Source organism: Salvelinus alpinus, chromosome 5 (genome assembly GCF_045679555.1).
Source record: "Salvelinus alpinus chromosome 5, SLU_Salpinus.1, whole genome shotgun sequence".
In the NCBI taxonomy this organism is placed as follows: domain Eukaryota; kingdom Metazoa; phylum Chordata; class Actinopteri; order Salmoniformes; family Salmonidae; genus Salvelinus; species Salvelinus alpinus.
This window is the reverse complement of record NC_092090.1, coordinates 74929878-75147200: the sequence shown is the minus strand read 5'-3', so window position 1 is coordinate 75147200 and position 217323 is coordinate 74929878. Positions and strand designations below refer to the sequence as shown.

At 44.0% G+C, this 217323-nt stretch overlaps 4 protein-coding genes across 13 annotated transcripts; all 4 read right to left on the bottom strand.

Moving 5' to 3' along the window:
• Positions 1 to 261: 261 nt before the first annotated feature.
• On the bottom strand, positions 262 to 15524 carry rab11fip1a (RAB11 family interacting protein 1 (class I) a). 2 transcript variants are annotated; one of them, XM_071403303.1, is made up of 6 exons: positions 14424 to 15524; positions 8721 to 9160; positions 7671 to 8619; positions 3163 to 5931; positions 2560 to 2665; positions 262 to 2472 (listed from the first exon to the last, which is right to left on the bottom strand). In XM_071403303.1, the coding sequence occupies exons 1-6, from the start codon at positions 14771 to 14773 to the stop codon at positions 2266 to 2268; spliced, it is 4821 nt and encodes a 1606-aa protein (XP_071259404.1). In that variant the 5' UTR covers positions 14774 to 15524; the 3' UTR covers positions 262 to 2265. The 2 variants fall into 2 exon arrangements, with proteins under 2 accessions (XP_071259404.1, XP_071259405.1); XM_071403304.1 differs by lacking the exon at positions 3163 to 5931 and having other exon boundaries at positions 14424 to 15429.
• Positions 15525 to 15830: 306 nt separating this feature from the next.
• LOC139576809 (adhesion G protein-coupled receptor A2-like) lies at positions 15831 to 80472 on the bottom strand. The gene is made up of 20 exons (XM_071403305.1): positions 79910 to 80472; positions 79491 to 79796; positions 45994 to 46065; positions 30024 to 30095; positions 28945 to 29016; positions 28765 to 28836; positions 28286 to 28449; positions 25593 to 25806; positions 25218 to 25382; positions 24914 to 25112; positions 24567 to 24716; positions 24237 to 24398; positions 23949 to 24149; positions 23427 to 23616; positions 23076 to 23287; positions 22796 to 22923; positions 22579 to 22702; positions 22350 to 22498; positions 21367 to 21456; positions 15831 to 21202 (listed from the first exon to the last, which is right to left on the bottom strand). Exons 2-20 carry the CDS (start codon positions 79733 to 79735, stop codon positions 19783 to 19785), a joined length of 4101 nt encoding a protein of 1366 aa, XP_071259406.1. The 5' UTR covers positions 79736 to 79796; positions 79910 to 80472; the 3' UTR covers positions 15831 to 19782.
• A 6288-nt stretch (positions 80473 to 86760) lies between these two features.
• LOC139576787 (PDZ and LIM domain protein 2-like) lies at positions 86761 to 141325 on the bottom strand. 6 transcript variants are annotated; one of them, XM_071403248.1, is made up of 12 exons: positions 140943 to 141312; positions 124791 to 124859; positions 124563 to 124694; positions 118956 to 119107; positions 111124 to 111190; positions 109359 to 109510; positions 106889 to 106958; positions 93042 to 93160; positions 92349 to 92402; positions 89622 to 89770; positions 88953 to 89067; positions 86761 to 88551 (listed from the first exon to the last, which is right to left on the bottom strand). In XM_071403248.1, exons 3-12 carry the CDS (start codon positions 124653 to 124655, stop codon positions 88353 to 88355), a joined length of 1170 nt encoding a protein of 389 aa, XP_071259349.1. In that variant the 5' UTR covers positions 124656 to 124694; positions 124791 to 124859; positions 140943 to 141312; the 3' UTR covers positions 86761 to 88352. The 6 variants fall into 6 exon arrangements, with proteins under 6 accessions (XP_071259349.1, XP_071259348.1, XP_071259350.1 ...); XM_071403247.1 differs by lacking the exon at positions 124791 to 124859 and having other exon boundaries at positions 140943 to 141325; XM_071403249.1 differs by lacking the exon at positions 124791 to 124859 and having other exon boundaries at positions 89622 to 89767; positions 140943 to 141325.
• Positions 141326 to 152503: 11178 nt separating this feature from the next.
• LOC139576786 (vinexin-like) lies at positions 152504 to 203926 on the bottom strand. Of its 4 annotated transcripts, none has more exons than XM_071403244.1 (21): positions 199544 to 199633; positions 197759 to 197866; positions 182595 to 182672; positions 181419 to 181613; positions 180986 to 181064; positions 180325 to 180461; positions 180017 to 180080; positions 177602 to 177637; positions 177418 to 177499; positions 176930 to 177044; positions 174631 to 174759; positions 171379 to 171489; positions 170451 to 170509; positions 169514 to 169602; positions 161144 to 161205; positions 159283 to 159329; positions 158881 to 158995; positions 158661 to 158786; positions 154673 to 155259; positions 154428 to 154534; positions 152504 to 153584 (listed from the first exon to the last, which is right to left on the bottom strand). In XM_071403244.1, exons 2-21 carry the CDS (start codon positions 197765 to 197767, stop codon positions 153577 to 153579), a joined length of 2235 nt encoding a protein of 744 aa, XP_071259345.1. In that variant the 5' UTR covers positions 197768 to 197866; positions 199544 to 199633; the 3' UTR covers positions 152504 to 153576. The 4 variants fall into 4 exon arrangements, with proteins under 4 accessions (XP_071259345.1, XP_071259344.1, XP_071259346.1 ...); XM_071403243.1 differs by having other exon boundaries at positions 152504 to 154246; positions 199544 to 199632; XM_071403245.1 differs by lacking the exons at positions 197759 to 197866; positions 199544 to 199633 and adding an exon at positions 203778 to 203926 and having other exon boundaries at positions 152504 to 154246.
• Positions 203927 to 217323: the final 13397 nt, after the last annotated feature.

Sequence of the window (217323 nt, the reverse complement as noted above, 5' to 3'; positions counted from 1 at the left end):
AGGTCAGGCAAGACAATGTGATCACAGATGAAGTTACCTAATACTTCAGAATGTGTAGACAAAATTACTTTATATTTTTACTAATAACCTGTGAGAAATATAAAGGTAGTGATGCATTTATTGAACAGAACCCAAACACATATTCCTTGCACATACACAAGTCATTTCTCAGTTAATTAAAAAATGTCTAGGTCAGTGGATCATAAGACCTACAGCTATTATAAGTCTTCAAGCTGTCTTAATAGTATACATGACAAAACATTAAGATTTATTATACTTTATTTCAATTGGAAAGCTCAAAGTGTATACAATACTCTGAATTTAAAAGGAGTATAAACAAAAAGCTCTTAAGGAATCCAGACTTACAGTAATCACAAAAAGTAAATTCTTAGGTGTAAAACCCTTGAAGGCACAATCATAGACATGTGAATATTTCACAAGATTTCTTATTGCTATGACATTACACAAAGGCATAGTTGCAGAAGATGCATCGAGTAGATTACATTGAGATTTACACAAGTTGTAAGGCCATTGTCAGTGTCAAAGCCTACCGCTTAATAAGCACTTCAAAGTGCCAAAGGCATTACATCTAACATGGACAAGGTTCATTTTGAAACATTCATAATGCTTAAAAAGGGAAATTTCACAATTTTTCAACTTCATATTCCTCATCTCCAGCAGATCCCCAACATCAACATATGTGAAAATAGCACGTTTCCATGTTTTGTAGTAAAGATAGAGGAAGATGGGTTTTCAATGACATCATCATTGTGCACCAATTATTTGGCATTGCCTACTAATTGTTTGATGTAATTGGAAACACTTAGTTCTCTCATTTTTACTACAAAACATAGAAACACATACTGTTTGTTGATGTTTGGGTTGTGCTAGAAATGAATATGAAGTTGTACATTTTTTAAATTTCCTTTAAAATTTAATTATATTGGAAGCTCTTTCTCAAAGTTAAACTCTTAGTTACTTGCATAAATATTTGACATGATTTGTGCACTTATATTTGCATAAATATTTTACAATAGAAAGAAAAGACTGCACAGTGGGTACATCAGTGATTCAACAGCAGTAGATAAAAATAAATATATTTTTAAAAAGGTGAATATCAGGTCTCTCCTTACTCATGAACATGATCAGTTCTTTCCACCTTGCCGGCTGAGGGATTCGAACCAGCGAACTTTCGGTTACTGGCCAAATGCTCTTAACCACTAGGCCACACTTATCCATGACTTCAAAATGTAACAAAGGGATGGTAGGATAAACAACTAAAGTAATAAGGTAACTAATGCAAGAAACTGAAGTAAGGAATGTTGACTGATGAGTGTTTCCAATCAAACCAGGAAAATCCGATCAAAGGTTGACTAATGCTTCAACTAACTACACTAAGACCATTGTTTATCCGACATGTTCCTACCACACCACATGGACTGTCTGATTAACGTTGACGTACTTGTACCTAGCCCCACAATAATTATTATCCATTTTATTTGGTATTAGATTAACTCCTGTGATTACACCAAGAAGTATAGCAGCAGCACCAAGGCAAGTCATGATAATGTAAAGAAAAGGATGACAAACATAGCCCTAGAAAACAATGAAAGAAGATCAAGGTTTAAGAATGCAACAAAAAAACACTAGCATCTTATTATTGAAGCGCTGTGTTAAGGCTTTGGGATGAGCAGATATCAAAGTATAACTAGCTAATTAAAGTCCACTGAATTGTAGGCACCATGGAGTCACTGTGCAAAGGCCTGGACAGATACATTTCATCAGTGACATGGACATCAATATACCTAGGGCATCCAGTTCTATTCTTCCTAAAGAGGAGAATGATTTAAAAAGTTTATTAAAAAAAAGTACCAACCCAAAGACAAGAAATGTGCGCATACGGTAAATTAGTATAAAAAGGAATTCCAGTAGCGTAGTGTTACAACAAGAGCAAAAGCTGGTCAAATAATAGTAGCCTGGAATGATTAATGAATTAGTTCTAGAAAAAAAGCATTCCAGCATGCATCCCATGCTGGATCCCAGCATGCATCCTGGTTTCTGAAAGAAACCTGGAAATTGAATCACAGCCTGACTCCTCATGGAGACAAAAGTGCATATGCGCAAAGGAAACAAGACCTTCATAGAGATTGCTTGATCCAACACAGTGACAGCAATATAAAACCACACACAAACTAAACGGAATGTTGGAGTAGAAGTCTAAATCTTTCCCTCCATCCTACAGTTCCCTGGTCCACTCCTCACACTTTACAGGTCCTGCTTGGGAGAGGTGAGGCCTTGCAGGATGCTGGGCTTCTCCTCGATGACGCGCACCAGCAGGTTGTCTATGTACTCCTCCAACTCAACGATCTTGGAGTCCTTCTTGGAGAGCTCCGTTTGCTGCTTCACCACTAGGGTAATCAGCTCTTCCTGGGTCAGCTGGGTGTAGGGCCCACTCTCCACCTTACAAGGTGCCTGAGGATGATGGAGCAAACGGAGTCACAGATATTAGCGTTCTATCACTCCTTTCAAAAGGTAAATAGACATATGAACATGTAGTACCTTCATATTTCCCAGTGAGCTGTCATAGGTCTTCATCTCTCTCACCACTGGGGTGTTGATGAGAGCATGGCTCTCCATGGAGCTCATGGGCTTCACTGGGTGAGGCCTGGAAAGACAAGATTACAAAGAAAACACTAAGAGGGTGGAGCATAACAATTGTTCACGGAAGTAAAGAGATTAGTTGGAAATGGAATGAACAGAGGTCTATTTCAGTTAGACTCCAGTTACAGAAACCAGGGAAAATGACAAACCAAAATTGTCCCAATGTGCCATCATGAATCAGAATAGGTGCACTGACAACCAAGACTTTTCCCAAGTTGAAAAAAAAACAGAACTCAACAGCATATCCCATGCTCACACCAAAACCAAAAATACGAACACAATTCCCTTTGATCCAACATACCCAGTAATTTGTTGGACATTTGACACTTAAAATCTCTCCAAATACACAATTGTTAGACTAGACTTGAGGCTTATTGCCCATTACACAGACATACGTTGATTGATTGAACAGAACAGAAGAAAAATCCCCCATGCCGTGGAATGCATACAATCATTGAAGGGCTAAGGGCTGGTTATGACCTCAGAGGGGTTCAGGCTCACCTGATTGGTGTTAAGGCTGGCCGATCTCCATTGCTACTCAGAACAGTGAGTGGCTGCACCTCAGAGGTTGAGACCCAGGCCCGTAGCAGGGTCTTACCCTCAGCCCCTGCCTGGGGGTTGGGCTCACCTACTGACTGGGGAGGCTCAGGAGAAGTCAAGTCAGAAGACATGCGGGAGAAGGTAAAAGGGTCTGCTGTCCACTTCTCTTTCCTGGCTTGGGTTTCTACCTTTTCTTTACCATAGAGATTTCTCTGTCTAGTATTTTTGGCTTGAGGCTCAAGTTTGACAGATCCTGTAGTGGCTAACCTGGTGGTCTCATTTTCTCTGGGTGAAGGGTCTCGTTTAACCAGCTCACCCTTTCCCATGGCTCCTTTATTGCTCGAATTAGCTGGAGGCTGAGGTGCTGCTCGTTTATTTTTCCTTTGAGAAAATACCCTTTGAAAAGCAGGACTGGGCTCTTCTGTTTTTTCTTCCTCTGGATGTTTTTCTGAGTCACTGTCGTTACAACTGGAGAACAGATCGGTTGGATTGTTTGGCACAAAAAGCTTAACCAAGTCATCAGTTGTCAGTCTCTGTTCAAGCTTGTCGTCTTTCTGTGGTCCTCCAGAGAACAAGTCATCGCCATTGTGGCTCTGCTCTGGTTCGGCCCATGGGTCTTTAGGCAGGATCTCAGCAATGGGGAAAGGGTCATCAAATGTCTCTTTCATAATGAGTTCCAGTTGTTTTTTGTTAATGACTCCTTCTACAGAGTCAGTAGCTTTAGCCATCGTTGGACTACTTTCCATGATGTCCGGGGTTGAGACTGCCCTCATCTCGGATCTGTTCTCCTGCTGTACAGTTGTATGCTCTGCTGATGTTAGCTCAGGATCTGCTTGCTCTTTGCTGTCTAAACTTTGTCTGAGTTTGGCTGAGGGGATCTCTTTGGGAGTGTCTGGCAGTCCTTTAGGTTCATCTGTAGAACTTGACACCAAAACTTGTGGTGCATGTCTATTAGGCTTTTCTATTGGGAGAACAGATTTGCCATCATTGGCTGACGAAACAGATGTGTTAAGCACCTTCCTTGCATCTTCCCGAGGTTTCACTGAGGGTACGTCTCTGCTCTGAGCCATAGGATTTGTAGAGACTAAGACTTTGGAGACGAAGGTGCTGTGTCTTTCAACAGATGGATTATTCTGTGCAGTGCTCTGGCTTTGCTTTTTGTTTGAGTCTGCCTCTAGTCTATGGGGTTTGGGAGGGGGGATAAGCTCTGGTGAACTGTTGGGCCCCACTCTCCTCCAAGATTGAACTTCCTGAACTTGTGTCTGTTGCTGGTTTAGCTGTTCTGCTGCCCTCTCCTGCAAGTAGGAATATTTGTCATTAAGTGGAGGTGCTGGGGGGTTGAACAGGTCATCTCCACTGTGGCTCTGCTCTGGTTGAGCCCATGGATATTTAGGCAGGACCTCCGCAATGGGAAAAGGGTCAGGCTCAGAAAATGTCTCTTTCATAATGCGTTCCAGTTGTTTTTTGTTAATGTCGCTTTCTACAGAGTCAGATGAGGGTTGCTTTTCACTGTTAGCAGTTACCTCAGTGTTCTTTGCCATGACAGGAATACTCACTCTCATGTCTATGAAGTCCAGTGTGGAGGCTGCCCTCATTTCTGACCTGTTCTCCTGCTGTACATTGGTAGTAGACTCTGCTGCTTTTGGCTCAGGATCCACTCGTCTCACTGGCTCTTTGCTGGTAAATCTTTGTCTGGGTTTGGTTGCGGGGATCTCTTTGAGAGTGTTTGGCAGTCCTTTAGGTACATCTGTACAACTTGACACCAAAACTTCTCTTAATGTAAGTCTAGTAGGCTTTTCTATTGGGAGAACAGAATGGCCTTCGCTGGCTAAAGCAACTGATGTTTTAGGCACCTTCCTTGCATCCTCCCAAGGTTTCACTGAGGGTACGTTGCTGCTTTGAGCCATAGGATCTGTAGAGCCCAAGACTTTGGAGACGAAGGCGTTGTGTCTTTCAACAGATGGATTAGCCTGTGCAGTGCTCTGGCTTTGCTTTTTGTTTGAGTCTATCACTAGTCTAGGGGGGGCTGCAGCTCCAGGTTTGGGAGGGGGGATGAGCACTGGCGAACTGTTGGGCCCCACTCTCCTCCAAGACGAAGATTGAACTTCCTGAACTTGTGTCTGTTGCTGGTTAAGGCGTTCTGCTGCCCTCTCCTTCAAGTATGAATATTTGTCATTGTGTGGAGGTGCTGGGGAGTCGAGGCCTGGGCCATCCACACTCATCTCTTCTCCAATGAGCTGAGATGTGTATTCCTGCTGTCTCTGATTCACTTCTGCAATGATATTGTCCCATTGAGTCTGTCCTTGTACTCCATGCCTCTTCTGTGGGAACAGGCGATCATAGTCAGGAAGAGGTAGAGGAGGTATTTTGGCCTCAACCTCCTTAATTGTCACAAGAGAGCCACATTTAGCAGACACACTTCTGGAGCCTGCATTGGGATTTCCATGGCTATGCAGTTCCATTGGGCTGGGGGGCAGAGGAGCTGGCCGCTTCCTCTCAGATCCGATAGGGGAAGATCCTATGGCAGCCAGGTTCTCAGTGCTGCTGCAGGGGGATTCAGAGGTGCTCCTCCGTGTCTTAGGTGGAGCCAGGGAGGAGTGAAGGTTGGAGAACATATCAGGAGACTCAGAAGGGACGCTAGAGAGAGGGGATTCGGCGCAGGACAGGGAGGGAGATTGTTGCCTATGGGAGTCTGAGTTGGGGGTTTCAGGCTGCTTCAGAGACTCCAATCTGCCAAGGAGTGAAAACAATGCTTGGAGGTCAGTGTCTGACCGTCACAATATACCAGAATTATGAGCATGCCCAGCACAGCTGAAATAGCCAACACACCTCTCATGAGTTAGCCTAATCTTTGTGTGGTGTTTCATTCCATCAAGATCTTATCTTCACACATGATGATGCACCCCAAATGCTTCCAAGAACAGAAAGTCAGAGAAATGTGTGCTCTTTCCAGGCTGTCTCTGCTCTTTTCTATTCTTTGTTCATCATTTGGAGCCCTAATGATGATAATTGTGTATACCCAGAGCCTTTTCTGTCTGATATTTCAAATGTTCGTATTCGTTTGTTTCAACATTAAAGAACAATCCAGTTGTGACAAAAATATGCTGTCCTATCCTGTCTGAAACTGAGAAAATTAACAGGGTCCCACTCAAACATTTTCTGACATTCTTTTCTTGTAAGGAGAAGGTTACGTCATCACACCTGGTAAGATCTTGATGGAATTAAACATAATTTGGAAATATTGGAATGCCCACTATTGCCTTTCTTTTAAAAACACTTAAAAAGGTAGTTATAAAAAACATATTACATTTACTTTAGGATGGACCATTTCATAATTATTGTAAAAAGCTCAAAAATGTAGGCTAGTAAAACAAATCGAGATTTAGAATGTCTGAATTTCAGCACTAAAATAAGAGTAGGCTATAATGAAACTAAGTATTTTCTCCTTTAAAAGGAATTGGGCTATAATGAGTGGACAACTCACCATTAAGAAAGAATTGTTCAAATAAATCCAGAAAACAGAAATAGATGAGTGTAAAAACAAAGCCTTGTTTTCCCCAGCAGACATTTTCAATGTAGTTAGTCACCCTGTGCGAGCGCATGTCATCACTTCCAACCTGTTCTGCACCATACCACCCAGTTTCAGACACACAAACACACAGGTTCCACACTGCAGACCAATCAGCACACCGGCCAAACAGGTCCATCACGCGCCAGATGGAATTCCTGATTCTGATGATCCACGCTCATGTTTGTCAAGGCTTTTAAGAGCCTTAAGACAATCAAGAGGAACAAAGAGATTAAACTAATTGCAGCCAGTATAGATTGGAGACATGATCTGGTTTACAGATTAGTTCATCCTAATCCAAACCACCTGATTACATTGATTACTAAAATCTCCAGACAACTAATTGCAACTGAGAATACTAAACTACTAACTTCAGTTGTATATCATATCAAGCGAGGAAAACACCACAGCTATTCAATCTGGACAATATAAAGTCATTTCTGTGAAAACATTTTTTTTAAGAGAGTTATAAGAATGGAGTAGTTCAGTAGTGACAGTTTGGAAAATGGATGATAAAGGCTACCAAGGCAGTCAATGTGATCGTTTGCATGTGCTGGCTCTGAGGTCAAAAATTCCACCACTACATATTTCAAAATAACATGAAAACTACAGAGACAGAAAAAGGTTATTGGTTAGTGTTACCAGATCAGTAGTGAAATACATTGTGTATCTAGTAGCTCCACGTACCATTGTAAACGTAACTTCTGTCAGAACATCAGGTAGCCCTACATTACATTAGTAGGCTGACATCAAAACTCACAGCAGATAGAAGGCCAAATCCTAACTTGAGATCTGCACTATTAAAATCATGCATTGGTGGGAGATTTGAGCAATGTTTGGACTTACCTATGCAGATCTCAAGTTAGAAAAGAGCTGTAAGTGCAACAAGACTGACACCTACCTGGGCTTGACTGCAGACACCTTGGCAGTGCGGTTGGAGTTGAAGACTGCAGCGCTCGGGGTGTTGGTGCCGCAAACACCATTCTGGTGGTCCACCGGGCTCTCCTCAACTGGGATTGGAGGGTCTGGACTGAGGAGAATATCCTTGAATGGGTTGGCAGCATGGCGAGGGGCAGGAACAGGGACCTCCAAATCTCTGGTGCCGCGACTAGGAGATGGGTTGGGCCTCACCTCATTGGCGACACTCTGCTGCAGCTCTTCCTTCTTCTCTTCCTTCTTCCTGATCATACCAAACAGAGAGGACAGCCTCTCAGTCACAGAGGCCTCCTCCTGTTGTTTCTGCTCCTCTGCCTTCTTGGCCTCCTCCTGCTGCCTCTGCTTCTCCCCCAGCCTCTGAAGCTCATCTGCCTTCAGCCGCCTTCTTTCTTCCGCTAGCCGCTTCCGGTCCTCCCCCTCTTCCTGCTGCTTCTTCCTTGCCTCACCCTCCTGGAACATTCTCCTCTCCTGCTCCTCCTGTTGCTTGCGTGCCTCCTCCTGCAATACCTTGAGCTGCACTTTTTGTTTCTCCTCATTATGTCTCTTCTCCTCTGCCTGCCTCTTCTCTCCCTCTTCCTGAAGGCGCCTTTGCTCCAGCAGAGCCCTATCCCTATCTGCAGACTCCTTTCTGTAGGTGTTGACAGAGGCACCCTTGAGGGAGTCTATGGCGGCATCAGATGGTTGCCTGTGGCTTCGTACATCCTCCACTGAGCCCTGACCAGAGCTGTTAAGGCTGAGGGTGGACCCAGACATGGGTTCTACCTCCTCTGCATACACATGATTGCCGTTGATGCACGTACTGTTCGGGTCTTCTTTCTGCTTGGATCTGCCCAGAAGAGAAAAAGGTCCTGTAGACACTTTGCTGTCATTGCTGTCTGTGCGCTTGTGGCCCAGGAACTTGAATTTCTTTTTAACTGTAGATAGAAAGAGGTTACTACATATGCCAATTATCATTACTCAAATATGAAAAGGTCAGCAGATAGTCAAAATGTTTAACTGAATAGAAGGAGCTCACCATCAGGAGAATCCACATTGAGGCCAGAAGAGCGACTGCCACTGAGGGATGCGTTCTTCTCAGGAAGAGTGCCCAGTGTGGACATGGACTGGGAGACATTGCGCTGCAGGTTGGATTTAGGGGCAAAGAGGGACTTGAGCTTGGATTTCTTCTTGGCCCCAGGAGACTCTGGGCACACTGAGTGGGAGTCAGCCTCTCCCTCGCTGTCAGTGACTACCTGGCTGAAAGAGGGCACTATTGCAGAGGCCGAGTCAGAGAAGCTGTCCTTTTTCTTCCCACGCACTTTGTCCTTGAGCTTTCCGATGCGGGAGCGTGGTTTGTCTTTCATGGAAAGGTCAAACATGCTGGCTGTCAAGTTGTTTCTCATGAACTGGATGTCCAACATCACTTCCCCTCTGACCTTGTCCTCCTTCCCATTCTTATCCAGCAGTTTGTACCAACTGAAAATGAAAGACAGTCAGAGAAAGAACAAGATTAGATCCTCCTGTTCAATTAATTAAAACTACTGAAGGTCAAATATGACTGGAATTGTTTATTACGCAACCAATTACATTTGAATTAGCCTAGCCCCTAGGTAAAACCTTTTCAACAACGTCATGATTTTCCAGGAAATCAGATGTACAGAAATTGTGGTCAAACATGACTTGATAAAAACTATTATTGCGGAACTATAAAGGGCAGAACTATGACACTTCTAACAGTTTGAGGTCAGGACCTAGAATAGATCCAGCTCCTCTAGTGTTGACTTAACTAGGCTGTAAACTAATTGCAGTTCAACTAAGTGTCCTTTGCTTTGTGTATACATGTCTCTTAAGTGAAGACCAGACACATACATACATGTCATTGAGTGGCATGCACCCTGTTCCAGCAACCACTGGGCCAAACAGATAAAGCAGACAATTATTCCTTTGTTCTGCCTCTGCCCTCATCTCCTCCCTGTTGAGCACAGTGTTTATGCCTACTCAGAACAAGGGAAAGGCAGAAGTGTTGGAGACCCTTTTCCATAACAAAACAAGCAATTAGTATGCCCTGTCACACTGAGTCTCTCTGTGATTGCAGAGACTGCACTGAACAAAAGCACTGCTAGATTTGTTGGTAAATTAGTAGACAGGTAACGCAAAGTACAGCTTCACAGACTGTCCCCCAGGTGAGTTCTTACCTTTCCAAGACCAGAGAAACACATCCAATCCATCCTGGAGCAAGTTTATTGCAAGTCTCTTGCAATAGGCTTTTTTCTTTTTTGCATATTCAGTGACTTGCAGTATGCTCTTAGTGTTTTTGCATATTTGAGTTATCATATAAATGGAAGTAAACATTTTTTTGACTGGCTTATAAAAAGGAAGCAAATAGAGGCTAAAACTCCCTGGTTAAATTCAGTGTCGTCACTGAACCTACAGGTTAAGGTCAGCTGAGACAAGGAAAGCATTCACAGGGTCAGAGTTGTGATAGACAAGTTGGGGCTCTAGTGAGCAGTACACACATTCTTCCCTGATGACATCATCCATCCAGCCATAAACAGGAAAAGGTTCAAGGAAAACAAAAAGACAGCAGCTGGTCAGGTTTTACTCTTGGTAGATCATTAGCCTATGTGCCTACATTTAGGATGCATTCAGCTGAAGTGCTCTGTACTCTGCTGGGCAGTGATCAAATCAATTTTATTTGTCACAAGCGCCAAATACAACAGTTTTAGACCTTAGCGTGAAATGCTTACTTACAAGCCCTTAACTCTATTTCTTGAACTGCATTGTTGGTTAAGAAAATATTTACTAAATAAACTAAAGTAAAAAATAAATAAAATGTTGAATCAAAAAGAAACAAGAAAACATACATTTATATACATTTAACCAAGGAAATCCCATTGAGACCCAGAGTCTCTTTTTCAAGGGAGACCTGGCCAAGGCAGCAGCAACAATCAATGCAATAGATAATTAAAACATACAACATGATCCAGCCTAAAAAAAAAAGCCGCATTTACACTCCTCTGTAACAGAGACTCCCATCAATATTTTAAATTAATTCCGTGGCACTAACATATCTAGATGAAGCATGGATTGTAGATTATTCCATGCGTCTGGTGCACAAGAAGAGAAGGCAGTCTTGCCTAATACTGTGTATGTATAACTAGGCTATATACAGAGGGTACCGGTACCTAGTCAATGTGCGGGGGTACAGGTTAGGTGGTAATTTGTAGTGACCATGCACAGCTAAACAACGAGTAGCTGTTATTTAAATCAGAATAATGTCTATGTGGTTCATGTAAAAGATCAGTGCAACATTACCCTGTTACTGGTGTACTAAAACAAAACATGACCAGACATGATCCTGCAGGAAAAGTCAGGAAACATGCATGGTAGAAAACCTAGCCCACTTCCATAAAGCCCAGCAGAGCAATACAGGACTCCTAAATTGTAGGCTAATGAAAGCTGTGCTAAAACTTCTCCAAGCATTACTAATCTTCTTCCCAAAATGTGCCATGCCAAGTAAAACAGCAACTACCAACTTCTGTTTCTGTAGTACTAGTCAGACTGAACACATCAGTGAATGGATGTTGGGAGTTTAAAAGGAACAACAAGTTGACAAGGTACATGTGATAGCATTTACAGAGAAATAGAAAACTCTGGCCCTAATAGAGGAGTGGTGGTCTGTCCTGTTGGACCGGTTCTCTCTCTGAGAAAGTGGTAGAGGCACAGACTTCCCTCTGAAGTATAATGATTAACATGTCACATACAGCTAATGATTAGGGTTGGGTAGTATCCAGATTGATACCGTCATACCGTCCTTCTCTCATCCCGTGATCTACGGTATTACCGTGTTAGTACACAAGGGGGTGCCAAAGACCTAAACAATGCCCATTGGGCATCTATTACCAGAATAGTAATAAAATTAGCACAAGTAATTGCGCATTTCCAATAAGGCTGGTAGCTAAATATGCTAACAAATGCAAACAAAAATAAACAAAAACATGCAATCCAGCTCATCAAGTTATACACATTCAGTACCAGTCAAAAGTTTGGACACAGGGTTTGTCTTTATTTTCCATGTGTTATTTCATAGTTCAGATGTCTTCACTATTATTCTACAATGTAGAAAACAGTAAAAATAAAGAAAAACCCTTGAGTAGGTATGTCCAAACTTTTGACTGGTACTGTACATACACACGAGCTACCGAATATCATTGTTGGAGAGTTACAAGCGAATGTGAACGAGAGACATTGTGCAAATAAACAAAGTTGATAGATGATTGTCTGAAGAAAGAACAGTATTGGCTCTGGAGCAGCATGTTTATACCCTGTGTGGAGTCTGGAGTCACTAGGGCAATGGGCCTGCCTGCTCTGAGTAGAGGGGGGAGGAGCAAACAGTCCAATGGAGTCATTTTAACTAATCCACTTAGATTAATAACAAGTTAAACTGAAGGGTTGCATTAAATGCTGAATTCTGCCTCCCCCCCCAAAAAACGCATAAGAAACATATATCTTGCTGCGTTTTGCAAACGCAGACCTAAAAATACTTCTCATTGTCATGTCTGCTCATCAGACTAATATTCTCAGGTGAGAATTCACGAACAGGCATTCTATCAGCAGACAGCGCTCTGACTGATTTGTAACTACTTTTCTCGGTGTAGTCGCATACTTCTCTGGTAAAATGTGAGAAAAACTAAGCAAGACATTAGGAAATGTAGCTGGCTACATTCTTTCTATGATAAACATTAGAAATATGATGGCCATGCATAGTTTTTGCAAAAAGACCTTGCTGTTTCTTTGTAAGCTCCTTTACTTGTGTGGCTGCCAGCCAAATGGCATTGCTCTTTGTTGTCATCTGATTAAAATGAAGCCATTTTCTGCCTAATGTGTTGCACCAATGTATTTTCTTTGAAGGAAAACTTGACTTTCAATATAAAAAGCGACCCCTGTCTACACAGCTGGATTCACCTGGTCCCGCTGTCTCCTGTTGTGCCATTTACAAACATGTGACTGGCTCAAATGTTCTAGAAAACTGTGGTAAGCTTCAAAATGTAAAATAATGTGACAGGTCAAATTAAGACGTATTCCTAAGGTATTGCACAAGTTAACTGCAGGTATTTACTTAAAAAGTAACAACAAATATGAAAATGTATTGAAAAACTGCAAAGAAAGTTTCAATAGTATTGACAGTTTTGAAAAACATTCCGTGGCCATTTCCAAATACCTCGGTATACTTCCCAAGACTACTAATGACTAACATGACAGACTAAACAGTATGGATTTGTTTATTGACAGAAGATTGATTTTGTGCCCTTGAGAGAAATATAGCAAACATAAAAAAGAAAGAGTAAACCTCTTGATTCATGCACATATAATTACATAGGCCCATTTCATGATGAATTGTGTTGATAAATAGCCTAATTATATTTTAGACATCTCATGAACATGAAACAGGCCTACAGCTAAGCCAATTTCCAATGTGGATAAGGACATACCAAACATAGGCCAATACCGTGGTCAGTAGTGCCTTCACATTTTTGTATATCCAAGTTGGAACTTGCTCTTTCAACGAATAGGCCTAAGAACAGTGATGACGCATGTTCAGAGCCATACCCGGAACATGATCAGTGACATGGTGTGTTATTTGGTGTCATATCATTTAACTTTGTCTCATGCTGAGAAAATATTCTGCTACATTGTGAGAGAGGACAAAGTGCTCCCATGCAGGAGATCCTAGTGCCTTACTTCAATGTCAAACCCTGACCCATCAGCATTACACTAAAGTAGGTCAGTAATATAACACCATACACTGCTAGAGGAAACAAACAGCAATATCCAACACCCTTTTTGTGTGAGAGAGAAGGAGCAAGAAAAGGCAAGTGAGAAGGAAAGGGGGAGAGGGTAAAGACTAGTAGAGAAAACTTTATCATCAAAAGCTATACAAACCGATTTAGTCAAATCTAAATAAGGCTCCAGATATGAGTGTATAATAAGCAAGTGAATTGGGTAATTTAAGTACTGTACAAATGCTGCCCTTGTGGCAGCCTATACTGAAAGAACATTTTACACAGAAGGATACAACCATATGACTAGTAGTCACTCACTGCCCTCAACAACAGCAATTGACAAATAGCCTACAATTCAAAGGTCAGCCAGCAGTCTTAAATATTCAAATCAAAGTGTCCTTCAGCCTAGAAAACAGTGGCTGTTAAATAAACACTATTACATAAGGCAAGGGTGTGTACATTTTTATTGAATTATTCATGGTTTACCATGTTTTGTTATGAAGCTCGTTACACCCATTATGATGGGCCTATCCCGTCATTGTTGTGAATGTCATCCATGGATCACAGCTCAACAACTTGTCAGTGTGATGGTGTGATTAACCCTCTGCTTTAAATAACCTTGTAGGAACATGGGGAATGTCAGGAATGTAGACACTGGTCAATATTATTCTTAATGAGATATGGCCCAACCATCAGCATTACCTGATCCAGCTGTGAATGCCAGAGATACAGTAGGCTTCATAGTTAACACTAACGAGCTGGAATTTCCCAACTACTTCCACTCTTTTCAGAGGGAGTTCTTCAAACAGCTAGGTTAATAGTTAGGCTGGGTTCGGATATCAACTCAAGTAGGCTATTCACAGTCTTGACCCAACATAATCAGATTACTTTCCCACAAGCTCCATGACTCCACACACTCAGATCCTTTATCTTCAATCAACATGAGAGTAACTTACTCGGTCTTTTTGCGGGCGCTGTTATCGTGTAGATCCAGTAGGTTGATCACAGCTCGTCCCAGGAGTTTGTCCAGTCCCACCAGAGCTCTGTGCATTACTATGATATACAGTGTGCAGCGTTCAGCGTTGCCATGGTGGAACAGTGACAGGTCAAACGATGCCTCTTCCTTCCATACCGGTGCGACGCATTTTTCGGCAACCGAGGTAGAAAACTTGTCTTTGGCCACCTGCATGATGGCATAGGCATCGTTGGTTCCATTCTTTCCTTTGATCCTCAAATTCCTGGCTTGGAACACGGTCACCTGTACGCTTGTGGGATACCACTGCTGACTTTGGTCAGCCAAAGACATTTTCAAAGCTTTAAGCTTTTACAAAAATACTAGTTTGGCAGGTTTTGGATATCACAACGACTTTGTTCTCACTTCAAGAGACTGACTCACCAAACGGTAGCTCGTCGTCCTCTATAATGTCAACTCTAGCTGATTATGTCGTAACACTTGACACGCCTCCCCAGTTCACTGTACAACACCGTCCACGTACCTAGGCCACACGGTGACTATGCCAAGGATAGTCTGAGTAATGTAGCCAACCTTATATAGCTATCAGGCTCAATTAATGCAACGCGTGTGTTTGTCCTTACTAACCTACTGGGTATCTAGCTACTATAACTAGTTAAAGATTAAATGTCGCCAAGAACTTGCTAACGTAACGTTACCCCCCAAAATAAACTCAGATGTTTCGCAAGGACCATCGTATAATATTTTATTCTACAAGAAAATTATACTCTGCTATCTCATAGAAAGGTAAAATACTAACACAACGGCTATCCACTGACTGTAATACTTGCTTTTCACAGCATCTCTCTTCTTGTTTTGACTTGTTTCATTGTTGAACAATAAACTTCCTCATCAACCATTCTTACCGCCCATACTCTCCCACAACCTATCTGATTGGTAAGGATTTGCGTCAATAAGGGTAAGACCTACCGCGATTGGACAGTGGTGCTGGTGCCATTGTAACGTGAATTACGCAGTCTTTTAATCGACACTAGGCACAGGTCCAGGATCAGTTTACAATCCCTGAATCCCCAGGACTATGATGACCTTCCTACACCCTCAGGCTTCCTGAATTTCTGTCGTGTGCTCTGTTTCTTGGTAAACTAAACTGAACAAATTGTCAAAAAAATTTTTTTAGTGAAGAAGGTTTCAGCTTTGTTGAACAGACAGGGTAAAGAAGTCACAAATGATACCAGAACGGTATTAACGGAGGCCTCAGAGACAGCTGATGCTCAGACAGTCTGCAGACAGCAATAACTGAGTTTATCTCAGACTTCTTCATTCGCATTCATCTCATGCTCATATCAGAGAAGCATAATTGCACCATCAGTATGAGAACAATGACAATATATGAAGTTGTATTTTTTTTAATTTTGCATCAGTTTTTTCTATAAGGCACAGTCTGAATTTCTTGAACAATATATTATTGAATTAAAAACAGTTATTTGTCACAATCATTTCATTCTGATGTCACTGTGACAAATTAAAATATAAATATACATACAACATTTGAAATCTCCCTTTTTCATTTTGAGATGAGAGTGGACACAAAACTTGGAAATCATTTAGGGACCTATCACCAATGTGATGAATGTTAGTAAATGGATGAAATGTAAATCTGGGTAACCATGAGTGAAAAGATGACACATTCTATCATTGTGTTCTTGCACATTTTGACATTTAATACCTAATGTAAATAAGTGGAATAAGAAGTTTTTTTTCCAGTGACAAAGGGTTGTAGAAGGTAAACTCACGAATATCAGACACAGGTTATATAAACATGTTGTGACCAGCCACTACCGCAGGTTTAGCAGTTTGACATCCCCTCAACAATTAAATACAACACATGTATTCACATATATGATACCACTGCTTTGTACTTATCACAAATCTGAGCTTTGTGAGTTTGAGTTATTAACATTAACCCAAAGGGAGATTTCAGGACCTAGAATAAGGATACAATCTATGAAATGCATCAAATTTGCTAAACACTGATGTTGAGGTAAGCTCTGCTATTCTACACAATTCTTTGGCATAATAATTTCCCTGAACACATTGGAGTTGTTTAGAGGAGCTTATCTAAGATGCACTGAGTTGTTGCATTCTTACACACTCTGAAAGAATACTCAAGATCAAAATAGCATAATATGGTTTTACACAATATTGGATGATAAAGTGTGTGAAGAAACATGAGGCAATTATGTAGATAACATGAACCACTTCTGTCATAATTTATTTTGCCTTTACTCTGAGCTTTGTACATTAACAGAAAATGGTGTAGAAGTAGTTGATTTTTACTGTAACAAGCTTCTAAGCCATTAGTTTATGAGGTAAATGTGTGTGTGTGTGTGTGTGTGTGGGGGGGCGAGGGGTCAGTAAGCACTTACTGTATCTTGATTAATGTGTTATAAACCAGAGCCATTTACCACATAATTTAACAACCGTTAACATAGTCTCCTGATGCAGATGACAAACTGAACATGGTTTGAACTGATGCATCCCTTTGATTTGTCAGCGCATGAACAATGATGTTTGAAATCCTGGAGGGGGCAGTGTTTACATGAGTGTAAATCCAGAGATTTGAAACTCCAAGAGGGTGTGAGAGCACAGGGGTGCGTTCAGTTCGATTGAACATGTGGTACACTGTGTAACCATTTGTACTGAATGACACATTTCCCCAAATTGTTCTTCAACGTTCTTGAACAGACTTTGAGGTACGTTTTCTCCGTTTGGTGGGTGTGGTGGGGTGTGGCTTGAATCAGTGAGTGACATATTTAAAGGGTAGCGGCCATGCTGACAGCGTTCCACAGCCCACAACCCAATCCCTCCCAGTTTTTGAACTGGTCATTCAGAACAGCACTGTTTCCGTTTAATTGAATGTTACAGTACGTTTTTCCCCCGAACTGAACACAGGCCAGTAAGGGAAAAAGGAAAAAGGAAGAAGGATGGGGCAGTTCATATGAAAAATAACCAGGAACATTTCCGAGTACATGCCAGGGTCAAAGAAAGGTCACTCTTAGTTAATTTTATCCAAACACTGATACTTGTCCAACCTGTTCATGAAGGGGAGAAGTTCCCTCAGTGCTGATGCGTATTTGAATCCGAGTCAATACGTTTTAGTAAAAACATTTTTTTTTAGATACTGCATTCTCTCATGCTAGATTAAGGATCTCACACACAAACACATATTCACGGAAGCACACACACACACACGCACACACACACACACACACACACACACACACACACACACACACACACACACACACACACACACACACACACACACACACACACACACACACACACACACACACACACACACACACACACACACACACACACACACACACACACACACACACACACAATAATACAAGTCAACATAATAAGAGCAAAAGGATTCTTCACAGAGGAAATGCACAGCCGTACTGTAGAAATGGACAATCTCAAATTCCATTTCATGCTATAGTTGATATGCACAGAATAAGAATACAACTGCAAATTGCCCCTTTAAGGTGTCCAAAATCAACATCTTATGTCAATTTTAGACTTAGCTTGTAAAACTTCCTGTGAATAAATGAGTATTTCAGGTACACAAAAGACAGGCCTTGAATTCCTGGCAAACCCAACAAACAGTTCATAAGTGACAGAGATGAAAGTACACATCCCATACCATCACTGTGATGGAAGCAAAAGTAAGAAGCAACACAACCCCATGATCTATCTCCAACCCCATGATCTATCTCCAACCCCATGATCTATCTCCAACCCCATGATCTATCTCCAACCCCATCATCTATCTCCAACCCCATGATCTATCTCCAACCCCATGATCTATCTCCAACCCCATGATCTATCTCCTTTACACATTTAAAATAAAAACCTCATCATGAGTTGAATCCCAATTTGAGATCCACACGTGCAACTTGAAGTTCTTTGCAATTATTTAAATTAAATGTACATGAAAGTCTGACCCAGCGCTCTGAGAACGGAAATTATAGGTGATCTGAAGGTTTTTGAATTACGTTAACTGAATGTTTCAATAAGACTTTTAGCAACACAACTAGCTTATTTTGAGTCAACTTTATTGAACTCCAAGCACAGATAGGACACATGGAAATTCATTTCCTTAGGCATTAATCATGCAGCCACATTTATTTTTTATTGTGACGGCATCAGTGAGATTCAAACCTATAATCTTATGTTCTCTATTCATGGAATTAGTCCACTGCGCCACCCGGATGGAGCTAGCATGCCATGTTTTTTTACAAATACAAAGCTTTTAATTTTAGTCTACTCAAACGGACCCCATTTTACAGGGAAAGAAGCACTCGGGTGTGGCCAATTAGTGGGCAAGGCCAACACACCTGAACACACTTAACAAGATAAAGGATAGAAAGAGTTTCATTGATGCGGATGAATGGACATATATCTTTTTAAATAACATTCTTAGAACTTCCTCTGAACGTTACTAAAGTTTTCTTGTGTTTTTTTATGGAAAGTTAACTTAATGTTCTCGGAACAATTTGAGAACATTACTTTAAATAGAACCTTGAAGAAGCCTGTAGAAAATGTTATTCTATGGTAATGACATTCCCAGAGAAGAACGTTGTTTCTTAACGTTCTTGGAACAATTTGAGAACATGACTTTAAATAAAACCATGACACTATTTAGATTTTTTATCTTTATCTTTAACTCTGTATTGTTGGAAAAGGACCTGTAAGTAAGCAATTCACTGTTAGTCTACACCTGTTGTTTACAAAGCATGTGACAAATACATTTAGATTTGATTATGTTTTATTCGAAACCTGTAGGAAACGTTATGCTGAAGGACTGAAATTCCCACAGAAGAACGTTGTGTCTTAAAGTTCTCTGAACTATTTGAGAACATTCCAAATGTCAAACCAGATGGAGAATGTTTCTAGAACATTACCAACATTTTTATTAAATGTAACCATGTTTGAATGTTCTCTTAAAGTAATGAAATACCAAGAAAATAACTTTTTTTTGGTCAAGCTCCTTAAATGTACTGAGGATGTTTCAAAGACAAGCAACTATCCTGCACCATTTGCAGAAAGTTGTGGGAAGGTTTTATACAAAATAACCATAGGACAACCACGCTCTCACCAAGCTCTATAAGAAACATATGGTTCTCAGAACGTTATATGCTAGCTGGGAAGTTACACAAATGGATCTCAGATGAGGATTTGTCTCCACAGGTGTAGGACACTACAACAACAGCAGTCATATCAAATATTGCCAGGGTCCACTGTGGACATTTGCTGGGAGAGAGTGAGGGTCACACTGTAGTTTCACTCTTCCACATACTTTTCATGCCCACAGAGCTCTGGGAATGGTCTGTACAACTTGTGTCCAATTCCAGCTCTATCACAGAGCTCTTGATGGTGCCGTTAGGGGCAGCCCCTGGCACAGTGGTAGTGATACTGTTGAGAGGGTAGGAGCAGCGCTTAGCTTCCCGCTCTGCAGCCGCTGCCAGTTTCAGATTGTCTCGGCTGGCGCTGCACCTACTACCTTGCATGGCCACCCTGCTGGCCACAGAGGGGAGCAGAGGGAAGGGCTTACGGCTGCCGCTGCTGCCCCCGTCGCTACCCTCTGAGGGGCTGGTGGTCACTGTCCCCCCCACTCTCCTACCGTTACCGTTGGTTAGCGGGCTGGCCGGGCTTTCAGAGTGGCTGTGATGGAGACTGCCATTCTCACTAGCGGCCTGTTTGTGGGCTGGATGGGCGGTGTTGTGCTGCTCTATACCTGTAGGTCCCAGTGCTCCCATACTGCCCCCTCCCCCACCAGTCCTCATAGCTTTGAGACGGTAGTGACCTCTGCCTTCACCTCGGTGGTGATACTGGCTGCTCCCTTGTTTAGTTCTGCCACTGACCTTCCTCCTCTGAGGCTGGACAGGGGCTACAGAGCCTAGTGTGGGCAGCAGGTTGTTAGCTTGCTTGTTGTTATTGTCTGTACTGGTGCTGGTGATGATGCCTGCTGGGGCACGAGTGGCATTGTTGCTATTTTCTTGTGCCACCTGCAGCAGGTTGGTAAGTTTGCAGGGCCCAGGGCCCACACTGCTGATCCCACTGGGGGTGGAGGAGGACCTGGCTGATGAGGTGTTGTGGGGATCCCCTGGAGGATGGCAGCCAATGAAGATCTGGGATCCCTGTTCAGAGGTGGTCTGCACCCCACTCACAGTGGTGCAGGTGTGCATGTAGACTGGTATGGGCTGGGAGCGCCGATTTCCTGGACAGCAGCTTAGCCAGGAGGCCTGCACATCCAGGCGTCGGAAGCAGTGGTGGACCACCAGGAACACCCCCAACACGGTGGCAGCTACTCCATAGAGACAGCTGAAAAATAGGCTGCTGCGCCCTGTCAGCCACATGGCCATGGCTCCACAGCTCCACAGGGCCAGGAACAGGAAGTGGGTGGCTACCAGCACCAGGAACTGCACCTTCAGGGTGTACTGGTCCTCTGGGGTCAACGCAGTATGTATGGTCCCCACCACAGAGTCTGTGGACAGGAGGCTGGTGCTGCCACCCAGGGCTGGCTGGCTCTCAGGCACAGGGGAGGACAGGGAGAATCTTGGGCACTCTTTGGACACCCGGTGCCTCAGGCGAAACACAGTGCACAGGAAATAGATCCAGGTCACCAATACCGCCAAGCCTGTGGGGACAAAGAAGGCCCCCAAACTGGGCCGCCACACCAACCAGCAGCTGGAATATGCAATAAAAAAGTCAGTAAGGTCATAGCAAAACAAGGACACCTCTATGTATTCAAAATCTCATAAAAATGTCAACTTTTGCTCTTGAATAAGCACTAAACCAAAAGATACTGTGTGAAGGGCCAATGGGTCAATAGTCAAATGTGAAGCACTCACTAAGGGTTGTTGTCCCCATAGTTGTTGACATTGACAGCTGCAGTGATGCCACATACGATGAGAGGAACACCACCAGCTATTAGATAGAACCTGTATTCAGGAAAAACACAAATTAGATGGATCAAAGAAGTTTGTATGAAAAGGAAGTAACAGTGAATAACAGTGAACTTATTTAGAAGTGAAGTATCATGTGAGAGATACAAGTCTATAATATTGGAAACAACAACCAAACCCCAAGAACTGTATGACAAATAGTTTCTGTGTATTCTATATGATATTTAGGGTCTTTGCTCCTTTGTTTTTTCTTTCAGCAAGCATACACTTCACACAGCTGTAGTGATCCCTAGGCTAGTTGTCTGTGATCTCCTGAGCTGAACTGAACTGTTAGTTGGGCAGCTAGCTGATACAGTGTAACAACGGGCAGTAGGCTGCAGCGGGGTTGTGATTTATCAAAGGGCCAGGTGTCATTGGAAGGCTGACCACATGCGGCGGTGGTCGACAAAGGGGTTTGGGAAAACCAGAGAGGTCAGCAGTACAGTGCATGATCCCAGCCAGGGAGCACTAGGGCAGAACGGAACATGGGGAGGAGGGGAGTGGCGCAGTAATGAGGGGACAGTACGCCCCCTCCATCACCCAGCCCAGATTTACAATATTCTCCTCAACCTCTCTTATCCCTCGCTCGTATACTCCTCCCCTCCCCCGCTCTGGGCTCAGCTCTCTGCATCTGTCACTACCGCTCTTTTGTGCCTTATTTGTAGTCTACTGTTTTTCCCTCCAAGGTTTTCTAAAACAGAAGAGCCTTGCTTCTAAACACAATGGTGGTCTTTGATATGACACAGTTTGGGTGTCTGTTCACATGAATACAGTCATTTAAAATAGCACCCCACGATGAGCTCCCAATTCAACCATTGACCTGTTTGGCAATGACTCACAACCTTCTCATATAAAAGTCGACTCTGTCTCACCCTGATGACATCACTGACCTGAGCATAGGCCGCTGAGTAGGGGGAACATTAGACTCTCCCTCTGGCTGCCGTGGCATCCTCCAGACAGCCTCTTTGTAGAGGACTCTGGCGCTGACACCAATCCACAGCAGAGTAGACAAGGAGGAGTAGTGTAGAGCGATGCCCACCTGACACAAATCACACCGGGTCAGCCGTCACACACCACACGTAGAGAGCATAAGCTGGGTCTGAGAGGAGAGGTACTTACTGCCTGGCACACCATTGGGTAGCTGGTCAGGGTGATGCCTCCTGCGTACACAGCTGTGGTCATAGCGATGTGGAAGCAGGTATTGAGTAAGGTGTGCCAGCTCTTTCTGGATATATTTATAGAACTACAGGAGGAAAACAAAGATGAACATTAGCAGTGAAAAAAAGACAGTGGGTTATGTCAGATAATAAAGCATGCACGCGCAAACACACTGTACCTGTGGTGTAGTATGTGTATGATGATGATGGTGAAGAGGCCGAGGAGAAGGATTGCAGTACAGGTGTAAACCACAGGGTGGAGCACCCTCACTGACATGGGTGGGGAGTGGGGGAAGTCAGGAACCTCCTAGGAAAAGAAAAATATGAATGCAACGACCACACTGTGGGGCTTGGTATAAGATCCTGAGATCGTGAGAAGAGAACATTCTTCCAGTGCAGTCATCATTACATTACATCCACCATGTATATCTGAGAGTGAGTGATCCCAGGATGCCCTACCTGCAACACAGCGTAGTTGCTGAGCACAGAACAGCGCAGGGTGGAGGTGGCAGAGTCAGTGTGGGCTAGTTGGCAGCCCTCCTGGCTCCACCCACCCTGCTTCTGCAGCAGTGCCTGTAAGCTCCAGTGGGCCGCGACCGGCTCGCTGCCTGGGGTCAAGTGACGCAGGGACACCAGGATAGCCTCCGAGTGGTTCCACAGACTGCACCCGTCTGCCAAACAAAGGAGGAGATAACCATCACCAGCAATTTTTTTATTATAAAAAATTGACATGTTTTGACCCGTCTCTGTGAATGAGATGAATTGTGTAATAATAGTATAATAACTGCTCCAAACAGCCAGTTCCCTCACCCAGGCCTACGTAGACCACTGGGCTGTTGATACTGTGTCTGCGGACGTGCTCTCCAGGACCGTTAGAGTTCCCAGAGAAAGGGAAGAACCTCCCAGTACGGAACGCCACAAACTGGAGCTTACAGTCTGACGGGGCGTCCGGGGGGAACAGAGAGGCAGGAAGAACCACAGAGGCCAGGGCTACAGCATTCTAGAAGAAGGGAGGGAGGGAGATCCTTTACTTTCCTACTTTCAAATATATTTGGCCATATTATCTCAATGGAATAGGAAACAGAAAGTTCAAACACTAAATTACAAAATCTAAAACCTTAGGATTTTCTCCCTCTTTCATGTCAGCTGTTGTAAATGACTGTGCTAAATGCGGTTCCATGCCATCTCCAGTAGGTCACAAACTGAGGTGTGTTCCCTCTAATGACAACCGTATGCACTGTCTGCCATTGTACCACAGACACACAACCACAGTCCTGTTAGTGGGTGAGGTTAGGTTCAGGTCTGGGTGAGGGAGACGGAGACATTGCTCACCTTCATGGGGAAGTTGTTTAGGGAGGTGTTGTGGGTGCCAGTGGTGCAGCGGAAGCGGAGCTGCTGTTCGTGGGTGGGCTCTGCCCCCTCCATGCCCAGGTTGCCTAACAAGGTCTCCCGGCGTTGGTAGGCTGTGCAGCTCATTCCAGTGAAGTGGGCCGGACGGATAAGGTGGGCCTCCATCACAATGTTCCTGGAGATCTTTGTAGGGAAAAAACAACTTTTATTATAATTCAACCTTTAAATCAAAATTCTAGTACATAAAAACAGGCTCAACTTTGACAGTACCATGGAGAGGTCCTGGGCATGGCTGTGTAGCTGGGGCCAGGCCAGGGTCTCCAGAGAGTGGACTATGGAGCTGCAGGCTCTCTTCTCTGTCTGGGCATGGGCCAGGATCTGATCATCCACCTGCATCAGGTTACTGCCCATGTCCACCAGCATCTCTGACAGCTGACACATACATACACATGTAAAAACATGAGGATAGAGTCAGACACATACAAAAACAGGCATTCACATAAACACAGGGGGCAGAAAGAAACAAGGGAATCAAGTCAAAAGACACAACATAAAACCACAAAGACATGCATTGAGGGTATAAAGATCTCATCGCCCTACCTCTCTCAGTGGTCGGATATATTCCATGAATTTCTCCATCATCTGGGCCACGTACATCACGTCCATGGTGTCAGTGAAACCGGATGCCTCCACAGTGTAGGTACGCACCTGACGTGCCAGAGTGGCCGCATTAGAGGCATTGATGGGCATCTGGAAAGAGAGGGAGCGATAGTATAATTATTTGTTTAGTAACAAAACATAACTTATATGTTTTGTTACTTTTACACATTTACCTTTCAGGCTATTTCCATATTACTACCATAAGACATCATACTATCATACTTTGATTTTATATGTACTGGACAAAATTAATTTGGGACAGCCCAAGCACAGCCTCTGGCACTGACCAGGATGAAGGTGTGTAGGACCCGTGTGATGTCATTAGTGTAGAGACAGTTGTCATAGTCTCCCTCCTCCCAGCTCCCTGAGCGGTCACAGTAGCGTGATGCCTGCTTCTGCACCACACCACCCCCCATGGACAGGGAGGGGTAGCGCAGCTGGAGACAGAACTGGTAGGAGGTGATACCTGCCAGGGTCTTCTGCCACCTAGGAACCACACCCAGAAATAATGAGGAAGCATGTTTAATCAGACAGTCTGTTTTTATTGTGGATTTTGTTTCTGGAGGGGGGAATTATTGTTTTCTTCCTTACTTGAACTCCCCCCGGTTGTTAGTGACTCTCTCCTCCGGACAGAAGGAGGCACTGTTCTCCAGTACCACTATCTCCACACTGCGGGAAGTGTTGCCCCGCCCAGTGGCCACCACACACTCCCACTCTCCACTGGCCTCCACATGCACGTTGGACAGGATGAGCTCACTGTACCGAGGAGACAGCACATCATTCACTGCCATCACCACATACAGCACAGCACACTAAACCGCATGTCCTGTCAGCAGAAACTAAACAAACAGTGTCATATTTCACTTAAACCTTTATAATAAATAAGTGAAAATAAAACAACTGAGGATCGCAATAAAATGAAAAATGTGAGTGCTGGGAGCGGACCCCTCAGTACTGTAACGTTACCTGGTGATGAAGGTGCAGTCATGCACCACACTGGCCTCCAGACTGATGCCCTGTTCAGGGTCAGAGGTCACCAGCTGGCCGTTGTGGCGCCAGTGCATCGCAGTGATTTTGTCCACCAGGGCGGCAGTGCAGTGGAAGGGCATTCGGTCCCCCTTGAAGACCACCTGGCGCTGGGAGGGCAGGAGAGACAGGGTGTGCAGCTCCAGAGGCCCATCTGAGTGAGGAGAGTAACACAGCACAGCCAGGGGAAGGGAAGGCAGATGAGACCATAACAAATCACTCTGGTTATTTCTGCTGCTCTCTCATTACTCAACCTCAGCTTAATGCTTATGAGGAAGGCATTATGAGTCAGTTTTTTTAGGAATATTGGATGCAGACAGCCCCAGTTCATAAAGGCAGACCGCAGAGGAGTTGTCAACACAGGCACATGCACTTGGAAATACAACCCACTGAGTGGAAGAGGAAATAAACCCACTGAGTAGAAGCGGAAATAAACCCACTGAGTAGAAGTGGTAATAAACCCACTGAGTGGAAGAGGAAATAAAACCACTGAGTAGAAGAGGAAATAAACCCACTGAGTAGAAGAGGAAATACAACCCACTGAGTAGAAGAGGAAATAAACCCACTGAGTAGAAGAGCAAATACAACCCACTGAGTAGAAGAGGAAATAAACCCACTGAGTAGAAGAGGAAATAAACCCACTGAGTAGAAGAGGAAATAAACCCACTGAGTAAAAGAGGAAATAAACCCACTGAGTAAAAGAGGAAATAAACCCACTGAGTAGAAGAGGAAATAAACCCACTGAGTAGAAGAGGAAATAAACCCACTGAGTAGAAGAGGAAATAAACCCACTGAGTAGAAGAGGAAATAAACCCACTGAGTAGAAGAGTAAATAAACCCACTGAGTAGAAGAGTAAATAAAACCACGGAGTAGAAGAGGAAATAAACCCACTGAGTAGAAGAGGAAATACAACCCACTGAGTAGAAGAGGAAATACAACCCACTGAGTAGAAGAGGAAATAAACCCACTGAGTAGAAGAGGAAATAAACCCACTGAGTAGAAGAGGAAATACAACCCACTGAGTAGAAGAGGAAATAAACCCACTGAGTAGAAGAGGAAATAAACCCACTGAGTAGAAGAGAAAATAAACCCACTGAGTAGAAGAGGAAATAAACCCACTGAGTAGAAGAGGAAATAAACCCACTGAGAAGAAGAGGAAATACAACCCACTGAGTAGAAGAGGAAATAAACCCACTGAGTAGAAGAGGAAATAAACCCACTGAGTAGAAGAGGAAATAAACCCACTGAGTAGAAGAGGAAATAAACCCACTGAGTAGAAGAGGAAATACAACCCACTGAGTAGAAGAGGAAATAAACCCACTGAGTAGAAGAGGAAATACACCCACTGAGTAGAAGAGGAAATAAACCCACTGAGTAGAAGAGGAAATAAACCCATTGAGTAGAAGAGGAAATAAACCCACTGAGTAGAAGAGGAAATACAACCCACTGAGTAGAAGAGGAAATAAACCCACTGAGTAGAAGAGGAAATACACCCACTGAGTAGAAGAGGAAATAAACCCACTGAGCAGAAGAGGACATAAACCCACTGAGTAGAAGAGGAAATAAACGCACTGAGAAGAAGAGGAAATACAACCCACTGAGTAGAAGAGGAAATACAACCCACTGAGTAGAAGAGGAAATAAACCCACTGAGTAGAAGAGGAAATAAACCCACTGAGTAGAAGAGGAAATAAACCCACTGAGTAGAAGAGGAAATAAACCCACTGAGTAGAAGAGGAAATAAACCCACTGAGTAGAAGAGGAAATAAACCCACTGAGAAGAAGAGGAAATAAACCCACTGAGTAGAAGAGGAAATAAACCCACTGAGGGGAAGAGGAAATAAACCCACTGAGGGGAAGAGGAAATAAACCCACTGAGTAGAAGAGGAAATACAACCCACTGAGTAGAAGAGAAAATAAACCCACTGAGTAGAAGAGGAAATAAACCCACTGAGTAGAAGAGGAAATAAACCCACTGAGAAGAAGAGGAAATAAACCCACTGAGTAGAAGAGGAAATAAACCCACTGAGGGGAAGAGGAAATAAACCCACTGAGGGGAAGAGGAAATAAACCCACTGAGTAGAAGAGGAAATAAACCCACTGAGGGGAAGAGGAAATAAACCCACTGAGTAGAAGAGGAAATAAACCCACTGAGTGGAAGAGGAAATAAATGCACTGAGTAGAAGAGGAAATAAACCCACTGAGTGGAAGAGGAAATAAACCCACTGAGTAGAAGAGGAAATAAACCCACTGAGTAGAAGAGGAAATAAACCCACTGAGTAGAAGAGGAAATAAACCCACTGAGTAGAAGAGGAAATAAACCCACTGAGTGGAAGAGGAAAGGGAACTCGATTTCCCTGCAGGAATACTATAGACAGCAGACCATTAGAGATATCAAAACAATGGTATTTTGCTTTTCAATTGAACCGCTTTTTTAATTTAATGGTCACTCACAGCTTCTTAATTTTCACATACTGTACAACTACCTAATAGATTTGGGACATCTACAAACAATATCATGATGAGAAAATAATGACTCTGTCATTCACATACTCAAGTTTTCATACTATTTGAGGGGGGATAGTGGTGAACCACCTCATTCATATGCATTACATTTCCTGTCAGACACTCACCACAGCTCAGCTGACTTTCCCTCAGTCCACGCAGAGGCTTTCCATGGAGGCTTTTGGGATAGGCACAGACGGTCTCGTCCCCCAGCCGCGCTGTACTGGTGCGAAAGTAACCTGGCATCCAGCGCAGCCCACAGTCACATGACAGGAAGTCAGAGTTGAAGTTCCTGGTGAGAAAAAGCAGGGGTTTTTACAATACCATTCATCATGGGAGATTACACTGAGGAGCGGGTGCACTTTCCCTCTAATGGCACATGTTGCCCATCAGTTAATATCTACAGTATTCTCTGGTGGTACATTATAGGATCAACATGTCAGATGTGACAAATGGCTATCCATTGCTTGAACTAAGCCTATAGGGAGAATCATGTGATCAGATTGCCTAGATTTCTTTCATACAGCTTACTAAGTTTATACAAACATCTGTCTGGAGCAAACAGGGACAAAGGTGATGACTGTTACAAGCAGAGAACTGTACTCACACTAGCTTAAGAGAGGGGAGCTCCTGAAAGACCCCAGAGTCCAAGGTAGATAAGATGTTTCCAGAGAGGTTCCTAACAGCAGAAAACAGACAGATGCTCAATCACAATCACTGTACTAGGTACAGTACCCACAATACTACACTAGGATGTGTTCAATGAATAGTAATTTAGCCTGTTTACAGTTTGGCGAGGTTGGTGAGTCCCTGGAACATGTCTGGAGTCAAGCAGCCAATGCGGTTGTTGGACAGGTCACTAGGAGAGATAACACAGAGAGTGAGGGCACAGCGGTGAATCATGGTAATTTCTTAAGCTTATAGGTTTATCAAGATAGTTTAGAAAGTACAGATTGGGCTATCTTGATACTGCATGTTGTTTTTGTGATTTCATTGGGAAAGACTGCCTTCTCCAGCACATTGGCCAATAGACTTTCGCTTCTTATTTTTATTTGTTTACAATAACAAAGTATTATCCAAAGAGGCTTTCTTGGTCTGTAGGCCTATCTTTCACAATTTCCATTCATACAGCTAGCCAGAGTGTAACACAGCAGGATTTGCAACACTAATGACTTGTGAATGTTCCTTATCGATAGACCATGAAGCTTCCTGTAAAGCCTTATCACCAAAGACGGAGCAAAAGCACTCTGTAGCCCCTGCATGCTGTGTCTGCATGGTATAAGGACAGTGTCAGAGAGGGCCTTGTTCCACTGTCTCCCTGACACAACCCAGCCGAGAGCGTGTGTTTATCTCTCCCTGTTTGTTTTGAAAAGCCCCAGACCTTGCAGGGAAAACACAAGCAGTACAGGGAGGGGAAAAGAGTCATGCGGAGCAGGGCAGAGTACCGGAGCCGACCGCGACGTAACCAGACCTCACGGTCCAAACACACAATGAGTGAGCAACAAGCGGTCGCAAACTGCTGCCCTGTCACATCCAATGATGTGTGAGGAGCCTCTGCGCGGTCCTGAGGTTTCCATGGCGGCAGAGCAGGGCACCAGACATGTCATCCCAGGCCCCACAGAGATTAGCACAGACCAGCATATACACTGAACACAGTTATCCACAACATATAGCTGAGCCAGCCAGGCTTTTATGATGACACTAAAACTGAAAAGATATGGTATGGTATGACCTGTATCATAAAAGGTTATGACTATGTGTGCTGCTTACAATTTTTTTTTGAAAACTGTGGCAACTAAAACCGTTTTTTATGCAATATCACTGTTTACAACGCACATAATGAAAACAGAGCCGATAAACACTTACAGCTTCCGAAGATCAGATAAACTTTGGAAGGCTCCAGGCATGATGGTGCTGATGAGGTTGCTCCTAAGGTCTCTGAGGGGAGAGAGAAATATATATTTTACACAAGACATTAGACTGCATGGCTACATGGCAATGAAACAGACATTTGACATTAGACAAAATGGCAATGAGGAGACCTAGGGCCTTGCACAGAATTAGTTGAAACATTGGCCCATAACATCCCCAAACTAAGGCTACAGGTAGGGCAATCACCAGGGGTTCATTAGAAATTGTTAGTAAATATGAACGGTGAATAGCTGGACACAATATTCAGCCTGGATCCCCAATACAGTGGTTTCTTTAAAATGACTGGGAGTGGATACCTATGTCCCAAACATGACCCCGCCAGTCAGACACAGAAGGATATATCTGCATTCAGATGGTTTGGAAATCTTACCCCAACAGCCACCTGGGCTTGGGTCAAGCAAGGATGCAAAAACTTCACCAAAGAAAACATAGCAGGAATCGAATAGTTTGAAAGCAACTCTTCCCCCGATAAAGTTACTCTGGCTATTGCCAAACCATAAATATTGATTTCTTTGACTGGCTTTGAAGATCTAATTTCATACTACCCACCACATTTCACCCCACACTCTTCCCGTGCCTTGCCCAGCCATGCCCATGTGTTAAACCACTCAGCCACATGCCCTTCTCCGTCCGTAGTCAGAACTGCCGGAGAATTAACCTCTGAAACTCAGGGAGGCTCTTTATTGGTCAGGTGGGAATAGCAATGTTGGAGAAGGTCATCAGACAAAGGGTTGCAGGCAGGACAAGGCTGATGTGTGGAGGCAATGTGATCTGTGTTCCTACAGCATGAAAAACGGTTGCTCCCAAAGGAACAGTCACAGAGGAGGATTTCCTTACAGAAGCTCCCAGACATCAACCCCCCCCTCCCCCCATTCCAATCCTTCCCAGCATGCCATTGTGGTAGCCAGAACCTTCAGGGTCTTTCTGTTCCACTATCTCACAATGCATTATCTCAGATCTATTTTCCTAACCACACCGCCTCACACCATTTAATAAAATGAGAGCCACCTCAAACCTCAGACATCTCCTCTCCCACTCTTGTCCTCCGTCCAAGAGATGAGCTATTTTGACCAAATCAGGGGAGATTAATTCTGAGAATGGGTTCCAGTAAATATGAGAGAGAGTGAGAGAGAGAGAGCGATAGAGAGAGAGCGATAGAGAGAAAGAAAGAGAGAGAGAGAGAGAGAGAGAGAGAGAGAGAGAGAGAGAGAGAGAGAGAGAGAGAGAGAGAGAGAGAGAGAGAGAGAGAGAGAGATAGAGAGAGAGAGAGAGAGAGAGAGAGAGAGAGAGAGAGAGAGAGAGAGAGAGAGAGAGAGAGAGAGAGAGAGAGAGAGAGAGAGCGATAGAGAGAGAGAGAGAGAGAGAGAGAGAGAGAGAGAGAGAGAGAGAGAGAGAGAGAGAGAGAGAGAGAGAGAGAGAGAGAGAGAGAGAGAGAGAGAGAGAGAGAGAGAGAGAGAGAGAGAGAGAGAGAGAGAGAGAGAGAGAGAGAGAGAGAGAGAGAGAGAGAGAGAGAGAGAGAGAGAGAGAGAGAGAGATGATGTATGGCTAGAACAAAGTGAGATACAGGCAGGGGTTTCATTGGTCAGGATCTGTTTTGGTCATTACTCATATCAGAATGATCTAAGCCAGCACATAATGATGGACCTGGTCTCGTGTAGTGTTGTTCTGGCTGTGACTGAGTGGACCAGAGACAGATGTGTCTATCTGAAAGGAGTAAGACAGACAGCCTTAGACAGAGCAGACCAGATCTTTCAGCACAGTATGCCAGCCCACTGATGCAACAACTTCACTGCTTTTTACAGATGTGGAATTTTCCCCTGACAAAAGCGCTCACAGAACTATGTTAACTTCCCATATCTGTTTGGCATGTGCTTCAACGCTGACCTACAAACAGTAGTCAGCATGTGTGGAGAGAGAGAGAGGGCAAGACATCCCTTGCATTGAGAAAACATCTGAGTGTATGAGAGTGCAAATTACAACGTGTTGGTCTGTGTTGTGTGTGTGTGTGTGTGTGTGTGTGTGTGTGTGTGTGTGTGTGTGTGTGTGTGTGTGTGTGTGTGTGTGTGTGTGTGTGTGTGTGTGTGTGTGTGTGTGTGTGTGTGTGTGTGTGTGTGTGTGTGTGTGTGTGTGTGTGTGTGTGTGTGCGTGTGTGCGTGCGTGTGTGTGAGAGAGAAAGAGAGAGAGAGTCAGAAGCCTAGCTGGAGCTCTTAACCAGGGCGGGGAGAACAATGATAATGTTTCCGGCCTGGCGTGTCCCGGGTCTCATTAACACCGTGATGAAAGACGGGGCACTGCCCACAACTTCCTCCCTTATGGTGACTACTGTGTCTCAGACACACACTTACTGTACCACACACACACACATTGTGCCATAGAGACATATTAGCTCTGTGCTACATACTGCACAACAGACACACTACCGTGCTAAAGACACACACTCTTTACCACACAGACACACACTCTGTACCACACAGACACACACTCTGTACCACACAGACACACACTCTGTACCACACAGACACACACTCTGTACCACACAGACACACACTCTGTACCACACAGACACACACTCTGTACCACATAGACACACACTCTGTACCACACAGACACACACTCTGTACCACACAGACACACACTCTGTACCACACAGACACACACTCTGTACCACACGGACACACACTCTGTACCACACAGACACACACTCTGTACCACATAGACACACACTCTGTACCACACAGACACACACTCTGTACCACACAGACACACACTCTGTACCACATAGACACACACTCTGTACCACACAGACACACACTCTGTACCACACAGACACACACTCTGTACCACACAGACACACACTCTGTACCACATAGACACACACTCTGTACCACACAGACACACACTCTGTACCACACAGACACACACTCTGTACCACACAGACACACACTCTGTACCACACAGACACACACTCTGTACCACATAGACACACAGGCAGTCAAGTACTTGGGTCCTCTTAAAGAAAAACGCCAGTAATCAAGTTTTCAAGATATATAATTTTCGGCCTCCCGGGTGGCGCAGTGGTCTAGGGCACTGCATCGCAGTGCTATGCTGCGCCACCAGAGTCTGGGTTCGCGCCCAGGCTCTGTCGCAGCCGGCCGCGACCGGGAGGTCCGTGGGGCGACGCACAATTGGCTTAGCGTCGTCCGGGTTAGGGAGGGTTTGGCCGGTAGGGATATCCTTGTCTCATCGCGCTCCAGCGACTCCTGTGGCGGGCCGGGCGCAGTGCGCGCTAACTGAGGGGGGCGGGTGCACGGTGTTTCCTCCGACACATTGGTGCGGCTGGCTTCCGGGTTGGAGGCGCGCTGTGTTAAGAAGCAGTGCGGCTGGTTGGGTTGTGCTTCGGAGGACGCATGACTTTCGACCTTCGTCTCTCCCGAGCCCGTACGGGAGTTGTAGCGATGAGACAAGATAGTAATTACTAGCGATTGGATACCACGAAAAATTGGGGAGAAAAGGGGATAAAATTAAAAAAAAAAAAAAAAAAAAAAAAAAAAAGATATATCATTTTCAAAATACGATATGATGCATTTATATGATGCATTTAAAACGCAGCATCATATGATGCAAAATGCATCATCGCGTATTTATGTATTTTGAAAGTTATATGTCTTGAAAACTTGATTACTGACATGCAAAACATTTTGGGACTATATTAACAATGGACTAATGAAACAAATACCAACAGATAGTTTTGGGGTGGAGTTTTCCTTTAAGCCTCAGCACTCAGCATTCTCAGCACTCTCAGAAGATGAATCTGATGCCCAATATGTCAACAAATGTCTTGAGATAAAATCAAGTTCCATATGCACCCACATATCTGTACTCTCCACAATCTGCCCTTTCATTCACATCTCCAGAAGGGGCAGAGCAATGTGTGCTTTAGGCCTATGAATATCAACAGTTGGGCACTCCGATACACTCTCTTATCACTGAGCTGGGGAATGTGGAGGAGAGCACCAGAGTCAACAGAGCCAGCAGCCCCAGCCCCATGCAGCCCCATGCAGGCCACACACCCAGGCAATGACTCCCCTCTGCCCTCTGAGGCAGCACTCTCCCAGGCTACGACTTCACAACTCACTGGCCCTCACACTGATGACAGCAGCTGTCAACAGAGAAGAGGAGCAGCATACACAATGTCTGAAGGAATTTCAAATGCATATCCTCAAGGTACTGTATTTCACCTTGAAACATAATGGCATGGAATTGCAGCCTTAGGTCCTCTATTAATCTGACATTTGATGGTGGGTATGTTCTTATCATTGGCATCTCAACAACAAAACCAATAAATTCTGTAGTAAATTCCCTCCCTTATATTGACTCTTCTCCACTCTCTCCCACTCCCACTTATCATCCCTTATAGTTGCAGCACAAACATATTAGAAATTAATGGAAAATCTAACTTCTGATGTGATATTCACAAGCCTCACTTCTAAATGACGTATGGCAGTAGTACCTTGGCCAGACAGAATCAACATGTTTTTTTACTGTTCAAAATAAATAACTGGTCCTCAAATTGATTTGTAACCAACATCCCTCTGAGCCCAGTGCTTTATCCCCTGCACCACGTGGCCCATATGATTGGGCCCTGATAGCATCCAACCCACTGCCAGTCTAAAAAGAGCCATTGTGTTCTTCAGCTGGGCCTGACACCAGGATCTGCCATTAAAGACTATATTTTTTTCTCCAAGTCTTCTCCCGATCAATGGGGCACATCTATTGCTGCTCTGAAGAGTCATTCCTGTCTGGGACGGGACGGGGCACAAGCACCTGGGGCCCAGGCAGGAAAGGAGAGGAGGGGAGATGAGAGGAGGAGAGAGGAGCGACGTGCTCGCAGGGCAGAAAGAGGGTTATAATTAAGACGACTGCTGTATAGCGCTCCAGACTGTTGAGTGCTCCATTATCAGGCCCACAGTGGCAGGGGATGGAGTGCTCCATTATCAGGCACACAGTGGCAGGGGAGGGAGTTCTCCATTATCAGGCACACAGTGGCAGGGGAGGGAGTTCTCCATTATCAGGCACACAGTGGCAGGGGAGGGAGTTCTCCATTATCAGGCCCACAGTGGCAGGGGATGGAGTGCTCCATTATCAGGCCCACAGTGGCAGGGGAGGGAGTGCTCCATTGACATTGTTCAGACCATAGCCCTGGGGAATGCTGTGAGAAGGACTGAAGCCAGGGAACGGCCACTTATTATCGCCAGACTGGAATCAAGAATTTCCTGTTTCACTCGATTAGGGACAGGTTTTTTATAAGTAGAGAGAAAGGACATTCCATTTCCCATGTTCTATACTGTACCTAGCTGCGATGCACAACACAGTTCACACAATCAAAAACCACGGTATGAAACAAGCGTTTGTTTGGGTGTGCGGAGTGAGACAGAGAGAAAAAAGAGAAATGGACTGAATGGTTAACTGGCACCAGAGGTCAGTGGAGACCATTTTTGTGCCGCGTGTCATTTCCTGTCTCATGGTGTCTCCAGAACAGAGGCCCTTGCTCGTTTATTTTTACAGTTTCTCTTTTTTTTTACGAGCTGCTTTTCCCCTGTAGGGAGGGGCAGGTGGGGATGTGGGGTTGAGGGGTTGAGGGGTTCGGCATTGAGTAGAATCGGCCCCCTATACCCCCCCACTCCTCAACACACTTGCTCACAATGGGGGCTCTGTAACACAGCCCCCAAAACCTACTGCTGCCTTCCCCCCAAAACAGGAAACCAGGATCTGCCGAGGTCTTGTTTTTCTACTAATTTCCTGCTTTCCTGCCCCTTCCACAGATTATTTTCTTTAAAAAAAATTCTGGTTCCCCTCAGATTGGATCTCTAATCTACGTCAGCTCGTGTGCATCTGGAAACCACTTGCTTTAGCCCTGTCGGTTGATTCTCCATTCCAGAGCTACAGTTATTAACCACTGCATGCAGCCTATTCTTTCATAGCAATAATGAGCAATAATGACCTAATAATAATGATAAATTAGAAACTAGCCAATCATTACTCTGGAAAATTCAATCAAAAGAGGCCACACTGTCACGTTCTGACCTTAGTTTTGTTGTTATGTCTTTGTTTTAGTATGTCAGGGCGTGAGTTGGGTGGGTAGTCTATGTTCCTTTTTCTATGTTATTCTGTTTCTATGTGTTTGGCCTAATATGGTTCTCAATCAGAGGCAGGTGTCAGTCGTTGTCTCTGATTGGGAGCCATATTTAGGTAGTTGTGTCATTGTGTGTTGTGGGTGATTGTTCCTGTGTCTGTGTTTTTCCACACGGGACTGTTTCGTTTTCGTTCGTTCACTTTGTTGTTTTTGTTTCAGTGTTCTATTTCTTTATTAAAATATGGACACTTACCACGCTGCGCATTGGTCCTCCGATCCTTCCTACTACTCCTCCTCAGAAGAGGAGGAAGACGAGCGTTACACACACACACAACCCTCAGTTAGAAATACCATTAAAAAACATCCAGGTGATTTAAAATCCTCATGGTAAATAGTGCTTCACCTGAAGGTACATATGGGCACATTTGATGTTGGGTGCAACTAAGAAGGAGCCTCTTCCAACACTGGGTAATTTCAACCATGTCATGCCACAGAGCTCTAGAGTGAACTGTCCTGAAGGAAAATGGCCACAGCTCTGGCCAAGACTGGCACTAATTTAAACTGTGGTACCAACTGCACGCTAGTTGGGGAAAGGATGAAAGGACTGAAATAGTCATGTTATACTTTTATTTGAAGTGTAACATTTCCTAGGTTGATTATATGTTTCCACAGTCTGCTGCTAGGGGTACTGGAGATGATTCTGCCAAGGAAAACTCTGGAACCATGGACTTACTGTCTCCAACTCTGAGTTCTGGAAGGAACAGGGCTAGATGACAAAAAGGAGGTGATGCCCACTTTGGCTGTTTTCTTGATTGCAATTAGTATGCATGAGGTCCTGGTAGCAACACTGTTATACACAACTTCAACCAGGAAAGACTCAGGAATTGACCACAATTCACTTTACGTCACCAATGTAGAGCCCATTCATGTTTAATGCAAGGGTGATTTAATTTGCTGTTTGTTCATGAACAACTGTCCCTCTGTGTAGAACTATCATAACAGTATGGAGATATTCGTCCTAAAAACCAGCCAGCTCATATTCTATAGTTTTCAACAGTAAATGATCAGAAGCCCCCCCCCCCCCCTAAAAAAAAGATAATGAAAGTGTAGTAAATCCATAAATGTATTTAAAAAGCAGACAAAAACAAAGCCAGCAATAGGCCACCTCCTCTATCTCTCTTCCAATGAGCTTGCATACAGTAGTTTGGAAATACTCCATTCAGGGTTGGGAGTGGGCCAACTCTACCAGCGAACTGGCAAACAATGCTGTTCATACAAAATATCAATGAAAAGGAGGGCAATCATGGGCGATGTGTGAATATGCATCCAGTGGGCGGACTACAGCGAATAGAGGAGTAGTGAGAGAAAGGGGGGGTGGGACCGTCCGGTAGATGCAAAGAGGAAAGCAGAAAAGGAGTGAGAATGGAAGTGGGGGGAAGGGAACAGGGAGAAACCTCAAGAACTTGTGAAGGAAAAAGCCATTGAAATCATGTCAGGTTTGCTGCATGTGCATTCAAGAACCACTGGTATATAAGGAATTCTGTTTAGTAATGAGCTTATGAGAGGGCTTGCTCGCCATTTCAATAAACGCCTAGAGCCACGATTAGGTTAAGCTTGCAATACAAACACTCCCCGTTCCTTCAGTTTATCTCCCAGACACATCTGGAGTCTATCAACTCCAACAGCCCCCCCCCTTCTGTTTCCACTCTCTAGCACGCTTAACCCCTTCCTTACTCAACCCCTCATGTCACACACACTCATTAAGTGACCGTTGCCTCACAGGGGCCATTCAAAACCGTATGGAGGAGAAAGTACAACACAAACGCTCATTTGTTTGGATAGTGCGAAATGAGAGTCCCATGTCCAGCCGTCTCTAGCTGCTCCAGCCAGGAGTTCAGGTTGTTTTGGGGAGGACAGATTAAATTAGAGCGTTCCTGCAGCCTGGATATGGACTCTGCTCTGTTGTGTCCAGAGGGGTTTAGAGGGCAGGGCTCCTGGCCACGGCCACAGCCACCACTGGATTTACATAGCAAAGCAGAGCCCACCTCTGCACTGCTCCCACTCATCAAGGTCATTTGCTTAGCCTCTGTGGAAATAATGCTCACCTCCCCCACTAAAGAAAACAACTTTATATACTGAACAAAAATATAAATACAACATGAAACAATTTCTAAGATTTTACTGAGTTACAGTTCATATAAGGAAATCAGTCAATTGAAATAAATTCTTTAGGCCCTAATCTATGGATATCACATTACTGGGAATAGATACACGCATCTGTTGGTCACAGATTCCTTAAAAAAAGGTAGGGGCGTGGATCAGAAAAGCAGTCAGTATCTGGTGTGACCACCATTTGCCTCATGCAGCGTGACACATCTCCTTCGCATAGAGTTGATCAGGCTGTTGATTGTGACCTGTGGAATGTTATCCCACTACTCTTCAATGGCTGTGCGAAGTTTATGGATATAACCGGGAATTGGAACACGCTGTCGTACACGTTGATCCAGAGCATCCCAAACATAGTCAATGTCTGGTGAGTATGCAGGCCATGGAAGAACTGGGACATTTTCAGCTTCCATGAATTGTGTACAGATCCTTGCGACATGGGGTTGTGCATTACCATGCTGAAGCATGACCTGATGGAGGCGGATGAATGGCACAATAATGGGCCTCAGGACCTCGTCACGGTATACAGTGGGGCAAAAAAGTATTTAGTCAGCCACCAATTGTGCAAGTTCTCCCACTTAAAAAGATGAGAGAGGCCTGTAATTTTCATCATAGGTCCACACTTCAACTATGACAGACAAAATGAGAAAAAGAAATCCAGAAAATCACATTGTAGGATTTTTAATGAATTTATTTGCAAATTATGGTGGAAAATAAGTATTTGGTCAATAACAAAAGTTTATCTCAATACTTTGTTATATACCCTTTGTTGGCAATGACAGAGGTCAAACGTTTTCTGTAAGTCTTCACAAGGTTTTCACACACTGTTGCTGGTATTTTGGCCCATTCCTCCATGCAGATCTCCTCTAGAGCAGTGATGTTTTGGGGCTGTTGCTGGGCAACACGGACTTTCAACTCCCTCCAAAGATTTTCTATGGGGTTGAGATCTGGAGACTGGCTAGGCCACTCCAGGACCTTGAAATGCTTCTTACGAAGCCACTCCTTCGTTGCCCGGGTGGTGTGTTTGGGATCAATGTCATGCTGAAAGACCCAGCCACGTTTCATCTTCAATGCCCTTGCTGATGGAAGGAGGTTTCACTCAAAATCTCACGATACATGGCCCCATTCATTCTTTCCTTTACACGGATCAGTCGTCCTGGTCCCTTTGCAGAAAAACAGCCCCAAAGCATGATGTTTCCACCCCCATGCTTCACAGTAGGTATGGTGTTCTTTGGATGCAACTCAGCATTCTTTGTCCTCCAAACTTTGAGTTTTTACCAAAAAGTTATATTTTGGTTTCATCTGACCATATGACATTCTCCCAATCTTCTTCTGGATCATCCAAATGCTCTCTAGCAAACTTCAGACGGGCCTGGACATGTACTGGCTTAAGCAGGGGGACACGTCTGGCAATGCAGGATTTGAGTCCCTGGCGGCGCAGTGTGTTACTGATGTTAGGCTTTATTACTTTGGTCCCAGCTCTCTACAGGTCATTCACTAGGTCCCCCCGTGTGGTTCTGGGATTTTTGCTCACCGTTCTTGTGATCATTTTGACCCCACGGGGTGAGATCTTGCGTGGAGCCCCAGATCGAGGGAGATTATCAGTGGTCTTGTATGTCTTCCATATCCTAATAATTGCTCCCACAGTTGATTTCTTCAAACCAAGCTGCTTACCTATTGCAGATTCAGTCTTCCCAGCCTGGTGCAGGTCTACAATTTTGTTTCTGGTGTCCTTTGACAGCTCTTTGGTCTTGGCCATAGTGGAGTTTGGAGTGTGACTGTTTGAGGTTGTGGACAGGTGTCTTTTATACTGATAACAAGTTCAAACAGGTGCCATTAATACAGGTAACGAGTGGAGGACAGAGGAGCCTCTTAAAGAAGAAGTTACAGGTCTGTGAGAGCCAGAAATCTTGCTTGTTTGTAGGTGACCAAAGACTTATTTTCCACCATAATTTGCAAATGAATTCATAAAAATCCTACAATGTGATTTTCTGGATTTTTTTTTCTCATTTTGTCTGTCATAGTTGAAGTGTACCTATGATGAAAATTACAGGCCTCTCTCATCTTTTTAAGTGGGAGAACTTGCACAATTGGTGGCTGACTAAATACTTTTTTGCCCCACTGTATCTGTGTATTCAAATTGCCATCGATAAAATGCAGTTGTGTTTGTTGTCCATAGCTTATGCCTGCCCATACCATAACCCCACTGCCACCATGGGGCACTCTGTTCACAACGTTGACATTAGCAAATCACTCACCCACACAACGCCATACACATGGTCTGTGGTTGTGAGGCCGGTTGGGATTACTGCCAAAACTCTCTAAAACAATATTGGAGGTGGCTTATGGTAGAGAAATGAACATTCAATATCTGGCAACAGCTCTGGTGGACATTCTTGCCAATTACATGCTCCATCAAAACTTGAGACATCTGTGGCATTGTGTTGTGTAACATAACTGCACATTTTAGAGTGGCCTTTTATTGTCCCCAGGACAAGGTGCACCTGAGTAATGATCACGCTGTTTATTCAGCTTCTTGATATACCACACCTGTCAGGTGGATGGATTGTCTTGGCAAAGGAGAAATGCTTACTAACAAGGATGTAAACACATTTGTGCACAACATTTGAGGGAAATAACCTTTTTGTGCATCAGGAACATTTCTGGGATCTTTTATTTCAGCTTATGAAACATGGGACAAACACTTAACATGTTGGGTTTATATTGTTGTTCAGTATATAAGGGAAACCGCTGGTGCACTCACTCTCTTTCACCAACAGCCTTCATACTATCTTTAGCCATCTCGTCTCCTCCCCTGCATCGTATGGTAAAATTGTTTAAGTTGGCCTAGTTCCTAACCCTAACTTCTCAGAATGGCAGAGACGATTTCAAGGTCTGTTTCAGCAGGGCTCAAGCACTGCTTGAGAAGTTCCTGCCTCTACTTTACATAACTGATGTTATCGGGGTAAATATGAATGAATAGGACACAGTATTTCAGAGACACAGTAGACTTATTTCAATGTTATCAAGGACTTTAACCCTCTGACCAAACTCTCCCTCTCCACATCTGCAAATTCCCATGCCTTTCTTGACTTATGATGACCAGGAGTTTCAATGCAAAAGTCCCCTCATTCTTAGCCTTCTATATACATCACAAACAGTGTGTATTTCCTGTTCTTAGCTGAAGTTGCTTTAACTATGCAGGAAGTGAAGGGAAAAGGAGGCAAAACAGGCCTACTGCAAACCAAACATGTCTTACACACAAACCATCCATATATTTATATGTACATATTCTTATTCATTCCTTTACACTTGTTGTGTATAAGGTAGTTGTTGTGAAATTGTTAGATTACTTGATTGTTAGATGACCATTACTTGGTCATTAGATATTACTGCACGGTCGGAACTAGAAGCACAAGCATTTCGCTACACTCGCATTTACATCTGCTAACCATGTGTATGTGACCAATAACATTAGATTTGATTTGATTTGAACCATGGTTAGAATAGCTATAAATGGCTATGAAGGAAATGTATAGGTTCCGGAAGAATCACGTCCAAAAGTGAGTTTTTTTGGACATCTTTCAAGTGTGTGAACTGGCCCCATCCTGCTTGGCAGACCCAATCCCATGCAGCTAACTTAGCTCTTCCTTACCTATCCACCACAGTGCTCCTGCTCCTTCACCTATCCACTCTATCTCCCTCTGTTCTCCCTCTCCACTTCTGTGCTCCATCTCTCCCTGTAGGGTGAGCAGCCTGGTAATGAGGGACCCTTATGCCCTGGCTGTCCTGTGTCCCATGGTGCAGTGGGGCCCGGTTGGACAGGAGCCAGACCCCCTCTCTGCTCATTATTCTCATTACCTCGCCTCAAATCAGTGCAGGACAGGCCACTGGGATCTGTCCACAACTCATAAAGGTCCCTGCTCGTTAGTGGACCAGCCTTGTTAGGGCCTGCGTCAGCTCCCATTAGAGAGGGTGTGCTGCGAGGAGGTGGAGGTACCAGGAAAGGTGTGTGAGAATGTGTGTGTGAGGGTGTATGTATGTGTGTATGTGTGTACACTAGAACGCTAAGTGTCGTACACTGCAACGCTGAAGATGTCCTGTAAAGAGGGCAAAACAAACATAGCTAAATTGCTCTCTGCTCTTGGGTGGCATGACAGTTTACGAAGGCAACAGCGGCTTTGAGGAGGTTTAGCCCAATGAAAGGGCTAACTGTGTGGAGGAATCCACAGTGTGGCCTGCTCTGCTCTGGTTGGAGGAGGGGGTTCCTGTCCTGTAGCTGTGCTTTTATACTTATAACAGCAAAGCTCTGATTATACTCAGCTCTGCCTCTGCTTGGACTACTGTTTCAAACATGGCTGAGTAGGCTGAGAGGGACAGCATTTCTGTTTAGACATCTACTTCTTACAATTATGCATGGAGGAGTTTGGGATGCCCATAATAGGACACACACACAGACAGACATTGAAGTTGAGACTGAGATCCACTGAAAGTGTGGGTGCAGTTGACTGTCTGGTTGCCCTCCTGACTTTGGGGAGGGGTTGCTGTGGTGTTATTCCCTGGTGTGTGTTCAGCCGGCCCTTGTGGGCTCCTAGCTACCACATACAATTCTGAGAACCATATGTTTCTTAGAGATTGGTGACAGCGTGGTTATCCTATGGTTATTTTTCATACAACCTTCCCAAAACGTTCTGGGAATGGTGTAGGATACCCAGCTAGCACATACAAATCTTAGCTGTTATGTTTCTGAGGTGGGAATTTCAGTACTTCAGCATAACATTTCCTACAGGTTTCTTCATGGTTCTATATAAAGTAATGTTCTCAAATCGTTCAGAGAATGTTAAGAAACAACGTTCTTCTGTTGGAATTTCAGTACTTCAACATAATGTTTTCTGCAGGTTTAATCATGGTTCTGTTTAAAGTCATTTTCTCAGAACATTAAGAGAACTTTCAATAGTAAACACAAGAAAACATCAGTACCGTTCAAAGAACATTTTAAGAACGTTATTTTTTTAACATATCCATTCCATTCTCAGGATCAACAAAACTATCCTCTATCTGTTAAGTATGTTAAGGTGTGTTAACCACACCCACTAATTGGCTACACCTGATTTGAATGAGTGCTTGTTTCAATTTAGATGGGGTCTGGTTGAATGGACTAAAATGAACAGCTTTGTATGAGTTCCAAAAAAAATGCATGCTAGCTCCATCCTGGTGGCGCAGTGGACTCATTCCATGGCTAGAGAACATAAGATCATAGGTTTGAATCTCAGTGACACAATAAATAAGAAATGTGTTTGCATGGTTAATGCCTAAGCAAAGGAATTTCCATGTGTCCTATCTGTGCTTAGAGTTCAAAACAGTTGAGCTAACAGCTTTATTCAAAGTCTTATTGAAACATGTTCTCAGAACGTTAATTAAACCTCCCAGGAAAACTTTCAGGGAACCATAGTAAAATGTTCTCAGAACCTGCCTCCAACCTAAAACGCAGAACAGAGAAAATGTTAACTTCTGTGCTCAGAACATTTTACCGTTCAGGAAACGTATGGCTTTGTTCCCAGGACCAATGGGAAAACATAAACGTACGTTCCTACAACTTCCAAGGAACCAAATGTGCTAGCTGGGCTGGCTTCTACAGCACTGACCACATATATGAGTAACTGCTCGCCACTGGACCAAATGACAAGCACATGTCGACAACAGGCTGGAAATAATGAGAAAGACCTGAACGGTGACCAAGCTAGAGGCAAAACAAAACAACATAGCAACTCGCAGGGGGAGCAGCACAGTAGGTGGACAAAAAGCAAAATGAATCTTGCAGTTGTGGTTTTTTACTTCACATCTATCCATCTTTGCCCAGTTTGATTTTTATTATATCAAGTTGGTATATTTTAATATGAAAATAGTTGTTTTCCCATGAGCTCATTTTTTATTGTAAGTCGTGAAATGCTCAATTACAAAGTGTGGAGCACAAGATGAGTGAGCAGACCTCCAGTGCAGTGTGTCAGAGGGCTGGTGGAGGTCTGAGGTCTGAGCAGAGGAGTGAAATGAGTCCTGTGTGATTTACAACATGTGTGTGTGTGTGTGTGTGTGTGTGTGTGTGTGTGTGTGTGTGTGTGTGTGTGTGTGTGTGTGTGTGTGTGTGTGTGTGTGTGTGTGTGTGTGTGTGTGTGTGTGTGTGTGTGTGTGTGTGTGTGTGTGTGTGTGTGTGTGTGTGTGTGTGCGTGCGTGCGTGTGTGCGTGCGTGCGTGCGTGCGTGTGTGTGTGTGCGGGGGGTTCTTGTTCTGTGTCTCTCTCACTAGGTCAGAGTTTTAGCACTGCAAGCCTGCTCCACCCCTACTTCCTACTAGTTTTACCACTGTCCCAGGTACACTAGCCTGCTAGTGGGCAAGCTCAGGTTACCCACCCCACAAACCCCATGGCATTCTGGGGGGCCTTGTCTGCACTTGCAAAAACAAGTAATACCATCTCATTTTACATCAAACAAACAATTCTGCCCAAGCCTCTAGTTTGCCAAAGCCCCATACCACTAATCAAATCTCAGCTACACCCGATCTAACAATACAGGTCATAAAGATGATCAAACTAAGACTGAATAGATGAGGCTCTAACTTTGATTAGTAGAGAGAGTAAGAAGAAGGTAAGAACACTGTCACACAGGAGTGTTCTAGTCCGGTTTAGCTCACATAAGAGGGTCAAGCAGTTTCAGCAGATTTTGCTCTTTTTTCAGACCTGTCATGTCTGTGTTGAGCTCCAATAGGTAGGTACTAACAAGCTAACAACTGCAGCAAATTACCATATTTGTCTTTCTTCCAACATTTTGGAAAAGCTTGTTCACTTCATTGGTGGCAGCTCAGAGACGCATGTGGAACTAATATCGCTTAAGCACCATCTCCCCCCCACCCCTCCCCCAAAACTGCTGCCTCCTAGACATACACAGGCAAGAGTTGGCCCCATTCCATATTGTACAGTACAACACTGGAAGACCACTGTCGACTATCCTTTTGTTGATGCAACGTAAAACTCCCTTCCTCAGTATCACTCAGCATTTATATTTGTGTTCTTATGTTTACAACAGCAGGGACAGTTTGTGCCACTGATGAAAAACAAATCGTCAGAGGACTCAAATGTCAACCAATAGGAAACAGCCAGTGGACCAGCTAGGCAGTGGGACCCTACATCCACAGGTTAGAGCCAGCCAGCCAGCCAGCCAGCTGCCTGCCTCAATCTAAGCTACAGGCAGTGCAGGCAGCGCCAACAGCCTCCTCCTCCCATGGAATCCTCTTATCTTGTCCTGTAGAGCAGGGCTTCTCTGATAATGACGAATGGTGGGGTAATTATGTGATCTCTTCCACATAACTCTGTGATAACCACACTGAGTGTTTCATCCTCCCTGCTGGAAGCCAGCCCACTGGATAGCAGAGCTGCGAGAAGCACAGATCTCCCTGATACCCTGTCTCTGTGGGACTGTGGGCTCCGCAACACAGGGCCATCTGGGCTACAAGCACCCAACCTGTTGGTGTTAAACCTGCCAATGTTTAACCTATGAGTGAGAACCCAGGACAGACTCATTCAGATTTAGTGAAAATCACAAGCGTTACTCACAGTTTCTCCAGGGCATAGAGTCCAACAAAGGATCCATTTCTCAGAACCCTGATGCGATTGTTGCTCAAAATTCTGTTAAAAAAAGGAGCAAACCAAGATATCATTAGTATTGTGCTTCAACAAAACATTAAAAATCACAAAGACACACGTTCATCTCATACTTAGCCTACCTGAGTTTTATTAGTCAGACCCATATAGAATATGAAAGGAGAAAGGGCAATATCAGAGAAAGAGACGACCAACAACTCAATTGCCCAGAAAATGGGTTTCAGATAAAAGTTTGACTCCTCTAAGAGGGTCAGAATCTTCATGAGAGGATAAATAAACTGCACGAGCAGAAGTCACACGTGACCACCTTGGCCAGAGACATTACACAAAGCTGTTTCCAATTCATTCTAAAGACCAAATAGGAGACAGAGATTGGGATTGGGGGTGGGGGGAAGAAAGCTTGTGATAATCATCCTGGATACATTTTTTACATCATAAGCCAACGGCGTTCACATCAAAGGAAAGTCCGCACTCGTCATGACAATTACCCTTTTCCCTATCGGCAAATAATTTGGCTTATAGGGCCCTTATCAGACAAGAGTGCGAGGGGCTTTCTAGGACCAGCCTGCACTGAGCAGAGCAGAAGATCTGCTTTGTCTCAAGGGGCATCATAGGAAACTGTATTTACAGTGATCAGCCAGCCTATACGGACCAGCTCAGATGGACAGAGAGGCTACACCACAACAGAGCCCGCCAGCCTAGCCCCAGACACAGCCAGGCCTTCACAGGGTCCACTGTGACATTCCCTATTGGTGTAACCTGCTCAGGAGACACAGTCCCTGGTCCTGAAGCCTGTACCCCTACTACCCTACAACCCCCTGTGTCGTGGGTCCTGTCAGGTTGGTTGTGTGTCATGGGTCCTGTCAGGTCAGCTGTGTGTCTGCAACACCATGTCTTTGTGATTCTGGCCCCTCGGTGGGGTAGCAGGGTACAGCAGGGGCCCGGCTCAGGCGACAGCCCCCATCATTAACACGCCCCCCAGCCTCACGCCGCCTTCTCCCCATTCCCCGGGGCACTTAATGGGCTGTTTGTGAGATGAAGTGTGTTTTTAATCGAAGCTGAGGAACAGAACCGAGCGGAGCACGGGTGTGTGTGTGTGTCTTTAAAAGAGGGAGCTGACTGCCTTTCTTGCCACATTAATAAAAATACAACCGTCAGCCCTCACCTCCTCATCTTTTAGTTCACTTAATGAGCAGATGTAATTAGCAGCACCAACCGGTCACTTTTCCAACTAAGGGGTTGATAATGAATACATTGGTCATTAGTCACTAAATCAGCACTGTAAGAAATTAACTATATATTTGGTAGTAATATACCTGCAAAGTGTCTAAAGCTATCTATCCATCTACTTGAACTATATAATGTTTTCCTTCCTTTTTTGCTGAACCAAATTATATTCAAATCCATATGCAAATAACAATGAGCAGAAAATGCAGACTCTTGTGTATTGTGGTCGTCCTAGGGCGTAAACTGAATTTGAACCTGTGACTCCCAGTCCTAACGTCTCATGCGTCAGTTAGACACAGTATCTGTCATATAACTTGATGCAGGCCTGAGATGAAAGCTACAGAAGATCCGGAACTGCCTGAATAATTCAATACAGATAGCAGAGGAGAAAGTAACGTCTGGCAAAACAACAAGCCATTTAATTCAACACAGACAGTGTGTGTGTTCATGTTCATCTTTTTGCGCAGGTTCGCTTTTTTCATCATGAATCTTGTTCTGAAAGCAGCTCTGCACTAGTGGGCACAGCCACAAAGTCATAAAATCAGATTTTACACCTAACCCTAACCTTAACCACTGTGCTAACCATAATGCCTCACCCTAACCTTAAATTACATTTTTGTAATCAATATTTCTACTACCGCATGGCAAGTGGTACCGGAGCACCAAGACTAGGACCAAAAGGCTTCTCAACAGCTTTTACCCCCAAGCCATCCTGAACAGGTAATCAAATGGCTACCCGGACTATTTGCATTGTGTGCCCCCCCCCAACCCCTCTTTTACACTGCTGCTACTCTCTGTTTATCATATATGCATAGTCACTTTAACTATACATTCATGTACATACTACCTCAATTAGCCCAACTAACTGGTTCCCCCGCACTTTGGCTACCCGGACTATCTGCATTGTGTCCCGCCACTCACCGCCCGCCAACTCCTCTTTTACGCTACTGCTACTCTCTGTTTATCATATATGGATAGTTACTTTAACCATACCTACATGTACATACTGTATATAGCCTCGCTACTGTATATAGCTTCGCTACTGTTATTATTCAGTCTTTTCGCTGTTGTTTTTATTTCTTTACATATCTATTGTTCACCTAATAACTATTTTTTACTTAACAATTGCACTGTTGCTTAGGGCCTGTAAGTAAACATTTCACTGTAAGGTCTACACCTGTTGTATTCGGCGCACGTGACAAATACACTTTGATTTGATTTGTACAATATAGCCAATTTTGACTTTGCAGCTGGCCTATCTAAGGGGAAATCACTCAGTTCTCCCTCCAGGGCAAGACTCATGATAAACATCAACCTGCTCTTTTTGCGTGATTGTGTACAGTAAGTGTGTTGTGTGAGAGAGAAAAGTGAGACAATCAGCTCAGAATCTAAAACTATTAGTCTCAAGCGCATCCATTTGAACAGAAAATAATGAAACCTATTTTCTACGTTGCACAGAAGAACTGGAAAGCTCACTTCAGGAAATACACAAACATGATAAAGTAAAGCACATTGAACCCACTGTTTGGAAACATAAGATGTTCATTTCCAAGAAAACAAAAGGGTTGGCGATTCAGGACATTAGCATGTCATTTTCCTATTCTAGTACACCCATGTATCTCTGATGTCTGTAGCAGAGTGCACATTGCTCTTTCACATGATCAACACAAACAATACAGAGTAGGACTCTGAGAAAGAGCGAAGGTGAGACAGAGCTCTGTAAACAGCCTGAAATAGGCTAGATGCTCCCTCCCATCAGGCTAAACAGGAAACCAGACAATTAGCTGTTTATTCAGGACACGGCTGACAGAGGTCAGGGGTCAGGAGGAGAGCACAGAGCAGAGCACTGTCCATGAGCAGGTGGAAGACAGGAGCGACCGGAAGAGAGAACAAGCAAGGGATATGAGAAACCTAAACTCCTACATCAGAGTACACAAAGGCTGTATAGAGAATTTGTGTATTTTCAGAAGCACTGGAGATGAGCGAAGTCTGAGCTTAATTGAAAAAGCATGGATCACATACAGCATTCATCACTGAAGTGAAGAGAAGGAGGGGAACACTACTGCTTACCCTCAAATTGATAGAGTGGCCTGTTGTTTGAATGGCCTGCTGCGTCTCCACACTGACTGCCCCCTTGACAGATGGCACATTGAGTTAGTCTGCCTCCAAATACAATTGCAGCTCTATGGTGCACAATATGAAAAGTGCACTAACTCAATCCAGGCGACCTCTAAGGTACAGCAGAGCTGCATTAGCCTCCTCATTAATTTAGCCCTTTCAGACCAGTGGCTTATCAGAGATCAGAGCCAGTAATATAATCTATATCAGCTGTGTGTAAAACCAGGGTTGCAGGTCAGCATGGGGGGACACACAAAGACACTTCATCTAAGGCCATTCAGTGAAAATCAAACACTAGCAGGGCCAATGATAAGAGCCAGGTCATCCAAGATGATTCAGCTGTTGGAGCAGTAGGCATGTTGTTAATAGAGGCTGAGTGTCTACAGGTTAATGGCCTTAACCCCGATCACAGCTCTGGTCAGGTGCACATACTCTCATCTCCTCTCGTTTCTCTCCTAATAGGGATACAGTATCATGCTGTGATTACTCAACCGGATACATTCACCTCTGAGAGATGGAGAGTATACTGTAAAACCAGAAAGACAATAGAAACTGCTGGTAGCCTATACCTTAGTCATCCCTCTTGGTGCACGGCTGGGACAGTAAGTCAGGGAGATGCACACTGACTGCCAGACAAAGGGCCATGTCCCAGCAATACAAACCACAGCAACCCCTCCCTGGGCTGTGCCACTCACTTTGTTGGTTTGCTCAATTTGCTTCCTCAACCCACAAAGCCTTCGAGAGAGAGATGAGGGCATGTCAGCATGTCTCAAATTGTATTCATTCACTGATTTATTTCTGCTCCTTCCTCTCTGGGGAGAGGAGAGGATGAATGGTGACTCCAGGCCACTGTCTGTTTCAGACTGAACCTCTTCAGCTGGGTGGATCATGGATCCGATCAACTCCAACATTAGCACACACTCACACAGGTGTGAAAGAGTGGGCAGATGGAGTGTGTGTGGGAGTCTGTGTCTATTTCTGTCTCTATGTCTGTGAGTGTCTCTGTGTGTTTGTACGTGTTTGCCTCTGTGTGTCTCTGTGTCTCTGTGTGTCTCTCTGTGTATTTGTGCATGCTTGCCTACAGCTGCACTGGGTTTCAGGTCTTCCTCTGCCAGTAATCTTTTTTTAGTGAACAATCGTTCCTCTGGTGGTAATCTGAAGGCATGCTAAAGAATGTACAGTACGTACACTGTATACAGCGGAAGAGAAACCTTTCAGCTATTCAAATGACAGCTGAGGGCAGAAAAACTGGTTTAGGATGAGTCTCCAGGCTCCACTTTATAAAATCCTTCTCAAACAAGACAGGATATCCTCTCTTTCAAATCGCACATATCTGTTCCCAATAAACATTGGTGTAAAAATACGTTTTGATTCTGCTCCACTGTCTCGCTCTCTTTCTAATCATGTCCTCATTTGGAGACCTTCTCTCTCTTCAATAACTGTGCTACCAATCTTACATTTTATCATTAGGACTTGCAATCAAATCAAACATAAAGAAAAGAAGGGTCATTACAAAGAAACAAACAAAAGCAAACAAAAGACTAACTAGATGATAGTTTGTCTTCCATGGCTTACTGCAGACGTTTGAGATGTGTAATGTATGAATGAAGAGTCCCATGTTCCCATTTCCCTGATATCCACTGCTTTCCCAAATACCCTGCCGTCTTGGAGCCTCTCTCTCCCTGTCTCCACTCCAGAGGGAACTTCTGATTTTAGTTGCTTTATCCTACGGCCGACCAAAAGTAGGATAACAGTCTTAAGGAGAGGGTTCTATTTAATAAGAATCCCTCTGCAGGCTAAACTGTACACTCTCATTAACCGTCTCTAACCTGCCAACCCAGCATCTCATTACAACAATAACATCAACAATCTCCCTCTCTATCATAACACTGATCATCTCCAGAGTCGTTCTGAAACAAGGGTGCAGGAGACAGGGGAGAGGGGAGGGGGGTTCAAAGATCAGCCATGGCTGTGGGCTGTCCTACTACACACTGTGGAGACACAGTCCAATGGAACAACATGAGGATATGAGTACAGATTAGACACTACACGCCCAACCCCACCCTGACCAAGGCAAACAAAGAGAGGTGCAGGTTCAATGTAATAAAGAGAGTCAAAACAACTGAACACGCCACTGTTTAAACATAATTTAACTTTGGATGGACCTCTTCGCTAAAGGACCACACGAGGTGAAGGACAAGAACCCCTGAAAGAGTTTGGTAAAGCGCCACAAACTCGGCACACGACACAAGGCTCTATAGCTCAGAGATTAAAAGACCAATAGCAGCCGCAATAAGAAAATTATTCACTGAGAGTTTCTGAGTATCCAATTCAAACCAGTTTAATCTGCATGGTGATTTTATACTGAAAGCATCAGATTGTGTCACAGCAAAATGTAGCCATTTCATTCCAATAACCCATCGAAAGTCATTTCTAAAGGAAACCGAATGAGGCTTTTAAAGAAGGAAGAAGTGACTTCATGTCTCTCAACGCTAAAGCAGACACAATACACCTTTGGATACATTCTCAGTCTGGACACTTTATCTAGAATACTGTAGCTTCATGTAATTAAAAGAATATTTGAGTAATCTTTATTTAAGCATGAGTAATTCCATACTCAAGCATTATTTAGATCTCAGCGTCCTGGCAATGCATACGAGAACAGTTACTGTAAAGACATGGCAGTCTATTCTTCAATAAAGACATCACAAGGTTGGAACTTGGACTGATGGAGACAGACAGATCGGGTCTGTGAATATTGCGGGTGAACCCATAATTTTATTAAAAACTCCATTACTTAACTTGGCTGTTAACAAGTTTCTCAAGATGTCTTAGTTCCAAGTGCCACGTTTAATACATCAAAAGCAATTACCAAACTCCAGCACATTACGTAGCACCTTCCAACCTCACCTCATACACATGGAATGGACTCTAACAGACAAGCCCCAGCCAAAGAGTTAGCCAAAGGCTGCCTGCCCCTCTCTCTACTGGGATAAGTGGCAATTGTCTTCAACACAAACTACTGTAAGGTGTGTGTGAGTATGTATACACACTGTACAACATGATGTTTGATCATTGGGTGGTAGAGGAACGAATCAGTGAAGCCTTTGGATGAGAGTGTGACTTTCTGAATGGTTGGGGACCATTTGAACAGCTTAGCGTCTGGTTTGCAATGACAATCCACTTTTTCTGCATTAGCCAACAAGTTATGGACCAGGAGCAGGTCTGTTTCAGAGACACACGGAGCTGGTTATAGGGTTAAGGGGTGTGTTCACTTGTTAGCGGGCTAATGAGAGAGGGAGTCTGGTCACCTGCACACACACACTTTCATTGTGACATGTCACAGTCCTCAGTCCTGCTACTAATGAAGGCCCAGACCAATTACTGCTGTAAGCTTTTAGCCACAGGAGCCCCATCTCAGCAGGAGCATGTGTGTGTGTGTGTGTGTGTGTGTGTGTGTGTGTGTGTGTGTGTGTGTGTGTGTGTGTGTGTGTGTGTGTGTGTGTGTGTGTGTGTGTGTGTGTGTGTGTGTGTGTGTGTGTGTGTGTGTGTGTGTGTGTGTGTGTGTGTGTGTGTGTGTGAGCTTCTAGCCACAGGAGCCACATCTCAGCAGGAGCATGTGTGTGTGTATGTGTGTGTGTGTAGAAGGGATCTACTTCCGGCGCCGACAGAGATGGCCGCCTCGCTTCGCGTTCCTAGTAAACTATGCAGTATTTTGTTTTTTTACGTGTTATTTCTTACATTGGTACCCCAGGTAATCTTAGGTTTCATTACATACAGTCGGGAGGAACTACTGAATATAAGAGCAACGTGAACTCACTATCATTACGACCAGGAATATGACTCTCCCGAAGCGGATTCTGTGTTTTGCCTTCCACCCAGTACAATGGATCTGATCCCAGCCGGCGACCCTAAACAACGACGCCGTAAAAGGGGCAAACGAAGCGGTCTTCTGGTCAGGCTTCGGAGACGGGCACATCGCGCTCCACTCCCTAGCATACTACTCGCCAATGTCCAGTCTCTTGACAACAAGGTTGATGAAATCCGAGCATGGGTTGCCTTCCAGAGAGACATCAGAGACTGTAATGTTCTTTGCTTCACGGAAACATGGCTCACTCGAGAGATGCTAACGGAGTCAGTGCAGCCAGCTGGTTTCTTCACGCATCGCGCCGACAGAAACAAACATCTTTCTGGTAAGAAGAGGGGCGGGGGGGTATGCCTTATGATTAACGAGACGTGGTGTGATCATAACAACATACAGGAACTCAAGTCATTCTGTTCACCCGACTTAGAATTCCTCACAATCAAATGTCGACCGCATTATCTACCAAGGGAATACTCTTCGATTATAATCACAGCCGTATATATTCCCCCCCAAGCAGACACATCGATGGCCCTGAACAAACTTTATCTGACTCTATGTAAACTGGAAACCACACACCCTGAGGCTGCATTCATCGTAGCTGGGGATTTTAACAAGGCTAATCTGAAAACAAAACTCCCTAAATTCTATCAGCATATCGATTGTGCTACCAGGGCTGGTAAAACCCTGGATCATTGTTATTCTAACTTCCGCGACGCATATAAGGCCCTCCACCGCCCTCCTTTCGGAAAAGCTGACCACGACTCCATTTTGTTGCTTCCAGCCTACAAACAGAAACTAAAACAAGAAGCTCCAGCGCTCAGGTCTGTTCAACGCTGGTCCGACCAATCTGATTCCACGCTTCAAGACTGCTTCGATCACGTGGATTGGGATATGTTCCGCATTGCGTCCAACAACAACATTGACGAATACGCTGATTCGGTGAGCGAGTTCATTAGAAAGTGCATCGGCGACGTAATACCCACAGCAACGATTAAAACATTCCCAAACCAGAAACCGTGGATTGAAGGCAGCATTCGCGTGAAACTGAAAGCGCAAACCACAGCTTTCAACCAGGGCAAGGTGACCGGAAACATGACCGAATACAAACAGTGTAGCTATTCCCTCCGCAAGGCAATCAAACAAGCTAAGTGCCAGTATAGAGACAAAGTAGAGTCGCAATTCAACAGCTCAGTCACAAGAGGTATGTGGCAGGGTCTACAGTCAATCACGGATTACAAAAAGAAAACCAGCCCCGTCGCGGACCAGGATGTCTTGCTCCCAGACAGACTAAATAACTTTTTTGCTCGCTTTGAGGACAATACAGTGCCACTGACACGGCCTGCTACCAAAACCTGCGGGTTCTCCTTCACTGCAGCCGAGGTGAGTAAAACATTTAAACGTGTTAACCCTCGCAAGGCTGCAGGCCCAGACGGCATTCCCAGCCGCGTCCTCAGAGCATGCGCAGACCAGCTGGCTGGTGTGTTTACGGACATATTCAATCAATCCTTATCCCAGTCTGCTGTTCCCACATGCTTCAAGAGGGCCACCATTGTTCCTGTTCCAAGAAAGTTAAGGTAACTGAGCTAAACGACTACCGCCACGTAGCACTCACTTCCGTCATCATGAAGTGCTTTGAGAGACTAGTCAAGGACCATATCACCTCCACCCTACCTGACACCCTAGACCCACTCCAATTTGCTTACCGACCCAATAGGTCCACAGACGACGCAATCGCAACCACACTGCACACTGCCCTAACCCATCTGGACAAGAGGAATACCTATGTGAGAATGCTGTTCATCAACTACAGCTCAGCATTTAACACCATAGTACCCTCCAAACTCGTCATCAAGCTCGAGACCCTGGGTCTCGACCCCGCCCTGTGCAACTGGGTACTGGACTTCCTGACGGGCCGCCCCCAGGTGGTGAGGGTAGGTAACAACATCTCCACCCCGCTGATCCTCAACACTGGGGCCCCACAAGGGTACGTTCTGAGCCCTCTCCTGTACTCCCTGTTCACCCACGACTGCGTGGCCATGCACGCCTCCAACTCAATCATCAAGTTTGCGGACGACACTACAGTGGTAGGCTTGATTACCAACAACGACGAGACGGCCTACAACGACGAGACGGCACACTCCGAGGTGAGGGACCTCGGAGTGTGGTGTCAGAAAAATAACCTCACACTCAACATCAACAAAACAAAGGAGATCATTGTGGACTTTAGGAAACAGCAGAGGGAGCACCCCCCTATCCACATCGACGGGACAGTAGTGGAGAGGGTAGTAAGTTTTAAGTTCCTCGGTGTACACATCACGGACAAACTGAATTGGTCCACCCACACAGACAGCGTTGTGAAGAAGGCGCAGCAGCGCCTCTTCAACCTCAGGTGGCTGAAGAAATTCGGCTTGTCACCAAAAGCACTCAAAAACTTCTACAGATGCACAATCGAGAGCATCCTGTCGGGCTGTATCACCGCCTGGTACGGCAACTGCTCCGCCCACAACCGTAAGGCTCTCCAGAGGGTAGTGAGGTCTGCACAACGCATCACCGGGGGCAAACTACCTGCCCTCCAGGACACCTACACCACCCGATGTCACAGGAAGGCCATAAAGATCATCAAGGACAACAACCACCCGAGCCACTGCCTGTTCACCCCGCTATCATCCAGAAGGCGAGGTCAGTACAGGTGCATCAAAGCAGGGACCGAGAGACTGAAAAACAGCTTCTATCTCTCGCCATCAGACTGTTAAACAGCCACCACTAACATTTAGTGGCCGCTGCCAACATACTGACTCAACTCCAGCCACTTTAATAATGGGAATTGATGGAAATATATGTAAAAATGTATCACTAGCCACTTTAAACAATGCCACTTAATATAATGTTTACATACCCTACATTACTCATCTCATATGTATATGTATATACTGTACTCTATATCATCTACTGCATCTTGCCATCTTTATGTAATACATGTATCACTAGCCACTTTAAACTATGCCACTTTATGTTTATATACCCTACATTACTCATCTCATATGTATATACTGTACTCTATACCATCTTCTGCATCTTGCCTATGCCGTTCTGTACATCAGTCATTCATATATCTTTATGTACATATTCTTTATCCGTTTACACTTGTGTGTATAAGGTAGTAGTTGTGGAATTGTTAGGTTAGATTACTCGTTGGTTATTACTGCATTGTCGGAACTAGAAGCACAAGCATTTCGCTACACTCGTATTAACATCTGCTAACCATGTGTATGTGACAAATAAAATTTGATTTGATTTGATGTGTGTGTGTGTGTGTGTGTGTGTGTGTGTGTGTGTGTGTGTGTGTGTGTGTGTGTGTGTGTGTGTGTGTGTGTGTGTGTGTGTGTGTGTGTGTGTGTGTGTGTGTGTGTGTGTGTGAGAGAGAGATGGTAAGAGAGAGAGACAGAAAAAGAGGGAGAAAGAGAGAGAACATGTGTGTACGATAGACCTTCCCAATATTAAAGGGCCTCTTTTCATTCGCAGGTCTTCCAGTGCCTCTGCACTGGACTGGTAGCTCTGTCCTGATGGCTAGTTGAGTGCCCTTGAATCACCATTCAGTGCCCTGGTCTGCCAATGTTCCAGACCCATCACAGGGAGAATCAGGTGGACAAGGGAGACTCCACAGCCACTCAGTGGTAGAAAACTAAGCTACCTCTGACAGGAAGCAGTTATGTGTGGCCCAGGGGCACTGGCTCTGCCCTCAGAGGCCTGGGTCACCACACTGAATGCAGCAGGCCACTGAAGGCCCTTGAGCACAACAAGCACTTTAGCAGTAAATGCATCTTGAGCCGTGAATGTGTCCATTGTCCCTAAGCCACCAGTGTGCTTCCAGCAGGGAACAGGGAGCTTTGCCAGACTACAAGTCCTATTTATCTCCTGTCATGTACATGAGCATCCATGTAATTGCATGTAAAATGTTTTTGTAAAATCATGTCACAGGCACTGATTGAGTTATTCAAGCATTATGGAAAAGTGAACAGAATCTTCCTGACGAGTTTGCTTGTTCTCAGAGTTGTGCAGGGTCATTCTTGGTGTGCAGTCAAAGGCTGTGAAAACCAGAAAGAGTTATACAGTGTACATCCAAATAGTGTATATCTAAGATGCTATGTACAATATTTGTTTTCCAAGACTCAGGAAAACAAAGAAATTAAAGATTCATACAAAATTGAAACTATATTGTGACAGTAGATTGCAATGTGTCTCATCCTGAAGCTGGATAGTGGAGTGAGTTTTTTCATATTATTTGTATTGTAGAAGCGCTTATTATAGAGTATACTGCATTGTGCTTGGGTAACCAGGCGGGGCAAGGGAGTCTATATGGTTTGTGGTTACATGTGTGTGTGGTTGCATGTGTGTGTGTGTGTATGTGTGTGTGTGTGTGTGTGTGTGTGTGTGTGTGTGTGTGTGTGTGTGTGTGTGTGTGTGTGTGTGTGTGTGTGTGTGTGTGTGTGTGTGTGTGTGTGTGTGTGTGTGTGTGTGTGTGTGTGTGTAAGACAGTCAGATGTATCCATATGCAACAGCATATACATATGTTTGAGTGTATGTGTGTGTGTAAAATGGCAAGCAGTCCTTCAGCAATTCCTCAGTCTAAAATTATAATTGGGGCTTTATAAACAGTCTCTAATTAGAGAGGGGAGGATGGAATACTATTTTGGATGCTGTGGCCGTGCACGCCCTTCCCGCATGTACACACACACACACACACACACACACACACACACACACACACACACACACACACACACACACACACACACACACACACACACACACACACACACACACACACACACACACACACACACACACACACACACACACACACACACACACACACACACACACACACACACACACACACCGCTCCTGTGTTCAGAGATGGTCTCCCACAAGGAAACAGTCTCAGGACAATTCAAGCAGCAACACTATCAATTAATGAGAAAGCAACTTCCATGACATGTGGGTTTTTAATTCTACATAGTTTTTATTCAGTATTTCCTTTTAGTTGCGCAACACATTTTAAACCTGGGCAACCAACAAAGACTGAAAGATGAAAGATGTAAGCCAGTGGCTGCCTAGAATCCTAACAATCCAGGGTAAAACACAGCAAGTAAATGATGAAAGTATAACTAAGATTTACACAAGAGAATGTTAAAAACTGCAAAGTCCAACCAAGTCAGCAACTCCATCACTGTGTAAAGTTTGTTCTTTTAATGAGGCAATTTAGTGAATCTAGGCTTTTCAAACAAGTGGAATGTGGTCCATGCCTGACTAACATTGTCTCATTGTTCTGTCTCATAACCAAGCTCTGTTTTCTGCTCCAATGCAAAGACTGCTGGGAAATGGGTTTGCTTTTACAAAGGATAGGGCCAAAATCATTCTGACCCAAATAACTTAACAATGCTGTTTGGCTAGATGGTGAGTTAGACACTGTTTGTTTCATGCAATAAATATCTATTGTAGAAATGGTTGTTGTCTTATTGAGTGGCTCTGTAACGCTAAGTAAAGTGGAATACAATCAACAGGTTTCATAACTCCACTCCAATTACTGGGTAACGGGCGTCTGTAAAGCCATTGTTCCCTTAGAATTTGTTCAATCGGACCAATTTTCACACCATGCAAATGGTCCTCATATAATTCACCAGAAAGATGTTCTTAGTGTAAGCTTTTACAACGATGATATCTCAGTTTGTATAATTATAGTCGAGGAACCATTTATTTTTATGACACATTTAACCCATTTATCAAACATAATCATGTTTTAGTTCAAAAGAGAGCAAATGCATTGTTTTCTTTTTCACTAATTCAATGATTAATTTCAACCAGTAAATCAGAACTGATGAGGGTACATTTTGAGGTATTATAAACATTAGACAAATTAAGTAGAACTATCTGAAATACTGTATGTCCAACATTAAACATACGGGTGGATATTGTTACTATCTTCAGATATCAATTCTCAGTATCACACAAACACTTACACAGAAGTGGTCACACACACAAACTTGTGACCGCATGCATTCTCAGCACGGACACCCACCGCCTTATTCTGTGGGTCTGCAGTCTACTGCTCCCAAAGCAGAAACTCTGGAGGCCATTTCTGTGGTTCAGCACGGGGAAGAGAGGGGAAGGGGAAGACAGACAGACGGGTGGGGGCTATATCTGGAGAAGAATAACCAGAGAGTCATTTACTTTTTGGAGTAAGATAAGAAGGAGCTGTATAAAAGGAAACATTATAATAACAAAAGTCAATCAAGGGTGTAATGTTGCCATGACAACATATTTCTCTGTTTTTGTCAAGTCTGAAGATCGTGGCATTTTGAGCAACAATCTCAAGTGATGAATGAACTATGTACACCCTTGTAACTTATCCAGAACGTCAGCAGCCCGTCTGGTGTTCAACCTTCCCAAGTCCTCCTACTGGCTTCCAGTCAAAGCTCGCATCCACTACAAAACCATGGTGCTTGCCTATGGAGCAGCAAGGGGAACTTTCCCTCCTGACCTTCAGACTATTACTTAAACCCTACACCCCAACCAGAGCACTCCGCTCTGCCACCTCTGGTCTCTTGGCTGTCCCACCCTTACGGGGAGGTTAGATCCCGCTCAGCCCAGTCAAAGACCTTCTCACTCCTGGCACCCCAATGGTGGAACTAGCTTCCCCCTAGCCACAGTATCTTAAGATGAATGCACTATCAGTAAGTCTCTCTGGATAAGAGAGCCTGCTAAATGACTAAAATGTAAATGTATGAATTCATCAGAGATGGACAAACGGAACATACAGTAGATATCAAAGAAGTGTTATTTCTAGAGCTGTGACTTTTCCCTTGAGCCCCCAGTCAGGCAGGTCCTGGGTATGTGTGGCATTGACAGGTGCTGAGGCTGTTCATAGTGCCCTGGGTATCCAGTGTCAGGCCTTTGTTTTTATTTTTTGTATTTATTTATTGCTATCCAGTGCCCCACCTAGGGCTGTGGTGGTCACACAATTTCGTCAGCCGGGTTTTAATACATTGTGAGGCTGCCTGATGTGACTCTAATGATGATTTTAAAAAAGTTGCTTAGAAGACATGAGCTCTGCATTGTTTTTTGCACAGGCTGTACACACAGCATCAGTCACTCATTCCCAATTTGACAAGCACTTGATAATGCCTAGAATTTCCCGGGGCATCCCCTTTGTGTGGCCGTAATGCATTCTAAAATAATCCATGCCTTTTGTGGCCAGTGGCCAGTGTGCACTTCTCCCTGAGTTCTGCACACTCCATCACATGATCGGGTCTTTCTCACAGGCTACAAGTGAAGACAGACACATTGGGGACGTAACTGCGCGAGTCCTTATCCAATTCCGAGGTGCATATTGAAGATATAAGAAGAACTGTCCATATTTGCTTTTCGTCAGCCAACAAGATGAGTAGGCCTAACGAACAGCAAAATTACTAGCCTATGTCAATCTACTATCCCTCATAGTACAAAGGTTCATCTATTCTATTCTGTGGGAGAAATAAATGTTCCAAACATAGTCTGGGACAGTTGTGGGATGCAATAGATCCAAAATTAATACAACCACTAGCATCAATGTCAGGACCCGGTGCGAGAAACAGTCACTAAATCGGCAGAACCCAGAAGATGAGGCAGACACAGCAGTACTAGAGATGGTGGTTTAATAAAAAATAGATATCTTCCAAAATACAAAGAAAATCCACAAAGTGGTAAAAACAGCAAGGGAAAAACAAACCTCAAAAGACTAATACAAAATACAAAAGAACAAAACCAGAGAACCTCTGGAAAATCCAACAAGAGACAAATATATGTTCACAACAAGGCTTGGGCTGGGGCTGGGTGCTAACATACAAACACTGAGCAAGGAACTGAGGAACACACAGGGATTAAATACTAACAAGGGAACGACATACAGGTGCAAACAATAATTAGAGCAAGGGAAAAACAAAAGGTACAAAAAAGGTGCAATGGGGACATCTAGTGACAAAAAACCAGAACAGTCCTGGCCAAAACCTGACAATCAACAAAAACGTTTTTTACGCAATGTGGCTGACGCAACAGATCAGAACATTTAGCTTAAAATGTTGATAAACTATTAGGCTATTTCTTCACATTACAAGCACAGAAATGCGCACATGGTAGTAGGCTATAAGCACGAATGTTCCTTTAGTGGAAAACACCATTATCAAGTTTTTCCCCATACATTTTTATGGTAAAAAATTTCTTCCCAGACTTGAAACTCACGTGCTGCTTATGTATGCCAGTTAGGCTCTACACCCCTTGTAAAGCAGATGAATGTGCTTCATTTTAAGAAGTTATTTGGCCACTTTAGTTGTGATACAAACCTTTATAAAACATATAGGCCTATGAGCTAGGCTACATGAGGTGTAGGTCTACTACGAGGTGTAGGTCTACTATGAGCTAGGCTACATGAGGTGTAGGTCTACTACGAGGTGTAGGTCTACTATGAGCTAGGCTACATGAGGTGTAGGTCTACTATGAGCTAGGCTACATGAGGTGTATTTTCACCGATCAGACTATTATTGATTTAATCTTGTCTTTACATATATTAAGTAATAAATGTTTGAAATTTGTTTTGATTTAGAATGGACCATTATCAAGCGCCTGTATCGAAACAGGGTCAGTGGGAATAAAACAAAAGGAATATATGCACTTAAATAACAAATGGAGGACGCTTTTCCCAGTGGTATATTTTCATGCCAGCCAGGTAGGCTATACTCCTGTTGTAAATATAAGAAATGTGCTTAATATTAGAAAAGTTGAGAAATAAATATAGTAGGCCTAGCCTATAGAAAGCTGATCCTCCAATTTTTAGTAGAGGCCATCTAAGAAATGTGCTTAATATTAGGAAAGTTGAGAAATAAATATAGTAGGCCTAGCCTATAGAAAGCTGATCCTCCAATTTTTTGTAGAGGCCATGCCCTGATCTGTTTCACCTGTCCTTCTTCTTGTCTCCACCCCCCTCCAGGTGTCGCCCATCTTTCCCATTATCCCCTGGGTACTTATACCTGTGTTTTCTGTTTGTCTTTTGCCAGTTTGTCTTGTTTGTTCAAGTCAACCAGTGTTTTGTCTTAACTCTTGCTTTTTCCCAGTCTCTCTTCTTCTCGCCCTCCTGGTTTTGACCCTTGCCTGTCCTGACTCTGAGCCCGCCTGCCTGACCACTCTGCCTGCCCCTGACCCTGAGCCTGCCTGCCGTCCGGTACCTTTGCCCCTACTCTGGATTACCGCCCTCTGCCTGACCTGACAGTGAGCCTGCCAGCCGTCCTGTACCTTTGAAAAATGTTTGATTCTCTGGTGTTCGGGAGAGAAACTGCCCGGAAGTTACTCCAGCTTTGGCAGGACTCCCTCAGTGAGGCAGACTATGCGATGGATTTCCGCACGCTAGCAGCGGAGAGTGCCTGGAACCCAGAAGCGCTGTTCGACACGTTCCTGCGCGGATTATCAGAGGAAGGACGAGCTTGCAACCCGGGAACTACCGAAGGATCTCGACTCACTCATCACTTTAACCATCTGGATCGATGGTTAGCTACGGGAACGTAGGAGGGAGAAGAGGTCTGATTGCGGTCCCAATCGCTCACTCAAGGATCCCACCTTGCATCTGATGAACTCCGAAAGTCGTCCCCGAGAGGATCCGAGCTTACCCGAGTTCCTCCAAGAGCCTCCGAAGACTGCCGATTTGCCTCATCCCAAACCGATGCAGCTCGGGAGGGCTAGGGTTGTATCCAGCCGAATGCATACGCTGACTTAACACCCAGAGGTGTCTGTATTGCGGTACTGCCGGTCATTATGTGTCTACCTGTCCCTTCAAGAGACCTAGCTCATTGGTAGGAATGAGTACTCTGGTGGGTCTTAAGGATAACTTTGCTTCTTGACCCCCTCCCCATGCCACCATGCTGTGGGGCGACCAGTCCAAGTCTCTCCAGATTCTAATTAACTCGGGTGCCGATATGAGACTTATGGACGTTACCCTGGCGTCCGAGCTGGGCATCTCCACTCAACCCCTCTCCATTCCCATGGATGTTAGAACGCTGGATGGGTGCACTATAGGCTGGGTCACCCACCATGCCACCCCCATCAGGGAACCACAGCGAGACAATCCAATTCCTGATAATTACGTCTCCACAGGTTCCTGTGGTATTGGGATTCTCTGGGCTCCAGCGACACAATCCCTCGATCGACTGGTCTACTGGTGCCATTGTGGGCTGGAGCCCGTTCTGCCACGCTCATTGCCTGAAATCAGCTCTGCTTGCCCCAGGACATATTCCTGGGGACTTGGAAATTGCCCCGAACATCTCCGCTATTCCCGCAGAGTACCAGGACCTCCGGGAGGGGTTCAGTAAGGTCCGGGCCACTTTTCTTCCGCAGCACCGACCGCTACCCAAGTATGTTAGGCCGGATGCGCTGGCACGCCACTAAAGCCCTGCGGCTAAACACCCGGAAGCCAAGACCTTTCCCCCTTGCTCCAAACCATTATCCCCTCTGCTGTTCGTCCTCTGTTGCCCCGTACCCACCATATACTTCATACTTTTCATGTATCTAGATGTAAACCCATGTCTCACAGCCCTTTGTCTCCTGTTTCCAGGCCCACCCCTCCCCCATCTCATCAACGGACAACCGGCATACACGGTGAGACGTCTCCTGAAGGTTCGACCTCGCGGCAGGGGATTCCAGTACCTGGTTGACTGGGAGGGTTATGGCCCGGAGGAGAGGTGCTGGGTTTCCACTAGGGGCATCCTGGACCCAGGCCTTATCTCTGATTTACAACACCGACACCCCACTCAACCAGGTAGGATGCCAGGTGGCATCCCTAGAGGGGGGGATACAGTCATGCCCTGATCTGTTTCACCTGTCCTACTGCTTGTCTCCACCCCCCTCCAAGCATCGCCCATCTTCCCCATTATCCCCTGGGTACTTATACCTGTGTTTTCTGTTTGCCTTTTGCCAGTTTGTCTTGTTTGTTCAACTCTTTTTCTCACCCTCCTGGTTTTGACCCTTGCCTGTCCTGACTCTGAGCCCGCCTGCCTGACCACTCTGCCTGCCCCTGAGCCTGCCTGCCGTCCGGTACCTTTGCCCTTACTCTGGATTAACGACCTCTGCCTGACCTGACCCTGAGCATGCCTGCCATCCTGTACCTTTGACCCACTACTCTGGATTATCGACCCCTGCCTGCCTTGACCTGTCGTTTGCCTGCCCCTGTTGCTGTAAAAAACATTGTTACTTCAACACAGTCTGCATTTGGGTCTTGCCTGAAACGTGATACCATCACTCTGTTTTCTCGCGCAATTGCATAGCCTATTGAAATGTTGCGCAACATGAGCTCATGGGCTCTCATGAAGTGTTTGATTATATTTTCGATTACATTTGCATTGATGTCAGAGTGATTAGAGGAACAACAGAGTGCTGAGTACCAGGCAGTTAGCAAGTTTGGTAGACTACTAATGACCATCAGGAGCATCAGAGCTTGGAGAAGCATAATTACCATGACTTAAATGTCATGTGGAATTTGACTACCTTCATGACTCGTGACCAACGATGTGGTGGTAATAGGGTCACCGCAACAACCCTAGCCCCACCTAACATGTGTGGACGTAGGAGAGCCCACTCCCCCTCCTCTAAACACCTTTCCCCACATAAATAAACCCTCTCCCAGCAGGAATGCCTGTGTGTTCCGAGTGCTCCACAACTCCAAGCTTTTGGAATTCTCTCTGCTGATAAGATGGCTGTTGGGACATTTCATCGACATACTCCTGTCTCAACACATACTGACTCACAGACCCAACACAAACCAATGGCACATCTGCTAGCCCTTTTGATAACACAACACGGCCCACCCCACTCCCAAGATGCATTTCGTTGGATGGTGTATACCATGTGTATCCCGTACATACGACTAATAAAACTTGAAACTTGAAGATCACAATGTTGGATGGATGGGAGACACTATAACACTCCCATTAGAATCCATATAGACAGTGGTGTACAGTAGGGACAGAACCCAGGCCCTACTGCGCCCACGCAGGCAGAGAGCAGCCTCACTGCAGCTGTCTGAGGGGGTGTCCTGCTGCTACACATTCCTCTCAGTGCCTGCTGACGGCCAAGGACAGGCATTGGTGCCTCCCAGCCTGCCACCCCTCACATCTGCGGCCACTCCTTTGGGTTGGCACTCGCTGGACCAAGGTCATCAGTAACAGACAACAGTGAAAACAAATGGCAAAGGAGGGGAGAGGTTTTGACTTTTATAAAAGCATAAATTATAACCACCCAGACTTATAGACAGCACACTCCCTCCCACTGAAGATGTGTTTTCACCACCTCAGTGCTACAGTGTTATTAACCATTAGAGACAGAGGATCCATGGTTCTCCAGACCTTGCTAAAAGAAATGTAATCTATCTGTATCCTTCACAAAGTGCTAAACTACATAACACACACGCAAGTATGCATGCACGCACACAGACACACACTGACACAGGCACAGACACACATACACACAACCAAACACACACACATTCCCAAAACTATATAGCTACACACAATGGAAAATGTATTCAACATTTAGTCCTAATATTTGGCTAAATAAATAAATACTTATTACCAGGTGGTTAACATCAAATTACTTTTCATGAAATGATGCTACTGTATCGAAACTATACTATAGGTTCAGTCTCTTCCCTGGCTCTTCCCCCAGTGCCTGAGGTCCGGTAAGCAAAGAGAGAGGCAGAGACTGGGGAGCAGTCAGCCTCCTGGGCCACATCCCTATGAACAAGTGGAGGTTTCTCAGAGGAGGAAGGGGAGGACCATTCTACTCAGTGAATTTAAGAAAAATACAAAAAGTTATCCTTTTTAGATAAAACTAAACTAAATATATCCACATCACCAAGTAACTATTAAAACACACTGTTTTGCAATTAAGGTCTATAGTAACTTCAACAGCACTTTGTAGAGTAGCACCATGGTGTAGCTGGAGGACATCTATTTTCCATCCTCCTCTGGGTACATTGACTTCAAAACCAAACCTAAGCGCATCATGGTTCACAGGCCCTTCCATAGACTTACATAGGAATTATGACAACTTCCACAAAGGTCTTTATGTTAGCTAGCTGTCTAAGGCTATCCAACACAGCAAGTCAAGGTAATCTTTTGGTTTTATTAATTTATTGCCACCGGGGCCCACCGATGAACTGCTAAACTGCTTGCTGTACACTGTACTGCGTGATTGTACACATGGATTGGATTGTGTTGACTATGACGTTAGCTAATATGGTGACAACGATGTAGGACGTGTAGCGGTTAACAGTTATCGTAGGAAAGTTTGGCTTGGAGAGATTTTTTTGTGTTGTGCACTGAAGTCCACAAGAGAAGGGAAAAGGTGAGACTAGGACAGTGCGTAGATGCCAGAAGGAATTATACTACTAGCAAAGTGATGATGCTGTATGTGGCTGCTTTGAAAGTGAACTATGTGTGCGGGTGATCAGGGTTGTATTAATTCCGTCGATTCTGTTGCAAAACGTTTCTTAAACGCACGCAAACGGAACAAAACGGGGATGGACCTACCTGAATTTGAACTTTTTGCAACTGTTTGGACCTATGTTTGCACCCCAGATCAGCTAGATGCAGGCAAGAGCGTGCAAGGCAGTATTGAATGTGTCACTGTCTATCACCTTGATTACTCAAATTTTTCTCTCAATCTGTGCACCTACGTTGTAAACTTCATGATGGGTATAGAGCAAATTTGAGTGTCACGTAGTAGCCTAAGCCTAGCCATGTTACATTGAGCTGGGTGAATGGAATATGAATGACAGTCATCCAGTATGCTGTAATAGAAATAAGGCCAAGCTCATTAAAAACAAATCGTCCTCACTAATCTTAAACGGCACCGACCGACAATGCTGCCAAGCCTGTAGACTCAGCCTCTCCCTCTCTCTTTTCTCCCTCTCCCTCTGTTCTACCATTTTTCTCTCTCCTCTGCTGTACCTCTTCTCTCTCTTCTCCTTCATTCTCACCCTTCTCTACCTCTTCTCCCTCTTCCCTCTGCTATACCTCTTCTCTCCCTCTCCCTGCTATCCCTCGCCTTCACAGCCGTGTGCAATTAGCCCTAAACACAGCCCTGCCCTGAGCAGGCTCACATCTGGAAGGAGTTTAGACATGGCAGTATCCTACCAAGACGGCTAAATATTTATGTTGAGAGTTACTGTGTGTGGATGAACTCATGATAGAGGGGTGGGGAGGTAGGGAGAGAAAGAGGGAGAGATAGAGAGAATGAGGGAAAAGATGACTAACTCATGGAGAATTGGCTGGGAATAGGCTGGGAATAGAATTGTAACCCTAAACCACTGATAAGTTGTAAGTCAATGAACAATTTACCAAAGGGCAGCCATTTAAAATATTTTAACATACACTAATGGAGGATATCCAATGCTATCTGATATACTTCAACCTAACTGATTTAAATTTCCCACACATTGTTCAACCAATCCAAAGCCCACAAGGTGTGGTGAGTCGCAGGAGGAGGTGACAGTGTTAGGCTCACTGTTTGTTCCTTTATGGTCCACTGGAACAACAAACATCCAACTAATACTTTTAATAAACAAACCCCCGTTGGGATTTCCCATGGGCTGAGCAGCCTCAGCTGGAATGTTCATGGGGGCCAGCTGTTTTGCATTAAACGTAGCAGTCAGCCCCAGAAGACCTGGGTCAGGCCTGGTGTCCCCTAGCACCATAGCCCTTTCCACCGCTGGCTGCATGGAAACATGGAGCAGGATATTCCTCTAACCTGCCCCAGGAGAGGGCCTGGGCGACAGGTAACCAAATCGGGGGAGGGAATGATGCAGAGCAGGCAAAGGCTGAGCCCCCCTACTGCACCTAGGATACAGTCTGCACAGAGTAAGGAATGTCAGGAATAACAGGAATATCAACACAACTTTTCACATTCCACATCTGGAGCTAATGTCATGAGTGAGGATGAGAGCATCAGTGTTTGGTGCAATTCATTGAAAGCTTTCTGCAAATTACCTTTCCAGTCACCTTGTATTTCAGTAAAGAAATGGTAAGGATGGCCTTGGACAGTTTTTCACATGAATGTGGGAAGGAATTGTTTGCTCCTAATACACAGCCACATAAAAGTGTCACGGTATGCTAAACATGTGTAGGAAAACAAATAAAGTGAAATTAGTAGGTGCAGGGATGCAATATTATCTTCAATCACCTCCACTGCTGCCACCTAGGCAATTTTTAAAATTCTTTCCTATCCTCTAGTTCTGAGAAATGTGTTCCGCAGATGTTTATGCTGCCTTTATTAAGCAAAAACACAAGGCCCTATAAATGGACCGCTAGCCGCCTTGGGCTCCCTCTGGCATAAATCCTCTGGATGTACCTCCTTTGCATGCACCAATGGCCCAGTCTGAGGTTTTACTGCGCCATATGCAGGCGAGTGATGCTCCCACTGGGTCAGAGAAAAGGAGTATTGTGGGATTGTGGAGGAGCGGAGTACCTTGGGAAACACTTCAATTAGTAAAAACATTGTGTTCTTTGGAGTATTTGGTAGCAGCTTCATATGTGTGCATATAGCTCAGGAGGCTACTGTAATATAAATACGGTATCAAAACAAAAAACAAACTGTGTATTGACAGTATTATACGGTTAAAAAAAGTAAATGCTACCATAATCGGAATGAATGAATGGATGGATGAATTAATAAAATGAATTGAGGGGAGGGGTTTGTATTACATCTACATTTTACATTTTAGCAGACACTCTTATCCAGAGCAACTTACAGAAGCAAATAGCGTGCCTTGCTCAATTTATTTTATTTTTATTTCACCTTTATTTAACCAGGTAGGCCAGTTGAGAATAATAATAATAATAATAATAACATTTACAACTGCGACCTGGCCAAGATAAAGCAAAGCAGTGCGACAAAAACAACAACCCAGAGTTACACATACACAAACGTACAGTCAATAACACAATAGAAAAAAATCTATGTAGAGTGTGTGCAAATGTAGAAGAGTAGGGAGGTAGGCAATAAATAGGCCATATGGGCTAAATAATTACAATTTAGCATTAAGACTGGAGTGATAGATGTGCAGATGATGATGTGCAAGTAGAGATACTGGGGTGCAAAAGAGCAAGAGGGTAAGTAATAATATGGGGATGAGGTAGTTGGGTGTGCTATTTACAGATTGGCTGTGTAAAGGTACAGTGATCGATAAGCTGCTCTGACAGCTGATGCTTAAAGTTAGAGAGGGAGATATAAGACTCCAGCTTCAGCGATTTTTGCAATTCGTTCCAGTCATTGGCAGCAGAGAACTGGAAGGAAAGGCGGCCAAAGGAAGTGTTGGCTTTGGGGATGACCAGTGAAATATACCTGCTGGAGCGCGTACTATGGGTGGGTGTTGCTATGGTGACCAGTGAGCTGAGATAAGGTGGGGCTTTACCTAGCAAAGACTTATAGATGACCTGGAGCCAGTGGGTTTGGCGACGAATATGTAGTGAGGGCCAGCCAACGAGAGCATACAGGTCGCAGTGGTGGGTGGTATATGGGGCTTTGTGACAAAACGGATGGCACTGTGATAGACTACATCCAGTTTGCTGAGTAGAGTGTTGGAGGCTATTTTGTAGATCGGTAGGATCGGTAAGTTGGTCAGTTTTACGAGCCTATGTTTGGCAGCATGAGTGAAGGAGGCTTTGTTGCGAAATAGGATGCCGATTCTAGATTTAATTTTGGATTGGAGAGGCTTAATGTGAGTCTGGAAGGAAAGTTTACAGTCTAATCAGACACCTAGGTATTTGTAGTTGTCCACATATTCTAGGTCAGAACCGTCCAGAGTAGTGATGCTAGTCTGGCGGGAGGGTGCAGGCAGCAATCGGTTGAAGAGCATGCACTTAGTTTTACTAGCATTTAAAAGCAGTTGGAGGCCAGAGTGTTGTATGGCGTTGAAGCTCATTTGGAGGTTTGGAGGTTAGCACAGTGTCCAAAGAAGAACCAGATGTATACAGAATGGTGTCGTCTGCGTAGAGGTGGATCAGAGAATCACCAGCAGCAAGAGCAACGTCATTGATATATACAGAGAACAGAGCCTGTTGAAACTCCCTCAGACGGTTACGTCGGCAGACCAGTCGTGATGGATCGGCGGGGCTCGGGGTCGGCAGCAAACGGTCCAGGCCAATTGGCAAAAGAGGTATTGAAGCCCAGGAATTGTCTGATGGATCTCTTTGGCTAGCCTGGAGGTGGGCCTAGCTCGAGGTTAACTGGTGCTTGCTTTGGGACAGAGACGTTAGGCAGGAGTAGCCACTCGGATAGCAACTAGCTAGCTGTGATGATCCGGTGTAAAGGTTCAGAGCTTGCAGTAGGAATCCGGAGATGTGGTAGAGAAAGAGCAGTCCGATATGCTCTGGGTTGATATCGCGCTGTGCAGACTGGCAGGAATTGACCCGACTGAGGCTGGCTGATGCCCGAGTTAACAGTGATGAACGCTAGCAGTGGCTAACTGACTACTAGCTAGTAGCTAGTTAGCTGGCTAGCTTCTGATGGGGGTTCTGGTTCTAAAGTATAAAAAATAGCAGATCCATACCATATTGGGTGAGGCGGGATGCAGGAGAGTATGTTCAGTCTGTAGATGGAAATTGAGATTAAAAAATATAAAAAATATATACGAAATATATACGAAGAAAACGATATATACACGGGACAGGACAAGACAAGACAAAACAAATGTCTGACTGCTACGCCATCTTGGAATCAGGGGCACATTGACAGATTTTTCACCTAGTTGGCTAGGGGATTCTAACCATGACCTTTCAATTACTCTCCCAACGCTCTTAACCACTAGGCTACCTACCGCTAGGCTACCTACCGCCAGGCTACCTACCGCTAGGCTACCTATCGCGTTTCACAGTATTTTACTGTAATTACAAGGGTTTGGTGCCAGCAGGTTGGCTACTTGGTAAAGTGTTTACACATTACAGTATATTAATGAATATTTTGTGTTTTATATCACTTCTTCCTCCTGTAAGCATTACATGACAACATTTTGATAGCGCACAGGGCTGCGGGCCACCATGTGGGTTCGTAGACCACCATGGACAAGAGTAATGATGGAAAAATCTCCTTTATAGTCAAAGCACTGAATCTATCAACATATTTTCCTTTTATAAACATTTCATGCAATTCTACGTAATTTTATATGTCTGGAGACCTTAGCAGAATACCACAGAAATTACTGAAATTATAGGCAAAGAATTAACAGAGAGACAGGCATATGCGTTCATCTTATCATATCTCTCCAGTACCAAAACACTGTGTCTTGTTTGCAATGAAACTCTCCCTGTTAGCAAATAATTAATTTCCATCCCAGACAGAGTAGGCCTACCAACACAGAAAAATGTAAGCTTTAACTGCTAGCTACTCTTGTTCCGTGGCTTAACCCAACGAGAGAAGGTCACAAGTGTTTCCCTAAAAGCTTTCTGGGTTTGATCATCTTCTATTGTACAGAAAGCGAACAGCTTAATCAATTGACAGTGACAGAATGAGATTCCCAAGCAAAGTACATTTTTGGCTCCTCGGCTATAGAAGCTGTAGCTCAGCTTCTGAATGTCAAAGAAACTAAACAACGATATCCCCATATGCATCGGAGTCACATCTTTCCCGGGTATTTTACAGCTTGTTTCTAGCATAAAGCATCGCAGACCCAAAGCGCTTCTATAGATGACTTTATATAATTTGATCTGTTTTATTTTCTTCAAAATCTTTAGCTAACAATGGGTAGGCCAATGCTTCTACCAATGTTCTTTAATAAAAGGTAGGCCTATGGCATACCCTCTCATACCCCCTCAATTTGAGTCGTGGTTTTAACAGCCCTTCACTGACACAGAGGTACAGTAGGCTATTAAAGAGTGCATGGTGGGTAAAGGAATTGGCCGACAAATCTATGGATACCAACCTATAGCCTAATTTAATCTGTCAAACACGTAGGCCTACCTCTTATTTCTTAAATATGAAGAAGTACCCTCCAACACAAAGCCCTCTTGGTGTTTGTAAAGTCAAATGAAAATGAAGACGGTTGAAATTAATTATGCCTACTCAAATTTGCCTACTTTCAGCACCATGAGCTGTCCAATTCCTAATGATTGCTGCCGCTTCCATTTTCAGCACCACAATAGCTGCGTTTAGACAGGCATCCCAATTTCTGATATTTTGCCTAATTATTGGTAAATAATCCTATCTATTTGGTCAAAAGACCAATTAGTGGAGAGAGATCAGAATTGGGCTGCCTGTGTAAACACAGCCTAGATAAATTACTCGAATCTGGCATATTGTGAGGTCAATAACTCTGATAAATACATCATGGGCAAGAAACATATTGTTTTTATTCAAATCAATTATAGCAAGACATCAAAGTTGATCTTCTTGGAATACCCATGACAGTGTGTAATGCAGCCCAATTTTATTTACACCATCCCAGCAGCGCAAAAGACTCGGGATGGAAGTACATGTTCTTATAAACATAACTCCAAACTTAGTTTCCCCTAGTAAATTTAAATAAAATAATTAAAAATACTTCTCCAGAGAGCATGACTTAGCCACAGAGGATCACTAGGTCCTTTAAAAAAATTGCTGTGGATTGTTTCAAATCACAAGCATGTAGCACTATGCCTAGTTGGGGAGCCCACAATTTGGGCAGCGTGCATGGCAAACAGCCTAGGTGATTATTGAGTTGCGGCTGTCAGAGAAAATCATCTAAAATATATGTGAAGATAATGTGTCTTGGGTATAATTTAAAAAGTTGAGACAAGAAGATGTGTGTAGGTAAGATATAGACATGTTTCAATCCAGAATGATCTCAGCTCTCCAGAATGTGCTTAGCTGTCTTTCGACAGTTCTTGCGCATTCATTGTTTCATTGTGTGAACTGTTTGCCCTTTGTTTGTTTATATTTGATCAATTCCCCATTATATATGCCACCAGTAGTACATGTACCGTTACTCCCTGTCATTTGGTACATTCATTTCAGTTAAAGCATGTATTAACTAGGCCTACAGTATTTTACAGTTCTCATTCTCAGAGTGGAAAAGTTGTTTGCAGAGTTCACAACCTGCTACACCTGTGAGAAACACGTTTTTGTTTATTTCATACCATCATTTAGGCCTACGATTTAAAAAATTATCATTATTATTATTTTGTTTGGAGCGCTCTATGTGAGCAATGAGCATGTATCTGGTTTCTCTGTCCTGTTAATGTTGACGGAGTGAGCACTTGAGCATGCATTGATGTACCTGGCCTGCTGCATGCAAATGTAGGCACGTGCCCCTTTGAGGAGGTCTGATTTCTGATTGTCTCAACTCACCACATCCACCACTAATAAGCTGAGCTTCTCAGTCATTTTTTCTTCACCTCACACAGTAAATCATTAAAGTCATACAGTTGATGTCGGAACTTTACATACACTTAGGTTGGAATCATGAAAACTCGTTTTTCAACCACTCCACAAATTTCTTGTTAACAAACTATAGTTTTGGCAAGTCGGTTAGGACATCTACTGTGTGCATGACACAAGTAATTTTCCCAACAATTGTTTACAGACAGATTATTTCACTTATAATTCACTGTATCACAATTCCAGTGGGTCAGAAGTTAACATGCACTAAGTTGACTGTGGCTTTAACCAGCTTGGAAAATTCCAGAAAATGATGTCATGGCTTTAGAAACTTCTTATAGGCTAATTTACATAATTTGAGTCAATTGGAGGTGTATCTGTGGATGTATTTCAAGGCCTACCTTCAAACTCAGTGCCTCTTTGCTTGACATCATGGGAAAATCAAAAGATACCAGCCAAGAAAAAATTGTAGACCTCTACAAGTCTGGTTCATCCAGCAATTTCCAAACGCCTACCACGTTCATCTGTACAAACAATAGTACGCAAGTATAGACACCATGGGACCACGCAGCCGTCATACCGCTCAGGAAGGAGACGCGTTCTGTCTCCTAGAGATGAACGTACTTTGGTGCGAAAAGTGCAAATCAATCCCAGAACAACAGCAAAGGACCTTGTGAAGATGTTGGAGGAAACCAGTACAAAAGTATCTATATCCACAGTAAAATGAGTCCTATATCAACATAACCTGAAAGGCTGCTCAGCAAGGAAGAAACCCCTGCTCCAAAACAGCCATAAAAAAAAGTCAGACTACGGTTTGCAACTGCACATGAGGACAAATATTGTACTTTTTGGAGAAATGTTCTCTGGTCTGATGAAACAAAAATAGAACTGTTTGGCCATAATGATCATCGTTATGTTTGGAGGAAAAAGGGGGATGCTTGCAAGCCGAAGAACACCATCCCAACCGTGAAGCACGGGGGTGGCAGCATCACGTTGTGGGGGTGCTTTGCTGCAGGAGGGACTGGTGCACTTCACAAAATAGATGGCATCATGAGGATGGAAAATTATGTGGATATATTGAAGCAACATCTCAAGACATCAGTCAGGAAGTTAAAGCTTGGTCGCAAATGGGTCTTCCAAATGGACAATGACCCCAAGCATACTTCGAAAGTTGTGGCAAAATGGCTTAAGGACAACAAAGTCAAGGTATTGGAGTGACCATCACAAAGCTCTGACCTCAGTCCTATAGAAAATTTGTGGGCAGAACTGAAAAAGCATGTGCGAGCAAGGAGGCCTACAAATCTGACTCAGTTACACCAGCTCTGTCAGGAGGAAGGTGCCAAAATTCACCCAACGTATTGTGGGAAGCTTGTGGAAGGCTACCCAAAATGTTTGACCCAAGTTAAACAATTTAAAGGAAACGCTACCATATACTTATTGAGTGTATGTAAACTTCTAACCCACTGGGAATGTGATGAAAGAAATAAAATATTAAATAAATCATTCTCTCTACTATTATTCTGATATTTCACATTCTTAAAATAAAGTGGTGATCCTAACTGACCTAAGACAGGGAATTTTTACTTCGGATTAAATGTCAGGAATTGTGAAAAACTGAGTTTAAATATATTTGGCTAAGGTGTAAACCGACTTCAACTGTATATATTTTTTTTTACATCCATTGCTAATGATAATAGTTCCTCACAGTAGCCTATTTGAAAAATCTTTCCAACACTCTCCCCCTTGATAATCACAATCCTTGGTGTGAAAGAGCAAAATGCAATGCTCTGGTGATCCCATATATCTAGTGGAAACGTGATAAAATAGTTAAACATTTCTCACAGCAGTGTGCACGGGAATCTTTTGAGAGCCCAGAACAGGCTAGTTGATACAATGTTGCAAGTTCGCTAGCAACAGCTTTGGGCTGGACCCAGTTGATTGATTTGATTTAAAAAATTGCACTTCACTAGCAATAGCTAGTCAAGACAGATAGAAAGGGAGGCAGACAGGCGGAGTAGAAAGATGAATGCGATCGTCTTGGCTGTGTGCTTAAGTTATAGGATTACTGCTGCCTTGGCCTATAGACAATCTCTGAGTTCCATGCGCTCATTTCTTTAGCTGCCAATGGCTCATGGTGTATCAATGTGTACATATGGCAGAGGCTGATGGTCACATTAGCTGAATTTCAAACTTGTAGATTTTCATCATTTAAATTCATATTTTTATGATTAACCACGTGACAATGATTTTGAGAAATGAAAACGTTATTATTGTAATGAAACTGTTCCATGAAAATGTGCATATGAAAATCATAAATGGCACGCAGATAGATAGAAATTGTTATGAATAATTTGATTTAGACCACACTAATTAGCCAATACACACACTTGATTTTGCGCGCCTAGCGGAGAATCAGAGATGAGGGGTGGCATTGGGCACACATCGATATATTGTATATATAGACTAATAAGAAACAAATTCTAAAACACTGAGAAATATAAGAATTTCATGAATTACAAATGACATTACATGACCCTCCACTGGACTAGATGTAAAAAAAGACTAAACCCTCTCCCTGACTGAAATTGAAAAAGCATGACCCTCCACTGGACTAGATGTAAAAAAAGACTAAACCCTCTCCCTGACTGAAATTGAAAAAGCATGACCCTCCACTGGACTAGATGTAAAAAAAGACTAAACCCTCTCCCTGACTGAAATTGAAAAAGCATGACCCTCCCCCATTTTCCTCCAGGGCCCCATTCTGTACATTTCTAACCATCCCTGAGGGAGTATGAGAGCACAGATGGTCCCTTCGCCTAGTTCTGCTAGGAGCAACCCAAACCTATGTACAGTGCCTTTGTAAAGTATTCAGAACTTTTTCCAAATTTTGTTAGGTTACAGCCTTATTCTAAAATGTATTAAATAGTTATTTTCCTCATCAATCTATACACAATACCCCATAATGAAAAAACAAAAACAGGTTTTTAGAAATGTTTGCTAATTTTAAAAAAACATTTTTACGGAAATGAAACATTTACATAAGTATTCAGACCCTTTACTCAGTATTTTGTTGAAGAATGGGAGAAACTCCTGAAATACAGTTGTACCCAGCTGGGCACACCTGTATTCAGGGAGTTTCTCCCATTCTTCTCTGTAGAGTCTCTCAAGCTTTGTCAGGTTGGATGGGGAGCATTGCTGCACAGCTATTTTCAGGTCTCTCCAGAGAGGGTTCAGGTTCAAGTCCAGGCTTTGGCTTGGCCACTCAAGGACATTCAGAGACTTGTCCCAAAGATACTCCTGCGTTGTCTTGGCTGTGTGCTTAGGGTTGTTGTCCTGTTGGAAGGTGAAACATCGCCCCAGTCTGAGGTCCTGAGCGCTCTGGAGCAGGTTTTCATTAAGTATGTCTCTGTACTTTGCTCCGTTCATCTTTGCCTTGATCCTGACTAGTTTCCCAGTCCCTGCTGTTGAAAACCATCCCCACAGCATGATGCTGCCACCACCATGCTTCACCGTGGGGATGGTGCTAGGTTTCCTCCAAACATGACGCTTGGCATTCAGGCCAAAGAGCTCAATCTTGGTTTCATCAGACCAGAGAATCTTGTTTCTCGTGGTCTGAGAGTATTTAGGTGCCTTTTGGCAAACTCCAAGCAGGCTGTCATGTGCCTTTTACTGAGGAGTGGCTTCCGTCTAGCCACTCTACCATAAAGGCCCGATTGGTGGAGTGCTGCAGAGATGGTTGTCCTTCTGGAAGGTTCTCCCATCTTCACAGAGGAACTTTAGAGCTCTGTCGGCATGACCATTCAGTTATCGGTCACCTCCCTGACCAAGGCCCTTCTCCCCTGATTGCTCAGTTTGGACGGGCGGCCAGCTCTAGGAAGAGTCTTGGTGGTTCCAAACTTCTTCCATTTAAGAATGATGGAGGCCACTGTATTCTTGGGGACCTTCAATGCTGCAGACATTTTTTGGTACCCTTCCCCAGATCTGTGCCTCGACACAATCCTGTCTCAGAGCTCTATAGACAATTCCTTCGACCTCATGGGTTTTATTTTATTTGTATTTATTTTTTCGTTTTTGCTCTGACTTGCACTGTCAACTGTGGGACCTTACATGGACATGTTTGTGACTTTCCAAATCATGTCCAATCAATAGAATTGACCACAGGTGGACTCCAATCAAGTTGTAGAAACATCTCAAGGATGATCAATGTAAACAGGATGCACCTGAGCTCAATTTTGAGTCTCATAGCAAAGGGTCTGAATACTTATGTAAATAAGGTATTTCTGTTTTTTATTTTTAATCCATTTGCAAAAATGTCTAAAAACCTGTTTCTGTTTTGTCATTATGGGGTATTGTGTGAGGTTTTTATTTATTTAATCCATTTTAGAAAAAGGCTGTAACATAACAACATTTGGATAAAGGCAAGGGGTCTGAATACTTTCCGAAGCCACTGTATGTGGACGTCTGAAGCAGGAATCTGGCTATGGCCACACCACATCCAAGGCTAGTGTAAAGTGAAAAGTTGCAAATCTGATGTTGAAGCGAGATAGATCTCACTAGACATATTTTACTAATGTAAATCCACCCTTGTTGGTGAATAGACACATCAATCATAACAATTCAGATTGTATGTCATACATGAATAGTCTATCAGACTAACAGTGATACAGGATGATTGAAGTGTCAGACAGCAGTGTGAGGTCTCACCATGGGCCGGTCGGCTGGACAACGGTCTGTCAGTCAGCCTTCCTTTCTGAACAGAAGGCGATTGTGAGGCGGCTGTCTGAGATTGCTGGGATGTTATGGTATTAAAGGAAGGAGCCAAGCCGCCATTAAAGCACAGAGAGGGAGGATAAAAAGAGAAGAAATGTGTTTCTGTTTATTCTAGTTTAGCAAGGCCAAGTCAGCTGGATTGTGGGGTGGGTGTGGGGAGCGAGGAGGGAGGAGGGAACTGAACCCCAGTGTGTTTCCTTGCGTCAGAAGCAGATTTAAAGTGACAGAGTTGTGACAAAAGGGCAGGGCCAGATGATGGCTTTACTTCACAAAGTCTTCCGTCAGGATCCACACCAGTCCAGACCAGACCAGACTTCCTACATTGTGCTTTTCAGAGACACAACTGACATTGGACTTGAGTTTTCAGCTCATGTGGTCTGTTACTATGCCGCTGTAAACTTCTGGTCTTTTTGGGCCAAAACCATGTCCATTACCTCAGGCAGTCATTAAATACCATCATAACTGAGACTGCAAGGTCAGGTTTGGAGGGTTTATCAGCATATGCCATGCATAAAGTGTTCAAATGTTCATAAAGTCAAGGGTCCAGCAACTACTAACAGTGTTGCTACCATAGCTACCATACTACCATAGCATGTGAACACTAGGTTATAATGTATTTTCTCATGTGTATATTCAGTTATAGTCAGTGTATAACACTGTTAAGATGAATATGATACCAACATTTGCCACAACTTCAACTATCCTCTAAGATGTAGATTTCCCATAATCCATTTACACGTTGGCACTTTGCCCGTTCTATCATCCTCTAGAATTATTTATTCAAATGTTTTTTCTCTTACTCAGTTCTGGGCTATAATAAAGCCCAACAGAGTTTCTTAATGATGAACATGTAGCCCTATCAACATTATTTTATATAATATCTACATCATACTAGTGATACATCATTCTACAGTGTTTGGAATTTTGGTTTGGGCACTCATGATGCCCAGACCCCATCTCCTCCTTCAAAGTTTGAATCAAATACATTTTTATTTTAAATTCGCAGTTTTAAGCGGGAAAAAAATAAGCATGTATGACTTACAATGTAACGGTCTGGTTCGGTAGCAGGCCGGATTCTGGAGTTTCAGAAAGTTCTTCGTTACCGCAGCTGACTCTTTTCCGAACAGTTTGAGTGGAGTGGGCTTTGGAGCGTTCATCTGTACAGCTGCAGCCACTAGTGATGAGCCCAGGGCAAGCTTGAGTGAGCCTCGACTCAGAGACAGACAGCAGGACCAACATCAGCAACAGACGCTCCGGGAGCGGGATGCCAACGCCGGGCACAATCATTGTCCTTATCAGTCTCACCTCAGCTGCCCCCTGTCATCCCATTTCTCCACCACGAAGGTGCCTGGGGCGATGACAGGAAGAAAACAGTTTTTTTGGTGCTTTTTTTTGTTTACAAATGTGTGACAAATTGCCAATTTCCGTTTAAATTCAAATTCAAAGATGTTAGAAACTTACTAGTAATAAGGCATTCCCAGTATTTGGTACTCCCAATATTCTAGCTTCCCATTATGTCATGGCAACTTCGTGCGCGCATAGTCCTATGTGGCTTTCATCTTTAAGAAAATACCAGTAAAGCTCACCCCGTTCAGTTGTCCTGAACTAAAACTCTACTTGAAATGTGAAGATTCGAGATGAAGATTAAGTATTTGTCCAATTTTCCGTCACATGGTATCTCCTTGATACACACTTCAACGCGTCAACACTGGATTTGATTGTCACAAATAGAATTTGGTTACCATTATCTGTCCAAACCACCTATATCCAAACTTCAGTGATTTTAATCAAATTCCATACTGAATTGAATAAGATCTGATACCCTCCACCGTTTAAGTTTAATTCATAGATTTAGAAATAAGTTTGGCACGATGTTCTGAAGATTTCTTCGGGTGTCAACTTAAATTAAACTTTGTCTGAAAGTAACTGAGTTAATTTGGAAGACGATAGAACGGGTTCTGATCGGATCCTCTGTATTCCCAAAATCTAGCGGTTCTGCTTGCCACTCTGTCACACTGAAATTCAGTTACTACCCCAGTGCGCGCATTCCGTCGCCTGCTACGCGCTGATACGCGGGGTCCTAGCGCAGATCCCGCTTTGAAAGTTTAACTTGTCTGCTCTCAATTATTTTGTATCACCGGTAGCCAGCCTTAATGTTTATGGTAGCAAGACTACAGTCTGTCTGAAAGTAGATCTGCAAATGAAGGGGGTGCACTGTGCACATCTGACATTTTTAAACATATGAAGGCCTACCAACGACATGAAATGATGCTGCGCATAATACATGTTCATGTACCATAAATTGACATTTGTAAAGAAGAGTTCAACTGTAATATCAATATGGCATCAATAGTCATAACCAAACGTTTTTTAATTAACAATGACAATTTATATTTCATTAATACAGTAGTCACAAATCAAATACTTCATTAATTACCATATCCTGCAGTGTAGCTTGCTCTGAAGTACAGCAGAAATGCAATACTTGTCTTTAAAAGTAGATCTACAGTATTGGTTATCAGGTGATGAATAGATATCAAAAACTTGCAAACGACCCCAGATGTACAAGTGACTCTCTGACTGACTACACTCTTTTGATAACAATGCATTTGATTATGCATGATCCCCTGTTGCTGTAATATTTTTGCAGGTAGATGTAGTATTTATACAAGCCAACATCCAGGGATTTGCCTTGCTGCTGGATTTCAACACATGCGGTAAGAAGAAGGTGGCCATTCATATGTATCTTCCCCTTACCAATCTTTGGGCACTAGTGCTCATTTGCAAGTTTCCCATGGACTTCAATCCACCCAAGATCTTGGGTGTGACCAGGGTTATAGAAGACTGGAGAAGGTCTTTGCTTCAATGAGCACATGGGTTATGAGAGCAAAAGAAAGTCAGTGAACCTCTAAATGTTCCTTGTTAATAGATGATTTTGACATTTTTCTTACATTACAAGAGGGTTTTCTGAACTTTTGCTTTTGCCCATCAGGAGAGATCAGATTCACATAAATCAACTCCTCCCAGCTTTAGGAAGAATGTAGTGAGGCCATAATGTTATGAGGGCTGAAGCTATCATGTTAGAAGCTAAGGTCACAGCTTGAGGAGCTTGAATCAGCTTTTCTCGATGGGTCAGCTAAGTTGGCCTGTTACAGTGGCAAGAAAAAGTATGTGAACCCTTTGGAATTACCTGGATTTCTGCATAAATTGGTCATACAATTTGATCTGATCTTCATCTAAGTCACAACAATAGACAAACACAATCTGTTTAAACTAATAACACACAAACAATTACACATGTTCATGTCTTTATTGAACACACCGTGTAAACATTCACAGTGCAGGGTGGAAAATGTATGTGAACTCTTGGATGTGAACTCTTGACCCTCCTTTGGCAGCAATAACCTCAACCAAACATTTTCTGTAGTTGCGGATCAGACCTGCACAACGGTCAGGAATAATTTTGGACCATTCCTCTTTACAAAATTGTTTCAGCTAAGCAATATTCTTGGGATGTCTGGTGTGAACCGCTCTCTTGAGGTCATGCCACAGCATCTCATTTGGGTTGAGGTCAGGAGTCTGACTGGGCCACTCCAGAAGGCGTATTTTCTTCTGTTGAAGCCATTCTGTGGTTGATTTACTTCTGTGTTTTGGGTCGTTGTCCTGTTGCATCACTCAACTTCTGTTGAGCTTCAATTGACAGACAGCCTCTCCTGCAAAATGTTTTGATAAACTTGGGAATTCATTTTTCCATCGATGAGAGTAAGCTGTCCATGTCCTGAGGCAGCAAAGCAGCCCCAAACCATGATGCTCCCTCCACCATACTTTACAGTTGGGATAAGTTTTTGATGTTGGTGTGCCTTTTTTTTCTCCACACATAGTGTTGTGTATTCCTTCCAAACAACAACTCAATTGTAGTTTCATCTGTCCACAGAATATTTTGCCAGTAGCACTATGGAAAATCCAGCTGCACTTCTGCAAACTTCAGACGTGCAGCAATGTTTTTCTTGGACAGCAATGGCTTCTTCTGTGGTGTCCTCCCATGAACACCATTCTTGTTTAGTGTTTTACGTATCGTAGACTCGTCAACAGAGATGTTAACATGTTCCAGAGATTTCTGTAAGTCTAGCTCACACTCTAGGATTCTTCTTAACCTCATTGAGCATTCTGCGCTGTGCTCTTGCAGTCATTTTTTGCAGGACGGCCACTCCTAGGGAGAGTAGCAACAGTGCTGAACTTTCTCCATTTATAGACAATTTGTCTTACCATGGACTGATGAACATCAAGGCTTTTAGAGATACTTTTGTAACCCTTTCCAGCTTTATGCAAGTCAACAATCCTTAATCTTAAGTCTTCTGAGATCTCTTTTGTTTGAGGCATGGTTCACATCAGGCAATACTTCTTGTGAATAGCAAACTCAAATTGTGCGACTGTTTTTTATAGGGCTAGACAGCTCTAACCAACATCTCTAATCTCATCTCATTGATTGGACTCCAGGTTAGCTGACTCCTGACTCCAATTAGCTTTTGGAGAAGTCATTAACCTAGGGGTTCACATACTTTTTCCAACGTATACTGTGAATGTTTAAATGATGTATTCAATATAGACAAGAAGAATACAATAATTTGTGTGTTATTAGTTTAAGCACACTGTGTTTGTCTATTGTTGTGACTTAGATGAAGATCAGATCAAATTGTATTACCAATTTATGCAGAAATCCAGGTAATTCCAAAGGGTTCACATACTTTTTCTTGCCACTGTAGGTCTATACATGACAGGATATTTGCAACTGAAATAACATGTTGAGTGAACATTGCTTTTATTGCAAACATATTCCTAGTGAATACTATAGCATTGTGTTTAGAGAGTTTTACAGGTTAATGACACTACTGCTACTGCCAATTGCCTGTTGCTATAGCAAGCAATATTATGGGGCCTTATCCATGAGTCACCGTATGCTTTAAACAACAAAAAAATAAGAAAAGAAAGGCAGCGATCAAGCTGTAGTACTTACTACACTACTGGTCATTGAAATAGATGGTCCCTTTTACTTCCAGTGAGCAGTTGTGATTTAGTTTATGGTACTGTTTTCATAGCATTATGACCCCAACTAATGCTTATGCCCATCACTAATGAAAGTGTCTGCTTTAGTTCGTTATCCAAATGATTGTAAGGGCAACCACAGTGATCACCTATCTAAAAAAAGATGCATCATTTTTATGTGGGTGAAAGAAGTATAGCTTAAAAGTTACAGATACATGTACGTTTTGCAGTTGCTTTCAAGGTAGACTATATCGGGTTGTGATGGTTATTGATCCGGATGGGTTGAAATCAAGATTCCATGGCAATGCCATTACAATTCCTCCAACTCTAAAATGATGTTTTGCTGAGAGCAAAGAATAAAATGAGATACAGCCTGGTAAGACTTTTTGTATCCTAAAGCAATTTTGAACACTCCAAAAAAAACATTCAACTTTCAGCAGGCGTCCATTTCAACAAGTCTGTCTTTGTCTTTAAAAAATCCCAACAGTGCTGCCCTCTACACATTTGTTTAAAAATACTTGCTGATATACAGTATGAGAGGCAGGGGAGGAATGAAACTGTAGAGTTTCAAATCTGGAGTGCATTTTGAAATATGAAAAGGTGAACCAGGAGAGTATTTGAAAGGGGTCTTGGTGCAGTTGGGGGTGACATGTATTCACAGACATATCCAAAAGGCAGGCACCTCAAGTCATGCTAGCATGCCCGGTCGTACAATGGTGCAGTGTGCTCTGACCCACCCTGCAGACCCCCGGTTTGTTGTTTCTGTATGTGATACTGTACACTGGAGCAGGCTCAGAGAGACAGCATGATTTCTTAAGGAAACCAGAAAGAGTGGATAGGTGCCTGCTCAGCGATGAAACAGAGGACTATTTATCCAAGCCGTTAAATAAGGCTTCAAGAACAACACCCCCTCCAACTCCCGCTCACCAGACCCCAAATCTCTCTCATCTGGAGAGCACAGTTTCACGTCCCAAACGGCACATAACATCAAATTGTACTTAATGGCATCCAGACAAACTTTAATGTCGTTCCAAGATTCTCTGCATACCCCCCCCCCCCTCCTCCTCCCCCATTGCAATCTCTCCCTCTCTCCGTTCCACATCTGGACTCCATTCCAGGTGGAATATGGTAAGAGGGGGAACGGAAGGAAGGAAAGGTGGAGGGACCAGCTGAGAAGCTGAAGATCTGAGGAGAGAAGAGTGAGATTCAGTGTTGAAAGAGGTTGGGTGGAAGTGACGTCAGGATGGAGTAGGAATGTGATGATCCCTCTTGGGCATTTCCGCTGGCTCTTCCCAACCTCACATTACACACCAGTATAACGAGCACTGTCGTCTTCAAAGTGGCTAATACAATCACAGGTTTCTATAGCCGTAACGAAACAAGTTTACTAGATACAGTATCTTCAAGAAAATAAGGTAGAAATCATCTTAGCATTACTAACAGTGGTGGAAAAACTCCAATAGTGTTGGAACCATTACAGTGTAATACTAAATACAAACTACTAGACTACTGCTGTACTGTATCATCATGAGGTCTGATGTTGTTCCTTTCTTGAGGAAGCTATGACATCTAATGGTGGATTTAATAACAGCATGGAAGCTGCTGATGGCTGACTTCCATGCCAAACCCACAGGAACCACACCCATATATCCTCAACCTAGACCACTGAATCTGTGGGATTATTCCAGTTGCTAAAAACAATACATATTAATACTAAAATGTCTTTATAACCACTATCTATTAAATAACTTTATGGTGGACATCTCATCATTGTCTGCCTTGAAGTTATTGTGCAAAACATAATGAGTCAAAAAGTATAATACAGTAGCGTACAGTACTTGAAGGTATTGGATTGTACACATTTTTGTGAATCTGTTGTTCTTTTACAGTTATTTACTTAAGCGTTTTTTTTATAAGTCCTACAACACAGAATCACCATACTGTGTTGTAAACCCCAGTACAATACATATCAAGATGATATGTCGGACAGCCTCAGTATAATGCAAAACTTTAACTGTGACAATGTGGCCCCCTTCTGGAGGAAAGATAAAACAGCAGTACCTGTGAAAAACAGTCTTAAGTATAAATGATACCTCAGCCTCTCTACTTCCCCATAGTCGCGGGAAGTAGAGAGGCTGAGGGTGCTGTAGCACCGTCTGAAAAATGAGAAGAAAAAAAAGATTTAAAAAAAAGATTAAAAAGTATTCACAAAAGTAGTGCACTTGGCCTTCGCTAGTATTAGCGGATCGATATAGATGTCTGAAGCTCGGAAAAAACTATATTTCATGATCTCTGCTTTGGCAAAAAAAGGTAGTATAATATCTTGCAGGATTCAATAGTTGGAAATGTAAGAGTTGTTGCCCTGTCCCTTTCTCTGTGATGTCATTCTAATAGAATCCAGACAGAACAAAACCCTGTCCTCAAACGTCGAAAGGTACAAAGTTATGGGAAAGACACAAAACATCCATATCAAATAAAATATTTTTCTTAATCAAATAACATGGAAAACATCCACTTTTTGCACAGTATTAATTGACCATCCTTACCAACCACTCAATGTACATTACTGTATTGTTCATAGGTTGGTCATCTAGGTTTGTACCTGTAGACTTTCCATCACCATGAAGAAGAACAATGCACAAGACAGTAACTGAGTACAGTGAGACATCAAGGGCTTTGTGATGATGTGGCTCAGTTGGTAGAGCATGGTGCTCGGGTTTGATTCCCACAGGGGACCAGTGTGAAAATGGATGCACTCACTATTGTAAATTGCTCTGGATAAGAGCGTCTACTGAAAAGGAATGAATAGACCATTTCAGTTTTCACATAGAAATAAGTCGCATTTGCAAAGTATTAAAAAAAAACAGTAAAACATATTCAACAAGTATTATCAGATTAACTGTTTTGTACAGATAATGAACTACTTCCCGCATCTCTGTAAATGACAGACTGAGCAGTCTCTGTGTTCACAGCGCCCAAAGGAGTGCTTTAAAGCATACTGCCTTCAAGTTATGTGTGGGATTATAAAAGCTAATATTTTATTTTGATTCACTGAGATGTACCTTTTTATTTGAGGAAAGGTAATATGTGTGTTTCCATTAGATTTGCATCACTTTTTATATATAATCACAATTACTTGGCCACATGGTTCATGCAAAAGGTCTAAGGATATTTGAGTCTACATGCATTACATATTTAAGAAATCTTACTAGCATGAGATCCATTTTAGGAGCTGTAGGTAACACAAAATGACCAATTCAACCCAAAACCCAATTTCAAGAGCATCAAAGATACAATTTATTCTTACAAAACATAATGCAGAAAAAATCTGCTCATCACCAATTTACAGAGAATAGAAGACCTACTTCCAAGCTCATTTTATAAATTCTGAATGTTGCTCCCAAAACAGCCAGGTTATAGCACAAATGAACCTGACTGTGTCCACAATTATTTCCCTGGTAGAGAGACAGAGGTGGGACCAGTAGGCCAGATGTACCCATCTATAGGATTATCTATAGAATGATCTACAGGATGAGGAGAAGGGGTCCACATGGTGTTTATTGTCCATGGAGCTGGAAGGTTTAGCCTACATGACATCATTTTCAACAACATAAGCTGTTGATGGTACAATTGCATAGCATAGCTAACTGTACAAAAGGTCAACCAAGATACATGTAGTTTTACCCTTACATATTTTTCCAAAATGTTGATGTGTTATTATGAAGTGTGACATTGTGTCTTTCTGTGGGTGCTGCTGTGAAGAAACAGAATATACAGCAATAGCATCAGCAAACCTCTTCACACTAAAATAGTACTACAAGTCATGCAGCCCTGTGCATACACATGCCATCAGACGTCATGTGATACGGTACTATATATTGTTCTATAAAAGAAACATTCACAAAAATGTTTTTATTTATATCACATCTTTATATTCCCTTATTAAAAAAAAAAAAAAAGCAATAAAGCAAATACACATTTCATAATTCCAACTAAACTGATGTGCTACCACGAGGCAAAAGCAAACAACAGTCTCGGCCTGACATTCTAAAGCTGAATCCACTGAAACCTTTCAATAGTGATCCCAATAGCAGGGGGAGATGGCAGCAACGCAGGCACTTAAACCATCACTTCAAAAGGAATGATCGAAACTCTTGCTCAAGTTGAATTCCACAAACACATGCACGCAAGCACACACACAAATACAGTACAAACTTTGACACAGATGAAAGTTCTCCCTTTGTATGTGTATGTCTTCTGTCTTTCAAATGCCTTGGAATTCAAATTAAGAGTTTGTTTCCCTTCCTCCGAACGGGACAGCAGGAGTCTCAAAGCTGTTTAAAGGATTAAAATGTCTGTCATTGATCTGATTCATATACCAGTTCTGTTGTGTAATAAGTTGGTGTAAATGTGGCAAGTGTAGCCAACTAAGTTGTCTGAATGAGATGTTTATTTACTTTATTATATCTATTTGTTTTACCTTTATTTAACTAGGCAAGTCAGTTAAGAACAAATTCTTATGTTCAATGACGGCCTAGGAACAGTGGGTTAACTGCCTTGTTCAGGGACAGAACGACAGTTTTTTACCTTGTCAGCTCGGGGATTGCAACCTTTCGGTTACTAGTCCAACGCTCTAACCACTAGGCTGCCTGCCGCCCAATATAGGTGTATTGTTATCGCTAATGTACAGCTGTAAGGGCTAAACCGGGAGGGCCTGGGAAAAGAAAAGTTCCATACAAATCTCATAGTAACTGAATTAGAAAACTGGAGAGAATAGTTAAATGCTATAGAAAAGGCACAACCTCTGATGTGTTGGCCCTCCCACTCTCGTTCCCCAGCCCATGGTCTATTGCTTTGAGCCTCAGTGGCGAGGTGAGACGGTGGCACGGGGGGCAGTGCCAAGGCCCTGGTAATTCTCGCGGGCATGCTTCTCACAGAACATCTCCTCTCCCACCCAGAAGTGACCTCGCATCTTCAGGTTGAGACCGCACTCTGGTGTAGAACAGGTGTAGCACTCTGGGTGGCGGAAGCGGTCGTCCATGATGCGCACCGCCTGTGTACTGCAGACAGATGGACACAGTCGTACTCAACACAAACATTGTTTCTGCATGTTTCTGCGTATTTGAATCTTTGTACATTACGCACACAAACACTGTAGAAAGGCTTATTAACTCAGCTCCTCTGTATTTATGAGGAATAACCTGCACCTTAAGGAAACGTATCAATGTCAGGGCTTGTATTTGTCAGCAGCTTATTATTACTTATTATTTGTCATCAGTTACGCAATTACCCCTGTGGACAGAGAGAACATGTCACAATTACCCCTGTGGACATGAGAACATGTCATAATTACCCCTGTGGACAGAGAGAACATGTCACAATTACCCCTATGGACAGGGAGAACATGTCACAATTACCCCTGTGGACATGGAGACAGCATGTGACATGAGGTGACTCTTACACAATGCTGGTGCCACACTTCTCACAGGTGTGGTACTTGGGGACTCCGCCCCCGGGTGATGTGGGTTTGGGAGGGGTGGGTTTGGGGGAGAGTCCTGGGAACCGCACAGCTGCCTCTGCATAGAACAAACCAGAGAGCAACAGAGGAGAGCAGAGTCAGTCAGAGCCGACACAGTTTGTCTGAACACCACCAGTTTATGATCCGGGACACACACTTCATGACACATGCTGGTTGTTGTCACTTCATAAAGCTCTTATTACCATCTCCGCTTGTAAAAGTAAAAACAACAACACTCACACTCTGCTGTCCATTGAAAACAATGCTCTAGGTCAGAGTATGTATGCAAGAGTTTCCTTATCTGACTTTATTTCTGCTTTGGACCAGGGGATGGCCTGATGTTTCTATCGATATCAAATAACTGTCTGAGTAGCCAGACAGAATACAAGGTTGATGAAACAATTGAGTAAAATTGTGGTAAATTGTACCGAATTGGACAATATCTGTTATCGGACAATAACCTCTATCGACCTCGGAGTTGACATCCAGTTGACCCATCAAATAGGTTTCAAACGGGACAGTACATCCTACACACCTGTTTATTAGACCAGTGTGTCACAGAGAGAGAGAGAGAGAGTGAAGACGAGTGTGTTTATGGGAGGCTCTGCTCACCCTTCTCATCAGACTCCAAAACCTCCTGCAGCATGCGGAAGGTGTTGGACTGTCGAGGGGCCGTGCGAGACTCCTTGTTCTCCTGGATCATCTTGTAGACCTCTGAATCCCGGTCAAACCTCTGCATGGCAAAATCCGAGCCAGAACTGCTGTGGGAGAGAGAGGGGATGTAGCTATTACCTATTACGTAACCTCTCTGATAAATAGACTGATCAGTCAATCCATATCTATATACATTCCATGTACAATCTATGTTCTATCTACGTACTGTACATATGTACATTCCGTGTATGGTCGACGGTGTAATAATGTCCATATATGTTCAAGGCGATGTGTACATTGTGGAGGATTTATGTGGGGTTAGTTTGAGAGAATCCAGAGGAAATTAAGATAGGGGCAGCAGTCAGCTTTGTGACTGACCTTCTAGCCCAAAGTCTACATTGCATACCCCCAGGAAAGTTGCCAAAGCCAGCCTCCAATCTCAGTCCAAACACTCACAACTGAACTGGATCACCTTGCTATCCACTTACAGCAGCAACTGCTCTAGTCTGAAAATGTCCTGCAGGCAAGGTAAAGAACACATTGAAAACGCCTGTGTAGAGTAGACGGTACCATGTTATCAACTAAGTAGCATACATTATTGGTGTAGTGTTTGGGTATTAAGGTGAAGACATTCTAGCTTATGGCTAGTAAAGTAGAACTGTGGCTAAAGCTTTTCAGATACCCACCACCACAGCAGCCATGATTGGCCAAATAAAGTGGGGAATCCTGCTGTTTGACTCCAGGCATTCCTGGATGGAAAATCACAGAGACGTGTCATTTCTATCATGTACCACTACCCCTCTCTCACGCCATCATTACATTTATGACCCACTGGAGCCAATGGACACCTTTTAGCTTTGAGGCAAGATAACTTATGAGGCAACTCAAGCCAATGCATGGTTTGTGGCCATTTTGGACCAATGGAAGTGCTTGTGATGGGACATAGTCTTAAGAGTGAACACCTCAGGGTAGTTTCTCTGCTGCCTAGCTAATTAGCAGATTAGCAGGCAGCACAGTAGCACTGCACTTACAGGTTTATGAGCAGCACATTCTTAGCCACTGGGGTGGTGGAATGAAAAAGTGGTTCACTTTATTGTTCATTCAATAGCAACTGTGTGTGGTTGCCATTGTTATATTTTCCTAGCCTAGCAACAACTCTGAGAGAAAAAAATGGACAGAAAGATGACAGTCAAATGTACACACGGACCTATGCACAGAATACTGTAGTCAACATTGTTTGCTTGGAGGGAGCCTTTCAGTCAGTCAGGTTGTGTGAAACCGGTCAGACAGACCCTCAGTCCACAGGTGCGGTGTATTGCCATTCACCTGCAGCGAATTGAGCAGAACATCCCTGCTAAACTGTCAGTAAAAGTCTGCCAATTCTCATCATCTGGATCTCTCTCTGTGTTATCATATGCCAGGTTACAGCACATCTGTCAAAACACTGACTGTATAAATTCCCCCTGTGCTGATCTAATCTAAGACAATACCATGGAAAATAAGAATCATTCACATGGCTAATCCTGTTTAAGGCACTATGGAAATGGAGAGATGTGTGTGCATGCCTTCATGTGGACTGGAGTTCGTGCCTGCCTTTCATCAGTATTTGGAACTTACTTCCCACTGATGTAACACGGCTGAAACGGGAGATGGCAAAACGATGAAACAAACCTCCAAGTTTACCCAATGCTTAAACTCTTTCCTTTGCATTATAGAACATGGTTTAAATTGAAAACAGACTCTCCAACACACCCTCCAAGTCTTCATCACGCTCCACTCCACCCTGCTCAATCCATTTCCCTTTTCCCCTCATTCACATTACATCTTCAAACCAATGGACATACTGGGTCAAATGTACTAAGAGCACAAAAGCATGGGAGCAAAGCAAACATGACGGCAGAACAGTGAACGGCAGAAACATACAGATGGAGGGAAATCTGTTACAAAAACGGCCATAACTTGCCTAAACTATATCATAATATACTGTATGTATGCATACTCAAAAGAAGAGTACAACTGGAATAGGCTACACATAACACACAGTATCTTGTAAATAATATTGTCAGTTGGCTTTTAAGTAAGTACTTTGTGGACTCCACAACAGTCAGAATGTTTTTAAGAAACCACTCTAGAAATGTGCACATGGAAAAAGTGTCCTTTTCATGTTTCCACAGCCACACTTGGCACAGAGAACACCTGATCTTCCTTTAGTGAAAATACATGTCTTTAAACAAGCCTCAGTCCAAACAGATGCTATCACTGCTCCCAGCTCCAACAGCATTCTCCAATGTGAGAACAATAGGGCTGTTGGTGTTGTTTGTATTGCTTCATTCAAAAACACAGCCATACTAATTAAAGCCAGTTGCCCCTAAACTCATTACCAAACACAATAAAAGTCAGAAATAACTCACCTCAGAAACAAAGGGGGAACAAAGAGGAGAATTCCTTTACAACTAGATAATCTTTGCTTTCAGATGTAACAGTTGTTCTTGGCTGCACGTCTATCCTCAGCTGTGGTAACCCAGCAAACACACAAAAACACAAGCACACACGCAGAGGCACACACCTATATATATACACCAAACAGGCGCAGGAGAAGATTGAGTTTCGGACTGAAAAGTGTGCCTTTCGGCTGTCACTCATTGGCCTGGAGAGAAAAGAAGCATCTCAGGGGGTGTCTCTTACCCTGTGATTGGCTGAGTCAGAGGGGGGGGAGAGGCTTGATGTGAAGCCTGGGGCCTACAGAGTGGGGGGACAATTAGGGGAAGAAGTGAAATAAGACATTTTGGGGGATAAGAGTAAAAGCCTGAGGTGGCTGGGTCTGATGCTATATTCTGACATGTCACATGAACAGCAGAAAGGAGAGGCTCTTTAAGAACTGCACACAGACACACCCCAACCTCTCCAGGAGGGAGGAACACTGAGTACGGCTAAAAACAGACTACCTGAGAGGCTTTGTAAGGAACAGTTGAACAGGTTTGAAAAATCTAAACTTTCTTCTTTCTGTTCTTTTTGGCTGATGAGTAAATAGCACTACAGTATGAGAGCACTGACTCTCAGAGTAAGGTACAATCAAAATGTCTAATCAATTAAGTCAATGTTTGATAAAGACAGCTGAATCCTTCAATGCACACTAAAATAGTCTGACTTGTAGCTCCAAGATCAACCACATCTGTTTTGGTTAACTAAGTGCTGCGTTATGCGTTTTTACACATTACGCTGAATTGCTACAGGAGTTTGTTTTACCCTAAGCCTGTTTGTAGTAAGTCATAATCACATATTCAAAATACACAATAACAACATACGTTAGAGTGGGTAAATTTGTACTGTACATCGTGGTAGATCTGTAGAGGAGCCGAGGATTGAGAATGTTCTTACCTGCGTCTGGGGGAGACAGACAGCTCGCGATCAATAGGGCTGTGGGGCGAGTAATGTCCTGGAGGGGTGGGGGTTCGACTGGTCACAGAGTTATTCCTGAAGTCCGGAGAGGAGAACTCCTGTGGAGACAAAGAGATGTACAGGTCAGACTGGTCTGATCTGCATGGATCATCTTCTTCTGCTCGGTCAAACCACCTGCAGATGCTGAAACCCAGACATACACTTTATAGAGTGGAACGAGTTTATAGAGTTGAGAAACCTGATGAGACCATGAGAAAGAAAGCACCATGTGATGCAATAACTCAATAAAGAAGTCAGATAAAGAAAGAACTATATTCCTTTCACTTACTGGATTTTATTTAATGTTGTTTCAAAAACTTTGCTTCATCAAGGGTGGATTGGCAATGAAGAGAATGTTCTGAAAAATCACAACAACTAAAGAAAGAGATGAGCCTGGATGGGGAAAACGTTCTTTAAGCGAATAGACAGACAAAGAGCTGGACAGGTCCACATGAATAGGAACAGTCAAGGTCAGAAAGGGAGGGCTCTATGTGAACAGGTGACAGAAATGACCTCCCGGGGCCAGTTCAGTTGGGTGCAATGATCATGTACCAATGTAATCAAGGTTTGAAATGATTATGTTTTTGTCAAATACAATCTATTTTTGAGCTTCTTGCGTTAATTTGCAGGGTACAAATGATTTATAATTATGTTCTGGCCCCCTGACCATCCGCTCAAGAAAATAAATCGGCCCGCGGCTGAGTCTAGTTGATGACCCCTGTGCTAGTGGCACCGACTTTAAGGACTTTTGGAGATCAATCCACAAAAGCAGATTTACCTAACTTGGTGGAAATTGAAAGGATCTCCAGGGTTTGCCATCCCTGAGTCCGGGTCTGGTAACATATACATCTGAAGGTTAACAATGAGGTAAAGCTATGGCAGAAGTTTACGTAAGAGGGCTTTAAAGATAAAAAGAGCGCAATGCATCGATCTACAAAACTTCAAGGAGGGCCAGCTTACTTTCTGATAGAAAATACAATGATGAAATGTATTGTGTGGATTGGAACCAATATGATTGTCTGTCATGTAGAATCAAGTCAGCTCTATTAATTTCATTCTACAGTATCTGTTAAGTTTTACCTTACTGAATACACCCCAGATGTTCAGAATACACACACACACACACACACCTGTAAGCCTTCACTTCCTCAATCTTATTTGTGTACAGTAATGAACTAACAGTTCTAATTCTGGTGGCCATGGCAGACGGTTGCTACAGTCATAATGACTGGTGCTAATAAAGGCTCTGATTTGTCATGGTTTTGCTCCTGCCCTTCCCATACTGCGGGTTTCAATGATCATGAGTGATCATGAGACACTCCCAGCATTCCTGTCCTTTTACTAACTCGTCCCTCCTTATCAAGCTCCCATTTATCTCCCAGCCCTAACTCCACGTGCAGGCTGCCTGCCCGCTTGTGTCAACCTTGTTAGCTTTTGATTGCTATTTATATCTCAGCTGGGACTCAGGTCTCAGCCCCCAGGCCTGATGACGGAGATGCTGTTCGCATGGTAACAGATGTTTGGCATTGGCTCACTTGTTTGTTTGAATAGAAGGGGAGAGCCAACGTGTACTTCCATCGTGGACGCCAGATGTCCTACAATTATGCATGGCAGTTATAAACCATTATGCCGCATTGGGAAAGAGCAAATGGCAAACTTTAGCAACTTATTCACCTCGGCATGCTATGGTTTACTGACAATGCTTCCTACTTCCATTACCTAACTGCTCACTGCTAGAGTACCAGCTTGACAAGAAGCTACTGCCAATGATGGTGGATAATGAATATGTCTCATTATGGCCGTTTACCATTGGAAAAAAATGGTCACGGTTCCCGTCTGAGTAAGCGGTCTATCCTTCCTTCGGGTGAACATACAGTTCCTTCATAATCTCTAGCAAGCGCACTCGAGAAAGGGAACGCCCACTGACACAGACAGGATTATTTTCAATGTGAAACTGCCCAATAACACCTGCCCAAAAAAGAGCCTGTGAGATGTCTCGCCTTCTCTTCTGTCTCTAGCTACTGCTTTTATTAAGTCACAAGAGGGAGCTAGAGTGACATCATTGGTTACAGCCAAGCAGTAGAGCCCTAGAGATCCTGAAAACATGGACTGAATGGCTGTGTGTGTATGCATGAGTTTGAGCGTGCATTTGGTATGCACACATGTGTGCAAGTTTAATGGTATTATGCGTTTCCTATGTGGTGTCGGTTCTAAGAGAATTTCACACCAGGGACATGGGGCACCCAGAACACAGAGCACACCTGGTCCACTTCTGAGCAACTCATAACTCAGCGCAGACACTTTTACTGTCAGGAATCCCAGAAAACAGATAGATTTTATTACAGTGCTATGCACTGCATCTAACTGTGACCACCTGAGATCCAATTCTAAAAGTCTCTCAGACACGCAACAAAATCTTTATTTTCTATGGGGTATTCAGCTAAATCAAAAGTGAAATGAAGCTTGAAAAGTGAACACTACAAAAAAGATCAGTCACTTTATTTATGCTCTACAGATGGTCATACTATCATCAAACTATCTGCTGATAAGCAACTGCTTGCTAAGGTTATGGTTAGGGTAAGGTTTAGAATAAGGATTAGGGCGGGGTTCACCAAAAGGCGGCCCACGGGGCCAATTTGTCCCATGGCTGATTTTATTTGTCCCCTCAATTTTTCAGAGCAAAATAAATAACAGTGCATTCAGAAAGTATTCAGACCCCTTGACTTTTTCCCCATTTTGTTACGTTACAGCCTTATTATAAAATGTATTCAATAGTTTTTCCCCCTCAATCTAAACACAATACCCCATAATGACAGAGCAAAAACAGTTTTAGATTTTTTTGGCAAATATAAAAGTAAAAAACTGAAATATTACAATTACATAAGTATTCAGACCCTTAATTTAGTACTTTGTTGAAACAACTTTGGCAATGATTACAGACTTGAGTCTTATGACGCTACAAACTTGGCACACCTGTATTTGGGAAGTTTCTCCCATTCTTCTCTGTATATCCTCTCAAGCTCTGTCAGGTTGGATGGGGAGCTTCACTGTACAGCTATTGTCAGGTCTCTCCAGAGATCGGGTTGAAATCCGGGCTCTGGCTGGGCCACTCAAGGACATTCAGAAACTTGTCCTGAAGCCACTCCTGCGTTGTCTTGGCTGTGTGCTTAGGGTCGTTGTCCTGTTGGAAGGTGAACCTTCGACCCAGTCTGAGGTCCTGAGCGCTCTGGAGCAGGTTTTCATTAAGGATCTCTCTGTACTTTGCTCTGGTCATCTTTCCCTCGATCCTGACTAGTCTCCCAGTGCCTGCCACTGAAAATCATCCCCACAGCATGATGCTGCCACTACCATGCTTCACCGTAGGGATGGAGCCAGGTTTCCTCCAAACGTGACGCTTGGCATTCAGGCCAAAGAGTTCAATCTTGGTTTTATCAGACTAGAGAATCTTGTTTCTCATGGTCTGAGAGACCTTTAGGTGCCTGCAAACTCCAAGCAGGCTGTCATGTGCCTTTTACTGAGGAGTGGCTTCCATCTAGCCACTCTACCATAAAGGCGCGATTGGTGGAATGCTGCAGAGATGGTTGTCCTTCTGGAAGGTTCTCCCAACACCACAGAGGAACTCTGGAGCTCTGTCAGAGTGACCATCGGGTTCTTGGTTACCTCCCTGACCAAGGCGCTTCTCCCCCGATTGCTCAGTTTGGCAGGGCGGCCAGCGCTAGGAAGAGTCTTGGTGGTTCCAAACTTCTTCCATTTAAGAATTATGGCGGCCACTGTGTTCTTGGGGACATTCAATGCTGCAGAAATGTTTTGGTACCTTGCCCCAGATCTGTGCCTCGACACAATCCTGTTTCTGAGCTCTACAGACAATTCCTTCGACCTCATGGCTTGGTTTTTGCTCTGACTTGCACTGTCATCTGTGGGAACTTATATGGACAGGTGTGTGCCTTTCAAAATCATGTCCAATCAATTGAATTTACCACAGGTGGACTCCAATCAAGTGGTAGAAACATCTGAAGGATGATCAATGGAAACAGGATGCACCTGAGCTCACAGCAAAAGGTCTGAATACTTTTTTCTAAAAACCTGTTTTCGCTTTTCCTTATGGAGTATTGTGTGTAGATTAATGAAGAAAAAAACAATTTCGTAAAATTTTTGAATAAGGCTAACATAACAAAATGTGGAAAAAGTCAAGGGGTCTGAATACTTTCCGAAAGCACTGTATAATGTGAAATAGGACAAATATAAGCGGCCACCTAATTATTATTATTTATGTGACTCCCTTTCCAGTCTCGTCATCAGTTGGCATCAATGCCCCCACAAGCCCATCCCAGGAAAAGCTGTGTCTCCACCCCACCCCTCTCCACTCCAGCTCCCAGCAACAGAACAGGCCTGGGGCCTGAAGCTGACTGAGGCATGGGCACTGGTGGAGCCAGGGACTCTCTGTCTCCATAACCACCAGCACCCGCTTCCAATTCAGCAGCCCTTTGAACAATGGCTCTGCTCTCAATCGGTCCAGTTTTCCATTTATTTTTCCAGTGCTTGTGCAGATCACTGCTCATTGCTCTATGCCAGGAAGCTTTTACCCGGAACGATCAGTGGCATTCCTCACTGTAATTCCTCTCAGGGTCATTATTTCCCCAGAAACAAGGGCCAGATATTGTTAGTTATCACTTTCTCCATATCATCTTTGAATAAGTGCAGAAAACCTCTCCCTTCTCCTCCTGCTATTGGCTACAGTAGTCAAAATGTCAGTCTTTTCCTATTGAAATCCTTTCTAACGGCTACATGTCATCTTAGGCTAACCTGTAGTTGTACTTTTATAAACATCTTGCTAATGAAGAAGTAAGAGTCCAAATCTAGGAGCGTTACATCTTAGAGAACATCTTTATTTCCTCTGAGATTCGATGAAGTCTCCTGTCAGTATCAGATACCAACTGAAGTCATGTTTTCAGAAACAATTTTTAGCTAGTCAAGTGAGTGAGCACTTTAATTACAGCTGTGATCCATAAGGCATGAGAGGAAAGAAGGAATAAAGAAAAAAAGTTAAACAAAAGCAACAAACAGGCACGGAAAAACAAAGGTTGGACGACGACAGGGACTAAGCAGCTGTGATTGAGTTTGACCATAGATGGGCTCAGTAGCTTGGTATGGAGAAGTAGTGGAGTTTCGGCATCAACAACACCACTCCATTTTCCTCTATTCTCCTGACCTTTTATAGAAGCAGCCATGTCACCTCGGATTGCAGCAAATCCCCCTGCGGATGCCCCAGGGGATGCCACTCACTGGCAGAGGGGCACCGCCAGCCGGGCACAATGGCCGTTTGTCTTGGAGAAGGTGAATGGTGTTGGGAATGTCAAAAGCCATAACATTTGGGGAGGAAGCCCTCCCTGATTAGACCTGCTCTGAACTGTAATCATAAGCTCTTAACGAGCTCTGGGTCATCAAAGAGCCTGCCTGCCTGTTGCACAAAGTGAGGTGTGCACAGGACAAATTACACTTCAAAGCCAAACTTTGAACTTGAAGTTAACTTTTGAATCTACATGCCACTCAGACGATGCCACTCTCGTCTTGCTGCCATTTTCAATTTTGCCACTGAAATCTGCTGTCATATTTGATTAAAGAAATCAACTGCAGCGAATACAGTTGTGCTTATTCCTAATGCTCTAGGAAAAACCTAAGGAAGAAAGACAATCCAGGTCCAAGCCATATCTCAATCCCAGGACATGGAAGGAGGATGGAGTTAGTGAGTGAATTAATTCATAAATGAAAGAGAGAAAGAGACAGACAGACAGAGAAAGAGAGAGAGTGACAGAGAGAGGAAGGAAAGGCATGAGTGAGAGAGAGCACAAAAGAGAGAGTTCTGAATCTGACACACAAACATGCCTCAGTCTGGGATTGGAGACACAAACAAACAGGAAATGGAGAATTGGAAGCGGGGGCAGCTGTTTCAGATCAAGGCCCATGGGAGACACGGGACATTGGCATCTCTTTTACATTTTGGGAGCGGAGAAGCTCTCCGTCTGGCTCCAATCGGGGCCACTGAGCATCATCATCATTATTACCATCATGCAGCTTCAAATACAGGGCATGGGCCAGCAGACAGGGGTAGACGACACACAGAAGACGATACAACTATATTTTGGGGACTGCTGTATGAAAACACTTTACATGAACATAAATATGGGACAATTATCCAGGGGATGGCAGGAGTCCTCGGGTTTGAAGGGAGATATATGCGTACTGTATATATCCTGCAGTATGTGTACTGTCTATGCATGGAGGTCTCCTGTAAACACCTGAGGCAGACTAACCTGCTCTTTATCCTCCATCAACGCTGCCTCAACTCTGTTATTACGGTTACTGTATTCAGAGGTGAACTACTGTACCATAACACCATACTGAGCGAAATAAGATATATGATACTCCTAAGTATTTGAAAGAAAGGCTGTTTTTCTCAATGTTTACATATAATAACATACATTAAGGGTGAGACATTCCCTAGTGATAATGGCGGGTGCTGACTGCTGAGCGCTGGTGGACTGACTGAGTCTCAGTAGGAGGTTGACTCTGGTTGACTCTGGCTGTGCTCGGACACTGTGGGGTGTCAATTCCAATATCACGGTCACCATGGTGGCTTCAAAGACTCTCAATGGTCAATACATAGCATCAGCGAACCAGGGTTAATATACATAATTGGTTCTGACAGGACCCTGCTTGGTCACAATGAGAACATGTCTAAGAGGCTGATGGACTCAAAAGCTTAACACCCACCTGAGTGATGCACTGCAATCTCTCTGTGCCAACAAACTTTCTAGCAGAGACTGTGTGAGCTGTAGTAGTGTATGTTTTTCCATTACCACCAGCAAAGTAGCATCATTAGACTCTCTGACGCGGAAAGGGCATTTCAGATCATAGTCAGAGTCCTTATGGGGATGATTACTTTAAATAGGAACTTTGCCCCCAACTTTGTGGCTAGCTTCTCATACACACAGAACTTGAGCTCCCCTCAAACTCTTGTCTCTAGGCAAAGCCCACTCATGTTATGGTGAGATCATAGGTGGTCTCATATACTGTAACTGGTCTCATAAGCGGAGCAGTCCACCCACCCACCCAGCCATCAGCCAGGCTGCCACCAACAGGCCCAGATACAGTGAGAAAACTGATGCCAGGCAGGCCGAGAGAGAGTTTATTTATCCTTGGAGGGAGCTATGAGCAACACATTTCTCAACCTTATTAAATTCCCCACAAGGCTCCAACTGAAGCTGCATATCAAACTCATCTGGAGTTCATTATGGTTTTGTTAAATCGTCGGACATTTAATTTATGATTGGCAATCTTTGATCGGCAGAATCCACCCTTTCATATACAGTGCATTCGTATTCAGACCCCTTATTTCCACATTTTGCTATGTTACAGCCTTATTCTAAAATTGATTAAATAAAAAAACATCCTCATCAATCTACACACTACCCCATAAACGCAAAGTTAAAACAATTCTTATTATTTTTTGCACCCAAAATACTGAAATATATAAGTATTCAGTATTCTTATTTACATAAGTATTCAGACCCTTTGCTGTGAGACTCAAACTTGAGCTCAGGTGTATCCTGTTTCCTTTGATCATACTTGAGATGTTTCTACAACTTGATTGGAGTCCACCTGTGGAAGATTCAATTGATTGGACATGATTTGGAAAGGCACACACCTGTCTATATAAGGTCCCACAGTTGACAGTGCATGTCAGAGCATAAACCAAGCCATGAAGTCAAAGGAATTGTCCGTAGAGCTCAGAGACAGGATTGTGTCAAGGCACAAATCTGGGGAAGGGTACAGAAAAGTTTATGCAGCATTGAAGGTCCCCAAGAACACAGTGGCCTCCATCATTCTTAAATGGAAGAAGTTTGTAATCACCAATACTCTTACTAGAGCTGGCCGCCCGGCCAAACTGAGCAATCGGGGGAAAAGGGCCTTGGTCAGGGAGGTGATTAAGAACCCGATGGTCACTCTGACAGAGCTCCAGAGTTCCTCTGTGGAGATGGGAAAAACTTCCAGAAGGACAACCATCTCTGCAGCATTCCATCTGGTAGTGGCCAGACGGAAGCCCCTCAGTAAAAGGCACATGATGGTCCGCTTGGAGTTTGCCAAAACGCACCTAAAGGATTCTCAGACCATGAGAAACAGGATTCTCTGGTCTGATGAAACCAAGATTTGGCCTGAATGCCAAGCATCACATCTGCAGGAAACCTGGCTCCATCCCTACAGTGAAGCATGGTGGTGGCAGGATCATGTTGTGGGGATGACTGGGAGACTAGTCAGGACTGGGAGACTTGTCAGGATTGAGGGAAAGATTAATGGAGCAAAGTACAGAGATCCTTGATGAAAACCTTCTCCAAAGCGCTCAGGACCTCAGACTGGGTCGAAGGTTCACCTTCCAAGAGGACAACAACCCTAAGCACACAACCAAGACAACGCAGGACTGGCTTCGGACCAGTCTCTGAACGTCCTTGAATGGCCCAGACAGAGCCCGGACTTGAACCTGATCGAACATCTCTGGAGAGACCTGAAAATAGCTGTGCAGTGACGCTCCCCATCCAACCTGACAGAGCTTGAGAGTATCTGCAAAGAAGAATGGGAGAAACTCCCCAAATACAGGTGTGCCAAGCTTGTAGCGTCATACCCAAGAAGACATGAGGCTGTAATTGCTGCAAAAGGTGCTTCGACAAAGTCCTGATTGAAGGGTCTGAATACTTATGTAAATGTTATATTTCAATTATTTTGCTTTGTCATTATGGGGGTATTGTGTGTAGATTGATGAGGGTAGGAAAAAACAATTGTACACTGCATAACAATGAGAGGCACCACTGAAGAAAAAAAACAAGATGCACATACCAATTTAAGACTTGGAAAAAGGGAATTGTGGTCATGTATTGAGAGATTGCACTGAATGTTTTAGTTGAAGAAATGTTCATATTGTTCTATATCCCATTATTTCTAAAATAACCTATTTTAATGAGTGGAGAATTTGGAGCAATCTTCATAAATCAATATTTCTGCTGTTTCCTCATTAATCCCATGGCTAGTATTTAACTGGACGGACATTTGCAGTATGACTGACTGCAGCAACGTTTTGCTTTACATTTGTACCTGGAGGGACACTTTTACCAGACTAACAATTATGATTTATGACAAACAAATGGATCCATGACAACCCTTATCCCAAACTCAAGGTCATATCCTGCGTAAACTAGAGAATATATGCTGACGTGTCAGTTTCTGCTGGAGAAAGGGGCAGTTATTCACACGGTTACCTTGACAACAACTTACGGAATGTTCACATACCATTTGAACGCCTGAGCAAACCGCACTAACTAATAAAAAGGTCCATCTCTCCTGGCCAAAATCCCCCCATAAAGTGAGTGGGGCCAGCAGCGTCCCCGGCTCGGTGGAGAATGAGCCCAGCCCAGGGGCCTGGGAGGCAGGCAGGGGAAATCTGAAGTGTCCCAGTTAACTTTTCCACTTCAGGGGACAGAAAAACAATGGTGCTGATCAATCAGTGGGGATGTGGAGAGGCATGCTGCCCGCCGAGGGGCCACAATGGACCCTGGCTTAATGGGCAGAGCGGCCAGAGCCCACGTGAAAAGGCCTGGCTCTGTCAGCTCACAGCCCTCACTCTGTGGAGAAGAGAAAACATCCCCGTCCCTCGCACTCCACTCTCCTGCCTCCACCACCCCCACACTGGCTTTAGCCTGCCCATCAGACAGCACACCCCAGGCCTGCCAAGCCAGACAGCAGCTCTGCTCATGTCAGACCTGAAATAGCACATCAGTCCCAGCGATGTCTTCTCAATCTGTTTGGATATGGTGGTGAGGAGGAAGAGCAGGGAGACAGCAAGGAAGAGAGGGGAGACTGATTGAAGGCGAAGGTATATTTTAGACGTTGATCTGGAAGAGCGCTTTCTGAATATTTTTATCTCAGGCTAAAGAAAGCAGAGAGAGCAATTTCAAGTAAAAACCTTTGACTTGACTTGAACAACATCTAGTGACATTCCTACTGCTGTATGCCAAGCCACCATCTCTCTGCTCCACAGCAACAACCACAACTTTGCACTCCAACCTGCCACACCCCCCAAAATAGACTGGGGTGAAACCAGCGGCTTGTGTGAAGGCTGGCCTGCTGCGAGCCTGCCTGCCCATCTGGACGTACAGTATGGGTGGAAGGAGGGATAGACAGATAGATGGAGGGATGGGTGGATGCAGGGGTTGTCCTCCCCTGGATAAAGAGTTTAGTGGGGACCATGGTGAGTGTCACAGTGCAGTTGGCCATCCCCCAGTATGATGGTTTATACAGTAACCATCCCGTCCCCGACACAGGATGAGGCAGCCCACCAAGGCTACCCTCAGGAACCGCAGAGTGTAGAACTGGAAACCCAGACCGGTGATCCTGCCCCTAATGGCCCAATGACGAGCCATGTCTTCTGAAAAAGAAGCTTGGTTTTGGCCTGGCTCGTCCCAACAGGGATGCTGTTGTGGTCACTTGATGTTATGAACAGACGCGCTGCTTCCTACTGATTCCTGGAGGTGGCCAGCAGCGGGGCCAACTCAACTACAGCTCCAGGCTTGGCTCAGGGTATCCTGGGAGGAATCCGGGACCTGATCCAACTGTTGTCTTTAGTAGGCTGGCCTCTTCCTTTTGTCATGGTGTGCCGGTCCAGCAGATTGTCTAGCTGGTAGCTAGCACAGGGCAAAAGCAGTCATGAGCCATGACAAAATGTGGCAAAATAAGATACTACTATTAAGCCTACTTAGATTGCAGGAACAACTTTCCATGTTCTGTATTTCAATACATGGAAATTATCTCCACCCATCAATTTGTGAGCCAGGCTAATGAACCATCCAACCCAAAACAAAATTAAGCTTTTTTGTGCATTAACATTACTGTACGTTTGATATCTTTATCAAGCCCATTATCTAGCCCAATGGAAGGCCACTGTCATCAGTAATGGTGGCTGAATATGGGCCTATACACAGCTACTGTACTGTATGTTCTGGTTTCAGCAGGAGCCAGATCTCTGAATCCATTGTGCATGAGTGACGTATGGTGCTGTCAACTCTGTTCAGTCTCCTCATCGTTCCAGTGTGGGTTTCTGGGTCGGGTACAATGGGTATCTCTGTGCTGGAGCTGGTTGTATCGTATAAGGGAGGGGAGTGATGGTTCTGGGGAGTTGTTTGGGAATGGCAGAGGCCCTCCCGTGTCCCAAGTGTCCCTCTGCCCCTCTCCACCTTCCTTGCCCATCTCCTAGAGCTCCCCAAGCGCCCCATCACACAACGGCAGGCCTTGTAAGGCTGGGGAAAGCAAACACCAGCCTCCCAGAGGCCCTGCCATCAGAGCCACTATTGTACAGGGTATTTTCTCAGGATATCCAACACTCCGGTAAATGGGCGATCCAGCACATCCCAGTTTCCTCACTTGGAGAGCCAAAACATGGGTGGAAAAGCCTTTTAGACGCTTTTCAGAGTGGCTGATCACCTGATACAGCAGTACTCTGCACCTCTCAGGCGGGACAGAGGGCCTTGTGAGGGGAGCGGAGGCCCCGCTGCTCACAGGGCTGCAGTGTTCCTGCCAGCAAGTCGAGAGCAGCACAACACTACAGCACAGTGTGTCCATGCAGGCAGGGCAGTCCTCTTCCCAGCCGTATACCCTCCGAGCATACTGAAAGGGCTCCCCTCACTAATCCCACATCCTGGGTGGGAGGCTCGTCTCCTCTTTCAGACCAGAGAAGAGCCCCACCAAAATCCCTCCTCATCCACCGATGTGGATCCTAGTTAACAGAAAGCTGTCAGGCTTTGAGGAGAGGACAGAGAGAGCTCTACAAGACAGGCTCCAGCCAAGCCACAGTGGAGGTGAAGTGGGTGAAGTGGTGACTGAGGGCTCCCAAGGTACTGTCTGTAAACAGTAGGTCAGCCCTGTCAAACCACAGCAAGGAGAGGACACTAATACTGTTAACATGTGTTAGATGTACAGGTCTGACAAACAACCAAAAACATGTATCTAGCATGTCATGTCTCTTCAGTTCAAAAACACGGTAGTGTGTGACTCCAAACATTTGGTTAAACAGGGGAGAGAAAAAAAACAAGTTGATACTGGAGTGAGACAGAAGGAATGTGATGGCTCCCAGAGGGGGTGAGAGAGGGGAAATGGATTCCAAACTTGAGATGAAGAATGAGGGAAAAGGGTGAGCTTATCCTGAAATTGTCCGAAAAAGTTGTGAGCAAAGATTCCAGACCCTTTGGCCCACCTGCCTTCATAAATACCACAAACATGTAAGGTCATCTCAGAGAGGCACGAATGACAGAGGAGCATGTAAGTCAGTGCATTCATTAAAGGCTGCAGATAAAGCTCTCAGACAACTAAATAGTCAACACTCCAGTCTGCCTGGGGCGCCTGTGATACACAGCTTCAGAAGTTCACAAAGAACATCTCATAACACAACAGAGTCCTTAGGAACGGTCTGCTCTGCACGGTGATCCAATCAGGAAACTGATTCATGTCTGCACAGACAGGCATCTCTGCACCCTCCCCGGCTCAGGACAACCTTTTGGAGTATGCCAACATGCACAGCTAATACTCTTAAATCACATAAGATAGAGTGACTGAATTTGACTGAAATTGAAGGAATACATTTGACTGAAATTGAAGGAAGGCATTTGACTGAAATTGAAGGAATGCAGCTTGCTACATATGCTGATTTATTTCCCAGTCAAAAACTCCCGTTCTAGAAATAGGACAGACATACCACAAAGGGGAGAGGATTGACCAGACCCCCAAAGGAGTGTTGACAGACAGCTTGATAGTGATGATAATTGTAACATCTGTCAGCTATGTGCTCTCAGAGAAATCATTAGAGTATACTGAATAGTACAAGTTACTTGGCTGGCGGCGATGAGACCAGACTCATCATTAAAATAACTCAAGAGAATATCCCATATCAGACCAGAAGTTTCAGAGTGGCCTCTGCTCAAGTCATCTGCCCCTTAGATGAAGAGCTGAGTTCAATCTTCATTTTCCAGGCCAAAGAGGCCATATTTATCTAGCTCCACGTAATATTCACAGAACTTATAAAATGAATGGAATTCCGTTCCCTGTCTCCCGGCCATTAAAGGTCTTGTCTGTTTTTCCTGCTCTATCATCTCCCATGTTGTGTCTTCTGTAGGGCCAATGCTTGGGACTGTGGCCGTTAGACATAGCTGGAATATCTTATGATGAACTTTCCCACAACATTTGCTCTCCTTTGGCTCACTTTCCAGACGCCTCTTTTAGTTGCTGGAATAGTAAATAAGCAGAGTGAATTCATGAAGAAATCAGCTTATATCCCAACCCCATATTTTACTGCTAGTGAGACAAGTGAATATTGCACTAATGAGTCTAATATACTGTAGCAAACCACTAAAAGGTCAAGTCTATTGTTTTACTGAGAGCTAATCATTCTCTTCCTTACATTGATATTTGAACAAACCATTTCCAGATTGTATTCCAACGTAATGTCAGATCTTTAAAAAAGTGACCTTTCAGTTCCCCGGCAATGAAAATATCAAATGATGTCTGCATCCTGTCTTTCTCGCTGTGAAGCGTCTACATTGTAACGTACAATGGCCTTGGAAACTTCAATCATCAAGCTGTGCAGTTCTTTGGAGGTCTACGTTTACACTGATGGGTTACGTACGTTGAAATAACATAGGAAGTAAAGGGTCTGCTATGGGACCTTGTCCCTGAGTATGAGACAGACCTACCTGTGACAGTGGTCTGGACAGTCTGTGACTAGATGTCTTCTCTTCTGGAGACCACGAACGCAGCTGGATGCTATGAAATGACAGAGAAAGATTACACTGATAATGGTGTTTGCCATCTCATCCAAAATAACCATAATGGTCTCAATCGAAATACTTCACTTGACCAAAATGTAATAAAAAGTGCTTCAAAATGAATATCATAAACATGGTACAACACTTCTCATTACCCTTCATATTAATTTATAAAATGTGAGTGTTTAGTGTCATGGGATCATATTTACTAGGTCTCAAGATTACTAGAACAGGAACAGATAAGGATAGTCGAACAGCCCTAGAATTATTTTACATTGAAATGTTAGTCATTTAGCAGACACTCTTACTCAGAGCGACTTACAGTTGATGTGTTCATTGGTGTGTTCACATATCAGTGAACAGTGATAGGAAGTACATTTTTCCCCAATAAAAGTGCGAGTGAGGGGGAAAAAAGTAAAGTGCGAGTGTTTGTTCACAAAGGCTTTTTACGTGTATTTTAGGGGGAGGGGGGTGCTTTGGGATTATTTAAAATACTCTTTGAAGAGGTAGGGTTTCAGATGTTTTCAGAAAATGGGCAGGGACTCTGATATCCTAGCTTCAGGGGGAAGCTGGTTCCACCTTTGGGGTGCCAGGACCGAGAAGAGCTTGGACTGGGCTGAGCGGGACAAAAGACCAGAGGTGGGGCAGTTCCTCTTGCTGCTCCATAGGCAAGTACTATGGTCTTGTAGTGGATGCAGCTTCGACTGGAAGCCAGTGGAGTGTGCGGAAGATCGGGGTGACATGGGAGAACTTGGGAAGGTTGAACACCAGGCGGGCTGCAGCGTTCTGGATAAGTTGCAGGGGTTTGATGGCACAAGCGGCGAGCCCAGCGAACAGCTCATTGCAGTAGTCCACGGGAGATGACAAGTGCCTAGATTAGGACCTGCATCGCTTCCTGTGTGAGGTAGGGTCGTACTCTACTGATGTTGTAGAGAATGAACTTGCAGGAGCAAGTCAATGCTTTGATTTTTGCAGAGAAGGACAGGGCGTTGTCCAGCGTCACACCAAGGTTCTTTGCACTCTAGGAGGGGGACACCGTGGAGGTGTCAACCATGATGGAGAGGTCTTGGTGCAGGCAGGCCTTCCCCGGGAGGAAGAGCAGCTCTGTCTTGTCGAGGTTGAGCATGAGGTGGTGTGCCGACATACAAGTTCAGATATCTGCCAGGCACACAGAGATGCGTGTTGCCACCTGGGTCAGAAGGGAGGAAGGAGAAAAGTAGTTGAGTGTCATCCGCATAGCAATGATAGGAGAGACCATGTGAGGATATGACGGTGCCGAGTGACTATGTAATAGAGAGAAGACGAGAGGGCCTAGAACCAAATCCTGGGGGACACCAGTAGTGAGAGTACTTGGTGCAGACACAGATCCTCTCGACATCACCTGGTAGGAGCGGGCCTGCCAGGAAGGATGCAATCCAAGAGTGTGCAGAGCCTGAGATGCCCAGCCCTGAGAGGGTGGAGAGGAGGATCTGATGGTTCACCATGTCAAAGGCAGCGGATAGATCTAGGAGGATGAGAACAGAGTAGGGTCACCTTTGGCATTGCGGAGAGGCTCCATGACACAGAAAAGAGCAGTCTTAGTTGAGTGACACATCTTGAAGACTGACTGATTAGGGTCAAGAAGATAAGTCTCGGAGAGATAGTGAGAGAGTTGGTCAGAGACAGCCCGCTCAAGTGTTTTGGAAAGAAGGGATACCGGTCTGTAGTTTTTGACATCAGTGGAGTCAAGTGTTGGTTTCTTGAGTGGGGGAGTGGCTCAGGCCATTTTGAAGTCAGAGGGAGGAATGGGAGAAGGTCTCCAGAGATGGTCTGGAGAAGGGGGGAGGGGATGGAGTCGAGCGGGAAGGTCGGGCGGCCGGACCTCACTAGTCGCAGGATTTCATTTGGAGAGAGGGGGAAGATGTCAAGGCGTTGGGTAGTTTGTCAGGCATTCAATTGACCCAGAGAAAAATAAGGTTTGAACTGTGACCTACAAAGTGACTCAGGAGAATAGCAGCTAGGCCTACAGACAGAACAGAGCAGAGTGGTGAATGTTCCACAGCCTGGCCCTTTGTTGCTGTGAATTAACAGGGGGGAATGTGATATGCTGTGCACATCCTTTGTTACTACCACACTATCCCATGGCTCCATTTTCTGCCAGTTACTCTTGTACCCATTCACTCTGGTCCTGTGTAGGACTCAAAGGAGCACTTACAATAAGTGGATGCTCTAGTAGTCTACCCTACCCCCATCTCCAACCCCAACTTATTTAAAAGCACCCGGAAAACTGTGGTAACCCTGACTATCCATCACTGACTATCCATTCAGGTATTCACTCTTCTATTCTCAAGCAACACATGCATCTCCAGGTCCTTTAGAGGGAGGTCAGATTGTGGTGCTGGTGGATGCTGTAGCGTACCTCTTGGTGCCGGTGGGTGTGAGCCTGTCTCTCTTCCCCTCAGGACTGGACGGGGCCTCTGGGGAGTAGAGTCCAGGTGACAGGGAGGCTGGGCTGGAGATGGAGTACTCTCTGTAGTTCTGGTTCTCATCTCGACTCACCAGCACCGCCTCCTACAACAGAACAGAGCATGACAGACAGTCTGCATGATCAAAACATTTAATGTATTTATCCACACAAAACTGTGACAAACTGCTAATCCATATTCCTAAAATAACTTGTCTTGCAACCATGTTTAAGAAATTGATTCACGATGTAAATAAAACATGTGTCTCCTTGCACTTTTAGTGGGTGTTCAGACGCTGTTGATAACTTCTCACGAGTCACAAACACGGATCCGGGATGCCCCCATCAAAAAAGCTGACTAGCATAGCCTAGCCTAACGCGACAGGGATATCATATAATATAATTTTCATGAAATCACAAGTCCAAGACACCAAATGAAAGATAACCATCTTGTGAATCCAGCCATCATTTCCGATTTTTAAAATGTTTTACAGCGAAAACACAATACCTCCAGACTGTGTAAGGGCTATTTGACCAAGAAGGAGAGTTTTGGAGTGCTGCATCAGATGACCTGGCCTCCACAATCACCCAACCTCAACCCAATTGAGATGGTTTGGGAGTTGGACCGCAGAGTGAAGGAAAAGCAGCCAACAAGTGCTCAGCATATGTGGGAACTCCTTCAGGAAAAGCATTCCTGTTGAAGCTGGTTGAGACAATGCCAAGTGTGTGCAAAGCTATCAAGGCAAAGGGTGGTTACTTTGAAGAATCTCAAAAATAAAATAGATTTTGATTTGTTTAACACTTTTTTGGTTACTACATGATTCCATATGGGTCTTTTCATAGGTTGGATGTCTTCACTAATATTCTACAAAGTAGAAATAGTAAAAATAAAGAAAGACCCTTGAATGAGTAGGTGTGTCCAAACTTTTGACTGGTACTGTATATGCTTCATGAAACTCTTAAAAAAGAGGGCAATACACATCAAGGTATAATGTACAGTCATGTTAGAGCTGCACATCCTGAGGTAAGGAAATACAGGTTTGTGGAAATCAGATATGTAATATCCCCATGTTAGAATGATGACAGTCAGTATTCTTTCCTAAGCCTTGGGCCCGGCATGGGCTTTTATTCTGCCAGTGTTACCACGGAGACCCAGCAGTAGTTCTGTCGCCCTATAAAACACAGGAACATCAGCTGATTTACAGCATCCTCTGGTTCCTCTCCCATGTTTCCACTGTCACAGGGCCACGGAGTTACCCTAGAGTTATGGAATATCTCTACAGTCACACTAGGATGTCTCATTCCAGCTCATCTGGACCTCTAATAAATCATTGATAAGCAGACACCATGCAATCTGTGGATATGAAGCAGACCCAACGTCTGTATGGCTCTCAGGCATCAGCCATGAAACAAAACATTAGGACAGGAATAATCATGTAGAGATATGATGCTGATGTAACAAGATACTAGAGGATACTGGGATAAAAACCATAGCAAAGAATGTCTCCAAAGGTCACTCAATGAAGGCCTAAGGACTTTTAATAGGCCTTACATCCATCATATGCCCATCAACAAAGTGATCACAAATTAATCACAAATTAAGTGTTTAAATTACATTATAGTGAAACTTTTCAGCATGAAAGCTGTCCTAAAGGGAATTTACAGACCAAAGATGGAAGCTCCTGCTTAAGGAGATAGATAGAGAGCATGAGCGGCTGACCTGGAAGCGTCCAGTGAGCTGTTCTGTGGTGGTTCCGTTGGTCTGTTCAGGGCTGGGGGGCTCAGGCCTGTAGAAAGAGACACACTGGAGTTTAATGGACCACACACATGGACAAACGTATACCTAACATTTAATCAAGCAGGAGAATGGTCGCAACTTCCCAGGAGAGGGCAAGACTGGCCCAGTAGAGAAACACTGTCTTCAGTACCACATAATTCACCTATGTCACACCCTAAACAAATACTCAAAACCATGATTGCTTAAAATTTGTTGTTAACAGCATGAGTAAGAAAGCTTGCAAACATTACTGCATTAAAGGATACAAGCCAAAACCCCACATTAGACCAAGCTGTACTTCAAAAGACATGGACCAAGGTCAACTAGGTCTCCTTCCGGAGACACCTGAAACCCCACCTCTTTAAGGAATACCTAGGATAGGATAAAGTAATCCTTCTAACCCCCCCTCCCCCTTAAAAGAGTTAGATGCACTATTGTAAAGTGGTTGTTCCACTGGATATCATAAGGTGAATGCACCAATTTGTAAGTCGCTCTGGATAAGAGCGTCTGCTAAATGACTTAAATGTAAATGTAAATGTAACTACAGTAACTTACACCAGTGATTCTAATCAGGTCTCTTAGATGACTTGAACCATGCCAAAGTATTCCCTACAATGATAGCTTGGAAGCTCTGATAACATAATTTTCTGTAATGTCTCATATTATTCATTAACATGTTGAGTAGAATGGTCTGATTTGATTTGGCTATAGCTATATCACTATACACAGTGAAAGAGTTGGAAAGATGAGGCTCTGCTAGGAGAATCATTTTAAAGAGCTTAAGAATCGTTTTGAAGGTTATTTTTTAATCAAAACGACATACCAGTGGTTGTACTGACAGTACTTTGGCGTAAGGGAACCAAAATGAGGTGTCTGATTCGAAGATTCTTTAGACTTTTGCTAGTGTGCACTTACACATCGGTGCTTTCTCACTCTCAGGTTTTCAGTCTCATTGTTAGATTTCGTGACATAATATGCACATACACTTTTCAATTCAGATATTATGTGAGTGCCGGAGGACATGTGTGTGTGGTGTGTATGTATGTGTGTGTATACAGTATATCAAGTCACAAGAGATAAGAGTGAGACTGAAAACCTGAGAGTGAGAAAGTACTGATGTGTAAGTGCACACTAGCAAAAGTCTAAAGAATCTTCGAATCAGACACCTTATTTTGGTTCCCCTACGCCAAAGTACTGTCAGTACAACCACTGGTATCTCAAGAGAACCTTCAAAACAATTCTCAAGCTCTTTACCATGATTCTCCTAGCAGAGCCTCATCGTTCAAAGCTCTTTCACTGTGCTCACTTTAATAAAACTTATACCCAGTTCTGAGTGGAACATTTTGGACTGTATGACCCAATGTAAACAACTACAGTAGTATCCCCCCTCACTGTAGGGCTGCCTGCCTCTCCTCTCAGCTGAGCCTCAGTCCAGGGTAATGAGGCGCACAGGAAGGCCCTGGATGCCTGTGGTAAATCGCCCAGAAACACACCTCTAACAGCCCAGACCTTGGCCCTGCTGCACAGTATCTGAATACTCCACATGTGCTGCAGGGGCACATCCAACCAGGAGAACGGCTGGAAGAGGAAAACAGGCTCCTCACAGCAGTGAGAAGATGTGAAACTTAATGGATAAAACAGAACATAATGGATGGTTAATTGGGCTTCAAAATAAGTTCCCTGTAAGGAAATGACTGTGTTTTCACTTGGAATTCACAAATGAAAGTAACATTTCCGCTATGTGTATCCAGTTCAGCTCCTCTGGTTGAGAGAGATGAGGATAAAGTTAACTTATGTCCTTCAGACAATGAGAGGCATACAAGGTTAACTACTAGGCCTTATATAATGTGACCTGTAATCTAACCTTTGCCTTCTGTCACAGGCCTCATGTACAGCAGTAGATGGATGAGCACGGGCAGAGAGGAGTGGCTGTTGTCATAAACCATGGAGAGGTGAAGATGCTTGTCTCTCCTCTAGAGAACTGTCTGATCTCTGCATGGAACAGGGGCATAACATCACCGATCAGCAAAGGAACAGCATGTTGATCTTTGTCATATATGGGACCTGGGAGTTTGCCTGCCAAGCATTGTTCAGACAGATAGGAATCTATGCAATCTATTCTGTCTGCCCTCAAATTAATGATGAAAACAAAACAGAGCAGATTAATAGAAGGGAACAGTGACAATACAGTGAACTATTAGGATAAACATACCACTGTCTTGTCTTATAGCTATCTTGAATTCCATTCACACACTGTTCATATTTACCAAGGCACGTCACTTCTCACTTGTACACTATGCACAGACCTGAGACTTTGAATGTGGTGCCAAAGATTAGAAAGAAACATGACTGAATAGGGCTGCCTATATAGTAGCCTATATAAGTGCCTTTGGGCAATATTCCGATGCCCATCTGCAGTTGCTCAGTAACATTGCATTACAAGGACCAATAAGATCAGAGGGACATGACATCATGCCCACATGGTCAGTGAACAATGGATTCATTAAGAGGCAGCTGAGGACAATGGAGGATAAATGACAGTATGAATGACAAGATACTGCTGGTGTTTTTCTTTTTAGTGTCACAGTAAAATCTCCACTCAGTTGCAGATATCAATCTGAAATCAAAAGGTACCTCGAAGAGTGCACAAGTCAGGTTATTGTACATATGGGTATTTGGTGCAGTTCCTCAGTTTAAGACAGGTTTAAGACAGGCACGCCTTAACCAACACTCCTATTCTAAGGGTGAGCTGATACCAAACTCTGCCCATGGGCAAACCCAGCTGTAATCCAGCCGCTGTGATCTGCAGGGCTGTAAACCCATTTACCAGGTTCCTCTCTTACACTATACTTCAGATCATCAGACATTACACTGCATAATATGTGTGTAGTTTTCATGATTCTTCATGGGAGTTCATTTACTGTTAAGAACAACACATTGCATAATGCTGCAGATGGACCAACAAGGGGGGAAATACTGTAGTTGATTGGAGGTGGCTAGAGGGGTGCTGGACTAGGATTGATAAGAGAGACATGGTACCGCCTGCCATCTAAAGACAGTAGGGCCTTGATAGTGCAAACCACCCTTCACTACCTTGCCTATCCTGTTTGCCTCTGCCAGTAGAACAGTGGGTCTAGGGGCAGATGGAGCAGAGTGGCTGGTGGAGCTACAGAGTGCCATTGTCCTGGGAAGCCAGGGAGTCACAGAGTTGTTTCTGGCTCGGAAGGAGACATGAGGTCAGCAGGGAAAAATCCACTCACATGGACCTGGGGCATGCAAAGAGGAAGCGTGCGTGTGTGTGTGTATGAAGAAATGAGTGTGAGAATTCACTAAGAGAGAGGCAGAGACAGAAAGACAGAGACAGAGCAAGGACTCGCCAACCAATAGCCTCACTTCACAGGAAAGGGTCCAATGTGGAGCCAATTCTCTGCCACCCTAAAAAGTTCTCAGCTAACTTTTAAACAATGTTTATTAACATGGGAAATGGAACAAACAGTTCATCTTGGCAAGATAATTCTGACACATTCTGGTACTCCCCCAGAATGAAGCCACAGGCCCTTTGTAGGGCGAGAGAGATGGGACATCTTAAGACGTTAATAACAAACACTATAATCGTGGAAAGTGGGAGGGAGGACGTGGCAACTGTGGAACTGGCACAAATACAAGCAATCAGCAGATGTAAGAGCACAGATGTGGTCTGTATGCCACGGTGTGGTGACCCCATCTCAGTGGCGACCCATCATTCAGGGCAGGTGAGGCAGAGCCCCAAATGTTTAGCTAAATAAAAGGCCTGTTTAGCATTTTATTTTGACATTAATTCTTGTTACATATCAGTTTGCAAACAATGTAAAAAATATCCTTGAGTAAATAAAGCCGCATACTCTCTTGAGTAAGGCAGCTACAAAATGAAGGTGTTTCAGCCTAGCTTGTGCTTTTTGTGGTGGAGGGGCAGCCAGCGAAAGCCGAGCGTAGGCGTTGGTAATCTTCTCTAGTTGCGCCATGATTTGCTCAGTGTTCGGTCACTCATGTGGACACTACATCACCGCAGATTCTACAGGGAGAGCTTGGCAGTTCTAGGTCCCTTGGGTGCGGCCATAGATTTACATTAGAAGTGTCCGTCCAAGAAGGCTCTAGGTTATTGGCCACCCACAGATAAAATTACGTTATAAGGGAAAGGAAAATGGGGATACCTAGTCAGCTGTACAACTGGGACCTGTCTCAATCAATGAGTGAGAAGACTTGAAATAGACATGACAGAGCACATATTGTTGGATAACTTCATGAATGCATTAAACTGAAATGTGTCTTCCGCATTTAACACAACCCCTCTGAATCAGAGAGGTGGGTGGGCTGCCTTAATCAACATCCAAGTATCTACCGTAGCTTTGATTGGACTGATCATGTCAACATCATACTTTCTAAATCTTAGCTAGCAAGCTAGCTAGCTAGACAAGCAGTCATCATCATGAATCATGTCAGCAATCTACTGACAATCCTTTCCAACAAGTCGGAAATCGCAAGTTCAACAATGAGTGGTTTGGAAGGAATCAATGGCTAACTGCAAGAATTGCAAAGCAATCACAGTTTTTTCTTCCCCTGCCTGCTATTCGGTGGATAGTGCATTCAAGACAGCTGGGAACAGAAGAAAACATTTCCAACTGGGAAAATATGTTTTGAATAGTCATCCAACTAGTGAATTCAAGTCGGGAACTCTGGCCTCTTTCTAGAGCTACGACTTTCCAACCTGAAGATCACTGACGTCATGATTCGACCTCGTACTTTTCCCCCCAGAGTTCCAAGTTGTCTTGAAAGCACCCTAAATCCAGAGAATATGTCACGGATCCCTCCGGAACTTTCATTACGCACACCTGTCCCATATTCCCACTGATTAGTACTTGTATAAGTGTGTCCTTTGGTTTCCATTGGGCTGTTGATTATTGTTACGATGTCTGTTGTTGCGTGTGAGCACCTGTGCTGTGTGTTTTGGCTTTCATGCCATTGTGGATTGCGCAGATGATTACTGGTCTCGTCCCGTCTGTTAAATCATTGTGCGCGTGTTATTTATTCGAGGAACTCCCCACTCTTTTGTTTGGGTTTCAACCCTGTGTTTTTGTATAGTGTTTGTTTGGTCTTCGCCCCGTGCCTTTAGACGGCACGCCGTAATTTGGGTGAAATAGAAAACCCTATTACGCATTCCTGCGTCTGTCTCCCGAATCTCTTCATACCAACGTGACAGAATGCCACACTTTGATGACAAAGTTTACCCACAAGAAGGACCAACGCGCCACTTTCCTGTTCAAGCTGCTACATAAATGATGTAATATACCAGGATATGTATACAGTAGCCAAGAAAGTAATACTAAGTATGTTGTGTAGTAACCTGTTAGTAGCCCATGTCTCACCCTAAGAATTTGGTCCCTCTCCCCTCAGAACATAGCCTACTGTTCATACTTGGTGGTGCACATGTAGCCTATAGCTTGTTTTAGAGAAATGTCATCATCGGATAAGAGCTTTCATTGCCTGTTTATATGCCCCTGTTATTATCCTATGGTTCTGACTTGGTGTACAGGGAGAATAGTGTAAGAACAGCCCATGTTCTGAATTCTGTTGCTGTACATTTCAAAAGTGCTGAACAAATCGACATAGGCCTATCGACTACGTCCCTCTTAGCTCACTCATTGATGTCTTAAACAAAATTACGGCTTGCCTCTCATCCGCTATCATTCCCTTATGCCATAGTATGTACATCTCCATTGTTATATTGATCTATATAATGAGCATCTTATTAATAATTTTAGGCAATGTTGGAATGATGCATTCCATTATTTTGTTTACTTTGTGCATTATAATTAGCTCATATGCTTTTCTCCACAAGGAGGGGATTCTATATAATGTTTTTGGTCTGTAACCATGTTTGCCAGTGACAGTCTCTTCCCATTCAAATATATTTTTTCTACAAAAGGTTCAGTAATAGACCCCTGCAATTCCAGTTGATATTGCAAGGGTTGTTTGGTTTGGGCAATGTGCTGTCTGTGCGTCGAATACTTAAAATGGTAGACTAACCGCGTCTCTCTCTGTATGGTGACTTAAAGAAGAGTAAAGTGTGTGTCCATTTAGAAAGTGCTGAACGAATAGGCCTACCTCGTCGCAGCTCATTTGCTTGCACTTGTTTATAAACTCAGCAAAAAAAGAAAACATCCCTTTTTCAGGACCCTGTCTTTCAAAGATTATTTGTAAAAATCCAAATAACTTCACAGATCTTCATTGTAAAGGGTTTAAACACAGTTTCCCATGCATGTTCAATGAACCATAAACAATTAATGAACATGAACCTGTGGAACGGTCGTTAAGACACTAACAGCTTACAGACGGTAGGCAAATAAGGTCACAGTTATGAAAACTTAGGACACTAAAGAGGCCTTTCTACTGACTCTGAAAAACACCAAAAGAAAGATGCCCAGGGTCCCTGCTCATCTGCGTGAAGTGCCTTAGGCATGCTGCAAGGAGGCATGAGGACTGCAGATGTGGCCAGAGCAATAAATTGCAATGTCCATACTGTGAGACGCATAAGACAGTGCTACAGGGAGACAGGACGGACAGCTGATCATCCTCGCAGTGGCAGACCACTTGTAACAACACCTGCACAGGATCGGTACATCCGAACATCACACCTGCGGGACAGGTACAGAATGGCAACAACAACTGCCTGAGTTACTCCAGGAACGCACAATCCCTCCATCAGTGCTCAGACTGTCAGCAATAGGCTGAGAGAGGCTGGACTGAGGACTTATAATTCTATTGTAAGGCAGGTCCTCACCAGACATCACTGGCAACAACGTCGCCTATGGGCACAAACCCACCGTCGCTGGACCAGACAGGACTGGCAAAAAGTGCTCTTCACTGATGAGTCACGGTTTTGTCTAACCAGGGGTGATGGTCGGATTCACGTTTACGTTTGAAAAAATTAGTGTTACATCGAGGCCTGTACTCGGGATCAATTTGAAGGTGGAGGGTCCGTCATGGTCTGGGGCGGTGTGTCACAGCATCATCGGACTGAGGTTGTTGTCATTGCAGGCGATCTCAACGCTGTGCTTTACAGGGAAGACATCCTCCTCCCTTCCTGCAGGCTCATCCTGACATGACCCTCCAGCATGACAATGCCACCAGCCATACTGCTCGTTCTGTGCGTGATTTCCTGCAAGAAAGGAATGTCAGTGTTCTGCCATGGCCAGCGAAGAGCCCGGATCTCAATCCCTTTGAGCACATCTGGGACCTGTTGGATCGGAGGGTGAGGGCTAGGGCCATTCCCCCCAGAAATGTCCAGGAACTTGCAGGTGCCTTTGTGGAAGAGTGGGGTAACATCTCACAGCAAGAACTGGTAAATCTGGTGCAGTTCATGAGGAGGAGATGCACTGCAGTACTTAATGCAGCTGGTGGCCACACCAGATACGGACTGTTACTTTTGATTTTGTCCCCCCCTTTTTCAGGGACACATTATTCAATTTCTATGAGTCACATGTCTGTGGAACTTGTTCAGTTTGTGTCTCAGTTGTTGAATCTTGTTATGTTCATACAAATATTTACTCATGTTAAGTTTGCAGAAAATAAACGCAGTTGATAGAGAGGACGTTTCTTTTTTTGCTGAGTTTAGATACAGTACATTAGGATCGGAACTAGAAGCACAAGCATTTCGCTACACTCGCAATAACATCTGCTAACCATGTGTATGTGACCAATACAATTTGATTTGAACTGTGCACTGTAGTGAACCCTACCTCTCCACCAGCAGCTGCAGCTGAGTTTTGGAGTTTTTGATCTTGTTCTGGGCCTCCACATTGAGCATGTCCACTGTGTTCTCTCCATTGATCTCCAGGATGACATCACCAGGCTGCAGGGCGGCCAACTCGGCCTTGCTGCCCCCATTGACCTGTGGGCCAGAGGTAAGAGATGCAGTCAGACTCTCTCTATGGCCTGTGGACTTGGTGCAGACATGATGCTATCAGCAGCGTAAATAACCAGCAAGCCTGAACGAAATGCTGCATATCGAGTGTTGGAATTTTTGTCAAGGGCTGACAGATACAATGATGAACAATCATTATGACAAAACAGTGAAGACGTGATTGTAATAACATGAGACTGTGGCTGTGATGAAGAGGTGGGTTGTTTTCCTCAGTTTGCCTGCCAGGTGTCAATCAGTTCTTACAGGGCACTAGCTGGTGATTACATTACATTTTGGTTGCAATAAACATTAACAGACACCACAGCTCTTCACGCACATGGCACACCTCAACAGTGTGAGGATTCATGACACCTTGAGGGAAAAGTCATCAGTGAGACTGTGCGGTTGACTACTCTGGCCTGACCTTTGCCTCCAACCTCACCACATGCCAATAGTCTACTGCCTGCATTAGGGGGAATTCCAGCCTAATGGAACAAAAACACACCAGCAACACTCAGTCTCTCTCAGGCACACACAAACACTCAACCATACAAACACAAAAGCCCAAATTAGGAGTTGAAATCAGGATAATTGAGCACTTGTGAAGGGTAGGAAAGGGTAGGAAGCAAAGGGTAGGAAGCATGAGTTTCTACTCATCAATGTAACAACATAATTCAACGTCTCAGACACGAGATGTACTGTATGTGGCAGGATCTACAGACAATCACAGACTACAAAAGGAAAACTAGCCACATCGCGGACACCGACGTCATGCTTCCTGACAAGCTAAACATCTTTGCCCGCTTTGAGGATAACACAGTGCCACCAACGCGGCTCGCTACCAAGGACTGTGAGCTCTCCTTCTCCATGGCCAACGTGAATAAGACATTTAAGCGTGTATACCCTCGCAGGGCTGCCAGCCCAGATGGCATTCCCTATCTGCGTCCTCAGAGCATGCGCAGACCAGCTGGCTGGTATGTTTACGGACATATTAAATCTCTCCCTATCCCAGTCTGCTGTTCCCACATGTTTCAAGATGGCCACCATTGTTCCTGTACCCAAGAAAGCAAAGGTAACTGAACTGAATTACTATCGCCCCATAGCACTCACTTCTATCATCATGAAGTGCTTTGAGAGACTAGTCAACGATCATATCACCTCTAACGTACCTGTCACCCTAGACCCACTTCAATTTGCCTACCGCCCCAATAGATCCACAGACGATGCAATCGCCATCGCACTGCACACTGCCCCATCCCATCTGGACAAGAGGAATACCTATGTGCGAATGCTGTTCATTGACTATAGCTCAGCCTTCAACACCATAGTACCCTCCAAGCTCATCATTAAGCTCGAGGCCCTGGGTCTGAACCCCGCACTGTGCAACTGGGTCCTGGACTTCCTGACTGGCCACCCAGTGGTGAAGGTGGTGAAGGTAGGAGACAACACCTCCACTTTGCTGATCAGCAACACTGGGGCCCCACTAGGGTGAGTGCTCAGCACCCTCCTGCACTCCTCTCCTCAATACTCTTCACCCATGACTGCGTGGCCACGCACGCCTCCAACTCAATCAAGTTTGCAGATGACACAACAGTAGTAGGCTTGATTACCAACAATGACGAGACATCCTACAGAGAGGAGTTAAGGATGGTGCCAGGAAAATAACCTCTCACTCAACATCAACAAAACAAAGGGGCTGATCGTGGACTTCAGGAAACAGTAGAGGGAGCACCCGCTATCCATATCAACGGTACCGCAGTGGAAAAGGTGGAAAGCTTCAAGTTCCTTGGCGTACACATCACTGATAAACTGAAATGGTCCACCCACACAGAAAGTGTGGTGAAGGCGCAACAGCGCCTCTTCAACCTCAGGAGGCTGAAGAAATTTGGCTTGGCACCTAAAACCCTCACAAACTTTTACAGATGCACAATTGAGAGCATCCTGTCAGGCTGTATCACCACCTGGTATGGCAACTGCACTGCCCGCAACCGCAGGGCTCTCTAGAGGGTGGTGCGGTCTGCCCAACACATCACTGGGGGCAAACTACCTGCCCTCCAGGACACCTACAGCACCCAATGTCACAGGAAGGCCAAAAAGATCATCAAGGACAACAACCACCCAAGCCACTGCCTGTTCACCCCACTATCATCCAGAAGGCGAGGTCAGTACAGGTGCATCAAAACTGTGAACCAGAGACTGAAAAACAGCTTCTATCTCAAGGCCATCAGACTGTTAAATAGCCATCACTAGCACATTAGAGGCTGCTGCCTATATACATAGACTTGAACTCACTGGCCACTTTAATAAATGAAACACTAGTTACTTTAATAATGTTGACATATTTTGCATTACTCATCTCATATGTATATACTGTATTATATTCTACTGTATCTTAGTCTATGCCGCTCTGACATTGCTCATCCATATATTTATATATTCTTAATTCATTCCTTTACTTAGATTTGTGTGTATTGGGTATATGTTGTGAAATTGATAGATATTACTGCACTGTTGGAGCTGAAAAAACAAGCATTTCACTACACCCACAATAACATCTACTAAACACGTGTATGAGACCAATAACATTATATTTGACACAGTGTGGTCAAAGACTTAGCAACTTAGTTGTAGTCACGATCTGGTTACCTATAACTACAAACAGTTATGTTTTAGCATTTTTGCATATTTATTCACTTATTTCTGGATATTGAAACTACCCACAATGCACTATTTCTCAACGTCATATGGAGAACCGGTGCTACCTAGCTAGTTCCAGCTGGCTAATGTTAGGTACTAGCCATGCTAGCATGTAAATGCATTTCAAACCAAGTGTTTGCACTGGTGAACTACTATGTACATCCACGATAAAGAAACCATATAAATTTATGTGAAAAACGGCAACTCTTTTTCTCCTGTGCGTTTGGTAGTGGTAATCGAATGAGCGAGTCAGTGTTGTAGTCATTTTCCGTCATTTGTAGATAGTGCAGTAATACCCACAAGGACAGGGTCATGACTAATTTCGGGCCCAATCCTTTGTGGCCCAAAAACGAGAAGCAAGCTTTGAAGTTGGAATGGTTTGTCCAGTTGAAGCAAGCAGATTGGAGAATGGGAACCATGTGCATGTCTACTGTATGCGATGCTCATTTCACCCTGGAGGACTTCGATAGCTTAGTTTAAGGGAAAGGGGGATACCTAGTCAGTTGTACAATTGATTGCCTTCAACTGAAATGTCTTCCACATTTATGATGCGTCTTCCTCTGAATCAGAGAGGTGCGGGGGACTGCCTTAATCAACATCCATGTCTTCGGCGCCCGGGGAACAGTGGTTAAACTGCCTTGCTCAGGGGCAGAACAATAGATTTCTACCTTGTCAGCTCAGGGATTCAATCCAGCAACCTTTCGGTTACTGGCCCAACGCTCTAACCACTAGGCCAGTGGAAGGCAGGATTCGAAATGAGACTCAAACCAGGTGCTGTGCGAAGCGTGAACGCAAAACCTGCAACCTCTATTTTCTACCGACCTACCGGTAGATCGTAAGTGTCAGCAGTGATGGACATAAACCGGGTAAATTCAATGTGGATGTACCTCACTATATCGCTATTGGATTAGCTAGCTGACTCTCCTTCTGAAGGCCTCTCCTTGTCTCTTCTTTGACTTTGGTAGCTAACTCAGCCGTCAATCGGTAAGTTTCTACTCTCTCTACTTTATGTCGTTGGCTTTTTTGTTGTGGTGTGTGTTCTGTGGCTTTCTGCCTATGCTAGACTAGTTGTTCTCTGGCTTATTACTTAGCTATGCAGACCGTGGTGGTTGGCGAGTTAGTTATTTTATCCTGCTAGCTAGCCTAGCCAACTAACTTTAGCTGGCTGGCTAAGATAATTGCATATACCGGTAATATTATTTGGTTAGATGGCGTTATGCATTTCCAAAACTTTGGTTTAATTTAATGTAGCTGTAAGCTAGGTGTTGATGGCACTGCGTGAGTCAGCCAGTTGCTAACATAGCATTAGCAGGCCAGTAGGGCTAACATTAGCAGACGAGTTGGCTAGCAACCTTGCAAGCTGACTTGTAACAATACATTCAAAGTATTTGCTTGTAAGTTGGCTGAACATTTTATTGAAACTGATCAGTTTTATGCACTAACTCAAAAATCGAATAGTGTGGTATAACTTTGCATTGGGACTTTTGATATGTATTCTAATGCAAAACCAAATATTACATGTGGTTATGTTTATGCTACCTACCCTTTAAGAGCAGAATCAACAAGGCTGGCCCAAAATTAAAAACAGAAAGAGGAAAATTAAAAAGACACACAATCAGTGAAGATGAAGAGGTCTCCTTCATACATCTCCAACAGAAACATGGCAGATTGCGGAGAGAATGCCAGGCAACAAGGTGTTTGTCCCTTTTGCGAAGCAAGATGGCAGAGGTGTCATGTCTGTGGGTCTACTCAAGTGGCAATTAAGCGTTGCTCTGGCAACCCACAATGATGCGTGCCTTTTCTGATCAGGGCACGCCTCACTTCACATACACTAAGGGTGCAGATTTTTACAGGAGGCTATGCCCTGCAGAAACAGGGGGAAGCTCTCTTTTCAGGCCAACAGAACGGGAAAAGCGGGGGCATCCATGTTGTTTCAGTGCCAAGATGCAACCACTTCAGACAGTCCAAAGCCATAGCTGCTTAACCAGAGAGGAGGAGGGAGGGGGAGGGAGGAGGGAAACATGCTGCTTCTCCAAGTGGGTTTTACAACCACTTTCACTGATGAGGTCTCCCGCACAGAATGGACCCCTGTTTCTTCTATGAGACTGTTTGATATTTGAGACACAGTTCCCAGTGTTCCCTGCATGCTGGTGTTGTTGGCTATATGGTAGAGGGAGTGAATGAGAAGGAATGCCCATCATCACAAGAAAACAGCTATTTTTGTCTGTGGCTGTGGCGGGGGCAGTCTCCCTGGGTTTCAGAGTGGCTGTGGCGGGGGCAGTCTCCCTGGGTTTCAGAGTGGCTGTGGCAGGGAGCAGTCTCCCTGGGTTTCAGAGTGGCTGTGGCAGGGAGCAGTCTGCCCTGGATATCCTGAGTCTGTTTACGGAGTAGAACTCTGCTAATGTCTTGCCTTCTACAGCTCGATCTTCCTGTTGTATCCTCACAAGCTTAGAAAATCAAGAATTGTAAAACAACATGTGCACAAACACATGTGCACACACACACTGGTTCGACACTCACGGCACACCACTCAACCCTAACTGTAATAACTGGTTTCCTCCTGATGTAGCTTTTACGCCAATCTGACTGGATACAGTTGTTAAGGAAACAGGTAGAAGGCAGCCAATTGAGAAACAATGAGAGGAGCAGAGAAGTACAGCAGAGACTGAGGAAGTTGAGTAGGCATTGCATGTTTTCCTTTACAGAGGATATGGTGTGACTGAGCAGTAAGGTCATTAGCAATTACCTTGGAAACTGTTATCGCCTTCTTGAAGTCTCTTCCTCCGTATATTCTAAAGCCCCATGGAGTCGGACCAATCAGGTTTACTGTCAGCGCCATCACGTGACCAGAGGTCGCCACCCACTGCCTGCTCAAACCCTGTAAAGAGAGAGAGAGCGAGAGAGATTCTGTAATTAGTCATGCTTTTTTTGCTGCAGTGACTATATAAGGTAAATACGTTAGAACTGCGGTCACCTGCAACGTCTGCCTTTTATCTCCTTCTACTTGATTAGATCCTCTTGATATAAAAGAAATGGGAGGAATCTGAAAACCAACGACACATGACTAGAATTGTTTTAAATATTTAACCTTTAGTTAACTAGGCAAGTCAATTAAGAACAAATTCTTATTTACAATGACGGCCTAGAAACAGTGGGTTAACTGCCTTGTTCAGAGGCAGAACGACAGATGTTTACCTTGTCAGCTTAGGGATTTGATCTAGCAACCTTTCGGTTATTGGCCAAATGCTCTAACCACTAGGCTACCTGCCGCAACATTGAAGTTCTTGCAAACCCTCAGTTTCATGAAGTCCAAATGAGAAAAAGAATCCCCCCACCCAAAAAAAGTTGTATTATACCACAGTAAAATAACATTCAAACATTTCTGTTTAGTAGATCCACATACACCACATGACCAAAAGTATGTGGACACCTTCTAGTCAAACATCTCATTCCAAAAATCATGGGCATTAATATGGAGTTGGTCCCCCTTTGATGCTATAACATCCTCCACTCTTCTGGGAAGGCTTTCCATTAGATGTTGGAACATTGCTGCGGGGACTTGCTTCCATTCAGCCACAAGAGCATCAGTGATGTCGGGCACTGATGTTGGGCGATGAGGCCTGGCTCGCAGTCGGCGTTCCAATTCATCTCAAAGGTGTTCAATGGAGTTGAAGTCAGGGCTCTGTGCAGGCCAGTCAAGTTCTTCCACACCGATCTCAACAAACCATTTCTGTATGGACCTTGCTTTGTGCACGGGGCATTGTCATGCTGAAACAGGAAAGTTACTTCTCCAAACTGTTGCCACAAAGTTGGAAGCACAGAATTGTCTAGAATGTCATTGTATGCTGTAGCGTTAAGATTTCCATTCACTGGAACTAAGGGGCCTAGACCAAACCATGAAAAACAGCCCCAGAATATTATTCCTCTTTACAGTTGGCACTATGCTTTGTGGCAGGTAGCGTTCTTCTGGCATCCGCCAAACCCAGATTGTCGGACTGCCAGATGGTGAAGTGTGATTCATCAATCCAGACAACATGTTTCCACTGCTCCTGTGTCCAATGATGGCGAGCTTTGCGCCACTCCAGCCGACGCTTGGCATTGCACATGGTGATCTTAGGCTTGCTCGGCCATGGAAACCCATTTCATGAAGCTCCCGACGAACAGTTATTGTGCTGACGTTGCTTCCAGAGACAGTTTGGAACTCGGTAGTGAGTGTTGCAACTGAGGACAGACGATGTTTAAGCGCTACGCACTTCAGCACTTGGCGGTCTTGTTCTGTGAGCTTGTTGTGCCTACCACTTCGTGGCTGAGCCGTTGTTGCTCCTTGACGTTTCACTTCACAATAACAGCACTTACAGTTGACCGGGGCAGCTCTAGCAGGGCAGAAATTTGATGAACTGACTTGTTGGTGCCATGTTGAAAGTCAACGAGCTCTTCACTAAAGCCATTCTACTGCCAATGTTTGTCTATGGAGATTACATTGTAGTGTGCTCAATTTTATACACCCGTCAGCAACGGGTGTGGCTGAAATAGCCAAATATACTAATTTGAAGTGGTGTCCACATACTTTTGTATATATAGTGTAACTCTAATTTTTAACCATGGACTTTCTTCCCTCGTAGTTTAATTGGGATCATAGCACAGGATGCTGCTAGGATGTGTCTGTTTCACAGTAAAGTCTATGCGTCAGCTGGGTACAGTATACAGTTGGACCCCATAACTCTGCCCTTCTCATGCATAGTGTGGACTGTAGTGTTTTTCATTTGCACATGTGCTTGTGTTGAGACACTGACAGCTCTCCTGCTTTTCGGTAATTCATGCTGTGGTGAGGAGACGAGGAGGAGGAGGTGGAAACTCCGGCCCAACCGGCAGACACACAGACCCCACCACAGCGCAGCATAGTTTCTCTTTCTCGCTCTCACACACACACTGCTGCTGCTTTAGTAGAGAGGCACCTCAACTACACAGCAATGCTCTTATTAATACCTAGTTAAGTGCTACCACGACCATACAACTAATCACAACACACCATAAAATAAGAGGAAGCACTGTGGCAGAAAATGGAGAAACAGAAAGGGAAGTAGTGTCATTATTAAGAATATTTAGTGTAGGCTCAATTAATTCAACTTCACAAATCTGACAGCAGCCTTATTGCAGAACATCAAAGTAAATATAGAAACGAAAGCATGCTCAGTCTCGCAAATATGTATTGAGAAATGAAGACGTTATCTGGTTTGAGTCTCTGTTGAAATCTGTGAACTTCTCACAAAACATGTTTGACCAAGAAGAAAATGCTGACAGATCCTACAACAAAAAGCTGATGTTTCCCAATTCTGTCTTCACAAGCCCCTGTTATGTAACTATGCAGCATTACTGTGTATGTAGGTCAGAGTTTGAGACAAAATATACTTGGTCAAATCAATAACTGAACCTTGGTGCACCACATGGCCGCAGGCTTAATCTTATCGTCATAGGCAAAGAATCTGGAATTAGAACTGATCATTGGTGGAGAATGCACTGACTGGACATGCTCTCACTGGTCTTAAATCTTCCTGTAAATATGATCCGTCTAGTTCCATATACCATAGTGTTAGAATTGAAGGGATCATCTATCGTTAGGCCCCAAGGCTGGTTCCACAGCTATCCATACAGAAACAGAGCAAACAGTGAACCCAGTCAGGATCTGGGACATCTCTCCCTCCCTACACTGGCCCATTTCAGCCACCTACAGCCGTCTGTCTGTACATTCCACAAGGGTCTGGGACAATCAGCACAAACCCACCCAGTCATTAGCACATTCAGACAATTAGCGTGGTTACCAGGCTCACCATCATTAACAGCCCTTAATTGCTGTGGACATGAGAAACAGCCGGGGCGCCAGTTGTTGTTCCTGCTGTAATCCCTGGGGACAGACAGACACCCTAACGTTCTCAGTCTCTGGGCTGTTTAATTAGTGGGCCAGGATCATGGGCCAGGATGGGCCAGGATCAGCAGGTCTCCTACTTAACTGGAACCATTATCAACAAGGCACAGCGCTAATTTATGATTTATGGACCAACTGTTATCACTGGAAAGCTGCTTGCTATTTATTGGCAGGCAGTGTAAGGGTAATAGCTGCTTACTATTGGAAGAGAGCTATTGACCTGAAATTCTCCAGTTGTTACCAAACAGATCACTATGATAATACATTTGCACCAGGTGTTAAATGGAGCTTAAAAAATTAATATATATAATATATAATATATAATTAATAGTATAGGTACACATTTCAAATGCATAATTTTTTGTATTTTTAAACTGAGCCCAGTGGTGGATTATATTCTGGTGACAACTCGTTGCTTTGGCTACCAAGCAGCAATGGCAGCACAATAAAACACACCCACACAATGAGGATAAATTCTAGTAAGGAGGTATTCCATCTGACTCACATGTCTCCACTCATCAGGTAACCACAGTTCAGAAGAACTAGAAACTGGTAGGTCCAGTCAAATACTCTCACTTCCGCTGTGCTATACCTGTCTACCAAATACCATAAATATTTGATCATGGTATACCGTATGTTGCCATGGTCTACTTTACAGCACTTTATATGCAGTATCATCCAGAGTTTCAGTTGTGAAATCTAGAGTATCAAAGGTGAATGAAGCAATAATGACTTTGATTTGGGTTGTTGAATCAATTGCACAGACGGAAACTGAATGCAGCCTTCAAGTCTAAGTGGAGAATGATCTCTATGGAGAGTTCAAACTGTCATACTCTACATGAAAAAGCCCCCAGGCACTTGTCATGTCTTTGAGAGAGCAGCCCCTTCGGGTAAAGGTAGGCGAAACACAGAGGAGCGTGTAGAACAGCTCTCGTATCCAGGTGTTGGGTTCCAGACTGTTGCTCACTGCTCAAACACGCATGTTGCCAGCAGTGTTCAACAGACAAGCAGATTAAAGTCAATTAGCCTCATCTCGCTGTGCATTCTTCTTTGTTAACCGTCACTTCAAACTACGTAATTGTGAATGTGTGTGTGAGACCTGCTAAAACAGGTCGGTGAAATCATCTACAGTTTAGCATAGGTAAGCATAGTAAGATTACTCTAACACACCCTTGGGTGAGTCTTGGGTTTCATGCGTGTGTCGCTAAACCACAATTATGGCAGGGTTGCTCTATTCTGATTATGCGCTTTAAAGACAAGTCTTGCTGGCTGGCACAGAGAAGATGCCAGGCCTGGATATGAACATGTATGTACCATACTCAGCTCACACTCTTCACCTTTCACCTGGTTATTGCAGAACAAGGTTATACCCAGGCCTGAACCTTAGGAAACACACACTATCCACTGTTGTGGTTGCAGCGGAATGCTCTGTGTATGATTCACACTTTACAAATCTCTTGCTTCTGGCCATTTAGCTCTGTGAACTTCAATAGCTTTTGTGAGTGCTCTTGTCTGGCTGATGGCTATGCCCTATAATGTTTCCAAGCACACTCCTTTTCGTGAGGAGGAATGTGGTTGATAGGACACCTGTCCTGCTGCCTGCCCGGTCACACACCCACTGAATAGACAGAGGAATGCCATGGAAAGCCTCTCCCCGTGTTAAATGGTGTGGAATAACATTCTCACACAAACCACACACAGTGATTTGATCAAGTAAAACTGCCATCACTAAGGTGATGACAATAACAGATGCGATATTAAAATAATGGGGTGTTGTTGAAGGAAGATGAGTGACTGAGACGTTCCTAGGTTGTGAGACTACTATTATCGCCTAAGAATGAGCTGCAGGTTCCTCACACTTAAAAGGAAAAAGTGACAGGTTAAATATATACGCTAATATATCTCTCTAATAAATTAGCTCTGGAATTTCATTGATTTCAATGTAATCATTAATTGAACCTGTTATGAAAGGGACTTAATTATTAGATCAAATATGTTCTTTATATCTTGTCATCAAAACTGTGGCAATAGTGTCAAAACAACAGCAGCTATTGTTACGGTTGTTACTACTAGGTACATTAGCCATGGTTATGTCAGTGGTGTGGCTTCAGAAAGAACTGGCTCCACTTATCTCTCAACAGCATCATCTGAGGATCATGTTACTGGTGTTAGCACTACGCAGATTCAGACAGACTCCCCACTTCGCACAGCAATCAGGCCACCTTACCACATCCCCTACACGGGCCATTAAGCCTTCTGATCCACTGAGGGAGACACAGGAAAGTTTACCACTGCTTTATCATGTTCATCACATGCAAGTTTTCAAAATTGTTTTCCAATGATGTGTCTCCGCAGCCCATTCAAACTCTAAAGCCATCTCAGGCAATGGTCCCAATGGTCACACAAACACTGAGCAGAGCAGCCTACTAAGCATTTACCATCAGGCATTATCCACGGACGTTGATTTTTGGTCCGTCTATAATTGGCTTAGATTTGACCTGGGCTGGGGCGGCCTTCATGTCAACATCCACAAACCCAAAACATAGACATCTATAATTGGTTCAGATTTAGTCCGGTCTGGCCTTGATTTGGACTCAACACAGACATCTATGATTGGTTCAGATTTGATCAGGTCCGGACAAAATCTGAACCAGATTTGGTCCAGTCCGTGCTAGCCTTAATTTGGCCCCAAAAAGCCGCCTTGATTGGTTCAGATTTGGTCTGGTCTGACCTTGATTTGGCCCAAATATAGACATCTATAATTGGTCCAGTAGGGTGTTTGCCTTTCACGCCATGACCCGGATTTGTCATCCGCTACATTGGTGTCAGAAATGGGATGGCAGCCATGACCGTGAAACATCATGACTGCCCACTAAGCATTTACTAACAGCGCATTCAATATTTTTTTGGAGGGGTGCAGTCCGGACACAAGACGTCTCTTCGACGTCCGGCAAAAACATCTTCCAACCTTTCATTGAGCGCTTGAAATGGACGTGATGTCAACATCTGGAAAATACACCTCTAAAAGACGTATTTTCAATGTTATTTTTCTTACTGGGAGACCTCTTACAGAGAACAGGAACTGTGCTATTAAAAGGAGGCAGACAGACAGACCGTCTATGAATTTATATTGAACTGAAACTAGATGTGAAAAGGACTCAACATGAGGCAGTCATCCAGTGACACGCATCCGTCTCAGCAAAGACAGACACTGAGAAAACCACAAAGCTATCAGAAACAAGAAAACAAGCAACAGTGAAGCTTTCCTCATACAAACTCCACCAGATTGGATACAGCAGGCACATGGAAGGTTGCAGAGAACAAAAACAATGGAGGTACTGGTACAGTGCAGCACAATTGGCAGTCAGGGGGTGGGGGGTATGCGGTGGCGGGTATGGGGTGGCGGGTATGGGGTGGCGGGTATGGGGGCCGGGATCAGAATGGTGCTTGGGCTGTAAGCAACACGTGAGTCCTGGGAAACACATCCAGCTTTTTCCCGCCCATTCAAAATACCAAATCCTATTCTGCACATTACAGGTTCAATCCAAGTTGTCTGAATGGCTTGGTTTGGGCACATTAGAGGTGAAACATTCCTGAGATGCTGGCTTGAACTTGAGCCACATGGTCGTTCCACAAAATTGTCTTTAAAAAAAATAAAAAAATAAAATCACCCTTATTTAACCAGGTACGCCAGTTGAGAACAAGTTCTCATTTACAACTGCGACCTGGCCAAAATAATGCAAAGCACTGCGACAAAAACAACAACACAGAGTTACACATAAACAAACATACAGTCAATAACACAATAGAAAAATCTATGTACAGTGTGTACAAATGTAGAAGAGTAGGGAGGTAAGGCAATAAATAGGCCATGGAGGCAAAATAATTACAGTTTAGCATTAACACTGGAGTGATAGAGATACTGGGGTGTAAAAGAGCAAGATGATAAGTAACAATATGGGGATGAGGTAGTTGGTGTGCTATTTACAGATTGGCTGTGTTACAGGTACAGTGATCGGTAAGCTGCTATGACAGCTGATGCTTAAAGTTACAGGGAGATATAAGACTCCAGCTTCAGTAATTTTTGTAATTCGTTCCAGTCATTGGCAGCAGAGAACTGGAAGGAAAGGTGGCCAAAGTGTTGGCTTTGGGGGTGACCAGTGAAATATACCTGCTGGAGCGCGTACTATGGGTGGGTGTTGCTATGGTGACCAGTGAGCTGAGATATGGCGGGGCTTTACCTAGCATAGACTTATAGATGACCTGGATCCAGTTGGTTTGGCGACGAATGTGTAGTGAGGGCCAGCCAACGAGAGCATACAGGTCGCAGTGGTGGGTAGTATATGGGGCTTTGGTGGCAAAACGGATGGCACGGTGATAGGCTACATCCAGTTTGCTGAGTAGAGTGTTGGAGGCTATTTTGTAAATGATATCGCTGAAGTCAAGGATCGGTAGGATAGTCAGTTTTATGAGGGTATGTTTGGCAGCATGAGTGAAGGATGCTTGGTTGCGAAATAGTAAACCCATTCTAGATTTAATTTTGGAAATGAGTGCCTTGTGTCCCTTTGATATTTCAAGTAGAAATTGTGCACAAATATTGCACTTTAAAAGCCTGTTATATTACATGAAGTTCCCTTTAATATAGATCACATAAAAATTCAATACATGTTATTTTTAACATGAATAAAGACTTGCTAAAGTGCCAAAATTCAGCTTTTTGACATGTGCCTCTGCGCATCCTCATTTATCCAAGTTTTCACCATCATGGTAAAGCCCTCACCGGAAGCCCTACCTTCCACAGGTGATAAACCCGAGGCACGGATTAATTCCTTCAATTCAGTACCAGTCTTCACCGAGCTGGCGGTGCAGGGCGGAACAGGTGTTGTAACTTGGTTTGCTCATTCAGCCGAGCAGTAGTTATAATCATTACTGTACGTTCCCTTTCAGTCTATGAAATCACGCCCCATGCCGACCCCAGCGGACACCGAATGAAATGACACACCACCCAGAGTTCGAACCTGACAGGAAAACCTGCGGTACCCGGGTATTGCGCAATCTACGCACTGCCTAACGACCCTGTCCTGCCCCAGCCGTAAGCACACTGTGGGCTACACTGGGTCCAGTGACATCCAAGCTGATAAAACATCACAAAAGTGTGTGGTGATGCCCAAATCGCAGCAGCACAAATATATCCTACAGGCAACCCTTTAAACGAATTGCAAAAATCGCTGAAGTTGGAGACTTTTATTTCCCTCACCAACTTTAAACATCTGCTATCTGAGCAGCTAACCGATCGCTGCAGCTGTACATAGTCCATCTGTAAACAGCCCACCCAATTTACCTACCTCATCCCCTTACTGTTTTTATTTATTTACTTTTCTGCTCTTTTGCACACCAGTATCTCTACTTGCACATGATCATCTGATGATTTATCACTCCAGTGTTAATCTGCTAAATTGTAATTATTCGCTCCTATGGCCTATTTATTGCCTACCTCCTCATGCCTTTTGCACACAATGTATATAGACTCATTTTTTCCCTACTGTGTTATTGACTTGTTTATTGTTTACTCCATGTGTAACTCTGTGTTGTTGTCTGTTCACACTGCTATGCTTTATCTTGGCCAGTTCGCAGTTGTAAATGAGAACTTGTTCTCAACTAGCCTACCTGGTGAAATAAATGTGAAATAAAAAATAAATAAATAAAAACAATGCCCAAGACGCTGCCAGAATCCTGCTGAAGTGTGCGTGTACACCGTTAGGTCATTCCTGCCTTTTTCTGCCATATGCCAGTGGGAGAGACGCTGCTTAAAAAAGCGCTCTACCACAAGCAGAATTAGCAAAACAGTCAAGAAGTTGATCACACAAACAGACACCCCTGGTCTGCTCAATGTAAACGCGTAATGCTTGTACCGGACACAGTGAATGTAACCTCCGCTGCTCCTCTGAAGGAGGAGGAGACAAAAAGGGGAAAATCTCAAAAGCTAGAGACCTGTAGGACATAGTCATGACCTTAGGGGTGAAGACCGTATTAGGACACAATGTCACCTTAGAGTCGCCAAGGGCGAACTTTATACAGGAGGAGTGAACAGATAACGCGTGGAGATCTCTAATGCGTTTAGCTGAAGCCAAAGTCATAAGCAAAGTGGTCTTGTAGGAGAGGATCTTCAGATCCACCGACTCCATTAGTTCAAAGGGGGCCTCAAACAGCACATTCAAAACCAAAGCCAGATCCCAAATGGGCACAAAAGGTTTAGAAACTGGCCTGAGACGGCACACAACTTTTAAAAAACACACCTCCAGGGGATGAGCCCCTGAAGTGGCACCATCAATTCCCACTGAAATACCTGCCATATACACCTCCAGGGTGGAAAATGAATGACCCTGCTCGAAAACCCCCTGTAGGAACATTAAAATGTCCACCAGAGAGCTCTGAAAAGGAACAATTACTTTACTTTGGCACCAAAACTCAAATGCCCGCCACTTCAGTAGACCCATTACAATCAGATTGGACCTTTCAGGGGCCAAGCCCACAGATTCCAAATCTCCGGCTGCGGGTGCCAGACCTGCCCGTGCTCCTGGGTCAACAGTTCCCTGTGCAACGGGAGTTGCCACAGGTCCCCAACTATAAGATGAGAGACAGAGAGCCGCACGGATCAAGGACAAGCCCTTTCGAAGTACCCTCCCCAGCATGGACTGAATCAGTTCCATAGGGGGAAATGCGTAAAGAAGGGTCTGAGGCCACTGGTGCACGAGGGCATCCATTCCCAACGCAGCACTCAGGTCCCTTATCAAGAAAAACAGCCGGCATTGTGCATTTCTCGCGATGTGTAAAGATCTACGTCGGCCTTGCCAAACATTTCCCATATCTAGGAGACCACTTAGGGGTGCAACCTCCACTCCCGAGAGCAGGCCCCACCCTGGATAGCAGAGCTGCACCCATGTTGGGAACGCACTCCACTGAGATGGAGTCAAACAGAGACTTAACATGGGAAACCAGCATGGATGTGTGTAACACCACCTGCTCCCTCGACTCGGCCAGGTAGTCCATTATCCTGAGCCCCAGACACTTCATAGGTGCCAAAACCGCCTCCACAACTTTCTGTGAGAGGGATATATGGCCACATGAAAGTACATGTACATCAGGTTGATGGAGGGGAACCAATCACCCGGGCGCACTGATTGTAACAACCGGCTGTACATGAGCATTCTGAATATCTAGACCCTGATCTGCTTGTTTAGGGCACAAGGTCTAAAATGGGACGCAAAGTCCCTTTTGGGAACTTTTGGGAACCAGGAAATACTGGCTGTACCAACCATCCTGGGCCTCTGACTGCACAGACTCCAGGGCCGAGCCAAACAACCCCGTAGGAGAAATCGGCTACAACAGCCTGTCTCTCTCCGGCACCTGTAACAAAGTGAACCAAAGTCAGCCCCCATGCTTCTCCCGAGCTCTGAGACGATGCAACGGGACATGCAAGAGACGGAATCAGCCGTAACACGAATCTCATCTAGGAGCTCTGCGTGGGGCTCCACAGAATCGTGGCCAGGTCAGCTAACAGCTCAGTGTGGTAAACCTGCAGCATTGTGACTGTGTTCAGGGACCGGGCCGCCACCCCCTGGGCCCAGTACACCGAAGGAGACGCGATATCAGACAGCTCTATACCGCCATGCTGGGAGGATAGCTCAATGGGATTGAACCACGAGCCCAGATCCAACCCCGTATCCTGCAATTCAGACTCCGCCAAGGTACAGGCACCCAGGAGAGGAAAGTCAAACTCAGTCCCACACTCCTCTTGAGAGAGCTTGTACACAGCGGGCGATAGTGGTCGCACAAGCTGGTTCGATCCAGGGCTGCCTGAGCATGCACCCAGCCAAAGACATACAAGACAACACTCATGAAGGTACAGGTACAACCCTAAATCTATAAACATGGGCACCCTCATAGATATTATCCTGACCAACTTGCCCTCCATATACACCTTTGCTGTTTTCATTTAGGATCTCAGCGACCACTGCCTCATTGCCTGCATCCGCTATGGGTCTGCGGTCAAACTACCACCCCTCATCACTGTCAAACGCTCCCTAAAACACTTCTGCGAGCAGGCCTTTCTAATCGACCTGGCCCGGGTATCCTGGAAGGATATTGACCTCATCCCGTCAGTCGAGGATGCCTGGTCGTTCTTTAAAAGTAATTTCCTTAAATAAGCATGCCCCTTTCAAAAAAAATAGAACTAAGAACAGATATAGCCCTTGGTTCACTCCAGACTTGACTGCCCTTGACCAGCACAAAAACATCCTGTGGCGGACTGCATTAGCATCAAATAGTCCCCGCGTTTTGCAACTTTTCAGGGAAGTCAGGAACCAATACACGCAGTCAGTCAGGAAAGCAAAGGCTAGCTTTTTCAAGCAGAAATTTGCATCCTGTAGCTCTAACTCCAAAAAGTTTTGGGACACTGTAAAGTCCATGGAGAATGAGAACACCTCCTCCCAGCTGCCCACTGCACTGAGGCTAGGTAACACTGTCACCACCGATAAATCTACGATAATCAAGAATTTCAATAAGCATTTCTCTACGGCTGGCCATGCTTTCCTCCTGGCTACCCCTACCCCGGCCAACAGCTCTGCACCCCCCGCAGCTACTTGCCCAAGCCACCCCAGCTTCTCCTTCACCCTAATCCAGATAGCAGATGTTCTGAAAGAGCTCCAAAACCTGGACCCGTACAAATCAGCTGGGCTAGACAATCTGGACCCTCTCTTTCTAAAATTATCCGCCACCATTGTTGCAACCCCTATTACCAGTGTGTTCAACCTCTTTCGTATCGTCTGAGATCCCTAAAGATTGGAAAGCTGCCGCGGTCATCCCCCTCTTCAAAGGGGGTGACACTCTAGACCCAAACTGTTATAGACCTATATCCATCCTGCCCTGCATTTCTAAAGTCTTTGAAAGCCAAGTTAATAAACAGATCACTGACAATTTCGAATCTGTACCTTTTCCGCTGTGCAATCCGGTTTTTGAGCTGGTCACGGGTACACCTCAGCCACGCTCAAGGTACTAAACGATATCATAACCGCCATCGATAAAAGACAGTACTGTGCAGCCGTCTTCATCGACCTGGCCTAGGCTTTCGACTCTGTCAATCACCGCATTCTTATCGGCAGACTCAACAGCCTTGGCTTCTCAAATGACTGCCTCGCCTGGTTCACCAACTACTTCTCAGACAGAGTTCAGTGTGTCAAATCGGAGGGCCTGTTATCCGGACCTCTGGCAGTCTCTATGGGGTACCAAAGGGTTCAATTCTCGGGCCGACTCTTTTCTCTGTATATATCAACGATGTCGCTCTTGCTGCGGGTGATTCCCTGATCCACCTCTATGCAGACGACACCATTCTGTATACATCTGGCCCTTCTTTGGACACTGTGTTAACTAACCTCCAAATGAGCTTCAATGCCATACAACACTCCTTCCGTGGCCTCCAAATGCTCTTAAACACTAGTAAAACCAAATGCATGCTTTTCAACCATTCGCTGCCCGCACCCGCCCAGCATCACTACTCTGGACGGTTCTGACTTAGAATATGTGGACAACTACAAATACCTAGGTGTCTGGCTAGACTGAAAACTCTCCTTCCAGACTCATATTAAACATCTACAATCCAAAATTAAATCTAGAATCGGCTTCCTATTTTACAACCATGCCTCCTTCACTCACACCACCAAACATACCCTCGTAAAACTGACTATCCTACCGATCCTCGACTTCAGCGATGTCATTTACAAAATAGCTTCCAATACTCTACTCAGCAAACTGGATGCAGTCTATCATATTGCCATCCGTTTTGTCACCAAAGCTCCTTAAACCACCCACCACTGCGACAAGTATGCTCTAGTCGGCTGGCCCTCGCTACATATTCGGCGCCAGACCCACTGGCTCCAGGTCATCTATAAGTCTATGCTAGGTAAAGCTCTACCTTATCTCAGCTCACTGGTCACGATAACAACACCCACTCGTAGCATGCGCTCCAGCAGGTATATCTCACTGGTCATCCCCAAAGCCAACACCTCCTTTGGCCGCCTTTCCTTCCAGTTCCCAACTGCCAATGATTGGAACGAATTGCAAAAAACGCTGAAGCTGGAGACGTATATTTCCCTCACTAACTTTAAACATCAGCTATCTGAGCAGCTAACCGATCGCTGCAGCTGTACATAGCCCATCTGTAAATAGCCCACCCAATCTACCTACCTCATCCCCATATTGTTTTTATTTACTTTTCTGCTCTTTTGCACACCAGTTTTTCTACTTGCACATCACCATCTGGTCATCTATCACTCCAGTGCTAATTTGCTAAATTGTAATTACTTCGCTACTATGACCTATTTATTGCCTTACCTCCTCATGCCATTTGCACACACTGTATATAGAATTTTTTTTCTATTGTGTTATTGACTGTACGCTTGTTTATTCCATGTTTAACTCTGTGATGTTGTTTGTGTCGGTCTGTTTTGCTTTATCTTGGCCAGGTCGCATGTGTAAATGAGAACTTGTTCTCAACTAGCTAACCTAGTTAAATAAAGGTGAAATAAAAAAATGTAAATAAATAAAAATGAATATTATTCAAAGATATGGTGAAACCGCATGACTGTGGGCAAGGTTGTGAACTCGAACCCCGGCTTAACAGCCTTCATTCGTGCTCGTCATCTTACTTACAATCAGTTAGAGTGGCTAAACAGGCAAACGAATAACTAACACATTTGTAGGGAACTTCACAAAAATAGTAACCAAACTTTACCACACAACGTACAGAAGGATGAACATGCCCTCCTTAAGTGGGACATTTAAGTTGGAGTAAAGCCTGGCACATTTTGCATGCACCGGTTAGTCGGGCTAATTGAGGTAATATGTACATGTAGGTATAGTTAAAGTGACTAGGCATAGATGATAAACAGAGAGTAGCAGCAGCGTAAAAGTGGGGTTGGCCGGGGGGCGGGGCGCTAGACTTGGCGCTCCGGTACCGCTTGCCATGCGGTAGCAGAGTGAACAGTGTATGACTGGGGTTGCTGGGGTCTTTGACAATTTGTAGGGCCTTCCTCTGACACCGCCTGGTGTAGAGTGCCTTGCGGTCGTAGGCCAAGCAGTTGCCGTACCAGGCAGTGATGCAACCAGTCAGGATGCTCTCGATGTTGCAGCTGTAGAACCTTGGATCCTCAGCTGAGGATCTGAGGACTCATGCCAAAACTTTTCAGTCTCCTGAGGGGGAATAGGTTTTGTTGTGCCCTCTTCACAACTGTCTTGGTGTGTTTGGACCATTCTAGTTTGTTGGTGATGTGGACACCGAGGAACTTAAAGCTCTCAACCTGCTCCACTACAGCCCCGTCGATGAGAATGGCGGCGTGCTCGGTCCTCCTTTTCCTGTAGTCCACTATCATCTCCTATGTCTTGATTATGTTGAGGGATAGGTTGTTATTCTAGCACCACGCAGCTAGGTCTCTGACCTCCTCCCTATAGGCTGTCTCGTCGTTGTCGTGTCATCTGCAAACTAAATGGTGTTGGAGTCGTGCCTGGCCATGCAGTCGTGGGTGAACAGGGAGTATGGGAGGGGACTGAGTACGCACCCCTGAAGGGTTCCAGTGTTGAGGATCAGCGTGTGTTGCTACCTACCCTCACCACCTGGGGGCGGCCCGTCAGTAATTCCAGGATCCAGTTGCAGAGGGAGGTGTTTTGTCCCAGGATACATAGCTTAGTGATGAGCTTTGAGGGCACTATGGTGTTGAACGCTGAGTTGTAGTCAATGAATAGCATTCTCACGTAGGTGTTCCTTTTGTCCAGGTGGAATAAAAGATAGACAGGCTAGAAATGTTTTTACAAATTATAATATTTTGTGAAGCTTGCGTTCAATTGCTCCTCCCTGTTGCACATAACAAGCTTCCATTCCCCGGGTCACAACGGGATTTATGGATCATTAAACATGAAGTCTTCAACCTTGTTACGATCAACGCTGTTACTTTATTTGTCACTTAAAGCTGCAATATGTAACTTTTATGTAAAATATATTTCACAGCGGTTTAAATGGAACCATGATTATCTACACAATAACTGCTTTTTTTGTCACATAAACTGAAATTCGGTGAACTATTCAAATTTCAGCAACCAGGAAATGGCGGAGTGATTTCTGCATATTGCATCTTTAATAGGCAATTACTATAGTATTTTTTTTTTTACTTAACTTATTTTTTTATTAAGTTGAACAATTGCTGTTTATTAAAATTAGGTTAAATAAAAAGTATATTTTATCACCAAATTACATTACTCAAAAGGCACCTAATTAGTGTAATGACCCCACAATGGCCCATATCTTTCAGGAGGCTTCACCAGTGAAAACCCCACTTTAAGGGGAGGAGTGAACAGTCACAAATTACAGCTAGCCAGTTAACAATTATGTTAATGTCACATAAACACAGACCTGTTTGTCTGGAATTTCACCTGGCCTGGCAATCCACAAATCATATTGACTATGTTCCATGTGAATGTTTTGAACAGCCAAGCCTTTAGTTCACAGGGATGCCTGTAGAAGTAAAAGATGCTGACTGTGTGAAGCGTGGGATCTTAAGTTAAAGTTAATTTCCCTTCGTAATCATCAGTCAACATGGAAGTACATTATGCTACATTGAACACATACTGTACCAAGCATCCATCATGATCATACTGTACCAAGCATCCATCATGATCCTACCGTACCAAGCATCCATCATGATCATACTGCATCCACAGTTTCACCCACCTAAATGTGTTTCCATGCCATAATGAAATATAATGATGTTGGTGGCAACTATTCCTCCTGCCAAACCAACTGATGAGGGTCTAAGACAGAGGCAAGGCTGTTATGAGTTTGGGTATAAATCCAAGATACACAAAACAAAATTGTTCCTGTTCAGATGGCTAGGGGCAACTAAAAGTAGCAATCAAGCGAATAATTACATCAACCAGGGTGTACAGACAATTTGACAGCATCACCAAGAACCCTTGTATCCAATGTTCATAGGTATAGGCCTTTAAAAATTGCAGAAATTCAAGTACATTTTTTTAATTGTTTGAGTAAATAATGTGAATTACCACATAATTTAATGAAATGAATATTATTAGCGTGAACTGACAGGTAAATGGGAGACTCACAGAAGTAGCCTATAGCAATTACCTAAACCTTACCTAAATCAATGCAGTTGATCAGCAATCAGTAAAAGTCGAATTGTGTCCGTACACCTGCAGATCCAACAACGGTGCTCTCCTGAAGAATATCTCAAGTGAAAAACTCATAGGCGACAGCACCAAAATACCCGAAAAGAGCGCAGGACCAGAAACACTCCACCCTTTGCGCGCGAGTCGCTTCCAAAAATACAGCAGAATGAAGTTAATGTTTCCTTCTTTCTGCTCCCAAAACGCCCACAGGAATCTCATATGCCTCAAAGAGCGATTCGTGCTGCTATGTTATTAGATCAAATGCTCTGGCCACCTGAACTGCACTTCTATTGCTGGGGACTACTGGATAAAGAACCAATATGAAATCACCTGTGGACACCCGCTCTGAGGAATGAGCTCACAGTGACACGTGCTGTTATCAAAATAATGGCATGGGCGTGTCGGGATACAGGGAGGGTGGGCGATAATTGAGATATTACAGAATGGCAGTAGGGCCTTGCAAGTGTGTCTTAGTGCGCCATCTGCAGACAAAAAATTGCATTAGAAAATGTAACTGATCAATGATAGGGACCACAACTACAGACAATGGGCCTACATGCCTACAGGATGGGCTGGTGTAATTGTCAGAGGTTTATGATTACATTCGAAGCCTGATTAAACAATGAAGGATTGTTGTAGGCTAGTACATGGGTGAGGCCTGGGTGAGGATGGTAAAGCAGGTATCTAGCTCTGTGAATAGATGGGAAGCAGCAGGCTTTGTGTCAAAGGGTACTGTGTCTCAGTACCAAGGGAGGTGATAAGAAGGCCAAGTCACAGGAGGCTAGATGATTTGCAATTGGTGTGGGATTTATTGAATAGCCTAAAGGTGCAGAGAGTAATCACAACTGCATTCATGTCATCAAGATCCAAGAAAAAAATAAGAAAATACACTTTGGCTTAGTGTCATTTCACACTTAAGCCGATTTATTTAGCTACTATTTAAGTCAGCCCAAACTTGACATGACGTGTCTGACTCCAATGGCTGAAACCAACTTGTTGAAAATTTGGTTTAATTATACTTTCCTGTGTATATATTGTCTCAAATCCATAACCACAAAAAGACCAACCACGCAGCCAACCGGTAGAGTAAGTTCAAATGTACAGTACCAGTCAAAAGTTTGGACACATCTACTCATTGTACATTGTAGAATAATAGTGAAGACATCAAAACTATGAAATAGCACTTATGGAATCATATAGTAAACAAAATGTGTTAAACAAATCAAAATATATTTTATATTTCAATTCTTCAAAGTAGCCACCCTTTGCCTTGATGACAGCTTTGCACACTCTTGGCATTCTCTCAACCAGCTTCATGAGGTAGTCACCTGGAATGCATTTCAATTAACATGTGTGCCTTGTTGAAAGTTAATTTGTGAAATGTCTTTCCTTCTTAATGGATTTGAGCCAATCAGTTGTGTTGTGACAAGGTAGGGGTGGTAAACAGATGATAGCCCTATTTGGTAAAAGACCAAGTCCATATTATGGCAAGAACAGCAAAGAGAAACGACAGTCCATCGTTACTTTAAGACATGAAAGTTCCAGGCAACTACACCGCTCCAGGAACCCACACTGCTCACGCAAGCCAACGAGCATCTGCGTTACCAAGGGCTAAAATAGAATCACGCTGCAAGTCCTGCCTCTCCCATCTCCTCATTGGTTTATAGAAGCAGGAACCCATGTGCCATTGGTTATACCCACGTGGGTGACTGAAAGGCGAAATAGGTCGGTGGCGGTAATGCACCTAATTTACAAAAGTTGCCGATCCAATATAAAGTCAAGAGAAGAAAAAGCCTGGAAGAAGGAGAGATGACTAGAAACGATTCGGTTGACCATTTTATGTGTGGATTAATTGGTGGGGTAGAGGAGATGGCATTACAGGTAAAATAACAACTCAATGTTTATATCCCAGGTCAAATTATCTAGCAACAGCAAGCTAGCTACATATGACAAATTAGCTAGCAAGTGCAAGCTAGCTAGCTAAATTGCCATAAATATGCAATAATAATGCTTTTCGACCTGTCCCCAAATTAATATAATTGGTTCAGAGTTTGTTTTGATATTTTAACCTGCGTGATCGCGTTTGGTGTGGGGGGACAAAATACATTTATGCATGGTGGCGCAAGCGCGCACAGCCGGTTTGGGTTCTGTGTCAGTCAATCCCGAACATTTTTTTAAAATCCATCAAGCGCTATGATGTAACTGGCTCTCATGAGGACCGCCACAGGAAAGGAAGACCCAGAGTTACTTCTGCTGCAGAGGATAAGTTCATTAGAGTTACCAGCCTCAGAAATTGCAGCCCAAATAAATGCTTCACTGAGTTCTAGTAACAGATACATCTCAACATCAACTGTTCAGAAGAGACTGCGTGAATCAGACCTTCATGGTCAAATTGCTGCAAAGAAACCTTTACTAAAGAACACCAAAAAGAGGAGACTTACTTGGCCCAAGAAACACGAGCAACGGACATTAGATCGGTGGAGATCTGTCCTTTGGTCTGATGAGTCCCATTGTTAGAATTTTGGTTCCAACAGCCGTATCTTTGAGAGAAGCAGAGTAGGTGAACGGATGATATCTGCATGTGCATGGAGGAGCAGGTGTGGGTGTGCTTTGTCAGTGATTTATTTATAGTTCAAGGCACACTTAACCTGCATGGCTACCACAGCATTCATCTGGTTTGCGCTTAGTGGGACTATAATTTGTTTTTCAACAGAACAATGACCCAACACACCTCCAGGCTGTGTAATGGCTATTTGACCAAGAAGGAGAGTGATGGAGTGCTGCATCAGATGAGCAGGGGTCTCATTTATAAAACTGTGCGGAGGATTCACGTCAAAAGGTGGCGTACGGACAAAACACATAAAGTGCTTATGCACAAAAATATTCTGATTTATAACACAGTGCGCACGCACGTCCCACGCAGGTTTCCCTTTATAAATCACAATCAACATGAAATGTGGCGCACGTGAGCGAGCGTCTTGTCCCACCCTTTTAACGCCCATAGTTGCCTATAAAGTGAAAAAAGTGAAACGCCCATAAAAGTGAAACGCCCATAATTAATATTCATCCATACTGACTGCACGAAGACAGTGACAGCAAATCCCGACAGAAAGGCTAAAAAAAAGAAATTTCACCCGGTGTGAAATGGAAGTTCTTGTAGGGGAGGTTGAAGCAAGACATTTCTTGGGGGGGGGGGGGTGGACACAGTGTGGGCATTACAAATGCCAAAAAGGCATTAGTGGCAGCATGTGGCGGAAGCTGTGAATGCTGCTGGCTCAGAAGGTCGGACCCTCTCAGAAAAAAAAGAAGACGTGGTCCGACATAAAAGTGGAGGCCAAAAGGCACATAGCCTTACACAGACAAAGTGTTTGTGCCACGGGCGGGGGAAAGGGGATACCGGAGCTTGCCAGTGTTATAGGGGAATCCCTCCTGAGTGGAGTAGTGATGGAGTTGGAGGGGGACACGGACATGCAAGACACACGGGATGATCCAAGTATGTAATTAGTATTCCCTCGTCAGAAAAGAGTAAACCAAATGCATTCAAGTTGTTTAAACATGTACAAACAATTGACATTTTCTATTGTTTTTAGTCACTGCGTGTTCCAGCGGGGTCGGTGGTGCTGCAGCTGAGCAGGAGCTGAGTGTTCCACCCGGGCGGTGGTGCTGCAGCTGAGCAGGAGCTGAGTGCGCCCAGCCCCGGTGTCTCCACTGCACCTTGTGCGTCACAACCCTCCAGCGGCCGTGTCCTCACAGATGCAGTCCTGCAAACGCATTGACGCTATTAACGAGGTTGCCAAGGAGTTGAAGTGGGACAAGCACTGCTTGGTTTCTGCGGGTGCTTCTCTGTAAAGCTGGGCCCACTACAGCACAGAGATCCAAAAGAACAGCTCTTGGTAATTGGAACTAGCTCATAAGTCACTCCTCATCATTGGCCAGTAAATCTTGCTGGTCTCTGAAAATTCGCTCTCTCCGAATTCTTCCATTCAAATATTCCAACAGTGCCAAAGCAACCATTGTGCGTCATTACTCATTGTAATTGCATGCCTTTTTATACCCATCCATTTGATTGTCAAAGCTACCCAATTGCGTACACCTTCAAGTGTGGTAATTACCCGGGCCATTATCACATTGACAGTTCTGCGCAACGAACATGTGATAACAATATATGAAACTGTGCACTCGTATCTGCCCAACTGAGGCATCGAAAATGGCATCAGTTTAAACGTAATTTGTCTTACTGTTCACATTATTTATGAGAATAAATGTCATAACATGCAAGTGTCACGTTTCTGACCTTATTTCCTTTATTTTCCTTTGTTTTGTCTTTAGTTAGTATGGTCAGGGCGTGAGTTGGGGTGGGCAGTCTATGTTCTGTGTTTCTATGTTTAGGTTTGTCATTTGGCCTGATATGGTTCTCAATCAGAGGCAGGTGTTTTTCATTGTCTCTGATTGGGAACCATATTTAGGTAGCCTGTTTTCACTGTTGGTTTGTGGGTGTTTGTTTCCTGTGTCAGTGTTTGTGCCACACGGGACTGTTTTCGGTTAGATTCTCTTTGTTATTTTGTATTGTGTCATGTTCAGTTGTTTCTATTAAAACATGGACACCGATCCCTGCTACACCTCCTCTTCAGACGAAGAGGAGGAAATCTGCCGTTACAGCAAGTATTGTTTAATAATTACAGATCCATTTACATATGATTCCTGATTAAACTGTACAACATATTTGATACCATACACAATGGTATCAATTTCAAAGCGTTTCTCGAGTTTCATCTTCTGCCATCAGAGTCGCAGTTTCTCATTTCCCCAGGTTATGTGCATACATATGGGTCAACGTGTCCATGGAGGACCGCACATTCTCCCGTCAAGTTTGTATTTTATAAATCCCGAAGTTTGCTTAGAAAGTGGCATACGCCTTTTGTGCCTACACAACGTTTATAAATTACTCCACAATCACCCAACCTCAACCCAATTGAGATGGTTTGGGATGAGTTGGACTGCAGAGTAAAGGAAAAGCAGCCAACAAGTGCTCAGCATATGTGAGTACTCCTTCAAGACTGTTGGAAAAGCATTCCAGGTGAAGCTGGTTGAGAGAATACCAAGAGTGTGCAAAGCTGTCATCAAGGCAAAGGGTGGCTACTTTGAAGGATCTCAAATATAAAATATATTTTGATTAGTTTAACACTTTTATTAGTTACTACATGATTCCATATGTGTTATTTCATAGTGTTGATGTCTTCACTATTATTCTACATTGTAGAAAATAGTAAAAATAAAGAAAGACCCTTGAATGAGTAGGTGTGTCCAAACTTTTGACTGGTACTGTATATATAATATATAATACAATATTTTAAATTCCATCAGTCTTTAAAATGACATTCAGCAGCAAAAGATGTTCAATAGATATTTTTTATTCATCAAAAAAATATTCATTGGAATATAATATTGAAATGGAATTGAACTAATAACATTAACATTATAATATAACATTTAATAACAATAACTTAACTAATTAATTCAGTGCAACATTGATGTGGCAACTCTCTTATGCTCTGCTATTGCACAATTCTAATTTGTACATTAGGTCACAAATAAAGTTGTCCCCAGTAAAATTGGAGCACAACTCATGAGCCCACCTCCTGCACTGCTCACACCTAATCCAGTCCCCACCTGTGACTGAAAACGGGGAGAGATGCCAATTGAAAAGCTCTCTTAAAAACGTAGCAAGCTATCTAGCTATATGACATAAAATGCTGCGTAAAACAGCTAAAAGGCTATGAAGTCACATTAACTCTAAAGCTGTCAGTCACTAGTGGAAACATTTACAACTGCAATTAAGTTACATTATCTTTTTAATGTATTTTACATCAGACGATCTGGTAGTTAAGGTTGCTAGCTAGCACTCCTAGCAACTTATGCTAGCATTTACTGCTAGTGAATTTGCTAGCTAGCAAGTTAGCATAAACTAGCGCTAACTGGGCTAGTCATTGTCTAAATGACAGGTAGAAACACATTCACAACCATAAAGAGGCAACTAGCCCCCAGCAGGCAGTAAGTGGGGGTGAGTTGCCCCCATTACACTCATCCAAAATATTACTATTTTACAAGTGGATTATTTATCTTAAAGCTTGCCTACTTGTATATAAAAAAATATTATAGATCTAATTTCACTGGAATGTATTTTCAAAATTTCAAAAAATTTGATCAATTAACCACATAATCGTTGTTGAAATATTTCCAAAAGTTGTGATGACACATAGGACATTTTTTGTTGAGCAAGAGCAGTGGCAGCCAGGGAAAGTGTTGGGGAAATAATTTGGTGACATCTTGTGGTCTTAATATGAATTACAGAGGGGGGGAGGCAGTTACCCCATGGTGCTAGTTACCCCCTAGTACACTAAACATTACACAATAAATTCATCAATGAGAGGTTTGGAAGGAATCAGTGACTAACTGCAAGAGTTCTATTGGTCACATACACATGTTTAGCAGATGTTATTGCGGGTGTAGCGAAATGCTTGTGTTTCTAGCTCCAACAGTGCAATAATATCTAACAATTCCACAACAATACACACAATACTCCAGAGTGGCGCAGCTGTCTAAGGCACTGCATCTCAGTGCAGGAGGCGGTTCGGTCACTACAGTCCCTGGTTCGGCTGTATCACATCTGGCTGTGATTTCCCACAGGGCGGCGCACAATTGGCCCAGTGTCGTCCAGGTTTGGCCGGGGTAGGCCGTCATTGTAAATAAGAATTTGTTCTTTTAACTGACTTGCCAAGTTAAATAAAGGTTAAAAAAGATATACATATATATATATTTAAAAAATGAGAATTTTAAAAAATGCACACAATACACGCACATCTAAAGTATAGGAATGGAATTAAGAATGTATAAATATTTGGACGAGCAATGTCGGAGCGGCTTAGACTAAAATACAGTAGAATAGAAAACAGTATATACATATGAGATGAGTAATGCAATATATGTAAAAAAATAAATAAAATTAAAGTGTCTAGTGTTCCATTATTAAAGTGGCAGGTGATTTCAAGTCTATGTATATAGGCAGCAGCCTCTATTGTGCTAGTGATGGCTATTTAACAGTCTGATGGCCTTGAGATAAAAGCTGTTTTTCAGTCTCTCGGTCCCAGCTTTGATGCACCTGTACTGACCTCGCCTTCTGGATGATAGCGGGGTGAACAGGCAGTGGCTCGGGTGGTTGTTGTCCTGGAAGGAAGGTAGTTTGCATCTACAGTGATCCTTTGGGCAGACTGCACCACCCTCTGGAGAGCCCTGCGGTTGCGGGCAGTGCAGATGCCGTACCAGGCGGTGATACAGCCTGACAGGATGCTCTCAATTGTGCATCTGTAAAAGTTTGTGAGGGTTTTAGGTGCCAAGCCAAATTTCTTCAGCCTCCTGAGGTTGAAGATGCACTGTTGCGCCTTCTTCACCACACTGTCTGTGTGGGTGGACCATTTCAGTTTGTCAGTGATTTATACGCAGAGGCTCATGCCTGCTCAAGCTTTCCCCCTTCTCCACTGCGGTCCCGTTGATGTGGATAGGGTGGTCCTCCCTCTACTGTTTCCTGAAGTCCACGATCAGCCCCTTTGTTTTGTTGACGTTGAGTGAGAGGTTATTTTCCTGGCACCACACTCCCAGGGCCCTCACCTCCTCCCTGTAGGCTGTCTCGTCATTGTTGGTAATCAGGCCTACTACTGTTGTGTCGTCTGCAAACTTGATGATTGAGTTGGAGGTGTGCTTGGCCACGCCGTCATGAGCGAACAGGGAGTACAGGAGGGGGCTGAGCGCGTACCCTTGTGGAGCCCCAGTGTTGAGGATCAGCGAAGTGGAGGTGTTGTTTCCTACCTTTACCACCTAGGAGATGGCCCATCAGGAAGTCAGACCCAGGGTCTCAAGATTAATGATGAGTTTGTAGGGTACTATGGTGTTGAATGCTGAGCTATAGTCAATGAACAGCATTCTTACATAGGCATTCCTCTTGTCCAGATCGGATAGGGCAGTGTGCAGTGCGATGGTGATTGCATTGTCTGTGAATATATTGGGGCGGTAAGCAAATTGAGTGGGTCTAGGGGTGGTAAGGTAGAGGTAAGGTAGAGGTGATATGATCCTTAACTAGTCTCTCAAAGCACTTCATGATGACAGAGGTGAGTGCTACGGGGCAATAGTAATTTAGTTCAGTTACCTTTACTTTCTTGGGTACAGGAACAGTGGTTGTCCCCACTTGAAGCATGTGGGGACAACAGACTGGGATAGGGAGAGATTGAATATGACTGTAAACACTCCAGCCAGCTGGTCTGCGCATCCTCTGAAGGGCTAGGGATGCCCTCTGGGCCGGCAGCCTTGTAAGTGTTAACACGCTTAAATGTCTTACTCAGGTCGGCCACGGAGAAGGAGAGGCCACAGTCCTTAGTAGCTGGCCGCGTTGGTGGCACTGTGTTATCCTCAAAGCAGGCGAATTAAAGGTGTTTAGCTTGTCCGGAAGCAAGACATCAGTGTCTTGTCTGTAGACCCTGCCACATACGTCTCGTGTCTGAGCCGTTGAAATGCAAATCCACTTTGTCTCTCTACTGACGTTTTGACTGTTTGATTGCCTTACGGAGGGAATAACTACACTGTTTGTATTCAGCCATATTCCCAGTCACCTTACCATGGTTAAATGCAGTGGTTTGCGCTTTCAGTTTGCGCGAATGCTGCCATCTATCCAAGGTTTCTTGTTTGGCCTCTTATATAGCCTCGCTACTGTTTTTTACTGTTGTTTTTATTTCTTTACTTGCCTATTGTTCACCTAATACCTTTTTTGCACTATTGGTTAGAGCCTGTAAGTAAGCATTTCACTGTAAGGTCTACACCTGTCGTATTCGGCGCAAGTGACAAATAAACTTTGATTTGATTTGAAAATGGAGTCGTGATCAGATTTGCCGAAGGGATGGTGGGGGAGGGCCTTGTAGGCATTTCGAAAAGTTGAGTGGCAGTGGTCCAATGTTTTCTCTGAGCGAATGCTACAGTCAATGTGTTGGTAGAACTTTGGTAGCGTTTTCCTCAGATTAGCTTGGTTAAAATCCCTGGCTACAATAAATGCGGCTTCAGGATATGTGGTTTCCAGTTTGTAGTTCTTTGAGGGCCGCCGTGGTATCAGTTTGAGGGGGAATATACACGGCTGTGACTATAACAGAAGAGAATTCTCTTGGGAGGTAATACGGTCGGCATTTGATTATGAGGTATTCTAGGTCAGGTGAACCAAAGCACTTGAGTTTCTGTATGTTATCACAATCACACCATGAGTAGTTAATCATGAAACAAACACCCCCGCCCTTCTTCCCGGAGGGATCTTTATTCCTGTCTGCGCAATGAACTGGAACCCAACTGGCTCCTGAGTCGGACTAGAAGTCTACTCCGAATACCTCTTCTCTGCCGGCGGTGTTTTGGTGGTGCACATGTCGCCTTTAAAGAAATGTAATCATTGAATATTGTAAGAGCTTTTGTTGTCTGCTTATATGCCCTCTTTATTTATCCTACGGTTCTGACTTGGTATATAGGGAGAACACTGTAAGAACGGCCAATGTTCTGAATTCTGTCGCTGTACGTTTCAAAGTGCTGAGCGAATAGTTATATTGACTACGTCCATCGTAGCTCGCTCATTTCTGTCGAAATTACGGATGGCCTCTTATTCGCTTGTTGTTCCCTTATGCCATAGTTTGTACATCTCAATTGTCAGCAGAAACAACATTTGTTTGAGCAAGTCAGCCATATCAGCTATGTTTTTTAAAAGGCAGTAAATGAGGCTGAATGAACTGTTTCGCTGCCACACAAGGCTCTGATGATAGCCAGGTGTGGCAGTGTTACTGTAAGGATTCACTCCATGGTGCTGAAAAGAAAGCTCTGCTTTTGGGACAGCTTTATGTAGGCCCTGTGGGCACCGTTTGTCACCGTTATAGTGCAATTAATGTATTGTTTAGTGTTGTGTAGTGGCTTTGCTGGCATGCGTCTAAAAACATTTTTTGTGGTTTGCCCCAACAAGATTTACATGCAAAATCACCACTGCAAACAGCATTTGCAATTAATGCATGTAGGCTTAATCAACTAATGGACATTAATGGCAACAAAGGCTGCAAACCCCGTGTGGCTCAGCTGGTAGCACATGGCACTTGCAACGGCAGGGTTGTGGGTGTGTTTCCCACCACTGAGCAGTATGAACAAATATGAAAATGTTTGCACTTACTACTTACTGTAAGTCGCTCTAGATAAGACTGTCTGCAAAATAACTCAAATGTAAAACACTCAACATGTTTTCAGTGTAGGGCATAAAGTATTCTACACATTTTATCAGAGAATGTCCAACTGTCTTTCACAACGCGAGAAGAGGAAATGGTGCCATAGTCAAGTGCGCCTCTGGGCTCATCATCACACCAGAGATACTGGATATAATGGCGAGATGCTTGTGTCTCCATCCTAACAATGGGATTCGTTGTCCACAGAGTGAAACGGTGGGCTGTCAAAGTCCTGCCTGTTCCTTTGTTTGGATTGATGGGTACATCTCGTTGATTGAATACATTTTTCAATATTCTATTAGGGGTGTTAATGTCAACCACATGTATTCAATGGAGAGTGAGATGTTATGCTAGCCTAATGAATATGGATAGCCGTCTCGAATTTCAACAGAGACAACTCCGATATAAAGTATTTTTTCTCAACGTTGCCAGGATGTAATGTGCGTCACACACATCAATACACCCCTAGCAACCTAACCATTTCAAAACGTATATTATATCAAATAAGTCTCACGTATCAAAATAGCAATTCATTTTTATCTTGACTAGATTTGACACTCTCTCATTGCCCCCCATACAAAAACGCCTCTCTTGATTAATAATGAATGATCTGCTTAATGTGGACATATCTTGGGCAGAGTAAACCCTCTCACCTCTTCCTCTCTGGACACACTTTGCAATAAAATAGAAAGTCCTCATAGAGATAGATAGAGGACTCATCTTTGTATCTGTGCCTTTATGGCGTCTGACAGGAAGGGCATCTCCATTTCAAAGTAGTAAATGTTCTTCTTTTGTTTGAAAAAAGCATAAAGCTAATATTGGTGATTTACCACCACCTGCAGTGCGGGAGTCCTGATTCAAAACTTGTGTGTCATTCATGTATTGTAACCACTAGACGGTGATATAGCTTAAAGCCATTGACAAACCATAGGCAACACAATTTGAAGAACACAATGCTCTGATCACTGGCTGATTGTTCCCAGCCCATAGGAATCCCCACCTAGTTGACTACTTTAAAATGGTGGAAGCCCTCAATGGCAATGTCCATGCTAAAACGGGTTATATCCAGCTAGGGTCCTCTAGCTGTCTATCTATCTCTATGATAGTCCACCAGTTATGAGCTTCCACGCCATCCTGGGTTTGAACTGTGAACTCATGTTTATGAACTAAATAGAGGTAGGCCTAGGTTACGCTACTTCACTAATGTCGAACATCTTGGGAATCAATTTGAGTTACACATCAAAACAGTTTTATCATCATTCTGTATGGTTTATTTGAACTACATAGTGTGTATCATAGATAATGAAAATTGCTTGGTATTAAAGGAAATATATTATATTTATCTGATACATAGTTAAAACCCTGTACATTTTGTTTTTAGAAAAGGTATGTTGCAGTTTTACAATGGTAAGAATGAACAAAGTAGAGCAATATTGCAGTTGGCAACATCATAATAGGGGTTTGTAAAAGTTCATAAATGAAAGGACTGCTTAATTGCTTACCATATTATATTTTCCATTGGTTACACTTGTACTGTATGCACACCTCCGATTAGCTCTTTTAATTTATATGTAAAAGCAAGTTTGTTAATTTGCAAAGTGGCAGATTATAGAAACAGTTTTCAGTGGAAATGAACTACCAAATCAAATGTACAGTAGCCCTAGGAATCAATCTATGGGTCCATTTTACTGTTGTCCTTCTGAAATGTTTGAACACCATTGTGGGTTTGATGTTGTAGGATTCTTGTTTTAGAAAAGATCTGTGCTCCAAAGTGAAGCAAATTGAGGCATCTCTTTTTGTTATCCCATGGGTCATGGCCTAGAAATGGCAGAGGTTCCACTGAATTGATACAATTGATGTAGCTCCACTTCTGTTTTGTTTTGTCAAGACTTTCCATGTAGCTCCACTTCTGTTTTGTCAAGACTTTCCATGTAGCTCCACTTCTGTTTTGTCAAGACTTTCCATGTTGCATTCATTTGGGGGTTATGTCAACAGATTTTATAAAGATACCTCCTCTTCTCTTCCATTTTATTCAACTTCCACTTTGACACTCAACACTTCCTGTTCTCAACAGAAATACAAACTGCACAAATGGCTGAATCATTTAAGTAGCTAACAATAACACACTGAAGGACATGAATACATTGTTTGCTCTGCTGCATACAGTACTTATACAGGCTTTAACAATTGTTTTTAACAGAACTAAGTAACAAATATTTTATGGCATTGTTCAAAACAATAGAGTAAGTGATCCCTTCATGAATATTGGACGGTCATATCAGGGTTGTGGTGGAGCCTTGGACACACACAGGACGTTTTTATAGATCTGAAATCAAAGTGGAGGAAGACATTTCAAAGGCAACATTCATGCTGTCATTACGTTATAGAGAACATCAGACTAATGATATTCTCTGGCATTTGCGTCTGTGATGGCACTTGGGTGACAGAAAGAGGAGCAGGTGCGTGCTAAGGAGAACACTCCGTAAGAGGATAGCAGGAGGTCCATTGCTGTATAAAAGCAGTAGCTTAAATGTACTGAAGGAATGTCATTTGAGTTGTCGCCATAATAAATGATTGTAGTCAATGAGGACAAAGTTATTTCTTTACACCTGGAACAGTATCATCATCAGCATTCATTCTATCCGAAGTCTATTCAGTGATGAAACACACATGCTGGGGGTGAGGTGTCAAAACAACACGGTCTTCCTGCCTCCATCGCCACACTGGCCAACAGCTGTGGTCACTGGCTGACGTGAACATGCAGACCTGACTTAACCAGGTTGGTGAAAGGGGGAGGACAGGGAGTGTTGGGGTCAGGGGTTGATCATATGGCTGCTGGAGTGATTTGATGTGCTGGTTAAAGCAAGCTGGTCTAAATATGTCCAGCACCCAAGTGGTTGTGAAGTGGACAGGCAGAGTGAAGCAGTTACGCTGGTGTCACATAGTTCCCTGGGAAAGTCCCAAAGGCATGTGTCCTTTTTGACATACCTAAGGAAAGAGCAGAGCACATAATAAACCAAAAAGTTGTTCTCTCATACTGTACACTTTACAAATACGGTATGAAAATTAAACCCAGTCATCTGAAGTCATACTTGTAATGTAATGTGATGCCCAATAGAGGGCGCACTTCATTTGTCTTCTGAATGTAAGGTTTGTGTAAATTCCTTACCTACAAACCAGCCATCATCACACTTCTCCATCACTTGTACTATGTCCCCCTCTCTCAGTTCCAGCTCATCTTTGTTCTGTGGTTTGTAGTTGTAAACTGCTTTGTATCTGAGTGAGAGAGCACAGGCCAGGGTTTTGGATTTGATTTTGGGCAAGATAATCGACTGTGGCAATGAAGAATGAGGGACAGTACCTCAATCACGTAGTATAAAATCACATTTTGATTGATTACAATTTTTTACTCACGGTTGGTGCTGCATCACTGTTGAGCCAGCATTGTTGGTCGTTTGTGGTTTGGGGATATTGGTCGGGGCTGCTCCTCCCCTGTGGGCAGATGGTGATATCTGATTGGATGGTGAAACAGCTCTGCCAATGGAGTTGTGCAAAGCCGGATGTGCTCCTCCCCAGTGGTTGTTCTGGGTGGTGGGGAATGCAGGCCCAGAAGCGGGGTGTGGCCAGGGATTGGGTGCTTTTTTGGATAGTGTGGGCTGGGGGGATGAACGTGAATGGGAAGCTACAGTCCCATGGGGTATGGGTGAGGACGGCTTCAGGGGGGGATATCCTGGTTCGGGGCTGCGGGACAAGGGGGTCAGACTCAGAGGCGAGCGGGTCAAAGGCGAACAAGGTGAGTGTAGAGGGCGTCCTGGACTCATTGGCTCTGGGGATGTGGGTGACATGGGGCATGCAGGGTAGTCATCAGAGGATGATTTGGTGCGGGGTAACTTGTTAACCTGGACGTAGTTGGTGGGGAAGATGCCACTCCGGCTGGTCCCTGGGATCCGGCCCTCCAGCCACCTGTCATCCACACGCCTGGTCACACAGATCACCTCGCCCTTAGACAAGAGGGGAGCACAGATATGGTTCATGACATAAGTATCATTCAGATATCAGGTACAGTAGTCGTCCAGTGTTTCCCCTTTATCAATTTAGTAGTGGTGGCCTACCGCTGCTAAACTGTTGCCACTGCTGCACGAAATATGTTATAATGTTTTGTATATACAGTGCCTTCGAAAAGTATTCAGACCCGTTGATGATTTCCACATTTTGTTACCTTACAGCCTTATTCTAAAATGTATTAAATTGTATTTTTCCCCATCAATCTACACACAATATTGCATAATGACAAAGCAAAAGCAGGTTTACATAATTATTCAGACCCTTTACTCAGTACTTTGTTGAAGCACCCCTGGCAGCGGTTACAGCCGCGAGTCTTCTTGGGTATGACGCTACAAGCTTGGCACACCTGTATTTGGGGTATTTCTCACATTCTTCCTTGCAGATCCTCTCAAGCTCTGCCAGGTTTGATGGGGAGCATTGCTGCACAGGTATTTTTAGGTCTCTCCAGAGATGTTCGATCGGCTTCAAGTCCGGGCTCTGGCTGGGCCACTCAAGGACATTCAGAGACTTGTCCCAAAGCCACTCCTGCATTGCCTTGGCTGTCTGTTTAGGGTCGTTGTCCTGTTGGAAGGTGACCCTTCGCCCCAGTCAGAGGTCCTGAGCCCTCCGGAGCAGGTTTTCGTCAAGGATCTCTCTACATTGCTCCGTTCATCTTTGCCTCGATCCTGACTAGTCTCCCAGTCCCTGCTGCTGAAAAACATCCCCATAGCATGATGCTGCCACCACCATGCTTCACCGTGGGGATGGTGCAAGGTTTCCTCCAGATGTGACGCTTGGCATTCAGGCTAAAGATTTCAATCTTGGTTTCATCAGACCAGAGAATCTTGTTTCTGATGGTCTGAGAGTCTTTAGGTGCCCTTTGGCAAACTCCAAGCGGGCTGCCATGTGCATTTTACTGAGGAGTGGCTTCCGTCTGGCCACCCTATCATAAAGGCCTGATTGGGGGAGTGCTGCTGGTTGTCTTTCTGGAAGGTTCTCCCATCTCCACAGAGAAACTCTGGAGCTCTGTCAGAGTGACCATCGGGTTCTTGGTCATCTCCCTGACCAAGGCCCTTCTCCCCCGACTGTGCCTCGACACAATCCTGTCTCGGAGCTCTACGGACAACTCCTTCGACCTCATACCTTGTTTTTTTTCCTGACATGCAGTGCCAACTGGGACCTTATACAGTGAGGGAAAAAAGTATTTGATCCCCTGCTGATTTTGTACGTTTGCCCACTGACAAAGAAATGATCAGTCTATAATTTTAATGGTAGGTTTATTTGAACAGTGAGAGACAGAATATCAACAAAAAAATCCAGAAAAACGCATGTCAAAAATGTTATGAATTGATTTGCATTTTAATGAGGGAAATAAGTAATTGACCCCTCTGCAAAACATGACTTAGTACTTGGTGGCAAAACCCTTGTTGGCAATCACAGAGGTCAGACGTTTCTTGTAGTTGGCCACCAGGTTTGCACACATCTCAGGAGGGATTTTGTCCCACTCCTCTTTGCAGATCTTCTTCAAGTCATTAAGGTTTCGAGGCTGACGTTTGGCAACTCGAACCTTCAGCTCCCTCCACAGATTTTCTATGGGATTAAGGCCTGGAGACTGGCTAGGCCACTCCAGGACCTTAATGTGCTTCTTCTTGAGCCACTCCTTTGTTGCCTTGGCCGTGTGTTTTGGGTCATTGTCATGCTGGAATACCCATCCACGACCCATTTTCAATACCCTGGCTGAGGGAAGGAGGTTTTCACCCAAGATTTGACGGTACATGGCCCCGTCCATCGTCCCTTTGATGCGGTGAAGTTGTCCTGTCCCTTTAGCAGAAAAACACCCCCAAAGCATAATGTTTCCACCTCCATGTTTGACGGTGGGGATGGTTTCTTGGGGTCATAGGCAGCATTCCTCCTCCTCCAAACACGGCAAGTTGGGTTGATGCCAAAGAACTCCATTTTGGTCTCATCTGACCACAACACGTTCACCCGGTTGTCCTCTGAATCATTCAGATGTTCATTGGCAAACTTCAGACGGGCATGTATATGTGCTTTCTTGAGCAGGGGGACCTTGCGGGCGCTGCAGGATTTCAGTCCTTCCAGGCATAGTGTGTTACCAATTGTTTTCTTGATGACTATGGTCCCAGCTGCCTTGAGATCATTGACAGGATCCTCCTGTGTAGTTCTGGGCTGATTCCTCACCGTTCTCATGATCATTGCAACTCCACGAGGTGAGATCTTGCATGGAGCCCCAGGCTGAGGGAGATTGACAGTTCTTTTGTGTTTCTTCCATTTGCGAATAATCACAGAAACTGTTGTCACCTTCTCACCAAGCTGCTTGGCGATGGTCTTGTAGCCCATTCCAGCCTTGTGTAGGTCTACAATCTTGTCCCTGACATCCTTGGAGAGCTCTTTGGTCTTGGCCATGGTGGAGAGTATGGAATCTGATTGATTGATTGCTTCTGTGGACAGGTATCTTTTATACAGGTAAGAAACTGAGATTAGGAGCACTACCTTTAAGAGTGTGCTCCTAATCTCCGTTCGTTACCTGTATGAAAGACACCTGGGAGCCAGAAATCTTTTTGATTGAGAAGGGGTCAAATACTTATTTCCCTCATTAAAATGCAAATCAATTTATAACATTTTTGACATGCATTTTTCTGGATATTTTTGTTGTTATTCTGTCTCTCACTGTTCAAATAAACCTACCATTAAAATTATAGACTGATAATTTCTTTGTCAGTGGGCAAACGTACAAAATCAGCAGGGGATCAAATACTTTTTTCCCTCACTGTATAGACAGGCGTGTGCCTTTCCAAATCATGTCCAATCAATTGAATTTACCACAGGTGGAGTCCAATCAAGTTGTAGAATCAATGACAACAGGATGGGCCTTTGCTCAACTTCAAGTCTCGTAGCAAAGGGTCTGAAGTAAACACTGAAAGTCCATTTTTGGGGGGGTGCAAAATTTCAGAAAATCTGTTTTCTCTTTGTCATTATTGGGTATTATGTGTAGATTGTTGAGAAAAAATATCAATTTTAGAATAAGGCTGTAACGTAACAAAATGTGGAAAAGTCAAGGGGTCTGAATACTTTCCAAAGACAATGTATATTTCTGCTGAGACGCGCTTTTAAATGGATAATCGTTGGCTCGTTGACTGGAAGTCTATGGGAACCACTACCCTTTCCACCACTGCTGGGGAAGTGGTTTTGTAGGGGAAACTCTGTGTCAATGTTGCAGGGTATCTCTGTGAATTTAACCCATGCAATGTGAGAAATACGGTATAGGTACAATACTGTAAATGATTAAAGATTGGAAATGAGAATCAACGTCCTAAAGAGTACATAGTAGGATGCTCACTTTGCGGAAGGACAGCTCAACAGGCAGGTCTGCATTGAAGGAGAACAGAGCCACTGCCTCTCCATAGTCCAGCACCTGGATGGTTGGAGACTTGATGGGCGTGGGCTTCTCTGTAGGAGGAACAATCTGGGGGCAGAAATGAGACGGGTGAGGCTCAGAATGACATGTGTAGCACCTCATATATGATCCATGCTCAGAAGTTAGATGGATGCACACCAACCTCCACATAGGTTGTGGGGAAGATACCGGCTCTCCCATGATGCTCTCCTTCAAACCAGTTGGTGTCTACCTGCCTGTGGATGTAAACTATGTCCCCCTTCTGTAGAGACAGTTCCCTAGGAAGAAGAGAAAAAAAGGTCAAACTATGGCACGATGGACATCCATTAGTTTAAAGGAAGAGGTCTGCTTTTTTGTAATCCTCTGTTACAAGGGTTTGTTTCTAGTAACTCTGTATTAACATTTACGTTATTGGGCTTGTTGAGAAAAATGGTTTAGTACAATTACATTTGGCCGCCCTAAATGTGATATAATTACAGTGTGTGCTTCTTTTTACTGACAATATTGTTCAACAGATGTGTGAGAGCAAATGGTTTGCAGGCGATCGGTAGGCATTAAAACTCACTTGGGTGACTGAGCCTGGAAAGTGAACTTGGCTCGTGCTGCTTTCATCTACATAAACACAAAACAGTTTATCAGCAAGATTGAAAGGAAGTTTGCTTTTCACAAGGGCACAGGCATCTTTGTCCTTGCAGTTGCTGATAGTTATAGCAAGATCAGCTAACAGAAAATAAAACAATACACTACATGGTGGCAGGTGACCTAGTGGTTAGAGTGTTGGCCTTGTAACCGAAAGGTTGCCAGATCGAATCCCCAAGCTGACAAGGTAAAAATCTGTCGTTCTGCCCCTGAACAAGGCAGTTAACCCACTGTTCCTAGGCCGTCATTGAAAATAAGAATTTGTTCTTAACTGACTTGCCTAGTTAAATAAAAGGTAAAAATGAAGAAAAAAGAAATGACATGGCCCTGGATGTCCGAGTCCAGCTCAGCCTCAAAACAGCTCAGCTCAGAGAGCAGACTCCTGGCCAATGCAGCACAGTGGTTGGAAGGAATTAAATCAGCCAAATTATAATAAGTATGTGGATACCCCTTCAAATTAGTCAATTCAGCAATTTCAGCCAGTCCCGTTGCTGACAAGTGTATAAAAGTCGGCCATGCAATCTCCATAGACAAACATTGGCAGTAGACTGGCCCATACTGAAGAGCTCAGTGACTTTCAACAAGGCACTGTCATAGGATGCCACCTTTCCAACAAGTCAGTTTGTAAAATTTCTGCCCTGCTAAAGCCCAGTCAACTGTAAGTGCTGTTATTGTGAAGTGTAAACCTCTAGGAGCAACAACGGCTCAGCCGCGAAGTGGTAGGCCACACAAGCTCACAGAATGGGACCTCCGAGTACTGAAGCAAGTAAAAATTGCCTGTCCTCTGTTGCAACACTCACTACTGAATTCCAAACTGCCTCTGGAAGCAACGTCAGCACAATCACTGTTTGTCAGGAGCTTCATGAAGTGGGTTGCCGTGGCCAAGGAGCCGCACACAAGCCTAAGATCACCATGCGCAATGCCAACTGTCGGCTAGAGTTGTGTTAAGCTCGCTGCCATTGGACTCTGGAGCAGTAGAAACATATTCTCTGGAGTGAGGAATTGCACTTCACCATCTGGCAGTCTGACGAACAAATCTGGGTTTGGCGGATGCCAGGAGAACGCTACCTGCCCGAATGCATAGTGCCAACTGTAAAGTTTGGTGGAGGAGGAATAATGCTTTGGGGCTGATTTTCATGGTTCGGGCTAGGCCCCTTAGTTCCAGTGAAGGGAAATCTTAACACTATGGCATTCTAGATGATTCTATGCTTCCAACTTTGTGGCAACAGTTTGGGGAAGGCCCTTTCCTGTTTCAGCATGACAATTCCCCCGTGCTCAAAGCGACGTCCATACAGAAATGGTTTGTCAAGGTCGGTGTGGAAGAATTTGACTGGCCTGCACAGAGCCCTGATCTCAACCCCATTGAACACCTTTGGGATGAATTGGAAGGCTGCGATCCAGGCCTAATCGCCCAACATCAGTGCTCGACCTCACTAATGCCCTTGTGGCTGAACGGAAGCAAGTCCCCACAGCAATGTTCCAACATTTAGTGGAAAGCCTTTCCAGGAGAGTGAAGGCTGTTATAGCGGCAAAGGGGGTATTAATGCCCATGATTTTGGAATGAGACTTTCAATGAGCAGGTATCCACATACACTACATGGCCAAAAGTATGTTCATAAATACAGATTCCTTACAGAGCACAAAAGATAAAGCACAAAAGCCTACTGCGAGGAACCTCACTCCTCAAATATAATTGCTACTTTAAAAAAAGATTCTGACATTGTGTACAACACAGTTACCTATAGAGGTTGGATATCCCAATAACCAAGAAAGAGAAATACATGTACCTGCTTCTCCAATCTCTTGGGTGGGAACTCCATGGCTTCAGGTGCAGGGGAGAGGTGTTCTACTGTAGAACAGCATGAGGAGGTGGAGAGAAAAACAGGGTTAGTGAGGAAACAAGACAGATGGGTCAAACTGGTATAGGGCATTCCACTGAGACTCAGATGTTTTATTTAAAATGTATGCCAAACAAAAACCATTGATTTCAAAGTTTAACAAACCATATAACTCTATGCACAAGGGCTACACTTAACCATTTACACTTAACATTTGACAAAAACACATACTGGAAGAACTGTGCAGATACAACGTTTGGTAACAGAATTTTGGTAAATTTCCCTCTGTTTTTTATATGACCATGTTTTCCAAAAACTACTGCACATAACAGTAGAGTAGTGTAGAGTAGTGCAATACAGTACTGTAAAGTGGAGTATAGTTCAGTACATTAGCGTACTCAACTCTAGTTTTCTACTGTGTAATGTAGTGAACTCTTCACTCTAGTCTACACTACAGTACAGTACAGTACTAAACTATACTCTACTTTTCTGTACTAAACTTATTTTCTTTACTGTACGGTGCTGTGCTGTGCTGTGCTGTCCAAACTTGTGAAACACAGACGTCTATGATTGGTTCAGATTTGGTCTGGTCCGGACAAAATCTGAACCAATCATGGACATCTATGTTTAGGGCAAATTAAGACAAAAAAATGGCGTCTGTGGACATTGAAATCAAGGCCAGGACGGACTGACCAAATTTCAACTACTTTTCAATGTCCATGGACGTTCAGTGTTGGTCGGTGCTCAGTGGGTGAGTATGCTTGTTACAGTAAATGGAAAGAGAGGGGGCTCATGGGTAGATGTGAGTAAGAGCCGGGAGAGGAGATATCATTGGAGAGAGAGTTCTGTCACCACCAGATGACAGAAAGACAAAGAAAACAGTTATGAGCTGAACATACCAGAATGCCAGTCGAAGGGAGGACAGTAGCAGGTGGCCCAACTGTGGTTTGTGACTATGATTTCCCATTGTAGCCAATTCAAATTGCAGAAATTCTGTTACAGATTTGGTAACAGCATTTTGAGTTTTAATCACTTAATTCATAAACAAAATTGATATCAGTAAAAACACTATAACCAATTGATAGGTCTACCTTTACTTGTTACTTCGGTGAACTTCCATTGTCCTCCCTCCTCATGAGGGAGATACATTATAAAATATCTTCAAGATTGTGGGTTTTTGGTAACGGAATTTGAAGGCACAAGGCAATGTTTTTTAAACTTACAGAAGGCAGAACAAATATATTCTAAACTAATTATAAGTGTTGGTATTAGTTGGCAGTCGTCTTTACTTCAAAATGATTGTGTTTTGATGTATATCTAGTACCTTGAAATACTTTTTTGTTAGATGTTTTCTAAGACCCCCTTTCCATCTTTTTAAAAATAAATCAAAGCCTTTGCTTATTCCAAACATTTGGAATGGATTTTGTTTTATATATGCCTTAATTTCTCTAAAATATTGACTGTTAGCTTTCGTTTGACATCCAATTTGACATGCTCATATGAACTTCACATGTTGGTGCTCATGGGTCCTTTTACATGACCTGTAGCAGAATCACAATGTTTATCAAGATTTTTTGTAAAGCCTACCAATCCAGCTTTTGTTTCTTTAAGAGTATAATTATATCAAGTCAGTGGGAAGATATGTAAACATTCAACGGACTCTCTCCTGTTCAATGCATGTTATTGTAGCCCTTTCCTGTAGTCAAATGACCAAGTGGCCTCATTATTAATTATTCATATTTCTCATGATAAAACATCCAGTGTTCTATGTCAAACAGTTTTGTTATATTTCAGTCATCTCAAAATTGAATACATTTCAACTCTATATCTGACATGGTACAGGTGTCTTCTTTTTTGTTTTGTTTCCAGATCTGTTTAAGACAACCAAGAAACACTCTGTGTCACCCTGATTTAGCCCACTGCAGTAAAGGTTATTAAAAGAAGCCAAACTTTTGGGCTGGCTCTTGGACTAATCTCCAAGAAAAAGAGTTGGATAAAGCTAATATATAATTAAGACTTCTGGCCCGAAGTTCCTATTTTTTGTGCTTCCTCCCCACCCTGACACTACAGATCTTTCCATACTAAAAGTAAGAAACCTCTCCTCTCACTAACCCAGATCAGTTTCATATCAAATTCGTTCAGACAGATCAGGTAACAGACTACAGGAAATCACAAGGAATCAAAAGACTTAAACAATAGTCTCGTATTGAATTACTGTATTCCGTTAGTAGAGGCTGTTTTTCCATGGACTTTTCACTGATTGGATTATATAAAGTACACTACGGGATATATACATTACATTATGTATATTACACACTTTTAAATTAAGCAATTCCTATTACAGAATTCAAGGATTTAGAATCCAAGATGGCGTAGCAGTCGGACGTGTGTTTGTATTGTCCTGTATTGTCCTGTCGCGTGTAAATAGTAAATAGTAAATAGTCTTCGTATTTTTCGTATACATTTCGTATATATTTTAATTTCACTTTCCATCTAGGAACTGAATATACATTCCTACATTCCGCCTCACCCAATGTGGTACGGACCTGCTATTTTTTTATACTTCAGAACCGTAACCCCAAGCAGAAGCTAGCCAGATAACTAGCTACTAGCTAGTAGTCAGTTAGCCACTGCTGCGGTCTTCACCCTCAACTCGGACACAGCCAGCTTCAATACCGGGCCAATACCTGCCAGTCTGCAAGCGCGATATCAACCCAGAGCATATAGGACTGCTTTTTCTCTACCACATCACCGGATTCCTGACGCAAGCTCTGGACAATTACACCGTATCATCACAGCTAGCTAGCTGCAACCGAGTGGCTACTACTGGCTAACACCTCTGTCCCGAAGCAAGCACCAGTTAGCCTTGAGCTAGCCTCGAGCTAGGCCCATCTGCCGGCTAGCTGAAGAGGTCTACCAGCGAATTCTTGGGCTACAATACCAGCTACAAGCTAATTTAGCCATTTTTTTTGCCGCTGCTAGTAGCTTTTACCTTCTGCACAGACACCAGCCCTGTTATTAGCCTGGATATTACTCACCAATTTACCAGCATCGGACTGTCTCTCGACAACAACGCCGGATTCCTGCCGTAATCCCTGAGCCACTGCTTCTGATCCTCACAGCTAGCTTGCGGCTAGCGCAGCTAGCGCCACTGCCACGAAGCTAGCACCAGTTAGCAAACACAATTCTACAATTCACAACCTCTCTTTCGCCATCGCCATCTGGCTTGGATTCTCTGTCGACACAACCACGTCTGAGCAGACCCCCTCCGTCTGAGCAGACCACCCCCCGGGCTACTAACTTTAAACGCCGCGTGCTAGCTTAGTGGAGGCCTCCTCTGCTCCATCTACGGCTGCCCCCTGGACACTATGATCACTTGGCTACATAGCTGATGCATGCTTGACTGTCCATTAATTCACGGTACTCCATTCTGTTTATTTGTGTTTTATCTGTCGGCTCTGTGCTTTAACTCAGGATCTGTGTGTAGTTAATCCGACCCTCTCTGCCTAGTCGTCGCCATTTTTACCTGTTGTTGCTGTGTTAGACTAGCACCCTGTTATTGCTGCTGTTATCTTACCTGTTGTTTTAGCTAGCTCTCCCAATCAAGACCTGCAATCACTTTATGCCTTATTGTATGTCTCTCTCAAATATCAATATGCCTTGCATACTGTTGTTCAGGCTAGTTTTCATTATCATTGTTTTGGTTTGCAATGGACCCTGTAGTTCCACTCTCCGTACCTCTGATACCCCCTTTGTCCCACCCCCCACACATGCGGTGACCTCACCCATTGAGACCAGCATGTCCAGAGATACAACCTCTCTTATCATCACCCAGTGCCTGGGCTTGCCTCCGCTGTACCCGCGCCCCTCCATACCCCTGTCTGCACATTATGCCCAGAATCTATTCTACCACGCCCATAAATCTGCTCCTTTTATTCTTTGTCCCCAACGCTCTAGGCGACCAGTTTTGATAGCCTTCAGCCGCACCCTCATCCTACTACTCCTCTGTTCCTCGGGTGATGTGGAGGTAAACCCCTGCATGTCCCCAGTCACCCTCATTTGTTGACTTCTGCGATCGAAAAAGCCTTGGCCTCATGCATGTCAACATCAGAAGCCTCCTCCCTAAGTTTGCCTTACTCACCGCTTTAGCACACTCTGCCAATCCTGATGTCCTTGCCGTGTCCGAATCCTGGCTTAGGAAGGCCACCAAAAATTCGGAGATTTCCATACCCAACTATAACACTTTCCGTCAAGATAGAACTGCCAAAGGGGGAGGAGTTGCAATCTACTGCAGAGATAGCCTGCAAAGTTCTGTCATACTTTCCAGGTCTATGCCCAAACAGTTCGAACTTCTAATTTTAAAAATTAATCTCTCCAGAAATAAGTCTCTCACTGTTGCCGCCTGCTACCGACCCCCCTCAGCTCCCAGCTGTGCCCTGGACACCATCTGTGAATTGATCGCTCCCCATCTAGCTTCAGAGTTTGTTCTGTTAGGTGACCTAAACTGGGATATGCTTAACACCCCGGCAGTCCTACAATCCAAGCTTGATGCCCTCAATCTCACACAAATCATCAAGGAACCCACCAGGTACAACCCTAAATCCGTAAACATGGGCACCCTAATAGACATTATCCTGACCAACCTGCCCTCCAAATACACCTCTGCTGTCTTCAATCAAGATCTCAGCGATCACTGCCTCATTGCCTGTATCCGCCACGGGTCCGCGGTCAAACGACCACCCCTCATCACTGTCAAACGCTCCCTAAAACACTTCTGCGAGCAGGCCTTTCTAATCGACCTGGCCCGGGTACCCTGGAAGGATATTGACCTCATCCCGTCAGTTGAGGATGCCTGGTCATTCTTTAAATGTTACTTCCTCACCATATTAGACAAGCATGCTCCGTTCAAAAAATGCAGAACCAAGAACAGATATAGCCCTTGGTTCACTCCAGACCTGACTGCCCTCGACCAGCACAAAAACATCCTGTGGCGAACTGCAATAGCATCGAAGAGCCCCCGCGATATGCAACTGTTCAGGGAAGTCAGGAACCAATACACGCAGTCAGTCAGGAAAGCAAAGGCCAGCTTTTTCAAGCAGAAATTCGCATCCTGTAGCTCTAACTCCAAAAAGTTCTGGGATACTGTAAAGTCCATGGAGAACAAGAGCACCTCCTCCCAGCTGCCCACTGCACTGAGGCTAGGTAACACGGTCACCACCGATAAATCCGTGATAATCGAAGACTTCAACAAGCATTTCTCAATGGCTGGCCATGCCTTCCTCCTGGCGACTCCAACCTTGGCCAACAGCCCCGCCCCCCCCGCTGCTACTCGCCCAAGCCTCCCCAGCTTCTCCTTTACCCAAATCCAGATAGCAGATGTTCTGAAAGAGCTGGAAAACCTGGACCCATACAAATCAGCTGGGCTTGACAATCTGGACCCCCTATTTCTGAAACTGTCCGCCGCCATTGTCGCACCCCCTATTACCAGCCTGTTCAACCTCTCCTTCGTATCATCTGAGATCCCCAAGGATTGGAAAGCTGCCGCGGTCATCCCCCTCTTCAAAGGGGGAGACACCCTGGACCCAAACTGTTACAGACCTATATCCATCCTGCCCTGCCTATCTAAGGTCTTCGAAAGCCAAGTCAACAAACAGATCACTGACCATCTCGAATCCCACCGTACCTTCTCCGCTGTGCAATCCGGTTTCCGAGCCGGTCACGGGTGCACCTCAGCCACGCTCAAGGTACTAAACGACATCATAACCGCCATCGATAAAAGACATTACTGTGCAGCCGTCTTCATCGACCTGGCCAAGGCTTTCGACTCTGTCAATCACCATATTCTTATCGGCAGACTCAGTAGCCTCGGTTTTTCTAATGACTGCCTTGCCTGGTTCACCAACTACTTTGCAGACAGAGTTCAGTGTGTCAAATCGGAGGGCATGTTGTCCGGTCCTCTGGCAGTCTCTATGGGGGTACCACAGGGTTCAATTCTCGGGCCGACTCTTTTCTCTGTATACATCAATGATGTTGCTCTTGCTGCGGGCGATTCCCTGATCCACCTCTACGCAGACGACACCATTCTATATACTTCCGGCCCTTCCTTGGACACTGTGCTATCTAACCTCCAAACGAGCTTCAATGCCATACAACACTCCTTCCGTGGCCTCCAACTGCTCTTAAACGCTAGTAAAACCAAATGCATGCTTTTCAACCGTTCGCTGCCTGCACCCGCACGCCCGACTAGCATCACCACCCTGGACGGTTCCGACCTAGAATATGTGGACATCTATAAGTACCTAGGTGTCTGGCTAGACTGCAAACTCTCCTTCCAGACTCATATCAAACATCTCCAATCCAAAATCAAATCAAGAATCGGCTTTCTATTCCGCAACAAAGCCTCCTTCACTCACGCCGCCAAACTTACCCTAGTAAAACTGACTATCCTACCGATCCTCGACTTCGGCGATGTCATCTACAAAATAGCTTCCAACACTCTACTCAGCAAACTGGATGCAGTTTATCACAGTGCCATTCGTTTTGTTACTAAAGCACCTTATACGACCCACCACTGCGACCTGTATGCCCTAGTCGGCTGGCCCTCGCTACATGTTCGTCGTCAGACCCACTGGCTCCAGGTCATCTACAAGGCTATGCTAGGTAAAGTGCCGCCTTATCTCAGTTCACTGGTCACGATGGCTACACCCACCCGCAGCACGCGCTCCAGCAGGTGTATCTCACTGATCATCCCTAAAGCTAAAACCTCATTTGGACGCCTTTCCTTCCAGTTCTCTGCTGCCTGCGACTGGAACGAATTGCAAAAATCTCTGAAGTTGGAGACTTTTATCTCCCTCAACAACTTTAAAAATCTGCTATCCGAGCAGCTAACCGATCGCTGCAGCTGTACATAGTCCATCTGTAAACTACCCACCCAATTTACCTACCTCACCCCCCATACTGCTTTTATTTATTTACTTTTCTGCTCTTTTGCACACCAGTATCTCTTCTTGCACATGATCATCTGATGATTTATCACTCCAGTGTTAATCTGCTAAATTGTAATTATTCGATTTATTGCCTACCTCATGCCTTTTGCACACATTGTATATAGATTCCCTTTTTTTCTACCATGTTATTGACTTGTTTATTGTTTACTCCATGTGTAACTCTGTGTTGTCTGTTCACACTGCTATGCTTTATCTTGGCCAGGTCGCAGTTGCAAATGAGAACTTGTTCTCAACTAGCCTACCTGGTTAAATAAAGGTGAAATAAAAATAAATAAAAAAAGTACATAGCAGTATTATGCCCAAACTACTGTTACTAGTCTTACTGAACTATTTGACTGAGACTGCATGTTGAGTGTCAAGGATCATATTACCCCCTACCTTACCTGACACCCCTAGACCCACTTCAATTTGCTTACCGCCCCAATAGATCCACAGACGACACAATCGCCATCACTCTGCACACTAGCCTATCCGATCTGGACAAGAGGAATACCTATGTAAGAACGCTGTTCATTGACTATAGCTCAGCATTCAACACCATAGTACCCTCCAATCTCATCATTAAGCTTGAGGCCCTGGGTCTGAACCCCACCCTGTGCTACTGGGTCCTGGACTTCCTGACGGGCCGCCCCCAGGTGGGGAAGGTAGGAAACATCACCTCCACTCCGCTGATCCTCAACACTGGGGCCCCACAAGGGTGAGTGCTGAGCCCCCTCCTGTACTCCTTGTTCACCCATGACTGCGTGGCCAAGCACACCTCCAACTCAGTCATCAAGTTTGCAGATAACACTACACTAGTAGGCTTGATTACCAACAATGATGAGACAGCCTACAGGGAGGTGAGGGCTCTGGGAGTGTGGTGCCTGGAAAACAACCTCTCACTCAACGTCAACAAAACAAAAGGAGATGATCATGGACTTCAGGAAACAGCAGAGTGTGCACTGTTTTCTATACTATTCTACGGTATCTCATTCACTTAATAGTGTTAACATATCTCACATTACTCATCTATATGTATATACTGTATTCTATACCTTAGTCCATTCGGCTCTGACTTCGCTCGTCCATATGTATATACTGTAGTCTTAATTAATTCCTACTTAGATGTGTGTATTGGGTATATGTTTAATTTGTTAGATATTACTTGTTAGATATTACTGCACTGTCGGAGCTAGAAGCACAAGCATTTCGCTACACCCGCAATAACATCTGCTAATCTCGTGTATGTGACCAATCAAATTTGATTTGAGTGGCCTAGCCATAGCACCACTCTTTCTGAATGCTTGGATCCAGGATCAACTCCTAATCTTACCATGTGTGGGACTGAGGGCTGCCCTCTGCGCAACAGCTGATGTGGGGACAATGGGACGATGGAGAGGTTGCTTTGCATCAGTCAAGGAGCTGGAAGAAGAAAAAAATGCTATCTATTTCAGAGTTTTTTACTTTATGACTGTATGCTCCCACAAAGTCCTGTCAATGAGATTTTTCCAAATCTTAACAGCCCACATGGTGGAGCTCCACAAAATATGAAAGGACAGAGTGCTGTGTGCTGCAGTAGACACATTTGCCATGCAGACTTGGCCTCTGGCCACAGCTGCTGGTTTGCATGTGAAGTAAAGATGAAACGGATGCAGAATCAGATGACTCAAGCGTGAGAGAGGAGACTCTGGGGACCTTCTGTCTTTGGATAGAACTTTTAGTCATCATCATAATCACTGACATTATTACCATGTTGAAATGACAGGGAAACTTCATCCAAAACATAACAGCGTGAGCAAATCAGTGTCATTATTAAAACAAACATATATCTAAGAAAGTTGTAAAATACTTTCATGGTCTGAAAACAAAGCACGGTTTCTGTCAGAGACCAATTGGCAGATCTTTGCCCACCCAAAAATATTTCTGGAATGATTTGAGAGAGGCTCAAATATTTGCGGAGTAAATGTCTCCTCTGTTATGAACAGATTTGTCAGAGCAAATCAAATAATGGTGTGTGAATTACATGGTTTTGAGGACACACATCAGTAACTATAGGAGCAGTATACAACAATGAACAGTATAATAACTGTTTCCTGTATCAACAACAACAGCACATATTTCACAACAACAGGAAAGTGATACAGCTACAACCAATGACCTACCCTGTACAACCTGAGACATCGTTTTACTGTTTGGGATAAAACCATTGTATGTACAATCACAACAACACACAGAGCCACAACTTTGTGCAGGCCTGACCCATAACTCACCTGTTGTCCCGTGTTGTCCCTGTCCCTGCAGCAGTTCCTGGATCAGCATTCCTGGCACCCTGGAAGCAGAGATCACATTAAAGGCTGTTGTTCTCTCTTGAAGGAAATCTCAGATACTTAGACAGAGCAGAGGTGGTGACCACTCCCAAAGGAGCCAGAGGAAAACAAAACTCCCCTGGGTCCTACACTCCTTTGAATACAATGATACTCCTTTGAATAGAATGATAAGATTGATAATGGTATTTTTATCTGTGGTATCTTTGTTTGAGGAGTAACAACCACATACAGCTGATGATTAGATGAGGTGCAAATTAAGGTTGTGAAGAGAATCAGCATCAACATTTGAAGAGTGAAATCAAATCCTTGAATTCAGCATCAAACGCATACAAAGCATACAAGTAGTGCTACAGAGGTTCAGTTGTTTCTACTGACAGCGAGAGGGAAAAATCAAACAAATGCTTGTTGGATTTACAAGCAGATTTAGATTTGTGGGGGGTTTGGAGGCATGTGATTTGAGTCAGACACATCCAAGTGCAAGGCAGGCAGGCATGTCCTGGGGGCGTGAGTAAGGTCACAGGGCAGTGTCAGGGTTGGCATACAGGGTTGTCTGTCTCAAACAGTTCTCAGGAGGGGAGATGCTCCATAGTTGGAAGGGACTATCATCAACAACAACAGATATAGACTAGTCAATTGAAACTAGGTGAAGGTTCTGGTATAGCATTGGTGAAGTCTTATTACTGTATTGCAACAAAGAAAAGCTATGACGCTGTCTTTGGATAAGCCCTCCTTATGATAACATGGATTTATGATATTGACTTATGCATGCAAGTAACCAGACCTCATTGCTAGAGGAGTGAGAGAGGGGGTTACAGGCAGGGTAGCAGGGAGGAGTGTTGCTTCAGCAGAGTCACAAGAAGGGCCTCAGTACCTCACCCCGGCCTCGTCGTGTCTGCTTCTTCTGGGAAAGTCTTCTCTCCAGACCCTGGATGTCCGAGTCCAGCTCAGCCTCAAAACAGCTCAGCTCAGAGAGCAGAGACTCCTGGCCAATGCAGCGCAGTGGTTGGAAGGAATTAAATCAGTCAAATGATACACTATATATACACAAAAGTATGTGGACACCGCTTCAAATTTGTGGATTCGACTATTTTAGCCACGCCCGTTGCTGACAGGTGTATAAAAATCGAGCACACAGCCATGCAATCTCCATAAACAAACATTGGCCTTACTGAAGAGCTCAGGGACTTTCAATGTCACTGAAGCGCGTAGCTCGTAAAAATCATCTGTCTTCGGTTGCAACACTCACTACCGAGTTCCAAACTGTCTCTGGAAGCAACGTCAGCACAATAACTGTTAGTCGGGAGCTTCATGAAATGGGTTTCCGTGGCCAAGCATCCGCACACAAGCCTAAGATCACCATGCGCAATCCCAAGCGTCGGCTGGAGTGGTGTGAAGCTTGACACCATTGGACTCTAGAGCAGTGGAGTGATGAATCACACTTCATCATCTGGCAGTCTGACGGACAAATCTGAATTTGCCAGGAGAATGCCAGGAGAATGGATGCCAGGAGAATGCTACCTGCTCGAATGCATAGTGCCAACTGTAAAGTTTGGTGGAGGAGGAATAATGGTCTGGGGCTGTTGTTCATGGTTTGGGCTAGGCCCATTTGTTCCAGTGAAGGGAAATCTTAATGCTACAGCCTCCATAATCAACTGGCGGACTGTGGACCAGATCTGGAACTGGGTCAATACGGAACGCAGGTCCCCAAAAAAAGTATACAAATATATATATACAGTACCAGTCAAAGGTTTGGACACACCTACTCATTAAAGGGTTTTTCTTAATTTTTACTATTTTCTACATTGTAGAATAATAGTGAAGAAATCAAAACGATGAAATAACACATATGGAATCATGTAGTAACCAACAAAGTGATAAACAAATCAAAATATATTTTCGATTTTACATTCTTCAAAGTAGCCACTAATTCCTTGATGACAGCTTTGCACCCTCTTGGCATTCTCTCAACAAGCTTCACCTGGAATGATTTTCCAACAGTCTTGAAGGAATACCCACATATGCTGAGCACTTGTTGGCTTCTTTTCCTTCACTCTGTGGTCCAACTCATCCCAAACCATCTCAATTGGGTGATTGTGGAGTCCAGGTCATCTGATGCAGCACCATCACTCTCCTTCTTGGTCAAATAGCCCTTACACAGCCTGGAGGTGTGTTGGGTCATTGTCCTGTTGAAAACACATGATAGTCCCACTAAGTGCAAGCCAGATGGGATGGCATACTGCTGCAGAATGCTGTGGTAGCCATGCTGGTTAAGTGTGCCTTGAATTCTAAATAAATCACAGACAGTGTCACCAGCAAAGCACCCCCACACCATCACACCTCCTCCATAATCAATTCACCTACTCCGTGTCTCAAAATCACAGCGGTGGAATCAAAAATCTCAAATTTGGACTCATCAGACCAAATGACATATGTCCACCGGTCTAATGTCCATTGCTCATGTTTCTTGGACCAAGCAAGTCTCTTCTTATTATTGGTGTCCTTTAGTAGTGGTTTCTTACCAGCAATTCAACCATGAAGGCTTGAAACACACAGTCTCCTCTGAACAGTTGATGTTGATGTGTAGGTTACTTTATTTACATTTATTTGGGCTGCAATCTGAGGTGCAGTTAACTCTAATGAACTTATCCTCTGCAGCAGAGGTAACTCTGGGTCTTCCTTTCCTGTGGCGGTCATCGTGAGAGCCAGTTTCATCATAGCGCTTGATGATTTCTGCTACTGAACTTGAAGAAACTTTAGAAGTTCTTGAAATGTTCCGCATTGACTGACCTTCATGTCTTAAAGTAATGATGGAATGTCGTTTCTCTTTGCTCTTTGCTTATTCTCTTTGCTTATTTAAGCTGTTCTTGCCATAATATGGACTTGGTCTTTTACCAAATAGGACTATCTTCTGTATACCACCCCTACCTTGTCACAACACAACTGACTTGCTCAAACACATTAAGAAGGAAAGAAATTCCACAAATTAACTTTTAACATGGCACACCTGTTAATTGAAATGCATTCCAGGTGACTACCTCATGAAGCTGGTTGTGAGAATTCCAAGAGGGTGCAAAGCTGTCATCAAGGCAAAGAGTGGCTACTTTGAAGAATCTCAAATATAACACTTTTGTTTACTACATGATTCCATATGTGTTATTTCATAGTTGTCTTCACTATTATTCTACAATGTAGAATGAGTAGGTGTGTCCAAACTTTTGACTGCTACTGTATATATTTTTTAGTTGGTCGGTGTTTCGACCACTAGTATATAAACACGCATAAGACATGGAAGAATGCATAGAATTGCAGGAAATTAGCTTTAAAACAGTAACAACAAAAACATCTCTGCCCAATGCAAACTGTGTAGTATTGCAAGAAATTAGCTTTACAACTGCAAAATGTTCTCTCTGCCAACAAGAGGGGTGTGAACAGTTGGGGTCGTTTGGGTTGCGAGGTGTGGGTTTGTTACTATGCCGATAAATTACATTATCCATACGGACCTTTGCCACCTAGGAAATTTCTGTGACCGGACCTTCTCAAATAGTACTTGAGTACCCCTGTGCTACAGCATATTTTAGATGATTCTGTGCTTCCAACTTTGTGGCAACAGTTTGGGGAAGGCCCTTTTTTGCACAAAGTGAGGTCCATACAGAAATGGTTTGTCGATATCGGTGTGGAAAAACATGACTGGCCTGCACAGAGCCCTGACCTCAAATTGGAAGGCCGACTGTGAGCCAGGCCTAATGACCCAACATCAGTGCCCGACCTCACTAATGCTCTTGTGGCTGAATGGAAGCAAGTCCCTGAGGCAATGTTCCAACATCTAGTGGAAAGCCTTCGCAGAAGGATGGAGGCTGTTATAGCAGCAAAGGGGGGACCACCTCCATATTAATGCACATGATTTTGGAATGATAAGTTTGACGAGCAGGTGTCCACATAGTTTTGGTCATGTAGTGTCCCCACTGAATACAGTAATTCTCTAAGACATTGTTGGCTCCATAGTTGTATAATCCTGGTAAGATTCTAAGTCTTCCTTATTCTTTGCTAGCTCATTAAAACAATCATTGCACTTGGCCATCATGGTCAAGGTTATGACAGCTATCATATCACTGTGAGCACTCACCTCGAAGGCGGATGGCTTAGACGGCTTCTCTATGGGGGACCAGGGTTCCTCTGTAGGTCTGTGCTGGGGCGGCTGCTGGGACGGCTGTAGTGGAGGCGGCTGGGGCTTCTGCCCTGGCTGACCCTGAGGCTGGGAAACAAACATAAAGACTTTGAACACACAGTCAGACAGGGAGAACAGAGATTTGGTCAGTTGGTTATAGTAGACGTATCAAACAGTAAACGACTGTAGAGGTTGCATCCTTATAGGTTACTTATAGCCCTAGCATTTCATCCAACTGGGTCACTTCGTTTACACTTCATCCACATCAACAATTTAATAGCCAGACGAAACAGAACTCATTCCCTCGTTAAGAAGACATACTGTTTGTCCCAGTTACTGACACCAGAAAGAATTGCATCAAGTTACACTCTTTTTTTTTTTAAACTTCAACTTCCTAACTCTATTTCCTGTTCCTTGAAATACCTTGGCAGAGTGAGATCCAGATATAGCCAAAGTATTCTCTCAGCCAGGAGTTATCACTGGAATCACAGGCCATGATGTCAGTTAGGAGTGCAGCAATTGATGTGGTCGGTGTTCTCTGATTGTGTGATTCTCTGTACACAGGCAGGCCTGGTCTAAGGAGAGAAGTCGCTGGAGGTAGAAGATGTACCTAACCACAGATCTAGGATCAGATTACACTACTGTACCGCCACTCTTAACTTTAACCATTAGGGGGATTAAAAATAGGCCGTGGCTGCGGATCCATAGATAACCTCCCTGTTCCGCCCCCGTCCCGCCCCCCTGGATCCCCTGGAAAGATTCGTATCACGTTCTGCTCATCTGTTTCTTTACCTCTACTTTATGGACACATTTGTGTGGTCTCCCTCCTTTCCCGTTTTTCACTGTCAATCGAGAATGATAATTCTTCAAGTTTTACCGGTGAAATGTCCATGCACATCCATGCAGCGTCTGCATGCCAACCATTTGATTTCAATCAGTTACATGGGAATATGCATTTAGATCGTTTCAGTTATGTACAGTGTTGTTTCGAATTATGTATAGTGGAAGAATTTTAGAGTAGATGGTGTTAACTGTAGCATACCTGTGTTTTGTTTCAATCAAAGCACATCTTTTTTGGGCGGGCACTATTGAGTTGTGGCCGCATGAAAGAAAAACAAGCACCTTTTGCCAGAGTAGCTTCGGGACCTTTAAGCTCCGAAAAAGAAAAGAAAAAACCCGGGTCCAGAAAGATATCTGACCCTGTATCAGTGAGTTAACTTTTACCTAATCTGGAGGAGTCCAGGCTATGACCTCCTGAGGAAATACAATAAGCCTCCACGCTGTGAAGCATTACACACCACAAGAGGTTAACAGGCATAATCAGTATCACAAGACGCCTGGCCCCGTGGGGGACTCTACTGTGGCAGATGGGAAACAAAGCTTTATTTTCTTCCCATTATGAGACGCCAGGCTCAATTTGCACCAGATCTGGGACGTGGTGACAAGAGCCATTCAAAACTTCAGCCCAGACAAACACAGTCCACTAAATCATTCAAGGTATTTTAACAGACATTCAGTACTCACAGGGCCTCACACTCACAAACATGTATGGGCAGTTAAAAGAGTTACCTTATTTATTTTAGTAAGATAATAAGTTACCCAGGGAACACATGCATCACAAACAGCAATACTAACACTGTTGACCACCCGGTAGTTCATGGTAAACAAACACTTTCTTCATGTTATTTTGCTTGTTCCAAAAAATTCTCGCAATTAAGAAGGAAACTGGAAATACACCTGGTGTGGGTGTGCCATTGTACCAATGATCGCATTAACAAGTTCCTGATTACCTGGCGTGAGATGCTTGATTGATTGAATTCATTAGATCATTAAAAGTAGTAGGCTGCTCCAGCTTGAGACAACATTACATACATAAGAAATTTACATAAAAACGCCTGGAGGCTTATTTTCATTGTGCTCTCAGCTGAGAAGCATTCCAGGGTATTGACACAAACTAATCCTCATAGGAAAAAGATTAGGTGAACGCTGTCACAAGTAGCTCGAGGGCAGCCCACCCCCACACTAGTGAATACAGCACATAGAAAAACTCACAACAATAGTTCTGAGGCTAAGCCACAAATCTTTTGAAAACTTTAATGAAAAACAAGTTGTTTTACAATCAGGAATTTTGAATCTAACTCCAAGAAAATATGTGCAACAGTGCTACCGTTCAACACAAACACTATGTCCAGGTGCCATCTAAATTCCAGTGTGTAGTAATGCTGCATGTTAAATTAAAAAGAGTGTGAGGCTTTACCTGACTCTGGACCTCTGATGTGGTGCTCTGTCCAGGCTCAAAGTCAAATATGCTCCTGGGCTGTGGAGGGTGCCCCCATCGGTCTGAAAGCTTATCTTTAACCCCCAGCTCACTCCTGAAACACAATCCCCAACATACACGCAAACAACTTAAATCATGGATTCATTGTCAGTGCCTGTAGGAACAGATCCAAACTTGTCTATCCGGCACTTGTTTTTGTCTCTCCCCCGACTCCTTGCCTTCCAACTGGGTTGGAATTCACACATATAGCCATTCACCCAATTACCAGATTGGCAAAAGTTGCATGTACCTCGTGTTTCACAATGACTGATCACATGCATCTGATGTTCTGTGAACTTAGTCATGGTTATACAGTAGTAGAAACAAACACATCTTAACATTCTCAACAGGAATTCTACTGTTGTTTTAAATAAGGAGGTTGAACATGAACTCGCCCAGTCGTCTTCATCAGTCTCTCTCAGTCTCACCAGTCAGGGAGGGCTCCATAATTGTCCATATGGGTCAGAGTCTCCTGCCCACTGGCTGAGTCAGCAGCGAGGGCCCGGCTCCCTTAAGATAAGTAGAAATGAGTGTTAGGAAATACCGGTCATCTAAATAGAGTAGATTTGTTACAGTTCAGAACATGAAACCTGATATTTCCACTGCACTCACTTTCAGCAGACCATCGCTCAGAGTCCTCGTCAGTTTCTATCAAATGGGCAAAGACAGCAAAGAGAAACAGGGATTTAGATAACAGTAATCATAGTAAGCCCTCCCCCCATTGAGAGGTCTGTAACGTGTACGCTGGGAGTCGGGAAACAAGTTCAGGGAGTGACTTTTAATAATAAATAACACAAGCAACAAACAAGAAACAACAGAGTAGCGTACAGACATGAAACAACGGAACAGAAACAATAACAAATATATATTTAACCTTTATTTAACTAGGCAAGCCAGTTAGGAACAAATTCTTATTTACAATGACGGCCTAAACCGGCCAAACCTGGGCGATGCTGGGTCAATTGTGTTGCGCCCTATGGGACTCCCAATCACAGCCGGTTGTGATACAGCCTTGATTCAAACCAGGGTGTCTGTAGTGACGCTTCTAGCACTGAGATGCAGTGCCTTAGGCGTTATTGGGGCTCCCGAATGGCGCAGCAGTCTAGGGAAAGAACCAAAAGGAGTGACATATATAGGGAAGGTAATCAGGCAGGTGAATGAGTCCAGGTGAGTCTGATGATGCGCGTAACGATGGTGACAGGTGTGTGTAATAATGAGCAGCCTGACGACCTCAAGTGCCGGAGAGGGAGTATACGTGATAGTACCCCCTCCCTGATGCGCAGCTCCAGCCGCAGGACGCCGACCAGAGGGACGGTCCTGAGGACCAGGCCGGTCACTTCTGCCGAGGCGCGGGAACCTGTCGAGCCGGCCGAGGCGCGGGAACCTGTCGAGCCGGCCGAGGCGCGGGAACCTGTCGAGCCGGCCGAGGCGCGGGAACCTGTCGAGCCGGCCGAGGCGCGGGAACCTGTCGAGCCGGCCGAGGCGCGGGAACCTGTCGAGCCGGCCGAGGCGCGGGAACCTGTCGAGCCGGCCGAGGCGCGGGAACCTGTCGAGCCGGCCGAGGCGCGGGAAGCTGTCGAGCCGGCCGAGGCGCGGGAAGCTGTCGAGCCGGCCGAGGCGCGGGAAGCTGACGAGCCGGCCGAGGGAAGCTGACGAGCCGGCCGAGGAAGGGGAGCCTGACGAGCCGGCCGAGGAAGGGGAGTCTGACGAGCCGGCCGAGGAGGGGGAGCCTGACGTGACGAACCGGCCGAGGCGGGGGAGCCTGACGTGACGAACCAGCCGAGGCGGGGGAGCCTGACAAACCGGCTGAGGCATTGGAGCCTGCCGAGCCAACCAAGTCTTGTGAACCTGACGAGCCAGCTGAGGCATCCTCGGTAGACTCGGCAATGGACGCTTGATGGGACAACCAGGTCTTGTAAACCTGACGAACCTGCTGAGGCATGGAAGCCTGACGAGCCAGCTGAGGCATCCCCGGTAGCTCCGGTAGTGGCACACAAACTACACTCACATAAAAAAATATTCCTGATACTCCCCTTTGGTGAGGCGTTATTCTGTCACGTGTACACTGGGAGTCGGGAAGCAAGTTCAGGGAGTGACTTTTAATAATAAATAACACAAGGAACAAAACAAGAAACATGAGTAGTGTTCAGACATGAAACAATGGAACATAAAAAATAACGCCTAGGAAAAGAACCAAAGGGAGTGACATATATAGGGAAGGTAATCAGGCAGGTGATTGAGTCCAGGTGAGTCTGTTGATGCGCTGATGTGCGTAACAATGGTGACAGGTGTGCGTAATAATGAGCAGCCTGATGAACTCGAGCGCCGGAGAGGGAGTATACGTGACAAAGTCATGTAGATGAGGAACATCCACCCATTTGCTCTGTTGATTTGTGATCATCTCAAACCTTTAACTCATAATTATGATGCTATATTCTATTCAGTTGTTGATTCAATGCCATTATCTTTGATATGTGAGTAGTGCAAATATTTTCTGTGGTCTGCCAAAAGAATCCATCACCTGCACAATAATCAGGTTGGTGCCTGATCAGACACAATATTACACTCCCACAGTGGTGGGACTGGGCCTCTGAGGAAAGATCAGTGGCTGTGATACCTGTTGAGGTTTAAAAGCCAACTGCCTGGAGAGTGGTGACGCCTGAGAATCAGTTTTAAACCAAGATCCATCCTGGACATTCCTGTCATCTCACCCTGAGTATCACCAAGCATACACATAACCATGAATAGACTACTGATATACAACTGGAGATGAGGACCGGTATAAAGGAATAGACTACTGATATACAACTGGAGATGAGGACCGGTATGAAAGATGTAGGATGGAGTTAAATATGTGGAGAAGTTGGAATGACTGGGTATAGATATCAAAATGGCTTGAGCGTTCTCTCCTCTCCTTGGAATAATCTGCACTCTGGATCAGCTTTCTGGAGGCTGACATTGACAGAAAGGAATTGTCTGTGTGGGCTGGTGTGTGTGAAAGAAGGGGCGAGGTAGGAGGGGTCATACCTTCTGGCTTCTTGTGGATCTGTCTGAACATGCTCCTGTACCAGTCTTTGGGCTGGTTCACACTCTGGTGTGAGAAAAGAAGGGAAAATGACAAAAACATATTTGTAGACATTTGTAGACTCAGAAGTTTCAGAGTACATATAAATTAGAACATTTTGGCTCCACGTAAATGACAACTAGGAGCAGACCAAGGAGTTTTTTCTGCGTGAGTGACCTATTTAGGAAAAACTCTGGGCCCTAGGACCATATGTGTATAGTGACTCTTGAGCTCCACTGACGAATGCTGCTGTACACTATGTTTATCTTACTGATCTGGAGGCGATGGGCATCCCTGTCTCATCCACTGGGCCGATCCCAGAGAATTTGATAAGGCGCTCCTCCCTCGTAGCAGCCCTCCGCGGCAGAGTGGAAGAGCCCCTGGTCTGGACTCCATTAGACAGACCCCCTGTTACAGAGAGAGAGGACAGCACAGGTCTGTTATCAAAGGCAGTTTAAACTGTCCTCATTCTTCTTCTACATGTCAGCTGAGTAACAGTATGAACATTCAAGCTGTCTTCACCATCATTGCCACTGGGTGGCCACAGAGTGCCACTGTGAAATGGAGTTTGATTTCATTTATGAAACACTTTTGTTAATTGTGCGGTTAATATCCCACATCATATCATTTATTTTAGGGTGATAATAACATGATTGTAAAGGCTTGATTGAAGCTGGTTATAAAAAAAGATCTGTCCTTCAGTGGTACATAAAGCTTTGACACATGAAACAAAGTTATGAAAAAATATTTTAGCACAAGATTCAACCCATGCTCTACTTGGCCTAAACACTGGGAAGAGACTACATCATATACAGTATTAGTCATGTCTCCCTTGAGGGTACTACTTTCACCAAAGGTCCCATAATACATATTTAAATCAAACTCAAACTGTGATGCTCTATATTATAATTTCAAGACAATTCTAATCTTACCATTTGATTGAGCAGGGCCATAGTATGATCCAAAACGAAGGGGGTCAGTAAGAGGGCCACTCCCATTGACCTCTGAGACCTAGGATGGAAACCCAGTCAGTCCTATATTAGCATTAGTTGGAGAGCATTTGACTGTGAGTATTGTCGCAGTCAAATGGGAAATGAACAACAACTTAGTGTGTAGTGCAGGATACATTAGCATATATTGAATTATCCAACACAAAGACAGGACCTCTATCAATATCCAGTACATTCCAATCCAGTGGCATAACATTGAACCTGTGATACTAGACAATTCCACAGGGAGAAGCAGCTGTCTGATGAATATGACATGTGGTCTCTAACCCTAACCCAACCAGTAACCTCAGACAAATGGCTGTTATCATTGCAGTGCTACAATAACCAGTTGTATCTCCTTGAGAGTGTTGCTTACCTTAATTTGCTCCACAGGTGGCAGTCTTGTGGAACGGAAGGGGCTGAGAGGGGGGGTGGGGAGCCCCGGGGAGATGACCACCACCTCCTGGGTCAGGTCTGGAGGGGACAGGTGATGCTGCTGACTGGAGGAGGGACCATCATCAGAGAAGACGATACAAGAGCCGTTCAGATGGTCCCGGACTTCCACACGATGCTACAGGAGAGACAGTAGAACACTATATCTAAATACAGCCATGTCATGTTGTCAGTGGGTCATGTCATGTTGAGAGGATCACTTCACCCTTCTGTCTCTCTGTGAATGTTTATGTTCATTTGTCTGTCTTTCTGTCTCTCTCTCGCTCTCTCTCCTGGTGAAAAGGCCTCGAATTTAACTAAAGCAGAGTAGCAGAAGGAAGTGCTGTTCCATCCACTTCATCATCTTCCTTGCAGAGGCTGGAGAAAAGGCCCATTCAGGACCTAAATCAGGGGGCTGAAATAGGAGGCACATTATAAACCCATTAACCATCCATTCAGCTGGGCTGCGTATTCTCCAACCAGGGGGCGTGGCCCAGGCCGAGGGGGTCGGAAAGGGGTTGCTGATGTTGACCACACTGAAAGTGCACCATCGTTAGCGATGCTCCCAAAGCCCTCCCCTGCTCTCTTCCTTTCCGTAGCGGGTCCGCCCCCCTTGCTGCCCAATACCACCCATCCTATCCAACTCCTGCGTGTTTGAATGCATAAGGGGGGCGTTTGAGCTCTCCAGTGTGTACTCTGGGGGTCATGGGAAGTTCCTGTGCCTCTCACACAGGGTGAAACTGTATCTAGTTAAATCAGAGAGATGCCATTGTGGAGCCAGGACTGGGGCATTTTCATGGAAATTCTAACCCGTCCATAAATAGCTGTTATTTTCATTCTACCTTGTACGTGTTAGTGTTTTTCCTTGTTGTTTAGCATATTTAAAAGGCCTCCCTGTTCATGCCAACTCTGCCAAGGCAGACTTCAAAGATAAGAATTATTGGCTCTGACAGAGCAAAATCTTTTTGTTTTTAACATCTCTAGCAAACCTTCAATGCTTTGAGTCTGCCTGAATATATTATTTAATAGAATTCAGTTCTACTAAGGATCTAGCTCTCTTCCTGTGTGTCTTACATTTTGAATTATTTGTGAGTTAGGGAGCATGCCAAAATGCCTGTACCTGAGACTTCATGTCATCTGTTATGGTCCTGGATAGTCTCTGACGTCCAAGTCTTTGTGCAGATGCCAAAGTATCCACCTGAGATAAACAAAACACACATAAAAGGTTAGATCATGACCAATAATTGATGTCATGCTTACTCACACGCAGAGAACAATCACATCACACCACAGCAGCATATTCTCTTACACCCCCAAAGGAGACAAATAGATTCATGGTCAATTCCCTCTTAATCCAGAGACAATTGCATTATGCCTCTGAGCTGGGTCACGTCGAAGTATTGAAGACTGATAAGAAACTGACCAAAAAGCTCAGGAGATGCAATAATGAAAGCAACTTAGAATGTCATTCAACCAGGGGAATCCAGGTGAAAGCTATGATCCCTTATTGATGTCACCTGTTAAGTCCACTTCAATCAGTGTAGATGAAGGGAAGGAGACAGGTTAAATAAGTATTTTTAAGTCTTGAGACAAATAAGACATGGATTATGTGAATGGGCAAGACAAAAGATTGAAGTGCTTTTGAACGGCGGATGGTAGTAGGTACCAGGTGTACCGATATTGTAAGGACCGACGGCGGAGATGAGATGCAGGTACAGGGAGTCAACATTTAATAAGGAATAGTCCTGAAACAAGACAGGCACAGCGTCAGCACACGGGCAAAACAACGACATTCGACAGGAGGGGAGGAGTGGGAGCAGGCGTGACAGGTATGAGTGTGTCAAGAACTGCAACGCTGCTGGGTTTTTCACGCTCAACAGTTTCCCATGTGTATCAAGAATGGTCCACCACCCAAAGGACATCCAGCCTACTTGACACAACTGGGAGAAGTGTTGGAGTCAACATGGGCCAGCATCCCTGTGGAACGCTTTCGACACCTTGTAGAGTCCATGCCCTGATGAATTGAGGCTGATCTGAGGGCAAAAGGGAGTGCAACTCGGTATTAGGAAGGTGTTCCTAATGTTTTTAGCACAGTGTATTTCCAGCAACAATCAACTTTTCCACTTTCTCACTCCATCCAACAGTTATTGGTTAATTCGTTATGCATGCTGAGAATCACTCCCAGAGATCTGAACTTTGATACACTTCCCGGCAGAAGAGCAGGCATGCATTCAACACAGAATGATGTGTTCTCTAAAGATGAGTGAACTCATTCCAGATGAAAATAGCATTACTGTCTAGAAAACGTTGTATGTCTTATATAACTTGTAACGTCCTTTGCTGCGTCTCTGTGGGATTGAGGACCTCTTTTTCAGTGGAACATTTAACATTTAATCTCTAAGTCATTAGTCATCTGCCGAACAACCTTTTCTGCCATAAATCAAAACTGTCCTGAGCAGAGTTGACTGAGGTTCCATAAACCTACTGTCCAGGCATTCTGAAAGTGGAAAGTTTGTCTTATCCTCCTTTCCCTGTTACCACAGCAGAGGCCATTCAAAACAATCACAATGAGTCACAAGTCTCCCTAAACTCTTCCATAACATAAAGCAGAGAGATATCTGTGAGAATGGACAGTGGAGAGAAAGTGAGCCATGTCAGACTGAAGTCAGGTCCTAATCACCGGCACCTTGGAAAATCCTATGAGGAGAGCTGTTTCTACATGAAGGAGACAGGGACTCTCGTTGGAGACACCTCTCCTCCACAGTGGCTCAAAACATACATAATAACAGGGTTGGCATGGAAACTCAAGACCTGAAAACCTCTACAACTGATACTATGGGACTTGAGAATTGATACATGATTCTAAAGGTGAACTTTCTCCAATTTGGGCCTTGGCCAGGTAAGGTTGAGAGCTGTCCAACAGTATTTGGGTTGATGGGTTTTCCATGTGGCCCGTGTAACTGAACTTTAGAGACTGTAATCATTATGGTCAGTGCTCAAAGACAGATATATGCACTCTGTGTGTAAACAGTAGTACAACACAGGACCCAATGTAGCAGAGAGAGCCAATCAGTGTTCCTGGTTCCAGACAACGATGTCACTATTTCTGACTCCTCAACTCCGGATAAACCAGATTACATAAGAGGGAAAATAAGGGAAACGGGGGATCATTATCTATGATGTTTATGTGAGGGACACTGTACCAGTATATCACATTTTCCAACAGTGTAAACTAGTTCGGCCTTCTGGTTGTTGTAGCTGTGGTATTTCAACATAAGTATTCACACTTCCAATGGCCTTTAAGGCAGGCAGCATTATAGATGTTTGACATCATGTTGGTTTCTCAAAACTCTGTGGTCATTATGACCCTCAGGGATGGTTATTTGTGATGCTCTGTGTTTTGACATTCACTCTGAGATCCCATCTCTCAGATTCATTGACATTTTAGACAGACAGTCATTCCACACAGGAGGACTGTTTAATCTAATACTCCAAAATGGCAAACAACTGAGCTCCTTTTTGTTCCAAACACTGCTGCCATTCAAGTCATAACGTCAATCGCTGGAGTAATTGGGCTGTCTTTTGTTTCTTCTTTTCATGTATAAATATTATAAATTGTGTTATCGCAGGAGAGACATACTGTATCTAATCATGATCAATTAAGAGTGGGATCAACATGCAGCCTGTTTTGTTACAGACTTTGAAAGAAAACAGTTGAAGACAAACCTCCTCTCAGTTCACAACCAAACACCACTACAATATCTGCTCTGAGGGAGGGATCAAGTCAAACAGCCACTGTGGCACACCCACCCCCACTGGATACTGCATAGGCCATGTAACTCATGCACTGCAAAAATGCATGCTTTTATTAGAAAAGTCTAATTTAAAGATATTTTCCTGTACTTTTGTATACTTTTTAGCCAGTAGTTCTGAAAGTAGCACTTACAAGCCAAAAGTGGTCCACGAAAACTGCATACTACGTCATTGATCTCTCCCTCTCTCTGCTGTGTCCACTGAGACGTTGGGCCCGCCCTGCAACCTCATTGGATACCGCTGGGCAAGCCTCTTGCTAGCTGTCACTCAAATGCGAGGGGCTGAAGCTCATTACCTAGAACTCGCATTGCTAGGGGGCTGGCCCACGTGGGGGCAAATGTAGGGAAAATGGCATGGCGCAGTTTCAAGAAACTGTCGCTTTCAAACTAGGGATTTCATGGCTTTTTGAGGTAAGACAGTAATTCTGCTCATAGATTATGCATATATATACTACTCACCACTGCGACCTGTTCACTCTCGTTGGCTGGCCCTCGCTTCATACTCATCGCCAAACCCACTGGATCCAGGTCATCTACAAGTCTATGCTAGGTAAAGCCCCACCTGATCTCAGTTCACTGGTCACCATAGCAGTACCCGCAGCACGCATCCAGCAGGTATATTTCACTGGTCACCCCCAAAGCCAATTCCTACTTTGGCTGCCTTTCCTTCCAGTTCTCTGCTGCCAATGACTGGAATGAACTGCAAAAATCACTGAAGCTGGAGACTCATATCTCCCTCACTAACTTCAAGCACCAGCTGTCAGAGCAGCTCACAGATCACTGCACCTGTACATAGCCCATCTGTAAATAGCCCATCCAACTACCTCATCCCCATATTGTATTTATTTATTTATTTTGCTCCTTTGCACCCCAGTATCTCTCCTTGCACATTCACCTTCTGCACATCTATCACTCCAGTGTTTAATTGCTACCTCGCCACTATGGCCTATTTTATTGCCTTACCTCCCTTATCTTACCTCATTTGCACACACTGTATATAGACTTTTTCTACTGTATTATTGACTTTATGTTTGTTTATTCCATGTGTAACTCTGTGTTGTTGTATGTGTCTAACTGCTTTTCTTTATCTTGGCCAGGACGCAGTTGTAAATGAGAACTTGTTCTCAACTAGCCTACCTAGTTAAATAAAGGTGAAATAAAAAAAATAAAAAAATATAAACTACACATTGAAACATCCAGCACAAAGCAGAATGTTTAAAAAATACTTTCTTAGTCGCCAAAATACCAGAGCCCGACTGGGCAAAAACTGGTTGAATCAACATTGTTTCCACATAATCTCAACCAAAAAAATCTGTGATGACATTGTATCACTGTGGAAAACTGATTGGATTAGCAAAAAGTCTTACATTTAAGGGCATTTCGTCTTTTGTTCACCCAACTTTTTTTCCCGATGAAGTCACATTAGTTGTAAATCAAAACTAGACATTGAACTGATGTCTGAATCCAGTGTGGCATGTCTTTAACATTCAAATGCACTTCCAATTGCGGCAGTAACAATATCACTTCCATAGAATTCCAGCCTAGGTCTTTTTAGTATCTTTGGCAAAGCAACATTAACATTTAAAATAAAAACCGTAGCTAAAAGTATCTCCAGCGTATGCTTTTCTGTGTCTGTGCATTTGGCCTCCACCGTTCTCATTCCCTAATGGAGGATGGAGGACTAAATACTCAGAAATCAGCCAGAGCTGGCTGAACACATTCCCACTCCTAGAGTGCCAAACACAATCCAGCCTAATAAGGCAAAATCAGCTGTGATATCTGGTGAAAAATCCTGCTCCAGAACCTTGCTGCTTGCTGTAATATGTTTACTTTGAACACCCCACACATTCTTATCTGATTACAAGCGTGCAAACACCATGGATGGGATTCCTCCAACAGTAAACTATAGAATAATTAAATAAAAACAGACACAATTTTACTCATCTAAATGCAATATGCAGTATATGAGTAATATATATCTGCAATGCTCATAATGTCTGGTTTTAACCATATATAGGGTTGAAAATCCTAGATCAGGGCTGGATTAAGTAGAAGGCCTGGACAAGAGAGGAGATGAGAGAGGAATGTCAAGGCCTTTTTGCAATTGCATTTACTCAACTCCTGCATCCTCTCTCCTCAGTCCTTTCTGGCCTCTTTTTGAAAAAGGTCAATGGTAATCAAGGAGAGGCGGTGAGGAGAGGGAAATTGGACAAAAATGGGATTGTATAAAAAAAGACTCTCCTTCTCCAATCGCGCATCATCAGGCAAATTGTGTTTACAGGGTGGAATCCCAAAATAAATGTATAAAGTGATAAAAACAAATGTAGCTAGTGCAAGAAATGTTATAGATAACAGAATAAGTAACATATCATTTTAAAATGTTTTCGGAAAAAACAAGCTGATTCAAAGGGGCTGTGGCAAATTTCAAAACTCTTCTTTGAAGAGGTAGGATACACTTAAGCTTCCACGCCAAAAGGAGGCTATCGAGGAGGGGAGAGGACGGAGGACGGACTTTTTCCCAAACGAGAAAAGGTCCGTGAACTTCACTTCCGAGATATTTATTGTACTAAGGATACCATGATTAAGTCACATATAGTTTGGAGTGCTCTATTCAACCTTGGACATTTGTCACAAATGCAATATATTTTTCCCTACATCCGCACCGAGCTAAAGGCTAGCGCTGCCGCTTTCAAGGAGCGGGACACTAATCCGGACGCTTATAAGAAATCCCGCTATGCCCTCAGACAAACCATCAAACAGGCAAAGCGTCAATACAGGACTAAGATTGAATCCTACTACACCGGCTCTGACGCTCATCTGATGTGGCAGGGCCTGAAAAATATTACGGACTATAAAGGGAAACCCAGCTGCGAGCTGCCCAGTGACGTGAGCCTACCAGACGAACTAAATGCCTTTTATGCTCGCTTCGAGGCAAGCAACACTGAAGCATGCATGAGAGCACCAGCTGTTCCGGAGGACTGTGTTATCACACTCGCTGCATGGCCAAGCACGACTCCAACGCCATCATTAAGTTTGCTGACGAAACAACAGTGGTAGACCTGATCACCGACAATGATGAGACAGCTTATAGGGAGGAGGTTAGAGACCTGGCAGTGTGGTGCCAGGACAACAACCTCTCCCTCAATGTGAGCAAGACACAGGAGCTAATCGTGGATTATAGGAAAAGGAGGGCCGAACAGGCCTCCATTAACATCGACGGGCTGAAGTGGAGCGGGTCGAGAGTTTCAAGTTCCTTGGTGTCCACATCACCAACGAACTATCATGGTCCAAACACACCAAGACAGTTGTGAAGAGGGCACGACAACGTCTATTCCCCCTCGGGAGACTGAAAAGATTTGGCATGGGTCCCCAGATCCTCAAAAGGTTATACAGCTGCACCATCGAGAGCATCCTGACCTGTTTCATCACCGACTGGTATGGAAACTGCTCGGACTCTGACCGTAAGGCGCTACAGAGGTTAGTGTGTACAGTCTAGTACATCACTGGGGCCAAGCTTCCTGACATCCAGAACCTATATACAAGGCAGTGTCAGAGGAAGGCCCAAAAAATTGTCAAAGACTCCATTCACCCAAGTCATAGACTATTTTCTCTGCTATTGCATGGCAAGCGGTACCGGAGCGCCAAGTCTAGGACCAAAAGGCTCCTTAACAGCTTCTACCCCCAAACCATAAGACTGCTGAACAATTAATCAAATGGCCACCCGGACTATTTACATTGACACTGCTGCTACTCGCTGTTTATTATCTATGCATTGTCACTTTACAAATTACCTTGATTAACCTGTACCCCCACACATTGACTCGGTACCAATACCCCTGTATATAGGCTCGTTATTGTTATGTAGTTTTCTTGTGTTACTTTTTGATATATATTTGTTTACTTAAGTTTATTTTGTAAATATTACTTATTTAGTAAGTAACTCTATTTCTTGAACTGCATTCACAGTAAGGTCTACACTTATTGTATTCGGCACATATGACAAAAAAACTTTTGATTTGATATAGTTCCGGTGAAGGGAAATCTTAACACTACAACATACAATTACATTCTAGACGATTCTGTGCTTCCAACTTTGTGGAAAAAGTTTGGGGGAAGGCCCTTTCCTGTTTTAGCATGACAATGCCCCCATGCACAAAGCGAGGTCCATACAGAAGTGGTTTGTCGAGATCGGTGTGGAAGAATTTGACTGGCCTGCACAGAGCCCTGACTTCAAGCCCATCGAACACCTTTGGGATGAATTAGAACACTGACTGCGAGCTAGGCCTAATCACCCAACATCAGTGCCCGACCATTTCGCTACACTCGCAATAACATCTGCTAACCATATGTATTTGACCAATAAAACTGACCTCAATAATGCTCTTGTGACTGAATGGAAGCAAGTCCCCGCAGCAATGTTCCAACATCTAGTGGAAAGCCTTCACAGAAAAGTGGAGGCTGTTATAGCAGCAAAGGGAAGAACAACTCCATAATAATGCCCCTGATTTTGGAATGAGACGATCGACGATCGTTAGATACAGAGATCAGTAGAGACATGTAGACTAATTAGATTGTGTTGAGACAACACACTACTTTGCAGAGAGAGAGAGAGGAAGACGGAGCTGGTGTTAGTTACAGGGACAGTGGATGATTATGTAGTGAGTCAGAATAGTGTTAGTCAGCATGGGGTCACTGAACTTCACCACACCCTGCTGCTGACTCCCAGGAAATCTATGGGACTTTTCCCTCACGGCCCAGAATAGCAACCGCGTAACTGAATAGAAAGGAGATGCTCAAATACAGTCCATAGGTCACATCAATAGATGTGTGTAGTCGGCGAAGATCAAGGGACCGACCCAATAACGTAAGGTTGCTGTACGTAACCCTGGTTCTATGACAATATGAGTGAGGTCACTTACTATGGGTTAAGCCTTCAATGGATGTGGTCAATAAGGAACTCCTATCATACAACGTGTGTCGTAGACAGACCTCACACATATAAATCATAGAACTAGGATTACGTTAAGTAAATCATTTCAAATAATAATTTGGTCACTCAGTATGGGATATGGAAAACTCAAGTAGCATTGGTGTACTCTCCAAAACCAGCTAATCAACCCTCAGAGGCCCCAAAACTAAGCAACGTACGTGCCAAAGAGGGTGCAGTGACGTCCAGTCGGTAGAACCTCATGAAGGTATGGACGGTGCCCCAACATGCTAAATTGCTGATGTCTTGCACAGAGATGCCTTTGAACAGTGCCCATGACGCACCCATACCTCTGGTGGAATGAGCCCTTAGGGATGATACACCCTTGCTTTTCTAATCATTTATAATAGCATCCGCTATCAAGTCAAATTGTATTGGAATTAAGAAATATATAAATATTAGGACGAGCAATGTCAGAGTGGCATTGACTAAAATACAGTAGAATGCAATATATACGTATGAAATGAGAAAAACAGTATGCAAACATTATTACAGTGAATAGTGTTCCATTTTTAAAGTGACCAGTGATTCCATGTCTATGTACATAAGGCAACAGCCTCTAAGGCGCAGGGTTGAGTAACCGGGTTGTAGCAGCGATGGTTGTTTAACAATCTGATGGCCTTGAGATAGAAGCTATTTTTCAGTCTCTCGGTCCCAGCTTTGATGCACCTGTACTGACCTCACCTTCTGGATGATAGAGGGGTGAACAGGCTGTGGCTCGGTTGGTTGATGTCCTTGATGATCTTTTTGGCCTTCCTGTGACATCGGGTACTGTAGGTGTGCTGAAGGGCAGGCAATGTGCAGACCTCACCACCCTCTGGAGAGCCCTGCGTTTGCGGCCAGTGCAGTTGCCGTACCAGGCGGTGATAGTAGTGGAGGTGTTGTTTCCTACCTTCACCACCTGGGGGCGACCCGTCAGGAAGTCCAGGACCCAGTTGCACAGGGCAGGGTTCAGACCCAGGGCCCAGAGCTTAATGATGAGCTTGGAGGGTATTATGGTGTTGAAGGCTGAGCTATAGTCAATGAACAGCATTCGCACATAGATATTCCTCTTGTCCCGATGGAATAGGGCAGTGTGCAGTGCGATGGCGATTGCATCGTCTGTGGATCTATTGGGGCGGTAGGCAAATTGAAGTAGGTCTAGGGTGTCAGGTAAGATGGAGGTGATATGATCCTTAACTAGTCTCTCAAAGCACTTCATGATGACAGAAGTGAGTGCTACGGGGTGATAGTCATTTAGTTAAGTTACCTTTGCTTTCTTGGGTACAGGAACAATGGTGGTCATCTTGAAGCAAGTGGGGATAGCAGACTGGGATAAGGAGAGATTGAATTTGTCTGTAAACACTCCAGCCAGCTGGTCTGCGCATGCTCAGGGGACACTGCTAGGGATGCCGTCTGGGCCGGCCACCTTGCGAGAGTTAACACGCTTAAATGTCTTACTTTGGAACTATCACGGAGAAGGAGAGCCCACAGTCCTTGGGAGCAGGGGTGTCTGTGGCACTGTGTTATCCTCAAAGTGGGCGAAGAAGGTGTTTAGCTTGTCCGGAGCAAGACGTCAGTGTCCACTCGTGTCTGAGCCGTTGAATTGTGACTCCACTTTGTCTCTGTCCTGACAGTCTGCCTGTTCGATTGCCTTACGGAGGGAATCACTACACTGTTGGTATTCAACCATATTCCCATGCCGTGGTTAATTGCGGTGGTCCGTGCTTTCAGTTTTGCGCAAATGCTGCCATCTATCCAAGGTTTTTGGTTTGGGTAGGTTTTAATAGTCACAGTGGGAACAACATCCCCTATACAATTCCTGATGAACTCAGTCACTGTGTCCAATGTGATGAACGCTGGTGAGAAATGGGCCTCCCTGCGTGGGAGAGTGCCCAAGAGTTAAAGAGCTAGTCGCTTTTCTCAGGGCTCTCGTCGTAAAGCCTTTACTGGACAGCAGTGGAGGCTGGTGGGAGGAGCTATAGGAGGATGGGCTCATTGTAATGGTTACAATGTAGTAACTTGAACGATATCAAACACATCAAACATATGGAAACCACATGTTTGACTCCGTTCCTTTATTCTATTCCAGCCATTACAATGAGCTCATCCTCCTATAGCTCCTCCCACGAGCCTCCACTGCTGGACAGAGAGGAAAAGGGCACAGGGTGAAAAGCTGATAGCTCCAAATAAAGGCAATGATAAGCTCTACTAACGTTAGGCACAAAAGAGGGGTTAGGTTTCTAGTTAACCTTGGATATCCCCGTGGTAAAACTCAGGCAAGAGGGGTGAACTGACAGTGTGTGCAGCTCTACCGCTCGCTTTGCGGATTTAATGGCTAAAAGTAAGACAGTTTTGAATGAGAGAAGTCTCATATCTGCACTTTCCAGTGGCTCAAACAACGACTGAGACATAGCCTCAAGTACAACAGATAGATATCCACTGGATATCATAAGGTGAATGCACCAATTTGTAAGTCGCTCTGGATAAGAGCGTCTGCTAAATGACTTAAATGTAAATGTAAATGTAAATGTAGATAGGTCCCAAGTTGGGACTAGCTGTTTGGACAACGGGCGTAAGTAACGTGCACCCTTCATAAAACAACAGATAAGGGGATGTTTTCCCACTGTGTCATTGTTGAAGTCTACAGTATATGGCAGGCAGAGATGGAGGCCAGAGACTTTAACAGTGGAGTAAGCCTTCTCCCTGTCCAGAAGACCCTCCAGTAAGCAAAGTACCTCTGAAACAGAACACTGAAAGGGAATTACCCGTTCCTGCTCGCGCCATCTCTCAAACAGACACAACTTGATATCATACAGTGAGCGCGTAGAAAGGGCCCAAGTGCTTTGATTAATTTCAACGACCCTAAGCAGTAGGCCTGTCGCATTAAGATTCATCCTCTCATGGGACAGGCCCGAGTGCCAGGGTGTCTAGATGAGGATGGAAAATCTCCCTGTGTAAAATAATCTCTGCTAACCACAGCCGTCCTGGCCATCGGGGGGCTACCGGGATAAGACAACCTCTGTTCCCTAACTCTGGCTAGAGTGGGGAGGTACAGACTCAGAGGGGGAAACATGTAAAGCTGTCCCCTTGGCCATGGGTACGCTAGCACATCCACCCCTAGTGGCACATTGTCATTTTCCATTGAAAATAACAACTGGCAGTGTGCATTTCTACGCAATGCGAAGAGATCTAGGGACGACCGTCCTTACAGTATTTCTCCCATATTTGGGCCACTACAAAGGGCTGAAGCTTCCAATATACAGAAGCACTGTAAGCAACTCAAGGTAGTTTATGTGAGTAACACGGAGTTGTGGAGGCCACAATCCATTTACTGCTCTGCCCTGTGACAGAGGCGTCTGTCGTCACACCCTTTCCTTGCAGACACTACCCCTAGGGGAGTGCCTTTGACTAAGATCAAGGGATCCCTCCAGTGGCGAAGAGCCGAAACTCATGGTAGGGATGCTTTTATCTGGTGATGGAGGTGACGAAGGCAACGCAGACGTACGAACAGGGCCCATTGCGGAATGTCTCTTGTTGTCAGCCACTACAGCGGGACTATTGATATGGTGGAGGCCATCAAACCCAATAAACGGAGACACGTTTTTGAGCGTGACCGTATGCCAAAGTCTGAACATGGAGATGCACTGGCAAAACGCAGTGACTCGCCTTTCCAATAGGGTGGCCTGGAACAAAATATAATTTATTCTGCCCCCCAGATATTCTATGATCTGTGTGGGCACCAAACAGCCCAGATATTCTATGTGCTGTGTGGGCACCAAACAGCCCAGATATTCTATGTGCTGTGTGGGCACCAAACAGCTCTTTATCTGATTGATCCTGAAATCTATCTCTGTGAGGAGGGTTGCAAGGATAGCTGTATTTCTCACTGCTTGCTGCTTTGTCTGGGCACAGAGCAGGTAACCGTCTATGTAGGCAGAGATTCTGAGCCCCCTGGACCTCAGAGGGGACAGTGCCACGTCCACACATTTGCTGAAAGTCAGTGGGGCTAGTGAAAGGCTGATACTCATAGGGCTGGCCCTGAAAGGCGAACCTGAGAAATCTCCTGTGTGCTGGCAAAATGTTGATTTGAAAATAGGCATCCTGCAGATCAACTGTAGTAAACCCTTCGCCTTGACGAATGGAGCAAGACAGCACGTTGTGCATACGGAACGTGAACTTTTTAAAATAGCTGCTAGGGACCCGTAGGTCCTTTTGTGAACCAAAATGTAACGAGTGTAGAAGCCTAGTTGGCTTTCTTCTGCTGGTATTGCTCTGATAGCCCTTTAGGTGAAAAGAGAGGAGATTTCCTGCTCTAGTATTTGAGCCGAGTCGCGGTCGCTACTGACAACACCACTCTGACAGGAGACCACCTGTTTTTATCAAACTTAAACCTTGGTAACCATGGGCAAGACTGCATATTTGCACCAGTTCTCCACACTTGTGGCAAAATGGCTACGGACCGTAGCGCCCCTCTGGTGGCATTATAGGGATTCACCTTTTGGTTATACTCATGTTCTGTGCCCTTGGCAAAAATCTTGTGTGCAACAGTGGTATTTTTTTATTGAAAAGGCAGTGTTTGTGCACGGAACGGGTACAGTGCTTTGTGGCAACTGCTCCTCAGTGCTTAATTTGTACATTGGGAGGTGCCGGAACAAAAAGTGAGTACGAGAGGGGGGTGACCTGAGGAGCTCTGAGGTACCGGAATGCACAAAGAAAATTAAACATTTAAAATATAGCATTGCATGCATATAATCACATTTGCGTAGTGGCATAAAGCAGTGGAGTAGAGGCACTTATGGAAGTTGCACACATGGGGAACATTTTTAGTAGCCTAGGGTCTGGGAAACGTGGCCTTTTCTAAACGCATTTCATGCAATTGTACAGAATTTTACATGACTGGAGACTTTGGGAGGATCTTTTTAAAAACCTTTTGGAGCTAAGATAGGCGATTTGCATGAGGTTGTAAGTAACAAGAAAACTTCCCAGGACATAGACATATCTGATATTGGCAGAAAGCTTAAATTCTTGTTAATCTAACTGCACTGTCCAATTTACAGTAGCTATTACAGTGAAATAATACCCTGCTATTGTTTGAGGAGAGTGCACAATTTTGAACATGAAAAGTTATTAATAAACAAATTAGGCACATTTGGGCAGTCTTGACACAACATTTTGAACAGAAATGCAATGGTTCATTAGATCAGTCTAAAACCGTGCACATACACTGCTGCCATCTAGTGGCCAAAATCTAAATTGCACCTGGGCTGGAATAATACATTATGGCCTTTCTCTTGCATTTCAAAGATGATGGTACGAAAAAATTACAAAAGAACGGTTGTTTTTTTCTTTATTATCTCTTACCAGATCTATTGTGTTATATTCTCATACATTCCTTTCACATTTCCACAAACTTCAAAGTGTTTCCTTTCAAATGGTACCAAGAATATGGGTATGTTAGATTTGGGTATGTCATTTTAGCCGAAAATTGGAAATCCTTAAGAGGTTTTAATACAGCAGAAATGATCGAAATTACAGGCTACTTTGACACTGACAAACTGAGAATCTGAGATCAATAAAAACTACCTTGTCTTGAATCCATAATTAGCCTAAGCTTAGGTGTGTGGAGACGCATATTGTAAACTACAATATGAGGAGGAAATTGTAATCCTAAACATGCTTTCCAGTTTCAATGACTCACCCGATGATGCACGGCTTACTCGCCGGTGATGGCCGATGCGCTCGTGCCAAAAGGCAATCTCTCTTGTTTTACTTTGTAAAACAATATTTGGAATTTTATATAATATTTTGGCAGTCTCTACAGACAGATTAGTCTTCTCTTTTCAGCAGGAGCCATTTCCTTTCTAAACAGTTTTTTTCCCACGATTGTATTTGAAATATTGCCAAAGGCCTGTTTTGTCTGCATGCTGTTCACTGACAGATTTGCCGTGCGTTCCCAACTGTAAACTGTGCCTTGTTATTGGGCTACACACAATCCACAGCTAGACACATGTTTTAAAGAAGCTATTGATAGTCTGTGGTTATATAATATGCCTTCTCGTGGAGTAGTAGGGTATTCTGAATTATTTCATTTATTTCTGAACAGACAACAGTAATTCTATAACTTTAGAAAATGTATTTTAATTTATCAGTGGTGCTGCTGCTCCTCCAGAACCCTTCGCGCGTTTATGCTTGTATAAGGAAATAAATGATGAAGTGCGATGAGAGTTGCAGGCTCATGTCTATCAGAGCAGAGGGAGGGAGATATATAAAGTGAATCTCATTCTAGTTCTGTGAGAGATACAGGCACACTTCTAACATAGCCACTGCCACATTGGTCTCAAACAGCGGTTACAATGTTGCGCAAACCAAATCTACATTTTCATATTACGCTTTTGGGGGAGGGGAGGGGGGTATTAATCAAGAGGCAACTCCAATGAACTTGTATCGTTCAAATTTGTATATTGCTAAATAATGTCACAAGAGGTACTGGATCCGGCCAAATAGGTTCCGGAACAAAACAGTCCAAAACGGAGAAGTACTGGATCCTGAAGAGAGTATTCAGAAGTATTTTGACCTCATAAGGAATAACCAAAGTGAGGTGAGATGGAGCAACAGCGCGTTAGAAAGGAGCGGAGTCCCTCCTATTAGCTGTCGCTCCTGTCTGTCTACGGCTTTGCGTGAAATTAGTTCCTTATTGACCACGCCCGCTACCCATACTGAATGACCGAGCAATTATTTGAAATAGAACTTACAACAAAGCCATGACTATATTAGCTTTCATCTTCGCCGATAACTTACAGGGAAACTTTTAATATATTAACTCTAATCTGGAAGCCCAAAAAATAACTTATTACAAGAAAGTGTTTCACAACAGGATTTCTCTCACCAGCTGTGTTTTTGAGTCAAGTGTTGCATCAGGATGATTTTATGAAAAATTAGTTGGCACTCTATGTTTCTCTATGCATTGTCACCCAGACCTCTCCTCCTCCTGTCTGTGGTAGGAGGTTTTCTGTGACTGGGTCCAGCTCTAATCTCCTCCACTGCATTGTTATCCCAGGAAGTATGGTTGTCAGGACAGCCACAAATGACACCTTATGAGTTGTAGAACCTCTGCTACCAACAGTATCCACCACAACAGGCAGCCTGCCAGAGCCCCACCTGGGTAGAGGGAGTGTCTAAGGCCAGGTGAAGTAACAATAGCAAAACTTTCCCTTATATTGTCCTCATACCAAACATCATGGGAATATGTTTCAGCTTGAAAGAGAATGGGCGGAACTCAACAATTGGTACAGTGATACAAACATTTGACATGTTATGTGACATAAATCCATCATAATGAGGTGTATTACCAAAAAGTACAGTACAAGGTAGTATCATAGCTTCAGTATAGTGAATTGGTGTGCAAAGTCACTTTATGGATAACTCGATTTGACCCTTAAAAAAGTGCACACAACTAGCCAAACGAGTGACATCCTCTCTATTGATTGTATTTCTATGACTGACCTCCTCCATTGGTTTCTGTGTGTAGGGCTGTGCTGAGCAGAAAGAGCAGGTTAATCATTGGCTCCATAATGTTGTTCCCAGCCATGAGAAGTCCTGCTCAGAGTTAGACTAATAAGGACACAGACCAAAACACAGACATGTTTGCTTAAGGTGGTGATTTTGTTTGTAGTGCAATACAGGTCCTAAAAACTTCTGGCCTTTCCTTAATATCAGGCTGCATAACATCCCTTCATCTCTATCCTTTAATGGAGATGCTTCATTTTTGGGGGGAAACAACATACTCATGTCTGGCCTTCCACTACTACTCTCCAGATGAGTGGGAGGCAGGTAATGCCTTATCACATAATCTCACACAATGTAGTAAATTCAAGGGGATAAATTATGTAAGAAAGCAATAAACCTGAAATGATCATTAGTATGTTTTTACTTGAACAGGATGTTAGAAGATAATCACAAACAATCTGATCTTTTTCAAAAACCTGAGGGCTGACTGATCATCAGGTTGTTATTATAAAGATGTTCTCTAAAGGTTAATCACACACTCCTCCCTTGTCTCCAGACTGCAACTTGGCACATGTGAACACATTGCCATAGACCATACAAGGACCTGGACCCGGCCTGTTTATTATATGCGCTTATTGAGGGATACACACATTTATCAGAAAGAAACTATTCTGTCTCCTTGTATGGTGCTCCCTCCCCTCAGCCTGCTGCTTGGGGGAGCCAGGGCTTCCATGTTACTTGTCAATAGAGACCCTACACAGCCTCACTTTGAGGCGGCCAATAATAATATGACTGCTGGACTAGAGAGGGATTGGAGATTTCAGGGCGGTTACTGTACTCACATTAGAGCTCACGCAGTGCTATGCAAGGTAGTTCAGCCCTTACACAACTACAAAAGAACAATCACAACCTTACACAGTGTAGGCAAATATGCCATCACAGTGCACACAAAAACACTCACACAGCCATATGGGTAGCTTTTTGTATATATGCAAAGCAGAGTGAGTATAGGCTGTGGTGATGGAGCAAGAGATCTCAGGAGAGCTCAAATAGGATCAGTGCAGGGTATAGAAATCATCCTGACATCCACAATAAGCCCCAAGATGAAGGGTGAACATGTCTGGAGCCAGAGGGCCAAGGAGCCCTGTGTTAAGTGCAGTGTCCTAGGGCATTGTCCCTGACAGGGATATCTATTTCCACACCGTTAATAAGGTAGCCCCCATGATTATAGTACAGTATACCCAAACCCATGGATAGAGCAGTGAGTAGTGACCATAATAACACAGCCCCCTTCTCTCATTCCCATCCTCTGTGTTCCTGTAATGTGGCAGGGGTGCATCAGAGCTGCCCTCTCCTCCACTCATTCACAAACCACAACTAAGACTGTTTCTCTAGGACAGTTCACAGCACAGACCTCATCACTGAGGGTAGCAGAATAAAATAGCCTTCTTCTGTCCGAATGAGACAACTTCAAGTACACTATACTGTACTGGATCTCGCTGTGTGGCCATCCTCTCAGTTTGCGTCTCTTTAAAAAAAACACTGACAAATTCCTGGGAAAGTCTGCTGCACTAATCCTGTGAAGCAAGCAAATAAGCCAGGAGCACATAGGCAAACAGGCAGGTTACTCAACCCTTCAATAAAAACAGAGCAAAGCAGAACCTACCACAGCCCCATGATCACATAGTAAGTTACTGTGTAAAATATCTGGCTATGTTGAAAAGTGTATCTAAAGTTATTTCATCCTACTTCCTCAGCAGGGGAAAAGTTTAGGCTACTCACCTCTGATGAAGAAGACCAGGGAACAACACACCTCTCAAAGTTCTATCTTCTCTGTGATGCATGTAAGCCCAATATGTTGTGGGCAGTCCCACTCTACTACCTCGCTCGCTCACTCACTCACTCACTCACTCACTGCGTCTCTCTCTCTCGCTCTCTCTCTCTCTCTCTCTTTCGACTACCTCCTCGTGTGAAGGACTTCCCGGTTGACAGGCATTGCCATGGCAACCCCTGGACCCTGTTCAAAAGGAACCCTCCTCTTGGCTTGTCAGCGCGGAGCTTCTTCAATGAAGAGTGCTCATCGTAGTGATATTTCACACAGTCCAGGGTTAACCGAAGGGGAATGCTAATAGTTAATCACCTCCACCTCCCCAATACCCCACACTGCATCTCTCTATCACCCACTCTCTCTTTCTCTCCCACGACTCCCTCTCTTTTGTGCTGCTGTTTGTGTCTTTTCTGGGGGCACATACAGGCTAGGTCTCTTTCCAGTTAAAGAGAGACGGGAGTGAAGAGGAGGGGAGAAAAATAACTCTCTCAGTCCAGGAGGGTTCTCTGAGGGTCCCCTGACATCATTAGTCTTTGAGGGGGTCAACCCCCATGGATCGCACTGACACTGGACCCACCACTTGACTCACTCACTCAGACACAGAAAGACAGATAGACATACAGAGCTTGTCTTTCTCACATCCCCTGCCCTTCCCCAGATCATTTATATCCAGCTACAACAGCTTAGACTGAGGGGCACGATGACTAGAGAGAAACTATATGTGAGGGGAGGTGAATCCATTTGAATTTGCTTCAACCACTGACAGCTGATATACAGAATAATCCAGACATTCTGTATTCAGATATCTAGATTGCCTTTCATAATATGTATCCCTTGGAGCACACAGACCATAGAACAAGTACATGAGAGAATACAGTAAACGGAACTACACAGTGTTAATGTACAAGCAGAGTGAAACACATGCTCTCAAATTCCTCAGTTGTTCTCTCTACCATACATGGCAAATTAGAACTAGGTTTTCCAGGTTGTCTGCAGTGTTTGCCAATGGAGAGAAACAGGATAAAACCTGAAGATTTACATGCTGACATAACTGTTTCTGTCTCATATGTCTCAGGTACTGAGTTAGCCTTTACATGTTTCACATTGCAGGTACACTCACCTTTATTGCACTTTAACCTTTTAACCAATCAGACCAGCTAAAAACTAGAAATTATTTTGTGTGTGTGTGTGTGTGTGTGTGTGTGTGTGTGTGTGTGTGTGTGTGTGTGTGTGTGTGTGTGTGTGTGTGTGTGTGTGTGTGTGTGTGTGTGTGTGTGTGTGTGTGTGTGTGTGTGTGTGTGTGTGTGTGTGTGTGTGTGTGTGTGTGTGTGTGTGTGTGTGTGTGTGTAAGCAAGCCCCATGCCTCGGACAGTTTCAGGTTGGAATCGAAGGAGTCAGCTCTTTTTTAATAATTCAGCGGTCTGGCTTGGGACAGTGAAACTCAGGCAAATACCAGGCAGTGTCCACTTACTGAGTCTGCACCGCTGCTCTGGAGATTGTTTTTGCCAAAGGAAAATTTGGTTTTTCACCCCTAGAAGAAGGAACGCTTCTGGATAGTTTGTGCTGTAGTGGAAGAGGCTATAGGGCCCAGTTAGAGCCGTCAGGCAGGCACAGTCCCCCGCTGTGACCCAATCCTACACCCTGTCACTCTGTGGCTCAATGAGGTGCAAGAGGTGATTGCTGCTTTGGCCGAGGACCCAGCACCTCTCTCACAAACACACTCCCCCCTCCCTCTCTTCTTCTCTCCCATACACATTTCTCTTTCCATCACTGTCATTTTGTCTGTACCTCCCTCCAGTGATAAATATTATATTTGGAGGGATGGGAACTGTAGCCTGTTTTTTCCACTGTCCCGCCGGGTCCATAGTGTGGTATTTGTAACAGTGATGGGATTCTAATGAATCAACCCTAGCAACTCTCAGCTCTGTGCCAGACTAGTAAATCCCGCCTAGCAACGTTCAAACACATTCAAACCCTGTTCTGTCTCTGTGGTATGTTCCAATATGTTCAGTATGTTTCTATGAAGCAATCATACCCATTGCATGGGTCATTAAAATCCCATGCAACAACCAAAGACCATACCAAGTGAGGGAATACATCATGACATAAAGCTCTGTTACATAACAGTCAACTACCTAACTTGATGATGGCTAACGGCTGGGTACTTTTTCTACTGGTTGGGGAAAACATTTCCCAGTGAAGCACAAAACTATCTCAACATTCATCATGCATTTGGAAACAAACTGCCTATTAAACAAGCCATTTGGTTTCAATCAAGCATTCAGATTTTAGAGAGATTTAATAACTAAGAGTATAATGTAACTAAATATTGCTTAACACTGAAAGACATCCAATAAAGTGAAAGAACTGTCAGTTCATCTGTTTTTCTTTCTTAGGTGACCTTTGCCTACATCAGGGGGTTCCCAACCTAGGGGGCGGGACCTTCCTTGAGAAAAATGTAATAATAATACTCATCATAATAATTCGCAATTGTTTATACCGAGCTAAAACTATGCATAATTCCACAATGCTTTAGGCTAGAAACAAGCTGTAAAATGCCAGAGAAAGACACAGCTCTGATGCACTTGGAAATATCATTAAGAAGCTGAGCTATGACCTAAATTCGAGGAGTAAAATAAATGCTTTGACTCTTGGGAAGTAATCTTATATAATGTGTGACTCTGTCACTATCAATTGATCTAATCACTTTCTGTAAAAGAGAATATGTATAATTAAATTGAAGGTTCATTTAAATTATTATAATAAAACATATTAGGTAGCAGAATATTATTTGGCGAAATTGGGTCCGAACTTGAATTTCCTTGTCTATTATTAAAAGATGTAATGAATCTTGTTAAACTATGTAGAATTGCAGGACATTAGCTATAAAACAACAACATTTCCTAGGTCCCTCAAATTAAACAAAATCAAGCTTGTGGTGTTTTTAACATAGGCTAACTCAGTAAGCAATAATAAAAAGGCGGGCCTTGGGAAAAAAAGGCTCGGAACCGCTGGCCTACATGATCATCACCGTCACCCATACAGCCAGATATACACAGTGACAGTGTTGTTAAAATGCCTTTCAGAAGGACACAACAGCACCATGGGGGTTGTTTGTTGCTTTGCATGTAAACACCACTCTGGTCAGCGGTTGGTGCATCCCACAACCGTATGAGCCATACAGACTGATGATGAAGCCAACCATTCCCATGCGTACCTCTGCCTATATTAGACTCTCCTCTGGGGGAATGCTTGTCTCCTCTGGTATGGGAGGTAAGCTATGATAAGAACCCTCTCTCTTTCAGCACCAGAGCTCACAGCCCTCATGCACCCTGAGTATCAGAGTAGACGAATGGACACATGAAGATATGCTTGTCGTGGATGTTGGCCCAAAGAGGAAATCCATTTGGAGCTAACCCATCAAGGTTAGCTACTTCCAGTATAAAAAGCCCAGCTAAACAAAGACAACAGGGATGGTTTAAAATACAGATGTGGGATCTTCATTTGAGCCAGTTTGCTACAGCAGTAAGGTAGTCCTGCAGCAACAGGAAATGTGAATTATTATGTGGATTAAAATTAATAGACATTTTTGTAGGGGTTGATACATTTTTCTCAGCAACAAAAGAGAGATCAAATGAAGATCCTACTGTACTTCTGTCCTTGTAAGCCCTTAGATGGGTTCAGTTCCCTTTACGTTTGGTAATAAATGTATCATGATAAAACACTGATGTGTTGAATGAATTAACATATTAACGTATACAGTATGTACAAATGAACATGCACAGTATAACCAGAGGTGCAGTACTGAAGTGGTTACATTCAGCATAGCTCTCAGCCCAAAACAACAGCCACAACATCAGAAACCTGTCTTTCCGTGGAGGAGGTCTGATTCCTATCTGCTCAACCAAAGACAGATAGCTCCTTCCTAAGACAATGTTAGAACCCTACAAGAACTATTCGGCTGCAACTCAACTGTTGCACAACAATGTTCAGACAAAAAGTAATTGACACGCATGGAGAACTAAAGATTAACACAGTTCAAGTGTATAATCCGGTCATTACGCTCCTGATCTCTTCAGCCCTCTAGGTGATAGAGCCAGAGTGAGCGGGAGAGTCTGACGACATGAACTGTTTGTGTTTTAGTCTTGGCGTGGAGCAGCAGAGACAGACAGAGAGAGTCGTACTTACAGATCAGTGCAGCGCAGGCCGAGTAGAGAGGTCTTCTTGGTATAGTACAGAGGGAGAGAGAAAGAGAAGGAGGGAGGGAGAGAACCACTGCTGCTGGCCAACAGGGTGTCTTTTATCTTCTGCGAGTGACTCAGCTTGTGTGTGTGTGTGTGGGTTTTGTGTGTGTGCAACACCCCTCACTCCACTCTACAGCTCATCAGGGACTCCGTAATAGTTTCCATCTGCAGCTGGAAATAATAGAAATTCCCATGCAGGCACAGCCTCAGTGGAACCGCCCTTTTGTTTTTCATGAGCAGGAACAGAGGAGGCCATTTTCACATCAACCTAAATATGCAGACTTGTGTTTGAGATGAATCCAGTAATAGTGTGGTGCTCCATTCAGAGTCCGAGGCCTATTTGAGAGAAAGATATGCAGATTTGCTAAACTAAACTGTAAAAAAAGGCCCTTCCTTCCAGCCAATCAGGGTGCTTGAATTGACATTTGGACTTGGGCTCCGCCCACTCTAGCTCAGAGAGTTTTTAGTCATCAACAGAAAAAGACACAAGTTTGGTTTGCAACCAAGCTTTAAGTGTTTATTCTAAAAGTGGCTTTATATTGTTGGGGGTTGTTTATGATTAGTGCATGCTACTGAAACCTTGCTAGTGTTAGTTATCTTGTTACATATAACTTAATACCTGTGTAACTAATGCATGCCATCTCCTAAGTACAGAATTGCCAGTTAATCATTGCTTGGTTGTATTTATCATTATGTGCATGTTACTATTACAGCAAGAGAGTGTGCTATATGGCAGTTTAGTAAGTAAGTTCTGGAAGATTCTAAGCGGCCTGATGCGCATGCGCACTTGATTTATGGCCAACCAGATAATCAATCAATCAAATCTATTTATAAAGCCCTTTTTACATCTGCAGATGTCACAAAGTGCTATACAGCTGCTGTTCCTTCACGCTGCGGTCCATCTCATCCCAAACCATCTCAATTGGGTTGAGGTCAGGTGATTGTGGAGGGCAGGTCAATAACACAATAGAAAGTCAATATACAGTGTGTGCAAATGGCGTAAGGAAGTAAGGCAATAAATAGGCCGTAGTAACGAAGTAATTACAATTTAGCAAATTAACACTAGGGTGATAGATGTGCAGATGGTGATGTGCAAGTAGAAATACTGGGAATACTAGTGTGCAAAAGAGCAACAAAGTAAATAAAACAATTTGGGGATGAGGTAGGTAGTTGGATGGGCTTTTTACAGATGGGTTGTGTACAGCTGCAGCAATCGGTAAGCTGCACAGATAGCTGATGCTTAAAGTTAGTGAGGGAGATATAAGTCTCCAACCAGCGATTTTTGCAATTCGTTCCAGTCATTGACAGCAGAGAACTGGAAGGAAAAGCGGCCAAAGGAGATGCTGGCTTTGGGGATGACCAGTGACATATACCTGCTGGAGCGCGTGCTACGGGTGGGTGTTGCTATGGTGACCAGTGAGCTGAGATAAGGCGGGGCTTTACCTAGCAGAGACTTATAGATGACCTGAACCAGTGGGTCTGGCGACGAATATGTAGTGAGGGCCCGACGTCGAGAGCATACAGGTCGCAGTGGTGGGTGGTATATGGGGCTTTGTGACAAAATGGATGGCACTGTGATAGACTGCATCCAGTTTGTTGAGTAGAGTGTTGGAGGCTATTTTGTAAATGACATCGCCGAAGTCGAGGATCGGTAGGATAGTCAGTTTTACGAGGGTATGTTTGGCAGCATGAGTGAAGGAGGCTTTGTTGCGAAATAGGAAGCCGATTCTAGATTTAATTTTGGATTGGAGATGTTTAATATAAGTCTGGAAGGAGAGTTTACAGTCTAGCCAGCCACCTAGGTATTTGTAGTTGTCCACATATTCTAAGTTAGAACCGTCCAGAGTAGTGATGCTAGTCGGGTCGGCGGGTGCGGGCAGCAATAAGTTGAAGAACATGCATTTAGTTTTACTAGTGTTTAAGAGCAGTTGGAGGCCACGGAAGGAGTGTTGTATGGCATTGAAGCTCGATTGGAGGTTTGTTAACACAGTGTCCAAAGAAGGGCCAGATATATACAGAATGGTGTCGTCTGCATAGAGGTGGTTCAAGGAATCACCCGCAGCAAGAGCGATATCGTTGATATATACAGAGAAAAGAGTCGGCCCGAGAATTGAACCCTGTGGTACCCCCATAGAGACTGCCAGAGGTCCGGACAACAGGCCCTCCGATTTGGCAAACTGAACTCTGTCTGAGAAGTAGTTGGTGAACCAGGCGAGGCAGTCATTTGAGAAACCAAGGCTGTTGAGTTTGCCGATAAGAATACGGTGATTGACAGAGTCAAAAGCCTTGGCCAGGTTGATGAAGATGGCTGCACAGTACTGTCTTTTATCGATGGCGGTTATGATATCGTTTAGTACCTTGAGCGTGGCTGAGGTGCACCCGTGACCAGCTCGGAAACCGGATTGCACAGCTGAGAAGGTACGGTGGGATTCGAAATGGTCAGTGATCTGTTTGTTAACTTGGCTCTCGAAGACTTTAGAAAGGCAGGGCAGGATGGATATAGGTCTGTAACAGTTTGGGTCTAGAGTGTCACCCCCTTTGAAGAGGGGGATGACCGTGGCAGCTTTCCAATCTTTAGGAATCTCGGACGATACGAAAGAGAGTTTGAACAGACTGGTAATAGGGGTTGCAACAATGGCGGCGGATAATTTTAGAAAGAGAGGGTCCAGATTGTCTAGCCCAGCTGATTTGTACGGGTCCAGGTTTTGCAGCTCTTTCAGAACATCTGCTATCTGGATTTGGGCGAAGGAGAAGCTGGGGAGGCTTGGGCAAGTAGCTGCAGGGGATGCAGAGCAGTTGGCCGGGGTTGAGGTAGCCAGGAGGAAAGCAAGGCCAGCCGTAGAGAAATGCTTATTGAAATTCTCGATTATCGTGGATTTATCGGTGGTGACAGTGTTCCTAGCCTCAGTGCAGTGGGCAGCTGGGAGGAGGTGCTCTTATTCTCCATGGACTTTACAGTGTCCCAAAACTTTTTGGAGTTAGAGCTACAGGATGCAAATTTCTGTTTGAAAAAGCTAGCCTTTGCTTTCCTAACTGACCGCGTGTATTGGTTCCTGACTTTCCTGAAAAGTTGCATATCGCAGGGACTATTCAATGCTAGTGCAGTCCGCCACAGGATGTTTTTGTGCTGGTCGAGGGCAGTCAGGTCTGGAGTGAACCAAGGGCTAAATCTGTTCTTAGTTCTACATTTTTTGAAAGGGGCATGCTTATTTAAGATGGTGAGGAAAACACTATTAAAGAACGACCAGGCATCCTCGACTGACGGGATGAGGGCAATATCCTTCCAGGATACCCGGGCCAGGTCGATTAGAACGGCCTGCTCGCAGAAGTGTTTTAGGAACCGTTTGACAGTGATGAGGGGTGGTCGTTTGACTGCGGACCCATAGCGGATGCAGGCAATGAGGCAGTGATCGCTGAGAACCTGATTGAAAACAGCAAAGGTGTATTTGGAGGGCAAGTTGGTCAGGATAATATCTATGAGGGTGCTCATGTTTACGGATTTAGGGTTGTACCTGGTGGGTTCATTGATAATTTGTGTGAGATTGAGGGCATCAGCTTAGATTGTAGGACTGCCGGGGTGTTAAGCATATCACAGTTTAGGTCACCTAACAGAACGAACTCTGAAGATAGATGGGGGCAATCAGTTCACATATGGTGTCCAGGGCACAGCTGGGAGCTGAGGGGGTTCTATAACAGGCGACAACAGTGAGAGACTTATTTCTGGAGAGATTAATTTTTAAAATTAGAAGCTCGAACTGTTTGGGCATAGACCTGGAAAGTATGACAGAACTTTGCAGGCTATCTCTACAGTAGATTGCAACACCTCCCCCTTTGGCAGTTCTATCTCGACAGAACATTTTGTAGTTGGGGATGGAAATCTCAGAATTTTTGGTGGCATTCCTAAGCCAGGATTCAGACACGGCAAGGACATCAGGGTTGGCGGAGTGTGCTAAAGCAGTGAGTAAAACAAACGTAGGGAGGAGGCTTCTGATGTTAACATGCATGAAACCAAGGCTTTTACGGTTACACAAGTCAACAAATGAGAGTGCCTGGGGACACACAGGGCCTGGGTTAACCTCTACATCACCTGGGGAACAGAGGAGGAGTAGGATGAGGGTACGGCTGAAGGCTATCAAAACTGGTCGTCTAGTGCGTTGGGGACAGAGAATAAAAGGAGAAGATTTCTGGGTGTGGTAGGATAGATTCAGGGCATAATCTACAGACAGGGGTATGGTAGGGTGCGGGTACAGTGGAGATAAACCTAGGCATTGAGTGACAATAAGAGAGGTTGCATCTCTGGTCACACTAGTTATGCTGGGTGAGGTCACCGCATGTGTGGGAGGTGGGACAAAAGAGGTATCTGAGGCATGTTGAGTGGGACTAGGGGCTCCACAGTAAACTAAAACAATGATAACTATCCTAAACAACAGTATACAAGGCATATTGACATTAGAGAGAGACATAAAGTGAGGCATAAAGCAATCACAGGTGTTGATTGGGAGAGCTAGCTAAGACAACAACGGGTAAGACAACAACAGCTAATCAGCTTAGACAACAACAGGTAAAATGGCGATGAATGGGCAGAGAGGGTCGGTTAACTACACACAGAGCCTGAGTTCGAGGCTGGGGCTGACAGATAAACAACATTTAAAAATGGAGTACAATGAACAATCCAGCAGGCATCAGCTATTTAGCCAAGTGATCATAGGGTCCAGTGAACAGCAATAGATGAAACAGGGAAGCCGCTAGGTAGTCGATACTACGCTAGCAAGCGGAGACACAGCGTTCAAAAAAAAAAGTTACAGGCCGGGGCTAGTAGAAGCGTCTTCACCGATGTCCGGCAAAGGCCGGTTGAGGGCACAACGGATGGAATTACATTGGCAGACCAGTTGTGATGGATCGGCGGGGCTCTGTGTCGACAAAGGGTCTAGGACAGTTAGCAAAAGAGGTATTGTAGCTGGAGTAATTTTGCTAGCCGGGAGATGCGCCTGGCTGGAAGCATCTGGTGCTAGCTTCGGGACAAGGGCGTTAGCCATTATAGCCATTCGGTAGCCGCTAGCTAGCTGCGATGAGCCGCTGCAAAGGTCCAGATCTTACGGCAAGAATCCTGTGATGTTGTGGATTCTAGTCGTGTTAGTGAAGAGTCCGGGAGGCGTCAGCTGTGTAGCCGAGTGATCATAGGGTCCGCTGAGCAGGCCGGGAGATGGGCCTGGCTCAAAGCTAGCTTCGGGGCTGGGACACTCGGTAGCAGCTAGCTAGCTGTGATGAACAGGAGTAATGGTCTAGGGCTTACGGCAGGAATCCGTTGTTGTAGTGGAGAAAAAACAGGCTAAAAGCGGATGGTGTTTGTGTTACAGGTAAAGGCCGCTAGCAGTGGCTAATAATGACTAAATAGCTAGTAGCTGGTTAGCTTCTGATGGCTAGCTGCTGATGGAGGTTCTGGCTATAAGGTCTAAAAATAGCAGATCCATATCACATTGGGTGAGGCTGGTTGCCAGAAGGTATATTTAATTTAAAAATAGAAAAAGAGATTTAAATATAGACAAAAAAAGCAAAAATTTACACAGGAGAACGACAAACAACGTCTTCACTGCTACGCCTACCTTGTCACAACACAACTGATTGGCTCAAACTCATTAAGAACGAAATAAATTCCACAAATTAACCTTTAACAAGACACGCCTGTTAATTGAAATACCTTCCAGGTGACTACCTCATGAAGTTGGTTGAGAGAATGCCAAGAGTGTGAAAATCTGTCATGAAGGCAAAGGGTGGCTACTTTGAAGAATCTCAAATCTCAAATATATTTTGATTTCTTTAACACTGTTTTGGTTACTACATGATTCCATATGTGTTATTCTATAGTTTTGATGTCTTCTACAATGTAGAAAATAGTAAAAATAAAGAAAAATAATGGAATGAACAGGTGTCTGTCACGCCCTGACCTTAGAGAGCCTTTTTATTCTCTATTTTGGTTAGGTCAGGGTGTGACTAGGGTGGGTACTCTAGTTTTTGTATTTCTATGTTAGCCTGGTATGGTTCCCAATCAGAGGCAGCTGTCTATCGTTGTCTCTGATTGGGGATCATATTTAGGCAGCCTTTTCCCCACTGTGGTTGTGGGATCTTGTTTTTGTATTGTAGCCTTTTTTGCACTACAAAGCTGCATGTTCGTTTTGTTACTCTTTATTGTTTTGTTACTGATTCACATTAATAAACATGATGAACGCCTTCCACGCTGCACCTTGGTCCAATCCTTCCAACAACGATCGTTACAGTGTGTCACGCCCTGGCCTTAGTATTCTTTGTTTTCTTTATGTTTTTTAGTTAGGTCAGGGTGTGACATGGGGAATGTATGTGTTTTTTGTAGTGTCTAGTGTAGTTGTCTCTGATTGAGAGCCATATTTAAGGCAGTCATAGGCATTGGGGTTTTGTGGGTAATTGTCTGTGTCTATGTTGCATGTTTGCACTTAGTCTTTGATAGCTTCACGTTCGTCTGTTTGTTGTTTTGTTTCGTTGTCCTTCTTCTAATAAAGAGAAGATGTATTTTCCACACGCTGCGCCTTGGTCCTCTCTCTCTCCCATTGACGATCGTGACAGAATTACCCACCAGAATCGGATCAAGCGGCGTGTCAAGCGGCAACAGGACCCACCTACACAGGATTTCTGGACATGGGAGGACGAATTGGATGGTAAGGGACCTTGGGCTCAACCAGGAGAATATCGCCGCCCCAAAGCTGAGCTGGAGGCAGCGAAAGCAGAGCCATGACCAGCCAGAGCCATCAGCCAGTCCGGAGCTGCCGTCCCTCAGTCCGGAGCTGCCGTCCCTCAGTCCGGAGCTGCCGTCCCTCAGTCCGGAGCTGCCGTCCCTCAGTCCGGAGCTGCCGCCCCTCAGTCCGGAGCTGCCCCTCATTCCGGTGTTGCCCCTTAGTCCGGTGCTGCCCCCTAATCCAGTGGGGTTAATTTGGAGGGTGGCCATTTGGAGGAGGCTACCAAAGCGGGTATTGACAATGGTGGAGTGGGGGCCACGTCCCGCACCCGAGCCGCCGCCATGATGGGGCCCACCCCGGACCCTCCCCTTTCTATGTCAGTTTGTGCGGTCGGAGTCCGCACCTTTGGGGGGGGGGTACTGTCACGCACTGGCCTTAGTATTCTTTGTTTTCTTTATGTTTTTTAGTTAGGTCAGGGTGTGACATGGGGAATGTATGTGTTTTTTGTAGTGTCTAGTGTAGTTGTCTCTGATTGAGAGCCATATTTAAGGCAGTCATAGGCATTGGGGTTTTGTGGGTAATTGTCTGTGTCTATGTTGCATGTTTGCACTTAGTCTTTGATAGCTTCACGTTCGTCTGTTTGTTGTTTTGTTTCGTTGTCCTTCTTCTAATAAAGAGAAGATGTATTTTCCACACGCTGCGCCTTGGTCCTCTCTCTCTCCCATTGACGATCGTGACACAGTGTCCAAACATTTGACTGGTATTGGCGATCTAAATGAATTAAACAAATTCAAGATCCGTTGGTGGAACTCCAAGAGAAAACTTGCAATGTAATCGAGGCTTAAAAGTCCTCTGGAGTTTTTAATTTTCACCTCAAAATCTCCAACCTGAATCTCAGCATATACCGTAGAGTTTATTTTCTATTTTTTTGTTTGTTTTCTCTTTCAATGGAGGATTCAGTTAGCATAGCATCTATTGATGATTGCTAGGTCTGTGCATGTTCTATGAATCAATTTAGCTTACCTTGTACTATTTATAATCATGTTTTATGTTGGATGTGCCCTCACAATTAATGTAATTGTTATTTGTCCAATGATTTATTCTTTCTTAAGGGTATTTTCTAAGGAGTGGTGACAGTCCCACTCCTTTTGTTGAAGAGATAGAACAGTGGTGGAAAGAAGAGGAAGATAGGAGGAGAGGGAGGGGGAGTCAAAGGGACAGTGGGTCGGATTCGAACCCATGCCGACTGAGGCCACTAATAATTTATTCTGCCTATTTCTTGCTTTGAACATAATAAAACAATTGATCTAAAAAATCGGATTTCCAAGATCAAAAAATACATTTAAGCCCTACAAATATGTCAATTTATTATATTCCACAAAAGAATTCACACGAGAGGCACTGTAGCCTGCACAGAGGCTACTTGAACTGGCACCCAGTGGACCTGCAATCTTATGGGCCCTACACTCTTCATGCTAAACTATGCAAACGCAACGATGGAGCGTCATTTTCACACATACTGTGGCTACGTACATTTGTGTGGCTCAACTTTTGTAACGGACCGTATACAAAGCTCCGTCTCTCTGTTTGTTTGTTTTCTTCATTTATAGAACCATAAGTCCATTCTAAATAACTGAAGAGAGAGAGTGTGTGTGTGTGTGTGTGTGTGTGTGTGTGTGTGTGTGTGTGTGTGTGTGTGTGTGTGTGTGTGTGTGTGTGTGTGTGTGTGTGTGTGTGTGTGTGTGTGTGTGTGTGTGTGTGTGTGTGTGTGTGTGTGTGTGTGTGTGTGTGTGTGTGTGTGTGTTTGTTGGATGGTTCTCCTATCCTTGTGGAGACCTAAAGTCCCCACAAGGATAGTAAAACAAGGAAAACATTTCCCACGTCCCCATGAGGACAAAGGCTATTTTAAACTTAAGGGTAAGGGGTTAGAATTAGGGTAAGGGGTTAGTAGTTAGGTTTAGGGTTAGGAGTTAGGTTTAGGGTTTGGGTTAGGGTTACGGGTTAGGGTTAAGGTTAGGGATATAGTAAGGGGAAGGGTTAGGGGTTAGGGAGAATAGTATTTTGAATGGAAAGTAATTTTAGGTCTCCACGAGGATAGAAGAACAAAATGTGTGTGTGTGATGGTGACAAATATAAATAAAAGTCCTGGACTGAGAAGCATCCATACTGTTCTTGACGTACAGAATATAGTGAGTCAGAACCTTAACGATCATTATTAAGCACATAGTGGGGGAGGGCTCGAAAGCCAACCGCTCAAATGAGCTCCAGCTAGCCTTTTTTTCATAAACCTTGAGTCACAATGTTGGTTGACACAGAGCAATACATACACGGCTAGGGTTACACTCCACACAAATACACAAATTCAAAATCCAGACCTGGGCTCACGCTAACAGACTTAGTCACACACTCACATACACACATGCCCACAGCTGGAGGAGAGGAATCAGTGTTTCCACAGTCTGCTCCAAAAGCAGCCATGCCCATGTTGCAAAAGCAGCCTCACTTGCCCACCCAGTTTGGAAATGAGTGTGTGGCAGAGGAAACTACTGTAATATGTAGATTGCAATGGACACATTGGTAAATGCTTTTAATTCTAGAGTATCAATAATGCTGAAGAAAAATAAACACATTCAGGTACACAGTAAGGGGTGTATTATTTTAGAGAATGCACAAAGAACATCGGGGGGTGCAGCTTTTGCAGCTTTGTCCTGCATTCTAGAGCAATAATCATTATGCCTAGTTTGCTGGAAATTATATAATCATATTTTTCTGGATAGGTTGTCTAAGCATATCTCTTTACCTGTTCAATTGTCATTTTTATTAATGCCACACTGGTATATAGTATCATAACCCAATAATTAAAGCGATTTTTGTATTTTCTGAAGTCTAGCAACCTTGCCAGCAGGCATGGCAGCTAAAATAGTTAGACAAGCTACTCTAACTCGATTGATAGCCAGAAATGGCTTGGGAGCTAGTTATGAGGTTGGGAGATTGGGAACCTAGCTCGCTGGCTAGCTAAAGCCAACTTCGTAAAATTTCTAGGTGGCTAGTATTACAGACGAACAACAAAACATTTTAGATGTATTTATTCAATAGCCTGGATCAAATTCATTTACACACATAGCACCTGCGAGTCCTGCACATCACCGGCAGCTAAAATCAAATCAAACGCTGTGTGTGTCACTCGACACTTTCTCACCTCCACCACTGATGGAGCACCTCCACTCAAAAAAAACATACTAGCGTACTACATACAGTACCAGTCAAAAGTTTGGACACACATACTCATTCAAAGGTTTTTCTTTATTTTGCTATTTTCTACATTGCAGAATAATAGTGAAGACATCAAAACTATGAAATAATACATATGGAATCTTCAAAATAGCCACCCTTTGAATTGATGACAGCTTTGCACACTCCTGGCATTCTCTCAACCATCATCTCAAATATAAAACATATTTTGATTTCTTTTAACACTTTTTTGGTTACTACATGATTCCATATGTGTTATTTCATAGTTTGATGTTTTCACTATTATTCTACAATGTAGAAAATAGTAAAAATAAAGAAAAACCCTTGCATGAGTAGGTGTGTCCAAACTTTTGACTGGTATTGTACTTCAATCAAATGCATTTATAAAGCCCTTTTTACATAAGCAGATGTCACAAAGTGCTATACAGAAACTCAGCCTAAAACCCCAAACAGCAAGCAATGCAGATGAAGAAGCACAGTGTCTTGGAAAAACTCCCTAGAAAGGCAGCAACCCAAGAAGAAACCTAGAGAGGAACCAGGCTCTACTTAAAATGCATACTATGTACTCATCGTCACATAATATTTAGCACGTACTGTTTAGTAAAAAGTATGCAGATGCCACGGCCGCAAGACAATGCATTGTGGAAAAGTGTGCATCAAATTCTACTAGAAATGAGTATAACATCCTGGCATTTGAACCATACTAAATAAATATAAAATCACCTATTATTTTTGCATACTGAGAATGCGTCATGCACAATTGCGTTGTTTCCCATTCGTTGATTCCGGTAGGGCATCCGCATATCTAATTGATCAGCTTTTGTCAAAGCCGAAAAGAGTGACATTGGGCATTTAAAATATACTCCATTTTCAAAATGTTGCATACTATTGAACTTATCAAACAGCCTACTATTTAGGATGCAAGTATGGGTATTCGGACATGACCAGTGTCTGCGTGCAGTAGAGCAGGGATTGGCTACTCCAGTCCTAGGGGACCTGATTGGTGTCACACTTTTACCCCAGCCCCAGATAACACAACTGACCTGGGGCGCAACTTTCACTGGACATGCCCCCCCCCCCCCCCCCCCCACACACACTCATTCTGAAATTGCATTTTAGTCCCCCCCAGTTTTATCAATGGAATGTGATACCGCCTCCAAGCGGTTGGGTAGGCTGTTCGGAGTGTTTATCCGACTGGATAAAAAAATACAAATAATAATAATGAGTCCATCCCACTTCTAAAACCAAAGTTGCGCCCCTGCATCTAACTACAATAATCAACTAATCATCATCTTCAATTTAGAATGCAATTAGTTGAATCAGCTGTGTTTGCTGGGAATGGGGATACTCTTTGCCTGGTCCAGTGGGTGTGGCCCCTCTGCAAAATACAGCCGACAGATCTTTTTATAAATAATGATGATAAATCATGGGCTTAAAAATGTATTTTAGTAATTAATTCAACATCAAAACGTTTTCTAAGCAGGACAAATCTGAGGTGGCACGTGCCCTTGTGCCCCCTATGGGCATGATGCCTCTGTTAAGTTATTGCTCTTGTGTCTGTCCACAGAGTTTCCTTAGTTCTGTTAGTATTCCTGTCAACCCAGTTGAGTGGCTGGCTGGTTCTTCTGTCTTTCCCAGCGTCTGACTCAGTCTTCAGATATTCCTCAGGCCTATCAGACTGGTGAATTCTTCCTTTCTCTGGCTCTCTCTCTGTCTTGACTGCACCCAACGCCATCCAAGATAAATATTTAACAGCTTGTGAGATCAACAACCAAAGGTCACATCCCTCTCTGTTGTCCTCTCTCCACATCATCTCCTCATCAGAGAAAGCCCACTGTTCCAGACTTTCATCATCATGGCACATGACCATCACCCGAGTCACACTAACCATACTTTAAAAAAGGTATATGAGTTATTTAGTGGGTTATGGCATTGGCTTCAATGTGGCTCAAGTCACGTCCCTGGTTGTGGCTTTGTTCGATTGTTAAACTCATGGGTTTGTGAGCTACCTCTTGAATTTAGAAGTTCTCACATATTGAAATTTGTAAGCTATTTAACATCATGTTGTTCTAAAAATGACAAATCATTGACTCACCTTGAACACCTCCCTGTATTTTAAGTCTCCTGCCATGTGGGCATTTGTTGGAATAAATCAACATTCATGATTGTGCACTGGTGGATGATGACTGTTGTTCTTCATTAACACTGCTTAGCGGTCATATTAAATATTAACCCAATATAATTTCTAACATGTTGCCTAAAGTAGAAATTAGGGTTAGATAAGGGGACTGAGGTCTGTTATGCACAAGGGGGACAGGGTGCACGGGCACATAGGGACTTGACCAACTCATTTTATAAACCTCTAGTTAAAAGAACATTTCTACAAGCTGTTAAGAGTGCATGGGTGGGGATCCTACAGAAAGCTCCATACTCCGACCAGACTCAATAAAGAGCTCTTTGTAGTGTTTACAAAGGCCCACTAGATGGCATCCTATGGACACAGGTGGTCCAAATGCATGAAGCTCATATTGTACACATTCAGGAGCTGTGGAAATAAAGTCCAATATAAGGCCTTTTTGCTGGGAGAAGAGACCACAACAGAATCAAAATTTGTAAATATCTAGACCCTTAAAGATGCACTATGCAGAAATCGCTCCGCCATTTCCTGGTTGCTAAAATTCTATAATAGTTTGACTAATTTCGGTTTAAGTGACAAAACAATCAAGTATCGTGTAGAGAGTCATCGTACAATCTAAACCGCTGTGAAATACTTTTTCCATAACCAAAAATATTGTATTTTTAGCTGTTTGAAGCTGAAACTAAAGAATGGGAAGTATAGAAACATAGAACAGATCTACCGCTTCTTAGACTTGCTTTCAATGAGAAAGAAATGAATGATATAGATATGTCAATGTGAATTTGGTCAGTTGCCCAAGAAGTTACATATTGCAGGTTTAAAGAAACAGATCATAAATATGACTAAATCAACAAGTCTTATAATTCATAAAGTTATGTGCTAATGTGAAAAAATCAATTGCATTAATGGAACGGTAGTAAATGCTAATAAAACCTCCCATATATTTGGAAAACACATTAAAAAAAAACACATTCAAAGATCTTAAAGTATGCAAATAAAACAGGTACAAACTAAAGGTAAAAGAAAAGTGTAAGTGCTAATATAGGCAAATTAAGTGCTGTAGAAGCCTCCCTCATAAAGTATCATGCAAATAAAAGGAACACACACTAAAGATCCAAGAAAATAATGGATTAGGTTTCGGGTTGAGCTAGAGTGTGGACATGAAGCTAGTGTTAGGGTTATGGTTAGGGTTGAGCCTGGATGTGGACATGAACTAGAACTAGGCTATTCAAAAGCGTACGGCCCTAAACAGAGACAGAAAATATGTTGACATGCAGATAATCAGTAACTCTGTGTTATTAAATGTCTTTGTAATTACATTTTATAATGAGAAATATGTAACATGGTGAGTGTAACGGATGTGAAATGGCTAGCTAGTTACCGGGTACGCGCTA

What these genes read in the sequence shown, in the direction of transcription:
- rab11fip1a (XM_071403303.1), bottom strand. Translation starts at nt 14,773, where the DNA reads ATGTCTTTGGCTGACCAAAGTCAGCAGTGGTATCCCACAAGCGTACAG. An exon ending in AGCGCCCGCAAAAAGACCGA is followed by an intron (nt 9,161 to 14,423) that starts GTAAGTTACTCT and finishes TTTCATTTTCAG; the next exon opens with TTGGTACAAACTGCTGGATA. An exon ending in GTGTCTGCAGTCAAGCCCAG is followed by an intron (nt 5,932 to 7,670) that starts GTAGGTGTCAGT and finishes ACTCCTTGGCAG; the next exon opens with ATTGGAGTCTCTGAAGCAGC.
- LOC139576809 (XM_071403305.1), bottom strand. Translation starts at nt 79,735, where the DNA reads ATGATTGTGCCCGGCGTTGGCATCCCGCTCCCGGAGCGTCTGTTGCTG. An exon ending in AACAACCGGGGGGAGTTCAA is followed by an intron (nt 25,113 to 25,217) that starts GTAAGGAAGAAA and finishes TGTGGTTCCTAG; the next exon opens with GTGGCAGAAGACCCTGGCAG. An exon ending in TCCTACACACCTTCATCCTG is followed by an intron (nt 24,717 to 24,913) that starts GTCAGTGCCAGA and finishes CTCTCTTTCCAG; the next exon opens with ATGCCCATCAATGCCTCTAA.
- LOC139576787 (XM_071403247.1), bottom strand. Translation starts at nt 124,655, where the DNA reads ATGGCGCTGACAGTAAACCTGATTGGTCCGACTCCATGGGGCTTTAGA. An exon ending in AGCTCACTGGACGCTTCCAG is followed by an intron (nt 109,511 to 111,123) that starts GTCAGCCGCTCA and finishes GTTCTGTTGTAG; the next exon opens with GAGGCGGTGCTGGTGAGTCG. An exon ending in AAGTGTGGCACCAGCATTGT is followed by an intron (nt 88,552 to 88,952) that starts GTAAGAGTCACC and finishes ATCTGTCTGCAG; the next exon opens with TACACAGGCGGTGCGCATCA.
- LOC139576786 (XM_071403243.1), bottom strand. An exon ending in CAGATGACATGAAGTCTCAG is followed by an intron (nt 181,614 to 182,594) that starts GTACAGGCATTT and finishes TCTCTCCTGTAG; the next exon opens with CATCGTGTGGAAGTCCGGGA. An exon ending in TTCCAGGCTCAGTCACCCAA is followed by an intron (nt 158,996 to 159,282) that starts GTGAGTTTTAAT and finishes TCTTCTTCCTAG; the next exon opens with GGAACTGTCTCTACAGAAGG.